General features: G+C 42.9%; 6 protein-coding genes and 1 long non-coding RNA gene across 23 annotated transcripts; 5 read left to right on the top strand and 2 right to left on the bottom strand.

Annotated features, from left to right (window-relative positions):
- Positions 1-7524: 7524 nt before the first annotated feature.
- On the top strand, positions 7525-24371 carry LOC124143049 (venom phosphodiesterase 2-like). The gene is made up of 7 exons (XM_048399371.1): positions 7525-7575; positions 10468-10645; positions 11322-11454; positions 16410-16484; positions 17622-17751; positions 18218-18356; positions 24225-24371. The coding sequence occupies exons 2-7, from the start codon at positions 10643-10645 to the stop codon at positions 24369-24371; spliced, it is 627 nt and encodes a 208-aa protein (XP_048255328.1). The 5' UTR covers positions 7525-7575; positions 10468-10642.
- Positions 24372-25414: 1043 nt separating this feature from the next.
- LOC125381973 lies at positions 25415-27727 on the top strand. Its single transcript, XM_048399370.1, has 2 exons — positions 25415-25430; positions 26895-27727. The coding sequence occupies exons 1-2, from the start codon at positions 25415-25417 to the stop codon at positions 27725-27727; spliced, it is 849 nt and encodes a 282-aa protein (XP_048255327.1).
- A 3307-nt stretch (positions 27728-31034) lies between these two features.
- On the top strand, positions 31035-81409 carry LOC124143042 (ankyrin repeat domain-containing protein 29-like). 12 transcript variants are annotated; one of them, XM_048400154.1, is made up of 13 exons: positions 31035-31189; positions 31834-31851; positions 45660-45770; positions 65660-65758; positions 67845-67943; positions 68746-68943; positions 69408-69506; positions 74508-74603; positions 75003-75101; positions 77336-79324; positions 79636-79949; positions 80297-80344; positions 80519-81409. In XM_048400154.1, the coding sequence occupies exons 1-10, from the start codon at positions 31178-31180 to the stop codon at positions 77525-77527; spliced, it is 1023 nt and encodes a 340-aa protein (XP_048256111.1). In that variant the 5' UTR covers positions 31035-31177; the 3' UTR covers positions 77528-79324; positions 79636-79949; positions 80297-80344; positions 80519-81409. The 12 variants fall into 12 exon arrangements, with proteins under 12 accessions (XP_048256111.1, XP_048256110.1, XP_048256109.1 ...); XM_048400153.1 differs by having other exon boundaries at positions 79636-80066; XM_048400152.1 differs by having other exon boundaries at positions 79636-80133.
- Positions 81410-83398: 1989 nt separating this feature from the next.
- Positions 83399-85662, top strand: LOC125382099. The gene is made up of 2 exons (XR_007222312.1): positions 83399-83701; positions 83897-85662. It is a non-coding gene; the product is annotated as an uncharacterized LOC125382099 (long non-coding RNA).
- A 4741-nt stretch (positions 85663-90403) lies between these two features.
- Positions 90404-122086, bottom strand: LOC124140575 (syntenin-1-like). Of its 2 annotated transcripts, none has more exons than XM_046508230.2 (7): positions 121957-122086; positions 96288-96361; positions 95221-95433; positions 94819-94980; positions 93825-94000; positions 93013-93276; positions 90404-92037 (listed from the first exon to the last, which is right to left on the bottom strand). In XM_046508230.2, exons 2-7 carry the CDS (start codon positions 96339-96341, stop codon positions 91986-91988), a joined length of 921 nt encoding a protein of 306 aa, XP_046364186.2. In that variant the 5' UTR covers positions 96342-96361; positions 121957-122086; the 3' UTR covers positions 90404-91985. The 2 variants fall into 2 exon arrangements, with proteins under 2 accessions (XP_046364186.2, XP_046364178.2); XM_046508222.2 differs by lacking the exon at positions 121957-122086 and adding an exon at positions 98191-98325.
- LOC124140547 (phosphatase and actin regulator 4-like) lies at positions 101549-203292 on the top strand. 5 transcript variants are annotated; one of them, XR_007222311.1, is made up of 15 exons: positions 101549-101702; positions 110919-110960; positions 154590-154748; positions 155537-155641; positions 182679-182900; positions 189125-189289; positions 189671-189971; positions 191055-191236; positions 192090-192246; positions 193175-193230; positions 194144-194205; positions 195479-195616; positions 197000-197076; positions 198505-199779; positions 200297-203292. XR_007222311.1 is itself a non-coding variant. In XM_046508179.2 (14 exons), exons 1-14 carry the CDS (start codon positions 101555-101557, stop codon positions 198518-198520), a joined length of 1830 nt encoding a protein of 609 aa, XP_046364135.2. In that variant the 5' UTR covers positions 101549-101554; the 3' UTR covers positions 198521-200069. The 5 variants fall into 5 exon arrangements, 4 of the variants coding, with proteins under 4 accessions (XP_046364135.2, XP_046364151.2, XP_046364159.2 ...); XM_046508179.2 differs by lacking the exon at positions 200297-203292 and having other exon boundaries at positions 198505-200069; XM_046508195.2 differs by lacking the exons at positions 101549-101702; positions 110919-110960; positions 200297-203292 and adding an exon at positions 122240-122751 and having other exon boundaries at positions 198505-200069.
- A 473-nt stretch (positions 203293-203765) lies between these two features.
- LOC124140527 lies at positions 203766-228794 on the bottom strand. The gene is made up of 18 exons (XM_046508159.2): positions 228661-228794; positions 225914-226164; positions 225581-225756; positions 224983-225341; positions 224574-224677; positions 223717-223854; positions 221810-221949; positions 217957-221368; positions 217002-217245; positions 216599-216777; positions 215189-215402; positions 214203-214279; positions 213767-213931; positions 212510-212704; positions 210556-210726; positions 209128-209247; positions 208016-208108; positions 203766-206684 (listed from the first exon to the last, which is right to left on the bottom strand). The coding sequence occupies exons 2-18, from the start codon at positions 226133-226135 to the stop codon at positions 206583-206585; spliced, it is 6111 nt and encodes a 2036-aa protein (XP_046364115.2). The 5' UTR covers positions 226136-226164; positions 228661-228794; the 3' UTR covers positions 203766-206582.
- Positions 228795-252840: the final 24046 nt, after the last annotated feature.

The raw sequence follows: 252840 nt of genomic DNA, 5'->3' as shown, positions 1-252840 counted from the left end.
TTTCCCCACTGCTGTTTGTGATTATAGTACGCTGTGTGTTTCCCAACTGCTGTTTGTGACTATAGTGTGCTGTGTGTTTCCCACTGCTTTTGTGACTATAGTGTGCTGTGTGTTTCCCCACTGCTGTTTGTGATTATAGTACGCTGTGTGTTTCCCAACTGCTGTTTGTGACTATAGTGTGCTGTGTGTTTCCCCACTGCTGTTTGTGACTATAGTGTGCTGTGTGTTTCCGGAATGCTGTTTGTGACTATAGTGTGCTGTGTGTTTCCCCACTGCTGTTTGTGATTATAGTACGCTGTGTGTTTCCCAACTGCTGTTTGTGACTATAGTGTGCTGTGTGTTTCCCACTGCTTTTGTGACTATAGTGTGCTGTGTGTTTCCCCACTGCTGTTTGTGACTATAGTGTGCTGTGTGTTTCCCACTGCTTTTGTGACTATAGTGTGCTGTGTGTTTCCCCACTGCTGTTTGTGACTATAGTGTGCTGTGTGTTTCCCAACTGCTGTTTGTGACTATAGTGTGCTGTGTGTTTCCCCACTGCTGTTTGTGACTATAGTGTGTTGTGTGTTTCCCCACTGCTGTTTGTGACTATAGTGTGCTGTGTGTTTCAACACTACTGATAGTGACTATAGTGTGCTGTGTGTTTCCCCACTACTGATAGTGACTATAGTGTGCTGTGTGTTTTCCTGCTACTGTTTGTGACTATAGTGTGCTGTGTGTTTCCCCACTGCTGTTTGCTGTTATAGTGTGCTGTGTGTTTCCCCACTACTGATTGTGACTATAGTGTGCTGTGTGTTTTCCTGCTACTGTTTGTGACTATAGTGTGCTGTGTGTTTCCCCACTGCTGTTTGTGACTATAGTGTGCTGTGTGTTTCCCCACTACTGATAGTGACTATAGTGTGCTGTGTGTTTTCCTGCTACTGTTTGTGACTATAGTGTGCTGTGTGTTTCCCCACTGCTGTTTGTGACTATAGTTTGCTGAGTGTTTCCCGAATGCTGTTTGTGACTAAAGTATGCTGTGTGTTTCCCCACTACTGTTTGCTGTTATAGTGTGTTGTGTGTTTCCCCACTACTGTTTGTGACTATAGTGTGCTGTGTGTTTCCCCACTACTGTTTGTGACTATAGTGTGCTGTGTGTTTCCCCACTACTGTTTGTGACTATAGTGTGCTGTGTGTTTCCCCACTGCTGTTTGAGACTACAGTTTGCTGTGTTTCCCTACTAATATTTGCTGTTATAGTGTGCTGTGTGTTTCCCCACTGCTGTTTGTGATTATAGTGTGATGTGTTTCCCCACTGCTGTTTGTGACTATAGTGTGTTGTGTGTTTCCCCACCACTGTTTGTAATTTTAGTGCGCTTTTCCCCACTGCTGTTTGTGACTATAGTGTGCTGTGTGTTTCCCCACTGCTGTTTCTGACTCTGACAATTGGACAGCATCGAGGTACACGCCAGTTTCAAAAACCAAAACACCAGTTCTCTAGTCTCCAGTACCCGAGTCACCAGTCTCCAGTCACCAGTCTCCAGTACCTCAGCCTGCAGTACCCCAGTCCTTAATCCCTAGTATCCAAGTACCCGAGTCTCCATTCTCAAATGTCTGGTATCCAGTATCTCGGCGCTCTACTTTCCCTGTACCTTAATCCCTAGTTTCCAGTACCTCAATACCCCAGTCACCCATACCTTAATCCCTAGTTTTCAGTCCCTCAATACCCTAGTCGCCCATACCTTAATCCCTAGTTTTCAGTCCCTCAATACCCCAGTCGCCCATACCTCAATCCCTAGTTTTCAGTCCCTCAGTACCCCAGTCGCCCATACCTTAATCCCTAGTTTTCAGTCCCTCAATACCCTAGTCGCCCATACCTTAGCCCCTAGTTTCCAGTACCTCAATACCCCAGTCACCCATACCTTAATCCCTAGTTTTCAGTCCCTCAATACCCTAGTCGCCCATACCTCAATCCCTAGTTTTCAGTCCCTCAATACCCTAGTCGCCCATACCTCAATCCCTAGTTTTCAGTCCCTCAGTACCCCAGTCACCCATACCTTAATCCCTAGTTTTCAGTCCCTCAATACCCTAGTCGCCCATACCTTAATCCCTAGTTTTCAGTCCCTCAATACCCTAGTCGCCCATACCTTAATCCCTAGTTTTCAGTCCCTCAATACCCCAGTCGCCCATACCTCAATCCCTAGTTTTCAGTCCCTCAGTACCCCAGTCGCCCATACCTCAATCCCTAGTTTTCAGTCCCTCAGTACCCCAGTCGCCCATACCTCAATCCCTAGTTTTCAGTCCCTCAGTACCCCAGTCGCCCATACCTTAATCCCTAGTTTTCAGTCCCCCAGTACCCCAGTCGCCCATACCTCAATCCCTAGTCTGCAGTCCCTCAGTACTCGTCTCCGGGACATCAGCACCCTCAGCTACAGAACCACAATCCGTCGTCTCAAGTACCTTGATTCATACTGCCAAGTTCCTCAATGGCCAACCCTTAATCCCCAGTCTCCAGTACCTCTGCGCCATAGTCTCATGAACAATAATCCCCAGTCATCCGGACCTTAATCCCTAGTCTTGTTGATCTTAATCCCTAATCTCCAATAGCCCTATTTTCCTGTACCTCAGTATCCTAGTCTCCAAGTAACTTAATCCCTAATTCCCCTTAGCTTAATCCTCAGTTTCCTGTACATAAATTTCCATTTTCCAATAACCAAGTACCCCAGTACCACCGTCTCCTGTACCCTACACCCCAGTACTACCGTCTCCTGTACCCTACACCCCAGTACTACCGACTCCTGTACCCTACACCCCAGTACTACCGTCTCCTGTACCCTACAGCCAAGTACTACCGTCTTCTGTACCCTACACCCCAGTACCACCGTTTCATGTACCCTACACCCCAGTATTACCGTCTCCTGTACCCTACACCCCAGTACTACCGTCTCCTGTACCCTACACCCCAGTACTACCGTCTCCTGTACCCTACACCCCAGTTCTAGCGTCTTCTGTACCCTACACCCCAGTACCACCGTCTCATGTACCCTACACCCCAGTATCACCGTCTCCTGTACCCTACACCAGGGTACTACCGTCTCCTGTACCCTACACCCCAGTACTACCGTCTTCTGTACCCTACACCAGGGTACTACCGTCTCATGTACCTTACACCCCAGTATTACCGTCTCCTGTACCCTACACCAGGGTACTACCGTCTCCTGTACCCTTCACCCCAGTACTTCCGTCTCCTGTACCCTACACCCCAGTACTACCGTCTCCTGTACCCTACACCCCAGTTCTACCGTCTTCTGTACCCTACACCCCAGTACTACCGTCTTCTGTCACCTACAGCCCAGTACTACCGTCTTCTGTCACCTACACCCAAGTACTACCGTCTTCTGTCACCTACAGCCCAGTACTACCGTCTTCTGTCACCTACACCCAAGTACTACTGTCTTCTGTCACCTACACCCCAGTTCTACCGTCTTCTGTACCCTACACCCCAGTACCACCGTCTCATGTACCCTACACCCCAGTATCACCGTCTCCTGTACCCTACACCAGGGTACTACCGTCTCCTGTACCCTACACCCCAGTACTACCGTCTTCTGTACCCTACACCCCAGTACTACCGTCTCATGTACCCTACACCCCAGTATTACCGTCTCCTGTACCCTACACCAGGGTACTACCGTCTCCTGTACCCTTCACCCCAGTACTTCCGTCTCCTGTACCCTACACCCCAGTACTACCGTCTCCTGTACCCTACACCCCAGTTCTACCGTCTTCTGTACCCTACACCCCAGTACTACCGTCTTCTGTCACCTACACCCCAGTTCTACCGACTCCTGTACCCTACACCCCCGTACTACCGTCTCCTGTACCCTACACCCCAGTACTACTGTCTTCTGTCACCTACACCCCAGTACTACCGTCTTCTGTCACCTACAGCCCAGTACTACCGTCTTCTGTCACCTACACCCAAGTACTACTGTCTTCTGTCACCTACACCCCAGTACTACCGTCTCCTGTACCTTACACACCAGTACTACCCCCTGGGTACTACACCACGGTATTACCGTCTCCTGTACCCTACACACTAGTACTACCCCCTCCTGTACCCAACACCAGGGTACTACCGACTCCTGTACCCTACACCCCAGTACTACCGTCTCCTGTACCCTACACCCTAGTTCTACCGTCCCCTGTACCCTACACCCCAGTACTACTGTCTTCTGTCACCTACACCCCAGTACTACCGTCTTCTGTCACCTACACCCAAGTACTACTGTCTTCTGTCACCTATACCCCAGTACTACCGTCTCCTGTACCTTACACACCAGTACTACCCCCTGGGTACTACACCACGGTATTACCGTCTCCTGTACCCTACACCCTAGTTCTACCGTCCCCTGTACCCTACACCCCAGTACTACCGTTTCTAGTATTTTTACCTCCAGTCTCAAGTCTCCATTAACCCAGCCATCCAATATGTTGTCTGCTGCAGATACCGCAACAACAGATATTGTTCTGGTGGAGCTCACGGGTACGACAACATCGACAGAACCATGCATGTAAGTAACCTCTGGTTAGTCTCTAGTTACAGCTGCACTGCAGTGCCCTCTATATAGTCTCTAGTCACAGCTGCAATGCAGTGCCCTCTATAAAGTCTCTTGTCACAGCTGCACTGCAGAGACCTCAATTTTAGTCTCTTGTCACAGCTGCACTGCAGTGTCCACTAGTCAGTCTCTAGTCACAGCTGCACTGCAGTGCCCACTAGTCAGTCTCTAGTCACAGCTGAAATGCAGTGCCAAATAGTCAGTCTCTAGTCACAGCTGAAATGCAGTGCCCTCTATAAAGTCTCTAGTCACAGCTGCACTGCAGTGTCCACAAGTCAGTCTCTTGTCACAGCTGCACTGCAGTGACCTCAATTCAGTCTCTAGTCACAGCTGCACTGCAGTGCCCGCTATTTAGTCTCTAGTCACAGCTGCACTGCAGTGCCCTCTATAAAGTCTCTAGTCACAGCTGCACTGCAGTGTCCACTAGTCAGTCTCTGTTCACAGCTGCACTGCATTGACCTCTAGTTAATCTCTAGTCACAGCTGCACTGCAGTGTCCACTAGTCAGTCTGTTTACAGCTGCACTGCAGTGTCCACTAGTCAGTCTCTAGTCACAGCTGCACTGCAGTGCCAAATAGTCAGTCTCTAGTCACAGCTGAAATGCAGTGCCCTCTATAAAGTATCTAGTCACGGCTGCACTGCAGTGTCCACTAGTCAGTCTCTGTTCACAGCTGCACTGCAGTGACCTCTAGTTAATCTCTAGTCACAGCTGCACTGCAGTGTCCACTAGTCAGTCTCTGTTCACAGCTGCACTGCATTGACCTCTAGTTAATCTCTAGTCACAGCTGCACTGCAGTGTCCACTAGTCAGTCTCTGTTCACAGCTGCACTGCAGTGCCAAATAGTCAGTCTCTAGTCACAGCTGAAATGCAGTGCCCTCTATAAAGTCTCTAGTCACAGCTGCACCGCAGTGTCCACAAGTCAGTCTCTAGTCACAGCTGCACTGCAGTGACCTCAATTTTAGTCTCTTGTCACAGCGCACTGCAGTGTCCACTAGTCAGTCTCTAGTCACAGCTGCACTGCAGTGCCAAATAGTCAGTCTCTAGTCACAGCTGAAATGCAGTGCCCTCTATAAAGTCTTTAGTCACAGCTGCACTGCAGTGTCCACTAGTCAGTCTCTGTTCACAGCTGCACTGCAGTGCCCTCTAGTTAATCTCTGTTCACAGCTGCACTGCAGTGTCCACTAGTCAGTCTCTGTTCACAGCTGCACTGCAGTGTCCACCAGTCAGTCTCTAGTCACAGCTGCACTGCAGTGTCCACTAGTCAGTCTCTAGTCACAGCTGCACTGCAGTGCCCTCTATAAAGTCTCTAGTCACAGCTGCACTGCAGTGTCCACTAGTCAGTCTCTGTTCACAGCTGCACTGCAGTGACCTCTAGTTAATCTCTAGTCACAGCTGTACTGCAGTGTCCACTAGTCAGTCTCTAGTCACAGCTGCGCTGCAGTGTCCACTAGTCAGTCTCTAGTCACAGCTGCACTGCAGTGTCCACTAGTCCGTCTCTGTTCACAGCTGCACTGCAGTGACCTCTAGTTAATCTCTAGTCACAGCTGCACTGCAGTGTCCACTAGTCAGTCTCTAGTCACAGCTGCACTGCAGTGTCCACTAGTCAGTCTCTAGTCACAGCTGCACTGCAGTGTCCACTAGTCAGTCTCTAGTCACAGCTGCACTGCAGTGACCTCTAGTTAATCTCTAGTCACAGCTGCACTGCAGTGTCCACTAGTCAGTCTCTAGTCACAGCTGCACTGCAGTGACCTCTAGTGAATCTCTAGTCATAGCTGGCACTATTCTGGTTCATACTCATCTGAAATCTCGGGTGTGGCCATGGAAGAACAAAATTGACAGTAAAATAGTTGTTCTTTTTTTCAATTCTGTTTGCAGGCACTATTCTTGGCATATGGCCCAGCCTTCAAGATCAACAAAACCATCCCTGGCTTTGACAATATTGAAGTATACAATATGATGGCAGGTAATGACAATATTGAAGTATACACAATGATGGCAGGTAATGACAATATTGAAGTATACAATATGATGGCAGTTTATGACAATATTGAAGTATACAATATGATGGCAGATAATGACAATATTGAAGTATACAATATGATGGAAGGTGATGACAATATTGAAGTATACAATATGATGGCAGGTAATGACAATATTGAAGTATACAATATGATGGCAGGTAATGACAATATTGAAGTATACAATATGATGGAAGGTAATGACAATATTGAAGTATACAATATGATGGCAGGTAATGACAATATTGAAGTATACAATGTGATGGCAGGTAATGACAATATTGAAGTATACAATATAATGGCAGGTAATGACAATATTGAAGTATAGAATATGATGGCAGTTTATGACAATATTGAAGTATAGAATATGATGGCAGGTAATGACAATATTGAAGTATGCAATATGATGGAAGGTGATGACAATATTGAAGTATGCAATATGATGGCAGGTAATGACAATATTGAGTATAGAATATGATGGCAGATAACGACAATATTGAAGTATGCAATATGATGGCAGTTTATGGCAATATTGAAGTATACTCAATGATGGCAGATAACGCCAATATTGAAGTATGCAATGTGATGGCAGTTTATGGCAATATTGAAGTATACAATATGATGGCAGGTTATAACAATATTGAAGTATACACTATGATGGCAGGTAATGACAATATTGAAGTATACATGGACCCATCAGTAGAGCGGTTTGTTATTAGCACCGTCAATGTGGAGAGGTATGAACATGTTCAGACATTCAACTCATAAGCTTGCATTGCAGATGTGCTGGGGATAACTGCATCCCCCAACAACGGGACACATGGGTCGCTGAATCCCATCCTCCTGTCACCTCCAAACATCACATGCACCGCAGGAACTCCCTATCTGAATGTGTCTGAAGTGGATGAAGCAGACCTCCTCAACATCAGCTCCGTCTGTAGCTGTCCTCTGTCAGCCCAGGAGGTGAGAGTGGTGAAGTGTGAGAGTGGTGAAGTGGGGAAGTGTGGTGTAGTGGAGTGGAGTGAGTGGGTGTGGGATAGTGTGTGGGGTGTGGGGATATTGTGGGGGGTGGGGGGAGGAGTGGGAGACACAGTGTGAGAGTGGTGAAGCGGGGAAGTGTGGCGTAGTGGAGTGGAGTGAGTGGGTGTGGAATAGTGTGTGGGGTGTGGGGGGAGGGGGGAGGAGTGGGGGGGGGATATAATGGGGGTGGGGGGTGGGGGGGAGGAGTGGGAGACACAGTGTGAGAGTAGTGAAGCGGGGGAGTGTGGTGTAATGGAGTGGAGTTAGTGGGTGTGGAATAGTTGGGGGGGCGTGGGTGGGGGGGAGGAGTGGGGGGGGGATGTTGTGGGGGGGGGGGGGGGGAGGAGTGGGAGACACAGTGTGAGAGTGGTGAAGCGGGGAAGTGTGGCGTAGTGGAGTGGAGTGAGTGGGTGTGGAATAGTGTGTGTGTGGGGGGGGGGGGGGGGGAGGAGTGGGGGGGGATATTGTGGGGGGGGAGGAGGAGTGGGAGACACAGTGTGAGAGTAGTGAAGCGGGGAAGTTTGTTGTAGTGGAGTGGAGTGAGTGGGTGTGGAATAGTGTGTGGGGGGGGGGGGGAGGAGTGGGGGGGGGATATTGTGGGGGGGGGAGGAGTTGGAGACACAGTGTGAGAGTGGTGAAGCGGGGAAGTTTGTTGTAGTGGAGTGGAGTGAGTGGGTGTGGGATAGTGTGTTGGGCGTGGGGGGGGGGAGGGGGGAGGAGTGGGGGGGATATTGTGGGGGTCGGGGGAGGAGTGGGAGACACAGTGTGAGAGTAGTGAAGCGGGGAAGTGTGGTGTAGTGGAGTGGAGTGAGTGGGTGTGGAATAGTATGGGGGAGGGGTAGTAGTGGGGGGGATAGTGTGGGGGGTGGGGGGAGGAGTGGGAGACAGTGTGAGAGTAGTGAAGCGGGGAAGTGTGGCGTAGTGGAGTGGAGTGAGTGGGTGTGGAATAGTATGGGGGAGGGGTAGTAGTGGGGGGGATAGTGTGGGGGGTGGGGGGAGGAGTGGGAGACAGTGTGAGAGTAGTGAAGCGGGGAAGTGTGTGGAGTGGAGTGAGTGGGTGTGGAATAGTGTGGGGAGGAGCGGGGGGAATATGGGGGGGGGGGGGGGGTGGAGGCAGGAGTGGGGGGGATACTGTGGGGGGTGGGGGGGAGGAGTGGGAGACACAGAGTGAGAGTAGTGAAGCGGGGAAGTGTGGCGTAGTGGAGTGGAGTGGAGTGGGTGTGGGATAGTATGTGTGGTGGTGGGTAGGGGGGAGACAGTGTGAGTGGTGGAGTGGAGAAGTGTGGTGTAGTGGAGTGGAGTGAGTGGGTGTGGGATAGTGTGTGGGGTGTGGGGATATTGTGGGGGGTGGGGGGAGGAGTGGGAGACACAGTGTGAGAGTGGTGAAGCGGGGAAGTGTGGCGTAGTGGAGTGGAGTGAGTGGGTGTGGAATAGTGTGTGGGGTGTGGGGGGAGGGGGGAGGAGTGGGGGGGGGATATTATGGGGGGTGGGGGGTGGGGGGGGGAGGAGTGGGAGACACAGTGTGAGAGTAGTGAAGCGGGGGAGTGTGGTGTAATGGAGTGGAGTTAGTGGGTGTGGAATAGTGTGTGGGGCGTGGGGGGGGGGGAGGAGTGGGGGGGATATTGGGGGGGGGGGAGGAGTTGGAGACACAGTGTGAGAGTGGTGAAGCGGGGAAGTTTGTTGTAGTGGAGTGGAGTGAGTGGGTGTGGGATAGTGTGTTGGGCGTGGGGGGGAGGGGGGAGGAGTGGGGGGGGATATTGTGGGGGTCGGGGGAGGAGTGGGAGACACAGTGTGAGAGTAGTGAAGCGGGGAAGTGTGGTGTAGTGGAGTGGAGTGAGTGGGTGTGGAATAGTATGGGGGAGGGGTAGTAGTGGGGGGGGGATAGTGTGGGGGGTGGGGGGAGGAGTGGGAGACAGTGTGAGAGTAGTGAAGCGGGGAAGTGTGTGGAGTGGAGTGAGTGGGTGTGGAATAGTGTGGGGAGGAGCGGGGGGAATATTGTGGGGGGGGGGGGGGGGTGGAGGCAGGAGTGGGGGGGATACTGTGGGGGGTGGGGGGGGGAGGAGTGGGAGACACAGAGTGAGAGTAGTGAAGCGGGGAAGTGTGGCGTAGTGGAGTGGAGTGGGTGTGGGATAGTATGTGTGGTGGTGGGTAGGGGGGAGACAGTGTGAGTGGTGGAGTGGAGAAGTGTAGTGTAGTGGAGTGACTGGGTGTGGGTGGGTGTGGGATAGTGTGTGTGGTGGTGGGTAGGGGGGAGACAGTGTGAGTGGTGGAGTGGAGAAGTGTGGTGTAGTGGAGTGAGTGGGTGTGGGTGGGTGTGGGATAGTGTGTGTGGTAGGGATGGGGGGGGGGAGTGGGGAAGTGTGGTGTAGTGGAGTGAAGTGTGTGTGTGTGTGGGGGGGGGGGGGGGTAGTGGGTGTGGTGGGGGTCGAGTAGGGAAGTGTGGTGTAATGGGGTGGAGTGAGTGAGTGGGTGTGGGATAGTGTGTGTGTATGATGGGGTGAGTGAGGAGGTGGGGTGGACAGCGTGAGTGGTGGTGGGGTGGAGTGTGAGGGAGTGTAACTGAACGTCAGGCCCACCTGATCCGAAAAATGGTATTGTTTGAGGTGAGGTGAGATATGAATAGAAAATCTTGATGTGATATTAAGCACAGCCTTCACAATGACTTTGATGCTGATTACATACATTATTGTTTGTTTCAAGAATAATCATTTGAATCGTTCCCGTCCAATTTTTAACTAATTATTTCAGATTTATCGGTCCTTATCTATTTTTTAGTAACATGATCTACACAGAAGTAACGAAGCTATTAACTATTAACTACTTCTGATACTCCAGGCGTACATGTTAAGCAGTCAGCTGATGACACCTGTCGCGATACACCTCCCCTTCGGGCGTCCCTCCCTGCAGCATCCCATGATGGCAGTCCACCTCCTGGAAGTCCAGCTTCGTGGCCGGATACTCCTCCCAGCTCCGACTACCGCTGTGGGTCTCCTACACAATCACACAGAGCATGGTAGGTTGTGGATCACCTACACCAACGAACACAGTGTATTCTGAAACTGTATTATACAACTGTATTCTACAACTGGGTATATTCCACAGCGGTATATATTCCACAACTGTGTATGTTCCGTAACTGTGTACTACAATTTAAGTTGTAGCAGGATCACGAGGGGTACATGGTTTTTTTTGCGTCCCACGTTAGGTATTATACCACTCGCCTTCGGCTCCTAGTATAAAACCTAACATAAAACCCCATGTAACCCTCGTAAAGGAACTTATCTTACGACATGTTTTAATATGACATTGTAAACGAATTCAAACAAATTCAAAATTGAAAGAAAACAGGAGTTCGGCTGAGCTGAGGTGAATTTTTGCTATGTCACGTGACTTCCATTCGCAAAAGACGTGCTGCTTTTTGCTTTGAAGCCGGGTATAAGGGATTTATACTGGCTCTCGGAAATCTATGTGCAGCCTGTATTGCTCTTGGCGGGGTATATGAGATTGATTCCCCCGCTGAGAAATTGATTATACAGTATTTAATCAAGATCACATGGACCAATAAGATCTCATCATTGTGACATCGAGGTATGACAGCTGGCTATATTCCTCAACAGTATACTACACCAGTGTATAGTGCACAACTGTGTACTACAACTGTGTATATTCCACAACTGGGTATATTCCAGCTCCCTCAGGCTGGGATGGGGTCCCCATACACCAACTGCAGTCTTCCCGACCCCCGCCTTGCCACGCCCACCACCTGGTCATGCGACACAGAGGCACCTGGAAATACATCCTATGTGTCTCTGATACCTCCAGGTTGGTAACCATGGTGACTGCGTTAATTAATTTTGCATAACATCTTTTTCATAAGCCTGATATTTACAGGCTTTTGAAATCCGGAAAATGTTCGTGTGCGTCTTCGACTTATCGTGGTAAATAATATATAAAAGCAAACAAAGAACGCTTTTTGCAATAGAACATATATTTTTAACCATGAAACATGACTTCATCACGACAGTATCAACACCAGTCCTTCGTAAACGTCATCTCAGGCTGAAAGTGGCGTGGGGTCAATTGTCAGTTCACAAGTCCGTGTTGGGTATGACCACCACCACAAGCTGTGACACACACTTGACAAGGAAGCCTCATTAACGACAAAAGATTGTTGCGGAAGGCTTTGTTACAACCCCTCGTGTTCACCTAACCCGCAGTGTAACTATGAACACTAACGGTTGCAACGGCAACCCCTAGAGTTGCACCCACGACTAGTGTTAACTAGTGTGCACTAAGGGTTGATGCCGTGCATACATCGTGCAGTTGCAACCCTTACTGTTCACATGTTTCAGATAAGACGTGGAGCCAGTTGTCGTGACACACGTACCTTATAAAGCAGATTACAATTCAATAATTCGCTCTCTGTGTTGAGAACATTTACAAAAATGCCTTGTTATTAGTATGTCGTGTATCACTGCTCAGAATACCCGAAATATGACACTTTGTGCTTTTGTTTTGAAATATAAGAAACATTTTTAAAATGTGTAATTATTTTTTTAATGCGTGTGAACATTCTTAAAACATACCCATCTATATGTTCGTAATTATAGCTGCATTATAGCTGCATTATAGCTGCATCCCAAAAGTTTGTTCACCTACTTTTGATATTACTATATTATTTCAAATAATAACAGTCCTATTCAAAAAGCCATAATTAAGGAGACGGGTCTGCTTCTGGCTTTTATCAGGAGTTTTTGTAACACATGTGCTAAAAGTCTTGTTACCAACTTTCCGAAAAATCTTTCGTTCAAATTTCGCCAAACCAGCTTTTGACGGAAATCGGTCCAACAGTCACAATCAAGCAAAGGTTAAAACATTTAGAAAATCGTTTCACCAACTTTTCGAGTAAACCGTCATTTTATGTTTCACGAAACTTGGCAAACGTCATCTCCTCCCTAAGGATGAGAGCCCAGGGACTTTAAACAGAAGGTCAAGGTCACGAAGAGGTCGAAACTCGCGGAAATTTATTGAAATTTCATCTCAGAATGTTAATGCATGCCTAATTGGTTTCTGCAGACATGTTTATGTATTTTACATGAGAAGAAGGCCACAGAAAGGTCACTCTAAGGTCATCCCAGTGTTTCAAATCTTACCAACCTGTAAATAAAACTACTGGGTATGTTTTCATGAAACTTGGTACATGTTATCTCTATACTAAAGTTGCGGGCCTACTGACTTTTGACGAAAATTGGTCTGAAGGTCAAGGTCATACAGTGGTTGAAACTTTTGGGAAACAATCTTTTTGTTAGAATTTTCTCTCTTTTCGCTTGTCAATAATTAAGCAACATGCAAACTGGCCGAGTCGCGGAAAGGTGGGCTGCTTCAGTGTTTTTCAAACAAACACCGTTTCTAGTTGAAGCTAATTTCAAAATGTTTTCGATGAAATATGCAAAAATCATTTACGTTTACCATACAAAAATGAGGGCATCATCTTTATGGTAGTACTATTTTGGCAAAGCCTGAAAGAGGCTGTGATAAAATCTTTTTTTTAAAATCGAATCCTTGAATCCTTTGACAACTATTTCTTATTTGGGTAAAATATTTCACTTATCCTGCTTTCTGCCAAGAACTGAGCATAATACAGAAATGAAAAACATTGGGATCATTATGCAACAAAAATCTAAAATGACCATTTTCTGTTTTTGAACCATTCCTTACTTCAAATTTGTTCTGCGATATGTTGGTTAATGTGGTTCCTGGCCTCATTTCTGGAGATTACTTTACTATCAAACCGAGAAAACGGATAAGGAAAGGGTTTATCGGGAGCAAGGTTAGGATCAATTGATGAAACATCAAATAACATGAATTTAAATGGGTTTTCAGAAGTAGATGAACAGACTTTTGGGAGGCAGCTGTATCAGAGTATATTGGCCCTAGTTACGGTTAGTGTTCATTTTGTAATCCACCGTTAGTGTGAGAGTCACCACAGGAACACGAGGGGCTGCAGTATGAACCCTTAGTGTTAACTTTTGAAAGAATGTGTAATTTCTACCTCTGTTTTCCAAACCAAATCCAATCTTAAAACTGGTTTTCAAAAATACAATAATTGCATAACTTTCTAGACAGAGACATTAAATCAATTCGGGCAAACCAACACTAGCAGTTGCAAATGTATCTATTAGTGTCACCGTATAAACACCAGAGGTCACAGCATCAACATCGTTCATTTGCGCATATTGATATATAATCTCTCTGTTGGGAAAGTTATTGCAAATGTGTTGTGAAAAATTATTTTAGAATGATATTTGTTTCTGGAAAATAAACTAAATACTATACATTCATATCAAAAGGTAACACTGAGAGTTGATGGTGCAACCCCTAGTTTTCATATGGTGACACTGGGGTTATATTTACAAATGCTAGTGTTCATTAGCCAAAAATGATCTAATATCTGTTTTTTGAAAACATGCTTGAGAATGCTATTTGTTTTGAAAAATAAATATCCATGTGGTGACACTAGGGGTTACATGTGCAGCTGTTAGTATTCATGTAATGCTCAATCTACGCAATCTGAGATCGAGACAGAAAGGCCAAATATGCAAAGTTTGAACAAAATCCAATCAATATCTACAGAATTTGGTTTGAATTTGGTTTGTGTCAGCCAAGCCCTAAGCTTACTTATCACGCTTATGGTTACAACATAACAGAACTCCTAACAAAGTATTAGCCTTGGTCATCGTTCACAATGGTGAACGTTCTCTCACATGTCCACTCAAATTCTCGACTAGTTTAACAACATAGAGTAACGTCCCCTTGTGATGTATAAAATATTTAAGGAAGCACTCATAAAATATCCTTAATTATTCCTTACACATAAATTATATCTTCCAAAGGTTAGATTTAAAGATTTTTCGTATTCATTGTGTAACTCGTGACCTTGGCCTTAGATCATTGATGTAACGTTTTCAGTGCATTGAATAAACATTTAAGTAACCACAACTATTAAGAGAGAACCAATATTAAATTAACTTTGGCATTTATTTATAAATAAACAGCGGAGCACAAAGTTAGGACAGGGTGACCTTCTTTCCATGACAATGATAGTTGTATATTAAGATACATGTACTCACCGTCATTCTGGCACAAAAACTTTCAAGTGTCACAGGAAGTGTCCCTAATTTGCCAAAGAGAAAGCGAACTAGTGACCTTGACACTGATTGTTCATATATAACTAACACTATTAAACTGAGACCTTTACGTACAGGTCAAATATGCTAAGTATCCAAACAACATCTTGATAAATATGAGGAGCATGTACTGTTGGTCAAGCTGACCTCCATTTCATATCGACCAGTGAAGATCCGGGGTAGAATAGGTCCTCAGCAACCCATGCTTGCCGTAAAAGGCGACTATGCTTGTCGTAAGAGGCGACTAACGGGATAGGATGGTCAGGCTCGCTGACTTGGTTGATGCATGTCATCGTATCCCAATTGCGTGGACCGATCCTCATGATATTAATCACTGGATTGTCTGGTCCAGGCTCGATTATTTACAGACCGCCGTCATATCGCTGGAATATTGCTAAGTGCGGCGTTGAATAACAAACCAACCAACCATTTTATATCAATGAAATGACCTCAACACATTTCATCAATTTTGGACTAAAATATTACATGTAACAAAAAGGTCCCTCAAATGCCAAACTGAAAGTTTTTAGTGACTTTGACCCTGGGCCCTTAGATGCCCCAAACTAATCAATCCGACTCCCTTGGGTTACACATATGGTATACAAAGTTTTAATGCTAGGATGATTTACATGAAAAAGCTGTTGCATGAACATGAGCGACAGGAGCAAACAAATTCATTGAAGAAAATGAAAGGAGCCCGTTTTCATGGAACTGCTTTTCCAAATACATGTACAAGCACAAACACTTCTATATAATCTATGTACACACCAAACCCACACGTCCTCCATCCCCACCTTCTTGAACGCTGCCATCCCCTCTCACTTTAAGCGTTGAAGTTGCAACAGTTAGTGTTCATTGTTACAGTAAGGGCTAGGTGAACACTAAGGGATGTAACAAGGGTTGTAGGATGACATTCCAGATCTGGACCAAGGCTTGTCGCGACCTGTGAGGATGCGGGGTAGAATTGGTCTTTCGCAACTCATGCTTGTCGTGAAAGGCGAGTATGCTTGTCTTAAGTTGCGACTAACGGGATCGGATGGTCAGACAGGCTGTCTTGATTGATACATGTCATCGTATCCCAATGGCGTGGATCGATGCTCATGATGTCAATCACTGGATTGTCTGGTCCAGACTCGCCGTCATATAGCTGGAATATTGCTGAGTGCGGCGTTAAAAAAAGAAAGAAAGAAAGAAACAAACAAACCAAAAGTTGTCACAGCTGGACCAACGTCACCGGTTGGTTTGGAAGTCGGTGTAAACAAGGCTGCATTTCATCCAAACAGGTTCGATGGGCGACAGATCTGGCGAAACAGCAGCCCAAGGGAGTGTGGGGATGTTTTGTCCAATGAAATCTGTGAGACCTCAACGATTTATTATGGGGTTGAATTGACTCGGTACCGTGTGTGAATAAGCGACGAATTCGTAATCATGGGATTTTATGCACGCAATGACCGGGATGCACGTGCAATATCTAAGCGTTTCTAAGGCAATTATATTTTATGTGATGTTTTATGATGCACGTGAAAATTTTCCGTCTGTATTTAAAACTCATGTCGTCTTCTTTTCTCATGTGTAACATTACCTGTTCAGATTTCCACCTCCCGGGTGATCTGACGTACCGGCTGTCGACATCCATGGTGCCAATGCTGGAAGGTTTTAGTGCAGGTACCAAGCCAGGGACAGGTGGTGTACACTTCATTAGAGGAAGTGTATTTCTGGAAGCAATGTTAAGAATTTGCAGATGCTTTGAAAACAGTGAGTGAGTGAGTGAGTGAGTGAGTTGGGTTTAACGCCGCTTTTAACAGTATTCCAGTTATATCGCGGCGTGTCAGCTTAATGTGGGAGGAAAGCTCGAAGTGATGCAGGTCTCAGACGTTTACCACTTCGGTGAAACCCACGAGCACGGGTATGGTGCTAACAAACCTAGAAACATAATCGGGGCGAACCGGGATTCGAACCCACAATCATAGGTTTCTGGCGTGTCCAGAGGACGCAACTCTGCACAGCGAATCGCGGCGCCTTAGACGACTGGGCCACCCGTGCCCCCTGGAAACAGTAAGGTGAGGTGAGGTGAAATGAGGTTTAAAGTCGCGTCCAAGATTATTGCACTTATATCGCGACGTGCATGCACGTGTGTGTGTGGCTGCTTGTACTAGTCCGGACTGATGCCGATTTATAGTGCTAGCTCACTGAGATACCATGCCGCAGTTTAACATGAATACTCCACTCAGACACAGTATACTGACTCCGAGCCGACCAGTCCTTGTTTAGCCCTTTAATGCCGAGCGCAAGACAGGGTGACAACAAGTGCCATCTTTTAACGTCTTTTGGTGTGACGCGGCGAACCCGGACCTTCCGTTCTCCAGGATGGACGCTCTACCACTAGACCAGGGAGACGGTCCTGAAAACAATAACCTAAACAGGGTTAACCTTGTTTCCCACTTGCCTCATGGAAGAAGTCAATATTGGTATACATCGATCATCTCTCAGCTGTTGTGCTAGTCTGTCATACAGACCCTGAAATACATATATCCACTAGAACCTATAATGTTTAGCAAGTCTATAATGTTTAGCAAGCCTAGATTACTGCAGTAATGTAGAAAGTCTCTACATTTTATAACTATGATTTAACAAATATTTTTGCTGTAAAATATTTCATTTCAGAGACTAGATGTTAGTACTGTCGTGCTTGCTGGAATATGCCAAACATACCATTCCAATAACAACTAACCTCTGTAGGCACATTCAGTTTTCAGCGCTAATCGAACTTGTTAGATGCAACGATTGATTTCCACTCGTCAGGGATTTGGAGTGAGCTGTATGGACTTGTTCGGAACTGGACGGAGACATATGGCGCGACTAACATCATTAGTGGGCCAATATTTGACCACAGTCACAGAGGACATCTGGATGTAACGAACATTATAAATGGGTAAGAATTGAGTGAGTTAGTGAGTGAGTGAGCGGGTGTGTGTGGGGGTGGGTTGTTGAGTGAGTGAGTGGTTGAGTGTGTGTGTGTGTGTGTGTGGCGGGGGTAGTTGAGTGAGTGAGTGAGTGGGTGTGGGGTTGGGGTTGGGTGGGTGAGTGAGTGAGTGAGTGAGTGAGTGGGTGTGTGGGTAGTTGAGTGAGTGAGTGAGTGAATGAGTGAACAATGGTTGGTTTGTTAAACGTGGTAAGATTTGCATTGATATGTATTTGAATATGGTATATTTCGTAATGACATTCATTTACACAGATGAAAGCTATAAACACTGACACCTCGTCCCGACTGATGTTGACCGACGTGCAGACAGGGACTTGACTGTATTCCCGTCCTGTACCGACAATACAGTCGCCATTACTGAACTGTTTTTATCCAGCCCAACAGCCTACTCAGGTGTTTTTGTGTAATATTGCAGATCCTCTGGTATTCCCTCCGACTACTTCACAATCATCAGCCAGCGTGGATCTGATGTGACCCGTCTGGACACCTGTAGAGATCCTCATGTTCTGGCCTTTATACTTCCCCACCGACCGTCCTACACATTCAACTGTCAGGTCAGTATACTTCCCCACCGACCGTCCTACACATTCAACTGTCAGGTCAGTATACTTCCCCACACACCCTCCTACACATTCAACTGTCAGGTCAGTATACTTCCCCACAGACCGTCCTACACATTCAACTGTCAGGTCAGTATACTTCCCCACAGACCGTCCAACACATTCAACTGTCAGGTCAGTATACTTCCCCACCGACCGTCCTACACATTCAACTGTCAGGTCAGTATACTTCCCCACAGACCGTCCTACACATTCAACTGTCAGGTCAGTATACTTCCTCACAGACCGTCCTACACATTCAACTGTCAGGTCAGTATACTTCCCCACCGACCGTCCTACACATTCAACTGTCAGGTCAGTATACTTCCCCACAGACCGTCCTACACATTCAACTGTCAGGTCAGTATACTTCCCCACAGACCGTCCTACACATTCAACTGTCAGGTCAGTATACTTCCCCACCGACCGTCCTACACATTCAACTGTCAGGTCAGTATACTTCCCCACAGACCGTCCTACACATTCAACTGTCAGGTGAGTATACTTCCTCACCGACCGTCCTACACATTCAACTGTCAGGTCAGTATACTTCCCCGCCGACCTTCCTACACATTCAACTGTCAGGTCAGTATACTTCCCCACAGACCGTCCTACACATTCAACTGTCAGGTCAGTATACTTCCCCACAGACCGTCCTACTCATTCAACTGTCAGGTCAGTATACTTCCCCACCGACCGTCCTACACATTCAACTGTCAGGTCAGTATACTTCCCCACCGACCTTCCTACACATTCAACTGTCAGGTCAGTATACTTCCCCACAGAGCGTCCTACTCATTCAACTGTCAGGTCAGTATACTTCCCTACACACAGTCCTACACATTCAACTGTCAGGTCAGTATACTTCCTCACAGACCGTCCTACTCATTCAACTGTCAGGTCAGTATACTTCCCCACAGACCGTCCTACTCATTCAACTGTCAGGTCAGTATACTTCCCCACCGACCGTCCTACACATTCAACTGTCAGGTCAGTATTCTTCCCCACCGACCTTCCTACACATTCAACTGTCAGGTCAGTATACTTCCCCACACACAGTCCTACACATTCAACTGTCAGGTCAGTATACTTCCTCACATACCGTCCAACACATTCAACTGTCAGGTCAGTATACTTCCCTACACACAGTCCTACACATTCAACTGTCAGGTCAGTATACTTCCTCACAGACCGTCCAACACATTCAACTGTCAGGTCAGTATACTTCCCCACAGACCGTCCTACTCATTCAACTGTCAGGTCAGTATACTTCCCCACAGACCGTCCTACACATTCAACTGTCAGGTCAGTATACTTCCCCACAGACCGTCCTACACATTCAACTGTCAGGTCAGTATACTTCCCCACACACCCTCCTACACATTCAACTGTCAGGTCAGTATACTTCCTCACCGACCGTCCTACACATTCAACTGTCAGGTCAGTATACTTCCCCACAGACCGTCCTACTCATTCAACTGTCAGGTCAGTATACTTCCCCACAGACCGTCCTACTCATTCAGCTGTCAGGTCAGTATACTTCCTCACAGACCGTCCTACTCATTCAACTGTCAGGTCAGTATACTTCCTCACACACAGTCCTACACATTCAACTGTCAGGTCAGTATACTTCCCCACAGACCGTCCTACACATTCAACTGTCAGGTCAGTATACTTCCTCACAGATCATTCAACACATTCAACTGTCAGGTCAGTATACTTCCCTATACACAGTCCAACACATTCAACTGTCAGGTCAGTATACTTCCCTACACACAGGCCTACACATTCAACTGTCAGGTCAGTATACTTCCCCACAGACCGTCCTACTCATTCAACTGTCAGGTCAGTATACTTCCCCACAGACCGTCCTACTCATTCAACTGTCAGGTCAGTATACTTCCTCACAGACCGTCCTACTCATTCAACTGTCAGGTCAGTATACTTCCTCACACACAGTCCTACACATTCAACTGTCAGGTCAGTATACTTCCCCACAGACCGTCCTACACATTCAACTGTCAGGTCAGTATACTTCCCTACACACAGTCCTACACATTCAACTGTTAGGTCAGTATACTTCCTCACCGACCGTCCTACAAATTCAACTGTCAGGTCAGTATACTTCCCCACAGACAGTCCTACACATTCAACTGTCAGGTCAGTATACTTCCTGACAGACAGTCCTACACATTCAACTTTCAGGTCAGTATACTTCCCCACCGACCGTCCTACACATTCAACTGTCAGGTCAGTATACTTCCCTACACACAGGCCTACACATTCAACTGTCAGGTCAGTATACTTCCCCACAGACCGTCCTACTCATTCAACTGTCAGGTCAGTATACTTCCCCACCGACCGTCCTACACATTCAACTGTCAGGTCAGTATACTTCCCCACAGACCGTCCTACTCATTCAACTGTCAGGTCAGTATACTTCCCCACAGACCGTCCTACTCATTCAATTGTCAGGTCATTTTACTTCCCCACAGACCGTCCTACTCATTCAACTGTCAGGTCAGTATACTTCCTCACAGACCTTCCTTCTCATTCAACTGTCAGGTCAGTATACTTCCCCACACACCCTCCTACACATTCAACTGTCAGGTCAGTATACTTCCTCACAGACCGTTCAACACATTCAACTGTCAGGTCAGTATACTTCCCCACAGACCGTCCAACACATTCAACTGTCAGGTCAGTATACTTCCCTACACACAGGCCTACACATTCAACTGTCAGGTCAGTATACTTCCTCACAGACCGTCCAACACATTCAACTGTCAGGTCAGTATACTTCCCTACACACAGGCCTACACATTCAACTGTCAGGTGAGTATACTTCCCCACAGACCGTCCTACACATTCAACTGTCAGGTCAGTATACTTCCTGACAGACCGTCCAACACATTCAACTGTCAGTTCAGTATACTTCCTCACAGACCATTAACCGCTGTGTCCATGTAGCCATTAACCACTGAGCCCATTTAGCCATTAACCATTGTGTCCATATAGCCATTAACCATTGTGTCCATATAGCCATTAACCACTGTGTCCATTTAGCCATTAACCGCTGCGCCCTTTTAGCCATTAACCACTGCGCCCATTTAGCCATTACCCACTGTGTCCACAAAGCCATTACCCACTGTGTCCACATAGCCATTACCCACTGTGTCCATTTAGCCATTAACCACTGTGTCCACAAAGCCATTACCCACTGTGTCCACATAGCCATTACCCAGTGCGCCCATTTAGCCATTAACCATTGTGTCCATATTGCCATTACCCACTGTGCCCATTTAGCCATTAACCACTGTGTCCACATAGCCATTAACCACTGTGTCCACATAGCCATTACCCACTGTGTCCATGTAGCCATTAACCACTGCGCCCATTTAGCCACTACCCACTGTGTCCACATAGCCATTAACCACTGTGTCCATGTAGCCATTACCCACTGTGTCCACATAGCCATTAACCACTGTGTCCATGTAGCCACTACCCACTGTGTCCACATAGCCATTAACCACTGTGTCCATGTAGCCATTAACCACTGTGTCCATATAGTCATTAACCACTGTGTCCATTTAGCCATTAACCACTGTGTCCATGTAGCCATTAACCACTGTGTCCATTTAGCCATTAACCACTGTGTCCATGTAGCCATTAACCACTGTGTCCATTTAGCCATTAACCACTGTGTCCATGTAGCCATTAACCACTGTGTCCATATAGTCATTAACCATTGTGTCCATATTGCCATTACCCACTGTGTCCATTTAGCCATTAACCACTGTGTCCACATAGCCATTACCCACTGTGTCCATTTAGCCATTAACCACTGTGTCCACATAGCCATTACCCACTGTGTCCATGTAGCCATTAACCACTGTGTCCACATAGCCATTAACCACTGTGTCCACATAGCCATTAACCACTGTGACCATGTAGCCATTAACCACTGTGTCCACATAGCCATTAAGGATTGTGTCCATTTTGCCATTAAGGATTGTGTCCATTTTGCCATTAGCCACTGCGCCCATTTAGCCATTAACCACTGTGTCCACATAGCCATTAAGGATTGTGTCCATTTTGCCATTAACGATTGTGTCCATTTTGCCATTAGCCACTGCGCCCATTTAGCCACTACCCACTGTGTCCACATAGCCATTAACCACTGTGTCCACATAGCCATTAAGGATTGTGTCCATTTTGCCATTAGTCACTGCGCCCATTTAGCCATTAACCACTGCGCCCATTTAGCCATTAAGGATTGTGTCCACATAGCCATTAAGGATTGTGTCCATTTTGCCATTAGCCACTGCGCCCATTTAGCCACTACCCACTGTGTCCACATAGCCACTACCCACTGTGTCCATGTAGCCATTAAGGATTGTGTCCATTTTGCCATTAGCCACTGCGCCCATTTAGCCATTAACCACTGTGTCCACATAGCCATTAAGGATTGTGTCCATTTAGCCATTAGCCACTGCGCCCATTTAGCCACTACCCACTGCGCCCATTTAGCCATTAAGGATTGTGTCCACATAGCCATTAACCATTGTGTCCACATAGCCATTAACCACTGTGTCCACATAGCCATTAAGGATTGTGTCCACATAGCCATTAACCACTGTGTCCACATAGCCATTAAGGATTGTGTCCATATAGCCATTAACCACTGCGTCCATTTAGCCATTAACCATTGTGTCCACATAGCCATTACCCACTGTGTCCACATAGCCATTAAGGATTGTGTCCATATAGCCATTAACCACTGCGCCCATTTAGCCATTAACCACTGCGCCCATTTAGCCATTAACCACTGCGCCCATTTAGCCATTAACCACTGCGCCCATTTAGCCATTAACCACTGTGTCCACATAGCCATTAACCATTGTGTCCATTTAGCCATTAACCACTGCGTCCATTTAGCCATTAACCACTGCGCCCATTTAGCCATTAACCACTGTGTCCATATAGTCATTAACCACTGTGTCCACATAGCCATTAACCACTGTGTCCACATAGCCATTAACCACTGTGTCCACATAGCCATTAAGGATTGTGTCCATTTTGCCATTAGCCACTGCGCCCATTTAGCGAGTAACCACTGTGTCCACATAGCCATTAACCACTGTGTCCACATAGCCATTAACGATTGTGTCCATTTTGCCATTAGCCACTGCGCCCAATTAGCCATTAACCACTGTGTCCACAAAGCCATTACCCACTGTGTCCACATAGCCATTACCCAGTGCGCCCATTTAGCCATTAACCACTGTGTCCATATAGTCATTAACCACTGCGTCCATTTAGCCATTAACCACTGCGCCCATTTAGCCAGTAACCACTGTGTCCACATAGCCATTACCCAGTGCGCCCATTTAGCCATTAACCACTGTGTCCATATAGTCATTAACCACTGCGCCCATTTAGCCATTAACCACTGCGTCCATTTAGCCATTAACCACTGTGTCCATATCGCCATTAACCACTGTGTCCATATAGTCATTAACCACTGCGCCCATTTAGCCATTAACCACTGTGTCCACATAGCCATTACCCACTGTGTCCATATAGTCATTAACCACTGTGTCCACATAGCCATTAACCACTGTGTCCACATAGCCATTAACCACTGTGTCCACATAGCCATTAACCACTGTGTCCACATAGCCATTAACCACTGTGTCCACATAGCCATTAACCACTGTGTCCACATAGCCATTAACCACTGTGTCCATACAGCAATTAACGACTCCATATCTGATCTGTCCTTGCTGTTGGTGCGTGATACGAAACTCTCTTCTATTCCAGAATGCAACTCATTACCTGTTGGACAATGAAGTCAGAGTGCGAGATGTGGAGCTCCTCACAGGGCTAGAGTTTTTCACCAACACCCCTGTAGAGAGCTCTGCACAGATACGGACAGCACTGCCACACACCTTATGGAACATGAGCTGAACTCATGATGTCACCGATGTGTCACTGCAGTGACATGGAAAATCATAAGTGAAATGTATGATCGTTAACATACGAGTATGTCGACATTATTTTTATATCGTCCCAGTATTGAAATCTCAAAACATCTTTTACCTCTTTTTTTTAGATGACACAATTTTAAACTGTGCATTTTTTACAGCTACAATGATTTGTCACAAACTGCAGGTGCCCAAAGGGTGTGGAAGATCGCATCTGTGACGGGGGGAATATATTCTTATACCAGCAAAAACAGTAACTGTGGTTTTTTTAAATATTTTTATTTCAATTCAGTAGATAATTGTAACATTGGTATATGAGGTATATATACGTGTAGCAATTCATAGAATCTTAAAACATGATCAGATATGGGTATGTACATCTATTTATTGACTGAGAAATTATATAAGTAGGCTGATAATTCCTTCCATTTCCTGTCGAATCGAATAATATTATTATTTTTCATTGCGATATTTTTTCCTGTTTTACATACATCTTTCAATAATTTTATGAAAAAAGGAAAGCATAATGGAGTTTTCTTTATGTCTAGTGTGAATGTTATGTTATTGACAATATACTATTGATCATTAGTCTAATCAATGTTTCATCATAACAAATTCATTGACAAAATCCATATAGCTGTAACAGGAAATAGAGCGACATGCCCATAAAGAGGGGCGGTGTAACAACTCAATTGACAATGTCAATACCAGGTGTGGCCACCACATGTGTTGATGCAGGCGAGGCAGTGGCGGTGCATTGAAAACAACCGATGACTGAAAACAGCCAGGGGGATGTTGCTCCAAATGTCAGCCAAAGATTGACCCAACTGCTAGCATTACCAGCTGGTTCGGGTCCTGTCATAGGCGTCGCTTTGTCTTATCCCAGACGTGTTCAGAGGGAGAGAAGTCTACAGAAACAGCCAAGCAAGACATTTCAAAATGTTTTACATTGTGTGGTCGGGCGTTATTCTGCTGCAGCGTGACGTTACGTGCAATTGCTCAAACGGTAGGGCATGATCTCGAACGATGTCGTCCCGGAAGCGTACGCCATTCTGATTGCATTATACAATTGTGAGCTCTGTTCTCCCATGAGTTGTGATACCAACCCATACCATTACACTTCCACACCCAATCTGACAACGTTGAGTTACGCAAACGTCACGAAAACATTCTCCATGACGCATGTAGGTCCTTGCACGACGATCAGAGCTGTCGAGATCATGGTTTTCGTGCTGACGTAACGTCACACTACAACTGTCGTAACTCCATACTTCATCCTGGGTATGATGTTATCTACGACTGTCGTAACTCCATACTTCATCCTGGGTATGATGTTATCTACGACTGTCGTAACTCCATACTTCATCCTGGGTATGATGTTGTCTACGACTGTCGTAACTCCATACTTCATCCTGGGTATGATGTTATCTATGACTGTCGTAACTCCATACTCCATCCTGGGTATGATGTTATCTACGACTGTCGTAACTCCATACTCCATCCTGGGTATGATGTTATCTACGACTGTCGTAACTCCATACTTCATCCTGGGTTTGATGTCATCTACGACTGTCGTAACTCCCACAATGGCACTCCATGGTGATTCTGAAACATTTTATAAAAGGGTTACATTCATTCGGCTACAATAATTACCACTAACCAAATGTCACATGTGTTTTTACCAGTTACTTATAATATTTAAACAGATTTGTATAATATTGCAATATATAATCGTTATATAATCGAATATATATATATATATGAAGTCTATGTTTTGTGCATATGTATTGACCAAGATAAGAGAAATAAAGATGACTGAAAGCGTTCTTTCTTCCATTATTGCCGGATAACGTCCTGAGCATCTGAGTTTGCACACATGTGTTAGCATAATACCATCTTTCCCGAGGCAAGGGAGTTAACTAACTTTTAAAAGTCCAGTATCCATCCTTGGCTTGAATGTCTGGGCTCGACTGAAGCACCGCCAGTGGCTAATACGAGTATTACGAGTTATTATAAGGCTCTCCTATTGACCAAACAGATTCCGCTTCTCATTTCACCAACAAAATGGCGGCGCCTAGTCAAGACGATCTGATCGATAATCAAGGTCTATGGTGTTAAAAAAATCGGGTCTTACTTCGCATCACATCACATCACGTGAGCACCTTGATTAAAAACGTGAAAATATTTGTAAAATATCTGCTGTCGCCAAGTTGGCGGTACACATGCTTTGCAAATCCTGCAATCAACCGAAATCTGCACGACCGTTGAAGATCCGGATGTCGATTTCCTTGCGCGATTTTGATAGGGCTATGCATAGACTCATTAGTCCAGCCAAAATTCCATAATTCCAGTCTAGTTCGGCAACGGTAGAAGCTGGACGTTTACAGTAAGTTAACTCCCTTGCCTTGGGGAGATGGCATACTACTGACCTCTGGGTACTGCATTCAGGAAACATGCTCTAACGTAACTGATCTCAAGATACTGATACCATGATACTCACCTCAAGATACAGACCGCAAAGTACTGACCTCAAGACACTGGACACATAATACTGACCACATTCTACTGACCTCAAGACACTGGACACATAATACCGACCGCATTCTACTGACATCAAGACACTGGACACATAATACCGACCGCATTCTACTGACATCAAGACACTGGACACATAATACCGACCGCATTCTACTGACCTCAAGACACTGGACACATAATACTGACCACATTCTACTGACCTCAAGACACTGGACACATAATACCGACCACAGTCTACTGACATCAAGACACTGGACACATAATACTGACCACATTCTACTGACACCAAGACACTGGACACATAATACAGTTCACATTCTACTGACATCAAGACACTGGACGCATAATACCGACCACATTCTACTGACCTCAAGACACTGGACACATAATACCGACCACAGTCTACTGACATCAAGACACTGGACACATAATACTGACCACATTCTACTGACACCAAGACACTGGACACATAATACCGACCACATTCTACTGACATCAAGACACTGGACACATAATACCGACCACATTCTACTGACACCAAGACACTGGACACATAATACCGACCACATTCTACTGACCTCAAGACACTGGAAACATAATACTGACCACATTCTACTGACACCAAAACACTGGACACATAATACTGACCACATTCTACTGACACCAAAACACTGGACACATAATACCGACCGCATTCTACTGACATCAAGACACTGGACACATAATACCGACCACATTCTACTGACATCAAGACACTGGACACATAATACCGACCACATTCTACTGACCTCAAGACGCTGACCACAAGACGCTGACCTCAAAATAATGTATATACGATACTGACCTCAAGCTAATGCATATACGATACTGACATCAAGATAATATACACATGCTACTGACCTCGAAATTATGGACACAGCATACTGACCTTAGGACACTGACCTTAAGATAATGTACACGATGCTGACCTCAAGATAATGTACACGATGCTGACCTCAAAATAATGTATACACGATGCTGACCCTAAGATAATGTATACACGATGCTGACCTCAAGATAATGTATACATGACGCTGACCTCAAGATAATGTATACGATGCTGACCCCAAGATAATGTACACACGATGCTGACCATAAGATAATGTACACGATGCTGACCTCAAGATAATGTACACACGATGCTGACCTCAAGATAATGTACACACGATGCTGACCTCAAGATAATGTATACACGATGCTGACCCTAAGATAATGTATACACGATGCTGACCTCAAGATAATGTATACATGACGCTGACCTCAAGATAATGTATACACGATGCTGACCCCAAGATAATGTACACACGATGCTGACCTCAAGATAATGTACACGTACTACTCACCTCACGACACTGAATACATGATACTAACCCAAAGATAATGTACACACGATGCTGACCTCAAGATAATGTACACACGATGCTGACCTCAAGATAATGTGAACACGATGCTGACCTCAAGATAATGTACACGATGCTGACCTCAAGATAATGTATACATGATGCTGACCTCAAGATAATGTACACGATGCTGACCTCAAGATAATGTACACACGATGCTGACCTCAAGATAATGTATACATGATGCTGACCCCAAGATAATGTATACATGATTCTGACCCCAAGATAATGTACACGCGATGCTGACCTCAAGATAATGTACACACGATGCTTACCCCAAGATAATGTACACACGATGCTGACCTCAAGATAATGTACACACGATGCTGACCCCAAGATAATGTACACACGATGCTGACCCCAAGATAATGTATACACGATGCTGACCCCAAGATAATGTACCAAGGATGCTGACCCCAAGATAATGTTTACATGATGCTGACCCCAACACAATGTATACACGATGCTGACCCCAAGATAATGTATACGCGATGCTGACCTCAAGATAATGTATACACGATGCTGACCTCAAGATAATGTATACACGATGCTGACCTCAAGATAATGTATACACGATGCTGACCTCAAGATAATGTATACACGATGCTGACCTCAAGATAATGTATACACGATGCTGACCTCAAGATAATGTACACACGATGCTGACCTCAAGATAATGTACCAATGATGCTGACCCCAAGATAATGTACACACGATGCTGACCTCAAGATAATGTATACACGATGCTGACCCCAAGATAATGTATACACGATGCTGACCCCAAGATAATGTATACACGATGCTGACCCCAAGATAATGTACACACGATGCTGACCTCAAGATATTGTATACATGATGCTGTCCTCAAGATAATGTATTCATGATGCTGACCTCAAGATAATGTATTCATGATGCTGACCTCAAGATAATGTATTCATGATGCTGACCTCAAGATATTGTACACGTACTACTCACCTCACGAAACTGAATACACGATACTGACCCCAAGATTCCCTAAAAAAACTTACGTGTTATGTACAGTTCACAAATTAATTGTACACATATCTATCATTGATCAGTGTGTCGATACATTTTGACAGCCACCCTTCAGTATGAAGAACCTGACATGGACGGCTGCAGTTTGCATAACTAGTTGAAGCAGTGGTAAAATCTGCTATTGTTAGCTTGTAGGCAAATTGGCAACATTGACTTCTACATAAAATTTTGAAATTAAAATCTAATCATAAAAGGTACTTATTAAGTACTTGATACCTGCAAGGACTCCGTTGAGGGTTCTCTTGTTAACTTATATGCCTAAATACAGTCACCAGTTGTTATTTGGTTTAAAAGCTTTGACCAGGTTAGTTATAATGAAATTTCTACCGTTGCACTTTTTAACAAACTCTAGCTCAAAATTAAGACCGTAACAAGTTATTTGCATAATTATTTGCCAAGATGGATCAATGCAAGAGGTAATTGGAAAGTAGGAAAGATGTGAAATGCTGTTTAACGTCCCAATCTATGGTAAACCAGCCATATGGCATGACATCACTGCACAGCCTCGGTTGTAAGGCTCCATTACAAAATCTCCCAAGCATGACAGTATTATCCCAGAATTACTTTCATCTCCACCGCACCAGCGTAAGCTGCAGCAAAGCTTATATTTAAACATGATCTGAGGCCTGGGGCAAAGATAGCACAAGGGATTAAACAAAATATTCAACATGCTATTGGCGTGACGTTGAAGTGTGGAGAACACGTCTAGCAACAAAATATCCCAAACATTATCATCTCCGTAACCATCAAATATCTCAAATGTGGTATTAGTTGACACACCCACAATGAAGGTACAACTGTCACAAATTGTGCTACCAATTTAAGATCAGGCCTCCAGGGTCTATTTTTATAAACAAGTCCCACTTGTGCAAAAAACTGGAAGACTGTCAGTCTGGTCCATTCATGCATAAAGACCCGTGAAGATCCGGGGTAGAATAGGTCTTCAGCAACACATGCTTGTCGTAAGAGGCGACTTACGGGATCGGGTGGTCAGGCTCGCTGACTTGGTTGCTGCATGTCATTGTATCCCACTTGCGTGGATATAATGTCAATTACTGGATTGTCTGGTCCAGACTCGATTATTCACAGACCGCCGTCATATACAGGTAGCTGGAATATTGTTGAATGCGGCGTTTAAACAACAAACAAACAAACATTCATGCATATGACGCAGTCCAACAGGCCTGTCATCTGCACGTGCATCACAACAGAGGCAACATTATTGCTTCTCTTTTACATCATAAACGTGATGCTGTGCAAGGACAGCCATATGAACCAGTATACTTGACAACCATACAGCAGCCATAGTAGCACAAAATAACTAGGTTGACAATATACATATTAGTTGTTTTACTGTGGTTGTAATGATGCTTGTCAACTTCTCCCACGTGATAATGCGTAGCTTTTATTAGTCTTGGTGATATCCCCTCGCTAATGTAGACTGCTTCATCAACATACACCAATCATGAAATATCCGATATACGTTCTACAACGTTCTGAAAACAGCAGCGTGCAAGCCCGTCGGCACTCAAGAAACCCAAGAACCTTAACCGACATCAGAACGGGCGCCCAAGGTTTTATCACTTAGTAAAGCCTGTTGCTATTTATAGTTTCTATCTATTTCCGCCGCTAGTAGACAACCGCGAGTGGAGAAGTGAATACCTACTCATTTATATACGCTGTTCGGATGGAGCACGTTTTGTGTGTGGATATGCTACATCTATCGTGAAAACAACACACTATAACAACCTTCAGTATGTCTCTTAAGGTAAGACTTGTTGCACAATGCATAACTAAGCACCTTGTGCAACATTGTCTCGGAGTTTATGCATCGCGTGCCAGTGATATTGGGACGGTTGTTGGGTGTTGAACATACACTATAAGCACCGCCGTGCATGGGAATCGATGGGGGCTGGAATATATTTGTTATTATATATTTGGGGGTTCATAATCACGTTAGGAACCCTATCACAAATCATATCAAAGTGAAAACGAGAGCGTGTCATTTGATCCAGCATGTCAACAACACAAATGACAATGGTGAACATTCCCTGTATCGTCTGCCGCGATGACAGCAGTGTATACCAATGACGGGCATATGCCGCCTGCTCTGTGCCTGTGCAGGGGGACTTACGACCAATTTACGCTCTTGTGACACCCAACGCTGGAGTTGTCGTTTACAATATATACGCCAGTAATATTCAAGGCATATTTTAAAAATAAATATTTAGAAGTAGTTGTGATCAAAGACGTATATATATCTATATATCTATATACCTATTTGTTGTGATGAAAAGGAACAGACACACTAATCATGTTGAGGTATTAAAACACACATATATATATATAACTATATCATTTGGTAAGATGTTGTCAGCTTATTTATTTGTCTAATGTTTCTTGTTTCGGCAGACTGACACGTTTGAAGATGTATGTATATATATTCACTACTCTGGTTCTGGGTACCCCGTTTACTAATCCAGCAAACACAATGACATTGGATCAATGTTGGTCAGTTTCTCCCTTCTGACTATGTTGGTCCAGTGTTGGAGGATATTGGTCTAGTATATAGTTTGCACAGTGTTTTCAATTTAGTCCAATGTTGGCAACACGACTACCCGGACCGTGGTTGGTCATGTGATATATTGTTTAATAATAATATCAAAAATTATCCAGAACTCTATGGTTACACTACAAGTCACCAATGTTCACATTTCTTTCTGACTTCTCATATGGTTGAATAAAGATATAACTTAAGTCAACTTCAGTGTATGCATGACCAGATTGTTGAATACATGTATCTAAATACGTTTTGCCAGGGCTATGGTAAAAATATTCATAATCAAACATTTTGTACCTATTTCTTGAGACCAACAGTGGGTACTCGGGTAGTGTCAGGTAATAGGTGGGTGGGTAACCGGCTAGTAAATTTGGACTCGCCCTGGTTGACACTCTTCATTGTTGGTGTTGCCCTTGACTTAACTGCATTTTAGTGCGATATTAATCTCTACAAAGACTCTATCAAAAATAACCATAATTTTTTCCATCTCAGCTAAAAAACAATCCTACAAAAGATTACATAACTGGGCACAAAGATTCAATATAGTGTCGCCTAACGTGATCGGGCTGTCAGGTTCGCTGATTTGGTTGATGCATGTCGTCATATCCCAATTGTGTAGATTGATGCTCATGATGTCAATCACTGGATTGTCTGGTCCAGACTCGATTATTTCCAGACCGTCGTCATAAGCTGGAATATTGCTGAGTGCGGTGTTAAACAACAAACAAAACAAAAAACAATATAGTGAGCGTTGTATTTTAAACTAAGTATGTATTTTAAACAAAGTATGTTTTTCACTGGATGTACAATAACACTGGAGAAATGTCATCAAGCACTGTATGGACAAACATTCCTGACTAAGTAAAGTGAAGTTAGTCTTTTTCATTTTTAGCATGTGTATATGTTCACTCCCATTATTCTTTACACTTAGGGGCGGTGGGGTAGCCAAGAGGTTAAAGTGTCATGCCAAAGACCCGTGTTCGATTCCCGACATGGGTACAATGTGTGAAGCCCGTTTCTGGTGTCCCCCGCCTTATTATTGCTGGGATATTGCTAAAAGCGGCGTAAAACCATACTCACTCACTTCTTCACACTTACAAGTTATAATATTATGTAAAGTAGTGTGCAAATGTGCCCATGATGATTTACAAGCTGATCACATATCGGTTTCACTTAAAAGGCACAGAATTCTTCAAATATTGTCTTTAAGTTTGTTCCCAGGGACCTCTATCATACGTTCTGTGTCTGATGTTTTGGATTTAATTAGATGATACTAATTCTACTACATTAATATGTTCTTTGACATTTGATCATTTTTTAAATACCCTAACAGCAGGGTCAATTGATATCGGAGACATGAATAATCATAAAATATTGTTGAAACGTTTCCAATAGATTATTTGAGGAATATCTTTTGTGTGAAAAGTTGATAGCATAAATCAGATAAATACTTCCTACACATTCAGTGATGCCTGTAACATTTGTTAGTTGGATACAGATATGTTAATTTCAAAGATTCATATAATCATGAAAAATTAATCAAATACTTTTCATTAACAATAACATGATTACAATATTCAACCAATTTTGGTTTTACATGTTTATAACCTATTCTGTTGCATGTATTGTATAAGTATACAGTGATAGCTCCTACAAGGGAGGTAACTGCTTCTGGGTGCAACAGAACAGCTGGTATTTATGATGCCAGGTCTACAGTAACATTACCTAAGAAAATGTGACTTAATCATGGAATTATCATCTAGCTTGTGAATGACTGAGTATGCTTTTACACTGCTTTTAGTAATATCACGGCGGGGGACACCAGAAATTGGCTTCACACATTGTACCCTCGTGGGGAATCAAACCTGGGTCTGCGGCATTACTAGCAAATGCTTTTCTAGCTTGTTGCCGTCACATATTTCTATCCACTAATTAAAGATTTTCATGTAGAGCAGATATCTAGGTCAACAGCACACTACTTTAAACACCTGTGTTGCTGGTAGGCAGTAAATACAAGCCCAACTAAGCTAATTTGTGATTATTTATATATATGAAATTGAATCAGTTAATTTGTAATTCATAATAAGTTTAACAATACATGTACCTTTCTCAAAAGCAAGAGGGGCGGTTGGGTAGCCTAGTGGTTAAAGCGTTTGCTCGTCACACAGGAAACCCATGTTCGATTCCCGACATGGGTACAATGTGTGAAGCCCATTTCTGGTGTCCCCCACCGTGATATTGCTGGAATATTGCTAAAAGTGGTGTAAAATAAAACTCACACACTCACTCACTCACTAAAGCAAGAGATCAGAAAATCTCCAGCTAATTTTCTCAGAAATAATATTTCAAGTCACTTACAAGTGTCTACCAAACACTAAACAGGCAAATGTTTCTACCTACGAGGTTGCAGAAAAAATGCATAACTACAACATAGTGGGAAATCAGTTTAAAATGTCATTTGTTGCACAAAAGACAGGTAAAGAGTCTTAATGTAATTAATCAAACTAAATTTAGAAGTTCATTTACAATGTTGGCCAAAAATCGGCATGCCAAATGGGACATGCTAACATTCATCCAACAGGCCCAATATCAGTGTGTTTGCTGGGAAAGCACCATAATATATAACAAGAAATAGTTTACTTGAGTGGAAATGTGACCCTGATTAACATATTGCAATTTTCCAACATTAACACCAGAATCATCTTTTGGTGTTTATTATTTCCCATGTTTTGTTTTATTTATTATTTCCCATATGTTTTGGTTTTTGGTTGTTTTAAAGCTTTAGTTTTATTGTGTGGGAAAATGGACCTCTGGTACTCCTTTTTCATGCATTTTAACAATAGAAGTGTGTTTGTTTACTTTCTACTATAACACTGACAATAATTTGAATGTCCTTGAGTATTACATTGTGTGTTACTAGAAACGAATCGACTAATCTTTAACTTGAGTATTGCTCAGTAGTATATACAAACTGTGTATAACTTGAGTATTGCCAAGTAGTTACTACAAACTGTGTATAACTTGAGTATTGCCCAGTAGTAACTACAAACTGTGTATAACTTGAGTATTGCCCAGAAGTAACTACAAACTGTGTATAACTTGAGTATTGCCCAGTGGTAACTACAAACTGTGTATAACTTGAGTATTGCCCAGTAGTAACTACAAACTGTGTATAACTTGAATATTGCCCAGTAGTAACTACCAACTGTGTATAACTTGAGTATTGCCAAGTAGTAACTACAAACTGTGTATAACTTGAGTATTGCCCAAAGGTAACTACAAACTGTGTATAACTTGAGTATTGCCCAGTAGTAACTACAAACTGTGTATAACTTGAGTATTGCCCAGAAGTAACTACAAACTGTGTATAACTTGAGTATTGCCCAGTGGTAACTACAAACTGTGTATAACTTGAGTATTGCCAAGTAGTAACTACAAACTGTGTATAACTTGAATATTGCCCAGTAGTAACTATCAACTGTGTATAACTTGAGTATTGCCAAGTAGTAACTACAAACTGTGTATAACTTGAGTATTGCCCAAAGGTAACTACAAACTGTGTATAACTTAAGTATTGCCCAGTAGTAACTACAAACTGTGTATAACTTGAATATTGCCCATTAGTAACTACAAACTGTGTATAACTTGAGTATTGCCCAAAGGTAACTACAAACTGTGTATAACTTGAGTATTGCCCAGTAGTAACTACAAACTGTGTATAACTTGAGTATTGCCAAGTAGTAACTACAAACTGTGTATAACTTGAGTATTGCCCATTAGTAACTACAAACTGTGTATAACTTGAGTATTGCCCAAAGGTAACTAAAAACTGTGTATAACTTAAGTATTGCCCAGTAGTAACTACAAACTGTGTATAACTTAAGTATTCCCCAGTAGTAACTTCAAACTGTGTATAACTTAAGTTTTGCCAAAAGGTAACTACAAACTGTGTATAACTTGAATATTGCCCAGTAGTAACTACAAACTGTGTATAACTTGAGTATTGCCCAGTAGTAACTACAAACTGTGTATAACTTAAGTATTGCCCAGTAGTAACTACAAACTGTGTATAACTTGAATATTGCCCAGTAGTAACTACAAACTGTGTATAACTTGAATATTGCCCATTAGTAACTACAAACTGTGTATAACTTGAGTATTGCCCAAATGTAACTACAAACTGTGTATAACTTGAATATTGCCCAGTAGTAACTACAAACTGTGTATAACTTGAGTATTGCCCATTAGTAACTACAAACTGTGTATAACTTGAGTATTGCCCAGTAGTAACTACAAACTGTGTATAACTTGAGTATTGCCCAAAGGTAACTACAAACTGTGTATAACTTGAGTATTGCCCAGTAGTAACTACAAACTGTGTATAACTTGAATATTGCCCAGTAGTAACTACAAACTGTGTATAACTTGAGTATTGCCCAGTAGTAACTACAAACTGTGTATAACTTGAGTATTGCCCAGTAGTAACTACAAACTGTGTATAACTTGAGTATTGCCCAAAGGTAACTACAAACTGTGTATAACTTAAGTATTGCCCAGTAGTAACTACAAACTGTGTATAACTTAAGTATTGCCAAAAGGTAACTTCAAACTGTGTATAACTTGAGTATTGCCCAGTAGTAACTACAAACTGTGTATAACTTGAATATTGCCCATTAGTAACTACAAACTGTGTATAACTTGAGTATTGCCAAGTAGTAACTACAAACTGTGTATAACTTGAGTATTGCCCAAAGGTAACTACAAACTGTGTATAACTTAAGTATTGCCAAAAGGTAACTTCAAACTGTGTATAACTTGAGTATTGCCCAGTAGTAACTACAAACTGTGTATAACTTGAATATTGCCCATTAGTAACTACAAACTGTGTATAACTTGAGTATTGCCAAGTAGTAACTACAAACTGTGTATAACTTGAGTATTGCCCAAAGGTAACTACAAACTGTGTATAACTTGAATATTGCCCAGTAGTAACTACAAACTGTGTATAACTTAAGTATTGCCCAGTAGTAACTACAAACTGTGTATAACTTAAGTATTGCCCAAAGGTAACTTCAAACTGTGTATAACTTAAGTATTGCCCAAAGGTAACTACAAACTGTGTATAACTTGAGTATTGCCCAAAGGTAACTACAAACTGTGTATAACTTAAGTATTGCCCAGTAGTAACTACAAACTGTGTATAACTTAAGTATTGCCCAAAGGTAACTTCAAACTGTGTATAACTTAAGTATTGCCCAGTAGTAACTACAAACTGTGTATAACTTGAGTATTGCCAAGTAGTAACTACAAACTGTGTATAACTTGAGTATTGCCCATTAGTAACTACAAACTGTGTATAACTTGAGTATTGCCCAGTAGTAACTACAAACTGTGTATAACTTGAATATTGCCAAGTAGTAACTACAAACTGTGTATAACTTGAATATTGCCCAGTAGTAACTACAAACTGTGTATAACTTGAGTATTGCCCAGTAGTAACTACAAACTGTGTATAACTTGAGTATTGCCCATTAGTAACTACAAACTGTGTATAACTTGAGTATTGCCCAGTAGTAACTACAAACTGTGTATAACTTGAGTATTGCCCAGTAGTAACTACAAACTGTGTATAACTTGAATATTGCCCAGTAGTAACTACACACTGTGTATAATTTGAGTATTGCCCAAAGGTAACTACAAACTGTGTATAACTTGAATATTGCCCAGTAGTAACTACAAACTGTGTATAACTTGAGTATTGCCCAGTAGTAACTACAAACTGTGTATAACTTGAGTATTGCCCAGTAGTAAGTACCAACTGTGTATAACTTGAGTATTGCCCAGTAGTAACAACAAACTGTGTATAACTTGAGTATTGCCCAAAGGTAACTACAAACTGTGTATAACTTAAGTATTGCCCAGTAGTAACTACAAACTGTGTATAACTTGAGTATTGCCCAGTAGTAACTACAAACTGTGTATAACTTTAATATTGCCCAGTAGTAACTACAAACTGTGTATAACTTGAGTATTGCCCAAAGGTAACTACAAACTGTGTATAACTTCAATATTGCCCAGTAGTAACTACAAACTGTGTATAACTTGAGTATTGCCCATTAGTAACTACCAACTGTGTATAACTTGAGTATTGCCCATTAGTAACTACAAACTGTGTATAACTTGAGTATTGCCCAGTAGTAACTACCAACTGTGTATAACTTGAGTATTGCCCAGTAGTAACTACAAACTGTATATAACTTGAATATTGCCCAGTAGTAACTACAAACTGTGTATAACTTGAGTATTGCCAAGTAGTAACTACCAACTGTGTATAACTTAAGTATTGCCCAGTAGTAACTACAAACTGTGTATAACTTGAGTATTGCCCAGTAGTAACTACCAACTGTGTATAACTTGAGTATTGCCCATTAGTAACTACAAACTGTGTATAACTTGAATATTGCCCAGTAGTAACTACAAACTGTGTATAACTTGAGTATTGCCCAGTAGTAACTACCAACTGTGTATAACTTGAGTATTGCCCATTAGTAACTACAAACTGTGTATAACTTGAATATTGCCCAGTAGTAACTACAAACTGTGTATAACTTGAGTATTGCCCAGTAGTAACTACAAACTGTGTATAACTTGAGTATTGCCCAGTAGTAACTAAAAACTTTGTATAACTTGAGTATTGCCCAATAGTAAACTAAAAACTGTGTAATTAAATTGTCTTTATCATGTTTATGAGTTACTCATATCTATTTAATGTTTGTCAACTGAGGGCTGATATAGACATGCTTGTATATTGTTACTATGTATGGACTGCTGAGTTGCCTGCATCTATTCAGCTGTCAACACAAGCAATATCTCATAATAGAATTGTGTTTAAGACTGCAAGAAAACATAAACAGCATATCGTGTTTTTATTGCTGCTGACATTTGACGCCTGCAATTCTCAAGGTAATGATAATGTATATTTTATGACTTGTTTATGTCGCTGTGTCCTGGAGAGAGTTACAGTCACCGAAATGATTGTTGTGTTTCCCTGTTGCGTAGATGTAGTGCATATTTAGGAGATTAGTATTATGCACTGGTGGATCCAAAGTGGAGTGCACATGCACACTCGGCTGCGGGTATTATATACACCCCCTTTTTTCAAAATACTGCATCCGCCTTTAACATCTAGTCTCTGAAATGAACATATCTTACAGAAAAAACAATTGTTAATTTATCTTAATAAACATATAATAAAAAGTAGCCCTGAGAGACTGCAGTAATCTAGACTTGCAAAACATTATAGACTTGCATGGGCTGTATTGGATATATTTGTATGAGGGTCTGTATGACAGACTAGATCCATCTCTGCCATTTATTTTCAGATGGTGGTGTTTGTAGGAAGTTTCATGTGGTAACCTGTAAGAGGCTAGGTAATAGGGATGACCAGCTGATATCAACAGCTTCATGATGATCATTAAGTTGTTTAGGGGCGGTCGGGTAGCCTAGTGGTTAAAGCGTTCGCTCGTCACGCCGAAGACCCGGGTTCGATTCCCGACATGGGTACAATGTGTGAAGCCCATTTCTGGTGTCCCCCGCCGTGATATTGCTGGAATATTGCTAAAAGCGGCGTAAAACCATACTCACTCACTCACTCACTCATTAAGTTGTTTAACATGTTTAAGAATACCATTGTTTAACAAAATACCATTGTTTAAAATAATACCTTTGTTTAAAAAATACCATTGTTTAAGCTTATCTGATTGAGATCGCTTAGTTTATAGTTTCAGTCATTGCTTCGGTGGAAATTCATTACAACTTAACAAAAGAATGTATTAAATATAATTAAACTGTGATAACATGTTTCTATTAGTTCAAGAAGGTCCTGTTATGTTTACTGGTAAAATGTCTTTTGTTAGACGTGTGTTTCTTATTTGTTGCGTAATCATAATAAACATGGACGTTAATCAATGCATGCAACAATTGTTTTAGTTTAAAGTTTGTGGTGGAAGCCGACACAACTCATGTTTTCAAGGTTTGGGGAATATGTTTCACATTTTGATTGTAAGAAATGATTAGCCACTTGATATGCAGCAATCTTGAAGAACAAACATGAGGGGTATTTTTGTTACCGTATTCGACGTAAGATGTGCCCAGCTGTAATGAGTGCCCACAGCAATATTTGCTAATATATTGGCAATCCCAATTAGCACCCTTCTGATTTATCAATGTACACAAGACTTATTTATTCGTGTATAATACGCACTCCTGTGTTATATGCACCCTTAATTACAGGTAATTAAATTCTGGAAAAATATATCTGTTGTGTATAATCACATGATAACAGCACAGATTTTTTTGGTATCATTTCAGGCTGTAAGCATAAACAACAAAATTTACGATCTTTCAACTCTTTCACCAAAATTGTATTCAAATAACAGCCCCCTTTCTCTAATTTTGAGAGTGCCCTTGGTGCTTATTATGTCGAATACAGTATTTTAAATTGTTTCAGTTTATAGAACAGTTGTGTACACCATAATCAGGTATTGTTTGATCATGAGAGTATAGAACAGTTGTGTATTCCCTAGTCAGGTATTCTGTTTGATCATGAGAGTATAGAACAGTTGTGTATTCCCTAGTCAGGTATTCTGTTTGATCATGAGAGTATAGAACAGTTGTGTATTCCCTAGTCAGGTATTCTGTTTGATCATGAGAGTATAGAACAGTTGTGTATTCCCTAGTCAGGTATTCTGTTTGATCATGAGAGTATAGAACAGTTGTGTATTCCCTAGTCAGGTATTCTGTTTGATCATGAGAGTATAGAACAGTTGTGTATTCCCTAGTCAGGTATTCTGTTTGATCATGAGAGTATAAAACAGTTGTGTATTCCCTAGTCAGGTATTCTGTTTGATCATGAGAGTATAGAACAGTTGTGTATTCCCTAGTCAGGTATTCTGTTTGATCATGAGAGTATAGAACAGTTGTGTATTCCCTAGTCAGGTATTCTGTTTGATCATGAGAGTATAGAACAGTTGTGTACACCATCGTCAGGTATGGATGTGAGCATGGTGAGAAGCACAAGGTTCCTCGTGTATGTATGACATCAGAGATTTTGAAAGGTGTTTTCCATGATTTAAATATTCCCTTATTTACAGTGGATCAGATATTGTTTATTCTGATGAAGTATTATAATCAATAGAGTTATGTTTTCATTGTTTGACTGTTTTGTCCTTCACCACAATCATGGCCCTCAAATGTTATGTCCCTGGAGAATGGTCATCTCCAGAACCTGCCTGGAAAAACCTCTTGGTACCTCATTTATGGAATATCATAGATATATGATCAGACTCAGTGGTCACCTTAAGAATTCTCTTGCCTAATATATGTGATCACTGCTCTTCTAATGATTGCTTCTTAAAACAACACAACTTACAACATATTCAGGGGTGGTCGGGTAGCTCAGTGGTTAGAGCGTTCACTCGTCACACTAAAAACCCGGGTTCGATTCCTAACATGGGTATAATATGGAAAGCCTATTTCTGGTGTCCCCGTCATAATATTGCTGGAATATTGCTAAAAGCGGCGTAAAACCATACTCACTCACTACAACATAATGGAGTACATTCATAAATTGAAGAGGAACCATTATAAGGTTGTTGTGGAATAGATTAATATGAAACAAAGGTTTACTAGTGTAGATCTGCTGTGCAACTAGATGGCGCTGGTTACTTCAACACTGACACAGACCAGCCATGAGCTGACCCTTAGTGAGAGACGACAGGACTCTCCTACTCACCACAAGAGAAAGCTAAAGACACTTGTGTGAAGCAGCACATTCTACTCTTCCACTCGAAGTTTTCTGCTCAATTACAAGATTTTATGTATCCTCCCTTATACGTACATCACAGCATTGCAAGTCCTGAAGACTAAACCAGAAAACTTTAGCCTGAACCTCCAGCTTCACATTTGCCATGAAAGAGCTGTCATCAGGGTCACCCTTGCTGTGTTTGATAGATGCTCCTTTCACTGCAACCATTCTCATTAGATTCAACAACTTGGACAAGCAACTTGATACAAGGAGGGTGCCGATTTCGACAACTGGCCCTCAGAGCAAAGTCCCTTCGACTGGCACCCCTGGGACAAGTTCAGGAGAAGAGGAAGTATGCAGCTGTAGACTACAGACCGGAAGATAAACGGATCCATGACAATCTCAGAATGCTGGAAAATACTCACACCAGATAAATTTTTACCTCAGGTTATATGATAATCCCGAATGACCCCTTGAGGATTCAGAAGTGGGCTCTTCCATACCCCGATCACCTGATTTGACAAGGCCAGTCATGCAAAGAAAACATGGCCTGATTACTTATACCTCTCTGAGAGATTAGGGGGAGTAGGTGTGGGTGGGTGGACACTGTTTTGTCATCAAGTTAAATGTGTCGGGTCTATAAACCTTTTTGGACAGATATCAAGCAGTGACAATGAAAGGGACAGTACATTCACGGATCTGTGTGTTCAGACCTGTTCGGACAGATATCAAGCAGTGACAATGAAAGGGACAGTACATGCACGGATCTGTGTGTTCAGACCTGTTCGGACAGATATCAAGCAATGACAATGAAAGGGACAGTACATTCACGGTTCTGTGTGTTTTTAAATCATGCATGAAATAATTTCTGAGTGTGACGTCACATGCCCAATTCAATTCTCAAACCAAAACAATAGAGCTCCTCACAGCAAAGCTGACAATGCAACCGCTGTGCAGAGTAAACTGGCTTCAGTCTTGTTTTATGATGGGGCAAATTAAAAAGATTGATGCTCATGATGTCAATCACTGGATTGTCTGGTCTAGACTTGGTTATTTACGGACCACCATCATAAAGCTGGAATATTGCCCTGTCCTGGGTTTAACAACAAGCAAATAAAACAAATAATGAGAAAGCTTGTGTTTTTCTTATCATGCTTATGGTAAAGTTACAAAAATGCTAATTGCCAGCTTGATTACATTAGGTGCTAGTGTTTATCAAATTTTAGATTACAATATAAATATGCCTCAAGGGTATGAAGCCATCACTTACCTACCCAGAGTTCTTTGCGGCCAGCTGAGTACATCCGTCACATTGTCACATCTTACATCCATTCAGGTATTTTTCATGTTTCATTTAGGATGAGTCTACAGCCTTATATAAACATACATCATGAAATGTCAAACTTTTCTTTGAGAAAATAACCTGAAACATGAAACACTATTTACAATCATCACATATGGTAAAAATATCAGCACCTGCAGAATAAATATTGATCTGAAAAACGTTATTACTAAAATGCCATCAAGTCGAAGAAATGAATGGTAACCATGGTAACAGCTAGTTTCGAACATCTTCAGCACTCAAGGTTTGAGCGATCTTTACCACGACTTGTAAAGTGTATGGTTTTTAACACATTTGTCCTGAAGATTTCCCTTGTAATGATCTCGGTACAGTGAGCTGGACAGACAGAGCCCTGCTGGTGATGAATGGTGGGAATGAGGGATGGCATGGATGGCACTCTTGTTTGTTTTTTAAGAAGTTGCATGTTGTCCAGTTGTGTATGTGAAATAGATTGTGGTGGGAGATGAGATGGCACATGAAAACATCCCCCATGTTACTCTCATCAGGCTTCATTAAAGACCAATTGCCTGCCAGGTTGGCCCGGTGGGAGGAGCTCCCGACACACTTTCACCCCAAGACACACCTCACATCATGACACACCCACACACCCTCACACCATGACACATCCACACACCATTTCACCAGCACACCATGATGTACCCACACACCATGACACACCCTCACCATGACACACCCACACACCATGACACGCCCTTACCATGACACACCCTTACACCATGACACACCCTCACCATGACACACCCACACACCATGACACACCCACACACCCACACGCCATGACACACCCTCACCATGACACACCCACCCACCCACATGCCATGACACACCCTCACCATGACACACCCTTACACCATGACACACCCACACACCCTTACACCATGACACACCCACACACCATGACACACCCACACACCATGACATACCCTCACACAATGACACACCCTTACACCATGACACACCCTCAAACCATGACACACCCTCACACCATGACACACCATAACACACCCACAAACAGTGACACCAACTCACCATGACACCCCCACACAACATGACACACCCTCATACCATAACACATCCCCCCCCTCACACCATGACACACCCACACACAGTGACACTCAAACACCATGACACACCCGCACAACATGACACACCCTCACACCATGACACAACCACACAAATGACACACCATCACACCATGATACACACACACAAAATGACACACACACACTGTGACATATCCACACAACCACACATAACCACACACCTCTGCTGGCTATCCTGCCATACCGTGGTTGGAACTGCTGCAGGGGGTCAGAAGTATGCTTTGTAAGACCTCCAGTTCCCATGTAGTATCCCATGTATGTATACAGCTATGGCAATGTGGGTAATCCCCAATAATGTATGGCTGTTAATAGCCCTCTGATGTATGCCATGTAGTGATACGAGAGATAGTCCCCAGGATGTTAGTGTGTCTGTGCTCCTGGAGGGGGCTGCAGCAATACACAGTATAAAACATTCATGGTGTATATATATACACTAGGAGTACCTGCTATATACATGATACAACCCATTTGCAGTACCAGACGGATAGTCCCGTGAAGATTCCGGGTTAGAATTGGTCTTCAGCAATCCATGCTTGTTGTAAGATGCAACTAACAGGATCGGATCGTCAGACTGCTGACTTGGTTTATGCATGTCATTGTATCCCAATTGCACAGATTGATGCTCATGATGTCAATCACCGGATTGTCTGATCCAGTTCGATTATTAACTATAGACTGCTGTGATATAGCTGGAATATTGCTGAGTGCAGCATTAAACAACGAACCAGATGGATATACCCACTGGCAGTACCACTAACGTATACTACCGACCAAATATAAGGGAACTAATGATTTGAATGTATCTGTCGTTGAGTACATTTTGAATACTGGGGCATTGCATCTGAACACAACATCTCATCACAAAGAAATTTCCCATCATGCATGAACGGCATGTGATGCGCATGCATACAGAATCCAAAGTGTATGCGCCTAGAAGGGAACTCTCAATCTCTAATGCAATTGAGCTAAGCACTCCCTTAAAAATACCTCTGACAGTATCCCCAGTATTTATCAGGTGTAAAGACCTGTGGATACTACAAATTAGATGTTATATGTAACAACTAAGTGGTCATGCATGGTGTGTTATGGGTCCCTAGCACATGTAGTTTTTAAAGAGGACGGTCATGTGACCTGCCTCTACAGCAATTGCAGGGACAGTATGTGCTAGGGTCAAAGTGATCTTGGCAGACCACAAGTAAGGTGGGCTGTTTAAGCCAGCATAAGATTATTATGAGATATGGTGAAAAGTTGGTGACATAAATCATGATTGTACATGGGTAAACTTGAATATTACCCATCGGCAGCACCTTCTGAGCTTCCTCCAAGCCCTTATCCTGAAGAACCCAGGTAAATCTCTTCATAAACTTTGGTCACCATCTGCTTTCAACAATCATACTGTGGTTTCAGAAAGAGACACCATCCGACCAGCAGCTCCATCTGGCGGCGCTGCAGGGACATCTGGAACAACTCCGCAAAGTCCTGGAAAGCGGCAAGGTCCATGTTGATTGTAAAGACAAGGTAAGCAGATGTGGCTTACTCACTCACTCACTCACTCACTCACTCACTCACTCACTCCACACAATTTTAATGGCGGTAACTGAAAACCATGACTCTGCCCATTCTGTAGTAGTGGCAGATCCTACACAACTGTCGGTGTTCTAGTTGCACAGACAGGTCTCTTGTAGTGGCAGATCCTACACAACTGTCGGTGTTCTAGTTGCACAGACAGGTCTCTTGTAGTGGCAGATCCTACACAACTGTCGGTGTTCTAGTTGCACAGACAGGTCTCTTGTAGTAGCAGATCCTACACAACTGTCGGTGTTCTAGTTGCACAGACAGGTCTCTTGTAGTGGCAGATCCTACACAACTGTCGGTGTTCTAGTTGCACAGACAGGTCTCTTGTAGTGGCAGATCCTACACAACTGTCGGTGTTCTAGTTGCACAGACAGGTCTCTTGTAGTGGCAGATCCTACACAGCTGTCGGTGTTCTAGTTGCACAGACAGGTCTCTTGTAGTGGCAGATCCTACACAGCTGTCGGTGTTCTAGTTGCACAGACAGGTCTCTTGTAGTAGCAGATCCTACACAGCTGTTGGTGTTTCCAATTACTCAACCAGTTCTATTCAATTGGCAAGACCTTCACAAATGTTGGTGTTCTATGTGCAAATGTTGGTGTTCAATACTCAATATATTTTTAGTGTGATGACAGCAGAATAATACAGGATTTAATACATGATGTAATAGAGGTAGTATTCTTAGAATTATTAACAAAGATACAAATTTCTGATTTTAAAATAGGCATATTTTCAATGAAAACTCTTCTTTTTACTCTACCACAATTTAGAGAAGACTAAATAAATAAATAAAATAATAAATGAGGCTTACTGCTATTCATACTCAACAGGCAGTGTGACCAGTCTGTCCCTCATACTTGTGCTATAACAAGAAGCAGGCAGTAATGTTGATTTCTGCTCTCCCCAAACCTGATTAGAGGACTACACCTGTCATCAGGCAGGTGATACCTGATGAGACCCTGATAGCTACAGCCGATACTTACTGCTGGATGTCTAAGCAGATACGAAGTAGTCTGTTGACTCTTGGATGAGGGAAATAACAAGCTGTGGAGTAGCACCGCGTCCGTTATGGTTGTCAACCAATCAAAGCGCAGTTATGCTCACTGCATTACACTTGTGTTGAACGAAGTGGAATGTCAGGTACGTTGCAATACATGATTAGTGGAAGAACCTGGTTAGAAACACAATAATGTTCCAGATATTACAAGGAAGAACATTTATGTAATAGATAAGTAATATTGGTTCACTGATTGTCCTGAAAAGCAAACCTATTGTCTGGCTTCTGCTGGCATCTCGGTGTGCTGATGGGATATTCTGTATATTCTAACATAATCCCAAACTCTCCATTCTGGAAAATATGAAAGTGTGAATCTTGTTGGCCCGAGTACACTGCAGTACGCCAGCACATAGTATATCAGTACACCAGCACATAGTATATCAGTACACCAGCACATAGTATATCAGTACACCAGCACATAGTATATCAGTAGATCTGGGGTAGAATAGGACTTCAGCAAATAATTTTTGCCGTAAAAGGAAACTATGCTTGTCGTAAGAGTCAACTAACAGGATCAGGTGGTCAGGCTCACTGACTTGGTTGATGCATGTCATGGTATCTCAATTGTGTGGATTGATGCTCATGATGTCAATCACTGTACAACTGTACCTTTCGGTCACGTGATACTGAAATTGACAATGCTATGTCGGGTGAGAATGTGAAGCCAGAAGTTTGTATTAAGTATACTTGGCGTGATAACTTTGGTGATCGGTTAAGAGAAAATGTCCCATGTGATGAAATTAAGCATTTGATTGATGATTGTATTGCGTTAGCATTAACAGACATAAATGCAGCAGTTAGTAAATTTACGGACGCTTTGTTGAAGGCAGCAGATTTTACAAAGCGTATGATTGTTCAGCGTCATGGATGCGACAGGCCATGGTTTGATAAAGAATGTGATTATCACAGAAGAGAAGCCTTCCGATTACTAGATGTTTTTAATAGGAAAAAAGGATAATGTTTCGTTACAAGCCTATTCACTGCAGCGTAAAACATATAAGGATATCGTAAGGTGTAAGAAAAGAGCTTTTAATGATTTGATTCGTGACAGACTTTCATCCAGTATCAATAACTGCAAAACATTTTGGGAAATGTTAAGAAAATACACTGGTGTTGAAGAAAGGGAATCGTCTATCCCCATTAGTGACTGGTTTTCGCATTTTAAAAACTTATTCCAAGGTATGCATACCGTTTTCTCTCATGATACTATAGAAGATGGTGTAGATTATTCTTTTGATGATGACATATGTTCTATCCTTGACAGCCGTATAACTGAAGACAAAGTGTTGCAAGCTATCAATCAATTAAAAAACTGTAAGTTGCCAGGAAATGATTCTCTTATTTCTGAATTTTTCAAAGCATCAAGTGATTTAATAGTACCATACCTAACAACCTTGTTTAACATTTTATTTGAAAATGGTTCTTTTCCTGAGTCGTGGTGTACTGGTGTTATCATACCTCTGCATAAGAAGGGCGACTACTCAAACCCCAATAACTACCATGGTATCTCCTTGCTCAGCACTTTTTGTAAACTTTATGTATCTGTACTTATTTCAAGACTTACGTTCTGGTCTGATGCGTATGATAAAATTTGTGACTCTCAAGCTGGTTTTAGGAAAGGTTATAGTACTATTGATAATATATTTATTCTGCAGTCTGTAATCCAGCATTATCTGTCTAAGAAGTGTTGTAAATTATATGTTCTTTTTGTTGACTTTAAAAAGGCTTTCGATTTTGTAAATAGATCTAAACTATGGCTAGTTCTTAAATCCAGAGGTGTGTCCCCAAAAATGTTAAATGCATTAGAATCCATCTATTCCTGTGTTAAAAGCTGTGTTAAGATCAGAAATTGTTTTACAGAATGTTTTGATTGCCCTCTAGGACTTCGGCAAGGCTGCATAATGAGTCCATTTTTATTTTCTATTTTTATAAACGACTTAGCTTTGTATAGAGAATCAACATGCACTCCAGGTGTACAGCTACACCCTGACACTGGACAGATTTTTCTATTGTTGTTTGCTGATGATGTTGCATTTATTGCTGATACTGTGTATGGCCTGCAAAAAGGCATAAAAGCTCTGGAAAGTTTTTGTAGTAACTATCATCTAACAGTCAACTTGGATAAAACTAAGGTAGTGGTATTTAAAAATGGGGGTATTTTATCAAAATATGAAAAGTGGTATTACAAGGGTCAAAAACTTCAGTGTGTAAGTTCTTATAAATATCTCGGTACCATTCTTTCAAAAACTCTCCTGGTCTTTGCATGTTAATAGTGCTGCCTTACAAACTAAAAAGGTCCTATTTGGTGTCATCAAATCTCTAAAAATGCTTCAACCTCTTCCTTATGACTTGTTTTTCAAAAAAATTTATTCTAAAATATCTCCAATTCTTTTATACGGTGCCAAGATTTGGGGTGTAGATATTTACAAAGAATTAGAGCAAATTCAGGTACTAGCATGTAAACGCTTTCTTGGGGTTAAACAATCTTCATCAAATCATGTGGTTAGTGGGGAATGCAGAAGGTATCCTATGTACATATGTGCTTAAAAGCGTGTAGTTACTTTTTGGTACAGAATTTTACATTTACCTGAAAATAGATTAGTTAAGAAATGTTATAGATTATTATTACTTGATGTTAATAATGGTAAGATCAACTGGGTCTCTAAAATCAAACACATTCTCTGTTCGTTTGGTTTTGGCTACATATGGGAGATGCAATTTAGTAATAATAGTAGAAGCTTTATCTTGGAATTTGTAAACCGTTTAAAAGCCTCGTCTGAGCAAGATTGGCATGCAGCTGTTTCATCTAGCACTAAATCCCAAAGTTACTCTCTTTACAAAATTTCATTTGGCTTAGAAAGCTATATCAATGTAGTAAATGTTTCAAAATTCAGAGCTGCACTTGCTCAGTTGAGATGCTCCTCCCATCGGCTGCGAATTGAGACCGGTCGATATATTAAGGAAATTAGAGCATTGTAGAGAATAGACTGTGTTTGATTTGTAACCAGAATTTTATTGAGGACGAATATCATTTTATGCTTATATGCAATGCTTATAGTGATTTAAGAGCTGAATACATTCCTCCTAAATATTTTACAACCCCTTCTAAAAATAAATTTAATGTTCTTATGTCATCCACTAACTTTAAAATCATACGAAATCTAGCAGTCTACATTTACAAAGCTTTTCGACCTCGTTCATTGCATACAGTCTAAATATTTATTTGTATATATGCATGTGTATGGATGTGTATGGATATGGATATATATGTAAAATAGTGGTAATTATCTTTTCTCCTTCTCTCTGTAATTAGTTCTGTGTAATAGGCCTACGGCCTAACACTTTTTGTGAATAAACAATAAATGGAAAATGATACACTGGATTGTCTGGTCCAGACTCGATTATTTACAGACCACTGTCACATAGCTGGAATATTGCTGAGTGCAACGTTAAACAACAAACACAAAATCAACACCAGCACATTATATATCAGTACCCTGCCCAAATAAGACCATCCCAGGGCCCACTTGCACAAAGCGATCTTAGCGATACGACTATCTTAAGTCTGTGTTAGAGTTTGTGAGTTACGATCATCGTAGTTCGAAGATCACTTTGTGCTAGTGGGCCCAGATGCTCTCCTACACAGAGAGGTCTCCTCTCACCTGCATAAACACCTGGGGCACAAGCTATGTTGACATGGTGTGTTCCATGAACAAGTGTTGTCTTATTTGTGTGTTGTGTAACTGGATATGTGTTGTGAAGCTGCCTCCTCCATGCCTGAGTTCTCTGTAGCCTGTGAGTCTGCCAGACATTCCTCTCCAGCACCCACACACACATGACAGGGGAAGCACCTCACTTCATGTGTTGAGTGGTGTGTGGATGTGTTGAAGGAGAGTTGACTTGAACCCATCAACGGACATAGGTCGCAGGCTGACTTACTAGCTATGCTGAGATGACATTGTGGCACTAAGTAGCTATGCTGAGACAACACTGTGGCACTAAGTAGCCATGTGGAGATGACACTGTGGCACTAAGTAGCCATGCTTAGAGGACACTGTGGCGCTAACTAGCTATGCTGAGATGACACTGTGGCACTAAGTAGCCATGCGGAGATGACATTGTGGCACTAAGTAGCCATGCTGAGATGACACTATGGCACTAACTAGCTATGCTGAGATGACACTGTGGCGCTTACTAGCTATGCTGAGACGACACTGTGGCACTAACTAGCTATGCTGAGATGACACTGTGGCAATAACTAGCTATGCTGAGATGACACTGTGGCAATAACTAGCTATGCTGAGATGACATTGTGCAACTAACTAGCTATGCGGAGATGACATTGTGGCACTAAGTAGCCATGCTGAGACGACACTGTGGCACTAACTAGCTATGCTGAGATGACACTGTGGCACTAAATAGCCATGCGGAGATGACACTGTGGCACTAACTAGCTATGCGGAGACGACACTGTGGCACTAAGTAGCTATGCTGAGATGACACTGTGGCACTAAGTAGCTATGCTGAGATGACACTGTGGCACTAAGTAGCTATGCTGAGACGACACTGTGCCACTTACTAGCTATGCTGAAATGACGCTGTGCCACTAACTAGCTATGCTGAGATGACACTGTGGCACTAAGTAGCTATGCTGAGATGACACTGTGGCACTAAGTAGCTATGCTCAGAGGACATTGTGGCACTAAGTAGCTATGCTGAGATGACATTGTGGCACTAAGTAGCCATACTTAGACGACATTGTGGCACTAAGTAGCCATGCTGAGATGACATTGTGGCACTAAGTAGCCATGCTTAGAGGACATTGTGGCACTAAGTAGCTATGCTGAGATGACATTGTGGCACTAAGTAGCTATGCTGAGATGACATTGTGGCACTAAGTAGCCATGCTTAGAGGACATTGTGGCACTAAGTAGCTATGCTGAGATGACATTGTGGCACTAAGAAGCTATAGTGAGATGACATTGTGGCACTAAGTAGCCATGCTTAGAGGACATTGTGGCACTAAGTAGCTATGCTGAGATGACATTGTGACACTAAGTAGCTATGCTGAGATGACATTGTGACACTAAGTAGCTATGCTGAGATACTGTGGTGTGAGTGAGTTAATATTTAAAGTCGCATCGATGTTATTTCAGCAATGTAGCGACGAGTACAAATTGATACATGTACAATTGAGTCATGAATACAAAGTTACATTTAAACATGTTAAAAACATATTTTGGCAGAACAGTATTATTTATACGGTTTAAAACACAGGATATAGGCCACCAGTAACCAAAGCTGGGCCACCTCGCTGGGGATCATGGGGATTTAAAGTACCTGTATTTCCTGCATGGATTTACATCATTACTTCAGCTACTGTGGTTGTGCACATTGCTAGCCAATATGAAAACATGCTTCAGCAGTGGCTTAAAACACTGGTTGATGATAGTTACATCGATTATGACAGGAATTACATCTCACACAGGGGGACGGTACTTTAATCTCCTGGACAGAGTTTTCAATGATCTTTGTTGTTAAAAGCATCACACCAAATGTAAAAACAAGCAATTGCTTACTCACATACCTATTTAAAATTTATGATACCGACAAATTTCTTTCAACATGTTCAAGTAACTTAAGATGAGATGCCTGAGTACATGAAAAAGATATTTCAGATTAACTCTTTGATAATGTGAATCCCTTGCGATTGCAAAATCCACACTGGCAACCAATATATGCTTGATGGTGAACCTTTCTTCACAAGGGATACACTTAGGAGGTTCATCCTCATCTGTTTTAAACGAAGACTGTGGCCAGTCCAACATCGCAGTAAAGTGACAGCATCATTTCTTGATTGACAACCCAAGTAGGCATGACCCATTGTTGATTTAAATTCATGACCTGGGAGCCCCAATTCTTTTGCATGAGATCCGGAGTTTAACTTCTGATGCTTGGTTTGAAATGAGATAAGGAGTGGAGATAACGGTTTGTCAAGAGCTGTTTTGGCTGCAGCATCGGCTTTTGAGTTACCTGTTATGTCTACATGACTTGGCAACCAGCAAAAGACAATGTCACGCAATCTGATCCTTTTACAGTGTGATATGCTGAAGACCTGGGTCCACTTGCACAAAACAATCTTAGCACTACAATTATTCGGCTACAATCACCATCCATTTGCAGATAACTCTTAAGTCGAGTTTAAGATATTTGTACCTTCACCTTTGAAGATTTCGATCTTAGCTATGATCTCAATCTTTAATTCAAGTGGTCTTACAATCGTGCAAAGATCGGTTTGTGCAAGTGGAATAGGACAATTGTATGGTGATTGTAAAGTTGATTGTAGGCACCTGAGGTTGATTGTAACTAAAATTGCTCTGTGCAAGTAGGCCCTGTTCTGCACAGGATGTTCCATGGATTCTTAGTAATAAGGGCCCCGTTACACAGAGCGATCTTAGCGCTACAACTATTGTAAGCCTATGTTAAAGAATGGGAGTTACGATCATCTTAGCGCTAAGGTCGCTTTGTGCAAGTAGGCCCTGTTCTGCACAGGATGGTCCATGGATTCTTAGTAATAAGGGCCCCCGTTACACAGAGTTATCTTAGCGCTACAACTATCATGAGCCTATGCTGAAATATGGGAGTTATGATCATCTTAGCACTTAGTAAAGATAGCTTTGTGCAACAGCTCCCATGAGTGAGTGAGTGAGTATGGTTTTATGCCGCTTTTAGCAGTATTCCAGCAATATCACGGCGGGGGACACCAGAAATGGGCTTCACACATTGTACCCATGTCGGGAATCGAACCCGGGTCTTCGGCGTGACGAGCGAACGCTTTAACGACTAGGCTACCCGACCGCCCCTCACAGGACCCATGAAGAGACATAGATACTGTGATCTTGATAAGGTTCAGTAGACTGAAGTTTGAAGCAGCTAATCTGACCGTTGTATTCCTACTGTAAGACGGAGCCAAGGGAGGAACAGGATGGGTGAATTGCGAATGTTAAGTTTTGTTGTTGATAAGTTCTCTTGTGATAGATAAACACTCTTCCTGCCAGAAATGTGGCTCTGATTTATTTCACAAATAAATTAATGGATTTCTATTGATATGGCATTTGTTCCTGAGTAGATATTATGCCTCAATCTTTGAAATGGTTGTTGGGTTGTTTGATCTCTCTGTTGTTTTGGAAAACATGTTATACAGTGTTGTATTGAAAGGCTGCAGGGGATATGAACATTTTTAATGATTCATGTGAAGGTAGTTTTCTTGTTTTCTATCATAAACATCACCACTTCCATGATCTAGTGGATGGAGTATCTGCCAGGAGAGCAAAAAGTTTGTGGATTGATCTCGTAACAGCATCATACCAAAAGACCTTTTCCCTCTCTTGTCCCTCCCAAACATGCTGAGCATCAGGCCTCTGTGAGAGCAACGCTGAGCATCAGGGCCTAGATTTTCGAAACGATCTTAGCTAAGATAAATCTTAACAACTTACGTTCAAAGATAAGATATCTTAAGGCTAAGATAAGATAGATTTTCGAAACTATCGTAAACCTGTCGCAGATCGTTCAGAGTTACGATACCTGTCGTAACTCTGACAGAGAACTCATTTGTGTTAGAGATTGAAAAAGCGGGGTGTTTCCCAGTGACGTCACAGGGATTTCCCAGCTGCATATGCGTTCAGCATTTAACATGCGTGTTCAAGTCTGATGTTAAGTGATGTATACTGTTTATTTTTATGTTTATGTCAAAAGTCAAGTTTATATTAGTGTAAACACCAACATTATACGTGGAAACACTCAAAACAAAAATTGTTCAGGAAGCTGCGCACCCACAAGCAAGATTTTATGACAATCTAAGCTTGTTAAGTTTGTTTTGTTATTTATGTATCCAATATATTTCACGAATTAACCAAGGACTTAAATACAATATCAAGCTATAAGTATTTAGATGATGAAATTATTTTTTATCTATATAGATCCATAATTCTTTTCAGAATTTACAAGTGACACTAATTTTCGTTCGCAAAGAGAGATAATTTAGGAATTGTCAAGTTATGTTGTCTCATGGAACAAGCCACAAGTTAACGTAAACATACATATAATGTAGTCATTTTCTATCCTTTTAAATTAAGTAGAGCTAATAAACTGATTTGTCTGATTTCATTTAAATCTGACTAAGGAGCGAAATACTTTGTAATGTGTCAAATCTATTCCAGAACGTAGTTCAATGATGTTTGGCTTGTCTGACAGCATTGCTGAGGATCATTTACTAGTATTTGTCCGTTGACCCTAAACGTGACAACGATTTTATTGTCTGAATGGTCTCAAGTATATCTATATATTTTTTAAACATAAAACGGGAAGATGTAGACTTAAATATTAAAAACACCAAAATATTTTAAAACCGGTTTATTGAATGCAAAGATTATTGTGTTGAAAATGTGTATTTTATATTGATCAGTATATTTCATTCAATAAACTTTTTTTTCTGCGAACATATATTGGAATTTGCAAACTATGCTACATTTTGACGAGAACCAGAACGAGCATGGGAACCCATTTTTTATTTGATTTGTTGATACGAAAATCTGTGCTTAACTTTTACTGTCAAAATTTCAGTAAATTGTTATATTTACTTGAATACATCTATATGCCGTTAATCAATGTTTTTAAAGAATGCAATTGTTCAACAAACAGTTTTTAATCATTTTTTTTTCAAATATTTGTCTTTCAAGATGATATAGATAACATAGGTATTGAATTTAAAACGAAACAAATTACAATTACTTTTGCAAGAAAAATATTAGATATTGAAAACAAATATTTGATCACATGTATTTCCTTGTTAAGTCAATAAATACTACACTGTATAGTTAAAATTCAATTATTAAAACCACCCGTCCCACATGATTTTAGATGTAAAAACTTATGCGAAACCTTTATGGTTATTTTTACATATGTAGATTGATATCATTTTATCAAATGCGAAAATAAAGACTAAAGCATTGACACAAATGCGATCCAGAAAATATAACAGCGGAACTCTGCGCTTTATGAAAACTGTACCATTGAGCAAGGTGTCCCGGGCGAGTACAAAGGGAAACCACTCTCAACTAGAGTTTGAACTAAGATTAGCTCCCCCTGAGTTATCAATGAGGTCACGGTCATTACTGTAGCCTGCCGACACCTTCCCTTTTTATCCCTCCCAAATTATCGAAAAGGTATGTTGTTTCACACTTCTTCTGCATGGACTCGGATAGAAATATATTGTAAGCTATCGACTCCACAGTTATGTGGATCGCTGTCGCGATTGAGAAAATTTTTGACGCGAAATCCATGATGCGTTCTTTTTGTTTTCTAAGTGTCAATTTGAATCACTCAGTTTTACCAAATGAAATGTCAATGTTTGAACGTAAAGCAGACTTATTGTTTGGCAAAATATCTATGGAAAAGTATGCCGCCATCTTGGATGAAGATAAAATAAACTTACGACAGGTATAGGGCTATCTTAGATTTACGACAAACTTAAGATATCTTAGGGCTACGATAGTTTCGAAAATAGGCTACGATAGCCTACGATTTCCTTACGATAACTTTACGATAATCTTAGGGCTAAGATCGTTTCGAAAATCTAGGCCCAGGTGTCTGTGAGAGCAGTGCTTAACATCAGGCTACTGGGAGAGCAATGCTGAACATCAGGCCTCTGTGAGAGCAGTGTTGGACATCAGGCCTCTGTGAGAACAATGCTGAGCATCAGGCCTCTGTGAGAACAATGCTGAGCATCAGGTGTTTGTGAGAGCAATGCTGAGCATCAGGCCTCTTCGAGAGCAACATTGAGCATCAGGCCTCTGTGAGAACAATGTTGGACATCAGGCCTCTGTGAGAACAATGCTGAACATCAGGCTACTGTGAGAACAGTGTTGAACATCAGGTCCCTGTGAGAGCACTGCTGAGCATCAGGTGTTTGTGAGAGCAGTGCTGAACATCAGGCCTCTGTGAGAGCAATGCTGAGCATCAGGCCTCTGTGAGAGCAATGCTGAGCATCAGACCACTGTGAGAGCAACGTTGAGCATCAGGCCTGTGAGAACAATCCTGAGTATCAGGCGTCTTTGAGAGCAGTGCTGAGCATCAGGCAACTGTGAGAGCAATGCTGAACATCAGGCTTCTATGAGAACAATGTTGAACATCAGGCCTCTGTGAGAACAATGCTGAACATCAGGCCTCTGTGAGAGCAATGCTGAGCATCAGGCCTCTGTGAGAGCAATGTTGAGCATCAGGCCACTGTGAGAACAATCCTGAGCATCAGGCCTCTTCGAGAGCAGTGCTGAGCATCAGGCCTCTGTGAGAGCAATGCTGAACATCAGGCTTCTGTGAGAACAATTTTGGACATCTGGCCTCTGTGAGAACAATGCTGAGCATCAGGCCTCTGTGAGAGCAACACTGAACATCAGGTCCCTGTGAGAGCAACGCTGAACATCAGGTCCCTGTGAGAGCAGTGCTGGACATCAGACCACTGTGAGAGCAGCGCTGAGCATCAGGCCTCTGTGAGAGCAATCCTGAATAGCAGACCTCTGTGAGAGCAACGCTGAGCATCAGGCCTCTGTGGGAGCAATGCTGAACATCAGACCTCTGTGAGTTACAGACATCTGTGAGCTGATGCTGACAATACATTTCGGTGCAGTGCAAGATCAGAACAAATGTACATTTCAGAGATTGACAATGTTGACATTGACACATCATGGCCTATTTTGTCCACGCTGGAATATTTGCTATAGATAAAGGAGGACAACTACCAGTGGTGTTATAGGGCCTGATAGTTGTCTCCAGTCAGTAGGGGAGAGATTGGTGTGTATGGGCCTGATAGTTGTCACCAGTGCATTCAAGTATTTATACTCCACATTGTCATCATCTGATGAAGAGATCCAGTGTATGTACACCTGCTATTGGCCACCCCTGCTGTGAGTAGAGGACTTATCACCCAGACTGCGATAGGGTGATGCTTCTGTGGAGCTCCGCAGCCAGTTAATGTCAAGGGCTTGCCCTGAGTCTGAGAGGCTTAGACTCAGACAGACACAGTACAACAGAGTGTACACAGAGGGCAGTAGGACGACACTCGCTGGAGTTTCCCAGGATAGTCACCTCCACCTTGTTCCTTGTGGAAATGTCAGCTAATACACTGCAGACACTGGAACTGTTTGATAACTGTTGTTCCCTGCCATTGTGGTATATATCTGAATAAGCATTGTATTGAGTGACCTTGGAGGGTGTAAGCTTGACAGCAGTGGCGGTCTTTCAGCTGACATTCATCACACATGCACAAATTAGACAAGCTCCATGTTTTGTCATTTAAGAGATTGCATCTATTCCATAATGGAATGCCTTCTGAAATAAATATTATCTTATCTTATCTTCTGTATTAGCTGATAATTAATCAATGTTCACAGTATAGGAGATTGAAGGCTCCAAAACTCAACTTTAATTATTCCAGCTATTTGACTTGATTTGAAAGTTCAAAACCTCAAAACTGGTCTCATTAAGGATGAGTGAAAAAAACCACCTCTACACTAAGAAGGGTTTGAGTATATATAGGTAAAGTGTATACAGGTATTGGCACTGGTCACAACATGTGTGTACACCCCCTGAATATACTCATTATGTCATTGAAGAAAACTTTGTTGATGTGTATGCAGATGTCTGTGCTTGCTGTGTGTGAGTTGACACATGTTACAGCTGTTTGACTGGGCATTAACTAATATATTGTCAGTTAATCACCACTTTGTAATGACAGATCTGTGCAAAACTCACAGCTCTCTCACTGGTTGCTGTCTTCAGGACAATGGCAGAATGCTTGAGGCTGCCACATGTATACATTAGATGATGTTTACATTAGATGATGTTTTCATCAGATGATGTTTACATTAGATGATGTTTACTTTAGAACATGTTTACATAAGAACATGTTTACATAAGACCATATTTAACTATTAGACAATGTTTATATTATACCATGTTTACGTTAGACCATGTAAACATTAGACCATGTAAACATTAGACCATGTATGCATGAGACCATGTTTACGTAAGACCATGTATACATTAGACCATATTTAAGTATTAGGCAATGTTTATGTTAGACCATGTATACATTAGACCATGTATACATCAGACCATGTAAACATTAGACCATGTAATCATTAGACCATGTAAACATTAGACCATGTATACATTAGACCATGTTTACATAAGACCATGTTTACATTAGACCATGTATACATCAGACCATGTAAACATTAGACCATGTTTACATAAGACCATGTATACATTAGACCATGTTTACATAAGACCATGTTTACAGTACAGTCTGCGTGGCACTAAAGCCCTAATCAGGTTCATCCATAGACATGATAGATGTGATTTCAGTGGAAGGGATGCTGCTTTTCCCAGCATCCACCGTCCTGCAGCTAGGAAGTGTTGAGCTAGACCCTATCTGCCTCCTATCGGCATCATGCCACCTGATAGGTGCTGTACAAAACACTGACACTTTTACAGCAGCACTGGCATTAGGGAGTATTTGCATACTGGTATGAACCAGGCCATTAAACCATGTGAATAGGAAACTGTTTTTGTGGACTCTCAATGGATGTTTAGTGTGACTGTAAGGTGGTCATCTCCAGAGTATAGAGTTGGGACAGTAAACAAAATAGGTCCAGGAATTAATGGAGGCTGCACAGTATTGAGACAGGCCGTCACAACAGTGAATATAACTTTACCTATGTACCAGGTGAAGTTATAGTCACTGTAGTGACAGCCCATGTACCAGGTGAAGTTATAGTCACTGTTGTGACGGCCCATGTGCCAGATGAAGTTATAGTCACCGTTGTGACGGCCTATGTACCAGGTGAAGTTATAGTCACTGTTGTGACGGCCTATGTACCAGGTGAAGTTATAGTCACTGTTGTGACGGCCTATGTACCAGGTGAAGTTATAGTCACTGTTGTGACAGCCTATGTACCAGGTGAAGTTATAGTCACTGTTGTGACAGCCTATGTACCAGGTGAAGTTATAGTCACTGTTGTGACAGCCTATGTACCAGGTGAAGTTATAGTCACTGTTGTGACGGCCTATGTACCAGGTGAAGTTATAGTCACTGTTGTGACGGCCCATGTGGTCTGTCCATGCTACCTGTGTAGTGGTCTGTCCATGCTACCTGTGTAGTGGTCTGTCCATGCTACCTGTGTAGTGGTCTCTCCGTGCTACAGGTGTAGTGGTCTGTCCGTGCTACAGGTGTAGTGGTCTGTCCATGCTACCTGTGTAGTGGTCTGTCCATGCTACCTGTGTAGTGGTCTGTCCGTGCTACAGGTGTAGTAGTCTGTCCATGCTACCTGTGTAGTGGTCTGTCCATGCTACCTGTGTATTGGTCTGTCCGTGCTACCTGTGTAGTGGTCTGTCCGTGCTACCTGTGTAGTGGTCTTTCCAATGCTACAGGTGTAGTAGTCTGTCCATGCTACCTGTGTAGAAGTCTGTCAAATGCTACAGGTGCAGTGGTCTGTCCAATGCTACAGGTGTAGTGGTCTGTCCAATGCTACAGGTGTAGTGGTCTGTCCAATGCTACAGGTGTAGTGGTCTGTCCAATGCTACATTTGTAGTGGTCTTTCCATGCTACAGGTGCAGTAGTCTGTCCAATGCTACAGGTGTAGTGGTCTGTCAAATGCTACAGGTGTAGTGGTCTGTCCAATGCTACAGGTGTAGTGGTCTGTCCATGCTACAGGTGTAGTGGTCTGTCAAATGCTACAGGTGCAGTAGTCTGTCCAATGCTACAGGTGTAGTGGTCTGTCCAATGCTACAGGTGTAGTGGTCTGTCCAATGCTACAGGGGTAGTGGTCTGTCCATGCTACAGGTGCAGTAGTCTGTCCAATGCTACAGGTGTAGTGGTCTGTCAAATGCTACAGGTGTAGTGGTCTGTCCAATGCTACAGGTGCAGTAGTCTGTCCAATGCTACAGGTGTAGTGGTCTGTCCAATGCTACAGATGTTTCCAGTGCACAAGGTATTGATGTTTATTGCATCAGTTTCTTGTTGGATGAGTCAGGCACTAAGTGAATGGCTGTAAGATTATGCCTCATGAGCAACTTAGCAGCTATTAGCAGTGATAGATGTTGGTCTGCAAGTGGTATTATGTTTTGGCACATTGTCAGTTATCGACGTTACCTACATTGTCTGAACAGCTGTTGATATAACGTGAGAGCATGGGTATGTAGGTTCCTTCTACAACATAGTTATGTAGCCATTAACGATGTGGTTTGATGTGATGTTTTCTTGATAACATCGTCTCATATGTGTTTCCATGTTGATGTTGGCTGCACAGGCAGTGAAGTCAAAGCATATAACATTCCTGTTGCCAGAGATATTTCCTTAGGTGAGAAGCAACCATTTATATCATCATTGAGTGCTGACAGTGTTTGGCTTGATGGAGCGTCCCTCCGTGTTTAGCATCACCACCTAAGGCAGACTCACAAACATAGGGTCATCATCCCTGTCAGCCAGAATCTCCAGGGGTGCTGCCTCAAATATTGATTCTTGCCTCTTCTTCCACACTGTCACCCATAATGTACAAGAGAAGAAGGGTCAAGTTGACATCACTGTGATGGTGGGGTTGTGTTGACATCAGTGTGATGGTGGGGTTGTGTTGACATCACTGTGATGGTGGGGTTGTGTTGACATCAGTGTGATGGTGGGGTTGTGTTGACATCAATGTGATGGTGGGGTTGTGTTGACATCAATGTGATGGTGGGGTTGTGTTGACATCGATGTGATGGTGGGGTTGTGTTGACATCGATGTGATGGTGGGGTTTTGTTGACATCAGTGTGATGGTGGGGTTTTGTTGACATCAGTGTGATGGTGGGGTTGTGTTGACATCAATGTGATGGTGGGGTTGTGTTGACATCAGTGTGATGGTGGGGTTGTGTTGACATCAGTGTGATGGTGGGGTTGCGTTGACATCACTGTGATGGTGGGGTTGTGTTGACATCACTGTGATGGTGGGGTTGTGTTGACATCACTGTGATGGTGGGGTTTTGTTGACATCACTGTGATGGTGGGGTTGTGTTGACATCAGTGTGATGGTGGGATTGTGTTGACATCACTGTGATGGTGGGGTTGTGTTGACATCACTGTGATGGTGGGGTTTTGTTGACATCACTGTGATGGTGGGGTTGTGTTGACATCAGTGTGATGGTGGGATTGTGTTGACATCACTGTGATGGTGGGGTTGTGTTGACATCACTGTGATGGTAGGGTTGTGTTGACATCAGTGTGATGGTGGGGTTGTGGTGACATCAGTGTGATGGTGGGGTTGTGTTGACATCACTGTGATGGTGGGGTTGTGTTGACATCGATGTGATGGTGGGGTTGTGTTGACATCACTGTGATGGTGGGGTTGTGTTGACATCAGTGTGATGGTGGGGTTGTGTTGACATCAATGTGATGGTGGGGTTGTGGTGACATCACTGTGATGGTGGGGCTGTGTTGACATCAATGTGATGGTGGGGTTTTGTTGACATCAGTGTGATGGTGGGGTTGTGTTGACATCGATGTGATGGTGGGGTTGTGGTGACATCAGTGTGATGGTGGGGTTGTGTTGACATAAATGTGATGGTGGGGTTGTGGTGACATCAGTGTGATGGTGGGATTGTGTTGACATCAATGTGATGGTGGGGTTGTGGTGACATCGATGTGATGGTGGGGCTGTGGTGACATCGATGTGATGGTGGGGTTGTGTTGACATCACTGTGATGGTGGGGTTGTGTTGACATCAGTGTGATGGTGGGGTTGTGTTGACATCACTGTGATGGTGGGGTTGTGTTGACATCACTGTGATGGTGGGGTTGTGTTGAATGGATTGTGCAGATGGTGAGTGAGTGTAGTTGGTTTTAACACTGCTTTACCCATGACTCTCCCTACGAGACATGAATGCAGATTCAACTAATCAATTTTAAAAAACATCCATCGTAAGGATGACACGTGAGACATTAGGTTCAGTCGTTTGCAGTGTTGGTTCTGAAGTCTGTTTTCAAGTCACTGACAATGTCTGCAAAGTCTGTGTTTCCTGGGCATATATTTCTGTTGTACCATTAGTATGAGCAAATTCAGCTTTCAAAAGTTTCCTCCAAATAACTGCCATGTGCTGGTAGACCTGCAGGATGTAATAATCAAGACAGATCAGGCTGCTTTAGAACCTGCCAGACATAGCTGGTGACTTGATTTCCATGCAACTTCTTTCATCATCATTTGTGAGGAAATGCCACAATGTTTATAATCCCCAGACCATCCCCAGAATAGCCTGCTTGCCAGGCAGAAGTATTTCAATGTTCAGAAACCTAACTACACCAAGGTGAATATGTAGATTGTGCCTGACCGTGTGTCAGTTATGACGTATTGTGCCTGATTCAGCACTCTTGTACCTGCAGTCGGACTTCATGAATGTGCCTCTGAACTTTGGGGAATCAAGTTGTGATCATGACTGGGATGTCGGAAAACTCTTTTGGCTCCTCAAATGAGAATCAGTTGTGTGAAAACATGGCCCCACTGAATGTTTATTGACATGTTGGTGGCAACAGGTTGCCTTGTGAAAGGTTAGTGAAGCACATTACATCCAGTTTGTGGTAGGGGCTGCATCTCAGGCGACTGTATCTTGTATGTGGCTCGAAGGAGAAGTTGTTGATATGACGTCTATGGAAAGCAGTGCTATCTCAAACACCTGAAATACCCCCAGAGGAGTTGTTAGCTCACCTGAACATTCCCATTCCATGAAGCTTGACATGCACGTCCATCACCTGCCCATCATCATGACCTATAAGTATTCAACATTTCCTCTGATCCAAACGATATTCCAGAGACATTTGGTATAGCTATAACTAGGAATAACAGAGAGATGAGAGACATGGTACACACACATGGTACACACATGGTACACACATGGTACAGGGGCATGGTACAGACATGGTACAGAGACATTGTACACATGGTACATAGACATGTTCAGACATGATACAGAGACTTGGTACAGAGACTTGGTACAGACATGGACTGGCATGTGGTACATATACAAGGTACAGAAACATGGTACAGACATGTTAGGGTACAGATACATGTTTCAGACTTGTACATAGACCTGGTTCAGACATGGTACATACACATACTACAGACACATACTAGCACATATGTATACGTGGTATAGCTACTTCTTAGACACGTGGTCTGCATCATCCATGGTATATCCCTTGTTGCTGGCCTTTATGAAAGCTGACAACCCACCCAGGCAGAAGGAAAGTCCCAGTGGTAAACTGACTTGCTTGCCTCAACAGCCAAGTAAAAATAATAATAATAACACTAACAGAACCCAGTGTTTCCTAATAGTGGTATGAATTGCTACAATGTTTCCTAATGGTGATATGTATTGCTCCAGTGTTTCCTAATAGTGGTATCTATTGTTCCAGTGTTTCCTAATAGTGGTATGTATTGAACCAGAGTTTCTTAGTAGTGGTATTTATTGCTCCAGTGTTATTTGAAGGCCAGGACAAAAAAGCATGTTCTAGATTGGTTGATTTGAGGGGCATGGCTGAGGTTTGCCAGCTGTGAAAGGTCTGCTTGAACATTGTTGTAACATTGTAGCACTTGGTCAATACTTGGTGTTATATTATGGCCATATGGCCCAGTCATTGTAAGCCTATTGATTGCAGGGAGTTTGATTTATTCCCGGCTACGTTAATTTAAGATATAATTCCTACCTTAATGACTAAGTACCTGCGACATTTCTGGTCCTGAAATCAGCAGAATAATGAACTCTGACCAATATTTACCAAGACTAGACATGTTTTTCAAATATATCATGAAACAACATTATTAATGAAAATATATAGATGTTAGCTTCACAGAGGATATGGATATTAGATTCAGGGGATATAGATGTTACCTTCACTGAGTATATGGATGTGAACTGTGACAGGAGAGCAAGTAGACACTGAAATCATGGGCAGATTGACATTTGCCTAATGTAAATATCGACTGCCACTCTTCTGGTGAAGCATGGTAGCCAGTGGTCAGTATTTTGTGTTTGACTGGGTCACACCATTCAATAAACACTGACAGGGCGATATTGCCAGCATTTACAGGGGTATACAGTTTCCATGCTGGGTTGATACTCCACACTCTTGAGGCTATGCCAACACATATTCCCCCTGAGGAAAGACGTAGTGTTCTCAGGTTGTAGGTCTTGATGCCTCCTTGACATATCGGAGCTCATTGACTTAGTTGAGATTAATAACGATCCTTTGTATTGTAACCAGTTGGACTCTGCTTTTCTTTGTTTTTTTTCTGAAAACTGTTCATAAGTGATAAGGTAGCACAGTCGTTTGTGTGTTCACTTGTTCAAGATTGTTTTCATGTTTTGTGTAGCTCAGTGCTTGTTTTCCTGGGTCGCCATCAGGGTCGGAAGAATAGGTTTTCAGCAACCAATGCTTGTCATAAGGGCAACTAACGTGATCAGGTGGTCAGGCTTGCTGATTTGGTTAATGCATTGTCATCATATAGACTGCTGTCATATATGTGGCATTAAACAACAAACAAACAAACAACAACAGCAACAATCTTGGTGTCTCGTATGGCTGGTTACACACAATAACAATGCACTGTTGCCTTCAAGTTGCGATGATGATGATGATGATGATGATGATGATGATGATGATGATGTTTAATGCACAAGTGACGGTATGTTTCAGGAGGGGACAACTCCGCTGATCCTGGCGGCAGCCAACAACCACTTGGAGTGTGTGAGGGAGCTGCTCCGACAAGGGGCCGACTCTGCAGCCAGGAGACTGGTGAGGAGATTTGAATGTTCTGGAAATACTTGTGACTGATATTGAAGCTCAAATTTACTCTCAAGGTCATACGGTAAAAAATGTATGATGTTCACAAAAACTTAAGAAGTGTCAATTGTAGCGAGAGGAAATTTGCTACATACCCTTAGGATGGCACACTGAAGTATAGTTTTCAGCAACCTTCATTGAAGGCCAGGATAATTGAAATGGTCTTTCTTGAGGCATAGCTCTGCTTCTTTGAGTACTGAACCAACCTCTGTAAGAGCCTATTTGCATGTTTTCAAGCATGTGATTGTCTGAAATTGAGAGTCAAGTTCATGAAACTGGAAGTCCACCAAACTTTCTTATAACATAGCAACAACATGAGACTTTATTTTTTTAAGCTTTCTTGCATTGGGCTAAAACTGGAAATGTATATCTCAGTAAAACAGAAATGCTTATATGATAGCCCCTTGCCCTGTTACTGAGTAGCCTCTTGCCCTGTTACTGAGTAGCCCCTTGCCCTGTTACTGGGTAGCCCCTTGCCCTGTTACTGGGTAGCCCCTTGCCCTAGTACTGGGTAGCCCCTTGCCCTGTTACTGAGTAGCCCCTTGCCCTGTTACTGAGTAGCCCCTTGCCCTAGTACTGGGTAGCCCCTTGCCCTGTTACTGGAGTAGCCCCTTGCCCTGTTACTGGAGTAGCCCCTTGCCCTGTTACTGAGTAGCCCCTTGCTCTGTAACTGAGTAGCCCCTTGCCCTGTTACTGGGTAGCCCCTTGCCCTGTTACTGGGTAGCCCCTTGCCCTGTTACTGAGTAGCCCCTTGCCCTGTTACTGGAGTAGCCCCTTGCCCTGTTACTAGGTAGCCCCTTGCCCTGTTACTGAGTAGCCCCTTGCCCTGTTACTGGTTAGCCCCTTGCCCTGTTACTGGGAAGCACCTTGCCCTGTTACTGGGTAGCCTCTTGCCCTGTTATTGGTTGGCCACGTGTCCTGTTACTGGGTAGCACCTTGCCCTGTTACTGGGTAGCCCCTTGCCCTGTTACTGAGTAGCCCCTTGCCCTGTTACTAGGTAGCCCCTTGCCCTGTTATTGGTTGGCACCTTGCCCTGTTACTGTGTAGCACCTTGCCCTGTTACTGTGTAGCACCTTGCCCTGTTACTGTGTAGCACCTTGCCCTGTTACTGTGTAGCCCCTTGCCCTGTTACTGGGTAGCCCCTTGTCCTGTTACTGGGTAGCCAGAATAGCCATAGCCAGAATACACAAAATTGAACGGTGGAAACTGGCATCTTATGGTGTGAGAACAGCCTCAACAGAAATTATGGCTGTGATGTAACAGAAGTAGTTTTCTTAGAGTTATAGACAATGATAACTTTTGTTTGATGTCACTATTGCACAGAAACTCTAAAAGGCGTGTGTTTAATTAGGGCTGGGATGAATCCAAATTAACTACCCGGGGACCCGACCCCCTTCTACCCGACCCCCTTCTACCCGACCCTACCCAGGTAATCGCTGTCAAAAGCTATTTAGATACATGCATAAAACGATATGATTATGCACACGCTGAAGTTGTCAGCAGTTTTATCTTTACTCAAACATAAAAGTCAGAAGGAATGTGTGTCAGAAAGAAATGCAAACATTTAGCGACTTCTATTTGTTGTGTAACCATGGAGTTTGACTGTTATGATCATAAACAATATGTCACTTTACTAACCACAGGTGCGACTGTTTGATGTATTTTATTAAGCAGTTAGTGTCTGGTGTAACATTGCCATGACCGGTATTTGCAATTACTCCAGGCAGGTTTAAAGTCAACGAAAATAGTGCCACGTAATCTCAGTTCCCCCTCATTCTGCCTGTGCTGTAATACTTAGTTGTCAGGACATAGAACCAGTCCCTGTGCCAGTCCCTGTACAGAGCCCGGCTCCACAAGCCGATCTCTGTGCAAAGTTGATCGTAACTCCCATCTTTTAGCATTAGCTTTAGGTAGTCATAGTGCTGAGATAGCTTTGTAGAACGGGTCCCTGGTTCCGACTGCTGGCCGCTGTAGCGGTACTTGTACTAGTGCTGGCCCCTAGTTCTGGTCCCTCCCTGTACCACTGTCTCTGTTTCAGACTGGGACTTGTGCCCTCTTCTTTGCCAGCCAGGGAGGCTTTGTGGACATTGTGAGGCTCCTGCTGGACCAGGGTGCGGTGGTCGACCTCCCCAGCTATGTGAGTGGATCATGATGTGGGATATGTATCCCCTGTATCCCCTGTCTGTATCATCTGTATCCCCTGTCTGAATCATCTGTATCCCCTGTCTGTATCATCTGTATCCCCTGTCTTTATCCCCTGTATCCCCTGTCTGTATCATCTGTTTTCCCTGTCTGTATCATATGTATTCCCTGTATGTACCATCTGTATCCCCTGTCTGTATCCCCTGTCTGTATCCCCTGTCTGTATCATCTGTTTTCCCTGTCTGTATCATATGTATTCCCTGTATGTACCATCTGTATCCCCTGTCTGTATCCCCTGTATCCCCTGTCTGTATCATCTGTTTTCCCTGTCTGTATCATATGTATTCCCTGTATGTACCATCTGTATCCCCTGTCTGTATCCCCTGTATCCCCTGTCTGTATCATCTGGTTTCCCTGTCTGTATCATATGTATTCCCTGTATGTACCATCTGTATCCCCTGTCTGTATCCCCTGTCTGTATCATATGTATTCCCTGTATGTATCATCTGTATCCCCTGTCTGTATCCCCTGTATCCCCTGTCTGTATCATATGTATTCCCTGTATGTACCATCTGTATCCCCTGTCTGTATCCCCTGTATCCTCTGTCTGAATCATCTGTATCCCCTGTCTGTATCATCTGTATCCCCTGTCTGAATCATCTGTATCCCCTGTCAGCAGTCACATTTGTACCCCTGTCAGTATCACATTTGTATCCTCTGTTTATATCCCCATCTATATCCTGTCTGTATCCCCATTGGTATTTGTATTTGTAACATGTAACATTATTTATGGGCAGGATGGAGGGACTCCCCTGTTCGTGGCCTGCCAGTGCAACCACCTGGACGTGGTGCAAGAGCTCCTGGCACATGGAGCTGATATCCATGCACAGATGATAGACGGGGCGACTCCACTCTTCATCACTGCACAAAATGGCCATGTCAAGTTGCTCAAGTACCTTCTGGAGAAGGGAGCAGATCTCAACATGAAGAGGAAGGTAAGATGTAGACGATTGTTGCTCTTGTTGTTCTGTATTTGTTTTTATCATTGTAGTGATTATCACTGGGACTGTATGATGGCTGTGACTGTGTGATAAGGATGGGAGACATATTGTTTTGTGCTCAATTCCCTTAACTTGTGGATACAGTCGTAACACGAATGGGCACACAGAAAAAGCCCCATAAGGCAATTACAAAATCTGATTCGGAAGCAGGCAAACTGGGCACCAGCCAGATTATTGAAATTGCACATCAAACACCGGGAACCAGTTTTAACCCCAGTAAGGGAAATCCCCTCTATGGCTGAAATTTTCTTTTTGGAAAGATTCGCTTTTCATTTGTCATAATCTGATGACTCTTGTTTTAGTTTATTGTAGGTCATGTGTATGTGTGACAATCCAGCAACAGCTTACTGTTGATAAATTCCTGCCTGTAACATGTCTTTTTCCAAACTTCATTCCAGGATCATGCCACTCCATTGTGGATAGCTGCACAGATGGGTCATGCCCCAGTTGCCAAAGTGATGCTGGAGTCAGGGGCAGCAGTGGATGCCACCAGAGAAGTATGTGGGGTCGGGAAAGGGGATGTGAAGGGTGCCAGAGTTGGATGAGATGGGTGCTAGAGTTGGATGAGATGGGTGCCAGAGTTGGATGAGATGGGTGCCAGAGTTGGATGAGATGGACGGCAGAGTTGGATGATGTTTGTGGCAAAGATGGATGAGATGGGTGCTAGAGTTGGATGAGATGGGTGCTAGAGTTGGATGAGATGGGTGCTAGAGTTGGATGAGATGGGTGCTAGAGTTGGATGAGATGGACGGCAGAGTTGGATGAGAAGGGTGCCAGAGTTGGATGATGTTTGTGGCAAAGATGGATGAGATGGGTGCTAGAGTTGGATGAGATGGGTGCTAGAGTTGGATGAGAAGGGTGCCAGAGTTGGATGAGATGGGTGCTAGAGTTGGATGAGATGGGTGGCAGAGTTGGATGATGTTTGTGGCAAAGATGGATGAGATGGGTGCTAGAGTTGGATGAGATGGGTGCTAGAGTTGGATGAGAAGGGTGCTAGAGTTGGATGAGAAGGGTGCTAGAGTTGGATGAGATGGGTGCTAGAGTTGGATGAGAAGGGTGCTAGAGTTGGATGAGATGGACGGCAGAGTTGGATGAGATGGACGGCAGAGTTGGATGATGTTTGTGGCAAAGATGGATGAGATGGGTGCTAGAGTTGGATGAGATGGGTGCTAGAGTTGGATGAGATGGGTGCTAGAGTTGGATGAGAAGGGTGCCAGAGTTGGATGAGATGGACGGCAGAGTTGGATGATGTTTGTGGCAAAGATGGATGAGATGGGTGCTAGAGTTGGATGAGATGGGTGCTAGAGTTGGATGAGATGGACGGCAGAGTTGGATGAGAAGGGTGCCAGAGTTGGATGAGATGGGTGCCAGAGTTGGATGAGATGGGTGCCAGAGTTGGATGAGATGGACGGCAGAGTTGGATGATGTTTGTGGCAAAGATGGATGAGATGGGTGCCAGAGTTGGATGAGATGGGTGCTAGAGTTGGATGAGATGGACAGCAGAGTTGGATGATGTTTGTGGCAAAGATGGATGAGATGGGTGCTAGAGTTGGATGAGATGTGTGCTAGAGTTGGATGAGATGGACGGCAGAGTTGGATGAGAAGGGTGCTAGAGTTGGATGAGATGGGTGCTAGAGTTGGATGAGATGGGTGCTAGAGTTGGATGAGATGGACGGCAGAGTTGGATGAGATGGGTGGCAGAGTTGGATGATGTTTGTGGCAAAGATGGATGAGATGGGTGCTAGAGTTGGATGAGATGGGTGCTAGAGTTGGATGATGTTTGTGGCAAAGATGGATGAGATGGGTGCTAGAGTTGGATGAGATGGGTGCTAGAGTTGGATGAGATGGGTGCCAGAGTTGGATGAGATGGGTGCTAGAGTTGGATGAGATGGGTGGCAGAGTTGGATGAGATGGGTGCTAGAGTTGGATGAGATGGACGGCAGAGTTGGATGATGTTTGTGGCAAAGATGGATGAGATGGGTGGCAGAGTTGGATGAGATGGGTGCTAGAGTTGGATGAGATGGGTGGCAGAGTTGGATGAGATGGGTGGCAGAGTTGGATGATGTTTGTGGCAAAGATGGATGAGATGGGTGCTAGAGTTGGATGAGATGGGTGCTAGAGTTGGATGAGATGGGTGCTAGAGTTGGATGAGATGGGTGGCAGAGTTGGATGAGATGGACGGCAGAGTTGGATGATGTTTGTGGCAAAGATGGATGAGATGGGTGCTAGAGTTGGATGAGATGGGTGCTAGAGTTGGATGAGATGGACGGCAGAGTTGGATGAGAAGGGTGCCAGAGTTGGATGATGTTTGTGGCAAAGATGGATGAGATGGGTGCCAGAGTTGGATGAGATGGGTGGCAGAGTTGGATGATGTTTGTGGCAAAGATGGATGAGATGGGTGCCAGAGTTGGATGAGATGGACGGCAGAGTTGGATGATGTTTGTGGCAAAGATGGATGAGATGGGTGCTAGAGTTGGATGAGAAGGGTGCCAGAGTTGGATGAGATGGGTGCTAGAGTTGGATGAGATGGACGGCAGAGTTGGATGATGTTTGTGGCAAAGATGGATGAGATGGGTGCTAGAGTTAGATGAGAAGGGTGCCAGAGTTGGATGAGATGGGTGGCAGAGTTGGATGATGTTTGTGGCAAAGATGGATGAGATGAGTGGCAAAGATGGATGAGATGGGTGCCAGAATTGGATGAGGTTCTCACTGACCCCTTAACCTGTCACAATCAGATCACACCATCTTCCTGAGCCAAGGGAGTTAACTGACTGAAAAAATAAAATTTCCACCCTTGCCGAACTAGGCTTAATTTCTTGGATCGATCGTCATGCCACCAGTGGCTGTTATGAGTTATGTCCCTTCTATGCCCCTCCTATTGACCAATCAGATTCAACCTCTCGTATCACTTGCATTAGCTTCTAACAAAATGGTGGCACCCAGTCAACACAATCTGATAGGTAATCAAAACTATATTGTGATATCGTGAAGTGCAGCAAGTCATGTGAGCACCTTGATTAAACACATCTGTTGTCGACAAGTTGGCAATACACATGCATTGCAAATCCTGCAGTCGACCGTTTACGCCCGGATGTCCATTTTGTTACATGATTCGGTGGACTATGCATAGATGCAGTAGCCCAGCCAAAATATAACTCCAAGCCAAGTTCAACAAGGGTGGAAAATGGACTTTTATAGTCAGTTAACTCCCTTGCCTCAGGAAGATGGTTCACACTGACCTTGTTTTGTAAACATATAACTTTCACGTTCATTACTAGCAATCAAGAGTGAATTCACACAGACAGATATGTATCAGTGTTATTTCAGTGCTTTCAGCACAGGTGCCAACTTTCTCATCTTCCAGTCTGCCCAAGCCCTGTTCATAGCTCAACACAATGCTGGCATTCCTGGCTGTCTCAATGTTAAAACAACAGGCAGTTAACCCTTGACTGTGTAACAGCACACAATGATGCTTGTAGTGTGACAGCAAGACACACTGAAACACAGTCACATACACAATGACATAGTCACACATACACATACATAATGACATACTCAGTTACACAGACACTCACACATACACACTAAAACACAATGTCATACGCAGACACACACATAACACAATGACATACAGTCACACATACACACTGAAACACAATGTCATACACAGACACATGCATACACACTGAGACACAATTACATAAACTGTCACACACACATACACTGACATACAGTCACAAGCACACACAATGTCTTTCACATGGACACATAGACTAACATCTAGTCTCTGAAAAGAAACATATCTTACAGAAAAAACAGACTTTCTGATACTGCAGTAATCTAGACTTGCCAAACATTATAGACTTGCATGGGCTGTATTTGATAGATTTGTTTCAGGGTACACATTCTCTCTTACACATGCACAAACACATGGACACACACAATGAAAGATGCACACATGTGGGGACATTCATACACACAGACACAGTGACATACACAGACACTGACACACATATTGAGTGACAGTCACAATGACACACATGCAGTGACACATACACAGGCACAATGAGACACACATGCAGTGATATACACACACATGCAGTGACACACACTGACACAAAGACACATGCAGTGACACACACCCACAATGACACACATGCAGTGACAAACACACACAGAGTAAAAAATAACTCAGCCTGTCTTGTATTGCTTGAAGATGACTGTACACACAGTTGCACTGAACACTGCTGGTAACAAGGCAACACTTTGACAGTGAGGATGTGATAACCACTGTGTTCTCAGACATATCGCATGTATAGGTTAAAATGAATTCCCCATGTGTGCTATAACTCCAGGACTCACTCAATCTACAGCATTGCCGCTTACATAGTGTAGAATTGTGTCATGTTGTGACCTTACACAAATATCAGATCTGTGAACCCACAGAGTGTACATAGGTCTGAACATTTGGTTGAGATTAGGGCAACGGATTCTCGCCATGAGGGAGCCATAACACTGACTCTGATATATTCTCTCAAGGAGCCGGTACTTAGGAGTGCTATTCCCTCATGGAGACCTGGTGTTTGATATGTGATATATTGCTATTTCCCCCTCATGTTTATTCACTGAAAGATAACAAGGGGCCCAGCGATAGTAGTGTGATATTCATCCTGGGTGATGGTAGAGTAGAGGGGTCACAGGTGGTTGGTGGAAGTCACTCAGCAGCAGGGGTCATGGGAGGTCGAAGGATCTCACTCAGCAGTAGGGGTCGTGGGAGGGTCTCACTCAGCAGCAGGGGTCATGGGAGGTCGAAGGATCTCACTCAGCAGTAGGGGTCGTGGGAGGGTCTCACTCAGCAGCAGGGGTCATGGGAGGGTCACACTCAGCAGCAGGGGTCGTGGGAGGTGGAAGGGTCTCACTCAGCAATAGGGGTCGTGGGAGGGTCTCACTCAGCAGCAGGGGTCGTGGGAGGGTCTCACTCAGCAGCAGGGGTCGTGGGAGGGTCTCACTCAGCAGCAGGGGTCGTAGGAGGTGGAAGGATCTCACTCAGCAGTAGGGGTCGTGGGAGGGGCTCACTCAGAAGCAGGGGTCGTGGGAGAGTCTCACTCAGCAGCAGGGGTCGTGGGAGGTGGGAGTATCTCACTCAGCAGCAGGGGTCATTAGAGGTGGAAGGGTCTCATTCAGCAGCAGGGGTCATGGGAGGTTGGAGGGTCTCACTCAGAAGCAGGGGTCATGGGAGGTAGAAGGATCTCACTCAGAAGCATAGGTTGTGGGTGGTTGGTGGAAGTCACTCAGCAACATGGGTCACAGGTGGTTGGAGGGACTCACTCAGATGCAGGGGTCACGGGCAGTTGGAGGGTCTCATTAAGCAGGGGTCACAAGTTGATACATATGATATTCCCATGTTGCAAACTTTGATGAGCTATAGGGCCACAGTGCTCTATTTTCTATCATTCCAAATGCATATTGTCATTCCAATCCTTTAATGTTTGTTGAAGGATGGAGCAACACCTTTGTTCAAGGCATGTCACAAGGGTCACCTAGAGGTCATTGATGAACTGCTCAAGCACAAGCCATGCTGTGGTCTTCTTCAGGTAATGTTGCCAAGCACAGGCCATGCTGTGGTCTTCTTCAGGTAATGTTGCCAAGCACAAGCCATGCTGTGGTCTTCTTCAGGTGATGTTGCCAAGCACAAGCCATGCTGTGGTCTTCTTCAGGTAATGTTGCCAAGCACAGGCCATGCTGTGGTCTTCTTCAGGTAATGTTGCCAAGCACAAGCCATGCTGTGGTCTTCTTCAGGTGATGTTGCCAAGCACAAATCATACTGTGGTCTTCTTTAGGTAATGTTGCCAAGCACAAGCAATGCTGTGGTCTTCCGTTATGTTGCCAAGCACAAGCCATGCTGTGGTCTTCAGGTACATCAGGTTATAAGACTATGCACACCTATCTATGTACCTTTGCTTTGGTTGCAAGTATTAAACATATTGTTTCAGAATGGGGAGACACCCCTCCATGCCGCCGCACTGTTTGGTCATTCCAAGGTCATCAAGTTGTTGCTGTCAAGAGGGGTTGACCCCTACGTCAAGAACAAGGTGAAGCTCATTCAAAAGAATTTGTTCTTTACCATAAATGTATGTGCCTTTGAAAAATAATGGGAAACATATAGAAATCAAGAAAGTTTGAGAAGTTTTGTTGTGGAGATTCTACTACAGGGTCGGTTCCTTGTATCCACTCAGCATATTGTTCACAGGAGCACGATGTACCCAGTGTATTGTTCTAATCATTCACAGGAGGCCCATATTCTCAGTGTATTGTTCTAATTGTTCACAGGAGCACTATGTACTCAGTGTATTGTTCTAATTATTCACAGGAGCGTGATTTACTCAGTGTATTGTTCTAATTGATCACAAGAGGCCTATATACTCAGTGTATTGTTCTAATTGTTCACAGGAGCATGATGTACTCAGTGTATTGTTCTAATTGATCACAAGAGGCCTATATACTCAGTGTATTGTTCTAATTGTTCACAGGAGCACCAGTACTCAGTGTATTGTTCTAATTGTTCACAGGAGCACCAGTACTCAGTGTATTGTTCTAATTGTTCACAGGAGCACGATGTATCCAGTGTATTGTTCTAATTGTTCACAGGAGCACTATGTACTCAGTGTATTGTTCTAATTGTCCACAGGAGCACTATATTCTAAGTGTATTGATCTCATTGTTCACAGGAGGCCTATATTCTCAGCGTATTGTTCTAATTGTTCACAGGAGCATGATGTACTCAGTGTATTGTTCTAATTGATCACAAGAGGCCTATATACTCAGTGTATTGTTCTAATTGTTCACAGGAGCACCAGTACTCAGTGTATTGTTCTAATTGTTCACAGGAGCACGATGTACCCAGTGTATTGTTCTAATTGTTCACAGGAGCACGATGTACCCAGTGTATTGTTCTAATTGTTCACAGGAGCACTATGTACTCAGTGTAATGTTCTAATTGTTCACAGGAGCACGATGTACTCAGTGTATTGTTCTAATTGTCCACAGGAGCACTATATTCTAAGTGTATTGATCTCATTGTTCACAGGAGGCCTATATTCTCAGCGTATTGTTCTAATTGTTCACAGGAGCATGATGTACCCAGTGTATTGTTCTAATTGTTCACAGGAGCATGATATACTCAGTGTATTGTTCTAATTGTTCACAGGAGCACTATGTACTCAGTGTATTGTTCTAATTGTTCACAGGAGCATGATGTACTCAGTGTATTGTTCTCATTGTTCACAGGAGCATGATGTACTCAGTGTATTGTTCTCATTGTTCACAGGAGCATGATGTACTCAGTGTATTGTTCTAATTGTTCACAGGAGCATGATGTACCCACTGTATTGTTCTCATTGTTCACAGGAGCACGATGTACCCAGTGTATTGTTCTCATTGTTCACAGGAGCATGATGTACTCAGTGTATTGTTCTCATTGTTCACAGGAGCATGATGTACTCAGTGTATTGTTCTCATTGTTCACAGGAGCATGATGTACTCAGTGTATTGTTCTAATTGTTCACAGGAGCATGATGTACTCAGTGTATTGATCTCATTGTTCACAGGAGCATGATGTACTCAGTGTATTGTTCTCATTGTTCACAGGAGCATGATGTACTCAGTGTATTGATCTCATTGTTCACAGGAGCATGATGTACTCAGTGTATTGTTCTCATTGTTCACAGGAGCATGATGTACTCAGTGTATTGATCTCATTGTTCACAGGAGCATGATGTACTCAGTGTATTGTTCTCATTGTTCACAGGAGCATGATGTACTCAGTGTATTGATCTCATTGTTCACAGGAGCATGATGTACTCAGTGTATTGTTCTCATTGTTCACAGGAGCATGATGTACTCAGTGTATTGATCTCATTGTTCACAGGAGCATGATGTACTCAGTGTATTGATCTCATTGTTCACAGGAGCATGATGTACTCAGTGTATTGTTCTCATTGTTCACAGGAGCATGATGTACTCAGTGTATTGTTCTCATTGTTCACAGGAGCATGATGTACCCAGTGTATTGTTCTAATTGTTCACAGGAGCATGATATACTCAGTGTATTGTTCTAATTGTTCACAGGAGCACTATGTACTCAGTGTATTGTTCTAATTGTTCACAGGAGCATGATGTACTCAGTGTATTGTTCTCATTGTTCACAGGAGCATGATGTACTCAGTGTATTGTTCTAATTGTTCACAGGAGCACGATGTACCCAGTGTATTGTTCTCATTGTTCACAGGAGCACGATGTACTCAGTGTACTGTCTCATTGTTCACAGGAGGGCCAGACAGCATCTGAGCTTGCGAAGGAGGCGGGCTATGAGTACATCACCAAGGTGATAGACAGTATGATTTCCTCTTCAACCTATGGCATGACCAACAACGATGCTGCCACCACCAGCAATGGCACAGCTGACATAATGGATGACTCACATTCGAACAGCGATGTTGCTGTGACACTCAAGATCTAGCATCATATTAGGACAAGTTGAAACTGTTGCAAACTGTTGTGAACAAGATATAGGCCTTCTTGTTTCAAGTCGCTTACTTGAAGTTGTCCTTGTTGTAGTGTCCGACCAGACCCGTCTGGTGCTTTATACACCTGGACATGCACACACGATCGTACACAGCTTAAGCAGAAACCTACGCACAGATGATGCAGGCTGTGAGCCTATGAGCTTGGTTGCCATTTTGTTGCTCCATCCCTGTTTACAACTAATGACAACTTTTTCGTGAGGCACAAACTTTTGTCAGAATTATTGTGACGTATGAACTACAGAGAATGTGTGTACGTGTTTCTGTGTCTGTCCCCATGTGCCGGACTGTGAACACCTGAAGCACCATGGACCGCTCTTTGTCCAACCATCAGCTACAGTTAAGCCCATCTGTTGTTGAACATGGAGAGATTCTAGGACAGCCCCGCTGCCTGGCATGCATGCACACATAGACTGGGTCTCAGCTTGTGCTACTGTTGGAGTCGGAGGAGGGAGGAGGACCGTACTTCTATCACAATGCTGATTGAACAAAATTTAAATATTATATATACTTTAAGTATCAAATTAGTTTTATTACTATGTTTAGCTTAAGTTTCATGTTTACTTAATGTTAATATAGTTCCGCCAAATGTTCAAGATCCAAATTCTGAAATATATTTCTATGTACTGAAAGTTATCTATTTACTGCATTTTCCTTGGTTTTCGGTTACTTTTCTTTCTTTTTTTCATGAGTATGTGTACAGGTAACAGGTAGTCTTAGTAGCCAAGGTAACGCAGTTGTTACCATGACAACATAAGTGATACCATGGTATCACGTACTGTGTTCCATGCCGTAACCATGGTAACATGCTATCATATATTGATACCTGTTGGACTTGTCAGTTGTGGAGTGAGGGATTGTTTTGAAGATTTTTTTACATCATATATCATTTTGATTTCATTTAGATTCTTTGGTAGAAAATACAATATAGATGTTCCTCATGGAATGTAGATACCTATTTATAGAGTAATTCCTGGTGCTACATGAGACCGGGCCTGGCACTGTCATATAACAGGCCTGCAGCACTGTGTCAACAACACTATAACTTCATCTAGTAATATGTCATATTGATCAGAAGTGTAACCAAACATTTTCCACGCTGGATTAAGTCTTTCTTCAACAACAACCCAGAAAAATAATTTGTTCTTATGCAGACAGAATCTGCCACAACAGTTTATGGTTGTATTGCATGATGGTGTCATTAATTTGGTGTCATTTCTTTGTGAGAGTTATCTCCCTTTTTATGCTGTGAGTGGTTTTGAATGGATATGTTTCTTATCGTCATAACACACATTTGTTTGTCATATTGATATACTGTGATGATACATTGCAGCCAATTTCGGATTCTTGCCAATATTATTGTTGTGTTATCAGTCTGTCCTGATGATTCATAATAGAACGACTTCCATGTGAGACTATCTCGTCATGTGCTGAGGCTATCTCTTCATGGACAGTACCATATGTATTCTTATAACATTTACATGCTCAATATATACCAATAGTATATCTTATTTATTTCATATGTGGCTTTTTCTCCAAATAGTTTTGTCCATGATCTGAGTCCATTGTTACTTGAGGGGAATCAGTGCCACAAGCAGGAAGAGGATGATGCACATATCAAGAGGGGGATGCAGGTGATGAGGGAAGTGATGGGAGGGGATGGAGGAGATGCAGGTGATGAGGGGAGATGCAGTTGATGAGGGGAGTGATGGGAGGGGATGGAGGAGATGCAGGTGATGAGGGGAGTGATGAGAGGAGATGCAGGTGATGATAGGGGATGCAGGTGATGAGGGGAGTGATGAGAGGGGATGCAGGTGATGAGGGGAGTGATGAGAGGGGATGCAGGTGATGAGGGGAGTGATGAGAGGAGATGCAGGTGATGATAGGGGATGCAGGTGATGAGGGGAGTGATGAGAGGGGATGCAGGTGATGAGGGGAGTGATGAGAGGGGATGCAGGTGATGAGGGGAGTGATGAGAGGGGATGCAGGTGATGAGAGGGGATGCAGGTGATGAGAGGGGATGCAGTGATGAGAGGGGATGCAGGTGATGAGAGGAGATGCAGGTGATGAGAGGAGATGCAGGTGATGAAAGGGGATGCAGGTGATGAGAGGGGATGCAGGTAATGAGAGGGGATGCAGGTGATGAGAGGAGATGCAGGTGATGAGAGGAGATGCAGTTGATGATAGGGGATGCAGGTGATGAGAGGGGATGCAGGTGATGAGAGGGGATGCAGTTGATGATAGGGGATGCAGGTGATGAGAGGAGATGCAGGTGATGAGAGGGGATGCAGGTGATGAGAGGGGATGCAGGTGATGATAGGGAATGCAGGTGATGAGAGGAGATGAGAGGAGATGCAGGTGATGAGAGGGGATGCAGGTGATGAGAGGAGATGAGAGGTGATGCAGATGATTAGGGGAATGATGAGAGGGGATGCAGGTGATGAGAGGGGATGCAGGTGATGAGAGGGGATGCAGGTGACGAGAGGAGATGCAGGTGATGAGAGGTGATGATAGGGGATGCAGGTGATGAGAGGAGATGCAGGTGATGAGAGGAGATGCAGGTGATGATAGGGGATGCAGGTGTAGAGGGGGATGCAGGTGTAGAGAAGGGATGCAGGTGATGCAGGTGACGAGAGGGGATGCAGGTGATGGGAGGGGATGCAGGTTTAGAGAGGGGATGCAGGTGATGAGGGAAGTGATGAAAGGTGATGAGAGGGGATGCAGGTGATGAGAGGGGATGCAGGTGAAGAGAGGTGATGGGAGGGGATGCAGGTGTAGAGAGGGGATGCAGGTAAAGAGAGGGGATGCAGGTGATGAGAGGGGATGCAGGTTTAGAGAGGGGATGCAGGTGAAGAGAGGGGATGCAGGTGATGGGAGGGGATGCAGGTTTAGAGAGGGGATGCAGGTGATGAGGGAAGTGATGAGAGGGGATGCAGGTGATGGGAGGGGATGCAGGTGATGGGAGGGGATGCAGGTGATGAGAGGGGATGCAGGTGATGAGAGGGGATGCAGGTGATGAGAGGGGATGCAGGTGATGAGAGGGGATGCAGGTGATGGGAGGGGATGCAGGTGTAGAGAAGGGATGCAGGTGATGAGGAATTTGATGGGCCTGCAAGTGATGTGATGGTGCTGGAAAAGAGCTGGGGAATGCAGTGACGACAAACGAAAGACTTCTTGATCATCAGAATTGTTGTACATACTCATTTTTCAGTAAGAACAGTTCCAGCCATCTTTGTTATTTTAGCAGTTGTTCCTACAGTGTGGAGGAAATACACTTTAACAGCGTCTTTCAAAAAAGTTATGTAAATAACTACAAAACTCAGAAGCAATGAATCAGCTGTATTGATGATTGTATCATAAATGGTGCTTTGACAAGTAACTAGTTTAATCAATTTTATCTTTTTTTCATTACAATGGTAATCAATTCATTGGTGTCTCTTTCTTCCTTGTGAAAAAATAGCAGTTGTTGTGCAAGTGAAACACTGGTCAGGTTGACTACGCAGGACTCACTCAGTCAGGTAGACTACCCCCTACACAGGACTCACTCAGTCAGGTAGACTACCCCCAACACAGGCCTCACTCAGTCAGGTAGACTACCCCCTACACAGGCCTGACTTGGTCAGGTAGACTACCCCCAACACAGGACTCACTCAGTCAGGTAGACTACCCCCAACACAGGACTCACTCAGTCAGGTAGACTACCCCCAACACAGGCCTGACTCAGTCAGGTAGACTACCCCCTACACAGGACTCACTCAGTCAGGTAGACTACCCCCAACACAGGACTCACTCGGTCAGGTAGACTACCCCCAACACAGGCCTGACTCAGTCAGGTAGACTACCCCCAACACAGGACTCACTCGGTCAGGTAGACTACCCCCAACACAGGCCTGACTCAGTCAGGTAGACTACCCCCAACACAGGACTCACTCGGTCAGGTAGACTACCCCCAACACAGGACTCACTCGGTCAGGTAGACGACCCCCAACACAGGACTCACTCAGTCAGGCAGACTACCCCCTACACAATGTCAGGGCTGACTCGGTCAGGTAGACTACCCCCTACACAATGTCAGGGCTGACTCGGTCAGGTAGACTACCCCCTACACAATGTCAGGGCTGAGGCCAGTCCATGTTTTGTGGCAAGCATTGCCTTCTCAACTGTTTTATTTATTTCTATAACCAGTGTATTATTTCTGTAGGACTTTTCTGTTGTTCTGGAGGAACCAACCTCCTCTCGCATGTACACTATAGCCTTAGTAATGTCATAGTAACGTGTGCAATATTCGTGGAAGGGGATTTTGTTAATCTGTGTATCAGTCATACATCAACTAGTCTTATAACTTCAGGAACTATATGCTCTGTTAAGCAGATGACACCTTTCCCAGTTAGAAGGTGTTGACAATTTCCAATGAACCTTGTTACAAACTGAGAACGTCATAACCATCTGTGAACACATGTACATTGTTTGCACCTGAGAACATTGTAACCTGCTGATTGTGGGTAACCAGCTGATTGACTGTAACCAGCTGATTGACAGTAACCAGCCTATTGACTGTGTAACCAGCTGATTGACAGTAACCAGCTGATTGACTGTAACCAGCTAATTGACAGTAGCCAGCTGATTGAATGTAACCAGCTGATTGACAGTAACAAGCCTATTGACTGTGTAACCAGCTGATTGAGTGTAACCAGCTGATTGACAGTAACAAGCCTATTGACTGTGTAACCAGCTGATTGACAGTAACCAGCTGAGTGAGTGTAACCAGCTGATTGACAGAAACAAGCCTATTGACTGTGTAACAAGCTGATTGACAGTAACCAGCTGATTGACTGTAACCAGCTGATTGACTGTAACCAGCTGATTGACAGTAACAAGCCTATTGACTGTGTAACCAGCTTTTTGACTGTAACCAGCCTATTGACTGTGTAACCAGCTGATTGACAGTAACTAGATGATTGACAGTAACCAGCTGATTGACAGTAACCAACTGATTGACTGTAACCAGCCTATTGACTGTGTAACCAGCTGATTGACTGTGTACTGTGTAACCATATGATTGACTGTAACCATATGATTGACTGTAACCAGATGATTGACTATAATCAGATGATTGACAGTAACCAGCTGATTGACTGTAACCAGCCGATTGACAGTAACCAGCTGATTGACTGTAACCAGATGATTGACAGTTACCAGCTGATTGACTGTAACCAGCCGATTGACTAACCAGCTGATTGACTGTAACCAGCTGTTTGACTGTAACCAGCCGATTGACTGTAACCAACTTATTGTCATGTGCATGTTGCTACCCAGATGATTGGTCTCTTTACTTCAGTAAGACAACCATATGATTGATTCCTCCAGCATTTGGTTGTTAAAAAAGTTTGCTGAATCAGCAAGTGTGTCGGGTGTGCAGCCCTACGGCAGCCCCGCGGGTCAGCAAGTGTGTCGGTTGTGCAGCCCTACGGCAGCTGCGCGGGTCAGCAAGTGTGTCGGTTGTGCAGCCCTACGGCAGCCCCGCGGGTCAGCAAGTGTGTCGGTTGTGCAGCCCTACGGCAGCTGTGCGGGTCAGCAAGTGTTTTGGTTGTGCAGCCCTACGGCAGCTGCGCAGGTCACCAGGTGTGAAGGATATGCAGCCCTACAGCAGCCCCGCGTGTGTGCAGCCTAAGGCAGCCCCGCGTGTGTGCAGCCTGAGGCAGCCCCGCATGTCAGTAGGTGTGACGGATGATGTGTGCAGCCTACAGCAACCCCGCGGGTCAGTAGGTGTGACGGGTGATGTGTGCAGCCTACGGCAGCCCCACGTGTGTGCAGCCTAAGGCAGCCCCGCGTGTGTGCAGCCTGAGGCAGCCCCGCATGTCAGTAGGTGTGACGGATGATGTGTGCAGCCTACAGCAACCCCGCGGGTCAGTAGGTGTGACGGGTGATGTGTGCAGCCTACGGCAGCCCCGCGGGTCAGTAGGTGTGACGGGTGATGTGTGCAGCCTACGGCAGCCCCGCGTGTGTGCAGCCTACGGCAGCCCCGCATGTGTGCAGCCTAAGGCAGCCCCGCATGTCAGTAGGTGTGACGGATGATGTGTGCAGCCTACAGCAACCCCGCGGGTCAGTAGGTGTGACGGGTGATGTGTGCAGCCTACGGCAGCCCCACATGTCAGTAGGTGTGACGGATGATGTGTGCAGCCCTACAGCAGCCCCGCGTGTGTGCAGCCTACGGCAGCCCTGCATGTGTGCAGCCTACGGCAGCCCCGCGTGTCAGTAGGTGACGGATGATGTGTGCAGCCTACAGCAACCCCGCGGGTCAGTAGATGTGACGGGTGATGTGTGCAGCCTACGGCAGCCATCAATAACCTTAACAGTGCACTTCCAGATATTGTGTTAATTGGACCGTATCAATCATTAATTCATGTTTTGATCTTTTATCGCTTGTCTTCTTTCTGGACAAGACATGTTTAACCTTTGTGAAAAGTGTCTTGAACAGAAAAGTATAAAAAGTTCCATTTGACATATCATTATTTGATAGGCTTTGTCCAGCTCTCACAGTGTGAGTACTTAGTTTTATTAAGTCGCTTTGGTTTTATGGTAATGTTTGAGAACTAAAGTAGTTTTATCTTTGTTTTGTACTGGAGTCTCAGCATTTAGTTCAAATGCATACCTGAATCTTTAAGGAGTAGCCAGCTCATGAGGAGTATCTGTGAGGAGTAGCCAGCTGATGTGGAGACTACTGGACCAGCAGAACCATCCTTGTGTAGTTTTAATGGTGTAATGCAAGTTTTGTGAAAATCTGCATCCACTTCAATATAACATGCATCTAACATACTGTCAGCTGTCACATGAAACAGACAGGCTGTTCTTGCTACCTCATAGCGATGTGATTGGTTGACACCTAATATGGTGGTATGTGTCAAGACATCTGATTGGTTTAGTGTGATTTGTTATGAAACATTACAGGTCAGTATGGAATATTGGCCCTGATGAAGAAACAGGGACCTGTTCCTTCCAATGTTTCACAGAATAATGTGGAATGTGTGAAGTGACTGCCTCCATGTATAGCTTCAGGTCAAGTTCTTTACCTTTGTTTTTACTGTTTTTATAAGACTTTATTTTGATTCATATTCCCATTATTTATTACTTTGATTTTCCTGCATGAAGGGGAGACAACTAGGAAAGAAGGTTCTGTTGTTAGGAAGCAGGATGCTAGCCAGTTGATACAGACTCGCGTATCAACAATATACATAATATGTCATAACTTTCAATATCTGTACAACATCCAATCTCATTAAAATCAGATCTTAGTTCTCGCTGCCGCTAAACAAAGATCTGAGGACATCCCATTACCGGTCACGTCAGACCAACCTTTCGCAAACTCTGACCGACCAATGGAGTTACTGACAAGAAGTCGACATTAGCCAATCAGAAGGCAGTTTTCCTGTGCTTTACGGCATTAATTTCAAATTGGTGACTACGCTTCGAAACATATTTTGACAAATTCTCGCTTAAAAAATTGAAACCTGAACAAAAGAACGTTCTAGAATGGCTAATATATGGTCTAGATCGTATAGATTCAGTCGTTAAGCCCATAACTATGGTTCGGAATACCCCGTTTTAACGTTTTCGAGGCTGCATGATTAGAAATTAGACCCCTAATGGGATGTCCTCAGATCTTTGTTTAGCGGAAGCGAGAACTAAGATCTGATTTTAATGAGATTGGTACAATATCTATCTGGTGGGGGACTCTGTCCAACCTGACAATCTCATCTGTTTGAGGTTAACAAACTTGCCTTGCCAAAACACTGGGACCTCATCAATAGTTAACTGTGTTCACCTCCAGCTAGGCAGTTGGCTGATGTTCACTGCTTTCATTATTAAAGCTCAACATTACTGACGTCTAACTTGTCTTCTAAACATTACTGAAGTCTAACTTGTCTTCTAAACATTGTTGACATCTAACTTGTCTGCTAAACATCTCTGACCTCTAACTGGTCAATTGATAGGTCACCTCCTTGATTTCCTGGACTAACAAATTTGCTTGGATAGGTCAAAATAAAATGAAAATAAATTTGTGCATCTGAAATGTGTTTTGTCTTTTTTAGCATGGTATGGTTGATCTGTTCACCTGGAAAAAATGGCTGATACTAAATTGGTTTCAGATGAGTCATGTTTGTCATTTGTAGAGTAACAGAGATTCATCACTTAAGGCTTGTTCCCTTTTCCAGTGGATTTCAGTGGTCAGAAGATGCTGTGTTTCAGTCATAAGTGGCCGCAAGTAAGTGGGGATGCTATACCTCAGTTATAACTTGCCTCAACTAAGTGGGGATGCTGTGTCTCAGTTATAAGTGGCCGCAAGTAAGTGGGGATGCTGTACCTCCGTTATAACTTGCCTCAAGTAAGTGGGGATGCTGTACCTCAGTTATAACTTGCCTCAACTAAGTGGGGATGCTGTGTTTCAGTCATAAGTGGCCGCAAGTAAGTGGGGATACTTGAAGTACTCCTCAAGAGCTGTAAAAAGTGTTCACATATAAAAACTTTCACTGCAGCTTTATACAGAGTTCGCTCTACCGATTTTCAGTTTGTGGTCCCAACAAAGGACTACATCTGGTCTCTGAAATATTATGAAATATAATAAAAAGGAGCCCACATACTCTCTTCATTTTCAGAGAATAAACAAATCTTCATAGCTATAACTGCTTAGACTTTCACAACACTTGTACTTATTCCTATCACCCATCCCTGACATTATGCTGAAAGTGGGTGTGACAGGACTATTTACTGACCATACTACCTCTTCCCATAGTGTCTATTCCTAATACAGGATATTTACTTGGCGCGCTAAATACATAGTGTTTATTCCTAATACAGGATATTTACCATCCCCAAACACACAAGCGTGATAACCTCTTTGTCATATAATGTCATTCTTCAATTCTGTGCTCGTAAATCTATATGAAGATGCTATACTCAGTTATAAGTGACCTCAAGTACGTGGGGATGCTGTGTCTCTGTTATAGGTGACCTCAAGTACGTGGGGATGCTGTGTCTCTGTTATAGGTGGCCTCAAGTAAGTGGGGATGCTTTGTCTCAGTTATAAGTGACCTCAAGTACGTGGGGATGCTGTGTCTCTGTTAAAGGTGACCTCAAGTACGTGGGGATGCTGTGTCTCTGTTATAGGTGGCCTCAAGTAAGTGGGGATGCTTTGTCTCAGTTATAAGTGACCTCAAGTACGTGGGGATGCTGTGTCTCTGTTATAGGTGGCCTCAAGTAAGTGGGGATGCTGTGTCTCAGTTATAAGTGACCTCAAGTACGTGGGGATGCTTTGTCTCAGTTATAAGTGGCCGCAAGTACGTGGGGATGCTGTGTCTCTGTTATAGGTGACCTCAAGAAAGTGGGGATGCTATACCTCAGTTATAAGTGGCCGCAAGTAAGTGGGGATGCTGTGTCTCTGTTATAGGTGGCCTCAAGTAAGTGGGGATGCTGTGTCTCAGTTATAAGTGGCCGCAAGTAAGTGGGGATGCTGTGTCTCTGTTATAGGTGGCCGCAAGTACGTGGGGATGCTGTGTCTCTGTTATAGGTGGCCTCAAGAAAGTGGGGATGCTATACCTCAGTTATAAGTGGCCGCAAGTAAGTGGGGATGCTGTGTCTCAGTTATAAGGGGCCGCAAGTAAGAGGGGATGCTGTGTCTCAGTTATAAGTGGCTGCAAGTAAGTGGGGATGCTGTGTCTCTGTTATAGGTGGCCTCAAGTAAGTGGGGATGCTGTGTCTCAGTTATAAGGGGCCGCAAGTAAGAGGGGATGCTGTGTCTCAGTTATAAGTGGCTGCAAGTAAGTGGGGATGCTATACCTCAGTTATAAGTGACCTCAAGTAAGTGGGGATGCTTTGTCTCAGTTATAAGTGGCCTCAAGTAAGTGGGGATGCTGTGTCTCAGTTATAAGTGGCTGCAAGTAAGTGGGGATGCTATACCTGTTATAAGTGACCTCAAGTAAGTGGGGATGCTGTGTCTCAGTTATAAGTGGCCTCAAGTAAGTGGGGATGCTGTGTCTCAGTTATAAGTGGCCTCAAGTAAGTGGGGATACTTGAAGTACTTCTCAAGAGCTGTAAAAAGTGTTCACATATAAAAACTTTCACTGCAGCTTTATACAGAGTTCGCTCTACCGATTTTCAGTTTGTGGTCCCAACAAAGGACTACATCTGGTCTCTGAAATATTATGAAATATAATAAAAAGGAGCCCACATACTCTCTTCATTTTCAGAGAATAAACAAATCTTCATAGCTATAACTGCTTAGACTTTCACAACACTTGTACTTATTCCTATCACCCATCCCTGACATTATGCTGAAAGTGGGTGTGACAGGACTATTTACTGACCATACTACCTCTTCCCATAGTGTTTATTCCTAATACAGGATATTTACTTGGCGCGCTAAATACATAGTGTTTATTCCTAATACAGGATATTTACCATCCCCAAACACACAAGCGTGATAACCTCTTTGTCATATAATGTCATTCTTCAATTCTGTGCTCGTAAATCTATATGAAGATGCTATACTCAGTTATAAGTGACCTCAAGTACGTGGGGATGCTGTGTCTCTGTTATAGGTGACCTCAAGTACGTGGGGATGCTGTGTCTCTGTTATAGGTGGCCTCAAGTAAGTGGGGATGCTTTGTCTCAGTTATAAGTGACCTCAAGTACGTGGGGATGCTGTGTCTCTGTTAAAGGTGACCTCAAGTACGTGGGGATGCTGTGTCTCTGTTATAGGTGGCCTCAAGTAAGTGGGGATGCTTTGTCTCAGTTATAAGTGACCTCAAGTACGTGGGGATGCTGTGTCTCTGTTATAGGTGGCCTCAAGTAAGTGGGGATGCTGTGTCTCAGTTATAAGTGACCTCAAGTACGTGGGGATGCTTTGTCTCAGTTATAAGTGGCCGCAAGTACGTGGGGATGCTGTGTCTCTGTTATAGGTGACCTCAAGAAAGTGGGGATGCTATACCTCAGTTATAAGTGGCCGCAAGTAAGTGGGGATGCTGTGTCTCTGTTATAGGTGGCCTCAAGTAAGTGGGGATGCTGTGTCTCAGTTATAAGTGGCCGCAAGTAAGTGGGGATGCTGTGTCTCTGTTATAGGTGGCCGCAAGTACGTGGGGATGCTGTGTCTCTGTTATAGGTGGCCTCAAGAAAGTGGGGATGCTATACCTCAGTTATAAGTGGCCGCAAGTAAGTGGGGATGCTGTGTCTCAGTTATAAGGGGCCGCAAGTAAGAGGGGATGCTGTGTCTCAGTTATAAGTGGCTGCAAGTAAGTGGGGATGCTGTGTCTCTGTTATAGGTGGCCTCAAGTAAGTGGGGATGCTGTGTCTCAGTTATAAGGGGCCGCAAGTAAGAGGGGATGCTGTGTCTCAGTTATAAGTGGCTGCAAGTAAGTGGGGATGCTATACCTCAGTTATAAGTGACCTCAAGTAAGTGGGGATGCTTTGTCTCAGTTATAAGTGGCCTCAAGTAAGTGGGGATGCTGTGTCTCAGTTATAAGTGGCTGCAAGTAAGTGGGGATGCTATACCTGTTATAAGTGACCTCAAGTAAGTGGGGATGCTGTGTCTCAGTTATAAGTGGCCTCAAGTAAGTGGGGATGCTGTGTCTCAGTTATAAGTGGCCTCAAGTAAGTGGGGATACTTGAAGTACTTCTCAAGAGCTGTAAAAAGTGTTCACATATAAAAACTTTCACTGCAGCTTTATACAGAGTTCGCTCTACCGATTTTCAGTTTGTGGTCCCAACAAAGGACTACATCTGGTCTCTGAAATATTATGAAATATAATAAAAAGGAGCCCACATACTCTCTTCATTTTCAGAGAATAAACAAATCTTCATAGCTATAACTGCTTAGACTTTCACAACACTTGTACTTATTCCTATCACCCATCCCTGACATTATGCTGAAAGTGGGTGTGACAGGACTATTTACTGACCATACTACCTCTTCCCATAGTGTTTATTCCTAATACAGGATATTTACTTGGCGCGCTAAATACATAGTGTTTATTCCTAATACAGGATATTTACCATCCCCAAACACACAAGCGTGATAACCTCTTTGTCATATAATGTCATTCTTCAAATCTGTGCTCGAAGATCTCTTTCCATCTCTCACAAACATTACCTAAACATTGCAATTTCCCTGGAATGTTGCGCATTAATGTATATTACGTCAGAGGGTAAGTGATGTGTCAGTCGGATAGTGACAGTAGCCAATATAGTTCGAACAGAAACCTGTTTCTTACACAGTGGCGTAACCAAGGCTTGCTAAATACAATGTTTATTCCTAATACAGGATATTTACCATCCCCATGTGCTAATACTGAACACTAATGACAGCTGGAGATGAACTGATAATTCCGAGCTCTGTCCCTGCTTGTGAATCCCAACGGATCTACAAAGTTTCACTGACCAACAGTAAATGTCTTAAGCTATTTGGCAAAAAGATCAAAACAAATTTCAAGGATGCCATTGATCCTCAGATCTTCAACAGCTATTTATATCTGCATATATACTTAATATGATACTCAATTAAGAACTTCCCTTTCATTTTGTGGGAGTTCATTGGAGAATGCATCTTCATAAAGTGAGGGCCAAACTGGAGCTTGTGACCCTTTCATACAATGTTTGGCCATCAATCTGTGTGAGTTCATTGGAGTATGAACCTTTATAAAGCATGTAAAGAGGTTGTTCATTTTCATAATTTCGTAAATCTCTATTTTATACCTCGAAGGATGTATCCCCAATTTCACCCACACACCACTGGCACCCACACAGAACAACAAAAACATATCTAGCTGTTATTAGTTTTATTCAAGTTGACTCTCCAGGAGCATAGCTACATAAAAATGTTGCATGAATAATTATGCAATGGTTTAACAAAGTAAATTTCAACATGATCATAGATTATACATTATTCTTTTTAAAAATCACATATAGCACTGAGTGACAAAAGGAGACATCAAACTTGAAGAAATTAAAAATCTTGTACAAACAATAACTTGTTAATCCAAAGCACGACTGTGATAAGCTGTGCCTTAATTAACCTGCATAGGTCCAGCTACTGACAAGAAAAAAAACAACACAAACTATTATCACAAAGTCCACTAGTGCTGCTGTCTTTCTGGTGGTGCCAAGATTGACCTATTTCACAGTCACAGGACCGCAATAACTGTGCATCATAAGGTGAATTCTCAACACAAACAACGGTACAAACACTCTCAGACACCTGACTCGATCATGGACCGGTCCAATGATCCATCTGCCCAAAAGAACTAAATGATTTGCATGTGTTTGACATTGAGTAAACATTCAGGTCTTACCCCAAAATAATAACACTGAATCTGGACTCAACACATTGAGCTTTTTTTCTGATAATATGCATTTCACTTACCAAACATTAATGACATCAATCTGTTGTGTTGAAAGTGATGGACACATAGAATTCTAAGTACCGGGGTATGTAAAGAAATTCCTTGTTGACGAACTTACCCCCATTCTCTTGTAAAATGTACAAGATGAATGGACCAAAGGCACAAAATATTCTCAGAAAACTTGATTGCTTGACTTACTTGTAATGATAAATATCAAGTATCCAATCCTGTCAAAGTGGAATTTTGCAGGGGTCGTTTGACTCAAATAGTTCTAAAACAATACTAAAAATAAAAGCTTGGCATTGCCCTGCAAGTTCAAGATCAAAAACTTCATGACCACAAGTCATGATTAGTAGGACTAATTCCGATCAGATCTGTGGATGAAATATTTTGTGAATGAAATTCTTCAAAAGGGACTGATGAATATAGCACACTGGGATCTTAATATACAAATGTTGAAATCATTTCACATTACATGTGACTAGAACTGAAAGAAAACAAAGAAAACAGCTATCCAAAGTTCAACACTTAAAATAACTTTCAAACATACAGGAAATATTTCAAACATTAAAAAAGGGGGGAAATACAGAAACACTTCATTAACTCTAGAATTACAAAAGACTAAGAGAACTGTATGAAATAAATGTGCATCATAAACTACTTCAATGTGTTTATTTCAAGACACATAACCAAATCAATACATGTATCTTTACCATACTCATGAATATTCAATTTTGATATAGCTTATACATAACACTATGTACATATTTTGTCTCAGGGTGTTTTTTAGCATTTGGTCCAAGATGAGTTTCCCTTATGAAATGACTGGCCTATATACACAGCTATCCACATCTTCCCTGGGACCACCAGTCTTCTCAGAAACAACCATCCTCCTTGCCGTCTATTAAGTCATGCAAGCTATATACAGATGTAGACAAATAGTAGATGGTTTTCACAAGGTGGGTGTGACACCTGCCAATCAGTCTGTTTGCAACATCACATGTTATACCTCTGGGACAGAGTGGTCCATCTTCTTGAATAGGGAGCCTCCCATGCTGAAACAACAGAGGAAGATGTGACAAAATCAGTAGAGATGCAGGAAGCGCTCGTAAAATCCCCGGCAAACGTAAGATGATGAGTTACAATTTGACATCGCATCAGCATTATTCCAGCCATAAAGCGACAGGAACAAGTTAATATGTACACAATTGTCATGAATACAAATTTATATTTGAAAGCAAATTTGTAAAACATATTCTAGCACAAGAATATTATTTACAACTGTTAAAAACAATGGCAATAAGCCATCAGCAACCAAAGCTAGGCCACCTAGCTGGGGATCATGGGGACTTACGGTGCCTTAGCTTCCTGCATCATACCCCAGCTTCAGCTACTGGTGGTTGTGCACAATACTAGCAAATATTTAAAAAATGCTCAAAGATGAGTTGGCTTTAAATCTAACACTGGATGATGATAGTCACATTAATTATGATAGGAATTACATATCATAAGATCAACAGAAGTGTATTTCTGCATCTAGGTGAGGTATATATTAGTTATCATTTCTACACTTCTGAAATCATTTAAATTCTTTTATAATTTGCTGTTCATCTATAAAATCATGTTCACACAAGATTACACAATATGTTAGTTGCAAGAACTAGATAATTGTGTTAGTTGCAAGAACTCATCATCCAAAGGAGAAAGTATTATCCTGTACTTTATCTCTTTGGGACAAATGTGCGTTTCAAATTATTTACCGTAAAACGCCCACCTTGATGTATGTACTTTATTCTACTGGCAACATCTGATGGCACAATATAAGCATTCATTTTGTCACAGTCTGTACTTGGCTTAAACTCAGCATTAGTTCAATTATTATGCTTTGATTTATTTCAAGAGCTACCTCAACTAAACCAGTTGTCTTCTAAATGGCCAACAAGAAAGTAGTAAAACCTAGCCAAGCTGCTAAACTGCGTCCCTCTAAGGTAAGTGGATCAATGCAAGTGTGGTGTAATGGAGCTACTCACCACTTGATGATGTGGTCATAGATAACACAGGGTACCAGTGTGACAGTGATGGTCCTGCCGCCAGCGTCGATGATGTCACCAACACGATTATCCGTTAGACCAATTACATTCTGTCCATTGACCTCTGTAAGCTGATGATCAGTCAACACTCCATTACGAGCGGCGGACGAATCTTTCACAATGGACTTGATGCGCCCATCCTTGAACACGAAGCCAATGTAGCCATTGCTGTCCTTCTGCATTGTGATTGTTCTCTCAAAGGGTCTGCAGCAATAGAGATGGGATGTCAACAAGAGATCAGCTGGAAACTCCTCTATGCTACTACTTTCATTTACACTGCTACTTTCACTTACACTACTACTTTCACTTACACTACTACTTTCACTTTACGCTACTACTTTCACTTTACACTACTACTTTCACTACTACATTCACTTACAAAACAAATGCTACAGCACGTGATCAGAACTGCAACGGAAATTAGGTCGTTTCTTAGACATTTGTTAGAGAGTTGCAAATTTTGGTATCAAAAAATATTTTTTTCAGATCCAAATTTCAATTATGTTTTGCACCTGTAATCTCACGGGGAAACAATGGCCATGTCAAGTTTAAGAGCTATCCCAAGCTTCTACCAATGTGCTTGATTCGTGCTTTGATCTGTTTCCCATTTAGGTTTTTCCTCTGCAATATTGTGTTTTGAAGTGGTATTCTACTTGGGAAGCTAGATACCTCTGAACAGGGTATGGTAATATGTATCGAACTATATCATCACCAGAGTCTGGGTACATGTTTGGGTTGTGTATTTGTCGCACCTGTCTCGGACAGCCATGGTAATTCTCTCCGCTGCCGCCTTCTTCAACTCCTTGTGAGCCTTGTCTGTGTCCCAGCCTGCTACCGTCTGCCCGTTGATCTGCAGGATCTGATCCCCAAACCTCAGGCCAGACAAAGATGCTGGGGAGTTGTCTTGCACAAGACACACAAACAGACCCTGAAACAAACACACAGCCATCAGACACACAAACAGACCCTGAAACAAACACACAGCCATCAGACACACAAACAGACCCTGAAACAAACACACAGCCATCAGACACACAAACAGACCCTGAAACAAACACACAGCCATCAGACACACAAACAGACCCTGAAACAAACACACAGCCATCAGACACACAAACAGACCCTGAAACAAACACACACCTATCAGACACATAAACAGACCCTGAAACAAACACACAGCCATCAGACACACAAACAGACCCTGAAACAAACACACACCCATCAGACACACAAACAGACCCTGAAACAAACACACAGCCATCAGACACACAAACAGACCCTGAAACAAACACACAGCCATCAGACACACAAACAGACCCTGAAACAAACACACAGCCATCAGACACACAAACAGACCCTGAAACAAACACACAGCCATCAGACACACAAACAGACCCTGAAACAAACACACAGCCATCAGACACAAAAACACACATCCAGCAGACACACAAGCACACATCCAGCAGACACACAAACAAATATGTATTAGACACACAAACGAACATCATCAACACACAAACATCCAAGGTTTAACCTACGCTCCAACACACTCAACTCATATCATAACGTTAGTTTATGTACTTTTGATTAAATTGGCTGATTTGATCTTCCATCGATGATTTACCCCTGAATAGCCTTAATGATATTTGTTTACATCAACAAATCTTCATATAAGTAAGTTATTAAGAAACTTGCTTCCATTAGCGAGATTGCTGATGGTGCTACTGCTAACATCCAACCACTCACATTGTTGACGTTTCTGACACGGAGTCCGACTTTGCCACTGCCATCTTTGCACATGACAACCTCTCGGATGCCCTGCTTGATCTCGGCCCGAGCCAAACCCCGGTTGTTCCCTGTGACGGGGGCAACCTGCATGCTGCCTGACCCACTCTGTCGCACTGCCACCTGAAATAGGTTTTGCATAAAGATAAGGTAACATATTCAAAACATTTTTACCACCACACAAAGTTTCAGCCCATTTCATTTAGAAAATCAAAGATGGACACATGGTAATCCTGTTGAATTTACAATTTTGATGCTTGGAAGAACTTAAACCCCATCAAGGTTTTATAGTCAGGAATACATACACTACCTTTGACAAAAGTGATTATTCTTTGTGTGTTGATGTCTATTAATTGAACATACCTGTGTTGGGTTAGCTGGTACTACAGCCATGGAAGCGGTCATCTCGGGTGTGATTTGTAGTCCCATGTACTCCTGTAGAGATGGGTACATGGTGTTGCTTGGCCCAGGAGCTGGGGTGTATGCAGGTGGTTGCTGGGGTGGGTAGGCCTCCTGGGGGTGGGGGTAGGCAACAGCTGGAGGAGCCGACACCTGCTGCTCATACTGGGCCTGGGCCTGAAGACAAATAATCAATTTGTTTATCAACCAAGACAATCAACTAATGAATCCTGCACTTTTCTTATGGCATGCTTTCTTGTGAAACTGTGTGTGCCATCCGAGGTGTTGGTGGTACATGTAAATCAGCCAGTAACTAGTGCTTGGCATCACTCTAAAATGTATTATCAATCATCAATTCACATGTATCACTCTAAAAAATTTTATCAATCATCACTTCACATGTTGAACTGTAGTTAAACAAGTTCAATATCAATCAATTGATTTAATGAGAAAGTTAGCAACAATACAGTATGACTGAACATGCTGAAGTGGCTGGTCAGGAGAACAGATGCAACCACATCCATCCACTTTCTTTGACAAAGAACAAGTCATCTGCAGTGGGCACATCTAGATCTATCAGCTAGATTGATTTCAAGCAACCACAACTAAGGACATATAAATTCACTACCATGTATAATCAAATAAGTAATAACGATATGGTTGGTTGGTTGGTTGGTTGGTTGTTTAACGCCGCACTCAGCAATATTCCAGCTATATGACGGCGGTCTGTAAATAATCGAGTCTGGACCAGACAATCCAGTGATTGATATCATGAGCTCGATCCACGCAATTGGGATCGATGAAATGCATCAACCAAGTCAGCGAGCCTGACCACCCGATCCCGTTAGTCGCCTTTTACGACAAGCATAGTCGCCTTTTACGGCAAGCATGGGTTGCTGAAGACCTATTCTACCCAGGAATCTTCACGGGTCTAATAACATTATGAAGGCGAGGATACCAAAACCTTATTTTCCTCCCCAATATTAGCAATGTGTTCATGATGGACGAAGCATGATAACAGTTATTTGTACCTGTGCCATCTGGCCGACCTTCATATCCTCCAGTGATGGGTAAATGTGAGACATTGTGCTTAGCTTTATTCTTTCTGAAAAAAAATCAAATTAAAATGATTAATTCATACTTCATCAATCCTTCAAATACTAATAATACTAGTACCAGGATTACTAAATCATCTTTGTACCTTTGATCATGACAATTTCATAAAGAAAGCAAGTACTTTAATACAGGTGATTATGAAATAATGGTACTCATCTGATAGTGCTGATATTGCATCCTAATAGATATCCATTTCTTGCCATAACAAACTAACAACAAACAATGAAGGGCAAATCATCATAATTAGAATGTGAAGAATTATAAGCCTGCATGAAAATACAATTTGTTGTTTCCATCCATGTTCGACCTACATCTACTTTGGTGTAGAATAATGTATAGGATACAGCACCCCGGTGAAAGATGCACTGGCTTGTCCACCCCAGTTAATCATAGGATTAATGAGAGTAGATGTCATCGTAAATATGTAAAAGTAATGAGAGTAGATGTCATCGTAAATATGTAAAAGTAAGGCCTGGTCTAATGTTAGAACATAATTTGATCATCGAAACAATCCTTATACCTTGTCAGTAAGTTATTCTAACATTAGACCATCTACAATTAATATCGATAATCCTGAAGCAGAGACTGACTGGGCTCAAGTAGGATGTCATTTATACTGGAGGTATTAAGATGTCAGTTGGACCACAGACTTGTAAGATAAAAGGTTATATAGATCCACGGTTTGTCATGCATATTCACATGTTTTTTCATATTAAAATTTTATATTAAAGAGACATCTCTTTTTTATAGAATCGATGTATATAAAAAAGTGTTTCACAAGAGGTTTAACAACAAAATGCCCAAATATTTAACAGATCTGATTATTCTGATTACATATGCAATAAAACAATCAGCAACATTCATAAAAACCCTTAGATTGCATGGTATAAGATTTCACTTGATTTTCCATTTTTAACAAAAGTCTTGGATTAGTTAGATACAGTGGTCTTTATGATTAAAAGTAGGACTGTTGTATTCATGATAATCCTGCTTGAAGACTAAGGTTGAGTCCAATCTGTGAGGGGATTCTAGCAATTCGGAAAAAAACCAACTGATATCACAATAGTATGACAACGTTGACGGTAGATCCAGGTCACCTGACAGTGAGTTCATCGGAACAAGATTTGAGTGTTGTCATATCCTGCTTACTCTCATCCGTTCATTGTGAATGACAGTCCAAAAACTTTCAATATTTTCCAAAACATTCCTGAGACAAACAGCTAGACGATTGTCATTAGTAGATGATCACATGCCTAGGTTCAACAATAGTGATACAATGTTTCAACAAAAAAAACACCTAATCTAATCACATTAACCAGATAGCTTCAATAGCATATGTGATATCATGTCTGAAAATATGGAGTGAAATATGGAGATGTTGATATTGAAACTTTTCTTCATAAACAAAAAAAAAGATTTTGAAATGACACGAAGGACGAAATATGGGTTATACAATCACTTACTTCCCTCTTCTTCGAAAATCAAACAGGAATTTCATCTACCCAGACATTTTCTACGTGTTAACCGAGGCTGTTTTGTCAGATTAGTTCGATCAGAAACGATGATGGATGGATCTATATAATATCATTTGAATATAATCGGCACAAACAGATTGCTAGGACTAATCATAAGAGTCTTGTTAAACGTGTGAAGGTATGGAGTTAAATGAACGACGCCCAAGTTGGGTCTGTTACCAGTGTACGTTAGTTCCTCGAACATAACAACATGTCGCAGACATCAGCCAACTCCATTACCGTCTTGACATCAGTATCTTAGCTTCCGTCCCAATTATATCTACTGAGGTATATATCCACTTACCAGAATTATCCCTGTTGAAAGGATTGTCTATTTGACGATGTTGTTTCACAATTCCACCTTATATTTATGTGGAAACTATTGAATGACGTCACGAGTCATATGCCTGTGACATCAATCACAAGATACGAGACTGAATAGCTTCCTAACGACTATATTCATTCATGAACCCTTCAACGGACTTCTCGTGGAGATTCAATATGATTATCTGTTTCCAAATTCCAGAGTTGGATAATAACTTATGTTTTGTGCACAGAAAATTTTAATTATTATTTTACTTATATCGATCCACACCTGGATAAATGTATATTTACGGAATAGAGTATATACTTGAAATATATCTGTATGTGTGTGCGTGCGTGCGTGCGTGCGTGTACCATTAATATTTCCAGTGTCATCCATTACAAATCGTGGTGTATGTATAAGTATTTAAGGCGACATAACGTCAGTTCCTATTTATGTGTACAACAGTTTCTATGGCGATCATGAATTGTGTAGTTTAAGGACATAACATTTCAGATATCAACAGCAGACTGGATGCGTGATTGTTGGTATTTTGTTCTTTTCTAAATATTTAAGATAACTTAGATGTTAAAATAACCACAGGAGTTTCTCGCGAGCTGGTGTTGCTATGTTTTAAATAAACTCAATTACGACTGTTTTTAATTGAGCTATGACTTATCCAACTGTGACTGAATAGCCATCGTCAGATGATAGGGTCACGTGTAGTGATACAACTGCTATCGTCCTGTACGTGATGTCGCGAATTGATGATGCTGTGCTCTATATCTGCTCCCGGTTGTGCAACGCGCTGATAATCTACCAGTATAAAAGATTTATAAACATTCATCAATTCTGTCACTCTGTGTCCCCCTACTCTGGGGAGTCTCCCGCCAAGTGTATCTGCTTCTATCTGTTACTGCCTTGCACCCACGTCTATCTGGGGAGTCTCCCGCCTAGTGTATCTGCTTCTATCTATCACTGTCTTGCACCCACGTCCATCTGGGGAGTCTCCCGCCAAGTGTATCTGCTTCTATCTGTTACTGTCTTGCACCCACGTCCATCTGGGGAGTCTCCCGCCTAGTGTATCTGCTTCTATCTGTTACTGTCTTGCACCCACGTCCATCTGGGGAGTCTCCCGCCTAGTGTATCTGCTTCTATCTGTTACTGTCTTGCACCCACGTCCATCTGGGGAGTCTCCCGCCTAGTGTATCTGCTTCTATCTGTTACTGTCTTGCACCCACGTCCATCTGGGGAGTCTCCCGCCTAGTGTATCTGCTTCTATCTTCGACTGTCTTGCACCCACGTCCATCTGGGGAGTCTCCCGCCTAGTGTATCTGCTTCTATCTTCGACTGTCTTGCACCCACGTCCATCTGGGGAGTCTCCCGCCTAGTGTATCTGCTTCTATCTGTTACTGTCTTGCACCCACGTCCATCTGGGGAGTCTCCCGCCAAGTGTATCTGCTTCTATCTTCGACTGCCTTGCACCCACGTCTATCTCGGGAGTCTCCCGCCTAGTGTATCTGCTTCTATCTTCGACTGCCTTGCACCCACGTCCATCTGGGGAGTCTCTCGCCTAGTGTATCTGCTTCTATCTTCGACTGTCTTGCACCCACGTCCATCTGGGGAGTCTCTCGCCTAGTGTATCTGCTTCTATCTGTTACTGTCTTGCACCCACGTCCATCTGGGGAGTCTCCCGCCTAGTGTATCTGCTTCTATCTATTACTGTCTTGCACCCACGTCCATCTGGGGAGTCTCCCGCCAAGTGTATCTGCTTCTATCTATTACTGTCTTGCACCCACGTCCATCTGGGGAGTCTCCCGCCTAGTGTATCTGCTTCTATCTGTTACTGTCTTGCACCCACGTCCATCTGGGGAGTCTCCCGCCTAGTGTATCTGCTTCTATCTGTTACTGTCTTGCACCCACGTCTATCTGGGGAGTCTCTCGCCTAGTGTATCTGCTTCTATCTGTTACTGTCTTGCACCCACGTCCATCTGGGGAGTCTCCCGCCAAGTGTATCTGCTTCTATCTGTTACTGTCTTGCACCCACGTCCATCTGGGGAGTCTCCCGCCTAGTGTATCTGCTTCTATCTATTACTGTCTTGCACCCACGTCCATCTGGGGAGTCTCCCGCCTAGTGTATCTGCTTCTATCTATTACTGTCTTGCACCCACGTCCATCTGGGGAGTCTCCCGCCAAGTGTATCTGCTTCTATCTATTACTGTCTTGCACCCACGTCCATCTGGGGAGTCTCCCGCCTAGTGTATCTGCTTCTATCTGTTACTGTCTTGAACCCACGTCCATCTGGGGAGTCTCTCGCCTAGTGTATCTGCTTCTATCTGTTACTGTCTTGCACCCACGTCCATCTGGGGAGTCTCTCGCCTAGTGTATCTGCTTCTATCTGTTACTGTCTTGCACCCACGTCCATCTGGGGAGTCTCCCGCCAAGTGTATCTGCTTCTATCTGTTACTGTCTTGCACTCACGTCCATCTGGGGAGTCTCCCGCCAAGTGTATCTGCTTCTATCTATTACTGTCTTGCACCCACGTCCATCTGGGGAGTCTCCCGCCAAGTGTATATGCCTGTATATATGACTGACATGCACCCACGTCCATCTGGGGAGTCTCCCGCCTAGTGTATCTGCTTCTGTCTATTACTGTCTTGCACCCACGTTCATCCAGGAATGTCTCGCCAAGTGCATCTGCTTCTATCCATGGCTTCCATGCACCCATCTGGGGAGTCTCCCGCCAAGTGTATATATGCTTGTATATATGACTGACATGCACCCATCTGGGGAGTCTCCCGCCAAGTGTATATATGCTTGTATATATGACTGACATGCACCTACGTCCATCTGGGGAGTCTCCCGCCAAGTGTATATATGCTTGTATATATGACTGACATGCACCCACGTCCATCTGGGGAGTCTCCCGCCAAGTGTATATGCCTGTATATATGACTGCCTTGCACCCACGTCCACCCACACCGTCATGCCCCTTATCCCCCACCCCTTCTGTATGGCATTGTCTTTCCTTTGCGTATTTTATTTTTATTGAAAAATATTTTTATTCACTGTCTGTTTGTATGATATTTTGCTCTTGAATAAAAGCCACAAACATCCACATGTTTTAAACACGTTGATCTGGACGAAATTCTGTTAGAGCGTGACTGCCCAACCGCGTTACTTTAAATAGTCTGTGGGCTAATAGTATCGAGTAAAAATAGAAAACAATCGTAATCATTACAAAATATCTTCAGTAAATCTTGAAATTTTGTAAACTTTCAACACTTATTAATTGTAAATGAACAAATTAATTATGAAAAGCGAACATAAATAAATAAAAACACATTTTGACATCTGTGACCCAATGCCGGAAGTAGCTTATCGTAGAGGAACTTCGATCATGGCCACCAAAACAGACGGGGCGACTGAGAGACCGAGTTATAACCGACAGCGAAGTAACAGCGATCCACAGCCGGCAGTTGATGTTCTAAACGCTCTAAACACTGACAAAGGTATTTACCTAATAATCGCATTGAATTGTGAACAACCTCCCCTCCCTGCTGTAAAAGCCCACGCCCTAAAGTTGAACTGTTTACAAGCAGTCGCTCATAAAATGTCCAGTTTTGAAAGGATTTGTCGGAGTTCAAAGGTAGCCCTGAACTCACTGGGTTGGTTGTTGGCGCGTTCTCCGTGCATCTATATCAGCATGCACACACTGCATTTGTTGTGTTTTATTCAAGGTGTGGACGATTTTATTTGCAATTTGCCTATGCATAGAGATAATGACCAGGTCAGCTAGGTCTTGGGCAGGTGCCTGAATTGCAGCATGAGTAAAAACATGGATATCCGTGTTTTGTACTGTTAGGAGTGTTTGGACTCTTGAGGGAAACACATAATGAGATAAGAATATTTTTCTCAGTCACATCAAGTGGCATTCTTTGTGTATCTTGTGTGTGACAGTGCACCGTGTCCCAGACAAGTGTGTTGCTCTTGTGTCAGTATGGGACAGCATGATTCTCTTCAGAAATCTCACTCAGTAATTGCCACCCATTAACCTCACTTTTTAGGAATGTGGGATACTGCTTCTCATAAATTAATTATTTTATGACATGTAATTTGCAAACCATTACAAATTTCTCATTTTCTAAGCTTTACAAAGAGCTAATAATAAATGGATGAATATTCTGCTTATTATCCAAATAGGTAAGGCAAATCTAATGTCGATATTACTCATACATCAACCAGTAAAAAATTATGACTAGTCACATCAGGGATAGAGTCATTGGAATGGGGACTGAGGCAGTAGAAATTTCATGAGCTATAACACAGAATCAGGAAGTGATATTCATGTCACTGATACAATTCTGAGAGTATCTAATTTAGACGGTATTTATCCCGATTAAATTCATTCTTATGTCGATAAATTGCGCCTTCGCCCAGTCTAAGCACCATTGCTGTAAATATCTGAGATCGGTAGATTGGTATGAGAAGCTACTAATTGGCTTACTTCCAGCTTACTTAGAGAATGACAGCGGTCATACTGGCCTGCATCCATGGCCACCTGTTTTGTCAATTGTTAATTAATGTTGTCATTAGCTGGTACATGAAAGAAGGGTATTTGTATAGTAAATAAGAGTTGATGTATTACAGCCCAACAAAAGAAGTTTTCGTGACACATGCACAAAATATTCTTGTCTTTTCCTGTGAACCTTCATAATGTAAGGATGCTGGGCAGAGAAAAGACGTCTATTAAGATTGTGGTGATTGTTTTATTTGCATCTTCTTTCAATGTCTAATCTCTCTCTGATGGTAGGACTTTCAATGTCAAGATCTGCAGTAAGGCTATCACTACATACCGTATTCAAGTAATAAGCACCCAGGGCACTCTCAAAATTAGAAATAGGGGTCTCTTTATTAGAATATTATTTTGGTGAAATAAACAGAGTTGAAAGATAAATTTTTGGTTTATCCTGACAGCCTGAAATGTTTATGTACGGCAGATATATTTTCCAGAATTTAATTATCCATAATAAAAGGTGCGTATTATACAAAAATAATTCAGTCTTGTGTACATTGATCAATCGGAAGGGGTGCTAATTGTGATTGTTCCCTGGCCAATATATTAGCAAATTTTGCGTACGGCGCTTATTAGAGCAGGGCGTTTATTACGCAGCATACGGTATGCCATAGATGCTAATGAAAGTTACAATTAGACCTTCAATGTCAAGATCTGGAGTCCTCTGTAACACTAACAAGTGCCCCCCTCTGTCACCTATATAACACTAACAAGTGCCCCCTTCTGTCACCTATATAACACTGACAAGTGCCCCCCTCTGTCACCTATTTAACACTGACAAGTGCCCCCCTCTGTCACCTATATAACACTGACAAGTGCCCCCCTCTGTCACCTATGTAACACTGACAAGTGTCCCCCTCTGTCACCTATGTAACACTGACAAGTGCCCCCCTCTGTCACCTATGTAACACTGACAAGTGTCCCTTACTCCCATCTATGTAACACTGGCAAGTGCCCCCCCTTTTGTCACCTCTGTAACAATGACAAGTGTCCCCTACTCCCACCTCTGTAACACTGACAAGTGCCCCCTTCTGTCACCTATGTAACACTGACAAGTGTCCCCTACTCCCACCTCTGTAACACTGACAAGTGCCCCCCCCTTTTGTCACCTCTGTAACAATGACAAGTGTCCCCTACTCCCACCTCTGTAACACTGACAAGTGCCCCCCCCCCCTTTTGTCACCTCTGTAACACTGACAAGTGTCCCCTACTCCCATCTCTGTAACACTGGCAAGTGCCCCCTTCTGCCACCTCTGTAACACTGGCAAGTGCCCCCTTCTGCCACCTCTGTAACACTGACAAGTGCCCCCCTACTCCCAGGCATGATTGTCCTGAGGGTGGAGTGGTTCAGGTATGAATGTCATGAGGATTGAGTGGTTCAGGTATGATTGTCATGTGGGTGGAGTGGTTCAGGTATGATTGTCATGAGAGTGGAGAGGTTCAGGTATGATTGTCATGAGGGTGGAGCGTTTCAGGTATGATTGTCATGAGGGTGGAGTGGTTGAGGTATGATTGTCATGAGAGTGGAGAGGTTCAGGTATGATTGTCATGAGGATGGAGTGGTTGAGGTATGATTGTCATGTGGGTGGAGTGGTTGAGGTATGATTGTCATGAGGGTGGAGTGGTTGAGGTATGATTGTCATGAGGGTGGAGTGGTTCAGGTATGATTGTCATGTGGGTGGAGTGGTTCAGGTATGATTGTCATGAGAGTGGAGTGGTTGAGGTATGATTGTCATGAGGATTGAGTGGTTGAGGTATGAATGTCATGAGGATGGAGTGGTTCAGGTATGATTTTCATGAGGATGGAGTGGTTCAGGTATGATTGTCATGAGGATGGAGTGGTTCAGGTATGAATGTCATGAGGGTGGAGTGGATCAGGTATGAATGTCATGAGGATGGCGTGGTTGAGGTATGATTGTCATGTGGGTGGAGCGTTTCAGGTATGATTGTCATGAGAGTGGAGTGGTTGAGGTATGATTGTCATGAGGGTGGAGTGGTTGAGGTATGATTGTCATGTGGGTGGAGTGGTTTAGGTATGATTGTCATGTGGGTGGCGAGGTTCAGGCATGATTGTCATGAGAGTGGTAGACACATGGTTGTCATTGAGGTTTAAAGGTACAGGTATGATTGTCACGAGGGTGGTGTGGTTCAGGTATGATTGTCATGAGGATGGAGTGGTTCAGGTATGATTGTCATGAGGGTTTGGATGTACAATTGTTTTGGGAACTGGACACTACAACCCAATGCATAATAGACTGGTACACAATGTTCTGATACACAATGCCCTGGTACAAAATGCCCTGGTACTCTATAGAGAAGTAAGTGGTTTGTGATGTGATGCTGTCTGGATGTGGCTTAGGATCTGCCTACAGACATGCTTCATTTGTGTTTTCCTCTGTTGCCTGGCAACAAAATATTTAAGCTTGATTGATTTGTTTACCACCTTGCATGTACGGCTTCTGTTCGCTTCTGACCTGGATCGTCATTATCTGCTAAGTTGCTTCCCACAGCAGGCAGTACCTACATGAACAAGTGTCTAGGCTTGCAGACAGTGGTTGTCATGCTTGCAGGCAGTGGTGGTCATGCTTGCAGACAGTGGTGGTCATGCTTGCAGACAGTGGTTGTCATGCTGGTCATGCTTGCAGACAGTGGTGGTCATGCTGGTCATGCTTGCAGGCAGTGGTGGTCATGCTTGAAGGCAGTGGTTGTCATGCTTGCAGACAGTGGTGGTCATGCTGGAAGGCAGTGGTTGTCATGCTGGAAGGCAGTGGTTGTCATGCTGTTCATGCTTGCGGGCGGTGGTTGTCATGCTTGCAGACTGGTTGTCATGCTGGTCATGCTTGCAGGCAGTGGTGGTCATGCTTGCAGGCAGTGGTGGTCATGCTTGCAGGCAGTGGTTGTCATGCTTGCAGGCAGTGGTTGTCATGCTTGCAGACAGTAGTGGTCATGCTTGCAGACAGTGGTGGTCATGCTTGCAGGCAGTGGTTGTCATGCTGGTCATGCTTGCAGGCAATGGTTGTCATGCTTGCTGACAGTGGTTGTCATGCTTGCAGACAGTGGTAGTCATGCTTGCAGGTAGTGGTGGTCATGCTTGCAGGCAGTGGTGGTCATGCTTGCAGGCAGTGGTTGTCATGCTTGCTGACAGTGGTTGTCATGCTTGCAGACAGTGGTCTGCTTGCAGGCAGTGTTTTAGGCTTGTTGATCCTATTGATTACTAAAGGACTTAATCAATATGGAATAGCACTGTTAATCATGGAAACTGATGTAGTTTTATTACATGGAGGCCAATATGATGAGGCAGTTGACTGCAAATTGACCTGAATGATATGACCTTGGCCACACCTTACTGTCTCTATACCCAGTGTTTGTCATTGTATATTGGTCGGTGCCATGTATGTCGACTTGCCAGAACGTTTAACATCATTCAGAGACAAAAGCACAGGCATTCTTATTGACTACTGCATTAGACAGAAGGGTTTTCTTGAGTGGGGTTGGTTCTTGTGACTGACACAATGATTCATTCCTTGCTGTTCCCAGGGTCTACAGACATTTTGTGTTCCCACTAAGAGAGAACTGAGAGTTTAAACTTCACCTGTTGCCCTGCTGAGAGTATATAATGGTTGCAGTGCCCTGCTGAGAGTATATAATGGTCATAGTGCCCTGCTGAGAGTATATAATGGTCGCATTGCCCTGCTGAGAGTATATAATGATCTTAGTGGCCTGCTGAGAGTATAGACTGGTCCCAGTGCCCTGCTGAGAGTATAGACTGGTCCCAGTGCCCTGCTGGGAGTATATAATGGTTGCAGTGCCCTGCTGGGAGTATATAATGGTTGCAGTGCCCTGCTGAGAGTATATAATGGTTGCATTGCCCTGCTGAGAGTATGACTGGTTGCATTGCCCTGCTGAGAGTATAGACTGGTCCCAGTGCCCTGCTGAGACTATATAATGGTTGCAGTGCCCTGCTGAGAGTATATAATGGTTGCAGTGCCCTGCTGAGAGTATATAATGGTTGCATTGCCCTGCTGAGAGTATGACTGGTTGCATTGCCCTGCTGAGAGTATAGACTGGTCCCAGTGCCCTGCTGAGACTATATAATGGTTGCGGTGCCCTGCTGAGAGTATAGACTGGTCCCAGTGCCCTGCTGTGAGTATATAATGGTTGCAGTGCCCTGCTGAGAGTATATAATGGTCATAGTGCCCTGCTGAGAGTATATAATGGTCGCATTGCCCTGCTGAGAGTATATAATGATCTTAGTGGCCTGCTGAGAGTATAGACTGGTCCCAGTGCCCTGCTGAGAGTATAGACTGGTCCCAGTGCCCTGCTGGGAGTATATAATGGTTGCAGTGCCCTGCTGGGAGTATATAATGGTTGCAGTGCCCTGCTGAGAGTATATAATGGTTGCATTGCCCTGCTGAGAGTATGACTGGTTGCATTGCCCTGCTGAGAGTATAGACTGGTCCCAGTGCCCTGCTGAGACTATATAATGGTTGCAGTGCCCTGCTGAGAGTATATAATGGTTGCAGTGCCCTGCTGAGAGTATATAATGGTTGCATTGCCCTGCTGAGAGTATGACTGGTTGCATTGCCCTGCTGAGAGTATAGACTGGTCCCAGTGCCCTGCTGAGACTATATAATGGTTGCGGTGCCCTGCTGAGAGTATAGACTGGTCCCAGTGCCCTGCTGTGAGTATATAATGGTTGCAGTGCCCTGCTGGGAGTATATAATGGTTGCAGTGCCCTGCTGAGAGTATATAATGATTGCATTGCCCTGCTGAGAGTATAGACTGGTCGTAGTGCCCTGCTGAGAGTATAGACTGGTCCCGGTGCCCTGCTGAGACTATATAATGGTTGCAGTGCCCTTCTGAGAGTATATAATGGTCCCATTGCCCTGCTGAGAGTATATAATGATCTTATTGACCTGCTGAGTGTATAGACTGGTCCCAGTGCCCTGCTGAGAGTATATAATGGTCCCGTTGCCCTGCTGAGAGTATAGACTGGTCCCAGTGCCCTGCTGAGAGTATATAATGGTCCCATTGCCCTGCTGAGAGCATATAGTGGTCGTATTGCCCTGCTGAGAGCATATAGTGGTCGTATTGCCCTGCTGAGAGTATATTATGGTTGTGGTGCCATATGGCTTCTCAAAGTACTTTCCAAATAATTTCAATTATTCCCTTTTCTGCGATGTCCCTCCTGCATGCTCATTGCTTACATTAATGCCTTGCTGCACTTGTCATTAATCATGTTAATATACACACTGAAATTGGTCTTGTTGAACCATAAATATATTTATAATAGACTTACAATAATCTGTTCATATTCTGACCTGAGACCCATTCACAAATCACTCATTAATACCTAGGATAATCCAAAGTCTATGTTAGAACATGTGATGTAGGACCCTCCCCGAATCCATCCTGGGTGGTCTCCTGGATAGAGTGATTATTGATATGAAAATTGTATTATCAATAATATCATACATAAATTATTGTGGTGACTTGATATTGTTAATCATGTCAATTGACATGATTGCCAAAGACAGAAAGCAACTGTTTTTGTTATACCTTAAATGTGTTGATTTCTTTTGGACTATTGTCACTTCTTTGATATTTATCGACATTTTATTGATATATTTTTAACGATTATAGATCTCTGTGACCTATATTGATACTATCTTGAAATTTCTAGACACTAAGTTAAAATTTTAAAATACTTTCTTGAAATTTCAACTTAGTATGTATCTTGAAATTTCAACTTAGTATTTTGAAATTTCAACTAAGTATCTTGAAATTTCAAGATCATTATCTTGAAATTTCACCTTATGTATCTTGAAATTTCAAGTTAGCATCTTGAAATTTCTACTTAGTATCTTGAAATTTCAAGATACTAGGTGGAAATTTTAAGATAATTTTCTTAAAATTTTAACTTTGTATGTATCTTGAAATTTCAACATAACATCTTGAAGTTTTAAGAAAAAAAGAAAAATCAAATGGCCCTTAAAGGCTTCAATAGATGTTGCTAATTTTCAGAGATATTTTGTCTGCACACAGTGGAAACTGTATTTGATTTTCATTTTTTTGACTCGAATTATGTTGAAATTAATGTTACTTGATTATACACATATATATATATATATATATATATATATATATATATATATATATATATATATATATATATATATATATATATATATATATAAAGGATATATATATCCTATTTTCGACCACTTATTAATCCACTGTGATTATCTAAAATATTAGCATTAGTATTAAGAGAAATTACATTAGCATGATTAGTATTAATATTTATATATTTCTGTTTATTGTTGACTTTAGGAGGAATAATTCACGAGGATAATTATAGATTGTTTAGGAGATATGTTAACTAACATCAAATATTCAAAGTGATGACATGAAAAAGCGACTGTTGTAAATAATGTTACAGTTTCTTTCTGTCCTATTTCCGTTTGTAGTGATCACCGTATCAGAGACCAGGTACCCAATCAAATGAAATCAATATGGACTTTTCGAATAATTAGAAGTGACAGTTCATTATACAATGACTTCACCCTCTTGTTTAATTAGCAAAAATTAAGTCATTTATTTCACACAGAAGGCGGCATGTTTGCCATGTGCAGCATCCATAAAATGTTTACGAGTAACCGGAAGTTGAAAACACTGTTGACATTCACAATGCGTTACATTTGAATGATTACATCACAGTTTTCAATTTTTATGGATAAATCTGGAAGCAAACGTATCGTAGAATGTTCTCAAAAGCTAAATCCAACTTGCTGTTATGCCACAAGAAATAGTCAAAAGTCGTAATTCACACATGGTGGCCATTCTAGCACGTCGGTACGCTCATGAAAACTCTTCCACTAGTCCCGTCTTATCTAAAGGCTTTGTGAATCTCATCAAAAATACGATCATTTGTGATCTGAAATTTATATTTTATTATGGAGAAAGAGTTGTAGATATATTCATTTAGTTTTTGTTTTGTCATCATTCCAAAATCGAAATTTTGCTTGTGTTTTGAAACTTAACCCGTGATTACCTTTTCTGTGCATACATGTACGTCTTTGATTTCTGCTGGGATTTAAGTGACAAAAAATATGTTAAATGACTTGGTGTTGTAGATTATGGAAAACGTTTTTCGTGCGCTGCCAAAGAGTTTAGGTTTCCAAAACAAACACTCATTTTGCCAATCAGATAAAAAATGTTGCGCACTCCACCATTGTCAGCTGATGCAAAGCTAGGAATCGGTTATGTACAGTAAGAGATAGCATGCTATGTTGCGAGTATGCAAATCGCTGTTTTGATTTTTTTATTGACATTTTTAGGTACGTAGATAAAACTATTGAAAGATGCAGTGTTCCCACTTGCTTTGAAACTGCCAGTCCTGGTGGACAGGCAACTCTAACAATTACCAGTCCCCCCTAATTTTTGTCTGTCCCAAATTTCAATAAATACAAAACGTATGAAAATTACCTGTTTTTAATTCTTTTAACATTGCAATGACGTAATCTCTGACATAGTATAGTTACATCTACATGTCATTCACAAAAAGTACAGTCACAATTTCTCCTTTTATATAATATTTTGAGACTAAGTCGCTGTAAATATATATTTGACTCCAAAGCAAAGAGAGATGTTATTTCCTTGCAATAAAAATAAACTATTTCTAAGGTACGTTATTTGCCGGTCCACAGGTCATGCAGGTATTGGAAGTCACATGAATTACCGGTCCAAGCCTAATTTTACTGGTAAAAAACTGGTAATTACTGGTAAAGGGGAACACTGAAGATGTACGCGATTTTTGGTGTGACATCGATGACAACTATGCGAGAATAGAGAATATCGCGGAATCACGGCCTTAGTCAATTCCTGAACCTGTGGCATGGTACCTCAGTGGACAGGCATGATGAAATAGACAGTCTGGATTAGTAAAAGCAGCCACACAGACGCATGTGCATGCATTTTGCTATATAAGTGCAATAATCTTGAACATCACATTAATTCCCTCTTCACCTGACTCCCTCCTGACTTCACCCGACTTCACCCGACTTCACCCGACTTCACCTGACTTCACCCGACTCCCTCCTGACTTCACCTGACTCAGAGTACATTGTACCTTGTGTTTTGTCTTTTACAGCCGACGCCAGCTGGAGCACCAACACAATTGGCCGAACTGAGAGTGAGTAGCCTCCCTTGCCTCATAGATCGACAACTTTAGAATGAAGTGAGCATAAGTAGCCTCCCTTGCTCCATAGATCTTCTGCTTACTGCTAGGGTTACAGCATGGAAGATTGCACAATGGAGTTGTTTCCTGAGAAGTTTGCCACATTGTCCTTTATGTCTCAGAGGATGATTGACAAAGACAAAAGGCAGGAAGGCAATCAATGTAAATAGAATTAATTTACATTGCCAGCATTTTCACTCACACTAATTGGATTGAATGTTGTTTAACATAGCACTCGGCAATATTCCAACTACATGATGGGGGTCTGTAAATAATCCAGTCTGGTCTAGTCTAGACAATCCAGTGATTGACATTATGAGCATCGATCCATGCAATTGGGATCAATGACTGCGAGCCTGACACACCTGATCCTATTAGTCGCCTTTAACGGCAAGCATGGGTTGCTGAAAACCTATTCTATCCCGGATCTTCACGGGTCTGAAGTCTCTTCTCCAAATCTGCTGAACATGTCAATGATGTCTACATAACATCATCTCCATCACATGACATCATCTCCATCACATGACATCGTCTCCATCACATGCCATCATCTCCATCACATGACATCGTCTCCATCACATGGCATCATCTACATCACATAACATCTCCTGCATCATTTTACATCGTCTCCATCACATGACATCATCTCCATCACATGACATCATCTCCATCATGTGACATCATATCCATCACATTACATAGTCTCCATCACGTGCCATCATCTCCATCACATGACATCGTCTCCATCACATGACATCATCTCCATCACGTGCCATCATCTCCATCACATGACATAGTCTCCATCACATGACATCATCTCCATCACATGACATAGTCTCCATCACGTGCCATCATCTCCATCACATGACATCATCTCCATCACATGACAGTCTCCATCACATGACATCATCTCCATCACATTACATAGTCTCCATCACGTGCCATCATCTCCATCACATGACATCATCTCCATCACATGACAGTCTCCATCACATGACATCATCTCCATCACATTACATAGTCTCCATCACGTGCCATCATCTCCATCACATGACATCATCTCCATCACATGACAGTCTCCATCACATGACATCATCTCAATCACATTACATAGTCTCCATCACGTGCCATCATCTCCATCACATGACATCGTCTCCATCACATGACATCATCTCCATCACATGACATAGTCCCCATCACGTGCCATCATCTCCATCGCATAACATCATCACCATCACATGGCATCATCTCCATCACATGACATTATCTCCATCACATGACATCATCACCATCACATAACATCATCTCCATCACATGACAATCTCCATCACATAACATCATCTCCATCACATGACATTATCTCCATCACATAACATCATCTCCATCACATGACATCATCTCCATCACATAACATCATCACCATCACATAACATCATCTCCATCACATGACAATCTCCATCACATAACATCATCACCATCACATAACATCATCTCCATCACATGACAATCTCCATCACATAACATCATATCCATCACATGACATCATCTCCATCACATAACATCATCACCATCACATAACATCATCTCCATCACATGACAATCTCCATCACATAACATCATCTCCATCACATGACAATCTCCATCACATAACATCATATCCATCACATGACATCATCTCCATCACATAACATCATCACCATCACATAACATCATCTCCATCACATGACAATCTCCATCACATAACATCATCTCCATCACATGACATTATCTCCATCACATGACATCATATCCATCACATGACATTATCTCCATCACATAACATCATCTCCATCACATGACATCATCTCCATCGCATAACATCATCTCCATCACATGACATCATCTCCATCACATGACATAGTCCCCATCACGTGCCATCATCTCCATCGCATGACATCATCACCATCACATGGCATCATCTCCATCACATGACATTATCTCCATCACATGACATCATCTCCATCACATAACATCATCACCATCACATAACATCATCTCCATCACATGACAATCTCCATCACATAACATCATCTCCATCACATGACATTATCTCTATCACATAACATCATCACCATCACATAACATTATCTCCATCACATGACATTATCTCCATCACATGACATTATCTCCATCACATGACATTATCTCCATCACATGACATCATATCCATCACATGACATCATCTCCATCACATGACATCATCTCCATCACGTGACATCATATCCATCACATGACATTATCTCCATCACATGACATTATCTCCATCACATGACATCATCTCTATCACATAACATCATCACCATCACATAACATCATCTCCATCACATGACATTATCTCCATCACATGACATCATCTCTATCACATAACATCATCTCCATTACATGACATCATCTCCATCACATAACATCATCACCATCACATGACATTATCTCCATCACATGACAATGTCTCTATCACATAACATCATCTCCATCACATGACATCATCTCCATCACTTAACATCATCTCCATCACATGACATTATCTCCATCACATAACATCATCACCATCACGTGCCATCATCACCATCACATGACATTATCTCCATCACATGACATTATCTCCATCACATGACATCATCTCCATCACATGACATCATCTCCCTGTCCCTAACTACAAAATAGAAACTTTTCATTCTCAAAGTTCAAAATGATTTCCACAGCGGTTCATTTCAGTGAAAACAGGTCAGTCTCTTCTTTTCAGAAACCACTGGACATATTGTTTTACATTTTCTGAGCATGGTCATTATGAAGGTTCTTCTTGATCAGAAAGTAAGGTTTTGGGGCACTGTCAGGAGTTGACTGACAATAAAAGTCCAGTTTCCACCCTTGCTGAACTAGGCAGGAATTTCATGGCTCACCAATGGCTATTACGATTTATGTGCCTTTAATGTCCCTCCTTTTAAATTTTAACTCATTCATTCACTTTGTCCCTCCTATTGACCAGTCAGATTCCACCTCTCATATCACTTGCATTTGTTTCAAACAAAATGGTGGTAACCATGATCTGATCGATAATCAAGATCTATAGTGTCATAAAATGGGTGTTATCTTGCGAAGTGCATCGAATCACCTGAGCATGGTCATTAAAAACATTTTTTTTAAAATTCTGTCAACGCCCAGTTGGCGATACTCATGCATTACAAATTTTGCAATTGACTGAAATCTGCACAACGTTGCCCTGTTTATGAACTGGATGTTGATTTTGTTACACATTATTTGTTTGATTCTAGACTTAGCCTAGACTCTAAATAGAACTCAGAAATTCCTGCCTAGTTTGGCAAGGGTGGAAGCTTTTATAGTAAGATAACTTCATTGCGTCGGAAAGATGGAAATTGGGTACTTGTAATCAGTTAAATGTCTGATTGTGTCTTCTATCAACCTCCTGTCACAATTTACATCCTGCAACCCAATGTAATATTATATCCTGTTACAGTGGTGTGGTTCATGGGAGATAACTCTGGATGGTCTAGCATCCCCACCCACACATTCTGTGCTGAGTTGTGTCATGTTGTTTGCCTCCAGGGAAGTGTCTTCTTTTTTCAGATCTTGTCGCACTGAATATGTTGACAATCATAAATCTACATTCTAACCTGGAAATAGAAATACACATTTCCCAGTTTTCATAATTACTTTTTTTTTAGCTTCATTTATGTTCATTGCCTTGTCCCAACATTCAGATCGAGACAGAAACTGACATCAGTTTTATGTTTGCGTTGTTTGATCTCCTTTGTTTTCAGAGCTTCAGTTTGAAAGATTAAATGTGTGTTGTTGCGGCTGTTCAGATAGGGATATGCAAGACTAACATAAAGGACCGCCTCCGTGGTCTTGTGGTAGAGCGGAAGGTCCAGGGTTCGATCCCGGGCCGCGTCATACAAAAAGACGTTAAAAGATTGTACTTGTTGTTACCCTGTCTGGCGCTCGGCATTAAGGGGCTAAAACAAGGACTGGTCGGCTCGGAGTCAGTATACTGTGTCTGAGTGGGGTATTCATGTTAAACTGCGGCATGGTATCTCAGTGAGCTAGCACTATAAATCGGCATCAGTCCGGACTAGTACAAGCAGCCACACACACACATACACGTGCATGCACGTCGCTATATAAGTGCAATAATCTTGGACGCGACGTTAAACCCAATTTCACCTCACCTCACTAACATAAAGTCTTTGAAATAATTTATTACAAGATAAACGTCTCTCTACGATGAAGACAAATAATTTTTCTGATGCTGATTTCATATGTCAAATAGAGCAAGATTTGCTTTTATATAAATCTAGATTGATTTTGTTTCCATAAAATATATATTTTCCACAGTCATGGTTGATGTTTGTTGTTGCAACCAATGAGATGGGGATGAAGGAGCAATTACTGAGTGGACATCTCCAGGTTCTAGTTTACAGACCAGACTTGTGTTTGTCAGCAGACTTTGTGACACTCTGAGTCGGTGTTGAGTTGACTTCAGGGTCCTGTGCATATTTGTCAGTGCTGTTGTATCTTCGCTATTGATTTTGTAAACATATCATGTTGTTTTCACACTTTGCAAAACTTGCTGAGACTGCCTAGGGATTATTTCGAAGTGCAAATCTGCTACATATAGTAGATACTAGTGAGTTCAGTCAGGAGATACAAGTGAATCTATTCCTGTCAGTAGATACTAGCGAATATATTCCAGTCAGTAGATACTAGTGAATATATTCAGGTCAGCAGATACTAATGAATATATTCAGGTCAGTAGACACTTTAAGCGAATCTATTCGAGTCAGTAGATCCTAGCAAATTCTGTTTGTAGATACTAGAGAAACAACCCTCTTCACTGCCACATTCTTGTGTGACTACACTTCCAGAGACACTGTAACCCCCTAACTGCCACTCTGGGATCTAGCTGATCTACAACATTATTCATTCAAGTCAAATTGTGGACATCACTCTTATGACGACAACATGCATTGTCTGACCTGGTCTCTGCCCACATATTGCCCCGAGGTACAGGGCCTGTGTTCCACTATTGTTCTATATGACCTCATGCTGTGGATGCTCGGTCAGAGATTAGCCTGGGTAGGCCTTGCACCCACTCAGTAAACAGGTGCTTGGAATAACTTGCTAATGAGTAAGAAGATCTTGAAATACACAGTGCCACTATTCAAGCAGATACATGCAATAACATCACCTGATGAAGGAGCAAGAAGTCGCCCTGAAACATTGTGCATATACCTGAGTCGACGTAATAAGCGCCCCGCTCTAATAAGCACCCACAGCGATATTTGCTGATATATTGGCTAGTGAACAAGCCCAATTTGCATCCCTTTTCGATTGATCAATGTACACAAGACTTATTTATTCGGTATAATACGCACCCGTGTGTTATATGCACCCTTATTTATGGGCAATTAAAATCTGAAAAAAATATATCTGTCGTACATAAACATTTCAGTCTGTCAGCATAAACTACGAAATTTATCTTTCAACTATGTTTTTCTTCACCAAAATAATATTCTAATAAGAGCCCCCTATTTCTAATTTTGAGAGCACCCCGGGCGCTTATTACGTCGAATACGGTATGTATGATAAGCAAGGTGTTATCCTACTCCATGTCATGTGTATTTGTATAGCTGTGATTACATGAAGTGATCCTCTCCCTCCACTGAGTCGTACAGTTGTCTACATAGGAGATATAAGCATGTAGAAATGCATGTGAGTTAATAGCCTTGCTCCAAGGCTGTACTTCGTAAGAAATGTCTGTGGATGTGTAGTAATTCTATCCTCCTAATAGGCATGTCTAGATACACTCAAGTCCCATTAATCCAACATTGTTGGTTGCATTATGTTGATTATGTTGGATTAACAAGTATGAAATTAGGTAGTATCAGCGGTTTGTGGTTGAAAATCAGTCAACTACATGAAAGATAACGATTCAAACACGTATTAAAAAAAAGGAAAAAGGAAATATTTATATTGTTATGTTACATTGTTAGTGGAATATGTTTTCTGATCATGGAACCTCTAAAGTTTAACACAAAACTACTGTTACGGACTGTATGTCCTGATTCAAACTACTTATTTAAGCATTGTCTGGAATGGAATTCGCCAATTTGAAACTAGTGCAGCAATGCTTAAGAAAGCTGCTTTCTTAGTGGCTAATGTCGACTTCCTGTTAATAATTTCATTGGTCGGTTAAAGTTCGCGAAATGTCGTTCTGACGTGTCTAGTAATGGGATGTCCTCAGCAGTAGCAAGGACTTGTATCCGATTTTAATGAGATTGAGGTAATCTAGGCATGTGATTAATCCTGTTTTGTTTATTAAAAGCAGTAATTGTTTATTGTGTATAGCTGAGAAATATGCAGCTTCTCACCAACCTGTCTCGCATCAAAACACGGGGCTGTGTACTCGCGGGCAGATGACCACGGAGTACCCTGATCACCGTGTCGGATTAACGAGACTGATTAATAAGTGATCTCAGCAATTCGTTGCGAATTAGGTGTGTCCGTGTCGGAGTGCGGGACTGTCGGATTAATGGGTCTAAATAGCACTGATTTAATTGATTCCAGTCAGTACTGTTGGATAAAGCCGATTGTCAGATTAACGAGTGTCGGATTAACGAGGCTTGACTGTATGTGGACAGTCCAGTCTCTTATCTTCTTATTATTTACATAATCTGGAACTTATGATTTAAACTAATAATTATTGCCGTAGATACTTGTGCAAGTCTACTGAGTTAGCTGCAATACATTTTGTCCAATACAATACTTTTTTATATACTTTGAAAAACCAGGGAATACAACAATCAGCCTGTCCACCATCTGTCCTCCATCCGTATTCCGTTGAATATACCTGGGGACAGATCAGTCTAGTGGTGAACTGGTGCCTTTTGAGGTTTTGGTTTTTTGAAATTAGTGAACAGCCTGATCAGCCTTACTCAGCCTCTAAGTAGCGACCATTTTGGTGGCCAAATGTGACTTAAATCTATGATTGGTGACCTAAATTTATCTACTGCTTGCCACTTGGCTACCTAAATGTCAACATAATTGGTGACAATATCTTTTTAGGATATCTGTTGGCTTCTAAAACTGATGCAGGGGGCATGTTTACTGATGCAGGGGACATGTTTGCTGACACAGGCTTCACTAATAGAAATGTGACAGTTAGGGGGTCCCTCAGCTGGGGAAGATAGCAGCCGTGTGTGCTTGCTGTATCAGATTAGATTAGAAAGAAGAGTTCACAATGACATGTATTTACAACTGTGACTCAAGCCGAAATGAGTCATCTGACGTTACTCATGTAATTAGTCGAAGCAGGATGGAATCTGTGTTAGAAGTGTCACCCCATTGTTTCCTCTTGTTAGAGTGTTGGAGGGATTCCTCCAGTGTAGCCTAAATACACCAGGGATTCCTCCAGTGTAGCCTAAATACACCAGGGATTCCCTCCAGTGTAGCCTAAATACACCAGGGATTCCTCCAGTGTAGCCTTTATACACCAGGGACTCCTCCAGTGTAGCCTAATATACCAGGGATTCCCTCCAGTGTAGCCTAAATACACCAGGGATTCCTCCAGTGTAGCCTAAATACACCAGGGATTCCTCCAGTGTAGCCTAAATACACCAGGGATTCCCTCCAGTGTAGCCTTTATACACCAGGGACTCCTCCAGTGTAGCCTAAATACACCAGGGATTCCCTCCAGTGTAGCCTTTATACAATACACCAGGGATTCCCTCCAGTGTAGCCTTTATACACCAGGGATTCCTCCAGTGTCGCATAAATACACCAGGGATTCCTCCAGTGTAGCCTAAATACACCAGGGATTCCCTCCAGTGTAGCCTTTATACACCAGGGACTCCTCCAGTGTAGCCTAAATACACCAGGGATTCCCTCCAGTGTAGCCTTTATACACCAGGGATTCCTCCAGTGTAGCCTTTATACACCAGGGATTCCTCCAGTGTCGCATAAATACACCAGGGATTCCTCCAGTTTAGCCTAAATATACCGGGTAGTCTTCTAGTGTAGCCTAAATACACCAGGGATTCCTCCAGTGTATATCCTGAATATACCAGGGATTCCTCCAGTGTAGCCTAATACACCAGGGATTCTTCCAGTGTAGCCTGAATACACCAGGGATTCCTTCAGTGTAGCCTAATACACCAGGGATTCCTCCAGTGTATATCCTGAATATATACCAGGGATTCCTCCAGTGTAGCCTAAATACACCAGAGATTTCTCCAGTGTAGCCTAATACACTAGGGATTCTTCCAGTGTAGCCTAAATACACCAGGGATTCCTCCAGTATATATCCTGAATACATCAGGTATTCCTACAGTGTAGCCTAACTACACCAGGGATTCCTCCAGTGTAGCCTAAATACACCAGGGATTCCTCCAGTGTATATCCTGAATATACCAGGGATTCCTCCAGTGCAGCCTAAATACACCAGGGATTCCTCCAGTGTAGCCTAATACACTAGGGATTCTTCCATTGTAGCCTAAATACATCAGGGATTCCTCCAGTGTATATCCTGAATACACCAGGGATTCCTCCAGTGTAGCCTAATACACTAGGGATTCTTCCAGTGCAGCCTAAATACACCAGGGATTCTTCCTGTGTATATCCTGAATACATCAGGAATTCCTCCAGTGTAGCCTAAATACACCAGGGATTCCTCCAGTGTATATCCTGAATATACGAGGGATTCCTCCAGTGCAGCCTAAATACATCAGGGAATCCTCCAGTGTAGCCTAAATACACCAGGGATTCCTCCAGTGTAGCCTAAATAAACCAGGGATTCCCCCAGTGTAGCTTAAATACACCAGGGATTCCTCCATTGTAGCCTAAATACACCAGGGATTCCTCAAGTGAAGTGTATCAGTGTATGAAGCAGACCGTTCACTCTGTGACTAACCTTGCCCATAAGAAACATGTCATTCATGGGAACACACCAGTTGACGCTCACTTGCTCCATTGCTAGGGGTTCCTTTATTATTGCCACTATTATTTTACCAGGATCCAATACCTAAAAGTGACATGTTTGACCAATCAAGACTAATCCCTATTTATTCCCCGGTGAGAGTGAAGTGGGACATCTCACAAACTTATGGTGACAGAGTTTGGTCCACTTCGTAAAGGGATTGAGTTTATCTAAGACAATGTTGAGTCAACAGCAGTGATTGTTATTGATAGTGTATATTGTTACTGCTACAACCTTGGTGGGGCATGTCATAGCAGAACAGGCCTGTTCTACTACATGTGGACATTGAACACCAAGGATGATATGAAGTGTATTGCCTATTGATTGTAACTACTGAGGATAGTATGAAGTGTATTGCCTATTGATTTTAAATACTGAGGATAGTATGAAGTGTATTGCCTATTGATTGTGATTACTGAGGATTATAAGTATGAAGTGTATTGCCTATTGATTGTGAATACTGAGGATAGTATGAAGTGTATTGCCTATTGATTGTGAATACTGAGGATAGTATAAAGTGTATTGCCTATTGATTGTGAATACTGAGGATAGTATGAAGTGTATTGCCTATTGATTGTGAATACTGAGGATAGTATGAAGTGTATTGCCTATTGATTGTGAATACTGAGGATAGTATGAAGTGTATTGCCTATTGATTGTAAATACTGAGGATTATAAGTATGAAGTGTATTGCCCATTGATTGTGAACACGAAGAATGATATGCAGTATATTGCCTACTGAATCTAAACACAGAGGATAACATGAAGCTATTGCCTACGGATTGCGAACACGACTAATAATATGAAGTATATTGCCTACTGAATCTAAACACGGAGGATAACATGAAGCTATTGCCTACTGAATCTAAACACGGAGGATAACATGAAGTGTATTGCCTACTGAATCTAAACACGGAGGATAACATGAAGCTATTGCCTACTGAATCTAAACACGGAGGATAACATGAAGTGTATTGCCTACTGAATCTAAACACGGAGGATAACATGAAGTATATTGCCTACTGAATCTAAACACGGAGGATAACATGAAGTATATTGCCTACTGAATCTAAACACGGAGGATAACATGAAGTATATTGCCTACTGAATCTAAACACAGAGGATAACATGAAGTGTATTGCCTACTGATTGTTAACACAAAAAATGATATGAAGTATATTGCCTACTGATTGTGAACACTGATTTGCCATGAATCTATTGCCTACTGATTGTGAATGCTGTGGATGACATGAAGTATAGTGCCTACTGATTGTGAACAAGGGTTTATCCCTGTAGTAGATATTTTAGCCAACCAGGATGCTAACTTTGCCACAATCATGACAATGAGATGAAAAACATACCTGAATCACTTATCTTCAAAACCACCTGAATCATTTATCATTAGAAACCACCTATATCAATTACAAAAATCACCTGAATCTATTATCATTGTGAACCACCTGAATCAATTATCATCGAAAGCCACCCGAATCAATTATCATCGAAAGCCACCTGAATCAATAGTCATTATAAACCACCTGAATCATTTATCATTATAAAACATCTGAATGGATGATCATCATGTGGAATGATTAAGATAACTAAGAAAACAAACCTTTTTCAACATCTAAATATTTTACATGTATCATGTTTTTTGTGAAAATATTAAAACTTTGGGGAATTCAATATTAATTGAGATTTAGTTTGCCACCATTGTGATGAAGTAAGGGATGTCCCTACTGTGGAGTGCATTCCCCCTGTGAACTAGACAGTGATCTGTTCCCGTTGTGTAGACAAGTAATGAGTAATTTAATTCCAACATTGCCCGTATTCCCTACACCCGTCAGTTGGAAGAGAAGTAGTGGTTGAGTGTCATGGTCCCGGCCGACACCTGCATGCTGTAGACTACATGCAACCTACCTGTGTCAGTGCTCAGGTGTTCTCTTACTTCCTGTACATTGGTACACTTGTGGCATGCACAGTCCCTGCAGGGCTAGCCATGGTCAGAGGGTGAGCCGTGGCAGCTAGACATGGGAGCATACAAAGGCAGTTGAGCGTGGCCAGCACTACATTCCAGCCCAGAGCGTGACCTACCTCGGCTGTAGTGGATGCTCCTATCTCTGTCTGACTCTCCCTCTACCATTCAACCTCGCTACAGCGAGCAACACTGGTCATGTGACCTGATTCAACCAACCCTTCGAAGATGACATTTACCCCGAGGGTGTAGTGACTAACAGTGGACAGTACAAGGTGTACGACAGTTTGTTTTGTCAGTCATTTGGCCAGTGTCCTGTGCTGATCCCTGTCTGCTATGAGATAACACAGTGTATACCGACTGGGCCGCACAGAGTTTTACAAGTGGGGGAGGGCTGTGTTTATTATTGGATTGCTTGTCTACCAGGCAGCTGACTACGGGCGGCACTACGGAGGTGGAGGGAGATTCCGACAGCCAGGTATATCCTGGCTTGGACAACTCCTGTGAGGACTTGGGACAAGGGAATACCCCCGAGACCTCTGTTGAGTTGGGACAAGGGGATACCCCCGAGACCTCTGTTGGTTTGGGACAAGGGGACACGCCCAATGCCTCAGTGGACTCGGGGCTTGGGTGTACCCCTACCACCTCCATTGCCTCAGGCCCAGTGGATACCCCAAACTCTTCCACAACAGTGATCAGCAGAATCATGGTCAGACTTAGACGAAGAAGGAAAAGAAAAGGTAGGCTGTTCTGTTTTCCTCCCTCTACAAGCACCTGTTGATTGAAGGGGTGAGAATACCAATGTGCTAGTGTTTACATGCCACTCTGGGTACAGATCCACTGTAGCAGTGCCACATTTGTCAGGTGATATGCAGGTAGCTGCCGTGTTCTCTCCACTTGTGTAATTACTGCAACAATCGTGAGGCTGAGAGTTTGCCCACCTGGTTGTGGGATGATCTGTTGTATTGTGCTGCATTCCTAGGTATGCAGCTTCAGGCTCTCCCTATACCCTCCCTCTGCATGTTTACCCCGTCTCACACAGGGCACGTATTTACACATGTCATCACAAAGTTACTCCTGCATTTAAATAGTTTGACATATCACGATTAGTGATTTCTGTTTGCATATAAAGGAAACACATGATTAGCTAAGTATGTAACCTCATTTTCACAAGTATATTTCTGAAGATTGGTATCTATGGAAAAAATAGCTTATAGTATTAATGGTATACATGGTAAATAGACATGACTTTTGGGGATAGATAGAAGACTGTATACATGGTATATAGACATGCAGGTTAGATAGAAGACTGTGCACATGGTATATAGACATGCATGATAGGTAGAAGACTGTATACATGGTATATAGACATGCAGGATAGAAAGAAGACTGTGTACATGGTATATAGACATGCATGATAGGTAGAAGACTGTGTACATGGTATATATATAGACATGCAGGATAGGTAGAAGACTGTGTACATGGTATATAGACATGACTTTTGGGGATAGATAGAAGACTATACATGGTATATAGACATGCATGATAGGTAGAAGACTGTGCACATGGTATATAGACATGCAGGATAGATAGAAGACTGTATACATGGTATATAGACATGCATGATAGGTAGAAGACTGTGCACATGGTATATAGACATGCAGGATAGATAGAAGACTGTATACATGGTATATAGACATGCAGGATAGGTAGAAGACTGTGTACATGGTATATAGACATGACAAGGATAGATAGAAGACTGTATACATGGTATATAGACATGCAGGATAGATAGAAGACTGTATACATGGTATATAGACATGCATGATAGGTAGAAGACTGTATACATGGTATATAGACATGCATGATAGGTAGAAGACTGTGCACATGGTATATAGACATGCAGGATAGATAGAAGACTGTGCACATGGTATATAGACATGCAGGATAGGTAGAAGACTGTATACATGGTATATAGACATGCATGATAGGTAGAAGACTGTGCACATGGTATATAGACATGCATGATAGGTAGAAGACTGTATACATGGTATATAGACATGCAGGATAGGTAGAAGATTGTATACATGGTATATAGACATGCAGGATAGAAAGAAGACTGTACACATGGTATATAGACATGCAGGATAGGTAGAAGACTGTATACATGGTATATAGACATGCATGATAGGTAGAAGACTGTGCACATGGTATATAGACATGCATGATAGGTAGAAGACTGTATACATGGTATATAGACATGCAGGATAGGTAGAAGACAGTATACATGGTATAAAGACATGCAGGGTAGATAGAAGACTATACATGGTATAAAGACATGCAGGATGGATAGAAGACTATTCATGGTATAAAGACATGCAGGATAGATAGAAGGCTGTATACATGGTGTATAGACATGCATGATAGATAGAAGACTATACATGGTATAAAGACATGCAGGATAGATAGAAGACTATGCATGGTATATAGACATGCAGGATGGATAGAAGACAATACATGGTATAAAGACATGCAGGATAGATAGAAGACTATACATGGTATATAGACATGCAGGATAGATAGAAGACTGTACATGGTATATAGACATGCAGGGTAGATAGAAGACTGTATTCATGGTATATAGACATGCAGGATAGATAGAAGACTATACATGGTATAAAGACATGCAGGATAGATAGAAGACTATACATGGTATATAGACATGCAGGGTAGATAGAAGACTATACATGGTATATAGACATGCAGGATAGATAGAAGACTATACATGGTATAAAGACATGCAGGATAGATAGAAGACTATACATGGTATATAGACATGCAGGGTAGATAGAAGACTATACATGGTATATAGACATGCAGGATAGATAGAAGACTATACATGGTATAAAGACATGCAGGATAGATAGAAGACTATACATGGTATATAGACATGCAGGGTAGATAGAAGACTGTATACATGGTATAAAGACATGCAGGATAGATAGAAGACTATACATGGTATAAAGACATGCAGGTTAGATAGAAGACTATTCATGGTATAAAGACATGCAGGATAGATAGAAGACTATACATGGTATAAAGACATGCAGGATAGATAGAAGATTGTATACATGGTATATAGACATGCAGGATAGATAGAAGACTGTATACATGGTATATAGACATGACAAGGATAGATAGAAGACTGTATTCATGGTATATAGACATGCAGGATAGATAGAAGACTATACATGGTATAAAGACATGCAGGATAGATAGAAGACTATACATGGTATATAGACATGCAGGGTAGATAGAAGGCTATACATGGTATATAGACATGCAGGATAGATAGAAGGCTATACATGGTATAAAGACATGCAGGATAGATAGAAGACTATACATGGTATAAAGACATGCAGGGTAGATAGAAGACTATACATGGTATATAGACATGCAGGATAGATAGAAGACTATACATGGTATATAGACATGCAGGATAGATAGAAGACTATACATGGTATAAAGACATGCAGGATAGATAGAAGGCTATACATGGTATAAAGACATGCAGGATAGATAGAAGACTATACATGGTATATAGACATGCAGGGTAGATAGAAGGCTATACATGGTATAAAGACATGCAGGATAGATAGAAGGCTATACATGGTATAAAGACATGCAGGATAGATAGAAGGCTATACATGGTATAAAGACATGCAGGATGGATAGAAGACAATACATGGTATAAAGACATGCAGGATGGACAGAAGACTATACATGGTATAAAGACATGCAGGATGGATAGAAGACAATACATGGTATAAAGAAATGCAGGATGGATAGAAGACAATACATGGTATAAAGACATGCAGGATGGATAGAAGACAATACAGGGTATAAAGACAAGCAGGATAGATAGAAGACTATACATGGTATATAGACATGCAGGATAGATAGAAGACTATACATGGTATAAAGACATGCAGGATAGATAGAAGACTATACATGGTATATAGACATGCAGGGTAGATAGAAGGCTATACATGGTATATAGACATGCAGGATAGATAGAAGGCTATACATGGTATAAAGACATGCAGGATAGATAGAAGACTATACATGGTATAAAGACATGCAGGGTAGATAGAAGACTATACATGGTATATAGACATGCAGGATAGATAGAAGACTATACATGGTATATAGACATGCAGGATAGATAGAAGACTATACATGGTATAAAGACATGCAGGATAGATAGAAGGCTATACATGGTATAAAGACATGCAGGATAGATAGAAGACTATACATGGTATATAGACATGCAGGGTAGATAGAAGGCTATACATGGTATAAAGACATGCAGGATAGATAGAAGGCTATACATGGTATAAAGACATGCAGGATAGATAGAAGGCTATACATGGTATAAAGACATGCAGGATGGATAGAAGACAATACATGGTATAAAGACATGCAGGATGGACAGAAGACTATACATGGTATAAAGACATGCAGGATGGATAGAAGACAATACATGGTATAAAGAAATGCAGGATGGATAGAAGACAATACATGGTATAAAGACATGCAGGATGGATAGAAGACAATACAGGGTATAAAGACAAGCAGGATAGATAGAAGACTATACATGGTATATAGACATGCAGGATAGATAGAAGACTATACATGGTATAAAGACATGCAGGATAGATAGAAGACTATACATGGTATATAGACATGCAGGGTAGATAGAAGGCTATACATGGTATATAGAGATGCAGGATAGATAGAAGGCTATACATGGTATAAAGACATGCAGGATAGATAGAAGACTATACATGGTATAAAGACATGCAGGGTAGATAGAAGACTATACATGGTATATAGACATGCAGGGTAGATAGAAGACTATACATGGTATATAGACATGCAGGATAGATAGAAGACTATACATGGTATAAAGACATGCAGGATAGATAGAAGGCTATACATGGTATAAAGACATGCAGGATAGATAGAAGGCTATACATGGTATAAAGACATGCAGGATAGATAGAAGGCTATACATGGTATAAAGACATGCAGGATAGATAGAAGGCTATACATGGTATATAGACATGCAGGATAGATAGAAGGCTATACATGGTATAAAGACATGCAGGATAGATAGAAGACTATACATGGTATAAAGACATGCAGGATAGATAGAAGACTATACATGGTATAAAGACATGCAGGATAGATAGAAGACTGTACATGGTATATAGACATGCAGGATAGATAGAAGACTGTATACATGGTATATAGACATGCAGGGTAGATAGAAGGCTATACATGGTATATAGACATGCAGGATAGATAGAAGACTATACATGGTATAAAGACATGCAGGATAGATAGAAGACTGTACATGGTATAAAGACATGCAGGATAGATAGAAGACTATACATGGTATAAAGACATGCAGGATAGATAGAAGACTGTATACATGGTATATAGACATGCAGGATAGAAAGAAGACTGTATACATGGTATATAGACATGCAGGGTAGATAGAAGGCTATACATGGTATATAGACATGCAGGATAGATAGAAGACTGTATTCATGTTATATAGACATGCAGGGTAGATAGAAGGCTATACATGGTATATAGACATGCAGGATAGATAGAAGACTGTATTCATGGTATATAGACATGCAGGGTAGATAGAAGGCTATACATGGTATATAGACATGCAGGGTAGATAGAAGACTATACATGGTATAAAGACATGCAGGATAGGTAGAAGACTGTATACATGGTATATAGACATGCATGATAGGTAGAAGACTGTGCACATGGTATATAGACATGCATGATAGGTAGAAGACTGTATACATGGTATATAGACATGCAGGATAGGTAGAAGACAGTATACATGGTATAAAGACATGCAGGGTAGATAGAAGACTATACATGGTATAAAGACATGCAGGATGGATAGAAGACTATTCATGGTATAAAGACATGCAGGATAGATAGAAGGCTGTATACATGGTGTATAGACATGCATGATAGATAGAAGACTATACATGGTATAAAGACATGCAGGATAGATAGAAGACTATGCATGGTATATAGACATGCAGGATGGATAGAAGACAATACATGGTATAAAGACATGCAGGATAGATAGAAGACTATACATGGTATATAGACATGCAGGATAGATAGAAGACTGTACATGGTATATAGACATGCAGGGTAGATAGAAGACTGTATTCATGGTATATAGACATGCAGGATGGATAGAAGACAATACATGGTATAAAGACATGCAGGGTAGATAGAAGACTATACATGGTATATAGACATGCAGGGTAGATAGAAGGCTATACATGGTATAAAGACATGCAGGATGGATAGAAGACTATTCATGGTATAAAGACATGCAGGATAGATAGAAGGCTGTATACATGGTGTATAGACATGCATGATAGATAGAAGACTATACATGGTATAAAGACATGCAGGATAGATAGAAGACTATGCATGGTATATAGACATGCAGGATGGATAGAAGACAATACATGGTATAAAGACATGCAGGGTAGATAGAAGACTATACATGGTATATAGACATGCAGGATAGATAGAAGACTATACATGGTATAAAGACATGCAGGATAGATAGAAGACTATACATGGTATATAGACATGCAGGGTAGATAGAAGACTATACATGGTATATAGACATGCAGGATAGATAGAAGACTATACATGGTATAAAGACATGCAGGATAGATAGAAGACTATACATGGTATATAGACATGCAGGGTAGATAGAAGACTGTATACATGGTATAAAGACATGCAGGATAGATAGAAGACTATACATGGTATAAAGACATGCAGGTTAGATAGAAGACTATTCATGGTATAAAGACATGCAGGATAGATAGAAGACTATACATGGTATAAAGACATGCAGGATAGATAGAAGATTGTATACATGGTATATAGACATGCAGGATAGATAGAAGACTGTATACATGGTATATAGACATGACAAGGATAGATAGAAGACTGTATTCATGGTATATAGACATGCAGGATAGATAGAAGACTATACATGGTATAAAGACATGCAGGATAGATAGAAGACTATACATGGTATATAGACATGCAGGGTAGATAGAAGGCTATACATGGTATATAGACATGCAGGATAGATAGAAGGCTATACATGGTATAAAGACATGCAGGATAGATAGAAGACTATACATGGTATAAAGACATGCAGGGTAGATAGAAGACTATACATGGTATATAGACATGCAGGATAGATAGAAGACTATACATGGTATATAGACATGCAGGATAGATAGAAGACTATACATGGTATAAAGACATGCAGGATAGATAGAAGGCTATACATGGTATAAAGACATGCAGGATAGATAGAAGACTATACATGGTATATAGACATGCAGGGTAGATAGAAGGCTATACATGGTATAAAGACATGCAGGATAGATAGAAGGCTATACATGGTATAAAGACATGCAGGATAGATAGAAGGCTATACATGGTATAAAGACATGCAGGATGGATAGAAGACAATACATGGTATAAAGACATGCAGGATGGACAGAAGACTATACATGGTATAAAGACATGCAGGATGGATAGAAGACAATACATGGTATAAAGAAATGCAGGATGGATAGAAGACAATACATGGTATAAAGACATGCAGGATGGATAGAAGACAATACAGGGTATAAAGACAAGCAGGATAGATAGAAGACTATACATGGTATAAAGACATGCAGGATAGATAGAAGACTATACATGGTATATAGACATGCAGGGTAGATAGAAGGCTATACATGGTATATAGACATGCAGGATAGATAGAAGGCTATACATGGTATAAAGACATGCAGGATAGATAGAAGACTATACATGGTATAAAGACATGCAGGGTAGATAGAAGACTATACATGGTATATAGACATGCAGGATAGATAGAAGACTATACATGGTATATAGACATGCAGGATAGATAGAAGACTATACATGGTATAAAGACATGCAGGATAGATAGAAGGCTATACATGGTATAAAGACATGCAGGATAGATAGAAGACTATACATGGTATATAGACATGCAGGGTAGATAGAAGGCTATACATGGTATAAAGACATGCAGGATAGATAGAAGGCTATACATGGTATAAAGACATGCAGGATAGATAGAAGGCTATACATGGTATAAAGACATGCAGGATGGATAGAAGACAATACATGGTATAAAGACATGCAGGATGGACAGAAGACTATACATGGTATAAAGACATGCAGGATGGATAGAAGACAATACATGGTATAAAGAAATGCAGGATGGATAGAAGACAATACATGGTATAAAGACATGCAGGATGGATAGAAGACAATACAGGGTATAAAGACAAGCAGGATAGATAGAAGACTATACATGGTATATAGACATGCAGGATAGATAGAAGACTATACATGGTATAAAGACATGCAGGATAGATAGAAGACTATACATGGTATATAGACATGCAGGGTAGATAGAAGGCTATACATGGTATATAGACATGCAGGATAGATAGAAGGCTATACATGGTATAAAGACATGCAGGATAGATAGAAGACTATACATGGTATAAAGACATGCAGGGTAGATAGAAGACTATACATGGTATATAGACATGCAGGATAGATAGAAGACTATACATGGTATATAGACATGCAGGATAGATAGAAGACTATACATGGTATAAAGACATGCAGGATAGATAGAAGGCTATACATGGTATAAAGACATGCAGGATAGATAGAAGACTATACATGGTATATAGACATGCAGGGTAGATAGAAGGCTATACATGGTATAAAGACATGCAGGATAGATAGAAGGCTATACATGGTATAAAGACATGCAGGATAGATAGAAGGCTATACATGGTATAAAGACATGCAGGATGGATAGAAGACAATACATGGTATAAAGACATGCAGGATGGACAGAAGACTATACATGGTATAAAGACATGCAGGATGGATAGAAGACAATACATGGTATAAAGAAATGCAGGATGGATAGAAGACAATACATGGTATAAAGACATGCAGGATGGATAGAAGACAATACAGGGTATAAAGACAAGCAGGATAGATAGAAGACTATACATGGTATATAGACATGCAGGATAGATAGAAGACTATACATGGTATAAAGACATGCAGGATAGATAGAAGACTATACATGGTATATAGACATGCAGGGTAGATAGAAGGCTATACATGGTATATAGAGATGCAGGATAGATAGAAGGCTATACATGGTATAAAGACATGCAGGATAGATAGAAGACTATACATGGTATAAAGACATGCAGGGTAGATAGAAGACTATACATGGTATATAGACATGCAGGGTAGATAGAAGACTATACATGGTATATAGACATGCAGGATAGATAGAAGACTATACATGGTATAAAGACATGCAGGATAGATAGAAGGCTATACATGGTATAAAGACATGCAGGATAGATAGAAGGCTATACATGGTATAAAGACATGCAGGATAGATAGAAGGCTATACATGGTATAAAGACATGCAGGATAGATAGAAGGCTATACATGGTATATAGACATGCAGGATAGATAGAAGGCTATACATGGTATAAAGACATGCAGGATAGATAGAAGACTATACATGGTATAAAGACATGCAGGATAGATAGAAGACTATACATGGTATAAAGACATGCAGGATAGATAGAAGACTGTACATGGTATATAGACATGCAGGATAGATAGAAGACTGTATACATGGTATATAGACATGCAGGGTAGATAGAAGGCTATACATGGTATATAGACATGCAGGATAGATAGAAGACTATACATGGTATAAAGACATGCAGGATAGATAGAAGACTGTACATGGTATAAAGACATGCAGGATAGATAGAAGACTATACATGGTATAAAGACATGCAGGATAGATAGAAGACTGTATACATGGTATATAGACATGCAGGATAGAAAGAAGACTGTATACATGGTATATAGACATGCAGGGTAGATAGAAGGCTATACATGGTATATAGACATGCAGGATAGATAGAAGACTGTATTCATGTTATATAGACATGCAGGGTAGATAGAAGGCTATACATGGTATATAGACATGCAGGATAGATAGAAGACTGTATTCATGGTATATAGACATGCAGGGTAGATAGAAGGCTATACATGGTATATAGACATGCAGGGTAGATAGAAGACTATACATGGTATAAAGACATGCAGGATAGGTAGAAGACTGTATACATGGTATATAGACATGCATGATAGGTAGAAGACTGTGCACATGGTATATAGACATGCATGATAGGTAGAAGACTGTATACATGGTATATAGACATGCAGGATAGGTAGAAGACAGTATACATGGTATAAAGACATGCAGGGTAGATAGAAGACTATACATGGTATAAAGACATGCAGGATGGATAGAAGACTATTCATGGTATAAAGACATGCAGGATAGATAGAAGGCTGTATACATGGTGTATAGACATGCATGATAGATAGAAGACTATACATGGTATAAAGACATGCAGGATAGATAGAAGACTATGCATGGTATATAGACATGCAGGATGGATAGAAGACAATACATGGTATAAAGACATGCAGGATAGATAGAAGACTATACATGGTATATAGACATGCAGGATAGATAGAAGACTGTACATGGTATATAGACATGCAGGGTAGATAGAAGACTGTATTCATGGTATATAGACATGCAGGATGGATAGAAGACAATACATGGTATAAAGACATGCAGGGTAGATAGAAGACTATACATGGTATATAGACATGCAGGGTAGATAGAAGGCTATACATGGTATAAAGACATGCAGGATGGATAGAAGACTATTCATGGTATAAAGACATGCAGGATAGATAGAAGGCTGTATACATGGTGTATAGACATGCATGATAGATAGAAGACTATACATGGTATAAAGACATGCAGGATAGATAGAAGACTATGCATGGTATATAGACATGCAGGATGGATAGAAGACAATACATGGTATAAAGACATGCAGGGTAGATAGAAGACTATACATGGTATATAGACATGCAGGATAGATAGAAGACTATACATGGTATAAAGACATGCAGGATAGATAGAAGACTATACATGGTATATAGACATGCAGGGTAGATAGAAGACTATACATGGTATATAGACATGCAGGATAGATAGAAGACTATACATGGTATAAAGACATGCAGGATAGATAGAAGACTATACATGGTATATAGACATGCAGGGTAGATAGAAGACTGTATACATGGTATAAAGACATGCAGGATAGATAGAAGACTATACATGGTATAAAGACATGCAGGTTAGATAGAAGACTATTCATGGTATAAAGACATGCAGGATAGATAGAAGACTATACATGGTATAAAGACATGCAGGATAGATAGAAGATTGTATACATGGTATATAGACATGCAGGATAGATAGAAGACTGTATACATGGTATATAGACATGACAAGGATAGATAGAAGACTGTATTCATGGTATATAGACATGCAGGATAGATAGAAGACTATACATGGTATAAAGACATGCAGGATAGATAGAAGACTATACATGGTATATAGACATGCAGGGTAGATAGAAGGCTATACATGGTATATAGACATGCAGGATAGATAGAAGGCTATACATGGTATAAAGACATGGAGGATAGATAGAAGACTATACATGGTATAAAGACATGCAGGGTAGATAGAAGACTATACATGGTATATAGACATGCAGGATAGATAGAAGACTATACATGGTATATAGACATGCAGGATAGATAGAAGACTATACATGGTATAAAGACATGCAGGATAGATAGAAGGCTATACATGGTATAAAGACATGCAGGATAGATAGAAGACTATACATGGTATATAGACATGCAGGGTAGATAGAAGGCTATACATGGTATAAAGACATGCAGGATAGATAGAAGGCTATACATGGTATAAAGACATGCAGGATAGATAGAAGGCTATACATGGTATAAAGACATGCAGGATGGATAGAAGACAATACATGGTATAAAGACATGCAGGATGGACAGAAGACTATACATGGTATAAAGACATGCAGGATGGATAGAAGACAATACATGGTATAAAGAAATGCAGGATGGATAGAAGACAATACATGGTATAAAGACATGCAGGATGGATAGAAGACAATACAGGGTATAAAGACAAGCAGGATAGATAGAAGACTATACATGGTATATAGACATGCATGATAGATAGAAGACTATACATGGTATAAAGACATGCAGGATAGATAGAAGACTATACATGGTATATAGACATGCAGGGTAGATAGAAGGCTATACATGGTATATAGACATGCAGGATAGATAGAAGGCTATACATGGTATAAAGACATGCAGGATAGATAGAAGACTATACATGGTATAAAGACATGCAGGGTAGATAGAAGACTATACATGGTATATAGACATGCAGGATAGATAGAAGACTATACATGGTATATAGACATGCAGGATAGATAGAAGACTATACATGGTATAAAGACATGCAGGATAGATAGAAGGCTATACATGGTATAAAGACATGCAGGATAGATAGAAGACTATACATGGTATATAGACATGCAGGGTAGATAGAAGGCTATACATGGTATAAAGACATGCAGGATAGATAGAAGGCTATACATGGTATAAAGACATGCAGGATAGATAGAAGGCTATACATGGTATAAAGACATGCAGGATGGATAGAAGACAATACATGGTATAAAGACATGCAGGATGGACAGAAGACTATACATGGTATAAAGACATGCAGGATGGATAGAAGACAATACATGGTATAAAGAAATGCAGGATGGATAGAAGACAATACATGGTATAAAGACATGCAGGATGGATAGAAGACAATACAGGGTATAAAGACAAGCAGGATAGATAGAAGACTATACATGGTATATAGACATGCAGGATAGATAGAAGACTATACATGGTATAAAGACATGCAGGATAGATAGAAGACTATACATGGTATATAGACATGCAGGGTAGATAGAAGGCTATACATGGTATATAGAGATGCAGGATAGATAGAAGGCTATACATGGTATAAAGACATGCAGGATAGATAGAAGACTATACATGGTATAAAGACATGCAGGGTAGATAGAAGACTATACATGGTATATAGACATGCAGGGTAGATAGAAGACTATACATGGTATATAGACATGCAGGATAGATAGAAGACTATACATGGTATAAAGACATGCAGGATAGATAGAAGGCTATACATGGTATAAAGACATGCAGGATAGATAGAAGGCTATACATGGTATAAAGACATGCAGGATAGATAGAAGGCTATACATGGTATAAAGACATGCAGGATAGATAGAAGGCTATACATGGTATATAGACATGCAGGATAGATAGAAGGCTATACATGGTATAAAGACATGCAGGATAGATAGAAGACTGTACATGGTATAAAGACATGCAGGATAGATAGAAGACTATACATGGTATAAAGACATGCAGGATAGATAGAAGACTGTACATGGTATATAGACATGCAGGATAGATAGAAGACTGTATACATGGTATATAGACATGCAGGGTAGATAGAAGGCTATACATGGTATATAGACATGCAGGATAGATAGAAGACTATACATGGTATAAAGACATGCAGGATAGATAGAAGACTGTACATGGTATAAAGACATGCAGGATAGATAGAAGACTATACATGGTATAAAGACATGCAGGATAGATAGAAGACTGTATACATGGTATATAGACATGCAGGATAGAAAGAAGACTGTATACATGGTATATAGACATGCAGGGTAGATAGAAGGCTATACATGGTATATAGACATGCAGGATAGATAGAAGACTGTATTCATGTTATATAGACATGCAGGGTAGATAGAAGGCTATACATGGTATATAGACATGCAGGATAGATAGAAGACTGTATTCATGGTATATAGACATGCAGGGTAGATAGAAGGCTATACATGGTATATAGACATGCAGGGTAGATAGAAGACTATACATGGTATAAAGACATGCAGGATAGATAGAAGACTGTATTCATGGTATATAGACATGCAGGGTAGATAGAAGGCTATACATGGTATAAAGACATGCAGGGTAGATAGAAGACTATGCATGGTATATAGACATGCAGGATAGATAGAAGACTGTACATGGTATATAGACATGGGGGATATATAGAAAGCTGAATACATGGTATATAGACATGCATGATAGGTAGATAGAACACGGTATACATGGTATATAGACATGATAAGGATAGATAGACGACTGTATACATGGTATATATAGACATGCAGGATAGATAGAAGACTGTATACATGGTATATATAGACATGCGGGTTAGACAGAAGTGAGTGGTCACTTGCATAATGATTCTCCACTGTCAGTGAGTGATCTCCAATAGACAAATATTTGTTTATCTAGGCATAGATCATATTAATGATGTAATGGATGATTTATGACAGTGCACCTAGCAATCTGCTTTTTGTCTGTCATGTGACCATGTCCTTAGATATACCTACATGTTTTATTGCAAGAGAATTAATCTTTAATCAGAGACTCTGAGCACACCAGCCTGAGTGAACTGCTCCCTGATTATAGTGAATTGTTTTCCTGGGAATATGTATTGGAGGTTGAAGGGGGGTTTGTAGCTGAAGGGAAAGAAGATCCTAGAAGGAGGGTTTGTAACTCTAGGGAAAGATCCTAGAAGGGGGTTTTGTAACTCTAGGGAAAGATCCTAGAAGGGGGTTTTGTAACTCTAGGGAAAGATCCTAGAAGGAGGGTTTGTAACTCTAGGGAAAGATCCTAGAAGGGTTTTTTTTAATTCTAGGGAAAGATCCTAGAAGGGGGTTTTGTAACTCTAGGGAAAGATCCTAGAAGGGGGTTTTGTAACTTTAGGGAAAGATCCTAGAAGGGGTTTTTGTAACTCTAGGGGAAGACCCTTGAAGGAGGAGTTTTTAATTGTAGGGGGAGACCTTAGAAGGGGGGTTTTAACTGTAGGGGGAGACCCTATAAGGAGGGTTTGTAACTCTAGGGTCAGATGCTAGGGGGGGGGGGGGGGGACTGTTGGGGAAGACCTTAGAAGGGGGATGGGTGTAACTGTAGGCGGAGACCCTAGAAGGGGGATGGGTGTAACTGTAGGCGGAGACCCTAGAAGGGGGGTGGGTGTAACTGTAGGCAGAGACCCTAGAAGGAGGGTGGGTGTAACTGGAGGCGGAGACCCTAGAAGGGGGGTGGGTGTAACTGTAGGCAGAGACCCTAGAAGGGGGGTGGGTGTAACTGTAGGCAGAGAACCTAGAAGGGGGGTGGGTGTAACTGTAGGCAGAGACCCTAGAAGGCGGGTGGGTGTAACTGGAGGCAGAGAACCTAGAAGGGGGGTGGGTGTAACTGTAGGCAGAGACCCTAGAAGGGGGATGGGTGTAACTGTAGGCAGAGACCCTAGAAGGGGGGTGGATGTAACTGTAGGCAGAGACCCTAGAAGGGGGGTGGGTGTAACTGGAGGCAGAGACCCTAGAAGGGGGGTGGGTGTAACTGTAGGCAGAGACCCTAGAAGGGGGATGGGTGTAACTGTAGGCAGAGACCCAAGGGGGATGGGTGTAACTGTAGGCAGAGACCCTAGAAGGGGGATGGGTGTAACTGGAGGCAGAGACCCTAGAAGGGGGGTGGGTGTAACTGTAGGCAGAGACCCTAGAAGGGGGATGGGTGTAACTGGAGGCAGAGACCCTAGAAGGGGGATGGGTGTAACTGGAGGCAGAGACCCTAGAAGGGGGATGGGTGTAACTGGAGGCAGAGACCCTAGAAGGGGGATGGGTGTAACTGGAGGCAGAGACCCTAGAAGGGGGGTTTAACTCTAGGCGGAGACCCTAGAAGGGGGATGGGTGTAACTGTAGGCAGAGACCCTAGAAGGGGGGTGTATCTCTAGGGGGAGACGCTTGAAGGGGGCTTTGTAACTCTAGGAGAAGACCCTTAGAAGGAGGTAGCTCAAATCCAGTAGAAGGATAGATACCCTAGAAGAAATGTTCCTAACTCCCATAGAAGAAGACCCTAGAAGGTGAGCTACCTATTGTTGCCTTATGGATCTATCCTCCTAATAGGCAAGTCTAGATATGTGGACAGTACACTTCAGTCTCTTTTAGTGACAACTTTATCTTTACATAATCTAGAAATTATGAATTAAACTAATAATTATTGCCTTAGACACTTGTGCAAGTCTAAGATTTCACTGTACAATAACTGTACGCTATTTCAGTGTGAACTTTGACTTCTGTTCAAGGATTCCAGTTGTAAGGAGAGCATGCCCTTCAGCTCCTGTGTCAGTCCCTCACTGATCATGCTAATGGCTTTATAATAGATGTGTGTAGTGAACAAGCACAATGAGCTTTAGGTTGGCAAATAAAGATCCTTGTTAATTTTCCTCAAGCCTATCCACTGACCCAAATTTCTTTTTAAGAATCTAATTGTGTCATTTCCTGTTGTCAGTTTCCTATACAGCTGTGGTACACAGTAGATGGTCAGTTTCCTATACAGCTGTGGTACACAGTACATGGTCAGTTTCCTATACAGCTGTGGTACACAGTAGATGGTCAGTTTCCTATACAGCTGTGGTACACAGTAGATGGTCAGTTTCCTATACAGCTGTGGTACACATTAGATGGTCAGTTTTCTATACAGCTGTGGTACACATTAGATGGTCAGTTTCCTATACAGCTGTGGTACACAGTACATGGTCAGTTTCCTATACAGCTGTGGTACACAGTAGATGGTCAGTTTCCTATCCAGATGTGGTACACATTAGATGGTCAGTTTCCTATACAGCTGTGGTACACATTAGATGGTCAGTTTCCTATACAGCTGTGGTACACAGTACATGGTCAGTTTCCTATACAGCTGTGGTACACAGTAGATGGTCAGTTTCCTATACAGCTGTGGTACTGTACATAGTACATGGTCAGTTTCCTATACAGCTGTGGTACACAGTACATGGTCAGTTTCCTATACAGCTGTGGTACACAGTAGATGGTCAGTTTCCTATACAGCTGTGGTACACAGTACATGGTCAGTTTCCTATACAGCTGTGATACACAGTACATGGTCAGTTTCCTATACAGCTGTGGTACACATTAGATGGTCAGTTTCCTGTACAGCTGTGGTACACAGTAGATGGTCAGTTTCCTATACAGCTGTGGTACACATTAGATGGTCAGTTTCCTATACAGCTGCAGTACTGTTCTACCTGTACAATGTATGATAGATACTTGGTGTGGTCTACCTGTACAATGTATGATAAACAGGTAGTGTGGTCTACCTGTACAATGTATGATGGATACTTAGTGTGGTGTACCTGTACAATGTATGATAAACAGGTAGTGTGGTGTACCTGTACAATGTATGATAAACAGGTAGTGTGGTCTACCTGTACAATGTATGATAAACAGGTAGTGTGGTCTACCTGTACAATGTATGATAGAGTGTTTTACCTGGTCTGTAATCGTCAGCTAACGAAGGTTGAAGGCCAGGTGTAACATATTTACCTGTATCTCTACAGCTGAGCCTGTGTAGTTGGTTTGATCACACAAACTGATTATGTAGGTCAGCACACAACAGTAGAGTCCGGATTCAATGCATGTATTGCTGAACATGACAGAGAAATATACACCTGCTTAAATCAGGGTCACAGTTGGCACTCCAGCAACTCCAGGTGTGGATACATGTTGTTGCAATTTTACATTATTCTGTTCGAAATGTTTGTATTGCTATAAATAGTTGTGAGGAAAACAGCTCATGTGAATGAAAGTACCTTTGACATTGTATGTTTGCTAGTGAGTGAGTAATGGGGCTATTGTTGGTGGTGATCTGAAGGGTAGGGCCAGTCTGGTGACCGGGAGTAGACAGGCTGCCTCTCGGGACGACCATGTCTACAGGCAGGTGGCCCACAGCGAAACAGGGTACTGTGTTTGTGTGTTACTTGTAGCTTTTAGCTTTTCACAGTTTCACGATGGCCATCTTCTATTTGATGTCAGGATAGTTACAGCTTGTGTTCAGAACGCTGGTGAGGCCGATGAGGCTGTTACATCCTGGGGCTATGTGACAAACAGCTCCTGGACACTGTCTTCTGGGGGAAGAAGTGGAGAGAAGGGGTCAGCAGTGTTGGGAAGAGGATATTGTGGGGATGGGTGAGATTTGGGTGGGGTGGGGTGGGGTGAGGACATTTGGTTTTGTGAAGCAATATAAATGGGTCAATGTGGAGTTGGGTTGAGATGTGGGTGGGGTGGAGTGAGAGGTGCATAAGCATGATAAGTGTTGTAGTCGTACATTGTTGTAGTGATACATTGTAGATGTGCATTGTTGTAGTTGTACATTGTTGTAGTGATACATTGTAGTTGGAAATTGTTGTAGTGATACATTGTAGATGTGCATTGTTGTATGACGGCATTCTGTAAATAACTGAGTCCAATCCAGTGATTGACATCATGAGCATGTGATACACTGTAGTTGTACATTGTTGTAGTGGTACATTGTTGTAGAGGTACATTGTTGTAGTGGTACATTGTTGTAGAGATACATTTTTGTAGAGATACATTGTTGTAGTGGTACATTGTTGTAGAGGTACATTGTTGTAGTGGTAATTTGTTGTAGTGGTACATTGTTGTAGTGGTACATTGTTGTAGAGGTGATTGTAGAGGTACATTGTTGTAGAGGTGCTTGTAGAGGTACATTGTTGTAGAGGTACATTGTTGTAGTGGTAATTTGTTGTAGTGGTACATTGTTGTAGTGGTACATTGTTGTAGAGGTACATTGTTGTAGAGGTGCTTGTAGAGATACATTGTTGTTGTGGCAGTGATTGTGGAGGTAATTTGTTGTATTGCTACATTGGTGTCATGGTGACTGCAGTGTGTCACATCCCGGTCGTCTGGTACAGGTGAATGTAGGTAGAGCATGTCATTCCCCAGTCACACCTGTTCATATTGCGGAGTGTTTACACCGGTATTTATTCAGATGAAGTTGATTATTGTGTTATGATGTGCACTACAAAGGCTCATTGATGCTGACATTAACCTTCACATGTCACTAACACCATGTCTGCCACAGGATTTTATGATTTGAAGAATTGTTGGGTATTGATTCTCAAGAAAAGTTTTCCACAGCTTAAATTGATTTTCTGTATGAGCTGCCATTCCAACCAGCTGAGTAAGGAGCACATAGGCCAGGTGAATGTTATGGACATCCTTCTATAGCAGTTTCCCCCTTTGTGAGGACAATATCCTATGTATCAAAGCTAGCCTCTGTGTGGGAGATATCCTATGTATTGAAGCTAGCCTCTGTGTAGGAGATATCCTATGTATCAAAGCTAGCCTCTGTGTGGGAGATATCCTATGTATCAAAGCTAGCCTCTGTGTGGGAGATATCCTATGTATCAAAGCTAGCCTCTGTGTGGGAGATATCCTATGTATCAAAACTAGCCTCTGTGTGGGAGATATCCTATGTATCAAAGCTAGCCTCTGTGTGGGAGATATCCAATGTATCAAAACTAGCCTGTAAAAGAGATATATATATGTTGCCAGATGATACTTTTGGTCATTGAATTTTTCGGTTGACAGTTATAAGCTTTCCGAACTAAGGCATCAGATTCCAGCCACTAGCAGTTGGATATAGGTGATCAGAACAGGCCAGTGCAACAAGTGCCGGCTTTGTGCAGGATAATTCCACACATGATTTATCTCACTTTTATCATTCAATAACTATTTCCAATTCGTGCTTGTCTTTGTGAAGGTGTATTTCAACAAACAGAAAAAGACTTACATGCAGAGTATTATGTAGGTTGTAAGGGTTATGTAGTCATGTATGAGATTCACTGCCTGGCACAGTGTCAAGGCTTATAATACAGTCAGGTTGTATGTAAATTCACCAGATATTGTTGCAAAGTAAAATCTATTCTTGTCTAGCCACAGGACATATAGCTTAGGGCAAACAGTATGAGATGTTTTACCTAAAGTGACAACCATATATTTCCTGTTCTCCCTGTTGTCAGTTTAGCCTTTTTTTATCTTCTGCTGTTATTTTTTTTAGAAAAATCAAGGTATGTTAACCACGTCCACTACATCAGTCACGAGACCCGTGAAGATCCAGGGTAGAATAGGTCTTCAGCAACCCATGCTTGCTGTAAAAAGGCGACTATGCTTGTCGTAAGAGGCGACTGACATGATCAGGTGGTCAGGGTCCCTGACTTGGTTGATGCTTGTTATTGTATCTCACTTGCATGGACCGATGCTCATGATGTCAGTCCATGGATTTGATTGGTCCAGACTCGATTATTTACAGACCGCTATCATATAGCTGGAATAATGCTGAGTGAAGCATTAAACAACAAACAAACGAGGTCATATGTAACATCTGTCAGTAGCCCCACATCCGCTACATCAGTCATATGTAACATCTGTCAGTAGCCCCACATCCGCTACATCAGTCATGTGTAACACCTGTCAGTAGCCCCACATCCGTTACATCAGTCATGTGTAACACCTGTCGGTAGCACCACATCCGCTACGTCAGTCATGTGTAACACCTGTCAGTAGCTCCACATCCGTTACATCAGGGATGTGTAACACCTGTCGGTAGCACCACATCCGCTACGTCAGTCATGTGTAACACCTGTCAGTAGCTCCACATCCGTTACATCAGGGATGTGTAACACCTGTCCGTAGCTCCACATCCGCTACATCAGTCATGTGTAACACCTGTCAGTAGCTCCACATCCGTTACATCAGTCATGTGTAACACCTGTCAGTAGCTCCACATCCGTTACATCAGTCATGTGTAACACCTGTCAGTAGCCCCACATCCGTTACATCAGTCATGTGTAACACCTGGTGTATCAGTAACCCCCACATCCGTTACATCAGTCATGTGTAACACCTGTCAGTAGCTCCACATCCGTTACATCAGTCATGTGTAACACCTGTCAGTAGCCCCACATCCGTTACATCAGTCATGTGTAACACCTGGTGTATCAGTAACCCCCACATCCGTTACATCAGTCATGTGTAACACCTGTCAGTAGCTCCACATCCGTTACATCAGTCATGTGTAACACCTGTCAGTAGCCCCACATCCGTTATATCAGTCATGTGTAACACCTGGTGTATCAGTAACCCCCACATCCGTTACACAAGCTGGTGACTCAAGGATCAGTGATCCGGGACACCTGCACCAAGTGCTGAGATGGCATTCACCGTAGTTAGTTTGTTACCCACTTTGTGATCACTTTGTGATTTGTTTCGGTGATGTTGAGCTGAGACTCTTCCCATAACTTTTTTATTGTCGAAATGGCTACATATCCTCCGAATTGAAATAGAAATGCACAGGCATATGTACAGAGGATATCAAAGACTTCTTTTCTTTGCTTGCAAATCCTTTCAAAACTGACAGTAACACAAATTCTGTGTCGGGGGACCAGCCCACATGGTCAATGTATTTGTCCTTCCTTTCCTGTAGATCCACCATTGTTTTAGCTGACCTATCCTCTCCTATATCACTGCATGTCTCTCTCGAGCTTCTTACATCATTGTGTGCTTCTTTCATATACAGACCTCTTGAATGTGACACAGTAGGTTTTGATTGTACTAGCTATTGGGTGCCACAATGTGACACAGTATGTGTTGATGTAGGAGCTAGTTGGTGCCACAATGTGACACAGTGTAGGGTGTTTGTAGGAGCTAGTTGGTGCCACGATGTGACACAGTGTGTGGTGATTGTAGGAGCTAGTTGGTACCACAATGTGACACAGTGTGTGGTGATTGTACGAGCTAGTTGGTGCCTCAATGTGACACAGTGTGTGGTGTTTGTAGGAGCTAGTTGGTGCCACAATGTGACACAGTGTGTGGTGTTTGTAGGAGCTAGTTGGTGCCACAATGTGACACAGTGTGTGGTGTTTGTACGAGCTAGTTGGTGCCACAATGTGACACAGTGTGTGATGTTTGTAGGAGCTAGAGGGTGCCAAAATGTGACACAGTATGTGGTGATTGTAGCTGATGTAGGCTGTGCCGTCCGGGTCAGTTACAGCTGATGTAGGCTGTGCCACCAGGGTCAGTTACAGCTGATGTAGGCTGTGCCCCCAGGGTCAGTTACAGCTGATGTAGGCTGTGCCACTAAGGTCAGTTACAGCTGATGTGGGCTGTGCCACCAGGGTCAGTTACAGCTGATGTGGGCTGTGCCACCAGGGTCACTTACAGCTGATGTAGGCTGTGCCATCAGGGTCAGTTACAGGCGATGTGGGCTGTGCCACCAGGGTCAGTTACAGGCGATGTGGGCTGTGCCACCAGTGTCAGTTACAGCTGATGAGGGCTGTGCCACCAGGGTCAGTTACAGGTGATTTAGGCTGTGCCACCAGGGTCAGTTACAGGTGATGTGGGCTGTGCCACCAGGGCCAGTTACAAATGATGTGGGCTGTGCCACCAGGGTCAGTTACAAATGATGTGGGCTGTGCCACCAGGGTCAGTTACAGCTTCTTGAGGAGCTATGGTCTGCCGTTGTCTGCTGTTGTATCTTGCTCGTCACAGAAAGTCCTTAATTATTTTGCCTTTCAGCTCAGCAATGTTTGTCCTTATTTTGTCCTTGACGAGTACAGAAGTAACTGTCTGACAGTGAGATTTGTTTGTTTGCTTCTTTTAAAAGTTTGGGGGTATTTTTTCAGGAGAGGATATTTCCGTGTTGTATAAAGTAGTTGTCTGTCTCTGTATGCCCGCGCCTGCCACAGTGGGATTATCAATTGAGTTGTGGGTTTACTGTGCATGATGTTGGGTAATGTGGATAGTAATCATGGTAATACTCAGATTTGGTGTAGACTCACAAGTGCAGATCCTGCTTTGCTGTGTATATACTCTGTAAGCTGTTGTGTGGCATGCAAAAGATAGACATATGATATATATATGTAAGTAGGTCATAATGCATCATCGACATTACTGTAAGATTGTGTGGGTATTTGGCATCAGCCTTGATACATCAGTTAAGATCGTATGGGTATTTGGCATCAGCCTTGATACATCAGTTAAGATCGCATGGGTATTTGGCATCAGTCTTGTTACATCAGTTGAGATCATATGGGTATTTGGCATCAGTCTTGATACATCATATAAGTTTGTATGGGTATTTGGCATCAGTCTTGATACATCATGTAAGTTTGTATGGGTATTTGGCATCAGTCTTGATACATCAGTTAAGATCGTATGGGTATTTGGCATCAGTCTTGATACATCAGTTAAGATCGCATGGGTATTTGGCATCAGTCTTGTTACATCAGTTGAGATCATATGGGTATTTGGCATCAGTCTTGATACATCATATAAGTTTGTATGGGTATTTGGCATCAGTCTTGATACATCATATAAGTTTGTATGGGTATTTGGCATCAGTCTTGATACATCAGTTAAAATCGCATGGGTATTTGGCATCAGTCTTGTTACATCAGTTGAGATCATATGGGTATTTGGCATCAGTCTTGATACATCAGTTAAGATCGCATGGGTATTTGGCATCAGTCTTGATACATCAGTTAAGATCGCATGGGTATTTGGCATCAGCCTTGATACATCAGTTAAGATCGCATGGGTATTTGGCATCAGTCTTGTTACATCAGTTGAGATCATATGGGTATTTGGCATCAGTCTTGATACATCATATAAGTTTGTATGGGTATTTGGCATCAGTCTTGATACATCAGTTAAGATCGCATGGGTATTTGGCATCAGCCTTGATACATCAGTTAAGATCGCATGGGTATTTGGCATCAGTCTTGTTACATCAGTTGAGATCATATGGGTATTTGGCATCAGTCTTGATACATCATATAAGTTTGTATGGGTATTTGGCATCAGTCTTGATACATCATATAAGTTTGTATGGGTATTTGGCATCAGTCTTGATACATCAGTTAAGATCGCATGGGTATTTGGCATCAGCCTTGATACATCAGTTAAGATCGCATGGGTATTTGGCATCAGTCTTGTTACATCAGTTGAGATCATATGGGTATTTGGCATCAGTCTTGATACATCATATAAGTTTGTATGGGTATTTGGCATCAGTCTTGATACATCATATAAGTTTGTATGGGTATTTGGCATCAGTCTTGATACATCAGTTAAGATCGTATGGGTATTTGGCATCAGTCTTGTTACATCAGTTAAGATCGCATGGGTACTTGGCATCAGTCTTGATACATCAGTTAAGATCGCATGGGTATTTGGCATCAGTCTTGTTACATCAGTTGAGATCATATGGGTATTTGGTATCAGTCTTGATACATCATATAAGTTTGTATGGGTATTTGGCATCAGTCTTGATACATCATATAAGTTTGTATGGGTATTTGGCATCAGTCTTGATACATCAGTTAAGATCGTATGGGTATTTGGCATCAGTCTTGTTACATCAGTTAAGATCGCATGGGTACTTGGCATCAGTCTTGATACATCAGTTAAGATCGCATGGGTATTTGGCATCAGTCTTGTTACATCAGTTGAGATCATATGGGTATTTGGCATCAGTCTTGATACATCATATAAGTTTGTATGGGTATTTGGCATCAGTCTTGATACATCATATAAGTTTGTATGGGTATTTGGCATCAGTCTTGATACATCAGTTAAGATCGCATGGGTACTTGGCATCAGTCTTGATACATCAGTTAAGATCATATGGGTATTCGGCATCAGCCTTGATACATCAGTTAAGATCGCATGGGTACTTGGCATCAGTCTTGATACATCAGTTAAGATCGTATGGGTATTTGGCATCAGCCTTGATACATCACATGGGTATTTGGCATCAGTCTGGATACATCAGTTAAGATCGTATGGGTTTTTGGCATCGGTCTTGTTACATCAGTTAAGATCATATGGGTATTTGGCATCAGCCTTGATACATCAGTTAAGATCGCATGGGTACCGTATTTGACGTAATAAGCGCCCCGCTCTACTAAGCGCCCACGACGATATTTGCTAATATATTGGCAAATGAACAATCCCAATTAGCACCCCTTCCGATTGATCAATGTACGTAAGACTTAGTCATTCGTGTATAATACGCACTCGTGTGTTATATGCACCCTTAATTATGGGCAATTAAATTCTGGAAAAATATATCTGTCGTATATAAACAGTCAGGTCATCAGCATAAACCACGAAATATATCTTTCAACTCTTTCAACTTTTTTCCACCAAAATAATATTCTAATAAGAGCCCCCTATTTCTAATTTTGAGAGCGCCCTGGGCGCTTATTACGTCGAATACGGTATTTTGCATCAGTCTTGATACATCATTTGAGATCGTATGGGTATTTGGCATCAGTCTTGCTATTTCAGTTAAGATCGTATGGGTATTTGGCATCAGCCTTGATACATCGGGTAAGATTGTATGGATATTGTTCATCTATAGGTTATGTACTAAAGTGAAAGTGATTTCATATTCCCTGGAAAATCCTTAAAAGAAGAATATGGAATGAACAAGATTTAATTTTCAGGTTCGTTTAGATTAGGAAAGTAAAAAACAAAACTAGCATTGTTATTAAAACTCGCTAAATATTGGCCTGAACTTCCTGGACAAAGGTCATTGACACCCAGTAGGGAGGAATTAGGTAATCTCATTCCGGGGTTGATCAAATTATTATTTGGGAACACTTTACGATTACATCGGTACATTTCACGCCTGGTCTAGATTACTAATCCATTCTTGACCACAGCTTCACCAATAATACCCGTAATCAGTTGCTCAAAGGTATATAATGGAGTCCCAACATACTGGCTCTTTACACTTCCAGACTTCTACAGGGGGTACTTCCTACTGGCAGGGGGATCAGTCTAGTCCCTCCAGACTTCTACAGGGGGTACTTCCTACTGGCAGGGGGATCAGTCGAGGTGGATATGGGGACTAGTCAGAGCTGTCTGAGGTGGATCACTTTTAGGAAGTGGGGGACTTGTTGAGGTGGGTGACTAGTCGGGGTGGATGACTAGTCGGGGTGGGTGACTAGTCGGGGTGTGTGACTAGTCGGGGTGTGTGACTAGTCGGGGTGTGTGACTAGTCGGGTTGGGTGACTAGTCGGGATGGGTGACTAGTCGGGGTGGTTGACTAGTCGGGCTGGATGACTAGTCGGGGTGTGTGACTAGTCGGGTTGGATGACTAGTCGGGGTGGGTGACTAGTCGGGGTGGGTGACTAGTCGGGGTGGATGACTAGTCGGGGTGAGTGACTTGTCGAGGTGGGTGACTTGTCGAGGTGGGTGACTAGTCGGGTTGGGTGACTAGTCGGGATGGGTGACTAGTCGGGGTGGGTGACTAGTCGGGGTTGGTGACTAGTCGAGGTGGGTAACTAGTTGGGGTGGGTGACCAGTCGGGGTGGATGACTAGTCAGGGTGAGTGACTTGTCGAGGTGGGTGACTTGTCGAGGTGGGTGACTAGTCGGGCTGGATGACTAGTCGGGTTGGGTGACTAGTCGGGGTGGGTGACTAGTCATGGTGGGTGACTAGTGGGGGTGCTTGACTAGTCGGGTTGGGTGACTAGTCGGGTTGGGTGACTAGTCGGGGTGGATGACTAGTCGGGGATGAGGGGACTTATTGAGGGTGGGGAACATTTTGGAGGCAGGGTCAAGTCCTGGCTACTTAATGCCAGTCTGATTGAGCACAGGCCCCTGCAGTTTTCAGCCATCAATTTAAAGACTTGCATAGCAGTACAGTGTTGACGAAGGTGGAGTAGTCAATATGGTCTGTCATTAGCACACTGACCCGTGCTGTGATTGAGCAGGTATTTATTGAGTGGAATAATCAATGGAGGAGAGTCACCTTGCGACACCTCAACATTAGGAAGCCCTGAAGGTCGAGTCATGCTCAAGTTACTGTCGCACAGTAAAATTTACAGTTTAGGTAAGCAGATTTGTTTAAGAGTGTTACTTGTTCAGTCATTTATAGATTTTATGATTAAGTTCAAACATGCATAGACTCTCTAAGCATTACTTAATCAGGTTGTTTAAACATTGGTATCACCTACCATAGTAGTAGCATGTTGTTGACAACTTAATCTGACTTAGTGGTTGGTTGCATAGAACACTCTCGCATATATGTAGTGGTTGTTGGCGACTGTGATGGACGTAGAACAGTGTCACATATATGTAGTGGTTGTTGCTGACTGTGTAATGTTTTGTTGGTGACTGATGGACGTAGATCAGTGTCACATATATGTAGTGGTTGTTGGTGACTGTCAGGGACGTTGAACAGTGTCACATATATGTAGTGGTTGTTGGCGACTGTGAGGAACGTAGAACAGTGTCATATATATATGTAGTGGTTGTTGACAACTGTGATGGACATAGAACCATGTCATATATATGTAGTGGTTGTTGACAACTGTAGTGTTGGCGACGATGAGGTACGTAGAACAGTGTCACATGTATGTAGTGGTTGTTGGCGACTGTGAGGGATGTAGAACAGTGTCACATATATGTAGTGGTTGTTGGAGACTGTAGTGTTGTTGGCGACTGTGATGGACGTAGAACAGTGTCATATATATGTAGTGGTTGTTGGCGACTGTAGTGTTGTTGGCGACTGTGAGGGACGTAGAACAGTGTCATATATATGTAGTGGTTGTTGGTGACTGTGAGGGACATAGAACACTCTCACATATATGTAGTAGTTGTATTTTGTCCAGGAACTTGCTCCATGTATGCTGGCGATAGGCTACATGATGCCTTACCTCACTGTAGATAACGTGTAATGTTCTACCTTCCACTGTACTGGCTGTGTGGGAACTACCTGGGTAATGGAGTCAGTACGTAAACAATTCTCTAAGCCCTGTCATATAATCAGGGTCTCAGGTGGGTGGTGGTCGCCATGGAAATCTAACTACATTCTCCAGTGAAGGAGGGCTGATATTTATTACCCATGGCTGGAGTTGTTGTGAACATAGCAGGACACACTCACACACTCTCCCTCTCACCACCGCTAGCAGTCATAAACACTGGCCACACTGAAGATCCGGGTTACAAGTGGTCTTCAGCAACCCACGCTTGTCGGAAGAGGTGACTCATCGGATTGGGTGGTCAGGCTCGCTGACTTGGTTGATGCATCTCAGTGTGTCCCAACAGTGTAGATGCTCATGATGTTAATCACTGTATTGTCTGGTTCAGACTTAATTGTTTGAAAACCTTCGTCATTATATATGCAGAATATTGCACAGGGTAGTGTCAAACAAATACAAAACATAAACAGTACCACACACACTCTGCCACACTCACTCCCACTCATACATGGAGTCTGACCCCGACACTAAAACACAGGCATGAAAACATGCACGCACTCTCACACACACACGCCACACCACACCGCACGGGCGCGCACACGCACACCCACACACACACACAAAAACACACAGTCACATACACTCATGCGAACACAGACACACACATGCACACACGCACAAATACTTGTAAACTCACACACGCATACTGAGTTTATTCCAGTTTAACCTTTCAATAAACTTGTATTAATTTGAGTATTTGTGGCATTGTTGCACGTAGTGAGTGTGCAGGAAATAACTGTGTAAAGTAGTTGTGAGGAATGTAGCACTACGGTGGCAACAGCACACACTCCCTTGTAGCAGCCAGCTTCCTGGTCACAAGTCCTCACTAAGTGTCAAACTCCGGTCATGGTGGAGAATTCCACATGCACCTGATGCAAACCACAAATATTGTCACACGTGTGCCACTGACCCACTGCATGAGTGGATGTAGGGCACTGTTTACACCGGTAACTCTGATAACTCTGTTTGAAAGTTTCATGACCATGTTGACTGATCCCCCTAACCTGCAATCATTTTTTAATCTGAAGTTTATACAATATACAGCTTTTCCATTGGAAGAAAGGCTGGTCACATGAAACGGTCCCGCAAAACTGACGTTCATAAGTGTATGAAAGACACAATTTGAGGTTCATACGTTTTTCGCGAGACTGTAGTCTTGAAATGAAGTAAATACTGTCGGACTACTTCCACATTCCTGAGGAAAAACCTGGGAATTCCCTTGGCAAAGCAGGTGCTTGTAGGCCTGTTTGTCTATGGTAAAGCAGGTGCTTGAAGGCCTGTTTGTCTATGGTAAAGCAGGTGCTTGAAGGCCTGTCGGTCTATGGTGAAGCAGGAAGCAGGTGTGTGAAGGCCTGTCAGTCTATGGCAAATCAGGTGCTTGTAGGCTTGTCATAGTATAGCAAAGCATGTGCTTGTAGGCCTGTCGGTCTAGGCAAAGCATGTGCTTGTAGGCCTGTTGGTCTATGGCAAATCAGGTGCTTGTAGGCTTGTCGTAGTATGGCAAAGCAGTTGCTTGTAGGCCTGTCGGTCTATGTCGAAGCAGTTGCTTGTAGGCCTGTCGGTCTATAGCAAAGCATGTGCTTGTAAGCCTGTCGGTCTTTGTCAAAGCAGGTGCTTGTAGGCCTGTCGGTCTATGGCAAAGTAGTTGCTTGTAGGCCTGTTGGTCTTTGTCAAAGCAGGTGCTTGTAGGCCTGTCGGTCTATGGCAAAGTAGTTGCTTGTTATAAGTCCTGTCTGTCTATGGTGAAGCAGTTGCTTGTAGGTCTGTCTGTCTATGGCGAAGCAGGTGCACGGTATGTGCATAATTAATTGAAAACCCATTGCAGATCCTGCTGAAATTCCAACATCCAGCTAAGTCCTGGAATTAATTGAATGTGATGACTCTCTCTATAGATGTATTGCCATGATAACATGATTACATTATGTGACGTCCATCGATAAATGAGGAACAGCTAGCAGAGGCTTGTTATTGCTGTACACACTATTGTGAGCAGTCATTGTTATTGCTGTAAACAGTAGGATGAGCGGTGTTTGAGTGTCGTGACAGTCATGCTTCAGTTGTCACACTGAGTCTCTCCCACACTGGCTAGCGATGGCAGGTGATTGGGTAGCATTAAGCCTCATTATGTGGTGTGATTCCATGTGAAAGTATTGAACCAGGGATGGTTGTATTGAGCTAGGAGATTTTTAAGATCCTTATTTGGGGCCCAAAGCCCAAACTGTCCTATCCCTGACCTGTATCTCAAGCAGTTGTTGTAGTTCATTTGGTTGTTCCTTAAGTAACTCTTGGTATCTGGAAAGAATTATAATAATAGGATAGTCTGTTGATGCATTGTCAAGGCACTAATACCATTTTTACCCCAGTAATGGAGCAATGTGGACTCGACTTTATTTCTTAGCTCCCTAGGGAGTATACAACCCTTAGCTGCCTATGAAGCGCTAGGTTAACGGTCACATTACATCTCCTCCTACCGGGTACCCATTCAGGTTGAACAGAGGCATTTCGAATTTGCCAGAGGAGCCATATTGATGTATATCCATCTGTAAATATAACCTGGATGTTTGTACAAGAATTATGTATACTATACGAATGAATCCTGTGTTGAAAGGATAGAGAGTCAAAGTGTAAAATAACTTAGGCAATTTACAAAATGTCAAAATATTTCAGGCATTTTACAATGTAAAAAAAAATTACTTTAAGCAGACATGACGTAAAAATAATTGTGAAATGTCTGAAATATTTGGGCGTGTTATAAATGGCCTAAGTGACAATTTTATTTTATCATTTTACATATTGATTGTAACTGTAATATTATATATATGTTATATATGTTATATATGTTATATATCATGTTACAGTTAAAATCAATATATATATAAACAAGTGAATTCTACAGAACTATAAGCATTAAATTTACAAAAAACAGATTCCAGTTTTCATCCCCTGGGGAAATAGCTTAGTCAGAAAGTAACTCGACACAGTTCATGCTTGGCTGAATCTGTGGAATGTCATCCATTGTAGCTAGCTCAAGTGGCTGTACATCATGTGGGATTTCCCACAACAGACGGTGCAGGATATGTTTCACTCAGACTCTTTGCCTTGAAATAGGAAGTAATGTATAACAGTATGAACAGACTATCACAGAATGAGTCTGTGCCTAAGTAATGTATAACAATGGGCACTGAATGAGCAGTCCTTTCTGGGGTGTGATGGGTGCGTGGTGAAATGTTGGTACTTGTTGGGGTGTGATGGGTGGGGGTGTGATGGGTGGGTGAGATGATGGTACTTGTTGGGGTGTGATGGAGGGGGGTGTAATGGGTGGGGGTGTGATGGGTGGGTGAGGTGTTGGTACTTGCTGGGGTGCGATGGGTGCATGGTGAGATGTTGGTACTTGTTGGGGTGTGATGGGTGGGTGAGGTGTTGGTACTTGTTGGGGTGTGATGGGTGGGGGTGAGGTGTTGGTACTTGTTGGGGTGTGATGGGTGGGGGTGAGGTGTTGGTACTTGTTGGGGTGTGATTGGTGGGGGTGTGATGGGTGGGTGGTGAGATGTTGGTACGTACTGGAGTGTGATGGGTGGGTGAGGTTTTGGTACGTACTGGGTGAGGTGAAATGGGGTTTAAAGCGTGTCCAAGATTATTGCACTTATATAGCGATGTGCATGCATGTGTTTGTGTATGTGTGGCTGCTTGTACTAGTCCGGACTGATGCCGATTTTTATAGTACTAACTCACTGAGATACCTTAGTTTAACATGAATACTCCACTCAGACACATTATACTGACTCAAAACCGACCAGTCCTTTTTTTTAACCCTTAAATGCCGAGCGCCAGACAGGGTAACAACAACTACAATCCTTTAACATCTTTTGGTATGACGCGGCCGGGGAACAAACCCCAGACCTTCTGCCCTCCAGGCAGATGCTCTACCACTAGACCACGGAGGCGGTCTCAGTACATACTGGGATGTGATGGGTAGGTGGTGAGGTGTTGGTCCCTGCTGGGGTCGGTGGTGAGGTGTTGGTCCCTGCTGGGGTGGGTGGTGAGGTGTTGGTCCCTGCTGGGGTGGGTGGTGAGGTGTTGGTCCCTGCTGGGGTGGGTGGTGAGGTGTTGATCCATGCTGGGGGTGGTGGTTAGGTGTTGGTCCCTGCTGGGGTGGGTGGTGAGGTGGTGGTCCCTGCTGGGGTGGGTGGTGAGGTGGTGGTCCCTGCTGGGGTGGGTGGTGAGGTGGGTGATGAGGTGTTGGTCCCTGCTAGGGTGGGTGGTGAGGTGTTGGTCCTAGCTCTTACAGTTGATGGTTGCAGCCACATTGGCTTACAGAAGGAACCTGTAATACTGTCAGCATCAACAATCTCAGTGATTGTTGGTTGTCTTCCTCACAGTTCATTTTGCTGTATAGGTAAACTTGACTTAATCTGTCCAGATGTCGCCAGCGATGTTGCTGAGCTTATGCCACACAGCTGGCAACAGAGGCCATCTTGCTCGAACATGACCAGCTCCCCAGCAAGCAGCATTCTAGTGTCTTTGTGGTCTTTTACAGATTCACGGAGAAATGGCGAGCTAAAGTCAGGATCACTAGGAACTAATACTCCACCACCTGAAAGAAAAAGCAGCAAGTTTGCAGCTCTAGGTAAAATATTCAAGCCATGGAAATGGCGGCGAAAGAAAAAGAGCGAAAAGATAGAAAAGACAGCAGTAGGTGAGTGACCTTTGACATTTGACCTGCAATGTTGATAAGAAATATGTGATTAAATAAATACAGGTATATTGACATTGGCAGTATGTATGGTGAAACTATAGCTCATATAGGTATATTGACATGGGCAGTATGTATGGTGAAACTATAGCTCATATAGGTATATTGACATGGGCTGCATGTATGGTGAAACTATAGCTCATATAGGTATATTGACATGGGCAGTATGTATGGTGAAACTATAGCTCATATAGGTATATTGACATGGGCTGTATATATGGTGAAACTATAGCTCATATAGGTATATTGACATGGGCTGTATATATGGTGAAACTATAGCTCATATAGGTATATTGACATGGGCTGTATATATGGTGAAACAATAGCTCATATAGGTATATTGACATGGGCAGTATGTATGGTGAAACTATAGCTCATATAGGTATATTGACATTGGCAGTATGTATGGTGAAACTATAGCTCATATAGGTATATTGACATGGGCTGTATATATGGTGAAACTATAGCTCATATAGGTATATTGACATGGGCAGTATGTATGGTGAAACTATAGCTCATATAGGTATATTGACAACGGCTGTATGTATGGTGAAACTATACCTCAACAGGTATATCGGCAGTATGTTTGATTACAGTATATCTCATTCATGTTTATCTACAGCTCATACAGGTATATCAACAGTTCATGCAGGTAGGACAGACTGTCTTGTACGAAACATAGATGGCCAAATGTTCCGCCGCCATTGTTAACACTGTGTGTATTTTTTCAGATTTAGAGAGAAAAATATCTATGCGAACAAGTCGAGAGGAGTTAATACGTAAAGGAGTGTTACGGGAGCCGGAGGAGAGCCAGCAGAACCATGTACCAAAGATAGGTGAGTAGATAGGTGGCTGGTCTGGGTTCAGGCCTTGCCAATGATGCCCCTGCTCCGAGTATATGTACACATTTTGTAGAATGTAGGGAGCAACATTTTATCCATAACATGACAAAGTATTAGATTGAAACACATGTTGCACCATCAACAAGAACAGAATTGTGACCCAGTCATGTTTGAAGATACTTGAATGCACTCATGGTTTGAAGACATGTTAAGCATGAAGAGATAGCAGGAACACAGTTGGAATGCAACTTGCTTCACGGAGAAAACAAAAGTATGACATAGCGCGTGCTGTCCGAGCACGTGCAAAATGAGGTAAATCTGACTCACTTCAGGTCAGTTTTGGTTTGATATCTCGGCTCTATAGGATGTACATTCAACAAATTTGTATTACTGTATTCAACGTAATAAGCACCCAGGGCGCTCTCAAAATTAGGAATAGTGGGCTCTTATTAGAATATTATTTTGGTGAAAAAAACAGAGTTGAAAGATCGTAAATTTCGTGGTTTATGGTGACAGCCTAAAATGTTTGCATACGCCAGATATATTCTTCCAGAACTTAATTGTCCATAATTAAGGGTGCATAACACACGAGTGCGTATTATACACGAATAAATAAGTCTTGTGTACATTGATCTATCGGAAGGGGTGCTAAATAGGATTGTTCACTAGCCAATATATTAGCAAATATCGCCGTGGGCGCTTATAAGAGCGGGGCGCTTATTACGTCGAATACGGTATAGCTCGTCAAGGTTGGACATAGGTAGAACAAACATTGTAGATAGGTCGTCGCAATAGGGTGCACAATAGATAGCTACAATAGAGCTTAGACTATTGATGGACTGATAGGTATGACAGCAGCACATAGACTTTTAATTGAAATTCTTTTTAGTTTTTTTGTCATGCTTTTAAGAAGAGATTTACGTTTAGTTCCCCGCATTTTTTATCTGAATTACTTCATCAATACCAAGAGAGTCATGTTTAGTTCCCCGCAGACGAGTGGGCGTGGGGGGTCTGATATCACAGGGTTGTTGTGGTCCCCAGGGTGTCAGATCTGTAAGTCTGTTTAGCTGCACATCAAGGTGAGGACAGACACAGTCGTTTTGACCGGACCTGTCCTGGGAACCTCAACTGTCTAGTTTGCTTCACCTTACTGGGGAAGACCTCAAGTGCCTGTCTACTGATGTCACTGTCAGTGGGCACTGAAACATGGAGAACTATCATCTACCTGCTTGCCATCCATGCTTGCTCTAAGAAGCCAGCTGACTGGCCAAATTCTTCATGGAAGTTACAATCAGTGTCGGATGAACTGCTTGACATCATACCATTAATTCAGAATAGATGTGAGAATTGATTTTCAATATGTTTCTCAGTTGACACAAAAGAGTCTCTGTTTCTGGTTTGGTTTACTTGGTGACTTTTTTGGTCAGATTGTATGGCATTTTAAATATCTTTGTGTGTCTTAAAACTGTCTTTAGGCGATAATTGTCAAATGGAAGAGTTTTTTGTTCCTCTTCAGCAACATCAAGGACGTGTTATGTCCCACTAGAGAATGTTGAGTCTTGAGGAAATTATTAAACGTAATGTTCAATAACTTTCACCTGATGCTATTTTAGCACATTTTGTGTGGGCAAGATTGAACTGAAGTAAAGTTTAGCTTTGTCAGCACAATTTGTAGAACACTGGAGGGCCGACTGAGGTAAGCCACAAATGTAATGACACTTTAACCATGGATTACAGTCGTAAACAACTTGTGTCTTTACCGAGATTAGCTGGGAAAGGCCTGATGTTACCCCAGACATGCGAGGCTTGACGAATATTAGGGTTCTTAATTACTGCTGAAACCTGTTTTGCTATATGAAAATATGACAAATATCTTTTACTGTCCTGACTGAATTCACAGGCAAATAATTTGTTGGAAGCCAGGACAAACCGACACCATATTGTAACTACGGCTGTTACAAATACACAATGTTGTAACTAGGTCAGTAACAAATACACAATGTTGTAACTAGGTCTGTAACAAATACACAATGTTGTAAGTCGGTAACATATACACAATGTTGTAACTAGGTCAGTAACAAATACACAATGTTGTAAGTCGGTAACATATACACAATGTTTTAACTAGGGCTGTAACAAATACACAATGTTGTAAGTCGGTAACATATACACAATGTTGTAACTAGGTCAGTAACAAATACACAATGTTGTAAGTCGGTAACATATACACAATGTTTTAACTAGGGCTGTAACAAATACACAATGTTGTAAGTGGGTAACAAATACACAATGTTGTAAGTCGGTAACATATACACAATGTTGTAACTAGGGCTGTAACAAATACACAATGTTGTAACTAGGGCTGTAACAAATACACAATGTTGTAACTTGGGCTGTAACAAATACACAATGTTGTAAGTCGGTAACATATACACAATGTTGTAACTAGGGCTGTAACAAATACACAATGTTGTAACTAGGTCTGTAACAAATACACAATGTTGTAACTAGGTCTGTAACAAATACACAATGTTGTAAGTCGGTAACAAATACACAATGTTGTAAGTCGGTAACATATACACAATGTTGTAACTAGGGCTGTAACAAATACACAATGTTGTAACTTGGGCTGTAACAAATACACAATGTTGTAAGTCGGTAACATATACACAATGTTGTAACTAGGGCTGTAACAAATACACAATGTTGTAACTAGGTCTGTAACAAATACACAATGTTGTAACTAGGGCTGTAACAAAAACACAATGTTGTAAGTCGGTAACAAATACACAATATTGTAACTAGGTCTGTAACAAATACACAATTTTGTAACTAGGTCAGTAACAAATACACAATGTTGTAACTAGGTCTGTAACAAATACACAATGTTGTACCAAGGGCTGTAATATATACACAATGTTGTAACTAGGGCTGTAACAAATACACCATGTTGTAACTAGGTCTGTAACAAATACACAATGTTGTAAGTCGGTAACCTATACACAATGCTGTAACTAGGGCTGTAACAAATACACAATGTTGTAACAAGGGCTGTAATATATACACAATGTTGTAACTAGGGCTGTAACAAATACACAATGTTGTAACTAGGTCTGTAACAAATACACAATGTTGTAAGTAGGTAACATATACACAATGCTGTAACTAGGGCTGTAACAAATACACAATGTTGTAAGTCGGTAACATATACACAATGCTGTAACTAGGTCTGTAACAAATACACAATGTTGTAAGTCGGTAACATATACACAATGTTGTTACTAGGTCTGTAACAAAAACACAATGTTGTAAGTCGGTAACATATACACAATGCTGTAACTAGGGCTGTAACAAATACACAATGTTGTAACTAGGTCTGTAACAAATACACAATGTTGTAACTAGGGCTGTAACAAATACACAATATTGTAACTAGGTCTGTAACAAATACACAATTTTGTCACTAGGTCTGTAACAAATACACAATGTTGTAACTAGGTCTGTAACAAATACACAATGTTGTAACTAGGGCTGTAACAAATACACAATGTTGTAACTAGGTCTGTAACAAAAACACAATGTTGTAAGTCGGTAACATATACACAATGTTGTAACTAGGGCTGTAACAAAAACACAATGTTGTAAGTCGGTAACATATACACAATGTTGTAACTAGGTCTGTAACAAATACACAATGTTGTAACTAGGTCTGTAACAAATACACAATGTTGTAACCAGGGCTGTAACAAATACACAATGTTGTAACTAGGTCTGTAACAAATACACAAATGTTGTAACCAGGGCTGTAACAAATACACAATGTTGTAAGTCGGTAACAAATACACAATGTTGTAACTAGGGCTGTAACAAATATACAATGTTGTAACTAGAGCTGTAGCATACTCAAAATATTATGTTAAAGGAGAAAATTGTGACTGAACTTTGTGTGAGTGACGTGTAGATGTAACTACGTTACGTCAGAGATTACGTCATTGTATTTAGCATGATGTTGAAAGAACTAAAAACAGGTACTTTTCATATATTTTTTTAATTTATTGAAATTTGGGACTGACAAAAATTAGGGGGACTGGTAATTTTTAAAGTTGCCTGTCCACCAGGACTGGCAGTTTCAAAAGCCAGGGGGAACACTGAACTAGGTCTGTAACAAATACACAATGTTGTAACTGGGGCTGTAACAAGTACACAATGTTGTAACTAGGGCTGTAACAAGTACAAAGTGTTGTAATATTTAATGTCAGTTAATATGAACGGTTATCTACTAGGAGGATTTATCATATTCACCTGTATTCATACCGATTCATTTTTCTACAATTTTTTAACTTTGGAAACATTTTTGAAATTTTGGCCAAATGTCATGTGTTAAATCAATGAAATATATATGTTGGCTAGATATATGGCATACTGAATGAGCATGGCGTATGTCAGGCGGCAGGTGTTGGGGGCTCCTCATCTACTTACTGGAGACATTAGGAGAGGCCTGTGTTTACCAATCAGCCTAATCACCACGACAACAAGGGAAGGGAAGGAACTCTTGTCTGAGTGCAATGCTACCAGCTATATTTAGAATGTCTGTAAACAGCAGATGGAATACTGTAGGTTAGGGTTAGCTGTGTGGTGGCTGGAGAAGCATCTTGGTACACATCTGATTGATCCATCATACAACTGCTGAAAATGTCTTGGCATTCGATCATCAAAATATCCTTGATCATCCTACGTCAGATCAGATTTTGCAGAAGTGACTAAGATTGTTAAGATTGTTATCATCTTGTTTTTTTATTACTGATTATCTGCAGAAGTGATGTTAAGCAAAATAAACAAGGATTATCATGGTCTCATCATTGGAGGTGTAGCATGGTCTCATCGGGCCTCCTGGCTCTCTATCATGAGAAGTGTAGCGTGATCTTATCGGATCTCCCGGCTCTCAATCATTAGAAGCATAGCGTGGTCTCACCGGATCTCATGGCTCTCAATCATCAGAATCGTAGCATCATCTCATCGAGTCTCATGACCCCCAATCATTAGAAGTGTAATGTGACCTCATCGGGTTTCATGACCCTCAATCATTAGAAGTGTAGCGTGACCTCATCAGGTTTCATGACCCTCAATCATTAGAAGTGTAATGTAATCATATTGGGTGTCATGGCCCTCAATCATTAGAAGTGTAGCATGACCTCATCGGATCTCATGGCCCTCAATCATTAGAAGTGTAGCGTGACCTCATCAGGTTTCATTACCCTCAATCATTAGAAGTGTAATGGAATCTCATCAGGTTTCATGACCCTCAATCATTAGAAGTGTAGTGTGACCTCATCGGATCTCATGGCCCTCAATCATTAGAAGTGTAGCGTGACCTCATCAGGTTTCATGACCCTCAATCATTAGAAGTGTAATGTAATCTCATTGGGTGTCATGACCCTCAATCATTAGAAGTGTAGCATGACCTCATCGGATCTCAACGCCCTCAATCATTCGAAGTGTAGCATGGTCCCATGTCTCTCAATCATTAGACGTGTGGCATGGTCTCATTGAATCTCCCGGCTCTCAATCATTGGAAGTGTGGCGTGGTGTCATCGGATCTCCCCACTCTCAATTATTAGAAGTGTGGCATGGTCTCATCAAATCTCCCGGCTCTCAACATGCTCAATCATTGGAAGTGTGGCGTGGTGTCATCGGATCTCTCGGCTCTCAATCATTGGAAGTGTGGCGTGGTGTCATCGGATCTCATGGCTCTCAATCATTAGAAGTGTGGCATGGTCTCATCGGATCTCCTGGCTCTCAATCATTAGAATTGTATGCTTTATATGCTGATTACAAAAACATGAAATTGTTCAATGTCAAATTTTGGTCAAATACAAAACAAGCTCAATGTATTATTTCAGACATCTGATTTAATTTGAAAAAAATGCCTTCTCTGAAACAAATCGTCATGTAAACTACAGGTGTGTTGTGAGAGTTACCTCCCTTTGGTCCTGATTGTGCACAGTGGTACAATATGAAGATGAATATTGTACTCCCGCTTCTCAGACCAGAGGCCTGATGCCCAGCAGCTAAAAATAGTTTGTGAAGGAGATGAGCGTGTGTGTGTCAGTGTTCCATGAGAGCAGCAAGCCGGGGAGTTGTAACCCACATCCTCACAGAGCATGTTGCCTAGTCGCTGAAGTGGTCAGTGGGCAGGCGGGTCTGTGGTGGGCCTGACGTGGTCTGCGTGGTGTGGTCTGTAGAGGTGGACATGGTACAGGATGGGGTCAGCATGCTGGTCACAAGGTAGGCAGCATCCACCAGATCATGTTCACTTCCCCCGTGATGCAGTCTGTAATACGTGGGTTATCATAGGTTAACTGAAGCTAGGGTGGCCATCACTAACAAGTGTGCTCTAGCACTCAGCTTGTATCCAGTGTTTCGGCATTCATAGTAGCCTTGCTCCAAGGCTGTCCTGAATGATAAGTCAATGGATGTGTAGTAATACTATCCTTATAATAGGCAAGTCTAGATAAGCCGACAGTACCCCAGTCTCTTCTAGGGACAACTTGTTGTTATTTATGTAATCTAGAAATTTTAGTGTTCTCTAGGCACCACCAGGTATTCTCTAGGCCCCACTTGGTATATGCAAGGCAGCACAGCACTTGGGTATTTCCATGGCAACAGTAGGCATTCCTGCCATAGCAGTAGGTATTCACACAGTAACTCTACGTATTCACCAGGTAACACTAGGTATTCCATAAGTAAATATAGGTATTCACTTGGTAAAAGTAGGTATTCACTTGATAACAGTAGGTATTCCCTCATTAACAGTAGGTGTTCACAAGGTAATAGTAGGTGTTCACAAGGTAACAGTTGGTGTTCACATGGTAACAGTAGGTGTTCACAAGGGACCAGTAGGTGTTCACAAGATAACAGTTGGTGTTAAACCAGGTAACACTTGGTGATCACAAGGTAACAGTAGGTGTTCACAAGGTAACAGTTGGTGTTCACAAGGTAACAGTAGGTGTTCACATGGTTACAGTAGGTGTTCACATGGTTACAGTAGGTGTTCACATGGTAACAGTAGGTGTTCACAAGGGACCAGTTGGTGTTCACCAGGTAACAGTAGGTGTTCACATGGTAACAGTAGGTGTTCACAAGGTAACAGTGGGTGTTCTCAAGGTTTACGTGTCATAGGGTGAGACTGAAGTGGCTGCTTGTTTATGACATGTCATAGGGTGAGACTAAAGTGGCTGCTTGTTGATGACATGTCATAGGGTGAGACTGAAGGAGGAACATGCTGACAAATGAATTTCTTCAACTCCAGTGACAGTTTGAGGGTGATTGTACATGGAGGTCGGCTTGTGTGTGTACAGTTGTGTCTGATTTGTCCATGGAACTTACTTGCTGTCTCACTCTCACTGTCTCACACTCACACTCACTGTCTCACACTCACACTCACTGTCTCACACTCACACTCACTGTCTCACACTCACACTCACTGTCTCACACTCACACTCACTGTCTCACACTCACTGCCTCACACTCACACTCACTGTCTCACACTCACACTCACTGTCTCACACTCACACTCACTGTCTCACACTTACACTCACTGTCTCACACTCACTGTCTCACACTCACACTCACTGTCTAACATTCACACTCACTGTCTCACACTCATTGTCTCACACTCACTGCCTCACACTCACACTCATTGTCTCACATTCACTGTCTCACACTCACTGTCTCACACTCATTGTCTCACACTCACTGCCTCACACTCACACTCATTGTCTCACACTCACTGTCTCACACTCACTGTCTCACACTCACACTCATTGTCTCACACTCACTGTCTCACACTCACTGTCTCACACCCACTGTCTCACACTCACTGTCTCACACCCACTGTCTCACACTCACTGCCTCACACTCACACTCACTGTCTCACATTCACTGTCTCACACTCACTGTCTCACACTCATTGTCTCACACTCACTGTCTCACACTCACACTCATTGTCTCACACTCACTGTCTCACACTCACTGTCTCACACCCACTGTCTCACACCCACGCTCACTTTCTCACTCACTCACTTGAAGGCCCTGGTCAGAATAGGTCTTCAGCTTGCCCGTAAGAGGCGTTGAAGGCAACTATGCTTGTTGAGTAACAGGATCAGTTGGTAAGGCTCGGTGACTTGGTTGGTTCATGTCATCGTATCCCAAATGCATGGATCGATGCTCGTGATATCAATCACTGGATTGTGGGGTCCAGACTCAATTATTTACAGACCGCCATCATATAGCTGGAATATTGCTGAGTGCGGTGTTAAACAACAAACAAACAAAAAACCATGCACACTCACTCACTTGCTCACTGGAATACTGAACTTCTCGTGCTGTGGGCACACTGGGGTACTGAACTTCACGTGCTGTGGGCACACTGGGGTACTGAACTTCTCGTGCTGTGGGGACACTGGGGTACTGAACTTCTCGTGCTGTGGGCACACTGGGGTACTGAACTTCTCGTGCTGTGGGGACACTGGGGTACTGAACTTCTCGTGCTGTGGGGACACTGGGGTACTGAACTTCTCGTGCTGTGGGCACACTGGGGTACTGAACTTCTCGTGCTGTGGGGACACTGGGGTACTGAACTTCTCGTGCTGTGGGGACACTGGGGTACTGAACTTCTCGTGCTGTGGGGACACTGGGGTACTGAACTTCTCGTGCTGTGGGGACACTGGGGTACTGAACTACTCGTGCTGTGGGGACACTGGAATACTGAACTACTCGTGCTGTGGGGACACGTGGGTACTGAACTACTCGTGCTGTGGGGACACTGGGGTACTGAACTACCCATGCTGTGGGGACACTGGAATACTGAACTTCTCGTGCTGTGGGGACACTGGGGTACTGAACTACTCGTGCTGTGGGGACACTGGGGTACTGAACTACTCGTGCTGTGGGGACACTGGGGTACTGAACTACTCGTGCTGTGGGGACACTGGGGTACTGAACTACCCATGCTGTGGGGACACTGGGGTACTGAACTTCTCGTGCTGTGGGGACACTGGGGTACTGAACTTCTCGTGCTGTGGGGACACTGGGGTACTGAACTACTCGTGCTGTGGGGACACTGGAATACTGCACTACCCATGCTGTGGGGACACTGGGGTACTGAACTACCCATGTTGTGGGGACACTGGGGTACTGAACTTCTCGTGCTGTGGGCACACTGGGGTACTGAACTTCTCGTGCTGTGGGGACACTGGGGTACTGAACTTCTCGTGCTGTGGGGACACTGGGGTACTGAACTACTCGTGCTGTGGGGACACTGGGGTACTGAACTTCTCGTGCTGTGGGGACACTGGGGTACTGAACTACTCGTGCTGTGGGGACACTGGAATACTGAACTTCTCGTGCTGTGGGGACACTGGGGTACTGAACTACTCGTGCTGTGGGGACACTGGGGTACTGAACAACTCGTGCTGTGGGGACACTGGAATACTGAACTACTCGTGCTGTGGGGACACTGGAATACTGAACTACTCGTGCTGTGGGGACACTGGGGTACTGAACTTCTCATGCTGTGGGGACACAGGGGTACTGAACTTCTCGTGCTGTGGGGACACTGGGGTACTGAACTTCTCGTGCTGTGGGGACACTGGGGTACTGAACTTCTCGTGCTGTGGGCACACTGGGGTACTGAACTTCTCGTGCTGTGGGGACACTGGGGTACTGAACTTCTCGTGCTGTGGGGACACTGGGGTACTGAACTTCTCGTGCTGTGGGGACACTGGGGTACTGAACTTCTCGTGCTGTGGGGACACTGGGGTACTGAACTACTCGTGCTGTGGGGACACTGGAATACTGAACTACTCGTGCTGTGGGGACACGTGGGTACTGAACTACTCGTGCTGTGGGGACACTGGGGTACTGAACTACCCATGCTGTGGGGACACTGGAATACTGAACTTCTCGTGCTGTGGGGACACTGGAATACTGAACTACTCGTGCTGTGGGGACACTGGGGTACTGAACTACTCGTGCTGTGGGGACACTGGGGTACTGAACTACTCGTGCTGTGGGGACACTGGGGTACTGAACTACCCATGCTGTGGGGACACTGGGGTACTGAACTTCTCGTGCTGTGGGGACACTGGGGTACTGAACTACTCGTGCTGTGGGGACACTGGGGTACTGAACTTCTCGTGCTGTGGGGACACTGGGGTACTGAACTACTCGTGCTGTGGGGACACTGGAATACTGCACTACCCATGCTGTGGGGACACTGGGGTACTGAACTACCCATGTTGTGGGGACACTGGGGTACTGAACTACTCGTGCTGTGGGGACACTGGGGTACTGAACTTCTCGTGCTGTGGGGACACTGGGGTACTGAACTTCTCGTGCTGTGGGGACACTGGGGTACTGAACTACTCGTGCTGTGGGGACACTGGGGTACTGAACTACCCATGTTGTGGGGACACTGCAATACTGAACTACTCGTGCTGTGGGGACACTGGGGTACTGAACTACCCATGCTGTGGGGACACTGGAATACTGAACTAACCATGTTGTGGGGACACTGGGGCACTGAACTACTCGTGCTGTGGGGACACTGGGGTACTGAACTACTCGTGCTGTGGGGACACTGCAATACTGAACTACTCGTGCTGTGGGGACACTGGGGTACTGAACTACTCGTGCTGTGGGGACACTGGAATACTGAACAACTCGTGCTGTGGGGACACTGGGGTACTGCACTACTCATGCTGTGGGGACACTGGGGTACTGAACAACTCGTGCTGTGGGGACACTGGAATACTGAACTACTCGTGCTGTGGGGACACTGGAATACTGAACTACTCGTGCTGTGGGGACACTGGAATACTGAACTACTCATGCTGTGGGGACACTGGAGTACTGAACTACTCGTGCTGTGGGGACACTGGAATACTGAACTACTCGTGCTGTGGGGACACTGGAATACTGAACAACTCGTGCTGTGGGGACACTGGAATACTGAACTACATTGTATACAGTTGTTTGTTTAGGTGGGTGAGTCATGGGATGTGGGGAGACATCAGCTGGCACCTGTCATGTTGTCACTCACCATGTCTCCTGAGTGATACAGGCGGGGGTAGTACCACTGTGTCATCGGTGGGCGATTCGGAGAAGAGAACACGTTATGTTTCCTGTGTGAGACAGACTTATCAGGGACATTGTCACCATGCCGGAGATTGTCATCTGGATGTTAAGTTCAAGCATTTTGTGTTGACACATGTCAAGAAAGATAACAAGTGCTTCTGCCACAAATATCTTGACGTTTGCCACAAATGTCTTCATGTTTGCCACATACATTTTGAGGTTTGCAACATCCATCTTGACGTTTGCAACATATATCTTGATGTTTGACACAAATGTCTTGACGTTTGCCACAAATGTCTTCATGTTTGCCACATACATCTTGACGGTTGCAACATATAACTTGACATTTGCAACATATATCTTGGCGTTTGCCACAAATATCTTGATTTAGTATCATTTCAGGCAGTCAGTATATAAATGATGGCCTTGATCCGTCAATGGAAATAGAATGTTAAGAAAGATAACAAGTGCTTCTGCCACAAATGTCTTGATGTTTGCCACAAATGTCTTGATGTTTGCCACATACATCTTGACGTTTGCAACATATATCTTGACGTTTGCCACAAATATCTTGATTTAGTATCATTTCAGGCAGTCAGTATATATATGATGGCCTTGATCCGTCATCAGAAATAGAATGTCAAGAAAGATAACAAGTGCTTCTGCCACCATGGCCACAAATATCTTGATGTTTGCCACAATTATCTTGACGTTTGCCACATATGTCTTGATGTTTGCCACATACATCTGGATGTTTGCAACATATATCTTGACGTTTGCCACAATCATCTTGATTTAGTATCATTTCAGGCAGTCAGTATATATATATATATGATGGCCATGATCCGGAAATAGAATATGAACAAATCCGTATTGAATTATGCAACTTTTTACCCTTTTGTTACACTATTCAATAAGTGTTCATTGTATATCTAAAATTATGTTTGTAATCTCAGAGCTCCAGATAAGCTGCGTATCTGCGTGAAATACGCATCAGAAATGCAGAAATACACAGTAAAATATAATCCAAGCGTATCAAATACACAACGAACATTACAGATACGCTACAAAAATAAAACTTGTGCGTATCATCCAAATATTGTGAAGTAACCCTGCGTATTCGATTAGCAAATCAGCAACTTATTTTGAAATTATAAAGGGGCATTCCGTCAAGCTTGCCAAACTCCACGATGACAGTTACATCATGATCATTTGCCATCACACTTTCTTGTGGAAGTATCGTGGTAATTTTGAGTCCTATAAAGCTCTCGAACCCACACGACTAGATGAATAGTGTTTTTAAATATTTAACTTAAATACCCACATGTGTAAAAACAAGTGGGTAACAGATATTTGAATACGCAGAGAGAATTACTGATACCCAATGATTTTAAAATGCATGGGTAAAATACCCACAACACCAAAAGCTTATCTGGAGCTCTGAATCTACTTTATTAGGTTTATTGAAAATTAAATTCAGTAATCTTTTCATTAATTTCAGCAAAATTGTACGTCCCTCCAATACTCCCATAGGGCCTGCTTCACCACATACCGCAACAGGGGCAACTCGTATCATTCAATCCTATTTAGTTCTGTTTCATTTTTGACGAGTCTATGCATCAAGATAAGAATATGTCATGAATAACTTTCAATGAGAAAATATCTCAAAACGTGAAAAAGTGTTTCCATTTGCGTAGTTTTCCTTTGTTTGTCACATGCTGTCATCGAAGCCATACGGAGAGGTAGCGGTACAATATCACTTTGATGCATAAATATATATTGTCGTACACGTCACAGTAGCAGTTTTAGTAGCATAATTATGTAATTATGCAATCTGATATGTCAAGCGCAAGTCTGTTCTGATGTCAACGTTTTTTTAAAAACAAGAGAAACATCTGGTCGTGTGATATGCAAACAAGCCAGTGGCAATGGTGTTATGCGAAGTTATGTTACTTCTAAAAATATGATTAATTAAAAAACTACGTGTAATTTCTAGGATATTTGCATATAATTCCCTCAGAAAATGTTTATAAATTAAGTTCAGGTAGATAGTTGTAGTATTTTCATTCAAAAGGTGGATATATTGATTGTTGAACTGGTTGAACTGTCATGACCAGCACCATTGCTGACACAATAACAACAACAGGTTTTGAGAAAAAATATTTCAAGTTAATTTTACAAATGAAACAAAGAAGTGGTAGTAACCATTAAATATATTATTATTATCACAGAAAATTAAAGGTAAGTGATATAAGGTAATATTTGAAAATCACAGACACAATGGGCACCTGCTAATTACTGGTACTTCCCATTTGGAACAATGGCGTCCATGATCTGTTTTACTCAGCCTAATGTGGAGCTGCGTTGTCACAAATATGTACATATGTAAGTTAATATGTGCAAGCATGCACAGATTTATTTGTAAGAGACATACATATGTAAGGGGGCAAAATACTCGGCTTCTGCGTTCGCCAAACCACAAAATTTACGATCTTCCATTTGTTTTTTGTTCACCAAAATTATATTCTAATAAGCACCCCCTGTTTCTAAATTTTGAGAGCCCTGGGCACTTATTATGTAGAATACGGTAGTTATGGTATACAACCAACACTGTACTGCCTAGTGATGTGTCATTCGGCATGGTGTTGAGAAGGAGGTCAGCCACAGGGATCCTACAAAACAAGCATTCAGGGCAATTCTACATCCCACAATGACAGCTACCTGCAGCATCCTTCATGAATTGATAGAAGTAACCATGGGAGGGAACTTCTTCAAAATATTTGCTTCATAGCTTCAAGACCTGCTTCAGTTTTCTTTCTTTTGAAATGAGATGTTTTGTGCAACCATCTCCCATCATTTGGTGTATTTGTCTGGTCTCCTATCACGGCAATGGATGAGTAGCAGTTACAAACATTCCCCATACCTGCATTAAACAAGGCTGACCTGGTTTAACTGAAGATAATTCAATAAGACCTCAAGGTCTTTACTTAGTGAGGCGGTGGGGTAGCCTAGTGGTTAAAGCGTTAACTCATCACGCCGAAGACCCTGGTTTGATTCCCCACATGGGTACAATGTGTGAAGCCTATTTCTGGTGTCCCCTGCCATGATATTGCTGGAATTTTTCTAAAAGCAGCGTAAAACTATACTCACTCACTCTGTATAAATTGAAAGAAAATCTTTTGGGTAGACATGGTAGAATGACAGTCAGCTATTGTCAAAATTATATAAACTGATCAGAATCACTCTCACTCCATCACTTGTTATAGTTTTATTATTAATATTATATACACATTAATTTGGCTAATATGTTCAGCAGCACCATTTGCTGTGTGAGATGTTTAGGATTCATGCCCACACTCAGCCATCACCAGGAGGGAACATGCCATTTTCTGCATGACAGATTTGATGCTTTGGAAGAGTGAGTTCGGTGTCAGTTGTTAAATTATTGAAAGTCCTGAGTAGGAATTATCTTGTTAGCATCAGTCTGGGAACACATGGTGATGCATTAGATTGATCGCTGATCACAGAGTTTTGTCCCTTTGATTGGTCGATATTCAGATGATGAAAGCAGTGGAATGGTTTGAAGTAGACCTGTTGTCTATGCTCTTGTTTACCCAAGCGTCATGTTTGTGAAAAGATATGTAACTGTCCACAAAAATTGTTTGTGTTCTTGATAAAATCATTGGTTAGTTTCATTTCTCACTCACAAACAGTATGTTCAGAGTTAGACATTGGCACCAGTCCTGTGGTCCCGGTGGCCTGGAAACAATATGTTCTGCACCAGACAGTCGAGTGATTGATATTGTGAGCTTTGATTCTGCACCAAGCCTGATCACTCAATCCATTTGGTCGCCTCTTACTGCCAGCATAGGTTGCTGGGGACCAGTTCAAACCCCAGGCCTCCATACTGAGCACATTTAGGACACCACGAGAAGCAGCTACATGAAACTTGATCTGACATCAACATTGATAACATAGAACAACTCCCTGACCTTGAAGAACACATACACTGACCTTGTGGAACACATACACTGACCTTGTAGAACACATACACTGACCTTGTAGGACACATACACTGACCTTGTGGAACACGTACACTGACCTTGTGGAACACGTACACTGACCTTGTGGAACACGTACACTGACCTTGTGGAACACTGACCTTGTGGAACACATACACTGACCTTGTAGGACACTTACACTGACCTTGTAGGACACGTACACTGACCTTGTGGAACACGTACACTGACCTTGTGGAACACGTACACTGACCTTTTGGAACACGTACACTGACCTTGTGGAAGACGTACACTGACCTTGTGGAACACGTACACTGACCTTTTGGAACACGTACACTGTCCTTGTGGAACACGTACACTGACCTTGTGGAACACGTACACTGACCTTTTGGAACACCTACACTGAGCTTGTAGAAAACGTTCACTCACCTTGTAGAACATGTACACTGACCTTGTGGAACACCTACCCTGAACTTGTAGAAAACATTCACTCACTTTGTAGAACATGTACACTGACCTCGTAGAACATGTAGACTGACCTTGTGGAACACCTACACTGACCTTGTGGAACACATTCACTCACCTTGTAGAACACATTCACTCACCTTGTGGAACACCTATACTGACATCATAGAACACATTCACTCACCTTGTAGAACACCTACACTGACCTTGTAGAACACATACACTGACCCAGTAGAACACATTCACTGGCATTGTAGAACAAGCACGCTGACGTCGTAAAACAAGTACACTGACCTCAAAGAACATTTACGCTAGCCTCATGGAGCAAGTACGTTGGCCTCGTGGAACAGGCAGATGGGTAAGCAATATGAGTGTTTAATATGAGTTGCTGTGGTGATTGCTGCTTGCTACCTGAGTGGAGAGTTCCAGTTCCTGTGGATGTAATCTGTCAGCCAATCAGTATTGGTGCTGGAAGGTACAGCAACACACCAGATGTTGGCCGGATAATGTTGCAAGGTTCACAGGCTGGCCGGATAGTGTTCCTCGGTCGCAATGGATGATTCTTTGCTATGTTAATTAGGAAATTCAAATTTCAGGTAGTGTGTGGTTGGACTTCAATCTCCTCGCAGTTGCTGGAACTGCTGTTTGATGGGATTTCATCTTGAAATATGACGTGGAATTATAGTGATCCAATCATTCTTATTGCATGTGTAAATTGGTATAAATGTTATTAGTAGTTAGTGAGGTAGCTGTACGCATATGATGGTTTCACAGGGAGGGATGTACACAGATAGCGGTTGCATTGAAATACACAGATAGTGGTTGCACTGACATTGTTGTACACACATAGTGGTTGGTCTGAGACATACACCGATAGTGGTTGCACTGAGGTAGTGGTAGCACTGACAGGGTTGTACACAGATAGTGGTTGCTCTGAGACAATCACAGATAGTGGTTGCACTGAGCTAGTGGTTGCACTGAGATACATCGATAGTGGTTGCACTGAGATACACCAATAGTGGTTGCACTGAGAGTGTTGTACACAGATAGTGGTTGCATTGAGATAGTGGTTGAACTGAAATACACCGATAGTGGTTGCACTGAGGGAGTTGTACACAGATAGTGGTTGCATTTAGATACACCGATAGTGGTTGCACTGAGGGAGTTGTACACAGATAGTGGTTGCACTTAGATACACAGATAGTGGTTGCACTGAGGGAGTTGTACACAGATAGTGGTTGCACTTAGATACACAGATAGTGGTTGCACTGAGAGGGTTGTACACAGATAGTGGTTGCTTTGAGGTAGTGGTTGCACTTAGATACACAGATAGTGGTTGCACTGACATGACTGGGCCTAGGACATGCTTAGTACTGTCTAAAGCTTTATGCTGCACAGAACCTCTGTGAGCCGTCCACTGACAGTTTCGTGATTGCCATGGCTGCAATATTGACAGATGTGGGATATTAATACCAGCGACATGACCAGGAAAATGCTGACCCATCTGAATAACTTGATGTTTTGTGCTTTGTTGTAGTCATGTGTTCTATTGTCATTTCTATCACTGCACCCATCCCACACTGTTTGTCTTTGGGATAATAACATATTAAGACAGTTGAACAATACTCCACAATATTATGTTTTTATGGAAGTCTGTTCACTCATCTGTTTGTTAACGTAAACTATTTATGTGCTAAAACTATGCACACTATCCCCACTCCCAGCAGACCGTTATTTATGGCGTGGCTTGGAAGTGAACGATAGTCGCGCTCAGAGGCCATAATAGCAGTAATCTGTGGACCTGTGACTGTGAGGACTAGGAAAAACACATCCTTAAATTGTGCCGGTAAATCACCACCACTATCACCATCATTAACAACACCACCACCACCACCACCACCACCACCATCATCATCACCATCATCAACATCATCATCATCATCATCATCATCAACATCAACATCATCATCAACATCAACATCAACATCATCAACATCAACATCATCATCATCAACATCAACATCATCATCAACATCATCATCAACATCATCATCATCAACATCATCATCATCATCATCAACATCAACAACATCAACATCATCATCATCATCATCAACAACATCAACATCATCATCATCATCAACAACATCATCATCATCAACAACATCATCAACATACAGTAGCTCCATCAAGTCTGTTTTCTGAAAGGAAGCCATTATCAAGACACTGATGAACATAATACACACCACAGCACTGTTAGCCCGGAGGAGTTATCCCCCTTAGACTGCTGTTGCAGTTCTCCCTCACATCTGCTGGTGTTGGTGGAAGCAGAAGCGTCATGTTTTGTTTACTTCATCAAAGATGAACTTAATGAAGAGTAGGCAAAAGGAGGTTTCAAAATAGAGATTACATAATTTGTTATACCCAGACCTTAAAGTGGGTCCTTCCGAGAACATTTTTTGTGTGCAACCTCTAACTCATAAACTACTGCAGAGATTCTTTTCCATCTTGGTGAACACTTTTCACACCAATAGGAGAGGTGCAGTGCCATGTTTGATTTCAATATTTGGATTTTCAGAAAAAAATACAGCTAGTCTTTCACTTAAACATTTGTGAGACCTATGATTTAAAAACTACTGCTTGAAATATTTTAAAATTTAGCAAACAGTTTCCATTCTAATAGAATAGGTGCAGTGCAAAGTTTGATCTTGATATGGGTTTTTTGGGGGGTAGAAAATATTAATTTTGAACTTAGAACGTGTCTTTTACATTACTTGGGAACTTCTTCATGGATTCTTTTAAAATTTAAGGAACTCTTTCTGTACTAATAAGAGAGGTGCAGTGCAAATTTTGATTTTGATGTGGGTATTTTCTGAAAAATACAATTTTATTCATGTTTTGAACTTTAAAATATCTTGAAGTCGAAGTCAGGAGTATAAGTTAGCCCTGTTCACTTTTTGCCTTGTTATGATCTCGATTGTTTATTTCTTGATGCTAAACAGTGTAACTGAAATGATAATTTCACATTCATACTGAGGGGGATGCTTATAACAGCAGCGTACCGACATAGTCAGCTCTGTTTTAATCAATCCATTCAACACAAGGGGAACACTAGAAGCACTACCAACAATGTCAGCTTAGTGTTTATTGATCTAAGTACATGTACCCCAACAAATTTATCTTACTGACATGTTTAATATGACATTGTAAAATAATTCAAATAAATTCAAAATTGATAGAAAACAGCTGCTTGATAGAGCTGAGGTTAGCTTGCGCTATGTCACGTGACATTCACTGATTTGTAAAAAGCGTGTGGCTTTTTGCTTTGAAGCGGGGTATACAGGATTTATTCTGTCTCTCAGAAATGCATGTGCAGCTTGTAGTGCTAGTATAAGGGATTTATTCCCCCACTGAAAAATTTATTGCCCTCGGACACAGGTTACACAATATAATATCAAGATCCCATGGACCAATCAGATCTCATCATTCTGACATGGAGGTATGATACTTATGTTTATTACTTGCCCGTGAAGAGATCACCCGTTTAATAAACATACAGCTTTATTACACATTGTGTAATACCAAAACGTGTGCTTATGTACTCTCGGAACTCGTTTCACGAACAAATATTGAAAGCTCTCAACATCCCTTGGCGTATTCAGCGACATTGTGTGTGGAGATGATAGATCACTGGGAGGAGCTTATGCACACTCGATGACCCCAGCAACCTTGTTGCTAGGCTGACGTCACATGGCATTGTTTCGCCGATGGATCTTGCAACAAAATTCAACAAATTACGTCATCGGGTATTGTGACGTGATTGTAAACTTTGAGGTGCAAGGCCCCGTTCAACAAGGCGATCCTACTGTAGCTCAACGACAGTCGTTAGTCTAAGTTAAATCATGTGAGTTGTGATAGCCTTAGCACTACGATAATTTTGTGGGACGAACGCCTGAATTCTAAAGGTGGACCATTGTATGATATTAAATTCATACGTTTCAACTTTTGACGTGTTTGAAGTATTATTCTGTTAAACTCAATTGGATTATGCCATGGATCGTGTAGGTGTCAGCCTATTTACACTCAACAGTATAATTCTAAAAACATTATAAATGACAAGTAATAAATAAAATACTAATCTCGCTCTCGTGTAAAACCAATTTTATGAAACTCGTGAATAGTTGTGGTATCTGACGAGCGAAAGCGAGTCAGATACCAGAACTATTCACTCGTTCCATAAAATTGGTATTACACGGGAGCTCGTTTAGTATTCTATATTTATGTTGTATTTTCTATATGTGCTGTTTTCTATTATCCCATGTAGATGTGGGACAGATGTTGTATGAAGGAGCTCTAGGTTTAGTCAGCCATTGAACCCTCCACTCAGCTGGGCCAGTTTGCTCTTCCTAAGTGGGACAGCAAATGTCAGATTTCCGATTATCAATAGTGCATTGATTGATGGTGCTTCTGTTGTCATTTCTTCTGAAAAATGAATTAGCTAATTGGTTTGTGAGTGAGTGAATGAGCCGAAGTCTATATAAAGCTAGATGCTACAGCTTGAATGCACACCAGTCATCAGTAGAGATTGATGTGTTGATGGATACTTGTACTACATGTTTGGATTATCAACTATCTGTCTGGGGATAGCCATGATATCCATTTCGCCTCACACTCCCTCGGAAAATGTTCTAATTTGGACATAAAATAGACAAACATAGGCTGATTTACTGTCTGAAACCACTTCTTGGTGTAGTTCATGTATTCGTAAGACTACACCAATACAAATACAGACTGAATAACGACCTTCCTATGATAAAAGACGGGACGTTGATCCTAGTGATGGTGTGTCCAGATCATGAGGAACTATTTGTATCATAACATTGGGTTGCAGCAGGTGCTTGCTGCCAAATACAGGTGGCACACATGGAAGACGCCTCTATCTGAAGGTATAGAGTTATGTCCCTTGTATCTTGTCCTACACCAACAATACAGTTGGGATCCTCCTCTGTCTTGGCAGTGTATCAACAATACAAGTCTAGTGTCATGCTGTCACCAAGTCAGTTGTCATGCTGTCACCATGTCAGGTGTCATGCTGTCACCATGTTAGGTGTCATGCTGTCACCATGTCAGGTGTCATGCTGTCACCATGTCAGGAGTCATTCTGTCACCAAGTCAGGAGTCATTCTGTCACCAAGTTAGGTGTCATGCTGTCACCAAATCAGGTGTCATGCTGTCACTAAATAAGGAGTCATTCTGTCACCAAGTCAGGTGTCATGCTGTCACCAAGTCAGGAGTCATTCTGTCACCAAGTCAAGTGTCATGCTGTCACCAAGTCAGGTGTCATGCTGTCACCAAGTCAGGTGTCATGATGTCACCAAGGCAGGTGTCTTGCTGTCACCAAGTCTGGTTCTGGTTCTGATTCTACTTACCATGCACAACTCAGGGGAAGGTATCTTGGTCAGTGTGTTCACTCATCTTGTCAAGACCCAAGTTTGATTCCCAAAATTGTTACACTACCTCACTGTACAGAATAGCTACAGTTTAAAGGAATGATTTCTATGTCAGTAAATAAGCTGTTTCAAACTTCAGACACAACAAAGTGGAAACCAATTCTATTACAGTATTAGAATTTGGTGTTTTAGGTGAGTTTTTTTTAAAATAGTTGTTATTTATTTATTTTTTTAAGTCTTACGGACTCTATCCTTGACTTTTTTTGCTAGCATCTGAGCTAGTTTTGATACAACGCACAGTGACTTTCAATCAAGGGAAGCTGTGCCAGAGACTCTGGCGTTGTGCCATGCTATCCAGGAACTTGTTTGGCCGGCATATGATCAACTGTTACCGCGGATACCACCTTGGTCTGGCCCTGCCTCTGTGTCTTGCACCGTGAGAAGCTACAGCATCTTCTCCTCCTACTGACGACACTGCCACCACTGGTTACCTGTTGGTAAAACTTCAAACAGTTTCAGTGTTGATGCTGTCACGTAAGTTTTTAAAGAAGGAGATGTCTCTGTTAGGGGGCCTCAAGTGACCAGGGTCCATGAATCAGTGTTTGCTTGCCTTCAACTGCTTATTCATATTGTGATTGTTACCTGGTTGCCAAAGTTACCAGTTTGTTTTTGTTACCTGCTTGTTGTAAGAAGAGTTTCCTTTTATTAAAGATGTTTGTTTGTCCTGTCTCAAACAACAAGTGGGAACTGATTGACCGATTTCTGTCTGCTGTGCAGCTGTGTAATGGATGGGTTTCTCCGCAGGATAAAGCCTAGGATAAAAACAATATCCGTTGGGGTAATATGTGGATAGAGATGCAAATATGAAAGATCAAGTTGGACACTTTCAGTGTTTACAAACATGGCGTCGCCCTTGTCATTCAGTGATCGAGGCAGAATTAACCATCGGGAATCTGGGGAAACTACTGGGATAATTGTTAACATTATCAAAACAATATCTGAAAAATCAAATCTAACTGTGACTTAGCCAAGGCATTTTACAAGTTTTGGCAGCTTTGGATATATATTATGAAACAATTTAGAGAGGATATTTGCGTTGCGGAATCGGTTTCCATATCTTGTAGATGTCTGAGGCTTGGAACCTTTTCTCCAAATTAAAAGTTGGATTTGGCCGAAATAATTCTCAATTGTTACCTTGTGGCGTTTTGTCGCTGTGTGTACATGTGACTGCACTTAGTAACGTTATGACAGGACAGGCAAACTCTAATACAAACGTGACGTCTCATAGACTAGGTAAAGGGCAGTTACTCTAGCGGACAGACAGATAGATTGCCGCAAAAGGTAAGAAGAAACAATTTGTGTAGGCAATTGTTGTTTTGCCTATATGTCGTAACACCGCTGTATAAGAAACAGGTTTCAGTTGGATCTATATTGACTGTTGTCACTGTCCGACGGACACGTCACTTACCTTCTTACGTAATATATATTAATGTGCACATACCAGGAAAACTTGCAATGTTTAAGTAATGTTTGTGACAGATGGGAAGAGATTTTTCGAGCACAGAATTGAAGAATGATAAGGCTCGCTAAATACAATGTAAGGATCACATATAAGGACTGTACCACTCTTGTATCAGGCGTGTACCATGTCACATATAAGAACTATACCACTTTTGTTATTCTGAAAGCTCTATTCTTTTAAGTAGTTCCAGTCTGATGTGTGCACTGTGTTGAATCTAGGAAGGAGGTGTATCCGTGGTTACCCAGTTCATGAAGGGAAGGTGCGGGGGGAATGTACAGTGAGGGGATTTGTTTGATTGGTGCATTGCCTTATCTCACCTGGAGAGAGGGAGTTATGGAGTCGGCCAGAGAGGGGGTTATGAAGTGAGGCAGAGATGGGGTTATTAGGTGGGGCAGAGATGGGGTTATGAAGTATGGCAGAGAGGGGGTTATGAAGTGAGGAAGAGAGGGGGTTATGAAGTGAGGCAGTGAGGGGGTTATGAATTGGGGCAGAGAGGGGGTTATGAAGTATGGCAGTGAAGGGGTAATGAAGTATGGCAGTGAGGGGGTTATGAGGTGGGGCAGAGAGACGGTTATGAAGTGGGGCAGAGAGGGGGTTATGAAGTATGGCAGAGAGGGGGTTATGAGGTGGGGCAGAGAGGGGGTTATGAAGTGGGGCAGAGAGGGGGTTATGAATTGGGGCAGAGAGGGGGTTATGAGGTGGGGCAGAGAGGGGGTTATGAGGTGGGGCAGAGAGGCGGTTATGAAGTGGGGCAGAGAGGGGGTTATGAATTGGGGCAGAGAGGGGGTTATGAGGTATGACAGAGCAAGGGTTATGAGGTGGGGCAGAGAGGCGGTTATGAAGTGGGGCAGAGAGGGGGTTATGAGGTGGGGCAGAGAGGAGGTTATGAGGTGAGACAGAGAGGGGGTTATGAGGTGAGGCAGAGCGAGGGTTATGAAGTGGGGCAGAGAGGGGGTTATGAAGTGGGGCAGAGAGGGGGTTATGAGGTGGGGCACAGAGGGGGTTATGAAGTGGGACAGAGAGGGGGTTATGAGGTGGGGCAGAGAGGGGGTTATGAGGTGAGACAGAGAGGACGTTATGAGGTGAGGCAGAGCGAGGGTTATGAAGTGGGGCAGAGAGGGGGTTATAAGGTTGGGCAGAGAGGCGGTTATGAAGTGGGGCAGAGAGGGGGTTATGAAGTGAGGCAGAGAGGGGGTTATGAAGTGAGGCAGAGAGGGGGTTATGAGGTGAGACAGAGCGAGGGTTATGAAGTGGGGCAGAGAGGGGGTTATGAGGTGGGGCAGAGAGGCGGTTATGAAGTGGGGCAGAGAGGGGGTTATGAGGTGGGGCAGAGAGGCGGTTATGAAGTGGGGCAGAGAGGGGGTTATGAAGTGAGGCAGAGAGGGGGTTATGAAGTGAGGCAGTGAGGGGGTTATGAAGTGGGGCAGAGAGGGGGTTATGAAGTATGGCAGTGAGGGGGTAATGAAGTATGGCAGTGAGGGGGTTATGAGGTGGGGCAGAGAGGCGGTTATGAAGTGGGGCAGAGAGGGGGTTATGAATTTGGGCAGAGAAGGGGTTATGAAGTGGGGCAGAGAGGGGGTTATGAGGTGGGGCAGAGAGGAGGTTATGAAGTGGGGCAGAGAGGGGGTTATGAAGTATGGCAGTGAGGGGGTAATGAAGTATGGCAGAGAGGGGGTTATGAGGTGGGGCAGAGAGGCGGTTATGAAGTGGGGCAGAGAAGGGGTTATGAAGTATGGCAGTGAGGGGGTAATGAAGTATGTCAGTGAGGGGGTTATGAGGTGGGGCAGAGAGGGGGTTATGAAGTGGGGCAGAGAGGGGGTTATGAAGTATGGCAGTGAGGGGGTAATGAAGTATGGCAGAGAGGGGGTTATGAGGTGGGGCAGAGAGGCGGTTATGAAGTGGGGCAGAGAAGGGGTTATGAAGTATGGCAGTGAGGGGGTAATGAAGTATGTCAGTGAGGGGGTTATGAGGTGGGGCAGAGAGGGGGTTATGAAGTGGGGCAGAGAGGGGGTTATGAAGTATGGCAGTGAGGGGGTAATGAAGTATGGCAGTGAGGGGGTTATGAAGTGGGGCAGAGAGGGGGTTATGAGGTGGGGCAGAGAGGGGGTTATGAGGTGGGGCAGAGAGGCGGTTATGAGGTGAGACAGAGAGGGGGTTATGAAGTGGGGCAGAGAGGGGGTTATGAGGTGAGACAGAGAGGGGGTTATGAAGTGGGGCAGAGAGGGGGTTATGAGGTGGGGCAGAGAGGGGGTTATGAGGTGAGACAGAGAGGGGGTTATGAAGTGAGGCAGAGAGGGGGTTATGAGGTGGGGCAGAGAGGGGGTTATGAAGTGGGGCAGAGAGGGGGTTATGAAGTGGGCAGAGAGGCGGTTATGAAGTGGGGCAGAGAGGGGGTTATGAAGTGAGACAGAGAGGGGGTTATGAAGTGGGGCAGAGAGGGGGTTATGAAGTGGGGCAGAGATGGGGTTATGAAGTGGGGCAGAGCGAGGGTTATGAGGTGAGACAGAGAGGGGGTTATGAAGTGAGGCAGAGAGGGGGTTATGAAGTGGGGCAGAGAGGGGGTTATGAAGTATGACAGAGAGGGGGTTATGAAGTGGGGCAGAGAGGGGGTTATGAGGTGAGACAGAGAGGAGGTTATGAAGTGAGGCAGAGAGGGGGTTATGAAGTGAGACAGGCTTGAAATATGTTCTAATTACTTCATAATGGCCTAAGAGTGAGTTGATGAAGGGAGGGTTTGGCACTGGAGAATTCTGCTTGTAACACAGCCAGGGTGTGGAGGAGAGTAATCCTGCTGTTATGTCTGCCCTGGGATGTGGGCTATATATATAGCTCTACACACGCTACTGGAGGCTTCCCTCACAGCCGCCTCAGATTCCAGCCGGCGTACACAACTCTTGTGGCGCTTGCATCACACCATTTACAGGTATGTTGAGTCGCATTTGTAAACACACCGAGTCCTTGAGGTGGTAGGGGACATTTAGCCACAGACAGCTCTCCAATGTGTGAGGCACTTCTGTAGGGATACCACTCTTGTCTTTGATGGATATTTATTACTGGTGATTGATACCATTGGATATCATACTGGAAATTGTCACCCTGTGGGGATCCGGGGCAGGATACGTGTGGGGACCTGGATGTCAAGCTTGGTGTGTCTTCTTCAGTACTCTGATGGCATGGATTAGTGCTCTGGCTTGTACACTCACACACTCACACACTCACACACTCACACACTCACACACTCACACACTGGATGTCAAGCTTGGTGTGTCTTCTTCAGTACTCTGATGGCATGGATTAGTGCTCTGGCTTGTACACTCACACACTCACACACTCACACACGCACACACGCACACTCACACATGCACTACATACACACGCACTACATACACACACACTCGCTGACTTTGTTGATGCATGTCATCGATCCCACTTGCGTGGATCGATGCTCATGTTGTCAATCACTGGATTGTCTAGTCTAGACTTGATTATTTACAGACCGCCGTCATATAGCTGGAATATTGCTGCGTGCGGCGTTAAACAAAAAAAAACAAACACTCCAACGGACTCACATTCACTCTCACTCATTCATACACTCACTCACAATCACTCAACCGCCTCCATGGTCTAGTGGTAGAGCGTCCGCCCAGATAACAGAAGGTCCGGGGTTCGATCTCCGGCCACGTCATACCAAAAGACGTTAAAAGATGGTACTTGTTGTTACCCTGTCTGGCACCCAGCATTAAGGGGCTAAAACAAGGACTGGTCGGCTTGGAGTCAGTATACTGTGTCTGAGTGGGGTATTCATGTTAAACTGCGGCATGGTATCTCAATGAGCCAGCACTATGAATCGGCATCAGTCCGGACTAGTACAAGCAGTCACACACAAACACACACATACATGCATGTTGCTATATAAGTGCAATAATCTTGGAAGCGACTTAAAACCCCATTTCACCTCACACTCACTCACTCACATTCACACTCTCAATCACACACACTCATTCACATTTCCTCAAACTCACTCTCACTTACTCACATTATTACTAACCCTGACTATCCCCAAGTATCCCCTCACACCCAACTACCCCCAAATATCAGGCTACTCTACTTACCCGACTATCCCAGATATCCAACTATCCCCAACATCCGACTATCCCCAACATCCCACTATCCCCAACATCCGACTATACCCAAACATCCAACTATCCCAACATCCGACTATCCTCAACAGCAGACTATCCCCATACATCTGACTATCCCCAACATCCAACTTTCCTCACCATCCGACTATCCCAAACATCCAACTATCCCAAACAGCCAACTATCCCCAACAGCCAACTAATCCCAACATCTCACTATCCCAAACATCCGGCCATCATCAACATTGGGTCATCTCAGTGATTGAGCATGAGTTTTAAATGAATGGTTTATGGTTTCAGAGTCTGTGAAGGAATCTGCCGAAGAGGAGACGGTTGATGATACAACTGAGGGGAGGTCAAAACAGGACATCAGTGTCGACGGATCGTCTACTGTTACCACGACAACCACATCCAGTGGACTAGCTGCAGACGTTGTTGCATCAACACAGCCAGCAGCATCATCCACATCCTCCACCATCACCACCCAGGCAGAAATAACGCCCACAAGTATTAATCCCACAGGTGAGAAATATCACCCCTTTGCAGCAATACCAAAGTGAGAAATATCATCCCCTTGTAGGAATATCACAGGTGATGAGTAACAGCCCCTGGTAGTAATATCACAGGTGAGAAGTAACACCCCCTTGTAATATCACAGGTGAGAAGTAACACCCCCTTGTAATATCACAGGTGAGAAATAACATCCCCTTGTAATATCACAGGTGAGAAATAACACCCCTTGTAGTAATATCACAGGTGAGAAATAACACCCCTTGTAGTAATATCACAGGTGAGAAATAACATCCCTTTATAGTGATATCACAGGTAAGAAAAAACACCCCTTGTAGTGATATCACAGGTGAGAAATAACAGCACCTTGTAGTAATATCACAGGTGAGAAATAACATCCCCTTTTAGGAATATCACAGGTGAAAAATAACATCCCCTTGTAGTAATATCACAGGTGAGAAATAACAGCCCCTTGTATTAATATCAGAGGTGAGAAATAACAGCCCCTTGTATTAATATCAGAGGTGAGAAATAACATCCCCTGGTAGTAATATCACAGGTGAGAAATAACATCCCCTTGTAGTAATAATACAGGTGAGAATAACAGCACCTTTTAATATCACAGGTGAGAAATAACACCCCTGGTAGTAATATCCCAGGTGAGAAATAACATCCCCTTGTAGGAATATTACAGGTGAGAAATAACACCCCTGGTAGTAATATCACAGGTGAGAAATAACATCCCTTTGTAGTGATATCACAGGTGAGAAAAAACACCCCTTGTAGTGATATCACAGGTGAGAAATAACATCCCCTTTTAGAATATCACAGGTGAAAAATAACATCCCCTTGTAGTAATATCACAGGTGAGAAGTAACAGCCCCTTGTAGGAATATCACAGGTGAAAAATAACATCCCCTTGTAGTAATATCACAGGTGAGAAATAACAGCCCCTTGTATTAATATCAGAGGTGAGAAATAACATCCCCTGGTAGTAATATCACAGGTGAGAAATAACATCCCCTTGTAGTAATATCACAGGTGAGAATAACAGCACCTTGTAATATCACAGGTGAGAAATAACATCCCCTTGTAGTAATATCCCAGGTGAGAAATAACATCCCCTGGTAGTAATATCACAGGTGAGAATAACAGCACCTTGTAATATCACAGGTGAGAAATAACACCCCTTGTAGTAGTATCACAGGTGAGAAATAACATCCCCTTGTAGGAATATTACAGGTGAGAAATAACACCCCTGGTAGTAATATCCCAGGTGAGAAATAACATCCCCTTGTAGGAATATTACAGGTGAGAAATAACACCCCTGGTAGTAATATCACAGGTGAGAAATAACACCCCTTGTAGTAGTATCACAGGTGAGAAATAACATCCCCTTGTAGGAATATTACAGGTGAGAAATAACACCCCTGGTAGTAATATCACAGGTGAGAAATAACATCCCCTTGTAGGAATATTACAGGTGAGAAATAACACCCCTGGTAGTAATATCACAGGTGAGAAATAACATCCCTTTGTAGTGATATCACAGGTGAGAAAAAACACCCCTTGTAGTGATATCACAGGTGAGAAATAACATCCCCTTGTAGGAATATCACAGGTGAGAAATAACATCCCCTTTTAGGAATATCACAGGTGAAAAATAACATCCCCTTGTAGTAATATCACAGGTGAGAAGTAACAGCCACTTGTAGGAATATCACAGGTGAAAAATAACATCCCCTTGTAGTAATATCACAGGTGAGAAATAACAGCCCCTTGTATTAATATCAGAGGTGAGAAATAACATCCCCTGGTAGTAATATCACAGGTGAGAAATAACATCCCCTTGTAGTAATATCACAGGTGAGAATAACAGCACCTTGTAATATCCCAGGTGAGAAATAACATCCCCTTGTAGTAATAATACAGGTGAGAATAACAGCACCTTTTAATATCCCAGGTGAGAAATAACATCCCCTTGTAGGAATATTACAGGTGAGAAATAACACCCCTGGTAGTAATATCACAGGTGAGAAATAACATCCCTTTGTAGTGATATCACAGGTGAGAAAAAACACCCCTTGTAGTGATATCACAGGTGAGAAATAACATCCCCTTGTAGTAATATCACAGGTGAGAAATAACATCCCCTTTTAGGAATATCACAGGTGAAAAATAACATCCCCTTGTAGTAATATCACAGGTGAGAAGTAACAGCCCCTTGTAGGAATATCACAGGTGAAAAATAACATCCCCTGGTAGTAATATCACAGGTGAGAAATAACAGCCCCTTGTATTAATATCACAGGTGAGAAATAACATCCCCTGGTAGTAATATCACAGGTGAGAAATAACATCCCCTTGTATTAATATCACAGGTGAGAAATAACATCCCCTGGTAGTAATATCACAGGTGAGAAATAACATCCCCTGGTAGTAATATCACAGGTGAGAAATAACATCCCCTGGTAGTAATATCACAGGTGAGAAATAACATCCCCTGGTAGTAATATCACAGGTGAGAAATAACATCCCCTTTTAGGAATATCACAGGTGAGAAATAACATCCCCTGGTAGTAATATCACAGGTGAGAAATAACATCCCCTTGTAGTAATATCACAGGTGAGAATAACAGCACCTTGTAATATAACAGGTGAGAAATAACACCCCTTGTAGTAATATCCCAGGTGAGAAATAACATCCCCTGGTAGTAATATCACAGGTGAGAATAACAGCACCTTGTAATATCCCAGGTGAGAAATAACACCCCTTGTAGTAGTATCACAGGTGAGAAATAACATCCCCTGGTAGTAATATCACAGGTGAGAATAACAGCACCTTGTAATATCACAGGTGAGAAATAACACCCCTTGTAGTAGTATCACAGGTGAGAAATAACAGCCCTTGTAGTAATATCACAGGTGAGAAGTAACAGCCCCTTGTAGTAATATCACAGGTGAGAAGTAACAGCCCCTTGTAGTAATATCACAGGTGAGAAATAACATCCCCCTTGTAGTGAGTGAGTGAGAGAGTGTATGGTTTTATGCCGCTTTTAGCAATATTCCAGCAATATCACGGCGGGGGACACCAGAAATGGCTTCACACATTGTACCCATGTCGGGGATCGAACCCGGGTAACGAGGGTGTAAATGGGTAACGAGGGTGTTAAGGGGTAATGAGGGTGTAAAGGTGTACAGTCGGGTAACAAGGGTGTAAAGGGGTTCAGTGGGGTAACAAGGGTGTAAAGGGGTTCAGTGGGGTAATAAGGGTGTAAAGAGGTTCAGTGGGGTAATAAGGGTGTTAAGGGGTTCAGTGGGGTAACAAGGGTGTAAAGAGGTTCAGTGGAGTAATAAGGGTGTTAAGGGGTTCAGTGGGGTAACAAGGGTGTTAAGGGGTTCAGTGGGGTAATAATGGTGTTAAAGAGGTTCAGTGGGGTAATAAGGGTGTAAAGAGGTTCAGTGGGGTAACAAGGGTGTTAAAGGGTTCAGTGGAGTGTAAAGGGGTTCAGTGGGGTAACAAGGGTGTTAAGGGGTTCAGTGGGGTAATAAGGTTGTAAGGAGGTTCAGTGGGGTAATAAGGGTGTAAAGAGGTTCAGTGGGGTAACAAGGGTGTTAAAGGGTTCAGTGGGGTAACAAGGGGGTTAAGGGGTTCAGTGGGGTAATAAGGATTTAAAGAGGTTCAGTGGGGTAATAAGGGTCTAAAGAGGTTCAGTGGGGTAATAAGGGTGTAAAGGGGTTCAGTGGGGTAATAAGGGTGTAAAGAGGTTCAGTGGGGTAATAAGGGTGTTAAGGGGTTCAGTGGGGTAATAAGGGTGTAAAGAGGTTCAGTGGGGTAACAAGGGTGTTAAGAGGTTTAGTGGGGTAATAAGGGTGTAAAGGGGTTCAGTGGGGTAACAAGGGTGTTAAGGGGTTCAGTGGGGTAACAAGGGTGTAAAGGTGTACAGTGGGAGAATGAGGTGTAAAGGGGGTCATTTGGGTAACAAGGGTGTAAAGGGGTACAGTGGGGTAATAAGGGGGTACAGTGGGAGAATGAGGTGTAAAGGGGTTCAGTGGAGTACCAAGGGTGGAAAGGGGTACAGTAGGGTAATGAGGGTGTAAAGGGGTACAGTGGGAGAATGAGGTGTAAAGGGGTACAGTAGGGTAATGAGGGTGTAAAGGGGTACAGTGGGAGAATGAGGTGTAAAGGGGTACAGTAGGGTAATGAGGGTGTAAAGGGGTACAGTAGGGTAATGAGGGTGTAAAGGGGTACAGTGGGGTACCAAGGGTGTAAAGGGGTACAGTAGGGTAATGAGGGTGTAAAGGGGTACAGTGGGGTACCAAGGGTGTAAAGGGGTACAGTAGGGTAATGAGGGTGTAAAGGGGTACAGTGGGGTACCAAGGGTGTAAAGGGGTACAGTAGGGTAATGAGGGTGTAAAGGGGTACAGTGGGAGAATGAGGTGTAAAGGGGTACAGTAGGGTAATGAGGGTGTAAAGGGGTACAGTGGGAGAATGAGGTGTAAAGGGGTACAGTAGGGTAATGAGGGTGTAAAGGGGTACAGTAGGGTTACAAGGGTGTAAAGGGGTTCAGTGGGGTACCGAGGGTGTAAAGGGGTACAGTGGGGTACCAAGGGTGTAAAGGGGTACAGTAGGATAATGAGGATGTAAAGGGGTACAGTGGGAGAATGAGGTGTAAAGGGGTACAGTAGGGTAACAAGGGTGTAAAGGGGTACAGTAGGGTAACAAGGGTGTAAAGGGGTTCAGTGGGGTACCGAGGGTGTAAAGGGGTACAGTAGGGTAAGAAGGGTGTAAATGGGTTCAGTGGGGTACCGAGGGTGTAAAGGGGTACAGTAGGGTACCAAGGGTGTAAAGGGGTACAGTAGGGTAATGAGGGTGTAAAGGGGTACAGTAGGGTAAGAAGGGTGTAAAGGGGTTCAGTGGGGTACCGAGGGTGTAAAGGGGTACAGTAGGGTACCAAGGGTGTAAAGGGGTACAGTAGGGTAATGAGGGTGTAAAGGGGTACAGTGGGAGAATGAGGTGTAAAGGGGTACAGTAGGGTACCAAGGGTGTAAAGGGGTACAGTAGGGTAATGAGGGTTTTAAGGGTACATAGGGGTGACAGAGTGTAGGGCAACAAATAGGGTAACATAGCCATGTTTGGCTGAGGAACCAGTGAAGGCCACCATGTGCCCTAAGTAGTCCAGGAGTATTCATCAGGTTTCCCCAGCACAGTTGTGTCTGATCTCCCAGGTATCCACTCCGCCACCTGCTCCCTCTATATAGTGCTGCTCCCTCTATATAACACTGATAACAGGAATCATGGTATATAGCTTATATCCTTGTTATTGTATACTAAATGACAAAAGGTTTTGTTTTAAAGAATCTTTTGTGGGCCCACTTAATGAGATTGTATGGAATGTTTGTTAGAGGTTTGAGTGTTGTGAGTGTTGTTATAGTGAGGGGGTTGAGAGGCTTGTGGGAAGGGTTTTCTTGTAGACAGGGTGCAACCTGCAGTGGCAGGCAGCCAGATGAACGTGGATCTGTTTACACCATAATGACATAGTTAGAGTAAGATGGCTGTCACAGCCAACATTTACCTCCTGTTTGTTTAGGATAATCTGTTTTACAGGACCAGATTGTTTACTGCAGATCCTTACCTTGTCTCCAAGAATGAAGTTTAGTTGTTTTCAGCCATTCTGATTTGTGATATTATGCACATATAAAAAAATAGGAGGAGGATATCGATGGTTTATGTTGGATTGGTACGGGCTTGTGGTAGTTGATGGGGGGTTGATGTGGCATTGATGGGGGTTTAGTGGGGTTGATGGGGAGGTTAGTGTCGAGTTAATGTGTTTGGGAATGTGGGGCAAGCAGGCGTATATTATTCTTGTTTTACGCTGACCTTTCCATCTGACTTCATGCTTCCTACACCTCGCGGGGCAGTGGGGTAGCCTAGTGGTTAAAGCATTGGCTTGTCACCCCGAAGAGCCGGGTTCGATTCCCACATATATACAATGTGTGAAACCCATTTTCCAGTGTCCCTCGCCGTGTTGGAATATTGCTAAAAGTAGCGTAAAACCACACTCACTCACTCACTCACTCCTACCCGTGGCAAGAGGCTGGCAGTACTGTCTGGTTATCGTATCGTTAGTTTAACACTGCTGTCATTCACACAATGTCTCTAATATGGTGTCTTGTATGGTTTCTTGTGTGTACAGTTTTTGGCATCCTGTAACTGATGCTGTGTTCTGTTGCAGTATCGTCCTCTGCTAGCGTGCGGCCAGTCGTGGTGCCCCCTCCAGTGGTGCCACCCATGGAGTTGATGCAGCCACCTCCTCCCACCTATCCCCCCTCTGCGGATGCACAGAACTCCCTGGTCAGCTTCAATGACAGGGTCACACAGATAATTCCTGCCCCTATAGGTAAGCCCGGCACACCGGTCACACAGATAATTCCTGCCCCTACAGGTAAGCACTGCACACCGTCACACAAATAATTCCTTCTCCTATAGGTAAGCCCGGCACACCGGTCACACAAATAATTCCTTTTCCTAAAGGTAAGCACTGCACACCAGTCACACAAATAATTCCTTCTCCTGTAGGTAAGCCCAGCACACCGGTCACACAAATAATTCCTTCTCCTGTAGGTAAGCCCTGCACACCGGTCACACAAATAATTCCTTCTCCTATAGGTAAGCACTGCACCCAGATAATTCCTGCCCCTACAGGTAAGCACCACACACAGATCATTCCTTCTAGCTGTAACTGTCTTCAGGTGGTCCAGCATCCATTTGCTGTTTTCAGATGATGACGATGAGGAGGAGGAACCGGAGGAGCCCAACAGCGGCCCACCAGCATATGAAACCATCCCAGCCTCTGAACCTGATCTCTCTCTACGACCCAGCAAAAGTGCTCTCAAACTCAAAAACGGCCAGGCTCCCCCAATCCCAGCACCCAAACCGATCTCACATCAAAAGACGTCAAGCTTAGCGCGGCCAATGAACACTTCTACTGCAGGCATTTCAGGAGAGCCAAAAATATCACCACTCCCTACTCCGATGGGAAAACCCGGGGCTCTGAAAGCCCATGTCACCATAGCAGCTGAGTAAGTGGACAAGAGTATTATTATAAGTCTTAAAATTGCTTAATATCTCTTAATGCGAACATTTTGATGTTGTCGTTTTCTGTTTCTGTTAAAAGATTGATACTAGTTCAAAGAGAGCTTGTGGTATGGCCTTTATTGTCTGTCTGTTTAAAAATTAATAAAGATCAAATTGGGATAAATCATTAAAACTTCCTCATCTAAGAAACCTAAAGGTCTAGGAATCTTGACATGTTTAGGAACACAATGCATTTCAGATTTGTTCAAACAAAATTGAAAAGCAAATTGAAAAGCTCAAAGAATCTTCTTAAAGCCACAAAGCCCAGAGCAGGGGCACACCATGACGTTGTCCCATGACTGATAGTTGGGTAGGATATGTGCCACTACAGAGGACTAGATCATGGCATCTAGATTAACATTACAGTGACAATAGATGTTTTACACTAGGACAGTGATCAAGGTGCTACTTTGTGTAGAACATGAGGATTGTTAGTTGCTTTTATCCAGCACAACCTGCAGTCCATGTGGCCATTGTGGGGACAAACTGGGGCAAGCTATCGTAGCTTACGTCGTAGAAACTGCTTTTTCTACATGTTTTAATACTTTACATGTATGTTTGTTAAAATCTAAAAAGAATAAGAAGTTTCGCTGTGGCTATTCTGTCGTCACACATTGACTTCATACCACTCTTTCCTTACTTATTGGCTGCAGATGTCAAGATGTATGACGGTCGGCTCACTCTGTACGTGGTAAGCTACAGTGACTGGAGAACTACTATTATCCCCCGCCACGAAGTCCTTCTGTCCTTTCATCATGTTTCCGTTTCCGGAGCAGAACTCAAAAACCATAAGAGATATCTTAACCAATCTTACCACATTGATAGGTCTAGTGGTGAACTGGTGCCTTTTGATAGTTTGGGATTTTGAAGGAAATAATTTTTCGAGCTTACATGGCAACGACTTTGACGTGGACTGAAAATGGCAGTATTGGCAGGGGATATGAGTATTTCATTCTTCTTTAGTATGTTATTTTCCACCAAGCCTTGAAAGAAGTTCCCATCTGAAGTCTGACCTTGGCTTGTTGTAGTGAAAGTGACAAGGAAAACATCCCTGTCATGTCACAGTCGCATCAGGCGGCGTCAGCAGCGGCAGCAGCAGCAGCATTGGCGGCAGCAGCAGCAGTGCATCAACAGGGGGACTACGACAACATCCCTGGTGACTCGGACTCGTCTGATGAGGAAATCCACTATAAGGATGATGACTGTCCCAGTAAGTGAGAACATGTGCTTGTAGACAGTTAAAATACAACGTACACCGTGATACTATTGTATTCCTCATACACCATGATACTGTTGTATTCCTCATACACCATGATACTATTGTATTCCTCATACACCGTGATACTATTGTATTCCTCATACACCGTGATACTATTGTATTCCTCATACACCGTGATACTATTGTATTCCTCATACACCATGATACTGTTGTATTCCTCATACACCATGATACTATTGTATTCCTCATACACCGTGATACTATTGTATTCCTCATACACCGTGATACTATTGTATTCCTCATACACCGTGATACTGTTGTATTCCTCATACACCATGATACTGTTGTATTCCTCATACACCGTGATACTATTGTTTTCCTCATACACCATGATACTATTGTATTCCTCATACACTGATACTATTGTATTCCTCATACACCATGATACTATTGTATTCCTCATACACCGTGATACTATTGTATTCCTGATACACCGTGATACTATTGTATTCCTCATACACCGTGATACTATTGTATTCCTCATACACCATGATACTATTGTAATCCTCATACACTGATACTATTATATTCCTCATAGACCATGATACTATTGTATTCCTCATACACCATGATACTATTGTATTCCTCATACACGGTGATACTATTGTATTCCTCATACACCGTGATACTATTGTATTCCTCATACACTGTAATACTGTTTTATTCCTTGATGCCAAAATGCAGAGAAGGACCAAGATCTCCACTGAGAGTTACAGTAATGGCGTACCACTGGTTCAGCTGGTCCGAGCGTCTTTTAGACAATTAATGTTTATGTGTGTTTCAGGTGGGTTGGCTGCCAAGGTAGCGAGGCAAGACAGCCTTGCACGTTTCCTCAACAACAGACCATCAAGGAGAGAGCTCATTGAGAAAAATATCATACCGAACAAGTCTGCGAATGAAAAACAAACAGACAGAGAAGCCATCGGATCAAAATTGACAAGGTGAGATTAAACATGAATAAGGAATCAAGATTTGTGAATGGGCTGCAACTAGCTACCAGATCTATGGGAATGTCTCCAGACCGATCAGAAATTTAACAACTCTTTCAGGAAGTTAAATGTGGTGTCATGCAACAGTTTACCTGACATTAAATGGAACCATCAATTGTATGAACTACACTGAATTATGAATTTTGTTCAAGGTGTAAAGTTTAGAATAACTTCGTTATTACAATGAATATTACATTTTGGTGTAGATACTAACACTGTTATCAAGCAGGTGATTTACAAACATTTGAAGCAGGAAGGTTATATACATGTGGATAATTGATGTCAATGCAAGGTTGAACGATAGAACATTGCTGTTTACACAACAGATATGGTTGAAGTTGAAGCTAACCTCAGCTCAATCAAACAGCTGTTTTCTATCAATTTTGAATTTGTTTGATTTCTTTTACAATGTCATTTTAAAACATGTCGGTAAGATAAATTCGTTGTAGGAGGGTCACGAGGGGTACATGGAGTTTTATGCGTCCCTCATTAGGTTTTATACCACTCGCATCCGACTTGTATAAAACTTAACGTGGGACACATGAAACCCCATCTGTCTTGTGATCCAGGTACAGCTTATATTAACATGGCTTGATAGTAAAACAATATGGGGATTAGTAGGGACAGTGTACTGTGTCTGAGTGGGGTATTCATGTTAAACTGGAGCATGGTATCTCAGTAGGCTAGCACTATAAATCGGCATTAGCCAGGACTAGAACATGCAGCACACACGCACACGTGCATGCACATCGCTCCGTAACTGCAATAATCTTGGCAGCAACGTTAAACCCCATTTCACCTTACCTCATATAGTCTGTATCTGAGCTGTTCATACTGTTGTTTGCCTCATGCCTTCATGTTGATGTGTTTTGTTTCACAGGCGGTTGAGTTTACGACCCACGCCAGAGGAGTTAGAACAGAGAAATATTTTATACAGTAAGTGTTTTCCTGGTCGCTTTGAACTCTTTTGCATGAGGGGCGGTCGAGTAGCCAAGTGGTTAAAGTGTTCGCTCGTCACGCTGAACACCCGGGTTCGATTCCTGACATGGGTGCCATGTGTGAAGCCCATTTCTGGTGTCCCCTGCCATGATATTGCTGGAATATTGCTAAGAGAGGCGTAAAACCATACTCACTCACTCACTTTTTATGAGTAGTGTTTGATGTGGTGGCCCGGTTTTAATTTGAATCTCCGAGTAAGCTGTAGTCTTATAGTACGTGCCTGTTTCCTCTCGACGGGTGATAGCGACCCCTTGTTGCACAGTTATGACAGTAGGCTGTCATGATATAGGGGAGATAACTAGCACTGTAACTCAGGGTGTGGAATGTAGGAAGCAGTACTAAGTACTAAATGTACGAGAATCTGTACTTTACAAAGAAAGCATTATCAAAAATATAACATTTGTTACATTTGACCACTTTCTAAATGGCATTGTGTGTTCATAGCTATCAGCCATGGGAGCCGTGCCAATTTACACTTGTCAGAGGGGTACACAAAGTACATGATCTAGACTACCGCTACCAGTTGTCAAACTTTTATTTTTGTGGAAGCCTCGATGACTGAGTGGGTTAGATCGCAGACTTTGTGTGCTTGTGATTAGGTGCCTCCATCTGGCAGTGTGGGTTTGAATCCAAATGGGACACAACCCAAAAAGAATGAGAATCTGTACTTTACTAAGAAAGTGTTATCCCAAATATAACATTTGTTACAGTACTAAGCAGCTTCTAAATGTCCTTTGAAATGACAGTGATATTAACAACCTTGTGACAGATGTAAGTGTGAAGTGACACATAGATGTTCGTGTTGCAGTCAGTAAAGTCATGAAGTGAAACAATGATGTTTATGTTTCAGATCAGACGAATGAGGAACGAGAGTTGGACAAGGAAGAAAAGAAGAGGTATCTCATCAGAAAGGTAGGTGTGCCCTGGCCGGGGTCTCCGACCTCCACACAGCAGGTCCCCACACACAATGACCTCCTTAATGAGCGGGGCGGGGATCAACACTTTGATCTGCCTCGTTAACCTTGAATGATACTGATTAGAAGGATGCCTGTTGTTTGATTACTTGTAAATATTGAGACCAGTGAAGCTGCTTATGATATAGCATTTAACATTCTCTACTCATATTTACCCCCTATTTTTTCTGTGCCAAGCTTATTTGGGAAACATTAACTTCTTTTTTACATTTGTTAGGAATATTTATTTATCTTAAAGTCAAATTGTAAAAAGCCAGAAACAAACAATACAGTAGAATGTCAACAAATGTCAGTAATATAAACAAATGACAAACATCAACACTTGTGTAGCACAAACAATGCCCCACCTCTCCAGGATGGCAGAAGTACTGTGAAAATAAAACATAGCACACACAATCATGGCATTATTTATACTAATACTTAAACAGCTCCCTTCAGTGCAATATGTTCACCAGTGATCTCCGCACAATGCCACATACTAAGTGCCAATTGTACTAAACAAAGTGAGCATTCTTTGACTGAAGGACCACCAGCCAGTGAGCCAGGCTGACCAGACAATAGGACTACCAGGACAATAGGTCACAGCTAGGACAATAGGTCACCTCGACTAGGACAATAGGTCATTAGGACAGAGGACTATTAATCCCTGGCCCCCTGTAAATGATTTCACTGCACAAGGGCAGCTGTGGCTATAAGTGACCCGAGCTCTTGTGGTCCTCGTCCACTTGGTACAAGAACCACTGCTACACCTTTCAAACAAGCAGTCCACTGTATACTGACAGGGCTTAGCATAGTATATATTGCTGTATACAAGCCAGACACTCCGGTATTACTATATAAGCTTGACGCACTGGTATTACTATACAATCCTGACAGTCCAGTATTACTATACAATCCTGACAGTCCAGTATTACTATACAAGCCTGGTATTACTATACAAGCTCGACGCTCTGGTATTACTATACAAGCCTGACACTCCAGGAATACTATTCAAGCATGAAGATCACTCTGTCTATATGGAAGGTAACACCGGCTCATATTTGTATTGTATAGAGTGGCCATAGGGAATTTACTACTGCTTACTGTCACATTTCAATCTTTTTAATCTGAAACATCCTTGTGTTTGAAACATAGACATCATTGTCTACCCTGAATAACATTCACCATTACAATCTTTGATACTCAACATACTGACTTGTCTCCCCTTGCAGCTGAGCTTCCGACCAAGCATCGAGGAGCTGAAGGAAAGAAAGATTATCAAGTTCAATGACTATGTTGAAGTGACAGATGCAGAAATGTACGACCGTCGAGCAGACAAACCCTGGACCAGACTAACACCTAAAGATAAGGTCGGTGTGACAATATGATGATGTTAAGGTCGGTGTGACAGTGTGATGATGTTAAGGTCGGTGTGACAGTGTGATGACATTAAGGTCGGTGTGACAGTGTTATGATGTTAAGGTCGGTGTGACTATATGATGATGTTAAGGTCGGTGTGACAGTGTGATGACATTAAGGTCGGTGTGACAGTGTGATGACATTAAGGTTGGTGTGACAGTGTGATGATGTTAAGATCGGTGTGACAGTGTGATGTTAAGGTCGGTGTGACAGTGTGATGACATTAAGATCGGTGTGACAGTGTGATGATGTTAAGGTCGGTGTGACAGTGTGATGACATTAAGGTTGGTGTGACAGTGTGATGATGTTAAGGTCGGTGTGACAGTGTGATGACATTAAGGTAGATGTGACAGTGTGATGATGTTAAGGTCGGTGTGACAGTGTGATGACATTAAGGTTGGTGTGACAGTGTGATGACATTAAGGTCGGTGTGACAGTGTGATGATGTTAAGGTTGGTGTGATAGTGTGATGACGTTAAGGTCGGTGTGACAGTGTGATGATGTTAAGGTTGGTGTTACAGTGTGATGATGTTGAGGTTTGTGTGACAGAGTGATGATGTTAAGGTTGGTGTGACGACATTAAGGTTGGTGTGACTGTGTGATGACATTAAGATCGGTGTGACAGTGTGATGACATTAAGGTCGGTGTGACAGTGTGATGACATTAAGGTTGGTGTGACAGTGTGATGACATTAAGGTCGGTGTGGCAGTGTGATGATGTTAAGGTCGGTGGGACAGTGTGATGATGTTAAGGTCGGTGGGACAGTGTGATGATGTTAAGGTTGGTGTGACAGTGTGATGACATTAAGGTTGGTGTGACACTGTGATGATGTTAAGGTCGGTGGGACAGTGTGATGATGTTGAGGTTGGTGTGACAGTGTGATGACATTAAGTTCGGTGGGACAGTGTGATGATGTTAAGGTTGGTGTGACAGTGTGATGATGTTGAGGTTGGTGGGACAGTGTGATGATGTTTCTGCTAAACTTATCAATACAGGACACTCTCTAGATCCTACTTAACCATGATCAGTCTCAAGATCAGTAAACAGATCATCACCTCCCTAATTCGCCCCTCTCTAGTCCTGCAGTGACACCAAGGACTGGGTTTGATTCCCGTCATGGTTGAGTATGCTGCTGGAAGATGAATAAAAGCTCACTGCCTCTGTATGCTGACACAGATGTTGCTCCCCAAGGACCTGACTGACTTCTGTCTGTGGCCCTCCACTCAGACATGACTTGTTGCCCCGTTATGACCTCCCTGCATTCTGGTCTTGATCATGTGTTTCAGTGGAAGTGTGTGTGAGATGTAAACCACTGATGTCTCTGTCTGTTTCAGGCGGCAATACGGAAGGAGCTCAATGAGTTCAAGAGTAAAGAAATGGAGGTCCACGAGGAGAGCAAGCACCTCACAAGGTGAGAACTACCCCCACATCACGGCCCTGTGCATCTGTACTCATGCTCCCTGGAGGCAATTGCAGGGAAAATGACTTGTTTTTTCACAGCACACAGCGAATAATGCCACATACATAACCTACTGAATGGCTCATGTTGCTGTTATTGTCCTGGGTACATACTAACAATAAATGGATAGAAGTGATTTGCTGGATACACATCCCGGGTTGACTGAAAAATGAAACATGTATAGCATACATGTTGGTTAACAAATGAAGATTTACTCATATTTAAGAGACATTAGATTGGTTTGATGCACAAACGAACATACTGTTCTGTTGTGTGAACTGGCACTCATGAACGCATCACATGTGACATCGTAGATCCATGACTCAAGATGCACCATTTGTCTCGTGCAGGAAGTTTGGAAGTAATATACGGAATAGCATGATAAAAATAAAGACACTCTGTGGTAACACTGACGATTGTTAGTTTTGAAAGTAAGTGGTACACATTGGAAACATCTCTTCTTAACGTACATACCTCTCTATGTTTCTGTAGTTCACGTTTCTTTTGGAGGTGCATATATGTAGAGGCCAGTGATTCAGGTGGTCCAGTGTGGTGGCTTGGTTGACATTGTACAGAGTGGGACATTATGTAACATTGCTTTCAAATGAAAAGTTCTGTCAACATAAAGTACCATTTCTTATTAACATTACTGGAGGCATAAGCATACAAGAATAGAGGGTTCATCTGGTTTAGTCATCAATCAGTCAGTTGAACTCACAAGCCACAGATTACCAACCATGTCGTAATTGTTGAGCACATATTTGAGAGTGAGTTTGGTTTTATGCCGCCCAACATTATTAAGAAATGAGGATATTGATTCCTTCATTCATGGTGTTGGGTTTAAGGTGGCCCAGTTGTCTAAGGCACCCCGATTCGCTGTGCAGAGTTGCGTCCCTTTTGGCACGCCAGAAACCTATGATTGTGGGTTCGAATCCCATTCGCCCCGATTATGTTTCTAGGTTTGTCAGCACCATACCCGTGCTCGTGGTATTCCCCAAAGTGGTAAACGTCTGAGACCTGCATCACTTCGGGCTTTCCTCCCACATTAAGCTGACACGCCGTGATATAACTGGAATACTGTTAAAAGCGGCGTTAAACCCAACTCACTCCCTCACTCCCTCACTCACTCACTCACTCACTCACTCACTCACTCACTCATGGTGTGCAAGGCCAGCGGTTAGTGTGTTTGTCTGTCAGGGTTTGCTTCCTGACAGGATGAGGAAGTTTGAGCAGTTTATAGACCAAGCTATAACATTAATCTCTCAGTATTAAGTCTGTACGTCTCAACATTTACTTAGTGTCCCAGTCTGCTCTGAGACTTTTGTATGAGCAGTTCTCAAGTCATGACTCATTATTGATGACAGTTTATTCAATTTTCAGATTTCACAGACCTTGATGCCATAAACTCTATGCAGGACTACACTTGAACCTATGTAAGGAGCTTGCAATATATCTATCCAATCAGCAAGCCGCCTGCAAACACATGACTGTTCAGAGTTACCTCCCTGTGCAGGCCATGAGCCTATGTGATACAAGTCTATGTATTCATGGAGACTGGATATCTACAGATTTTCATAACAAATGACGTTTTTACATGAGTGAGTTTCTATTAGGGTCTTGAATGTTGGAATGTATCATCTAGTGCTAGAAGCCCAGGAATGTTCAGTGTTGGGAAGTGTTACTGGTTGACCCTCCTGTGCTGGACACCTCACTTCCTGGACGCGCAGGCTTCATACATACATGGTGCATTGATGGAAGTGTGTGTGTGCAATTATTCACATATGTGAGGGCGGGTGCTCGGCAGATATCTTTACTTCAGTTGACGGACAGGAACTTGAAAAAGAGCTTCTTGCTGTATACGATCTCGTAGACAAGATGTCGGCCATTGCTGTGGATGATCACGTCTGGTTACGCCACGACCACTCTCACGGAGTTGGATGTTGACCAGCATCGCCGGTGCTATCACGTCCAACATTGACGTTGCTAACCAGTAACCATCGTAACCGTGCTGAAGGCAGGGATCACATCAGACAGTCACCAGTATCGTATTGGGACTTATTTTTCAACCTTTTTGAATTTTTTTTTTTTTTTCAGTACCTCATGTTGCAGCAGATAATATTTTGTGTAAAGTTTTGAAACCTGTCTGGCAACAACTAAGCTATTTGCTGTAGCAAACAGTATGTGCAACTGCCTGTATTGAAGTCCAATAATTTGATTTGACTGAGAATATGACAACACATTCCCATATTGGGCAGCAGTGGAGTGATATGTCAGTGTGTAATGAAGTTGATATGAGTTACCTCCCCTGATAACATTCATTAACTGTTTGATTTCCTGCTCACGTCAGTGGTGCTGTCACATGTCCTGGCTAAATTCTACAGATGGAACTTGTAACAGTTAAGTTTAAGTTTAATAGTTTGTTTGCAGATTTCATCCATTGCTTCAGTACAGCTGTGTGAGTACTGATCTAGCGCTGTGCGGCTTGCTGTAAGACAGTACTAAGCGATAAATCACTGTGCCACTTGCAGTTAGGCAATACTAAGTGATAAATCACAGTGCTGCTTGCTGTGACAGTACTAAGCGAACATCACTGCTTGCTGTAAGGCAGTACTAAGCGATACATCACTGCGCTGCTTGCTGTATAGCAGTACTAAAGTACTCACGGAAATGAAAAAAAATCTTAAACCTCAGATCTTAAATAAATGCAGTTAATATACAAAATATGTAAATATTCAAACAACTCAATTAGTACTAATTGGGCCTTGGCGAAAATACAGCGTATCAAAGGTTTTTATGCTTTTTTACAAGTAAAAGTGAGTAAAAATGTGAATAAAACAGACTATTGTGAAACAGGGCATAACCAGGTTAAGTAGATCAAGGTGAATGTCCATGACCTACGACACCTTGACGACAGGTCAGAACAGGTGCGTAATGCCTATAGTCTGTTTCTGCTATGTCAATTTGGACTTAGTTTTATTTTTGAATGTTGAAAGTGACGACAAATTACCTTCTGTAAAGTACATTTTGTATTGTTCACTGAGATCAAACTAGCAAATTCAGACTAGTACTTTTCAAGTTGTTTTGTTATTTCGTATTTACAGCGACGTAACACTTTGTGTCGATTTTTAAATTAAGAAAAACAGGTTTTTTTCATTTCCGTGAGTACTTTAAGCGATACATCACTGCGCTGCTTGCTGTAAGGCAGTACTAAGCAATACATTGCTGTACTAAACTGAGACGTCTCAGGGCAAAATCATCATTTTTCACATCACATTGGAGTTGGTAGTGAAAAGTCTGTGCACATTCAAGATAGAAGCAACTTGCAACTGTAATTTTGAATACACTAATCTACAGACTGTTCATATTTACAGAAGTTTTTTTTCATTTTTGCCAAGTCCGATGTATTTTACTGTGATTGACAAGACTTCCTGCTTTGCTCATAGAACTACGTGAAGAAGAAAGTAGTTCTGTCTCTTTTGTGACAGTACAATAGGATTTTTGTCTGACTTGTCGCTTATCTTGCTGTATAATAAAATATTATAACCAACACAGTTGTACGGACATTATCATGTTGGAGCACAACTTACACAATGATCCTGTCTGTGGGATTCATTCAGTGTTATACGGGACAGGCAGGATAGTTGCATTAATGTCTCTTTCCAAACCAGATGGTTCTCTTAACATCTATCAAAAACATTTTTCATTAATTTACATTTTTTTAGAGAATGTTGTCACCATCTTATGATGTGCTTCTTTCAGTCTGCTATCTGGAGAGCTACCAGTGTTAATCAAGAATAGGATCATACTTCTCAACTGAGAATAGCATTGCTCTTCTCAAACGAGAATAGCATCTCACTTCTCAACCGAGAATAGCATTGCACTTCTCAACCGAGAATAGCATCGCTCTTCTCAACCGAGAATAGCATCGCACTTCTCAACCGAGAATAGCATTGCTCTTCTCAACCGAGAATAGCATCGCACTTCTCAACCGAGAATAGCATCGCATTTCTCGTGTTCCATTGCTCCAAGTGCTTTCCCTGATCATGTGCAAAACTATGTTGTTTTTATTTGATGAACGTGGTGTACTGTTTCATAAGTTTCAACCTTTTGATCACTTTTTTTTCTAAAAATGTACTTGTTTAGCGATAAAACAAAACTCTAAAAAACAAAAAGTTGACCACTGTCCCAGGAAACCCTTAACAAAAGTCAACAATTAGAAAAACATATCACTTGGCATGTTCATGTCATTGCCGCCATACTTCTACTTGTTCCCAGGAAACTATCTATTATATGTGTATATATATAGCTGTACTTATTTTAACTGTTTAATATATGTCATAAAATGGCACATCCGTGAATTAAATGTTTTTTAGATGGTACCTATTTTGTTTAACTTCGTCAGGAATTTTACTTTCTGATAGCCACCTGATGGTGAACGCTTGCATTTGCCTAACAGCTGCTCACGCCAGTCTGTGTACATCTGTCCGCCATGACAATCAAGAGTTTTCTTTCATAGATTGAAGAACTGTTTGTAACAAGAATTGAGGATGAAATGTGTCTACTGCAGCGTAGGTTTGTAAAAGGTGCACTGCAGGTTGCAAGAAAAGGACTTCATTTTCAGTAGCTGTTTTTCTTTAGTGTTATGTCACTGTTGTCATCGAGTGGAAGTCATTAAGTGGTGGCACACTGTCAGATAAACATTGTCTTGGTGTAATAACACGATGTCACATGGTCGCATCCAGTGTTGCTGTACCACTCCTTGTCTGCATGTCCTGTGTAAATACATCACGCTACTGTACACTACAGCAGTCTGTGACAAAAGCTTTAGTCTACCAGCCCAGACCTGACATCAGTTTCAGTAGCTCTTGGTGTTAATGTATGGACTTCTATTACCAAAGTACTAGACTGAAAACCAGTTTACTAGATTCGGGCTACGGACTTGTGGCTGAAGTCACAGACTGCTGCAGCTCAGTTTGTGTGTCCCTGTGTAAACAAATCACTACTATTCACTATATCCCTATCAGGAGTATGCGCAGCCCTACTAATAGCCTGTGGTACAACCGATCTGCAATATGAGTAAGCACTCCAAGTCTGCATGTAACAGAGGAGCTCTCAACAGTGACCTCAGATTGTCTTAAGAGGCTGTATAGAGAAACTTGTTCCTATCTTAATTCTTTCACAATGTGTGTCGTGTGTGACCTGTGTACATGTTAAGATGTGTGTCGTGTGTGACTTTGTAATTTTATACACTGTACATAACATGACTTGATCACTGCTTGCCCATCTGTCCATCCCTTAAACACATTTCAGGGTACCGTAGTACAAAGTGATCTCAGCGCTAAGGTGAACATAACACCAATACCTTAACAGACTTAAGACAGTCGTGGCGCTAAGGTTTTGTACAATGGCACCCAGGCCTTTGTTCTGTCCCTGCCAACAGGGTCACTACAGGCCTTTGTTTTGACCCTGCTGACTCGGTCCCAACAGGCCTTTGTTCCAACAGGCCTTTGTTCTGTCCCTGACAACAGGGTCCCTACAAAGCTGTAAGTGCAGAATCTGCATAAGATGATAACTTCAGATTTTGAGGGGTCAACAATCTGAAGTCATTATCTTGACCAGTTTCAGATAGCTCTGGCTCGTTACCATCAAACCAATGCAAGTCCTCATGCAGGACTCAATATATTCATACATTTTTTTACCACATTTTTAATTTCAGTGCCAAGTCTATGTTGAAATTTTAAGTGTTGACATGTCTAGTACAAGTTTGAAATGAGGAAGGCATTACACGAGTTAAGGAAGTGAATTGTTGCTGCAGTGCTTCTCCCGAGTCTCAAGATGTTCGTTGTATATCACGTGCTCATGGGGACATATGTACATGATATGAATAACACGGTGGATCACACTATATGTATATATTTTTGTATGTAGAGGATACCGCCACCATTGTAAACTATGTAATTATAATGCTATAACTATGGTGAAAGCTTTTCTACCTGATGTGTATGGTTGTAACCATTTCTAACATTTCTGTGGAAACCTCTTACCCATAATGCATTGCCAACTGGCTATAGGGGAAAGCCACTGTACTGTGTGTGAGCATTGTACATAGGAGTCGGGATTGCCAAGTGCTGTGCCTCGAAAAGGTGGAATAAAATGCAGCTACAACAATAATGGTGTTGATTTTATGTCTTGTCAATGATCAGACACTGGGTAAGATTATGGTGCTCCACGCGTTGGTTGACTGTCATCATGGCCCATATTTACAAGCAGCCATGCTACAGGCCTAGGTTGACTGGAGCATAAAACCAAGTACCTTCTAAGTGGCCATCTGACCCAGACACTGGTCATATGTTTGATACAGTCATCTAAAGTTCTCAAACTTGTGGACCTCACTTGGATTTATTCTGTCCTCGCTCCTGTTTGGGATCAATTACAAGACTTGGTTCAGTCGCCTATATTCATCCTCAGAAAATAATCTTCTATTGCTACAATTATTTTCTGAGGATGAATGTAGGTGACTGACCCAAACAGGAACGAGGACAATAAATCCAAGTGAGGTCCAGAAGTCCACATCACCCTGGTTCCGCCAGTCAACAAGTCACATTTGACAGCTTTCAAAAAGAAAGGCCCAACACCAGCAATTCAATCAATCAACATTTAATATGGTAAAGGGTCATAAATTATTATGTGAATTGCAAATGCAAACATTGTACATCATTTCAACTTGTGCAACATGGAAGTAGTAGAAACATACAAAGTGTTTTTACTCTGGTGTATGAAGGTGTATGTACACACTGTGCCCTTTCTCACCTGGGCTAAATTCTCACATTTATACAACCTGCGTTTATCACCAATACTGATCAACAAGTTTCAAACATAATCATATGTAATAAATTAGGAATTTCTACAAAGAATAATGGTATATTTGCATAAATATCACATAAATAAAATCCCTTACTGAATCATATGCTGTTATACTTTGCACTTTTCCCACAACTATATTTGTCCGATAATTCTCTTCCTTTGTTATCTTGAAATACAGCTCTTCTTTATATGCCATTTAAAAGTAGTGTTAGAGTAATCTGCAAATGTGAATTATCATAGGTACTTTCCAAATGCAAGTAGATATATCGTGTAATGTATTATGCTTTGTAAGTACAGGACAATAGCACGGTCGGAAAACATCACCTCCCTGTGTGACTAAATGTTTTGGATTAACATTCCTAGAGCTACTAATGAAGTGCTAGTAACCATGGTAACTCAAGACGATTAACAAAATACTGCCGCATTTGTCAGGAAATTTGTTACATCTTGGCAGTCCCCATCTTTACCATCAATAACAATTATCCACAAACTCAAACTTTCTGAAATAAAAAATGGTGCTAAACAGTCAAGATTTTGTTCCAGAATGAGAAAAACTCCACTATCAAGTTTGGCAAAAACATTTAGATGGTGCCATCTAGAACATGCGATTTCCTTCCAAATTTTGGCAGTGTGTTGAATGTTGTCTTTAAGACAAACTGGCCTATCTACATACAGGGAATGGAGTAGTTAACAGCCTCTCCAAGCTGGGACTTCTACAGACATGTTGGCTACACCAATGTGCCAACACCCTAAAGGGCCTGGCTGCATTATTTACAAATGATGTTAGAGTAATGATATGTACAATGACACAATCCGCTACTGCTGTCGCAGGTTCCATATCAAGCATGTCTCGGATACCTGTACAAAGTTATCTTGTACAGGAGAAAACTTCATCATGACTATACCATCCTTAACATTAATAATTAACAAGCTTTTTTAACCTAACTTACACACCTCAAACTATTATTTACTTCATCAGGACAACTTTAACCAAAGAAATCAAAATCAAAATTAAAAAAATAAGAAAGGTGAGAGGTCAACATCTGAATATAGGAACATTAGCAACTTGATGTTCCATCTCACACGTTTGGTGTCACATGATGTTCCATCTCACACAGAGCGTCACATAATGTTCCATCGAACACAGAGCATCACATGATGTTCCACCTTACACAGAGCGTCACATGATGTTCCATCGAACACCGAGCATCACATGATGTTCCACCTTACACAGAACGTCACATGATGTTCGACCTTACACAGAGCGTCACATGATGTTCCACCTTACACAGAGCGTCACATGATGTTCCACCTTACACAGAGCGTCACATGATGTTCCATCGAACACAGAGTGTCACATGATGTTCCACCTTACACAGAGCGTCACATGATGTTCCATCGAACACAGAGCGTCACATGATGTTCCACCTTACACAGAGCGTCACATGATGTTCCATCGAACACAGAGCGTCACATAATGTTCCATCGAACACAGAGCGTCACATGATGTTCCACCTGACATACAGTCACGTTCCATCTGTGTTTTATGTGACATCATTGTTTGGCCATACATTGCCTAAATCACCTGTTTAACAATCAACAGTTTTGGAAATCTAACTTTTAAACATATATACATAGGGCAGATTGTTGATTGTTCCTGAACCATGACAGGTTTTTCAACATGAATGTGTCAAGTAAGAAACTATAAAACAAACTATTGTGTTCAATCTGGGTTAGTTTGGATTAAAAATTTCAAAACAGTTCAACAAATTGCAAAACCAGATAATCCTTTACAGCGAATATTATCCTAAACATGAAAAGATTTTATCAGTGCCCAGAATGCTTGACAAATATCTGGTGGTTGTACAGACATCAGAAACTCCCCTCTCTTTCATCTTGTTGGGCAGAGAGTATTGTACCTGATGGCAGAAGGGGTTGAGGACAATGAATGTCTATCAGTGAATAACAGCTTCTCACCACAGTATCAGAGACATGACATCAGCAAGATTTCCACCTCAACTGTCCCCTTAAGTACAGGGCAGAAGATACAATATACCTTAAAAAAAAGTCTTATTAGATACAACAATTTTCTTTAATACAAACAGAAATGTCTGCCAATCTCTGGCTCAAAAGTAGGAAGGAGGGCCAGACTGACGACCCACCCTCCCTCGGCAGTGGGAGGGCCAGGCTGATGCAGGTTCTGGTCAGAAGATATCAAACACATCAATACTTAATGCTGCCTTTAAATAATCCAAGATGAGTGGCTGTGGGTGGAAGTCCTGTTGAGTTCAGTGGGGGGACTTCCCACCATTACCTGAAAACTAACAAGCTGCACTTGAATATGGAGGTGTGACGATACAAGCCCCAACACTTTGCTTCCTCCTATCTACGTGTATGACATGATACAAACAATCACATAGCAGTTATCACTTTGCTACTTGTGAGAGGGTTACATCCCCAGTAGTAAGACAGACACGTTATCAGATGAAGGAATGCAAGGATGTCCACAGAGTGTACGCTGCAGTTTGTATGAGACATGCTATACTCTCTACCAGTATCGTCAGATCTCAACTTGAATTTGTGAGTGTCACTTGTTATCCCAACATCTTCAGATAAGATATCTTGTGTTTTGGTCGTCTCTTATCTTTCACAACCTCAGAATAAAAGCAGTCATATTTCCTCTCTGTGGCTGCCGACTGAAAAGAGGAAAAGATAACCAGTTATGTACAATGTGTACAAATCACTGTCCAAACAAGAAATATTAGTTGCTGACACCGCAATCAGCAATATTCCAGCTACATCGTGACACCCCAACTACCGTATATCGCTGTCTATAAAGCGACCCCACCTAAGACAACCTCCCTGTACAAGCTAGGTACGAAAAACTTGCCTTATACACAGCGATATACAGTATACGACCATAGGTCTGGACCGGACAAGCCAATGGCTAATCAGGGCAGAATAACAAGCAATATCATGCAGTGGTTATGGATCTGTCTCTACCCCAGTTGTGTAACTATAACACAATACTAGGACCATGATACAATACATTGTTGTACGACCCCTGCATTACAATATATACGATACATTACATTACCCGTCATATTGGTGTAGAAACGTGTGAATAATAACAAAAACTGTTCAACCACAAGCTTATGCAGATTCTCTAGAATTTTATGGTTGACATAATTAGCATAACAATCACAGTGCCCTTTACTAATATGTTTCTGTCCTACAATATCCCATCTTTGATTTCTGAAATTTAATAAACGATTCAGGATTGTGATTCACCTGCAAAAAGAAAGAATATCAACTTGTGAAAAGAAGAGTACTGTACAACTGCTGTATCAAGAAACAAATCATATCACAGCCTTAGTATCGGGATACAACTTATCGTTACACTTCTACTGTACTGCAGTGGTTACAGAGGTGGCTATCTGTACTGCAGTGGTTACAGAGGTGGCTATCACTACTGCAGTGGTTACAGAGGTGGCTATCACTACTGCAGTGGTTACAGAGGTGGCTATCGAGGTGGCTATCACTACTGCAGAGGTTACAGAGGTGGCTATCGAGGTGGCTATCACTACTGCAGTGGTTACAGAGGTGGCTATCACTACTGGAGTGGTTACAGAGGTGGCTATCACTACTGCAGTTGTTACAGAGGTGGCTATCACTAGTGCAGTGGTTACAGAGGTGGCTATCAACTGCAGTGGTTACAGAGGTGGCTATCACTACTGCAGTGGTTACAGAGGTGGCTATCGAGGTGGCTATCACTACTGCAGTGGTTACAGAGGTGGCTATCACTACTGCAGTGGTTACAGAGGTGGCTATCACTACTGCAGTGGTTACAGAGGTGGCTATCACTACTGCAGTGGTTACAGAGGTGGCTATCTGTACTGCAGTGGTTACAGAGGTAGCTATCACTACTGCAGTGGTTACAGAGGTGGCTATCACTACTGCAGTGGTTACAGAGGTGGCTATCACTACTGCAGTACTGTTTGAGAGGGCGGCCTGTGGCTGTACATACCATTCTGGACTTGACATACTTGGGCAGCTCCTCCCCATCGGCCCAAAGGTCCTGCCGCTTGTACGTCATCACAGACCCATCTTCAAACTCGATCTGAATATACAAAGCAGGAAATTTGAAGGCGGAAAAACTGTTATCAGGAGGTAATAAGTTAAGTCAAAGGTTTTGTCAACTTCCATTTCCCAGCATAATCCAGCAGTGAGAGAATGAAAGCTGGGTTTAATGCCGATTTGAACAAACAGTATTCCAGTTATATCACGACATGTCCGCTTAGCATTGGATGAAGCCTGAAGTTATGCAGGTCTCCAGTGAAACCCAGAAGCATACTAAGAAACATAACTAAATTCCCATTTCAGCTGTCAATCACCCAATAATATCTTCTAAATTTTAACAGATGTCCCCTTTACTGCCATAATATCTACTAGCTATGAGGATAACCCTATCCTTTGCAGGAAATGCAACTACGCATGCACAAAGAAGGAAAAAACATCACTTCTTTCAACCCATAAACCTCATCAACTAGATGCATACATATTGCCGAGGTGTGAGGGTCTAATTCCTGATGTAATAGAGGTAGTTTTCTTGTTTGCTATTTCCTTCTAATACTCTACCTCTACAACATCATAGCCAGTATACACTAGAAGGACTGGTGAGATTGTCTTGTATCCCATGACAATTGGCAGCAGTTAAGTAGGAATACATTTTATATATATATATATTTATACACTGGGGGAAAAAAACCTGGAAGGTACACTGGGTCTGTATGGCCTTACCGGTACATCATAGGTACAATCTTAAGACTTGCCTATCTCCATGTTGACTGTGGTGAGATGCACGTGCATCACGATGTGTTTGACCACATTCATGGTTCATGACGCTTGCTGAATACCCTTCTGTTGTCGTGGCTATAGCCTGACTCTATAGCTTCAATTCAGCAGTGAAATCATTCAGCAGAGTAGCCAAGGTACAGAAGTTCCTGCTTATGGAGGTTACACAACTGGTGTAGCAGGGCTGCCAACATTTATTGCCTTCAACTGACATTTTTAAATTTTCGTTTGGATGCAAATCTAATTATTAATTAGTGTGGCCTAAGGTTGGCTAGTGACACTCACTGTGTACATGTCCTGACAGTTGACCTGCCTGAAGACCGCCCCATACAGCTCCCCATCCGTCCACCGCACCTGCACCCCCTGCCCCTCCACCGGGGGACCTTCCCGCCGGCAGTCTCGACTCTGTCAAACAAAACAACAGTTAGCCTACTCTGTGACACACAATATACAGATAGCCTACTCAGGTACACACAATACTGTTGGCCTACTGTGTGAAATACAATACAGTTTGCCACACAATACACAGCCCACTCCTTGACACACACAATACACAGCCCACTCCTTGACACACACAATACACAGCCTACTCCTTGACACACAATACACATCGCACTCCTTGACACACACAATACACAGCCTACTCCTTGACACACAAAATACACAGCCTACTCCTTGACACACAATACACATCACACTCCTTGACACACACAATACACAGCCCACTCCTTGACACACAATACCCAGTTAGCCTACTTCATTACACAATACACAGTTTGCCTACTCCATGACACACGATACACAGTTAACCTACTCCATGACACACACACAAGACACAGTTAACCTACTCCATGACACACAATACAGTTAAGCTACTACATGACACGCAATACAGTTAACCTACTTTCCATGTAACTTAATACACAGTTAACCTACTCCATGACACACAATGCACAGTTAACCTACTCCATGACACACAATACAGTTAACCTACTCTCCATTATACGCAATACACAGTTAACCTACTCTCCATGACACGCAATACAGTTAACCTACTACATGACACATAATACAGTTAACCTCCTCTCCATGACACACAATACACAGTTAACCTACTACATGACACATAATACAGTTAACCTCCTCTCCATGACACACAATACACAGTTAACCTACTCCATGACACACACACAAGACAGTTAACCTACTACATGACACATAATACAGTTAACCTCCTCTCCATGACACACAATACACAGTTAACCTACTACATGACACATAATACAGTTAACCTCCTCTCCATGACACACAATACACAGTTAACCTACTACATGACACATAATACAGTTAACCTCCTCTCCATGACACACAATACACAGTTAACCTACTCCATGACACACACACAAGACAGTTAACCTACTCCATGACACACAATACACAGTTAACCTACTTTCCATGACACCTAATACACAGTTAACCTACTCCATGACACACAATACACAGTTAACCTACTCCATGACACGCAATACAGTTAACCTACACCATGACACGCAATACACAGTTAGCCTACTCCATGACACACACAAGACACAGCCTGCCCTCCACCTTTCTGACTGAAGCTGTGTACATTCTAGATGGCCACTACCAAGGTTACGGGATAATAACTCGTGACATACATTAGAACAAACTGTTGGAAGCGTGATGTCTTAATACCTCAATGTCCTCTGGAAAAAGATTGTCACTGAAAGATCCATCCTCAAAGTCCACTTCATAGTATGTCTGTCTCTTTATGTCCGTCACCTCAGACCAATAGTAGCGACCATTCTTGTGCTTTGCCAACACCCGGTCACCCTCATTGACTTCAGTCACAGGACGTGTCCGGCTCTGAAAGCATGGCACATACAGTAATATCAGCCAGTAATCATCATCCTGTATCACAATGATCTCTTTGAACCTTAGACAGAGATCTACTGTTGATACAAGACGTTGTTGGGTTCAGTTATGCAGCTTAATACCACCCCAACACAACAGCCATGCAATGCAATAATCTATTATGAGAGATATTCAATATTTATTGTGTTAAAACTTGCAATTTCCTACTTTATTCGGAATCCTAAACACATCACTGGAATACATCCCTCTACTAGAAGTCACCACTGTGCAGCCTCCCATGTCCACTTCCCCTACAAAGTGTCACATGCTAGTGTATGTTTGTTGCTGAACACTGCATGCAGCAATATTCCAGCTATATGACGGTGGTCTGAAAACAATCAAATCTGGACCAGACAATCCAGTGATTGACATCATGAGCATCATTCCACACAATTGGGGTAGAATGACATAATCAACCAAGTCAGGAAGCCTGACCACCCGATCCCCTCAGTCGCCTCTTACGAACGGCATAGTCGCCTTTTACGGCAAGCATGGGTTGCTGAAGACCTATTCTAGTCCGGATCTTCATGGTGGTGCGTATAGTGCTTACATGTATGGTGCTAACAAACCTAGAAACATACTTTGGACAAAAAAGGATTCAAACACACGATTATGTATGGGGCACATAAGACTTTTGTTTGTTCATATAGTTCTGTGAATATAAACAATAAAAAAAGAGTCCTATAAAGCCTTAAGTAGAGATAGTACTAGGGTTGCTTTACATCATCACTAAAATATGAATAAGTGTGAAACTAATACACACAAAAGGCTCTGTTCTGGAAAAAATAACTTGGTAAGTGTCTGTTAGATAAGCTTACTTCAGTAGTTTCTGACACTATGCACTTTGTAAAATAACATGGATCATATCTGTGTATGCTCAAAATCTAAAAACATGTAGCAAAAGAAGTAAATCTGGAAAAAAATAACTTACGGCACAAATTTTCGAACTCAGTCTTGACAATTATCACTTAGATAAGCATGCAAACTTTCATTCATGTAACTTCAGTAGTTTTAAGAACACTAAGTTGAAAAGCACGGAACAAGGGACATAATTCTGTAAAAACGAAGACACCAATTTTTTAACCATTTATGATCATGACCAGTAATATTAATGTGTAAAACTTCATTCTCTAACTTAAAGTGCTTGAGCAGGTTTTTTTGAGAAACAGTTTTTGAAATGTAGACGGACAGACAAACTCCATTCCTATATCCCCTCCCCTCTTACTGGCAGGGGATAATAATGAGATTAAACAATGAAATAATAAGCTGAAATGATTGATGGAACCAAACCATGACGATTTGTTCGTAGGAAGCAGACAGGCTGCACAGTGTAACTTCCAGGAGCGGTCAGGCAACTGTGTCAGATGTGTTCAGGATTTTGGAACACAGATGGAAATTGTATATTGTCTTAGCAGGATAATACTGTACCTCTGAAAGTTTTGCGAGCAAAAAAGTACTGCGATAACTGTTGATATTCTGTTCCAACAGATTCTAGGGCCTTACTCTGTTCAGAGGACAGATAGATATAGAGATCACAAGTCTGTCTGTACAGCACACTGTGCCAAATACTTTTTTGTCTACAAGCCCAGAATTGTCGACAGGAGATATTTTCAGTAGAATGTAGTCTAAATATATGAATTTTGTCTCTGATGATCCTTTGACAACCAAATTATATGTTACAAGACTCAGGCTTCTAGTGGACACAACTGCAGACTGGTACAGTGTGTCAACCTACCTTGTCCTTGGGGGCAGTGGCATGCTTGTGACAAGTGATGTAGACAGGGTACGGCCAGTCACTTGTCTCGAACACTACCCCAGCAACGAAGGCACAGGTTGTATGGAAAGCTGTGGTGCAGCGACCATTGGAACACTGGACACAGGTGTTTTCCCGGCTCCAGCTCTTGGTCATTGGAGAACAGTACACACATTTCTGAAACAGAGGTGCAGGTGTACAGATGATCAGTGAACAGTCAAGGATAAACACAGGTACAAGTGATATCAGTCAAGGATAAACAGGGGTACAAGTATTGATATCAGTCAAGGATAAACAGGGGTACATGTGATGATATCAGACATTGATGCACAGGGGTACAAAGGATGATATCAGTCAAGGATAAACAGGGGTACAAGTGTTCATATCAGACAAGGATAAACAGGGGTACAGGGGTTCATATCAGTCAAGGATAAACAGGGGCACAATTATATCAGACATTGATACACAGGGGTACAGGTGTTCATATCAGACAAGGGTAAACAGGGGTAAAGGTGTTCATATCAGACGAGGGTAAACAGGGGTACAAGTGTTCATATCAGACAAGGATAAACAGGGGTACAGGGGTTCATATCAGTCAAGGATAAACAGGGGCACAATTATATCAGACATTGATACACAGGGGTACAGGTGTTCATATCAGACATTGATAAACAGGGGTACAGGGGTTCATATCAGACAAGGATAAACAGGGGTACAGGGGTTCATATCAGACAAGGATAAACAGGGGTACAGGGGTTCATATCAGACATTGATAAACAGGGGTACAGGTGTTCATATCAGACAAGGATAAACAGGGGTACAGGGGTTCATATCAGTCAAGGATAAATGGGCACAATTATATCAGACATTGATACACAGGGGTACAGGTGTTGATATCAGACATGGATAAACAGGGGCACAATTATATCAGACATTGATACACAGGGGTACAGGTGTTCATATCAGACAAGGGTAAACAGGGGTACAGGGGTTCATATCAGTCAAGGATAAACAGGGGTACAGGGGTTCATATCAGACAAGGATAAACAGGGGTACAGGGGTTCATATCAGACATTGATACACAGGGGTACAGGTGTTGATATCAGACAAGGATAAACAGGGGTACAGGTGTTGATATCAGTCAAGGATAAATGGGCACAATTATATCAGACATTGATAAACAGAGGTACAGGGGATTCACATGGTTTCAATCTGAATACTTGAGGTTTATCTTCTTACCAGTTTGAATCTTGCAGGGGGGATCTTTGAAATGTCAACAGGTTCTCTTTTCTCGATCTCAAGGAACTTGACCTCGGTGGTGGTGAGAGCACAAGCAATGTGTACCCAGCGGCCATCGGTGGTAGGCTTGAGTGCACCACCACGCAGGAAACATAAGCCACAGTCCTGAACAACAGAAAGCCAAGCATGACATGACACCAAGCTGACATCACATGTAGGAATATCCAGTGACACATATATATTACTTACAATCCATGTATGAAAAACAAGAACTTTAAGCTGTTTTGTATCTACTTGCCGCCTATGTAATGTGGTCAACTATTGTGTGCCTACTGTCTGTTATGTGGTTGACTTCTGTGTGTCTACTGCATGTGTTATGAGGTTGACTTCTGTGTCTACTGTCAGTTATGTGGTCTACTTATGTGCATCTACTTACTGCTTGTGTTATGTGGTTGACACAGCGTGAACAACGCCAAACTTCCTCTGCATTCACTTCAACAACACCATAACAGCCTGAAGAGAAACACAGGTATGACATAAATTCAGTTATAACCTATAAAAGATGTTGTGGTCACACAGTCGTGTCGCAGTCTACTTGTAACAATTTGAAGCAATATACAAAGTAGACACGATGAGAACTTTCTTCATTTTGCAGCCAAATAAGGAATTTTAACTTCTGTCCAATCAGTGATTGCACAATACACTATACAATACTTCCTGGCATGGACACAGGCGTTGCACTGATGGCACACTATACTTACTGGCATGGACACAGGCGTTGCACTGATGGGACACTATACTTCCTGGCATGGACACAGGCGTTGCACTGATGGCACACTATACTTACTGGCATGGACACAGGCGTTGCACTGATGGCACACTATACTTACTGGCATGGACACAGGTGTTGCACTGATGGCACACTATACTTACTGGCATGGACACAGGCTTTGCACTGATGGCACACTATACTTCCTGGCATGGACACAGGTGTTGCACTGATGGCACACTATACTTCCTGGCATGGACACAGGCGTTGCACTGATGGCACACTATACTTCCTGGCATGGACACAGGCGTTGCACTGATGGCACACTATACTTCCTGGCATGGACACAGGCGTTGCACTGATGGCACACTATACTTACTGGCATGGACACAGGTGTTGCACTGATGGCACACTATACTTCCTGGCATGGACACAGGCGTTGCACTGATGGCACACTATACTTCCTGGCATGGACACAGACATTGCACTGATGGCACACTATACTTACTGGCATGGACACAGACATTGCACTGATGGCACACTATACTTACTGGCATGGACACAGACATTGCACTGATGGCACATTGCACTGATGGCACACTATACTTACTGGCATGGACACAGACATTGCACTGATGGCACACTATACTTACTGGCATGGACACAGACGTTGCACTTGTTGCACACGAGGAGAGGACTTTGACCATCGGTCTCCAGTATTGGGTTGCTGGCAAATGGACTGGGGTCGTTACTACTGGCAGAGAAACATATCTCGGGTACGAGGGGCTTGGACCTGTTTGGGATTGTGGTCATCACTTTGTTGTTCAAGGTGGACACATCAGCAAAGTCTAGTCCTTGGAACTCGTTCTGTCATGAAAGAAGAGTTAATATATACCAATTCAAGACAAGAAGAAGCTCTGAATAACATGATTAAAAAAATATTTGTCTTAGGGAATAAGTTAATACATACATCTATCTATCTGTAGGACAATCAGTTTATTTTCCCTTCATTCATTAAAGAACAAGCATGAAATAGTCATATCCCCCGCCAATATGACATGTTCGGTTGTGTGCAATGCATTAGCTCCTGTGAACTATGTTTTACTGGGGATTTTTTTAAATGGCCTAATTGCAGCAGTAAAAAAAGTCATTACTGGTGTTGTTTTGTTATCTGCAGTTTATGATAGAATATGTAACTGTATTTGTAATGAGTAAGGATGAGACATATGGACGAACAACTTCTTTATTACAGTTAGGAGCGATGGTTTCGGTGTAGGTTCTAACACCGTTATCAAGCAAGTGAAGTACAGAGTATGGTTGACAGGAATATAAACAGGATAGGAGGCAGTGTTTATACAGTTGAGTAGGTTTAAGATCAGTTACACTGTTGTATTTGTAATGAGTTGTGTTTCTGCATGAAGTTAGTCAGTGAATGCAACAACCGTGTCCATGACACTTTTGGAGGAACATACACAAAAACGATGCAGAACTTACCAACAAGAAAGGAAATGTATTCAATACAGCGAGATAACATTATGTGCCAAGTTTGGTGAAGAAATATGGTACGGTTTTCAAGATCTGCTCCTGAAACGAGGACTACCGCCATTTTCAGTCTAAATCAAAGTCGTTGCCATGGAAACTCGAAAAATATTTTTTTTAAAAATCCCAAACCTACCAAAAGGCACCAGTTCATCACTAGACCTAGCTATGTGCCAATTTTGGTGAAGAAATAGGTACGGTTTTCAAGATGTGCCCGGGAAACGAAATGTGACAGACGGACGGACGGCACCCATTCCTATATCCCCCTTCCACTTCGTGGATATGTATATGAGGGGGATTGGACGTCGCTAATATTTCAGCCTATTTCACATATCTGACAAGCAAGTGACTCCCATTAACAAAGATAAGAACATCTGACACAAGTACAATTGTAACAAAAGCAGTTTGCATGATTGGATCATAAAGGCAAATAAGTGATCTGTCTGTCAACTGGTCAAGTCTGCCTGTTCCTGCACTGTTCCTGGTAAGCACTGGGGTGAAGACTGCTAAGAAGCCAGACTCACCTCTACAGGGTTGAAGACTGCACATATTGCACAGTGTGGGCTTCTGTGGGACAGAAACTTGTTGAAGTTCTTCTCAGCTTCAAAATTGAGGGGTTGTTCATGCCAAAGTGCTCGAATGGGTGCGGCCCACGGCTCTGTGAGTTCAACAGTAGCTGGGGGCTTGGACTCACTTGAACTGTCTGTTGATATCAATAATCAATAATCAATGTTAGCATGTGAACTGCTACCAATATCCAAATACTATCACCAGAAATCCTAGCTGTACATGACTAATTCTAAAAGAATGCTCAGTAGCATAGTAGTGTATTCAACTGATTGGCTACTCCAAGTTTACGACTCATCCCCAGAACGCTACCCCACTTTTATTAAGTATACAATTACAAGTAAAGAGCAAGATATTTACCTGAACATTCTTCAGGGTTGACTGTTTTAGGTGTAGAGGAGTTCTTCTTTCTTGCTGCTTTACTGGTATCAGACTCTTTCTTGGATGAAGGTAACAATGTAAGTGATACTGGAGTGTTGTTCTGTGATTCTAACTTATTATGTTTACTAGCTTTGTGTTTGTTAGTTTTCTTTGTACAGATGGTTGTATCCGAGCTGTCAGATGATGCTATGGAATCAGTACCTTTAGTACCACTGGAAGAATCCTGAAACAGCAGCAGCAACCTGAAGCAGCTGGACTGACATAGCCACAGGGGTCACGGTCTTACACAACCCGCAATTCATGCAACACCACACAACATGCTGACCTGGCACAATATTCCCCAACACTGAACATCGTTATCATGATACTGAAAATTAACTTCATGTCACTGAAGAATACTGGTATTAAATATTTGCATGCAAGTACAACGATTAAATCTGCTTTCTCATCATGCACTGAAACATCACTATAGACAACTGACATGCTGCTGTACTCCAACACAACTGAGGATTAATGGCCACACTTGACACACCAACATTAATGGAGAAAGCATTTCTGCAGAGGTTTGCATTAAACTCCTCACCTATCTCACTGCAAGTAAACTGTTCCTTCTTTATCAACATGATCAGTGCATTGTGAGCATAAGATATTAAAACACGGTACAACTGGGAAGACGCTGTATCAGGCCTAGAAGTGGAGATCAAATACTTATAATTCCCTGTTCTTTCCATGATTACTCATAGGAATAACTATCAAATCTTTGTTTTTCTCAATCAGATGTGAGTGACCATGGTGAAAAATCTGGAATACCTTTAAAAAGCATGATAAGATATGAAATGTCGCAAGGTATCAAAATTTCAGTAACCTGATAAAGCTCTCTTCCCTCCCAGTTGACAAATTCTGCAAAAATGCTGAAGAAAGTTGCAACATATACCTTGTTACCTGAGAATGGGGACTGCATGATACCATCGCCTCGTCCATCCAGGAAGCCACGCCCAAGCAGGCTGTCATCACCAGAAGTGTACTCATCACTTGACCGCGCCCCTGGCAACTGGGACATATACATGTGGTCTCCCACACCATTGTAACCAGCAAGTGATGACTGCTGCTGCTGATGCTGCATCTGAGACAAGCTTGAGTGGAGGCTCCTCTTCGCTACAGTGTTGGCGGAGGAGGGTGGTAAGGCGTAACTGTGGAGCTGAGGTGACAGGGTGGGCATGACAGGCTCGGAGGAGTGCGAGGTTGGGGAGACCTGTGTTGCAGGGACTATAGGCTGGGGAACTAGCTGATGCATTGAGCTTCTACTTGACAGCTCAGACACTGATACACCATGAGATATATTAGATAATTGGTTATTTACACAAGTCAGTTTCGGAGGTGACTGGAAGTCATTGTTAGATGATGTGAGGAAAGAGGACATGGCACTACTGACACCGCCAGTCTGTTGAGAAGGGAATCTTGAGCTCACTGAGGAGTTGGTTTGATGGATACTACCGCCATTCAACATAGAGTTCACATTTGACATGTCTCTTTGAGAAGCAGAATGCAAGCCAAGTGTTGACCCATCATGTTGCATGTTATACATGGTATTTGAGGTAGACAACATGGATGCTCCAGCAAGCAGGGAGAGACTTCCTCCATCATTGGGGAGCACAGGATTAGCACTAGCAAGGAATGCAGCAGGGGACTCGTACGATCCCGGTAGAACTGCCTCGGCTTGAGGTATCTGGATCTGGACAGGAGACAGTACAGTCGTTCCAGAAGGAGTCGTGCTAGCAGATATGTAGCTGGTGGCAAATGCTGAGCTCTGCTTTGCTCCATGATGATGTTGCTGCACTGACAACCGATGGGCGCTCTGCTGAGCATTGACACTAGGGATCACACTGGGAATATTCAACGTGGTACCAACTTTATTGTTCAAGGACACTTGAGTGTGTACACCTGGTACAGATTTCACACTGGAAGTATGAGAGGTAGCAAGTATTGGTGGATTAGGTGTCCTTAACATAGTTGCCTGTGGCGCTGTGTTTGAAGCTCCCACTTGCACAACAGTCCTGTGTTTAGTGGTCATGGCTGTCCCTGTAGGGTGGATCTGAGAAACTCCCTGCAGTATGAACTGAGCCTGTTGCTGTTGTTGCTGCTGCTTGATGGCAGCTGCTTGGGATTGAGACAGCAGGGACATCTGCTGTTTGCCTGAGTTTGCCACTATTTGAGTCTGAGGGACACCAGACAAAACACGGAGAACATTAGTCACAGGTTGAACACCTGATATTTGTTGAGACTGGCTGACATTACTTCTTTGCACAGATTTCTGACTTTGTTGGCCACCCATATTAAGGACATTTACAGCATTTGCCTGTTGCTGCTGTGAAGTGTTCTGGGCAGTCAATGCTTTCAATAGCTGCTGTGGAGACAAGGACATGGGTGTAACCTGTGTTGTCTGCATGGCAGTTCTTGGAGGTGAGTGATTCATGCCGCTTGCAGAAGACACAACGACTCCGGCAGACTGAGTGGGGTACATACTACCAGCAGACAGAGAGGTCTGAGGATGGTGCTGTGAGCCCAATGTGGGACTGACATTCTGGACGGTGTACGTACTTCTCTGCTGCTGGGGTGACACTGCCTTGTGAAGGACCGGATATTGCTGATTGGGTGATGTCGCACTAGACTTCGTAATCTGTCCATTAGAAGCCAACAATTGACTGGCAGTCATCTGCACAGCTGACTGGTGGTGATATGTTTTATTGGAATCTTTGTAAGCTGGGGACTTGAGCAAGGGAGACTGCTGCTGTTCCTGGATCCTCTGCAGCAGCTGCTGCTGTCTTTCCAGCTGTGACTTGCTCTTCTGCTGCTTGAGCTGGTACTGCTGGAGCAGTTCCTCAGGGTTCATCTTCTGCAGCAGGAGCTGCTGAGACAGGTGGGACAGCCCAGATTGCTGAGACAGAGACGGCGGCTGTGAGGGTGACAGTTGAGGAGGATGCTCATGGATGGTGTCTTGTAGACACTGTTGGTTCTGTACTGGCTGCAGCTTAGGTGGTTGTGGAGATGACTGCTGATGTTGTTGCAGCTGTTGCTGAAGGTGAGATGAATGCATGTTGTTATGGGGTGGGGTTGACAACACTGTGTCACTGGTGAGGGCTGTCTGCGGACTAACAGACACAGACTTCAGAGCAGGGACATCAGCTTGTACAGAAAGTCCACTACCGACAGCTTCTGAAATACTTCTACAGCCAAGTATGTGTGAGATATTAGCGAGTGGAATAACTTTTGCTGGCTTTCTGTGCATATTGGAAAGTGTTCGTTTCTGTTGTGATTTCTTATAGACAGCCTCTATTGGTCTTATTCCAGATGGGACACCAACAAGACTTTGCTGGTTGATGAGTCCACCAGACCCTAGACTGCCAGGTGTAGATGATGATGGAGGACTTGACCAGTTGGAAGCACCTTCTTGAGTTGACGAACTTGTGAGGAGTGGTCGCGAGTATGCATCATGACCGTTCTGAGTGAGGGATCCCTGATGTAGTGATGATGATGATGATGAACCAGCAGAACTTGTCGAGTTGAATTGTTCATTCAATGCTGCTATTTGTTCTATTTTGTGTCTGAGCTCTGTAATATTGGAGTTATTCCCTTGTTGAAGATATGACTGGAGTTGACTTTTGGGCAGTTTCTTCCTCTCCATGTCATTGAGTTGTTGAAGGAATCCCATCTTGTCACCGGCAGCAGTCAGAGCCTTGATCTGATCCAGGGGAATCACAGAGTGAACAGCTTGCCCAGATTTCTTCTTCTTAGCTGGCGGTTCTCCATCCGAACGTGGAGACTGGCTTGGTTTCTTAATCTTCTTTGTGATCGGCTCTGGACTTTCTGGCATACTACTTGGTGGTTCATTTAACAACTGTTCAAATGCAGCCTGGAATGAAGTAGGGCCTTTCTTGACAGTCTTTGCCTCTGCTTCACCCTCTTGCTTCTTCACATCTTTAAGATAAAACTCTATCTTCCTCCGAGCAGCAGCTTCGGCCTTCATTATTCTTTCCTGCTTATTCAACTCCTCCTTCATTTTTTCTGTCATGTCCTCATCTCCCCATAGACCCAGTGTCTCATTCTTTTGGTCCTGTGGGTCCTTCTTCTTCCTCTTCTTTTTCTTCTTCTTCTCTTCTCCATCCACTGGGGTTGCCCCCTCTTCTACCTTGACATCAACAGTGTCTGACTTCTCCTCAGCTTGTTCCTCTTTCTCCAGGTTAGTCTTTTTCTTCCGCCCACGTTTGTTCACATCATCCAGTTTAGATACGGGGTGACGTTTGGTGCAAACAGTTCCTGCTCTGTTGGCTTGAATTTTCCTTGAATCACTGAAAGCAACATGTGATGATTAGAAGCTGTATATCAAGCTTCTCTACAAAACAGGGCAACAGTTTTCTTATTACAAATCTTTCATGTTCAGTTGAATTGTAACGGTTAAGCTAGTCTTCAGCAGCTTCTATCCCATACAGGAATTTAACCAGGTAGAGGTCACACCAATCTTTCTACCAGCTCAGTGCCCTTTGCAACACCAATCTTTCTACCTACCCAGTGCCCTGTCCAACAACCATATTTCTTTGTAAGTGACTTGTCAACACATATCTTTCTACCTGCTCATTGCCCTGGGCAAGACACAACAATGATAAAGCAAAACATATCAGAATCGTTCAAGACTGTTAACTTAAAAAGATAAGTCCAATAATAGGTACCATTGTATTAAACAATCAACTGTGATTAGACAGAATACCAGGCATACTTCAACAGCGACTCACTATTTGGAGAGCCTGCTCTTGTCCTCCTCTGGATGTGGGGCAATATCCTTGCCAGCCTTCCACAGGTCATATCTGTCAGGCTGAAACCGCTTCACAAATGTGTCCATGCTGATCTTGACCCCATCCTTCCTACACACACACTGCAGTAGAGAACACACAGTAAGTACACACAGCATGTCCATCTGACACACTGCAGTATGGTACACACAGCATGTCCATCTGACACAATGCAGTATGGTACACACAGCAAGTCCATCTGACACACTGCAGTATGGTACACACAGCAAGTCCATCTGACACTGCAGTATGGTACACACAGCAAGTCCATCTGTCACACAGCAGTATGGTACACACAGATAGTCCATCTGACACACTGCAATATGGTACACACAGCAAGTCCATCTGACACATTGCAGTATGGTACCCACAGCAAGTCCATCTGACACACTGCAGTAGGGTACACACAGCAAGTCAATCTGACACACTGCAGTATGGTACACACAGTAAGTCCATCTGGCACAATGCAGTATGGTACACACAGCATGTCCATCTGACACACTGCAGTATGGTACACACAGTAAGTCAATCTGACACACAACAGTATGGTACACACAGTAAGTCCATCTGACACACAGCAGTATGGTACACACAGCAAGTCCATCTGACACACTGCAGTATGGTACACGCAGCAAGTCCATCTGACACACTGCAGTATGGTACACACAGCAAGTCCATCTGACACACTGCAGTATGGTACACACAGCAAGTCCATCTGTCACACAGCAGTATGGTACACACAGATAGTCCATCTGACACACTGCAATATGGTACACACAGCAAGTCCATCTGACACATTGCAGTATGGTACACACAGCAAGTCCATCTGACACACTGCAGTAGGGTACACACAGCAAGTCAATCTGACACACTGCAGTATGGTACACACAGCAAGTCCATCTGACACACTGCAGTATGGTACACACAGCATGTCCATCTGACACACACAGCAAGTCCATCTGACACACTGCAGTATGGTACACACAGTAAGACCATCTGGCACACAGCAGTATGGTACACACAGTAAGTCAATTTGACACACTGCAGTATGGTACACACAGAAAGATCATCTGGCACACAGCAGTATGGTGCACACAGTTAGTCCATCTGACACACTGCAGTATGGTACACAGATAGTCCATCTGACACACTGCAGTATGGTACACACAGTAAGATCATCTGACCTACAGCAGTATGGTACACACAGTAAGACCATCTGACACAATGCAGTATGGTACACACAGATAGTCCATCTGACACACAGCAGTATGGTACACACAGTAAGATCATCTGATACACAGCAGTATGGTACACACAGTTAGTCCATCTGACACACTGCAGTATGGTACACACAGATAGTCCATCTGACACACTGCAGTATGGTACACACAGTAAGATCATCTGACACACAGCAGTATGGTACACACAGTAAGATCATCTGGCACACAGCAGTATGGTACACACAGTAAGACCATCTGACACACTGCAGTATGGTACACACAGTAAGATCATCCGACCTACAGCAGTATGGTACACACAGTAAGACCATCTGACACACAGCAGTATGGTACACACAGTAAGATCATCTGACACACAGCAGTATGGTACAAGCAGTTAGTCCATCTGACACACTGCAGTATGGTACACAGTAAGATCGTCTGGCACAATGCAGTAGAGTACAAGTCCATCGGCAAACAGTAGGGTACATCTATAATCTATCTCTAAAACATTTTTAATCAACATATAAGCATACACCAACCCCACAAGACTGTGGATATGCTCCTGATAGGAAGCTTTTATCAAACTAAATGTACAACATTGCTGCCACACTGGCCTTCGATCACTCTCACCTGCAAGCATCTCTTTCCATATTCCACCCATCTCTCTGTGGCGAAGTTTGTGGACTCTGCACAGTTAAAGCCATGGTTGTAGCCTGAGTGGTAGCCGTAGGGGAAAGTGATCATGAACTCCCCTGCTTCTTGTGTAATCTAACAGAAGGAAGATCATCATCACTGTAGTCATCTATCCACAGTACACAGAGTTATAAAACAAGGAAGGTGAGGTGAGGTGAAATTGGGTTTAACGTCGCGTCCAAGATTATTGCACTTATATAGCGACGTGCATGCACGTGTATGCGCGTGTGTGGCTGCTTGTACTAGTCCGGACTGATGACGATTTATAGTGCTAGCTCACTGAGATACCATGCCGCAGTTTAACATGAATACCCCACTCAGACACAGTATACTGACTCCGAGCCGACCAGTCCTTGTTTTAGCCCCTTAATGCCGAGCGCCAGACAGGGTAACAACAAGTACAATCTTTTAACGTCTTTTTGCATGACGCGGCCCGGGATCGAACCCTGGACCTTCCGCTCTCCGGGCGGACGCTCTACCACAAGACCACGGAGGCGGTCTAAAACAAGGAAGGTTAAGGGAGATGTCATATCTATACACTGACAACACTGGCTACATGGTATGGAGAACTGTATAGGAATGTGTGGCAAGACTGACCTTGTTATATGGCATGGAGTACTGGTTGAGAATTTATGGCAAGACTGACCTGTTACATGGTATGGAGAGTACTGTGTGAGAATTTGTGGCGAGGCTGACCTGTTACATGGTATGGAGTACTGTATGAGAGTTTGTGGCGAGGCTGACCTTGTTACATGGTATGGTTTACTTTTTTGAGAACTTGTGGCGAGACTGACCTTGTTATATGGTATGGAGTACTGTTTGAGAATGTGTGGGGAAATGAGGGTCATCTTGTGGCGAAGAAAGGCTGGACAGGCCTGGAAGCTGCTTGGGAAGAATCCTAGAATAGAAAACTTGGAAGTCAATAAATGTCATAGTTTGGACACTGACACTTGGTATTTACAAGAGGGGAAGCCATATCTCACGACTCTCATCAAGGCTGCTGCTGTGCTGGAATATTGAGCGAGTCCACAATCTGACATTTGAATGGCTGATGACCAAAATGTGGCACAATTTCCATTTAGACTTACAGAGTTATATGAATTTCATTGGCCTTAAATAGTTCTTTATAAAAAATATTTAAACTACAAAGATGAATTTCATGAAGACCCTGGGCATCAGTTACCATGTAAATATGTTTCTTACCTTGAGCCAATCGCTCCAGTCTGCGACCATGCTCAGGTGGGATGCAATACCATGACTTGGGGGCCCCAAAGTGTACATAGTTTATACTGTACAGATCCATATCCTCTGTGTGCCAGGCAAATGTGGTCTTCCACATACCAAAGTAGAGATATGCAGTGTTGACTCCCTCAATGTGGATTCCGTAGTCGCCGGCAACGTAATCCAGGATGGTGCCTAGCTTATTAATGTTCCACAGCGTTTGATCTTCATCATAGAGAGAACCCGAAATGTCGGCACCATATATTGGAGATCCAAACGTGACATTCTTCCAGTACTTCCTCTCTAGTTCCTCATAGTCAAAGTGATTAGGAGTCTTGTACCTAGCAACAAACACTGCACCTGTGAGCCTTAACTGTTACATGTGCCACTAAAAAACACTGATTAACCACTGTTGCTATGCATCACCAAGCAAACACTGAATAAACAATGTTACCCTGTACCATCAAGTAACCACTGAATAAAAACTACCATGTACCATCAAAAACACTACATACTATTTTGACATGTTGAAAAAGTTAATTCCGTGTTGAAGATGTGAACAGAAGATGAAAGCACCTACCTGTCACTATTTGCAAGTTTCTCAAACTCTCTGACAGTCAAAGATTTCTTCTGAATGTTGAACTGTGTATACAGCCCTTGACAGCCGGTCACCATCTGGGTGATGGGGGCAGGGATGGTGATGTTAACATCATCATAGCCGTTCCGCCGTGGCTTCCACTCCGGGGGAGGAATCACCTGTTACACAGTGAGTAGTTTAAACATCACACAAAAAAGAACATACCCCTCACCTGTATTGACCATCAAATCAATGTACCTCTCAAATGTTATAACATTATTGTGAATGAGGAGGTGAGCCCTGCAAGATATAGTTTTTTTAAGTGTAGCATGTTACCTTGGCAAGGCCTGCCTTGTGTGCCCCCTGGGACTCAATGTACTCCATGTATTTGGGGAAGTTGCTGAACTCCTCCATGGTGGGTCTGAACACCATGATCTTTGGGATACTGCTAGATCCCCCACTCGATCCGCCACTTGATGTTCCACTCGAGGGTCCACTTGTTGTTCCACTCGAGGGTCCACTCGTTGTTCCACTCGATCCTCCACTTGATGACTCCATGTTGCCATCAAACACCAACCAAACACGTCCTATAACAGAACAACAACTCAACATGATTAATATAATACACTTAAACATGTGCAAATTCATTACCTCCATGTTGATGGTGTGTATCTATCCTTATGTGGAATGTAGTGGAGAAATTGGGTTTAACGATGTGTTAAAGAGTATTGAACTTGTATAGTGATGTGCATGCACGTGTGTAAGTGTGTGTGGTTCCTTGTACTAGTTCGGACTTGTGCCGATTTTAAAGTGCTAGCCAACTGAGATACCATGCCGCAGTTTAAAATGAATACCCCACTCAGACACAGTATACTCCGAGCCAACCAGTCCTTGTCTTAGCCCCTTAATACTGAGCGACAGGCAGGGTAACAACAAGTACCATCTTTTAACATATTTTGGTATGAGGCTGTCAGGGATCAAACCCCGGGCCTTCCACTCTCCAGGTGGATGCTAGACCACTAGACCATGGAGGCGGCCATTAAAATGAAAGCCATGTGATCATACATTGCATCAGTTGTTTGCACACAACAAACAATTCAATGAACACAACTTTTCAAACACATCACAATACCCGTTGACGTAATTTGTGATACTGATATATTGTTGCCTGATACACCAGTGAAACAATGACCCGTGACATCAGGGGTCACTGAAATGCATAAGCTCCTCTCAGTGATCTATCATGTCTACATGCAATGTCACTGAATAGGCCCAGGGATGTTATGAGTTTTCAATATTTGTTTACTAAATGTAGCCTATAACAATACATTTAATAGCAGGCACCATTTTATGAAAGCATTTATATTTTCAATGTACTTTTTCCCCATTTCAACTTAATTCATGAGGATAAATTGATCATATGTGGGAAGTAATATGCATATGGTATTTTATTTTTTTCAATTCGGTAGTTTTCATCATTATGCACAGGAATGCAATTTATTAGGTATTTATTTATTGACGTTGCACGCATCTTAACGTCTACCGTGGGATTTCTTGTGCAATAAATCAATTAGATATGTAATCACAAGGATGGATACGGGGCTTGATGAGCTGTGTAGGAGGTCTAACATGTCTAAGGGGTAGTACCCCTTCAAATGCATTTTCAAGCATGGAAGCTTAAGACAAGAAGCATGCAAATAAATGCACTTGGGCTTTCTGGTTTATCTTATTGCTTTCACATTTTCGGTTGCATTTATTCTTCTCACAAAAAATGTCAAGTGACCTGCTAGGATGAAGTTGATAAACATCAAACGTTAGGCTACAGGAAACTGTCATTGAATTTCCATCCAAGCCACTTTCATTCACTAAATTCCGTCAGTAATGATTCAAAAGCTAATCCACTTCGTGGCATCAATAACTACGCCTTCCTACTTCCAACCCATGAAGATCTGGGTTAGAATAGGTCTTCAGCAACCCATGCTTGTCATAAGTGGCAACTATTATGAGGGAAATTTGTAAGTTTAAGAGTGTGGTTCACGTCCAACAGATTCTCACAAAAACTGGTTGCTTGTCACAAGAAGTTGTGGCACTGTATTTCAAAGTGCTGCTTGGCTAATGAAACAAGCAGTGATGGTAACTGAACTTGAACAAAATTATGACATGAATATCAGAAACTTAAAATACCAAGAGAAGTACTAGCTGTGAGAAAAAAAATTAACTGACATTTTGTCATTTTTGTAGTCAATAAACCACATTGCAGGACAGTAACTGTTTCACACCGCTCTTTACTAAATTTCTTTTCCTGGTAGGCGAAATTTGACATGTCGCCAACCTGACTTATCAAAATGACAGTTTGTACGCTATATTTATTAGTAATATAGTAACATAAGTTTAGACATTCCGATGTCAATAAGTCTACTAACAGTTAATAAATCCCTTACTATCATATCTTTTATTTCTACTACGCGTACTAGGCCTAACAGCCAAACGTAATGGTAGTAAGAAAGTAGTTCCTCTCACGATTGCCGATCATTATGTTGTGTTTCATACTATTGGGAAATTCGCCAAACCAGGTCCAATCCGTATAAATGAAGAAATATTAGGAAAACAACATGTCTCCATTGAAAGCTATTCACCATTATAACGGCTTAAATATTACAAATGAACATAAACTCGCAGGGACAGCACAATTCGTCCACTATCATTCAACTTCCGTCTCACGGACAACAATATGGCGTCAGGTGCCGACAAGATGATGTTGACTTTCCCAAATATACAAACTTAGATATTGCACATTTCTGTAAAAAATCAAGCAATGTCAGATTTTGCAACATAGACACTAAGTTGTATAGAACCCGAAAAACACGATAAACCCTACAGATAACACCAGATATTTCCCGAATCACAAAATTTGTTCGGTTACTTAGCGGTTCACATGAGAAGAAGTGACTGTCAGGGGATGGCGACGGAGACATTACCTCTGCAGGCATGAACTACAAGTCCTAATGAGCGACTCTATGTATGCCACCACCAAGTACAGACATAGAGAAAATGTGTATCATCCTCGAATTACTCACACCTACCTTAAAATTTTCAAAACACTAGATTTTCTTCAACACTTTGTTGTCTACGTGCAGTTTGCATGTTTTGACCGCAATGTCGCAATCTTAGAAATCCCTGCGCATCGAGAAATAGTCCCTTAATTCATAGAGGGGCCAAAGTCCTTTGAGAGGTTGATTTGAAAGTTATTGTCATGTAGAAAACGGACATCTTATCCTGGCATTGTATAGAATAAAGGACAAAATGTCCTTTAATCACTGCAAACTGCGCAGTAATCTCCCGAAGAAAAAAACACACAAATCGCATATCATTATGCTCAGCTATTTCTATAGTCTGTTCCGAATAATATCAGGACTGTCTGCGAAGAGTGTAAACAATAAGTGTAGAGAACAATTGTTTGACTCTTAAGTCCTACCATTGGATTAACATAGTCACTTTTGTACATACGTTCCTTACATTACTTTCAGAGAATACATTATGTTTGCTAACTGTAGTCTATTACCTGTTCAAGGGCAGCTTGTGTGCATCATGTGGGAAATAGGTCATACTGAAATTGTTAAACCTTTTGAATTATTATCAAATAAATACTAAAGTTATGAAGTTGTTTAATAACATTTGGACTTGTTAATCACGTAGCTTTCCCCTGTGTATTGTGTCATAGGCATAGATTTACAGAACAGATTTACAAACATCTTGGGTGTCATTTGCAAGTGGGCCAATACTGCATTATGGGATAGGGAATTCCCAAGTTAACATTGTCAGGCAGAGATATCGCAAGAGACTATTTCAAGTATAAGCAAATTTATTAAATAGGTTATTGATAATAACACATTTTCATATATGTTAGCATTGAAGGTACTCAGGATATATTTGATCACGTTACCCTCATAATGTCAAGTTTATGACGTCACAGTCCACGTCATAAATCTTGGCTGATCATTTAAAGGGGCACTGATCTAAAGCAATTCCCCGGGACTGGTTGTTGCCTTGTTATTGTTTTTTCCTGTGAGTACCCGGATGATACAGTCGTTCTGTTCATTGTAGATGTTCATGTCTTCCTGTTCATACACAACTATATTGTTCATCACGTTATTACTATTAAAGGTGCAATCTCCAATGAATAATGCAATTTTTCCAGACACTTTCATCTACACATTAAAATGTACAAGCTGTATTTAAGTATTTAATTATTACATACCATATTTATCTCAAAATGTAAAATTGATTATCTAAAAAGAAGTATCGCCTGTGCTTTCAGCTGCAAAGTAGATAGATTTACAGCCTTATATTGATAATTATTACAGCGCCATTGATAAGGCCGCAGTCTAGCTGCTTGATTGTCCAGCGTATATCTCCATGTTATTATGATATACACCCCGTCTCCTGTGGTATTCTCCAGGAATATAGCTCGCAAAGAAGCTATGTTAACGTCTGTGACCAGGGTATTTATAATAACAGATTGGATATATAATACCCTGGATAACCGAAGATGCTGTGTAGAAGGGAACGTGACAGGCAATATATCTACAGTCCTTTGCTGGGAAAGCTTTGTTAAATATTTAGGGAAGGGTACTTTTCTGGGTACTTTACTTTTCTATTTATACCTGGAACCTGTGTTCAGACTGCATTTTTGTTTGAACATCCCTTACGTCACGTTTCAAGAGTAACACACGAATAGGCAATTCCATTCTAATCCGCTACCACCTAATGGTCCGAGACTTTGGCTTAACAATAGTTATTGACAATATTCGTAGTGCTAATTAAGAGCGCTTTCTGCATCTGGGCCCTGACCCCTCTTTGGCAAATGCGGTGAGAACATCACGACGTGAATTGACCATACTGATAAAAGGTGGGAATAACAAATGATAATTAACCGAATATATGGCAGATTTCACCACTCGCTGGATTGAAACAATGACGTATTATATATACGTCACGTACTCAGCTATCTATACATCAAGGCTTTGAACTGAACGTTAATTGATATACGAATTGAGATACGATTCAAAGAGACCCGGCCGTGAAGATTCAGGGGTAGAATAGGTCTTCAGCAACCCACCCTTGCCGTAAAAGGCGACTATGCTTGTCGTAAAAGGTGACCAACGGGATCGGGTGGTCAGGCTCGCTGACTTGGTTGATACATGTCATCGATCCCAATTGCGTGGATCGATGCTCATGATGTCAACCACTGGATTGTCTGGTCCAGACTCTATTATTTTACAGACCGCCGTCATATAGCTGGAATATTGCTGAGTGCGGCGTTAAACAACAAACAAACCAAAAAAAATAAAATCTTTAAACATAACACTGTCACTGCCAACAAATATCCACCCCGCATTTCATGGCCGCCATTCACCTCTCTCTCTATATATATATAATGTACGTCCGGTAGTCTCTATTTAAAAATAAAGCCGCAGCCAGCCCCTCATGGTGTATTCTATTCGTGTTTTATTGTACGACAAACAAATCCCTCTCATCGTTTATTTCTTTTATGAGATATCAACATTATGTACAGCCTCTTTAAGGATGACGATGAAATGTACAAGCTTTAAAAATAATATTTACCCGTATATAAATAATGATGACTCCGACAATACAATCAGACCTCGGCAATGTCGGACAAGTCTATTTTATTCAAAATATTCTCACAATCCTCACTTCGATTACCAGTATCTTTTCTCCCAATACCGATTGTTATATCTCTCCCGCTTTGGGATGCGATCGTTCGGCTATCGCATTTATCTGCGTTGCCCAGATACATCTATGGGGAACAATTAACTAGACACTCCCCTCTAACAAACAACGTCGTCCAATATGCGACGTCATCAAGTTGCGAGCGTACGTTCGAATCTTCAGAAATGAGAGATATAAGATAGCTACGCGATAAATCACAAAGAACAACGAAGAACGAAGCGTGATATATTTCACGATAAAACATTGTTCTATCATGACGTAATTTCTGGAGATTCGAACATGCACTCGCAATTTGATGACGTCGTAAATACAACGACGTTTATTTTGAGAGGGGAGTGTTTCAGTGAGTTATTTAGTGAATTGTTCCCCGTAGATGTAGCTGGGCTACGCAGATAAACGCAGTGGCTTAACGATCGCATCCAAAAGTGGGAGAGGTATGACAATCGGTATTTGGAGAAAAGGTAGAGATAATCGGATTGTGAGAATATGGGGGAAAATACCAAACTTAACCCACCGGGGCCGGATTCTATTCAGGGAGTCGTCATTATTAATATTTCGATAAATATCTTTAAAGCTTGTACACTTTATCAACATCCTTAAAGAGTCTGTACATAACGTTGACACCGTGCTGCGCCCCGGTTTATTCCTACTGCAGTGTTTTATTGTACGATAGAGAACTCCCACTCGTCCTTTATTTCTTTAATAATGTACGTCCGGTACACACACACACACACACACACACACACACACACACACACACACACACACACTCACTCACTCTCTCTCTCTCTCTCTCTCTCTCTCTCTCTCTCTCTCTCTCTCTCTCTCTCTCTCTCTCTCTCTTTCTCTCTCTCTCTCTCTGTGTTGGTGGCGGCCATAGGGGATGATAGTGAAGAGCCATGTTGGTGGCGGCCACAGGGGATGATAGTGAAGAGCCATGTTGGTGGCGGCCATAGGGGGCGATAGTGAAGAGCACACACAGTGTTGGTGGCGGCCATAGGGGACGATAGTGAAGAGCCGTGTTGGTGGCGGCCACACGGGATGATAGTGAAGAGCCGTGTTGGTGGCGGCCATAGGGGACGATAGTGAAGAGCCATGTTGGTGGCGGCCATAGGGGTTGATAGTGAAGAGCCGTGTTGGTTGCGGCCACAGGGGTCGATAGTGAAGGGCCGTGTTGGTTGCGGCCCTAGGGGGACGATAGTGAAGGGCCTCGTTGGTGGCGGCCACAGGGGGACGATAGTGAAGGGCCATGTTGGTGGCGGCCATAGGGGATGATAGTGAAGAGCCATGTTGGTGGCGGCCATAGGGGATGATAGTGAAGAGCCGTGTTGGTGGCGGCCATAGGGGATGATAGTGAAGAGCCATGTTGGCGGCGGCCATAGGGGACGATAGTGAAGAGCCATGTTGGTGGCGGCCATAGGGGACGATAGTGAAGAGCCATGTTGGTGGTGGCCATAGGGGTTGATAGTGAAGGGCCGTGTTGGTTGCGGCCATAGGGGATGATAGTGAAGAGCCGTGTTGGTGGCGGCCACAGGGGATGATAGTGAAGGGCCGTGTTGGTGGCGGCCATAGGGAATGATAGTGAAGGGCCGTGTTGGTGGCGGCCATAGGGGACGATAGTGAAGAGCCGTGTTGGTGGCGGCCACAGGGGATGATAGTGAAGGGCCGTGTTGATTGCGGCCATAGGGGATGATAGTGAAGGGCCGTGTTGGTGGCGGCCATAGGGGATGATAGTGAAGAGCCGTGTTGGTGGCGGCCATAGGGGATGATAGTGAAGAGCCGTGTTGGTGGCGGCCACAGGGGATGATAGTGAAGGGCCGTGTTGGTGGCGGCCACACGGGATGATAATGAAGAGCCGTGTTGGTGGCGGCCATAGGGGATGATAGTGAAGAGCCGTGTTGGTGGCGGCCACAGGGGATGATAGTGAAGAGCCGTGTTGGTGGCGGCCACACGGGATGATAGTGAAGAGCCGTGTTGGTGGCGGCCATAGGGGATGATAGTGAAGAGCCGTGTTGGTGGCGGCCACAGGGGATGACAGTGAAGAGCCGTGTTGGTGGCGGCCACACGGGATGATAATGAAGAGCCATGTTGGTGGCGGCCATAGGGGACGATAGTGAAGAGCCATGTTGGTGGTGGCCATAGGGGTTGATAGTGAAGGGCCGTGTTGGTTGCGGCCATAGGGGATGATAGTGAAGAGCCGTGTTGGTGGCGGCCACAGGGGATGATAGTGAAGGGCCCTGTTGGTGGCGGCCATAGGGAATGATAGTGAAGGGCCGTGTTGGTGGCGGCCATAGGGGACGATAGTGAAGAGCCGTGTTGGTGGCGGCCACAGGGGATGATAGTGAAGAGCCGTGTTGGTGGCGGCCATAGGGGGCGATAGTGAAGAGCACACACAGTGTTGGTGGCGGCCATAGGGGACGATAGTGAAGAGCCGTGTTGGTGGCGGCCACACGGGATGATAGTGAAGGGCCGTGTTGGTGGCGGCCATAGGGGACGATAGTGAAGAGCCATGTTGGTGGCGGCCATAGGGGTTGATAGTGAAGAGCCGTGTTGGTGGCGGCCACAGGGGACGATAGTGAAGGGCCGTGTTGGTTGCGGCCCTAGGGGGACGATAGTGAAGGGCCTCGTTGGTGGCGGCCACAGGGGGACGATAGTGAAGGGCCATGTTGGTGGCGGCCATAGGGGATGATAGTGAAGAGCCATGTTGGTGGCGGCCATAGGGGATGATAGTGAAGAGCCGTGTTGGTGGCGGCCATAGGGGATGATAGTGAAGAGCCATGTTGGCGGCGGCCATAGGGGACGATAGTGAAGAGCCATGTTGGTGGCGGCCATAGGGGACGATAGTGAAGAGCCATGTTGGTGGTGGCCATAGGGGTTGATAGTGAAGGGCCGTGTTGGTTGCGGCCATAGGGGATGATAGTGAAGAGCCGTGTTGGTGGCGGCCACAGGGGATGATAGTGAAGGGCCGTGTTGGTGGCGGCCATAGGGAATGATAGTGAAGGGCCGTGTTGGTGGCGGCCATAGGGGACGATAGTGAAGAGCCGTGTTGGTGGCGGCCACAGGGGATGATAGTGAAGGGCCGTGTTGGTTGCCGCCATAGGGGATGATAGTGAAGGGCCGTGTCGGTGGCGGCCATAGGGGATGATAGTGAAGGGCCGTGTTGGTGGCGGCCATAGGGGATGATAGTGAAGGGCCGTGTTGGTGGCGGCCATAGGGGATGATAGTGAAGAGCCGTGTTGGTGGCGGCCACACGGGATGATAGTGAAGAGCCGTGTTGGTGGCGGTCACAGGGGATGATAGTGAAGGGCCGTGTTGGTGGCGGCCACACGGGATGATAATAAGGAGCCGTGTTGGTGGCGGCCATAGGGGATGATAGTGAAGGGCCGTGTTGGTTGCGGCCATAGGGGATGATAGTGAAGAGCCGTGTTGGTGGCGGCCACAGGGGATGATAGTGAAGAGCCGTGTTGGTTGCGGCCACAGGGGATGATAGTGAAGGGCCATGTTGGTGGCGGCCATAGGGGACGATAGTGAAGAGCCTTGTTGGTGGCGGCCATAGGGGATGATAGTGAAGAGCCGTGTTGGTGGCGGCCACAGGGGATGATAGTGAAGAGCCTTGTTGGTGGCGGCCACAGGGGATGAGAGTGAAGAGCCTTGTTGGTGGCGGCCACAGGGGATGATAGTGAAGAGTAGTGTTGGTTGCGGCCACAGGGGACGATAGTGAAGAGCCATGTTGGTGGCGGCCATAGGTGATGATAGTGAAGAGCCGTGTTGGTGGCGGCCACAGGGGATGATAGTGAAGAGCCGTGTTGGTGGCGGCCACAGGGGATGATAGTGAAGAGCCGTGTTGGTGGCGGCCACAGGGGATGATAGTGAAGGGCCGTGTTGGTGGCGGCCACACGGGATGATAATAAGGAGCCGTGTTGGTTGCGGCCACAGGGGATGATAGTGAAGGGCCGTGTTGGTTGCGGCCACAGGGGATGATAGTGAAGAGCCGTGTTGGTGGCGGCCACAGGGGATGATAGTGAAGGGCCATGTTGGTGGCGGCCACAGGGGATGATAGTGAAGGGCCGTGTTGGTTGCCGCCATAGGGGATGATAGTGAAGGGCCGTGTCGGTGGCGGCCATAGGGGATGATAGTGAAGGGCCGTGTTGGTGGCGGCCATAGGGGATGATAGTGAAGGGCCGTGTTGGTGGCGGCCATAGGGGATGATAGTGAAGAGCCGTGTTGGTGGCGGCCACACGGGATGATAGTGAAGAGCCGTGTTGGTGGCGGTCACAGGGGATGATAGTGAAGGGCCGTGTTGGTGGCGGCCACACGGGATGATAATAAGGAGCCGTGTTGGTGGCGGCCATAGGGGATGATAGTGAAGGGCCGTGTTGGTTGCGGCCATAGGGGATGATAGTGAAGAGCCGTGTTGGTGGCGGCCACAGGGGATGATAGTGAAGAGCCGTGTTGGTTGCGGCCACAGGGGATGATAGTGAAGGGCCATGTTGGTGGCGGCCATAGGGGACGATAGTGAAGAGCCTTGTTGGTGGCGGCCATAGGGGATGATAGTGAAGAGCCGTGTTGGTGGCGGCCACAGGGGATGATAGTGAAGAGCCTTGTTGGTGGCGGCCACAGGGGATGAGAGTGAAGAGCCTTGTTGGTGGCGGCCACAGGGGATGATAGTGAAGAGTAGTGTTGGTTGCGGCCACAGGGGACGATAGTGAAGAGCCATGTTGGTGGCGGCCATAGGTGATGATAGTGAAGAGCCGTGTTGGTGGCGGCCACAGGGGATGATAGTGAAGAGCCGTGTTGGTGGCGGCCACAGGGGATGATAGTGAAGAGCCGTGTTGGTGGCGGCCACAGGGGATGATAGTGAAGGGCCGTGTTGGTGGCGGCCACACGGGATGATAATAAGGAGCCGTGTTGGTTGCGGCCACAGGGGATGATAGTGAAGAGCCGTGTTGGTGGCGGCCACAGGGGATGATAGTGAAGGGCCATGTTGGTGGCGGCCATAGGGGACGATAGTGAAGAGCCTTGTTGGTGGCGGCCATAGGGGATGATAGTGAAGAGCCGTGTTGGTGGCGGCCACAGGGGATGATAGTGAAGAGCCTTGTTGGTGGCGGCCACAGGGGATGAGAGTGAAGAGCCTTGTTGGTGGCGGCCACAGGGGATGATAGTGAAGAGTAGTGTTGGTTGCGGCCACAGGGGACGATAGTGAAGAGCCATGTTGGTGGCGGCCATAGGTGATGATAGTGAAGAGCCGTGTTGGTGGCGGCCACAGGGGATGATAGTGAAGAGCCGTGTTGGTGGCGGCCACAGGGGATGATAGTGAAGAGCCGTGTTGGTGGCGGCCACAGGGGATGATAGTGAAGGGCCGTGTTGGTGGCGGCCACACGGGATGATAATAAGGAGCCGTGTTGGTTGCGGCCACAGGGGATGATAGTGAAGAGCCGTGTTGATGGCGGCCACAGGGGATGATAGTGAAGGGCCATGTTGGTGGCGGCCATAGGGGACGATAGTGAAGAGCCTTGTTGGTGGCGGCCATAGGGGATGATAGTGAAGAGCCGTGTTGGTGGCGGCCACAGGGGATGATAGTGAAGAGCCTTGTTGGTGGCGGCCACAGGGGATGATAGTGAAGAGTAGTGTTGGTTGCGGCCACAGGGGACGATAGTGAAGAGCCATGTTGGTGGCGGCCATAGGTGATGATAGTGAAGAGCCGTGTTGGTGGCGGCCACAGGGGATGATAGTGAAGAGCCGTGTTGGTGGCGGCCACAGGGGATGATAGTGAAGAGCCAGCCGTGTTGGTTGCGGCCATAGGGGATGATAGTGAAGAGCCGTGTTGGTGGCGGCCATAGGGGATGATAGTGAAGAGCCGTGTTGGTGGCGGCCACAGGGGATGATAGTGAAGAGCCGTGTTGGTGACGGCCATAGGGGATGATAGTGAAGAGCCATGTTGGTGGCGGCCATAGGGGATGATAGTGAAGAGTCGTGTTGGTGGCGGCCATAGGGGATGATAGTGAAGAGCCGTGTTAATGGCGGCCACAGGGGATGATAGTGAAGAGCCGTGTTGGCGGCGGCCATAGGGGACGATAGTGAAGAGCCGTGTTGGTGACGGCCATAGGGGATGATAGTGAAGAGCCATGTTGGTGGCGGCCATAGGGGATGATAGTGAAGAGCCGTGTTGGTGGCGGCCATAGGGGATGATAGTGAAGAGCCGTGTTAATGGCGGCCACAGGGGATGATAGTGAAGAGCCGTGTTGGCGGCGGCCATAGGGGACGATAGTGAAGAGCCGTGTTGGTGGCGGCCATAGGGGATGATAGTGAAGAGCCGTGTTGGTGGCGGCCACAGGGGATGATAGTGAAGAGCCGTGATGGTGGCGGCCATAGGGGATGATAGTGAAGAGCCGTGTTGGTGGCGGCCATAGGGGATGATAGTGAAGAGCCGTGTTGGTGGCGGCCACACGGGATGATAGTGAGGGGCCATTTTGGTTTTGAAGAACTGGATAAGCAGCATGACTTCTGAATATTAACAAAGCTCACGACTTTTATTAGTCCGAGGAAACACTGTTAGTTGTGAACCGGTCTCGAGGGGTATATTGTGTGATGAACCCTGTGTGCGGGCCTATGTACCCCGACTTATTCCTTTATGAAGTGTACATATATTCCATAGTTTGGTTGCTTTCATATGTTATTTTTTTTGTGGGCCTGAAATATTTGGAGACAAAACATCTTCGATGTCTTTGCTTCTGTAGCTTTGAAAGGGTTTCGGCATAAATGCTTAGAACTTGACATATATAGGAAAATGCTACACTGAAACGATGTTTGCAAACTTAGCCCTCAGAGGAAGGAATACACTTCCCTTATTGTGAAAAGATCGTCTGCCGTACACGATCAGTGATAGTAGTGAAACTGCTACACATTGCATTATGACGTCATCACGTTCTAAAAATGGGACCATGACGTCATCGCACAATTGTGAATTTGCCATGACGTCATATCATCGTTTCACGAACATGGCTGCCGATGCCTATAAGTAAGAGGAAATATTCGTTGGGATAATCCTTAGTCCCAGAGAATAGTCCTGAAAAAAAGAGTAAATATGGAAACTCGTAACAAAGGCAAGAAGAAGCTGCCAACCACTGACAAAGTGACCAGTACTAAAGAAACCCAGAAAGCAGCATATAAACACAGACGGCCATGTTACGAGGGTGGTAGCACAGACCATTGTGCAGATTCGTTACATGAAGACTCAACGGAAAAGAAAAAAAGTACTGAAGAGAATAGGGTAATAATGACCCGGTCGTGTGGACACAGGAGTACTACAGCTACAGCCACAGCCAAAGCCAAAGCCAAAGCCACAGCCACAGCCACAGCCACAGCCACAGTAACAGCCACAGCCACAGCAAAATGCAATCGAGCAATTACAGAAAGTTCCCACAGAAGGCCCGAGATTCACAAGCGAAGCGACACTCTCAAATCATTACCATCGACACAAAGATCCCCGAGCACACGATCGTCATTACAAATGCGAATGTCTCAAGGCACTTTGGTTGAGGATGTTAAATGGAAAACATGTTCAGTTGGACAACTCCCAGAATCCCTCATGGCCCCAGCGACCAGCAGTAACACATCATGTGATGCTCTGTACCTAGATGAGAAGGACACTAGGAAGTCAGAGCGACAACGGGCAACTGCACAAACACAACATCCACGGAAAGCAGCAAAACGCGACTCCAACAAACAAGGCAATGGCCATCAGTGTAGACGCGTTAAACCCAATACTCGGATGATAAGAGACTGCTTAACAGTTGAAAACACACCAGCAGCATCAACAACAAAAACAGGAGCTACAGCATCAGCCACATCAGCATCAACAACAACAGCAACAACAACAGCTACAGCATCAGCCACAGCAGCATCAACAACATCAGCAGCAACAACAGCAGCTACAGCAGCAGCCACAGCAGTTACATCAGCATCAACAACAACAGCAGCAACAACAACTGCAGCAGCAGCCACAGCAGCAGCTTCAGTGGTGGTACCATACATACACGGTAACATTTGTCCAACAATACCTGCTAGGCCCAGTGACGAGAGCAGTAAGGGACTTGATGGTAGGTCAGTGATGGACAAACCAAGGGTATTGTGGAGGACATATCGTCAGAAGAGGGAGACTATAATTGATCAGAAATATGAGACATGCAGGACTATGTCGACACACGGTCCCAGCGTAGGCGCACTGAGGGAGGACTGTCCCTCACGTCACCTATCACGTCACGTCACGTCATATGGCGGCAATCAGTGGACAGGAACACAATGTCAGCCTGGCGGTAACCAACGCACAACGAACATGGGGAACGTGCCCACTACCAGCTTAGATGCCGAAACACCCAGACCAGCTGTCCGTGCGGATCCAGCAGAAGCTGAGATTCAAAGTGATCCTTTGGCCGTAGAAGTGGAACCAGTCTCGAACAGTGTTGTAGACGTATCAGGAACTGAATGGGAGGAGCCGACTTTCTGTGTCATTAGTTTACAGGAACTAGACTCGGAACAAGAACCAAAATGTGTTCAGGAGCTTGATTCGTCGACAGTAAGGGTAAAGAAGCTTGATTCGTCGACAGTAAGGGTAAAGGAGCTTGATTCGTCGACAGTATGGGTAAAGAAGCCTGATTCGTCGACAGTAAGGAAAACGGAGCCTGATTCGTCGACAGTGAGGATAAAGGAGCCTGATACGTCGACAGTAAGGAAAACGGAGCCTGATTCGTCGACAGTAAGGGTAAAGGAGCCTGATTCGTCGACAGTGAGGGTAAAGGAGCTTGATTCGTCGACAGTAAGGATAAAGCAGCCTGATTCGTCGACAGTAAGGGTAAAGGAGCCTGATTCGTCGACAGTAAGGGTAAAGGAGCCTGATTCGTCGACAGTGAGGATAAAGCAGCCTGATTCGTCGACAGTAAGGAAAACGGAGCCTGATTCGTCGACAGTAAGGGTAAAGGAGCCTAATTCGTCGACAGTAAGGTTTAAGGGGTCTGATACGTCGACAGTGAGGATAAAGGGGTCTGATACGTCGACAGTGAGGGTAAAGGAGTCTAATTCGTCGACAGTAAGGAAAACGGAGCCTGATTCGTCGATAATAATGGTAGAGAAAGTTGATTCGTCGACAATGATGGAGGAGGGGCCGAATATATCTTTCAGAACCTCGGGACAAGTGGGAAGTTCATATGAGGTGGCCATTACACCTCCGTGTGCGTACCTCGCAGACCTAATTAAAACGCAAGCGGCGTTGTCAGAGGTGGCGGGAACGATGTCATCAACCACAGCGACGTCTGTTGTTGGGCTCCTTGTCCAGTACATATCCGACGACACGGCAGATGACCTTCCCATGCTTAACACAAGTGGACATCCCTGGATAGATTCGCCCGGAGATGACGAGGACGCCAATAACGTTCTTGATGTTAAAGGTCACGTTCATGATGACCTTGAATGCTCTTTTGGCCTCGACGACCTGGATGAAAAAGATGAGGACGCCAATAACGTTCCTGATGTTAAAGATGTTTGTGATGATGATGATGATGATGATGACATGATTTTTGACGACGGTGGTAGTGGTGACGATATTGATGTTTTTACTGACTACTGTGAGATGGTGATTAGGAAAAATCTTTCTGAGATCGGCCAACTTACGGTTCCTGCTCTGCCTGATGTCCACATATGTGCAGGTGCTCGACAAGGCAGGACTGCAGATCAGGTAGGGCGTACCCACATTCCCAGTGTTGGTGAATCGCATAACCTTACTCAGTACGACGTTGTGGAAATGTCTCCTGCTTGCAGAATTGAAACACATCAGGAACAAGCTGTCCTGACAAAGGCAGCAGACATTTTGCCACCATGGGTCGAATCAGGATATGCGAGTTTTGACATTTGGTCTGATGTAGAGGACAATTTGGACTGCTGCTCCCCAGACTATATGCACTTCCATACTTTGGGGGAGGAGTGGTGCAGTTCAGATGTAGACAATATGTTGCTTGGCAACAGAACGTGTGACTGGCAACCGGATGACTTCCAGGTTTTAGGCGCTGCTGACCCAAGATATGTCCTGCATGTCGAGCTTCCCCTGAACCCGGTATTCCAGACACCCACTAAACCAGACGATAGACGTGTCCTCCAACATAACAACCTTGGTGTGGCGGGCTCGGGAAGTTCTTCAGCTGACTTCTGTCGTTCTGACGAGCTATGCAGCTGTGGGAATGACGAACCGTGCAGATCCCGTGGTGGCGAGACGTGCAGCGGCGAAAGCTCTGACACAGACTCCAGTCTCAGTCTCTCCAACCTCTACAGCCCCGACTCCGCCGAGGGAAGCATCGGTTGGGATGATAATTTGAGCGGTTCATCTCACACAAAACAGCAAGAACCTCTGAACAAGACAATCGGGGAAACATCTTTGCTTTCTGATTTGATGGTAGATGGTGGAGAAGAGCTCGATGGACATTTCAGTGGTGAAGAGCCGTCAATGTCCTTCCTCAGTGTGATGCCCCCGAGTGTCAGCTTACCGCGGACTATGACGCGAGACTGGGATGTAGGGCGTCTGTTTGAAGTGGATGATGTCTTCACATTTCAGCCGGCTCAAGAACTTCTGGAGGAGTGTTCTAGTGGCCTCGGGGACAGCCTCTTCAATCATTCACAGTTTGTATCGAATGGGCATTTCAGACGCGGGTCAGGATACGAAGCTGACGTGGATTCGCATGACGTAATTCCAAAACAAGTTCAAAGACACTCACGCAGGCGACAATTAAACTTTTTTTCAAGTGAACAGACACAACATGGTGGCTCTTTTTTAGGGTCAGCTGGGTCCTCTAAACTCCCCAGCACTGCTGCACATGTCCGGTCCTCCGACAGCAACCCTGTCGCGAATTCAAGACAGTTCACTCAGAGCCTCAGACAACGATCTTCCACCAACAGACGTAAGGCAGACGACTCGACACTTGAAGCAGACGATCTGACCGACACGTCGGTCCAAAACACATTGAACTTCTTTTTGACCTTGAAGTCTCCCCTGAAATCACGAAAGGAGGCGAAAGATGGGAACTCGAGCTCGTGACGGATGTGCCAGGTGCAACAGTTTTCTGTATATACGTATTTAATATTACTTAAAACAAAGACGAGTGCTGTGTGACATCGCTTGTGGGGCGACGTGCAGAGAGTCAATGTGCAACCAGACTAGGTGGTATTATTAACACTATTTATCACTTAATAAAATATGTATCAGTCTTCATATATACTCTCTGGCAACCCGATAATAACGAAACGTGACTTAACATATCTGGCCCGTTGGCACTGTCCTACCCAGAGTCCACTTCGTCCAGCACAGCACCTCTGCCACAGGCCAGCGCCATGTGACGTCACACCTTACACAGTCCATTCAAGACATTGCATATGTTTTTAATCTGTTTCAATTTTGATAGGTCTACACATCTAGATAAACATGACATAGAATGGTTAACTTTCATTGATTTCCAAACTTTACACACTCATCCTGCACGAGACGAATGGTGCATCTCGTGTCATCGATCTATGACGTCACATGTGATGCGTTCATGAGCGTGGGTTCATGAGAAAAGGGGCGCGTTGCAAGCCACGAACCGCTAAGAGAAAGCAAATTAATCGCTCATCCCGGTGTCTGCAACAGTTCGAAGCGTTTGCGCACTCTTCCAAAATGGCGGCGCAACTAGCGCTTGGTTGCCTTGACGTAATGAAGAACGTAATAGAAGAGCCTCGATGACGAGCTGATGGAATTTATGACTACTTTGAAGATGTAGAGCAGGCTGAGGATGATTGGGTGTTAGCTGCCTTTGAATCAAGAATTTCTTGTTCCGCTGTCAAAGTAAGCCGCCATTTTGGTTTGAGAACGAAGCGACCTCAGCCAGCGATTGTTTCGCTTGCAAGCGTCTGAAAGTTAGCACACTGTTGTAAGGCGAATCGCTGTACATCGATTGCAAGTGATTGGCGCTTTGCAACGCACCCAAGGTATCTTATGGGTGCAATTGTGCTATGACGTCATTAAAGACTATCCGTGAAGATAGCCATGTGTGATGTCATGAATGAATGAATGGACGAATGAATGAATGAATAATCTATATTTCCTCTATTAGTTTTGGAGAACACACCGAAATATTTACATATCAGTATTTACGTGCACTTTTTACAAGATGATTTTCTTCGGCACGATGTTTGTAAACTGTGCCCACGTATGAAGAGCTTTTAACAGTATTCCAGTTATATCGTGGCGTGTCAGCTTAATGTGGGGGAAAAGCCCAAAGTGATGCAGGTCTCAGACGTTTTCCACTTCGGTGAAACCCACGAGCACGGGTATGGTGCTGACAAACCTAGAAACAATCGGGGCGAACCGGGATTCGAACCTACACTCATAGGTTTCCGAAGTGCCCAAGAGACGCAACTCTGCACAGCGAATCGCAGCGCAGGCTAGATCAGGAAGCATTATTACAACTGTACATCTCGGCGACCAGCACACTAATGACGCCCAGACCAGGTGGCAGTATTAAACTTACAACTTTATGGATAACAACTTCTGGTTTATTGCATGTAGCGACGTTTCGATGTAGATTCTTACACCGTTATCAAGCTGGAGTAATGACAACCAAGTGATAAGAGGTAGATATGCATGACATGTTGTGATAATCAGCAGGTTAGCAACAGATAATAGATAACAAGAAGCATACACATACTTGAATGAAGCCAGATGTACAGTAAGAATAACAAATAGCACACAGGTAGTGAAGCACACGGGTAATGAAGCCAGATGTACAGTAAGAATGACAAATAGCACACAGGTGATGAAGCACACGGGTAATGAAGCCAGATGTAAAGTAAGAATAACAAATAGCACACATGTAGTGAAGCACACGGGTAATGAAGCAAGATGTACAGTAAGAATAACAAATAGCACACAGATAGTGAAGCACACGGGTAATGAAGCCAGATGCACAGTAAGAATGACAAATAGCACACAGGTAGTGAAGCACACGGGTAATGAAGCAAGATGTACAGTAAGAATAACAAATAGCACACAGATAGTGAAGCACACGGGTAATGAAGCCAGATGCACTGTAAGAATGACAAATAGCACACAGGTAGTGAAGCACACGGGTAATGAAGCCAGATGTACAGTAAGAATAACAAATAGCACACAGGTAGTGAAGCACACGGGTAATGAAGCCAGATGTACAGTAAGAATAACAAATAGCACACAGGTAGTGAAGCACACGGGTAATGAAGCCAGATGTACCAGTAAGAATAACAAATAGCACACAGGAAGTGAAGCACACGGGTAATGAAGCCAGATGTACAGTAAGAATAACAAATAGCACACAGGTAATGAAGCACACGGGTAGTGAAGCCAGATGTACAGTAACAATAACAAATAGCACACAGGTAGTGAAGCACACGGGTAATGAAGCCAGATGTACCAGTAAGAATAACAAATAGCACACAGGTAGTAAAGCACACGGGTAATGAAGCCAGATGTACAGTAAGAATGACAAATAGCACATATGGTTGTTAAGCACACGGGTAATGAAGCCAGATGTACAATAAGAATGACAAATAGCACACAGGTAGTGAAGCACACGGGTAATGAAGCCAGATGTACAGTTACAATAACAAATAGCACACAGGTAATGAGGCAAGATGTACAATAAGAATAACAAATAGCACACAGGTAGTGAAGCACACGGGTAATGAAGCCAGATGTACAGTAAGAATAACAAATAGCACACAGGTAGTGAAGCACACGGGTAATGAAGCCAGATGTACAGTAAGAATGACAAATAGCACACAGGTGATAAAGCACACGGGTAATGAAGCCAGATGTACCAGTAAGAATGACAAATAGCATACAGGTGATAAAACACACGGGTAATGAAGCCAGATGTACAGTAAGAATAACAAATAGCACACAGTTAGTGAAGCACACGGGTAATGAAGCCAGATGTATAGTAAGAATAACAAATAGCACACAGGAAGTGAAGCACACGGGTAATGAAGCCAGATGTACAGTAAGAATAACAAATAGCACACAGGTGATGAAGCACACGGTTAATGAAGCCAGATGTAAAGTAAGAATAACAAATAGCACACAGGTAATGAAGCACACGGGTAATGAAGCCAGATGTACAATAAGAATGACAAATAGCACACAGGTAATGAAGCACACGGGTAATGAAGCCAGATGTACAGTAACAATAACAAATAGCACACAGGTGATGAAGCACACGGTTAATGAAGCCAGATGTAAAGTAAGAATAACAAATAGCACACAGATAGTGAAGCACACGGGTAATGAAGCCAGATGTACAGTAACAATAACAAATAGCACACAGGAAGTGAAGCACACGGGTAATGAAGCCAGATGTACAGTAACAATAACAAATAACACACAGGTAGTGAAGCACACGGGTAATGAAGCCAGATGTACAGTAACAATAACAAATAGCACACAGGTAGTGAAGCACACGGGTAATGAAGCCAGATGTACCAGTAAGAATGACAAATAGCACACAGGTGATAAAGCACACGGGTAATGAAGCCAGATGTACAGTAACAATAACAAATAGCACACAGGTAGTGAAGCACACGGGTAATGAAGCCAGATGTATAGTAACAATAACAAATAGCACACAGGTAGTGAAGCACACGGGTAATGAAGCCAGATGTACCAGTAAGAATGACAAATAGCACACAGGTGATAAAACACACGGGTAATGAAGACAGATGTACAGTAACAATAACAAATAGCACACAGGTAGTGAAGCACACGGGTAATGAAGCCAGATGTATAGTAAGAATAACAAATAGCACACAGGAAGTGAAGCACACGGGTAATGAAGCCAGATGTACCAGTAAGAATGACAAATAGCACACAGGTGATAAAGCACACGGGTAATGAAGCCAGATGTATAGTAAGAATAACAAATAGCACACAGGTAGTGAAGCACACGGGTAATGAAGCCAGATGTATAGTAAGAATAGAAAATAGCACACAGGTAGTGAAGCACACGGGTAATGAAGCCAGATGTACCAGTAAGAATGACAAATAGCACACAGGTGATGAAGCACACGGGTAATGAAGCCAGATGTAAAGTAACAATAACAAATAGCACACAGGTGATGAAGCACACGGTTAATGAAGCCAGATGTACAGTAACAGAACAAATAGCACACAGGTAGTGAAGCACACGGGTAATGAAGCCAGATGTATAGTAAGAATAACAAATAGCACACAGGAAGTGAAGCACACGGGTAATGAAGCCAGATGTACCAGTAAGAATGACAAATAGCACACAGGTGATAAAGCACACGGGTAATGAAGCCAGATGTATAGTAAGAATAACAAATAGCACACAGGTAGTGAAGCACACGGGTAATGAAGCCAGATGTACAGTAAGAATAACAAATAGCACACAGGTAGTGAAGCACACGGGTAATGAAGCCAGATGTACCAGTAAGAATGACAAATAGCACACAGGTGATGAAGCACACGGGTAATGAAGCCAGATGTAAAGTAACAATAACAAATAGCACACAGATAGTGAAGCACACGGGTAATGAAGCCAGATGTATAGTAAGAATAACAAATAGCACACAGGTAGTGAAGCACACGGGTAATGAAGCCAGATGTATAGTAAGAATAACAAATAGCACACAGGAAGTGAAGCACACGGGTAATGAAGCCAGATGTACCAGTAAGAATGACAAATAGCACACAGGTAGTGAAGCACACGGGTAATGAAGCCAGATGTACAGTAAGAATAACAAATAGCACACAGGTAGTGAAGCACACGGGTAATGAAGCCAGATGTATAGTAAGAATAACAAATAGCACACAGGTAGTGAAGCACACGGGTAATGAAGCCAGATGTACCAGTAAGAATGACAAATAGCACACAGGTGATGAAGCACACGGGTAATGAAGCCAGATGTAAAGTAACAATAACAAATAGCACACAGGTGATGAAGCACACGGGTAATGAAGCCAGATGTATAGTAAGAATAACAAATAGCACACAGGAAGTGAAGCACCCGGGTAATGAAGCCAGATGTATAGTAAGAATAACAAATAGCACACAGGAAGTGAAGCACACGGGTAATGAAGCCAGATGTACAGTAAGAATAACAAATAGCACACAGGTAGTGAAGCACACGGGTAATGAAGCCAGATGTACAGTAAGAATAACAAATAGCACACAGGTAGTGAAGCACACGGGTAATGAAGCCAGATGTACCAGTAAGAATGACAAATAGCACACAGGTGATAAAACACACGGGTAATGAAGCCAGATGTACAATAACAATAACAAATAGCACACAGGTAGTGAAGCACACGGGTAATGAAGCCAGATGTACCAGTAAGAATGACAAATAGCACACAGGTAGTGAAGCACACGGGTAATGAAGCCAGATGTATAGTAAGAATAACAAATAGCACACAGGAAGTGAAGCACACGGGTAATGAAGCCAGATGTACCAGTAAGAATGACAAATAGCACACAGGAAGTGAAGCACACGGGTAATGAAGCCAGATGTATAGTAAGAATGACAAATAGCACACAGGTGATAAAACACACGGGTAATGAAGCCAGATGTAAAGTAAGAATGACAAATAGCACACAGGTGATAAAGCACACGGGTAATGAAGCCAGATGTATAGTAAGAATAACAAATAGCACACAGGTAGTGAAGCACACGGGTAATGAAGCCAGATGTATAGTAACAATAACAAATAGCACACAGGTAGTGAAGCACACGGGTAATGAAGCCAGATGTATAGTAAGAATGACAAATAGCACACAGGTGATAAAGCACACGGGTAATGAAGCCAGATGTACCAGTAAGAATGACAAATAGCACACAGGTGATAAAGCACACGGATAATGAAGCCAGATGTACAGTAACAATAACAAATAGCACACAGGTAGTGAAGCACACGGGTAATGAAGCCAGATGTATAGTAAGAATAACAAATAGCACACAGGAAGTGAAGCACACGGGTAATGAAGCCAGATGTACCAGTAAGAATGACAAATAGCACACAGGTGATGAAGCACACGGGTAATGAAGCCAGATGTAAAGTAAGAATAACAAACAGCACACAGGTAATGAAGCACACGGGTAATGAAGCCAGATGTACAATAAGAATGACAAATAGCACACAGGTAATGAAGCACACGGGTAATGAAGCCAGATGTATAGTAAGAATAACAAATAGCACACAGGAAGTGAAGCACACGGGTAATGAAGCCAGATGTACAGTATCAATAACAAATAGCACACAGGTAGTGAAGCACACGGGTAGTGAAGCCAGATGTACAGTAAGGATAAGGATTAAAAGGATTAATAATTTGACAAGCTGATTGGATCATAATTAGAATAGTCTATTGCTTAATAAGATCTTCATTGGCAGACGAGATTTTGTATTCTTTAGCATCGAGATTTCAACAATGTGTGGCCGACAGCGAGAAGACACAAAGAATAGATAAAGGGGGAGAACTCGTCTCGCCTTACTGAGGCGACTTCATAAAGCCACACACCGTGGCCTGTGTAGTCCGCACCAGATCCAGACAGACGCTTCAGGAGCCTATACCGACAAGGGACACAGTGTAGTCCGCACCAGATGCATACAGACGCTTCAGGAGCCTATACCGACAAGGGCCTAGTGTAGTCCGCACCAGATCCAGACAGACGCACCAGGAGTCTATACCGACAAGGGCCTAGTGCAGTCCGCACCAGAAGCAGACAGACGCACCAGGAGTCTATACCGACAAGGGCCTATTGTAGTCCGCACCAGAAGCAGACAGACGCGCCAGGAGTCTATACCGACAAGGGCCTAGTGTAGTCCGCACAACATCCAGACAGACGCACCAGGAGTCTATACCGACAAGGGCCTAGTGTAGTCCGCACCAGATGCAGACAGACGCGTCAGGAGCCTATACCGATAAGGGCCTAGTGTAGTCCGCACCAGATCCAGAGAGACGCACCAGGAGTCTATACCGACAAGGGCCTAGTGTAGTCCGCACCAGAAGCAGACAGACGCACCGGGAGTCTATACCGACAAGGGCCTAGTGTAGTCCGCACCACATCCAGACAGACGCACCAGGAGCCTATACCGACAATGGCCTAGTGTAGTCCGCACCAGATGCATACAGACGCGTCAGGAGCCTATACCGACAAGGGCTTAGTGTAGTCCGCACCAGATCCAGACAGACGCTTCAGGAGCCTATACCGACAAGGGCCTAGTGTAGTCCGCACCACATCCAGACAGACGCACCAGGAGCCTATACCGACAAGGGCCTAGTGTAGTCCGCACCACATCCAGACAGACGCACCAGGAGTCTATACCGACAAGGGCCTAGTGTAGTCCACACCAGATGCAGACAGACGCACCAGGAGTCTATACCGACAAGGGCCTAGTGTAGTCCGCACCACATCCAGACAGACGCTTCAGGAGCCTATACCGACAAGGGACTCAGAGTAGGGATGGTGTAATGGAGCATGTTTACAAACGGCGAGAACTGTAGATTGTCCGACGATAATGTCGAGACGGTCGTGTCTTCATATCTATACCATTAGTGACTGTGATCTCTCGTGTACACAGGCTGAATGTGATCTCTCGTGTACACAGACTGAATGTGATCTCTCGTGTACACAGACTGAATGTGATCTCTCGTGTACACAGACTGAATGTGATCTCTCGTGTACACAGACTGAATGTGATCTCTCGTGTACACAGACTGAATGTGATCTCTCGTGTACACAGACTGAATGTGATCTCTCGTGTACACAGACTGAATGTGATCTCTCGTGTACACAGACTGAATGTGATCTCTCGTGTACACAGACTGAATGTGATCTCTCGTGTACACAGACTAAATGTGATCTCTCGTGTACAGAAACTAAATGTGATCTCTCGTGTACACAGACTGAATGTGATCTCTCGTGTACAGAAACTGAATGTGATCTCTCGTGTACAGAAACTGAATGTGATCTCTCGTGTACAGAAACTAAATGTGATCTCTCGTGTACAGAAACTAAATGTGATCTCTCGTGTACAGAAACTGAATGTGATCTCTCGTGTACAGAAACTGAATGTGATATCTCGTGTACAGAAACTGAATGTGATCTCTCGTGTACAGAAACTGAATGTGATCTCTCGTGTACAGAAACTAAATGTGATCTCTCGTGTACAGAAACTGAATGTGATCTCTCGTGTACAGAAACTGAATGTGATATCTCCTGTACAGAAACTGAATGTGGTCTCTCGTGTACAGAAACTGAATGTGATCTCTCGTGTACAGAAACTAAATGTGATCTCTCGTGTACAGAAACTGAATGTGATCTCTCGTGTACAGAAACTGAATGTGATATCTCCTGTACAGAACCTGATCGTGATCTCTCGTGTACAGAAACTGAATGTGATCTCTCGTGTACAGAAACTAAATGTGATCTTTCGTGTACAGAAACTGAATGTGATCTCTCGTGTACACAGACTGAATGTGATCTCTCGTGTACACAGACTGAATGTGATCTCTCGTGTACACAGACTGAATGTGATCTCTCGTGTACAGAAACTGAATGTGATCTCTCGTGTACAGAAACTGAATGTGATCTCTCGTGTACAGAAACTAAATGTGATCTCTCGTGTACAGAAACTGAATGTGATCTCTCGTGTACACAGACTGAATGTGATCTCTCGTGTACAGAAACTGAATGTGATCTCTCGTGTACAGAAACTAAATGTGATCTCTCGTGTACAGAAACTAAATGTGATCTCTCGTGTACACAGACGGAATGTGATGCGGCGAGTACTCTCCCCCTCACATCACCCCTAAACCCCCCCACCTCCCACCCCCCTCACATCCCACCCCGCCGTATCTACTGATCAGTAGGTTAGCGATAACAGTGTTGATGATAGCAATGATATACACCAAAGAGAGGAGATATTATCTCTTTAACAAACTTGTAAACATGTCAAGTTGACCATTAGGCTATTTAATAATATCCCCCGCGCTCATTTTCTCAGTGATAACAATAGTGACGTCTATGGAGGCACCTTACAGAGCAAAGCACGGCTTTTCCTTTGAATTAAGCCAAACGAGTCCTATCTCTGCCGTCTGAGTTACGACAGGGCTTTGACTGGATCAGTTCGTCCCCGACTCCCTCTGATGATAACGCCGCCCGGATATTCTACAGCCTGCCTGTATTGTTGCCACAGGTTTATCACACTCTGTCTTAAATAGTAGTCAGGAAAATAAAAATGAACATCTTGGGTACAGAATGATCTTCTCGCATGGAACATATAAACCTGGTCCCTTAGTACTCTCGAATCACATGGAGGAGCGAAATGCTTGGCATAGATGCTGAAGTGGCCAAAGCGGATGTAAAATATCTCTGACTTGCGCGGTTTCGGGAGGTTTTTGGAAGCTTTGTCAGAAAATATCCTTTGAGGAATCGCGGATTATCTGTCCCAAGTGAATTAGTTTTGTGGACATTTTTTAACATTTATTCACGAGGGACAGATACTCCGAGATTCCTTGTAGGTTGTATTTACCCAATGTAGAAAAATGTTGGTTCTTGACCTTGGAAATTACTCACCTCAATTACTTTATTGCTTGAACGACGTCATATCGAATCAATAACTGAACAGTACTTCACCCTAGGGGTCACTTATGTACAGTTGGTACATATCCATATTATATGTTCATATGCATTTCTTGGTACAAGCAGATATCCTACTTGAGAAATAATCGACGAGTAGGAGTTGTTTGTCGTACAATAAAACACTGAATGGAGAATAAACCATGTTTGTTTGTTTGTTGTTTTACGCCGCACTCAGCAATATTTCAGCTCTATGACGGCGGTCTGTAAATAATAGAGTCTGGACCAGACAATCAAATAATTGACATCATGAGCATCAATCCACGCAATTGGGATACGATGACATGCATCAACCACAGCCTGACCACCCGATCCCGTTAGTCTCCTCTTACGACAAGCAAAGTCGCCTTTTACGGCAAGCATGGGTTGCTGAAGACCTATTCTACCCCGGGTCTTCACGGGTCGAATAAACAATGAGGTGAGTGTATTAATGTACGATAAACAACGACCACGATTCGTATATTTCTTATATGAGGCATCAGCATTTTATACAGTCTTTATAAGGATATCAATACATTGTACACGCTTTAAAAAACATTTACACGTTATTAAATAAAGAAGGCTCTCTGAATACAATCCGACCTTGGCAATGTCGGATAAATCCATTTTATGCACAGAGGGGTTATGTTTGGTATTCTCACAATTTTCACGTCGTGAATCTGCACATTTTCTCCCAATACTGATAATCATATCTCTCCCAATTCAGGTGCGATCATTTAGCAATTGCGTTTATCTGTGTTGTCCAGCTGCATCTATGGGGAACAACTCACTCTAGACACTTCCCTCTAAAAACAACGTCG

The sequence above is a fragment of the Haliotis rufescens genome, unplaced genomic scaffold (genome assembly GCF_023055435.1).
Source record: "Haliotis rufescens isolate VD_foot unplaced genomic scaffold, xgHalRufe1.0.p SCAF_2, whole genome shotgun sequence".
In the NCBI taxonomy this organism is placed as follows: domain Eukaryota; kingdom Metazoa; phylum Mollusca; class Gastropoda; order Lepetellida; family Haliotidae; genus Haliotis; species Haliotis rufescens.
This window is presented reverse-complemented; position numbering and strand designations above follow the sequence as displayed.

Coding starts and splice junctions, on each gene's coding strand:
- LOC124143049 (XM_048399371.1), top strand. Junction 11,455..16,409: donor TGTGTCTCTGATACCTCCAG/GTTGGTAACCAT, acceptor TTACCTGTTCAG/ATTTCCACCTCCCGGGTGAT. Junction 18,357..24,224: donor CCTACACATTCAACTGTCAG/GTCAGTATACTT, acceptor CTTCTATTCCAG/AATGCAACTCATTACCTGTT.
- LOC124143042 (XM_048400154.1), top strand. Junction 45,771..65,659: donor ATGTTGATTGTAAAGACAAG/GTAAGCAGATGT, acceptor GGTATGTTTCAG/GAGGGGACAACTCCGCTGAT. Junction 75,102..77,335: donor ACCCCTACGTCAAGAACAAG/GTGAAGCTCATT, acceptor CATTGTTCACAG/GAGGGCCAGACAGCATCTGA.
- LOC124140575 (XM_046508230.2), bottom strand. CDS start 96,341: ATGTCTCACATTTACCCATCACTGGAGGATATGAAGGTCGGCCAGATG. Junction 95,434..96,287: donor AGGTCGGCCAGATGGCACAG/GTACAAATAACT, acceptor ATTTGTCTTCAG/GCCCAGGCCCAGTATGAGCA. Junction 93,277..93,824: donor ACCATGGCTGTCCGAGACAG/GTGCGACAAATA, acceptor CTATTGCTGCAG/ACCCTTTGAGAGAACAATCA.
- LOC124140547 (XM_046508179.2), top strand. CDS start 101,555: ATGCCGGAAGTAGCTTATCGTAGAGGAACTTCGATCATGGCCACCAAA. Junction 189,972..191,054: donor CATGTCACCATAGCAGCTGA/GTAAGTGGACAA, acceptor GGCTTGTTGTAG/TGAAAGTGACAAGGAAAACA. Junction 193,231..194,143: donor ACAGAGAAATATTTTATACA/GTAAGTGTTTTC, acceptor TTTATGTTTCAG/ATCAGACGAATGAGGAACGA.
- LOC124140527 (XM_046508159.2), bottom strand. CDS start 226,135: ATGGAGTCATCAAGTGGAGGATCGAGTGGAACAACGAGTGGACCCTCG. Junction 215,403..216,598: donor CAGTCTTCAACCCTGTAGAG/GTGAGTCTGGCT, acceptor CTTTCATGACAG/AACGAGTTCCAAGGACTAGA. Junction 213,932..214,202: donor TCAACCACATAACACAAGCA/GTAAGTAGATGC, acceptor TCTGTTGTTCAG/GACTGTGGCTTATGTTTCCT.